Genomic DNA, 211,317 nt, shown 5'->3' on the forward strand with positions numbered 1-211,317 from the left:
CAATGGTTCTTAAAGTGTGCTATAAGGACCAGTAGTTTCAAAGAATATGCATTACTTTTAAACTTGTTAAAATACAAATTATTGCTGGGCACAGTGGCTCATGCCTGTAATCCCAGAACTTTGGGAGGCCAAGGCAGGAGGATCACTTGAGGTCAGGAGTTTGAAACCAGCCTGGCCAACATGGCCAAACCCCATCTCTACTAAAAATACAAAAGTTAACCAGGTGTGGTGGTGGCCACCTGTAATCCCAGTGACTCGGGAGGCTGAGGCAGGATAATTGTTTGAACCCAGGAGGAAGAGGTTGCAGTCCACTGCACTCCAGCCTGGGCAACAAAGTGAGACTTCGTCTCAAAAAAAAAAAAAAAAAAAAGCAAATTACTGAGTCCCACCCAAACCTACAAAATTAGAAACTCTGGGCCCACCAATCTGTGTTTTCAGTTCACCTGGCCTCCAGGTAATGTGGTGGGTGTATTGTGAGGTATGACAAACATTATTTTAAAGTGCTGGAGCCTTCCGCCATGGCTCCAGAGTAAAGACATCAAGCAGATCATCATCATCCTGGCTTGCATGGAATCTGAAACCAGGCAGCCCCAGTTGGCCTGCTGTAATCATAGTCACTCCAAGAACCCATTTTCTACCTCAGTTCACAATCTTTGGCAGTCTAAATCCCAAATCCTTGGCTGCTAGTCCCATACCCTTCCCCACCTCTGCTCAGCTTCACCTTAATGCTTCACTTATTCTTCTTCCCAATTTGCCCTCACACCACCCACCCCACAGTATTTTCCAGATAATATGTGTAACAGACCAGGCGGATGCAAACTGAAGCACAACACATGTACTTTGTACCCTGCTCCCTTACGCAACCTCAATTTGTCACCAAGCTGGCTGAGCATGAGGAAAACCTGACTCCACTCTGTGAGCCGAGAACACACCAAGAATACACCAGAAACACGCCAGGAAGCCCCACCTCCCGGGAATAACTGTGGGGCCACCAGCTAGGATGTGTTATCCTGGCTCCCTCAAAATAATGGGAAATCAAAAAAAAAATTTTTTTTTGAAACACAGTCTCTTTCTGTCAACCAGGCTGGGGTGCAGTGGCAGAAGCAGAGCTCACTGCAGCCTTGACCTCCCATGTTCAAGTGATCCTCCCACTTCAGCCTCCAAAGTAGCTGGGACTACAGGCACTCACCACTATGCCTGGCTAGTCTTTTTGTATTATTTGTAGAGACAGAATTTCTCCATGTTGCCCAGGCTGGTCTGAAACTCCTGGGCTCAAGTGATCTGCCTACCTCAGCCTCCCAAAGTGCTGGAATTACAGGCATGAGCCACCGCGCCAGGACTTGAAATCAAACTACGAAAAGCAAATCAGGCCAGGCGCGGTGGCTCATGCCTGTATTCCCACCACTTTGGAGGCCAAGGAAGGTGAATCTATTGAGGCCAGGAGTTCGAGACCAGCCTGGCCAACATGATGAAACCTCCTTTCTACTGAAAAAAATTACAAACATCAGCTGGGCGTGGTGACAGATGCCTGTAATCCTAGCTATCCCAGAGGATGAGGCAGGAGAATCGCTTGGACCCTAGAGGCAGAGGTTGCAGTGAGCCAAGATCACACCACTGCACTCCAGCTTGGGCGACAGAACAAGGTTCAGTCTCAAAAAAAAAAAAAAAAAAAAAAAAAAGCTGGGCATGGTAGTGCACTCCTTTAATCCCAGCAGCATCCCAGCTACTGGGGAGGCTGAGGCAAACGGTTGCTTGAGTTGAGGAGTTCAAGGTTGGAGTGAGTTATGATTGTGCTACTACACTGCAGGCTAGATGGCAGAGCAAGACCTGTCTCTTAAAAAAAGAGACAATATATACATATAGATACATACAAAGAGACAATATATACATATACATATATATACAATATATACATATATACATGATATTTGTATATATGTGTATATGTATATATGTATATATAATATTTTAAAATAAAAATATTTGAAATGCATAACATATATATATCTTTACCAGAATTTATAGTCAGAGTCACTTGTTTCTTTCTCTGTGCTGGCCCAAAATGTTTTGCTGTTTACATTTTATAATATCTATCTTCTCTTTAGACTGTCAACTTTCTGGAATTCAGACCTTTTTGCTCTGTCTTGTTTATACATACATATCCTTGGGGCCTAGCATATTATCTATTAGTTGAGCAAATGCAAATTCATCCTTAAATATATAGTTTCGAACCACAGTCTCAGCAAATGGAAATACTGTGATGTTTAGTGGCATATAACAGGAGGTTATGAATGTAAATTCCAGGGTGGTTTCAAACTGGAGAGCCAGTAAATTCTTCCTTGAATTTGAGTAATGATTAAAAAGCAAATTAGAAGCTGGGCACGGTGGCTCACACCTGTAATCCCAGCACTTTGGGAAGCCAAGGTGGATGGATCCCTTGAGCTCAGGAGTTCAAGACCAGCCTGGGCAACATGGAGAAACCCCATGTCTACAAAAAATTAGCCAGGCGTGGTGGTGTGCACCTGTGGTCCCAGCTACTCAGGAGAGGTGGGAGAATCACTTGAGCCCAGGAGGTGGAGGTTGCAGTGAGCTGAGATTGCACCACTGTACTCCAGCCTGGGCGACAGAGTGAGACTCTGAAAAGAAAGAAAGAAAATTAGAAAACCATCAAATGGCACCTTTGACGGAAGATGCAGGCTACATCATCTACTCACATCTACTCTAGCGTTTTCAAAACTGCATTAGCAAAATGTTTGAGCTACTATCTCTTAAAACTTCCCTCCAAGCAGTCCTTCAGGCCAATTTTGGGGAGGTGGGAAGTTGAATATTGGCTCATTTGATTATTGTTAGTTCAAAATGCCATGGCGAAACACACTTTAATAATAAGGAATACAGATTTGTATTTTAACTTGCATATGGCTTCCTATTCTCTACACTAAATATGCAGGAATCCCAGAGGCCTGGGGCAGGAATGTGTAGCTGCCTGTGCACACTCAAATGGCAGACATTCTTTAAATGTCTGTGGACCCTGTCCCTTCCGCCTCTGTCTCCTAGTCTTAAGCTACCCAATGTCCTAGTTGCTAGGCTTGTCCTTCTCTAACTCTTCAGCCAAAATAGCACAGTATTTTAACAATGCTTTTTTTTTTTTTTTTTTTTGAGATGGAATCTCACTCTATCACCCAAGCTGGAGTGCAGTGGCACAATTTCGGCTCACCGCACCCTCTGCCTCCCGGGTTCAAGCAATTCTTCTGCCTCAGCCTCCCAAGTAGCTGGGATTACAGGTGCCCACCACCATATTGGCTAATTTTAGTATTTTTAGTAGAGACAGGGTTTCACCACATTGGCCAGCTGGTGTTGAACTGCTGACCTCAGGTGATCCGCACGCCTCAGCTTCCCGCAGTGCTGAGATTACAGGTGTAAGCCACCGTGCCTGGCCAACAATGCTTCTTATACTTAACGTGCATACAGATTCATTTGGGATCTTGCTAAAATGCAGATTTGAATTCAACAGGTCTAAGGGGTGCCCAAGATGCTGCCTTTCTAACAAACTCCCAGAGGTTGTCCCCTGTTCCTGGTCCACAGGCCACACTGAATAGCAAAGCTCTACAGGAGTCAGCAGACTTTTTCTGAAAAGGGACAGATAGTACAAATTTAAGACTTTGTGGGATATAGGGTCTCTGTCCAACTGCACAATTCTGCTGTCGTAGCATGAAAACAGACAGAGAACATGTAAATCATAGGGGTATTACCAGAAAAAGTCCTGATCCAGACCCTTAGAGAGGGTTCTTGGATCTCGAGCAAGAAAGAATTTGAGCTGAATCCATGGAGCAAAGTGAAAGCAAGTTTATTAAAAAAGTAAAGAAATAAAGAATGGCTCCTCACAGGCAGAGCAGCAGCATGGGCTGCTGGTTGGTTATTTTATGGTGTTTTTTAATTTTGTTTTTGTTTTTAAGACAGAGTTCTGCTCTTGTCACCCAGCCTGGAGTACAATGGTGCAATCTCAGCTCACTGCAACCTCTGCTTCCCTGGTTTAAGCAATTCTCCTGCCTCAGCCTCCCCAGTAGCTGGGATTACAGGCACCCGCCACCAAGCCTAACTTTTTTGTATTTTTAGTAGAGGTGGGGTTTCGCCATGTTAGCCAGGCTAGACTCGAACCCCTGACCTCAGGTGATCTGTTTGCCTCGACCCCCCAAAGTGTTGGGATTACAGGCATGAACCACCACACCCAGCCCACTTTTATGGTTATTTCTTGATTATATGCTAAACAAGGGGTGTCTTATTCATGAGTTTTCCAGGGAAGGGGTGGGCAGTTTCCAGAACTGAGAGTTCCTCCCCTTTTTAGACCATATAGGGTAACTTCCTGACATTGCCATGGCATTAGTAAACTGTCATGGTTCTGGTAGGAGTATAGCAGTGAGAACGACCAGTGGTCACTCTTGTCGCCATCTTGGTTTTGATGGGTTTTGGCCAGCTTCTTTAATGCAACCTGTTTTATCAGCAAGGTCTTTATGACCTGTATCTTGTGTTGACCCTGCATCTCATCCGGTGACTTAGACTGTCTGGGAATGCCGCCCAGATGGTCTCGGCCTTATTTTACCTAGCCCTTATTCAAGATGGAGTTGCTGTGGTTCACACGCCTCTGACATGGGGACCCAAGTGTGGGTCTTAACTCAGCCATTTACTAACTCTATGGCTCAAGTAAGTCACCTCTTGGATTCTCATTTAACTAAACCGTTACATGGGAGCAAAAATTCTTATCTTAGGGCTGTTTGCCCAGTGCCTGGCACACATCAGGTCTTCAATAGAAGGAAATTAATATTATTGGCATTTCCAGCTAACTTCCTTATACATTATTTTCATTAATTTAGTCATCCCATTAAAACCCCTTGTGGCTCCCTGTTTCCCACTGGATCAAGTTTAAACACCTCTGTGTGATCTTCAAGGCCCTCTAGTATCTGACACACCCTTTCCCATTTTATTCTGAGCCTTCCCACTTTCAGGTTAGTCAAGCAGATTTCTCACTGTTCCTAGCCTACTGTGACATATCCCCTTCACTGGAATATTTTTGCTTCTCTCCTTTGCTTTCTACAAACTAAGCAATTAGGGCTCAGTTCAGTTCTGTCTCCTCCGTAAAAACCGACCTTAGAATTATTATTGTTTTCTATGGTCCATTTCATGCACACAGTTCCCCATACCACATATTATTAAGTTCTTGGCTAACAATTACTTGAATAATATTTGCCTAATATGTCCATGTTGTCACTTCTTTTTATTTCTGTATATAAATAGAGACGGAGTCTCACTGTGTTGCCCAGGCTGGTCTCAAATTTCTGGGCTCAAGTGACTCTCCCACCTGGGCCTCCCAAAGGCCCATTACAGATGTGAGTTACCAACCTATGTTGTCCCTTTTTTTTTTTTTTTAAGACAGAATCTGGCTCTGTCGCCAGGCTGGAGTGCAGTGGCACAATCTCGGCTCACTGCAACCCGCGCCTTCTGGGTTCAGGCAGTGGTCTCAATCTCCTGATCTCATGATCCACCCACCTTGGCCTCCCAAAGTGCTGGGATTAGAGGCGTGAGCCACCGTGCCCAGCATGTCACTTTTTACAATAGGAACCATGAGATGGTTTTTGTTTAAATTTCTCCATTGTAATTTAGGAATCAACTTAATTTCCAAAAAGATCATTCACTGGAACATTTATTTGTTTACTCGACAAAAATTTATCTGTTTGTTATCTAAGAATATTCATTAAGAATCAAACACCGGCTGGGCGCGGTGGCTCATTCCTGTAATCCCAGCACTTTGGGAGGCAGAGGCAGGCAGATCACCTGAGGTCAGGAGTTCTAGACCAGCCTGGCCAACATGGTGAAACTCTGTCTCTACTAAAAATACAAAAACTAGCCGGAAGTGGTGGCGAGTGCCTGTAGTCCCAGCTACTCAGGAGGCTGAGGTGGGACAATCGCTTGAACTCAGGAAGCAGAGGTTGCAGTGAGCCGAGATCCTGCCACTGTATTCCAGTCTGGGCAACACAGCAAGGCAAGACTCCATCTAAAAAAAAACAAAGAAAGGAATCAAACACTGTTCTAGGCTTTCAGGATACAAGGTTAAAAATAAATGAAAACTCGTCATTTAGCATTAGGTATATCTCCTAATGCTGATGGGTGCAGGAAATCAACATGGCACATGGATATATATGTAACAAACCTGCACATTGTGCACATGTACCCTAAAACCTAAAGTATAATAAAAAAAATAAATAAATAAATAATAAATAAATAAATATTTAAGCTTTGCTTTGAAAAAAAATAATAAATGAAAAGATCTCAACTGAGATTTACTATTAATAATTCTGTTTTATGATACAACTGTAGTCATACTTCATAGACAAAATAATACCTAATGATTGTACAATCGCAGATACAAACTTTAGAGATTGGAGCCTAAATCTCCAAAACTATAACATCCAGGAGCAGAAATCCAAATCATTTCTTACATTATACACCCCCTTAAAGCATAAAAAAAATTAAAAAAGAAAAACGGCAAATGGGAATGAGATTCCATTCATTCTCTTTGGGGAATAGTCACTAGGCCAATGACAGGAATAGGATGAATTCCTTGCTTATCCATTCCCTAGTCACCTTCTGATAAGGTTAGAGCGTAGTAACCCCTGAATGTACCCATGTAGCCCCGAATTGGTTCCTGGTGACACTAGGTATTCATGCACTGTTGGATAAATTCAACTAATCCCTTTGAAAATTTCCAGTGGCAAGTGAACATTATTATTTTTCAAGTCGTTTCCCAATTGCAAAGGGGCCTCTGTCAAATGTCTGGGTCAATGGTTAAAATGTCAAAGCCTTTTGGTGACTTAAAAAATGCTAAACTTGGTCAGGTGCAGTGGCTCACGCCTATAATCCTAACACTTCGGGAGGCCGAGGCAGGCAGATCACGAGGTCAGGAGTTTGAGACCAGCCTGGCCAGCATGGTGAAACCCCATCTCTACTAAAAATACAAAAATTAGCTGGGCATGGTGGCGTGTGCCTGTAGTCCCAGCTACTCTGGAGACTGAGGCAGAAGAATCATTTGAACCAGGGAGGTGGAGGTTGCAGTGAGCCAAGATCGTGCCACTGCACTCCAGCCTGGGCAACAGAGTGAGACTGTCTCAAAAAAAAAAGAAAAAAAGGAAATTCTAAACTTTAGAGATAGAGCTTGAGCTATTAGCACTGACATTTAGTTATCAGTCAGGTATCAAGAAAGCTACGGTAATAGAGTGATGGGATTAGGGTGTTTACTGAGATTTTAATTCCTAGCTCTTTGTGTTTTTGTTTGTTAGTTTGTTTGTTTGAGACACAGTCTCATTCTGTCACGCAGGCTGGAGTGCAGTATCCTGATCTTGGCTCACTGCGACCTCTACCCCCCGGCTCCAAGCGGTTCTCCTGCCTCAGCTTCCCGAATAGCTGGGATTACAGGTACCTGCCACCACGTCCAGCTAATTTTTGTATTTTTAGTAGAGACGGGGTTTCACCATGTTGGCCACTGGTCTTGAACTCCTCACCTCAAGTGATCTGCCCGCCTCGGCTTCCAAGGTGCTGGTATTACAGGCGTGAGCCACCGTGCCCAGCCCCTAGCTCTTTGAAGTTAACTTTTTGTTTACTCTAAAATTAGTTTTAACTTTGCATAGGGGATTAATTGTCATACATAAAATCTGACTCTGCCCATTTCAGTGATTAAAATAGGATTAGAAATTGGAAGGAGGGGTTGCGGAATGATTCGTGTCCTAGAAACTGGATTTGGTAAGAAATGTTGAAAGCAGAAGTGAGATTCCTTTGAATTTTTTTTTCTTTTTCATAAGTGACATCTCTATGTCATGTCTAGTTTCTTTTCTTTTTTATTTTTTTCATTGAGGAAGGCCAGGAGACATGTCTAGTTTCTATTATGGTTATAAGCAGTGGCAATTTGCAATTATTAAGGAAGGAGAGAGGGAGAAAATTCTGGAAACTGTTTACTCTCATTTCACCTTGAGACGCCAGATTTTCTCTATTTCTATTTGCTAGCAAAGCATACTGTCACCCAAAATAGCCACTGAGTTTTCTTGTAAAAGTCAAAGCAATTGTCCCTAAATACTTCATTTGTGTTCTTAGATACAAAGGCTTACAAAAGAAGATAAGTATTTCCCCTTCTTTGAGGATAAGATGGTATGAAAACATAAAGCAAAAGAGGGCAAAAGGCTGAATATTCAAAGGTTAAATAATTCAAAAACAGAAACAAACAGATGGATTTTTGTCACACTTACTGTTCTTTGTTGAAAACCTTGGTAGTGGCAGAAATAGTCCAGGGCTAACAACGACCTGCGTTGACTCTAGGCGCTGCAGCTTTCTGCTGTGTAAACCTTAGTCACCTCTGCGCCTTAATTCCCTAGTATTTAAAATAGAAAATATCACCAGCTACCTCGGAGTTTTTTAGGCCTTCTGCCAGATAATTTTTTTTAAAAAATGCTTCAAAGCTATTTCATAGGTACTTGTGGGCTTTTCCTGGGTTTTTTCAAGGATGATGTCACAGATCCTATATCAATAAAACACATATTTCTGTTCATTTGGGGTTTTCTTTTTTCTTTTTTTGAGTCAGAGTCTCACTGTCGCCCAGGCTGGAGTGCAGTGGCGCGACCTCGGCTCACTGCAACCTCCGCCTCCCAGGTTCAAGCGATTCTCCTGCCTCAGCCTCTCGAGTAGCTGAGACCACAGGCGCCCGCCACCATACCCGGCTAATTTTTGTATTTTTAGTAGAGACAGGGCTTCACCTTGTTGGCCAGGCTGGTCTTGAACTCCTGACCTCAGGTGATCCGCCTGCCTCGGCCTCCCAAAGTGCTGGGATTACAAACGTGAGCCACGGCGCCCGACCTGTTCATTTGGTTAATGCCAAGAGTCAACAATGGGAAGAACCGGGTTCTAGGTGAAGTGTGTAAACAAACGAGGAAAAAAGGTTTGGTAGCCATTTTGAAAAGCACTCGGCCAGGAGTGGTGGCGGGCGCCTTTAATTCCAGCTACTCGGAGAGGCTGAGGCAGGAGAACGGCGTGAACCCGGGAGGCGGAGCTTGCAGTGAGCCGAGATTGCGCCACTGCACTCCAGCCTGGGCGACAGAGCGAGACTCCGTCTCCAAAATAAAATAAAATAAAATAAAATAAATAAAAGCACTCAGCCAGGAGTGGTGGCGGGCGCCTGTAATTCCAGCTACTCGGGAGGCTGAGGCAGGAGAATCGCTTGAATCCGGGAGGCAGAGGTTGCAGTGAGCCGAGGTCGCGCCACTGCACTCCAGCCTGGGTGACAGAACAAGACACCATCTCAAAAATAAAAAAATAAATACAATAAAATACAAACACACACACACACATGCACACACACACACTCACTTAGAAAAGAAAGGAGTGAGGCCGGGCAGTGTGACTCACGCCTTTAATCCCAGCAATTTAGGAGGCCAAAGCGGAAGAATCTCTTGAGCTCAGGAGTTCACAACCAGCCTGGGCAACATGGAGAGAACCCCCCTATCGCTACAAAAATTAGCCGGATGTGGTGGCACACACCTGTAATCCCAGCTACTCAGGAAGCTGAGATGGGAGGATTACTTGAGCTCCGGAGTGGGAGGTTGCAGTGGGCTAAGATGGGCCCACTGCACCCAGCCTGGATGACAGAGCAAGACGCTGTCTGGGGAAAAAAAAAGAAAAAAAGGAAGAAAGGAAAATTTACAAGTATGGAAGTTTCTCTATGATTAGAGAGAAACAACAGGACCAAGTGCAGCCCTAGACTCTAGAACCTTAACTAACCAAGCCCACCACCTGCAACATACCACAGTATAGAGCCCAAGGCTCTTTGTTATTTTTGTTTAGTGAGAACAAAGGAAGGGGCAAGGTAGGGAATGAGGATGGAAAAAGAACAAAATTTGACCTCTGTAACAGCAGAGGTCAAATTAGCGAAGAAAGAAAAAACGTGAGGGAAAATCAGCCTGTCTTCAGCGTGGCTGAGCTGTTCCCTAGTAGACCCCAGGTGCTGCTCCCCCTCCTGGAGGATGGGGCTCCTCCCCCTCCCTTCCCCCGCTCCGTAACTGTCCTGGGCAAAGCAAGACAATAACTAAGCTCTGTCCTAGACACCCCCAACCCTGTAAGACATCCCTTTTCTGAGCTGCCCAGAAACCTCATATTTCAAGGTTGGAAGGATGTGGGGGCCTGTTAATACCATACTGAAATACGTATCACTTTCTGTTCACACTTGTCCCCTCCAGTGCCATCAGTCCACCCCCACCTGCCCTCCAGAGGGTGAAGGACCTGACCGACCTGTCTTTTGTGTTTCTGGATCACTAAGGCTGCAGCTACTCCCTGGGGCATATTGGGTGAATTAATGTGGTTGAATGACATCAGTAGTCATTCATCACAACACCCACTGGAGTGTTAAAGTTCTTTTAATTGGGAGAGGCATATAGATTACTGTTGATAAGAGAATCTGATTTTAGCTAGGCTTTCTTTTTTTTTTTTTTTTTTTTTTTTTGAGACGGAGTCTCGCTCTTTCACCCAGGCTGGAGTGCAGTGGCGCGATCTCGGCTCACTGCAGGCTCCGCCCCCCGGGGTTCACGCCATTCTCCTGCCTCAGCCTCCCGCGTAGCTGGGACTACAGGCGCCTGCCACCGCGCCCGGCTTATTTTTTGTATCTTTAGTAGAGATGGGGTTTCACCGTGTTAGCCAGGATGGTCTCGATCTCCTGACCTTGTGATCCGCCCACCTCGGCCTCCCAAAGTGCTGGGATTACAGGCGTGAGCCACCGCGCCCGGCCTTAGCTAGGCTTTCTTATGCATAAATGTAGCAAATAGAGAGGTTCCAAATCTTTTTTGCTTTTGGTTTATCTATGTATATTTATACTGGGCAATTCAAGTTAAAATATTCCTTTCAGCTTACAACCCTGATTAAAACTTCCCATTTTCTGTTTCTCCCTGAAGTCTCATCCACTAGCCTACATTTAGTCTCTAATGTAAAAAAGTAACCCAAAATCAAAAGAAAGATGAGAGGCCGGGCGCGGTGGCTCACGCCTGTAATCCCAGCACTTTGGGAGGCCGAGACGGGCGGATCACGAGGTCAGGAGATCGAGACCATCCTGGCTAACACGGTGAAACCCCGTCTCTATTAAAAAATACAAAAAAAATTAGCCGGGCGAGGTGGCGGGCGCCTGTAGTCCCAGCTACGCAGGAGGCTGAGGCAGGAGAATGGCGTGAACCCCGGGGGGCAGAGCCTGCAGTGAGCCAAGATCGCGCCACTGCACTCCAGCCTGGGCAACAGAGCGAGACTCCATCTCAACAAAAAAAAAAAAAAAAAAAAAAAAAAAAAAAAGAAAGATGAGAGCAAGATTGGTTGAAGTAGTTGTATGAAGGACGAGTCCCTAACCAACTATAAATGCCCTGACAACTATAAATGTGAATGTACTGCCACAGTCATTTGTGGTGGTGAGAATGCCTTAAACTATTTTCCCATTTTTCTGAAGAGTCAAGGGACTTTTGCCTTTAAGACTATTTAAAATATTTAAGGCCGGGCGCGGTGGCTCAAGCCTGTAATCCCAGCACTTTGGGAGGCCGAGGCGGGCGGATCACGAGGTCAGGAGATCGAGACCATCCTGGCTAACACGGTGAAACCCCGTCTCTACTAAAAATACAAAAAATTAGCCGGGCGTGGTGGCGGGCGCCTGTAGTCCCAGCTACTCGGGAGGCTGAGGCAGGAGAATGGCGTGAACCCGAGAGGCGGAGCTTGCAGTGAGCCAAGATCGCGCCACTGCACTCCAGCCTGGGGGACAGAGAAAGACTCCGTCTCAAAAAATAAAAATAAAATAAAAAATAAAAATATTTAAGCTGGGCACAGTGGCTCATACCTGTAATCCCAACATTTTGGGAGGCTGAGGGGGAGGATCACTTCAGCCCAGGAGTTCCAGACCAGCCTGGGCAACATAGTGACACCCCCATCTTTACACACATACACACGCACACACAGCCAGGCATGGTACACACACACATACACACACAGCCAGGTGTGGTGATGCATGCCTGTGATCCTTTCTACTCCAGGAGTTTGAGCTGGGAGGATCCCTTGAACCCGGGAGTCCAGGCTGCAGTGAGCCCTGATCGCCCCACTGCACTCAAGCCTGGGCCACACAGCGAGACCCTGTCTCCAAAAAAAGGGGTCGGGGTGGAAGGGATGGTTGATGTCTTCACACTTGGAACACAAACCCAGACTAGAGAACTGGAGATACCTAAAATAATCCCCATAGCTAAAAGTGAGTGCTGCGTCTGGAGTTAAAATTCGTTTCCTTCTTCACCGGAGGCCGGGCGCGGTGGCTCATGCTTGTAATCCCAGCACTTTGGGAGGCCGAGGCAGGCGGATCACGAGGTCAGGAGATCGAGACCACGATGAAACCCCGTCTCTACTAAAAATATAAAAAATTAGCCGGGTGTGGTGGCGGGCGCCTGTAGTCCCAGCTACTCAGGAGGCTGAGGCAGGAGAATGGCGTGAACCCGGGAGGCGGAGCTTGCAGTGAGCCGAGATCGTGCCACTGCACTCCAACCTGGGTGACACAGCGAGACTCCGTCTCAAAAAAAAAAAAAAAAACTTCTTCACCGAGCAGGGCACAGGCGAGGCAGCTTGCCTGGGCCTCCTATTCTTGGGTATAATTCTCTGCCTGCAAGCCGAGCGCCCTGGGCACAGCCATGGCAACAGGGCAGTGCTCAGGGTACCTTCTCCAGGGGCTGACTTACCTTCTTCCTCTGCATTCATTGGACAATTATAGCTCTGTTTCAAGTGCAGACTGAAAAATTAACAGTTTCCAGAGTAATTGGGGAAGTTATCAAGGCCATATGGCCCGGGGACTGAGAGCCTGGAGCGCCTGCTGGAATATCTTTTGCCTTTGCCGGATGTACTGAGCTATTCATTGTCTGGGGCATTCTTCACTCAGGATTAGAAAGCAAAGTTGTGTGATGCTGCTGAGGTTATAAATGATTATGAGATCATTTTCCCAATACAAAACAGTATGCATGTGTTTTCCTGATTTCCCTATGGCTTTTTTAATAACTAAGAGGTCTGGATTCTTTAAGAGTATGGAAAGAGGTAATGACCCAAGACCACGTTCTAACTGTGAAGATCTCTGCTGCTCTGTATTATCTGCCCTGGGAAAATGGAGATTCAGAAAACGAGTGACCAGCTCAAAGATGAAGGGACTAGCTTTCTCTTTGCTCTGTGAGGATGTTAAAAATAGCAGTGGAATTATAAAGAGATATCTCAATCCTCCAGGAGAAAGAGGCTATACATAAATGCAGTGTGGCTTAAACTTAAATAGCAAGACTGGACAGTGGCTCTTTCATTCCAGCAAGTGTCAGCCAGCTGCTTTGCTAATAAAGAATTCTCATTTGGGGAGGGTGAGAAGATAGGATCAGCAAGAAAAGGAGGAAAATGGAGCAGGAAAAAAAAAACTAGAGAAAGTTTTAATTTTTCCTTACTATTTTCAAAAACTACATATAAGTGGTGAAGAAACACAAACATATCACGAGTCTCCCTACTTTCCCTCTTTTTAAGTTAGCCAGTGGTCCCTTCCACAGGGTTCTCCCTTCTCATATACATGTGGCTTTGTTGTCGTTGTTGCTTTTTCAGATGGAGTCTCTCCCTGTTGCCCAGGCTGGAGTGCAGTGGTACGATCTCAGCTCACTGCAACCTCCGCCTCCTGGGTTCAAGCAGTTCTCCTACCTCAGCTTCCTGAGTAGCTGGGATTACAGGCGCCCACCACTTTGCCCAGCTAATTTTTGTATTTTTAGTAGAGACAGGGTTTCACCATGTTAGCCAGGCTGGTCTTGAACTCCTGACCTGAAGTGATCCACCCACCTTGGCCTCCCAAAGTGCTGAGATTACAGGCGTGAGCCACCATGCCCGGCCACATGCTTTTTGTTTTTTGTTTTTTTAAGTTTGCTGACTGACTTAACATTGGCAAAGGTGAAAGTAGAAAGTGGAGAGGTAATGAAAATTACCTATCCACAGTCACACTCACTAGAGACAACCACTGTTAACATTTTAGTGTATCACTTTCCAGCATTTTTATACCAGAGAGAGAAAAGAGAAACCACAGGGGAAGAAATAGGAAGGAAAATGAAAGGGGAGGGAGAAGATGGAAAATATTTACATCTTCAATAGCATCAAGTGTTGAAAGCATCATGCTATGTAGGAAGGCCAAGTACATTCGTCTCTTGGAGGAGCCATCTGTAACAATGGAAGGCAACAACTAAGCTGTTGTAGCTACTTGCTTTGTTTTTTTTTTTTTGAGGTGGAGTCTCCCCTCTATCACTTAGGCTGGAGTGCAGTGGCGCAGTCTCGGCTCAGTGCAACCTCTACCTCCCAAGTTAAGGCATTCTCCTGCCTCAGCCTCCCAAGTAGCTGGGATGACAGGCGCCCGCCACCACACCCGGCTAATTTTTTGTATCTTTAGTAGAGACGGGGTTTCACCATGTTAGCCAGGCTGGTCTCAAACTCCTGACCTCGTGATCCGCCCACCTCGGCCTCCCAAAGTACTGGGATTACAGGCCTGAGCCACTGTACCCGGCCGTATCTACTTGCTTTTAAAATGTGATCTGTGCTTGAGCCAGGGATTGCAGTGAGCCAAAGTCATGCCACTGCACTCCAGCCTGCTCAAATAAAATAAAATAAAATAAAATAAAACAAATAAAATGTAAAGTAAAATAAAATAAAATATCTGTAATTTCTAACTCTTTTTTTTTTTTTGAGACAGAGTTTCGCTCTTGTAGCCCAGGCTGAAGTGCAATGGTGCGATGTCAGCTCACCAAAACCTCTACCTCCTGGGTTCAAGCGATTCCCCTGCCTCAGCCTCCTGAGTAGCTGGGATTACAGGTATGTGCCACCATGCCCAGCTAATTTTGTATTTTTAGTAGAGATGGGGTTTCTCCATGTTGGTCAGGCTGGTCTTAAATTCCTGACCTCAGGTGATCTGCCTGCCTCGGCCTCCCAAAGTGTTGGGATTACAGGCATGAGCCACCATGCCCTGCCTCTAATTCTTGTTACTGTTATTATTTACATTTCTAACCGAGAAACGCTTGCTTCCCCCTAACGACCTCGAGTTCAAGGCTACCAACAAAGATCCATCAAAGTGAAGTGATTGACTTTGAGAGTTCTTGGCAGCAGCTGTGGGAGGACATGAGTTCAAGAAGTGTGGATCACCCAGTATGGTGGCTTATGCCTATAGTCCCAGCAGTTTGGGAGGCCAAGGCAAGCGGATCACTTGAGTCTAGGTGTTCAAGACCAGCTTGGAGAACATGGCAAAACCCATCTCTACAAAAAATACAAAAATTAGCCGGGCACGGTGGCACATGCCAGTAGTCTCAGCTACTTGGGAGGCTGAGGTGGGAGGATCACTTGAGCCCCGGAGACAGAGGTTGCAGTGAGCCAAGATTGAGCCACTGCACTCCAGCCTGGGTGAAACAGCCAGACCCTGTCTCAAAACAAACAAATGACAACAACAACAAACCCATAGTGTAACTTGAAGTAATGTAAAAAAAAGTTATTAAAAAGCATAATTTATGGCCAGGCATGGTGACTCATGCCTGTAGTCCTAGCACTTTGGGAGGCTGAGGCAGGAGGATCACTTGAGCTCAGAGGTTCAAAACCACCCTGGGCAACATAGTGAGATTTTGTCTCTATTCTGCTAAATGTTTTTTAAAAAGACACATTTTTTAAAAAAATATGGATGGACTGTTGAAAAATATCACTTATTTTTTTTTTTGAGACAGAGTCTTACTCTGGCACCCAGGCTGGAGTGCAGTGGCATGATCACAGATCACTGTAGCCTGAAACTCCTGGTCTCAAGCAGTCCTCTCACCTCAGCCTCCTGAATAGCTGGGCACACACCACCATGCCCAGCTAATTTTTTAGAAAATATTTTGTAGAGACGGGGATTGCTATGTTGCTCAGGCTGGTCTCAAACTCCTGGCCTCAATTAATCTTCCTGCCTCAGCCTCCCAAACTACAGGGATTATAGGCATGAGCCACCTCGCTCCCTGCCCCACTCTCTTTTCATACTACATGCATATAAAGCTGGGTGCAGTGGCTCAAGCCTGGAATCCCAGCACTATGGGAGGCTGAGGCAGGTGGATCACCTGAGGTCAGGAGTTCGAGACCAGCCTGACCAACATGGAGAAACCCCATCTCTACTAAAAATACAAAATTAGCCAGGCGTGGTGGCACATGCCTGTAATCCCAGCTACTCGGGAGGCTGAGGCAGGAGAATCACTTAAACCCAGGAGGCAGAGGTTTTGGTGAGCTGAGATCGCACCATTGCACTCCAGCGTGGGCAACGAGAGCAAAACTCCATCTCAATAAATAAATAAATCCATATAAATTTACTTGGGACGGCCGGGTGAGGTGGCTCACACTTGTAATCCCAGCACTTTTGGAGGCTGAGGATCACGAGGTCAGGAGATCGAGACCATCCTGGCCAACATGGTGAAACCCCATCTCTACTAAAAAAACAAAAAAAATTAGCTGGGTGTGGTGGTGCATGCCTGTAATCCCAGCTACTCATGAGGCTGAGGCAGGAGAATCACTTGAAGCTGGGAGGCAAAGATTGCAGTGAGCCGAGATCGTGCCACTGCACTCCAGCCTGGCAACAGAGCGAGACTCTGTATCAAAAAAAAAAAAAAAATCTACTTGGGACAACTGGTTAAATGGGCATATTTCCAGACCCCACCCCAGAGATTGTGATTCAATTGATCAGAGACTGGGCAGCACCCCAAAACTGGCATTTTTACCCTGTAGCCTGGGTAATTCTGATGTATTTGGCCATAGACCATGCTTTGAAACACTGCATGCATTACATAACTTTTTTTCTTTTTTTTTTTTTTGAGACAGGGTCTCACTCTGCCATCCAGGCTGGAGTGCAATGACATGATCTTGGCTCAGTTCAACCTCTACCTCCAGGGCTCAAGTGATCCTTCCACCTCAGCCTCCCAAGTAGCTGGGACCCCTGGCATGTGCCACCATGCCCAGCTAATTTTTGTATTTTTATTTTATTTTATTTTGAGATGGAATCTTGCTCTGTCACCCAAGCTGGACTGCAGTGGCACGATCTCAGCTCACTGCAATCTCTGCCGCCTGGGTTCAAGCGATTCTCCTGCCTCAGCCTCCTGAGTAGCTGGGATTACAGGCACACACCACCACACCTGGCTAATTTTTTTGTATTTTTAGTAGAGACGGAGTTTCAGCATCTTGGCCAGGATGGTCTTGAACTCCTGACCTCGTGATCCACCCGTCTCGGCCTCCCAAAGTGCCAGGATTACAGGCATGAGCCACTGTGCCCAGCCATTTTTGTATTTTCAGTAGAGACAGGGTTTCACCACTTTGGCCAGGCTGTTCTCAAACTTCTGACCTCAAGTGATCTACCTGTCTCGGCCTCTCAAAGCGCTAGGATTACTACCGTGCCAAGCATATGCATTAAATTTAGCAATCACATAAGTGTGAGGAAGAAAATACCTAAATAAATGGGCGAGAAGTATTACACTCCTTGCTAAACAGTGTAGGGTGGTGGCAAAACACTTTTAAATCTGTCAGATCTACCATCAGAACTTGCCGCCACTTTTTTACTGGCTGGAGATTTATAGAAAGTTTTTGTCTCTGAATCTTGCTCCTAGGCAAACTGGTTTTATATTGAACACTTTAGAAAATCTTTACTGTACTATAACTTTATTCCGTTCCTTATTATAATGCCTCAGTTGTTTAAAAATGTAAATGGCCGGGCATGGTGGCTCATGCCTGTAATCCCAGCACTTCAGGAGGCCGAGGCGGGTGGATCATGAGGTCAAGAGATCGAGACCATCCTGGCCAACATGGTGAAACCTCATCTACTAAAAATACAAAAATTAGCTGGGTGTGGCGGTGCATGCTTGTAGTCCCAGCTACTCAGGAGGCTGGGGCAGGAGAATCGCTTGAACCCGAGAAGCAGAGGTTGCAGTGAGCTGAGATCGCGCTATTGCACTCCAGCCTGGTGACAGAGCAAGACTCCATCTCAAAAAAAAAAAAAGTAAATAATGTAACTTTTAATTGTCTATTTTGCAGGGGAACTTGAAAGAGTTATTGCACTAACAGTGTAAATAAAATTGAAACAAAAACTAAAATGGATTTCCATGTGAGAACAAATATTGATTTTTTTTTTTTTTGAGGCAGAGTTTCCCTTTGTTGCCCAGGCTGGAGTGCAGTGGCACAATCTCAGTCACCTCAGCCTCTGCCTCCTGGGTCCAAGCGAGCACATCTGGTTAATTTTTCAATTTTTGGTAGAGACAGGGTTTCACCATGTTAGCCAGGCTGGTCTCAAACTCCTGACCTCAAGTGATCCGAACACCTCGGCCTCCTAAAGTGCTGGGATTACAGGTATGAGTCACTATGCCCAGCCTATTTTTTTTTTTAATACAATCTTTTTTTGAGACCAAGTCTCGCTCTGTCACTCAGGCTGGAGTGCAGTAGCGCAATCTTGGTTCAATGCAACCTCTGCCTCCCAAATTCAAGCGATTCTCCTCCCTCAGCCTCCCTAGTAGCTGGGACTTCAGGCACCTGTCACCATGACCAGCTAATTTGTGTATTTTTCTAGTAGAGTCCGGGTTTCACCATGTTGAGCAGGCTGGTCTGGAACTCCTGACCTCAAGTGATCCTCCTGCTTTGGCCTCCCAAAGTGCTGGGATTACAGGCGTGAGTCACCGTGCCCAGCCACAAATACTGATTATTTAAGTTTACATATAGGATAGTTAGCTTCTTAGGGTAACTTCCCAGTGCTTTTACTTCCCATTTTAACAGTAAAAGACTATTAGGATTTCGTGGGTTTCTTGGGGCTTCCAAAATACATTGCTGGGGAAAGGGGATGCATCCCTCCAACACCCCCGCTTTCCCTACCCTCCACCCCTAACTCCCCCGCCAGACTCCTCTGCTCTTTAATCCCATCAAGGAAGTGATAAGATTTTTTCTTCAACTATTTTCTCTAATTATTTTGGAATAATTTGGATTTACAGAAAATTTGCAAAGATAGTTCAGAGAGTTCCCATTGTACACTCACACAAGATAAGACTTATTTTTAGAAATAATCCTAAGTACTTTGTTATGTGTAACCATCAATCACAACATCCTATCATAATCTTGATTAATTGGTTGTTTTGCCGATCATCCCAGGCAAGATTCCCTCTTACTTTTACTTTTTTTGTGTCTGTGTTATCATTTCCTAATCTCACTGAATCTCTGGACAAAGCTCTTTAGGGGATGATAATGCTCTCTCCACCTTCCATTCTAAGTCCTAGGAATTTTGGCATATTTTGGCATGGGCCTACACGTTGAATACCCTGGTGGCAGCCTGGCCTTGACCTATTGATGACATTATCAGTGCTGACCAACAGGAACTTTAATTAAATGAGCTACCCCTTTTGCAAATCTAAGTAGGAGACATTCTGGTTTCTTCCTAGTCTGCCAGAAACAAACCTTGGAGGCCTGGCTGACATGGTCTTCTGGGGACTGACTGAAATGATCTCTGCAAGCATGATAGGCACCAAATCACAATTATATCTACCTTCCTTGGTAGATTCTAGCACTGTAGCTTTACTTTTAAAATAACTTTAGAGTTAAATGCAAAATTTTAAAAATTTAAGTTAAATTTAGATTAAATATTTTAAATTTTAGTTTAAATGTTTCTTCTTTATAGCATTTACCCCATGCAAAACATATTCTTATGAATGAATTGTCTGGTATGAGCTTCTTACATCAGCACGACCTTTTTGCCTAAGCTACCTCATTTTAACAACAGCTATTGTTATAAATTAGGAAGAAAATAAGTTGCTTTCCCCATGCTAACTCTTTATTTCTTAAATGGAGGAGAGTGGACCAGATAATCTGAGTGGTGGAGGGGGAAAAGAATTTGCTTTGGAGGCCAGGCATGATGGCTCATGCCTGTAGTTTCAGCACTTTGGAAGGCTGAGATGGGAGGATGTCTTGAGGCCAGGAGTTTAAAACAAGCCTGGTCAATATAGCGAGACCCCATCTCTATTTTTTTTAATTTATTAAAAAAAAAAAGAATTTGCTTTGGATCCAGGCAGTCACTTGTGGGTTGCTGTCTTAAGCAAGTTTATTAATTTCTCAAAGCTTCTGTTCTCTTATCTGTGAAGTGGTTTTAATATCTATCTCATTTAATAGTTGTAAGGACTAAATAATTTATAATACAGTGACTTGCAGCAAATGGGAGTTGTCCACTTCATTAATAAATGCATTATAGTTTCGTGTACATTTATCTTGTCTTTCCCACTGAAATGAAAGCTCCTCAAAGATAGTGTAGTTCTTTCTTTTTTTGAAACAGAATCTCACCCTGTCACCCAGTCTGGCGTGCAATGGCACAATCTTGGCTCACTGCAACCTCTGCCTCCTGAGTTCAAGCGATTCTCCTACCTCAGCCTCCTGAGTAGCTGGGATTACAGGTGCCTGCCACCATGCCCGGCTAATTTTTTTGTATTTTTAGTAGAGACAGGGTTTCACCGTGTTGGTCAGGCTGGTCTCGAATTCCTGACCTCAGGTGATCCATCCACCTTGGCCTCCCAAAGTGCTAGGATTACAGGTGTGAGCCTCCACACCCGGCCAGTGTGGTCCTTTTGTATCCCCTGGGAACTCAGGACAGCACTGAACAGGGAGTAAATTCCAAGTGGCTGTATTATTGCATTGCTGTTTTCCAGGTTAACAACTGGTTTGAATTTTAATGAATGTTACCCCTGAGCTAATATTGACTCGCCAAAACTCTCACAGTTGCAACATGGCCACACAAATTGAGTAATGTTTTAGCTTAAAAAAAAAATAAAAAATAAAACCCTAGCTATTTCATTAGGTCTTTACAAAACTACTTTTCGTGGACTGGAATAGTTTAATACTGATGAAGGCATAAGTTAAGTTACTGAGAAGGACAAACTATGAATGGATTTCGGAAGTACAGAGAATGAGATAATGCCTCACATGTGACCAGCAGGGTGAGTAACTTCAAAAAGAGCTTTGGAAAAGAATAACAAGGCTGTTAATTAAGGTACAGTTTGTAGTTTTATCTTAAAGAATAATAACTTGTTAGCATAAGATCTTATTTTTTTTATCAGTACTTTCACTGTTCAGACATGAATAGGACTTGACACTCTAACAAAATGTTGAAGTGTTCACAAATTGTGAAATTCAGGGGAACTAAATAAGCTATAAAGACCTCTGTAAAAACAAGCATATTAGGGCCGGGCGCGGTGGCTCACGCTTGTAATCCCAGCACTTTGGGAGGCCGAGGCGGGCGGATCACGAGGTCAGGAGATCGAGACCACGGTGAAACCCCGTCTCTACTAAAAATACAAAAAAATTAGCCGGGCGTGGTGGCGGGCGCCTGTAGTCCCAGCCACTAGGAGAGGCTGAGGCAGGAGAATGGCGTGAACCCGGGAGGTGGAGTTTGCAGTGAGCCGAGATTGTGCCACTGCACTCCAGCCTGGGCGACAGAGTGAGACTCCGTCTCAAAAAAAAAACAAAAAAACAAACAAACAAACAAAAAAAAACAAGCATATTAATAAAGAGCAGAAGGGCTGGGCTCGGTAGCTCATGTCTGTAATCCCAGCACTCTGGGAGGACAAGGCGTGTGGATCACTTGAGGTCAGGAGTTTGAGACCAGCCTGGCCAACATGCTGAAACCCCATCTCTACTAAAACTACAAAAATTAACCGGGCCTCATGGCATGCACCTGTAATCCCAGCTACTCAGAAGGCTGAGGCACGAGAGTCACTTGAACCTGGGAGGCAGAGGTTGCTGTGAGCCAAGATAGCGTCACTGCACTCCAGACTGGGCAACAGAGCGAGACTCTGTCTCAAAAAAAAAAAAAACAAAAACAAAAACAAATATTTAAAACACTCTCTGGTAGAGGAGAGTCTACCAGGGACTATGGGGAGTGGGAAGGGAGAGGTTTTTGTTTTGTTTTGTTTAATTTCCATGCCACCTTGTCTAAGAGAGTTGTTAGTTAATGGGTATAAAGTTTTTGTCAGAGATGATAAAAAAATTTTAGGTATAGATAGTGATAATTACACAACATCATGGATATAGTTTAGCCACTGAATTGTACACTTGTGTGTGGTTCAAATGATGGACATTATGTTATGTGTCTTATTGCGATAAACCTTGCCACCTCCCAGGGAGAAAAAAGTTATCAGGCTGGGTGTGGTGGCTCACACCTGTAATTCCAGCACTTTGGGAGGCAGGCAGATCACTTGAGGTCAGGCGTTCAAGACAAGCCTGGCCAACATGGTGAAACCCTGTCCTCTACTGCAAATACAAAAATATTAGCTACTCGGGAGGCTGAGGCAGGAGAATCACTTGAACCCATAAGGCAGAGGTTGCAGTGAATCAAGATGGTGCCACTGCACTCCAGCCTGGGTGACAGAGCAAAACTTTGTCTCAAAAAGAAAAAAAAAAGTTATCTTTGGGCTATTTCAAAAGTTTGATGATTTTCTACAAGGAATGTACCTGCCCTTGCACTTTGCTTATAGTACAGAAGGAAGAAAAAATATTTGACCCCTTCGAGCTCAATATTTAGGGTTATTTTTATTCTATCTTGAGTTAGTAATTAATTTCTTTTCAATTCTCAGACTCAAGTTTCACAACCACAAACCACAAAACAAAACAATCAGTACCAGGACAAAAACACACAACAAAACAAAACAAAACAAAAAACCACACAATACATAAATCAGGAACTGGGAGAAATGGAGTAGTGGTGAGAAGAATATGAATTTAATTTCCCTCTTTCTACAGGATTCTAAGAATTTCTTTTCCATTACTGTTGATTCAAAAGAGGCCGTTTCAGCTTTTGGGCCCAAAAACTGGTAATGTGATTTCAAACAATATTGTCTTTTTTTTTTTTTTTTTTTGAGATGGGGATCTCACTCTGTCACCCAAGCTGGAGTGCAGTGGCACGATCTCGGTTCACTGCAACTTCTGCCTGCTGGGCTCAAGCAATCCTCCCACCTCAGCCTCCTCAGTAGCTGGTACTACAGGTATGTGTCACCACATCCGGCTAATTTTTGCGGGTATTTTTAGTAGAGGACAGAGTTTCGCCATGTTGCCCAGGCTGGTATCGAGCTCCTCTGAGCTCAAGTAATCCACCCACCTTGGCCTTTCAAAGTGCTAGGATTACAGACATGAGCCACCGCACCAGGCCAAATATAGTCATTATATGTCACTAAACCATAACTGGAGGCCCTGTGAGTCAATTAAGTTTTGTGCATATGTGTGGATAGTATGCTTTTATGCACATATAAACACATGGTAACTTAATGACCTGAAGGGCTTTTAGAAAAGAATTTGATTGGCCGGGCGCGGTGGCTCACGCTTGTAATCCCAGCACTTTGGGAGGCTGAGGCAGGCGGATCATGAGGTCAGGAGATCGAGACCACGGTGAAACCCCATCTCTACTAAAAACACAAAAAATTAGCCGGGCATGGTGGCGGGCACCTGTAGTCCCAGCTACTCGGAGAGGCTGAGGCAGGAGAATGGCGTGAACTCGGGAGGCGAAGCTTGCAGCGAGCCGAGATTGCGCCACTGCACTCCAGCCTGGGCGACAGAGCGAGACTCAGTCTCAAAAAAAAAAAAAAGAAAAGAAAAGAATTCGATTTATTTATTTATTTATTTATTTGAGATGGAGTCATGTTCTATCACCCAGGCTGGAGTGCAATGGCCTGATCTCGACTCACTGCAACCTCCACTTCCCGGGCTCAAGCAATTCTCCTGCTTCAGCCTCCCAAGCAGCTGGGATTACAGGCACCCACCATCATGACTGGCTAATTTTTGTATTCTTAGTAGAGATGGGGTTTCACCATGTTGGCCAGGCTGGTCTTGAACTCCTGACCTCGTGATCCACCCATCTTGGCCTCCCAAAGTGCTGGGACTACAGGTGTGAGCCACCACACTCGGCCAAGAATTTGGTATTTTAACAGTATCCTGCCAAAAGAAATAAAATGATTTGGGAAGAGGGATGAGTAGTTGAGACACTTTGGTCTTTAAAAAATCAACTTATTGAGGTACAATTTACATATCATAAAATGCACTCATTTTTTTTTTTCTTGAGACAATGTCTTGCTCTGTTGCCCAGGCTGGAGTGCAGTGGTACAATCACAGCTCACTGGAGCGTCGACGTCCCAGGCTCAAGTGATCCTCCCACCTCAGCCTCCCAAGTAGATGGGACTACAGCGTGCCACCATGCCCAGCTAATTTTTTTTTTTTTTTTTTTGTAGAGGTGATGTATCACTATGTTGCCCAGGCTGGTTTCCAACCCCTAGGCTCAAACGAGCCTTTTCCCTTGGCCCCCCAAAGTGTTGGGATTACAGGTGTGAACCACTGAGCCTGACCTTCATTGATTGATTGATTTTTTAAAAGACTCCTGGCCAGGCGTGGTGGTTCACACCTGTAATCCCAGCACTCTGGGAGGTCAAGATGTGTGGATCACCTGAGGTCAGGAGTTCAAGACCAGCCTGGCCAACATGGTGAAACCCCATCTCTACTAAAAATACAAAAATTAGCCTGGGGTGGTGGCACACACCTGTAATCCCACCCACTTGGGAGTCTGAGGCAGGAGAATCGCTTGAACCTGGGAGGCAAAGATTGCAGTGGGCCAAGATCATGCCATTGCACTCCAGCCTGGGCAAAAAGAGTGAAACTCCATCTCAAGAAAAAAAAAAAAAAAAGACTCCTGATTTCAGCAAGAATAGGGATTTTTTTGTAGTCCTAATGTAGTCCTAATGAAACAAGAATAGGGATTTTGTTGAAAAGAGGTGTAGAGGTAGAGAAGGAGATGCAAGAATGTCTGCAAATTGACTCTGGAGGCTGAGGCAGGAAGACTGTTTGAGCCCAGGAGGTCAAGACCAGCCTGGACAACACAGCAAGACCCCATCTCTACAAAAGAAAAGAAAAGAAAAGAAAAAAAGCCAGGTGGGGTGGTGTGCATCTGTAGTCTCAGTTTCTCAGGAGACTGAGATGGGAGGATCACTTGAGTTTAGGAGGTCAAAGCTGCACAGATCAGTGATCATGCCACTGCCCTCCAGCCTGGGCAACAGAGAGAGACCTTGTCTCAAAAAAAAGAAGAAGAAGAAGAAATAAGAGGAGGAGGAGGAGGAAGGAGGAAGGAGAAGGGAGAAGAAGAGGAAGAGGAAGAAGAAGAGGAAGAGGAAGAAGAAGAGAAAAACTAGCCAGGCATGGTGGTGTGCACCTGTAGTCTCAGCTACTTGGGAGGCTGAGATGGGAGGCTCACTTGAGCCCAGGAGGCAGAAGTTGCAGTGAGCCAAGATTATACCACTACACTCCAGCCTGGGTGACAGAATGAGACCCTGTCTCAAAAAAAAAAAAAAAAAAAAAAAACCGACGAAGAAGATGAGAGAAGATGAGGAAAAAGAAGGAGGAGGAGGAGAAAGAAGAAAGGAGAAAGCCAGGTATGGTAGTGCATGCCTGTAGTCCCAGCTTCTTGGGAAGCTGATGCAGGAGGATCGCTTGAGCCCAGGAGTTTGAAAGCAGCCTGGTCAACCTGGCAAGACTCTGTCTAAGAAGAAAAGAAAACCCTCTGTAACAAGCAGACCTGGCTCTAAAAATAGCCACTTATATAACTAATTATGGAGTGTCTAGTGTAAAAGAAGCCCAGGATCTATGAGAATGGTGCAAACATTTGCCTATTCTCCGTGCAGCTCTATCTTCTCCAGTCTTGGAATGATCATTCCTGTTGATTGCCTTCTAGCCTTCTAGCATTAAGGCAGCCTTCTGTAATAAAACTAGTGTTTTGATTTGTGAAGTGTCAAGTGTTTTCATTTGCTCTCACACGAATCTTTTTTTTTCTTTTCTTTTTCTTTTTCTTTTTTTTTTTTAGACGGAGTCTCACTCTATTGCCCAGGCTGTTGTGCAATGGCACAATCTTGGCTCACTGCAACCTCCACCTCCCAGGTTCAAGCGATTCTTCTGTCTCAGCCTCCCAAGTAGCTGGGATTACAAGTGTGCACCACCACATCTGGCTAAATTGTGTATTTTTAGTAGAGACTAAAACATAGTTTCACCATGTTGGCCAAGCTAGTCTCAAACTCCTGACCTCGTGATCTGCCTGCCTCAGCCTCCCAAAGTGCTGGGATTACAGGTGTCAGACACCACGCCCAGCCTCTCACACAAATCTTCAAACAATACACAGGGTCACTTATAAATCCTAAAAAAGACAACACAGGAATAGCCATAACCCAGAACAAAGCAATCACACATGTTGAGATCAGTTGTTTCAATGCAGACATTTGCATTTCAATACTCTGGGCTTTAGACAGTATTACAAGGCTGTCTTGACTTCCTACCAACCAGCTATGCATTCTGATTAAAAACTTTCCCCCTTAACTTCTTTTATTTTTCTTTTTAATTTTTGGGGTTTTTTTTCAGACAGGGTCTCACTATGTTGCCCAGGCTGGTCTCGAACTCTTGGGCTCAAGTGATCTGCTCACCTCAGCCTCCTAAAGTGCTTGGATTACAGGCTTGAGAGTCACCATGCCTGGCCTCTCCTTAACTTCTAATTGAGCATTATAAAAGAAAAGCTCTGTGACTTTATTAAGAGTTTTAACCTTAAGATGTCCATTTTTTTTTTTTTTTTTTTTTTTTTTGAACGATCTTGTCTGTCCCCAGCTGATGCATGGCGATCTCGTCACTGCAAGCTCCCCCCGGGTCCCCATTCCCCTCAGCCCCGAGTAGCTGGACACAGCCCGCCACCCCGCTAATTTTTGTTTTAGTAAGACGGGTTCACCCTGTACCAATGTCTCGATCCTGACCTCGTGATCCACCCGCCCGGCCTCCCAAGTGCTGGATTACAGCTGAGCCACCGCGCCCCGCAAGATGTCCATTTTTTAAGAACAAAATAAGGCAAAAGATTGACTAAAGTAGAAATTAGTGACTGTATCTTAATAGTGTTTTACAATCTCTAATACTGTCCTTTGGAAACTCTTGAGTGATACGCACAGCATTATACCCTCTTTTTTCTTTTTTGCACAAACAGTCCCACTGTAGTTATTCCCCACTCTCGAACTCATTTGCTATTTTCAGCTTGATATTGTGCCTTTTCTATATTAATAGTTGTACATTTTGGTTATTTTATTTTATTTTCTTTTGAGACAGGGTCTCACTCTGTTACCCAGACTGGAGTGCACTGGCACAGTCATGGCTCACTGAAACCTCTGCCCCAAGAGCAGCCTCCCATCTCAGCCTCCCAAGTAGCTGGAACCACAAGTGCTCCCCACCACACCCAGCTATTTTTTTTTTTTTTTTTTTGTAAAGATGGGGTTTTGTCATGTTGCCCAGGCTGGTCTGGAACTCCTGGGCTCAAGTGATCCACTCGCCTCGGCCTCACAGAGTGCTGGGATTACAGGCCGTGAGCCACTGCACCCGGCCTGGTTAATTATTTTTTGATTCAGTAATCTGTTTACTTCTAAAGGAGTCCCATATGTTTTTTTTTTTTTTTTTTTTTTTTTTTTTTTTTTTTTTTTGCATTTTATACTTTATTTGATGTATCTGACGATCACGATTATTTATCCACATTGATGTCTGTAAATTTTGAAAGTGGTGACAGGTACATAGTAACCAAGTATATAGCTTATTGGTGATCTTCTCTCATTACGTTTCTGGACAGCGCAACGGATTCGTATGGACATTCCTTATTCCTTTGGCCAGACAGCTTTGTTGAGCCTGGTGTCGATGCGCACATCTGGAGTTCCATCTCCTTCATGGCAATTTCCGAATCTCTTTGAGTGCCGAGGGCACGCTTCTTGAGCCCACTCCATGGATGCGCTTGTGAATGTTGATGTGTATTCTCGGGTTACACTTCGTTGATGGCAGAACGGCCCTTTTTCTTCTCGCCACCCTTCTTTGCGGGAGCCATTCTGCCGGGTCCAAGTTGGAAAGGAAGCAGGAGTCCCATACTGTTAACCTCAGAAATTCAAATGTATGCTTAGTAACTACAAGAAATAATTTTATTTTATTTTTTGAGACAAGCTCTCTGTCACCCAGGCTGGAGTGCAGTGCGATCACAGCTCACTGCAGCCTCAATCTCCAGGACTCAAGCAATTCTCCTGCCTCAGCCTCCCAAGTAGCTGGGACCACAGGTGTGACACATGCCCAGCTAATTTATTTTTATATTTTGTAGAGACAGGGTCTCCCTATGTTGCCCAGGCTGAACTCGAACTCCTGAGCTCAAGCAATCCTCTCGCCATGGCTTTCCAAAGTGTTGGGATTATGGGCGTGAGCCACCATGCCCAGTCAAGAAACAATTTAAGAATACTTAATGGCCGGGCGTGGTGGTTCACACCTGTAATCCCAGCACTTGGGAGGCCAAGGTGGGTGGATCACCTGAGCTCAGGAGTTCAAGACCAGCCTGGCCAACATGGTGAAACCCTGTCTCTACTAAAAATACAAAAATTAGCCGGGCATGATGGTGGGTGCCTGCAATCCCAGCTACTCGGCAGGCTGAGGCATGAGAATCGCTTGAATCCGGGAGGTGGAGGTTGCAGTGAGCTGAGATCATGCCATTGCTCTACAGCCTAGGTGACAGAGCCAGACTCCATCTACAGGAAAAAAAAAAAAAAAAGCTAAATGTGCAAAGACTTTTTGTTTGTTTCCATTATCCATCCCTGAAATCTAACAGACAATTAAATAGGCTTAAACAAGATAAAGATAATTAAATTGCCTAGAAAATGTAACTAAAAGAATTAAAAGCCAGGCGCAGTGGCTCACGCCTGTAATCTCAGCACTTTGGGAGGCTGAGGCAGGCAGATCATGAGGTCAGAAGATCAAGACCAGCCTGGCTAACACAGTGAAACCCCATCTCTACTAAAAATACAATAAAAATTAGCCGGGCGTGGGGGCACGCGCCTGTAGTTCCAGCTACTCCAGAGGCTGAGGCAGAAGAATCGCTTTAACCTGGGAGGTGGAAGTTGCAGTGAGCTGAGATCTCACCACTGCACTCTAGCCTAGGCGACCGAGTGACACTCCATCTCAAAAAAATTAAATTAAATTAAAATTAAAAAGATTTTAGCTGGCCACGGTGGCTCACGCTTGTAATTCCAGTGCTTTGGGAGGCCGAGGCAGGCGGATCACGAGGTCAGGAGATTGAGACCATCCTGGCTAACATGGTGAAACCCTGTCTCTACTAAAAAAATACAAAAAATTAGCTGGGCGTGGTGGCGGGCGTCTCTAGTTCCAGCTACTCCAGAGGCTGAGGCAGGAGAATCGCTTTAACCTGGGAGGCGGAGTTTGCAGTGAGCCAAGATGGCGCCATTGCACTCCAGCCTGGGCAACAGAGCAAGACTCTGTCTCAAAAAAAAAAAAAAAAAAAATTTAAAAAGAATTAAATATTATTTAAACTGGTGGATTAAGTTTCAAACATGTCCATCCTTACATGAAATAGAAAATGGTCCTTATTAGAGGAAAATCCATTTTTTCCCCCATAGATACAAGGTCTTGCTATGTTGCCCAGGCTGGTCTCAAACTCCTAGGCTCAAGCAGTCCTCTTGCCTCTGCCTCCCAAACTGCTGGGATCACAGGCGTGAGCCACCCCACCTGGCTGAGCAAAATCCTTTATTTTATTTTATTTTATTTTATTTTATTTTATTTTGAGATGGAGCCTCGCTGTCACCCAGCCTGAGTGCAGTGGTGCGATCTTGGCTCACTGCAACCTGTGCTTCCAGGGTTCAAGCGATTCTCTGCCTCAGCCTCCCAAGTAGCTGGGATTACAGCACCCGCCACCATGCCCAGCTAATTTTTGTATTTTTAGTAGAGACAGGGTTTCACCATCTTGGCCAGGCTGATCTTGAACTCCTGACCTTGTGATCCACCTGTCTTGGCCTCTTGAAGTGCTGGGATTACAGGCGTGAGCCAACGCGTCCGGCCTGAAAATCCTTTTTTTTTTTTTTAATTAATTTATTTTTGAGACTGAGTGTTGCTTTATCGCCCAGATTAGAGTGCAGTGGCACCATCTCAGCTCACTGCAACCTCCACCTCCCAGGTTCAAGTGGTTCTCCAGCCTCAGCCTCCCGAGTAGCTGGGACTACAGACGCGCGCCACCACATCCAGCTAATTTTTGTATTTTTAGTAGAGATGGGGTTTCACAATGTTGGCCAGGCTAGTCTTGAACTCCTGACCTCAGATGATCCCCCCGCCTTGGCCTCCCAAAGTGCTGGTATTACAGGCATGAGCCACCACACCCAGCCTGAAAATCCTTTTAAAGATGACATATGGCTGGGCGCCGTGGCTCACGCCTATAATCCCAGCACTTTGGGAGGCCGAGGCAGGCGGATCATGAGGTCAGGAGATCAAGACCATCCTGGCTAACATGGTGAAACCCCGTCTCTACTAAATATACAAAAAGAAATTAGCTGGGCTTGGCAGTGGGTGCCTATAGTCCTAGCTACTCGGGAGGCTGAGGCAGGAGAATGGCATGAACCCGGGAAGTGGAGCTTGCAGTGAGCTGAGAGTGCATCACTGCACTCCAGCCTGGGCGACAGACCGAGACTCCATTCCAAAAAAAAAAGATGACATATGTCTGAAGAGATGGCCTGACTGAAGAGGAAAAGTACTTCCTCTTCCTTTCTGTATCTGATAAAGTTTTCTTCAACATTTGCCCTGAATTTACCATTTAACTGGTTTTTCAAGGCTTAAATTCATTCCACGAGTATTTATTAGTTTAGTCAGTGTTGGAGATTGTAAAACTGGACTTGGAGTCCCATGATAAAGCCGCAAACTGTGTACCTAGTTTTATTTTTTCTAGAGCAGGGTTTCTCGGCCTTGGCACTGTTGACATTTGGGGCTGGATAGTGCCTTTTTGTAGGGGGCTGTTCTGCGCACTGTAAGACGTTTAGCAGCATCATTAGCTGCCACTCATTAGATGCCAGTAGGATCCCAAAGTCATGACAATAAGAAATGTTCAGGCCAGGCACGGTGGCTCACGCCTGTAATCTCAGCACTTTGGGAGGCCGAGGCAGGCGGATCACCTGAGGTCAAGAATTCGAGACCAGCCTGGCCAACATGGTGAAACCCCATCTCTACTTAAAACACAAAAAATTAGCTGGGCATGGTGGTACACACCTGTAATCCCAGCTACTTGGGAGGCTGAGGCAGAAGAATTGCTTGAACCCAGGAGGTGGATGTTGCCTGTGTACTCTAACCTGGGATGGTGCCACTGCACTCTAACCTGGGTGACAAAGCGACACTCAGTCTCAAAAATTAATTAATTAATTAATTTTTTTAAAAAAAGGATTTTCAGGCCAGACACGTTGGTTCACACCTGTAATCCTAGCACTTCAAGAGGCCAGGACAAGTGGATCACGAGGTCAGGAGTTCAAGTTCAGCCTGGCCAAGATGGTGAAACCTCATCTCTACTAAAAATACAAAAATTAGGCCGGGCGTGGTGGCTCACGCTTGTAATCCCAGCACTTTGGGAGGCCGAGGCGGGCGGATCACGAGGTCAGGAGATCGAGACCACGGTGAAACCCTGTCTCTACTAAAAAATACAAAAAATTAGCCGGGCGCGGTGGCGGGCGCCTGTAGTCCCAGCTACTCGGAGAGGCTGAGGCAGGAAGGTGGAGGAAAGTGAACCCGGGAGGCGGAGCTTGCAGTGAGCCGAGATTGCGCCACTGCACTCCAGCCTGGGCGACAGAGCGAGACTCCGTCTCAAAAAAAAAATAAATAAATAAAAATAAAAATACAAAAATTAGGAGTGCAGTGAGCCGAGATCATGCTACTGCACTCCAGCCTGGAGGACAAGAGCAAGACTTCATCTCAAAACATAAAAAAATAAAAATACAAAAATTAGCCAGGCGTGGCGGTGCACACCTGTAATCCTAGCTACTTGGGAGGCTGAGGCTGGAGAATCGCTTGAACCTGGAAGGCGGAGGTTGCAGGGAGCTGAGATCCTGCCATTGCACTCCAGCCTGGGTGACAAGAGTGAAACTCCATCTCAAAAAAAAAAAAAATGTTTCCAGACATTGTCAATTGTCCCAGGGGAGGAGGTGGGGACAGGGGGAATGAACACTCTTGGTTTGAGAATCACTGTTCTAGAACCACACAGGACTACTCAGTTTTCCTTAAACAAGCCATGAATTCACATATCTTTTTTTATTTTTTATTTTTTATTTTGAGGTAGAGTCTCCCTCTTTCACCCAGGCTGAAGTGCAGAGGCATGATCTGGGCTCACTGCAACCTCTGCCTCTCAGGTTCAAGCGATTCTCCTGCCTCAGCCTCCTGAGTGGCTGGGATTACAGGTACTCGCTACCACACCCGGCTAATTTTGTATTTTGTATTTTTAGTAGAGACAGGGTTTCTCCATGTTGGTCAGGCTGGTCTCAAACTCCTGACCTCAGGTGATCCACTTGCCTCGGCCTCCCAAAGTGCTGGGATTACAGGTGTGAGCCACCATGCCCAGCCTCTTGATATCTTTCAATACCCATATTCTCTATGAGGATTCCCCAGGTGCAATGTAGTGGTGAACCGTTATCTATCTGGTCCTTGCTTTCTTGAGGCCTATGGGTTAAGGGGCAAAGGAGACAATTACCAAATATTCACTACAATTCATGTATATTTACAAACTAAGACAAGTGGGCATTGTGGCTTATTCATGCCTGTAATGGGCATGGTGGCCCATGCCTGTAATCCCAGCACTTTGGGAGGCTGAGGTGGGAGGATTGCTGGAACCCAGGAATTCGAGGCTAGCCTGGGCAACACAGTGAGACACCCATCTCTACAAAAAATAAAAAATTAGCCAGGCATGGTGGTATGCACCTGTGGTCCCAGGTATGCAAGAGGCTGAGGCAGGAGTATCACTTGAACCCAGGAGTTTCAGGCTGCAGTGAGCTATGATAGTGTCACTGCACTCCAGCCTGGGCCACAGGGGGAGACTCTGTCTCTAAAAACAAAACAAAACAAAAAGTTAATCTTTTAAAAAAGGTACTTTCTGGCCAGGCATGGGGGCTTATGCCTGTAATCTCAGGACTGTGGGAGGTTGAGGTGGTTGGATCATTTAAGGTCAGGAGTTCAAGACCAGCCTGGCCAACATGGTGAAACCCCGCGTCTACTAAAAAATACAACAATTAGCTGGGTGTGGTGGTAGGCACCTGTAGTCCCAGCTACTCTGGAGGCTGAGGCAGGAGAATCGCTTGAACGTGGGAGGCAGAGGTTGCAGTGAGCCAAGATCACACTACTGCACTCCAGTCTGGGCAACAGAGTGAGACGCTGTCTCAAAAATAAATAAATAAATAGAATAAAAAATAAAGGTACTTTCCATGTGGCAAATTATATGCAAGACATCGCAAACAGCGATGGGAAAGCACAGAGAAGGGCACAGCTCAATGTGGGGAATTCACAAGACCTCCAGAGGCTTCATTACTCTTACTCAGAATTGTAGAAACTCAAGCTCATGCACTTTGCCCAAGATCACAGATCTCTGTTCGTGAGGAACAGAGACCTGATTCAGTGCCAAGTCTCTCCAAACCCAATACTGTATTCTTTCCATTCCCCCAGTGTCCTTCCTGCAGCCACAGCACTTTATTTCTCCTGTTTAGCACTGACTTCATCTTAGAATGTATAATTTATATGGCAACAACACTTTCCATAATCCTAAAACGGTATATGTAATTTTGCTTAAATACTGTTCTATCATCATTACATTTCAAAAATGATTTGGAAAATTATCACAGCTTTTTTTTTTTTTTTTTAGATGGAGTCTCACTCTGTTGCCCAGGCTCGAGTGCAGTGGTGCTATCTCGGCTCACTGCAACTCCGCCTCCTGGGTTAAAGCAATTCTTCTGCCTCAGCCTCCGGAGTAGCTGGGACTACAGGCACCCGCCACCAGGCCCAGATAATTTTTGTATTTTCAGTAGAGACAGGGTTTTACCATATTGGCCAGGCGGGTCTCCAACTTCTGACCTTGTGATCCACCTGCGTCGGCCTCCCAAAGTGCTGGGGTTACAGGTGTGAACCACTATCATAGCTTTTTTTGTAAACTGCATTATCTGACCCTATAATGGTTATCTGATCATTCTCAAAGACCACTGAACAATAATGCTTAATAGGTGCTTATCAGGTTTCTCATTTATTTTATTTTATTATTATTATTTTTTTTAAAGAGTCTGGCTCTTGTCTCCCAGGCTGGAGTGCAATGGCGCAATCTCGGCTCACTGCAACCTCTGCCACCCGGGTTCAAGCAATTCTCCTGCTCAGCCTCTGGAGTAGCTGGGATTACAGGCACCTGCCACCATGCCCAGCTAATTTTTTTTTTTTTTTTTTTTGTATTTTTAGTAGAGATGGGGTTTCACCATGTTGGCCAGGCTAGTCTTGAACTCCTGACCTTAGGTGATCCACCCACGTTGGCCTCCAAAGTGCTGGGATTACAGGTGTGAGCCACCATGCCTGGCCATAGGTTTTCTCATTTATAAACTTGGGATATTAACAGTATTTACCCTTATAGTAACTGTAAGAATTAAATTAGTTAATATGTATAAAACATGTAGAATGGTACTTGTCTGGGTCTGAGATCAGTAAACACTATAATTACTGAAAGAGGGGATGGATTAATGGTTGGATGATAAACAGAGGCATGTCTCTGTTCTCAATGAGTTCCTTCAGCCCTTACCATCCCCTACTTGTCTTTTTTTTTTTTTTTTTTTTTTTTTTTTTTGAGACGGAGTCTCGCTGTCACCCAGGCTGGAGTGCAGTGGCGCCACCTCGGCTCACTGCAAGCTCCGCCTCCCGGGTTCACGCCATTCTCCTGCCTCAGCCTCTCCGAGTAGCTGGGACTACAGGCGCCCGCCACCACGCCCGGCTAATTTTTGTATTTTTTAGTAGAGACGGGGTTTCACCGTGGTCTCGATCTCCTGACCTCGTGATCCGCCCGCCTCGGCCTCCCAAAGTGCTGGGATTACAAGCGTGAGCCACCGCGCCCGGCCCCCTACTTGTCTTTAAGCCAATCCTAGTTACAAGTGTGACCAATTCTTCTGATTAGGCCACATGAAAACGTCATTTTTTATTTGCTAAGTAGACATCAAGGCAACGATGTTTAAGGATGTTTCCTACTTCTACCAGGGCCTGGGTGACCCCTCACTCCCAGGCAAACTTTAAAAAATCAAGCAAGTAGCTAGGTGTGGTGATGTGGACTTGTAGTCCCAGCTACTTATGAGGCTAAGGCAGGCGAATCCCTCGAGCCCAGGAGTCAGAGGTTATAGTGAGCTATGATCACGCACTGTAGACTAAGTGACAGAATGAGACCGTTTCTTTGAAAGAAAGAAAAAAAAAATGCCAGGCGAGGTGACTCCCGCCTGTAATCCCAGCACTTTGAGAGGCCGAGGTGGGTGGATCATCTGAGGTCAGGAGTTCAAGACCAGCCTGACCAACACGATGAAACACTATCTCTACTAAAAATACAAAAATTAGCCAGGCACGGTGGCGCATGCCTGTAATCCTAGCTACTCAGGAGGTTGAGGCAGGAGAATTGCTTGAACCAGAGAGGTGGAGGTTGAGTGAGCCGAGATCGCACCACTGCACTCCAGCCTGGGCTACAGAGCGAGACTCTGTCTCCAAAAAAAAAAAAAAAAAAAAAAAAAAACAAGCAAGAAAACATAGTGCAAGTCCAAACCAGAAAAGGAGAAAGACCAAGGCACATTAGGAAGATGGCTGGAAAACGTATGAACTATAGAATGATTTTTAATACCCAAGGGCAGGTTTTCATAGTTAAAACTGAAGACAATGTCAGTGAAATATATGTACTTGAGGGGAAGCAGACTGCATTCCCAGATTCCCTATTTATTCATTCAACAGATGTCTACTGAACATCTACTATGCACCACACACTGGATACCATGGTTAAAACAAAAAAAGTCAGGAAAGATCTTTGCTTTGGAATTTCAATTCTAGTAGAGGAGACAAAGCTGAAATAATAGTCAAATGAATAAGATAATTACATGTTGTGGTAAGTGTTTAGAAGGAAACAAAGAAGAAGCTATAATGGAAAATAACAGGGGACCTTCTTTTTTCTTTTTTTTTTTTGAAATGGAGTCTTGCTCTGTCGCCAGGCTGGAGTGCAATGGTGGGATCTCGGCTCACTACGACCTCTGTCTCCTGGGTTCAAGAGATTCTCCTGCTTCAGCCTCCCGAGTAGCTGGGACTACAGGCACCAGCCACCACACCCGGCTAATTTTTATATTTTTAGTAGAGATGGGGTTTCAGCATGTTGTCCAGGCTGGTCTTGAACTCCTGACCTCAGGTGATCTGCCCACTCAGCCTCCCAAAGTGCTGGGATTACCAGCGTGAGTCGCCATGCCCAGCCATTTTTTAAAATTTTTAAATAGAGATGGGGGTCTTGCTATATTGCCTAGGCTGGTCTCAAATGCCTGGCCTCAAGCAAGCCTCCCACCTTGGGCTTCTGAAGTGCTGGAATTTATAGGCATGAGCCACCACGCCCTGCCCAGCACAAGTATTTTGAAAGTCATTCATGTCTTTGGATTTGTCAATAGTTCATTCGTCTTTATTGCTAAGTAGTTTTCTAGTATATGGATATACCACCATTTGTTTTCCATTCACCTGTTGATGGACATTTGGGTCATTTCCATGTTTGTGGATAAAATAAAGCTGCTATGAACATTTTGGCCCAATTCTTTGTTTGGATATATGCTTTCATTTCTCTTGGGTAAACACTTGAAAGTGGAATGGATGGTCATATGGTAGATGTATGTTTAACTTTTTTAGAAACTGCTAAACTGTTTTCCTAAAAGATTATACCATTTTACATTCTCACCAGCTGTATAAGACTCCTAATTGCTTGCCGAGAGATGGTATTGTTAGTCTTTTTTTAATTTTAGCTACTTCAGTGGGTGTGTAGTGGTATCTCATTGTGATTTTATTGTCTTCATTTGTGAAGGATAGTTTCACTAGATATAGAGTTCTAAGTTGACATATTTTGTTTTTTCCTTCAGTACTTTAAGATGTTGTTCATTTAACTTCTAGCTTCCATGTTCCTAATGAGAAGCGGTCAACCATTGCTCCCATGTATGTAATGTGTCCCTTGCGTGTAATGTATTTTTCTCTGAGAACTTTCAGTTTTTTCTTTTTCTTTTCTTTCCCTCCTCCCTCCCCCCCTCCTCCCTTCCTTTCTTCCTTCTTTTTTTAAATGTTACAAACTATCTTTATTGGTTACAATGGAAAGTGGAAGAGGAAGGAATATAACTGCTCCCATTCCTGGGGTGGCATTTACAGACTTGGCCACTGCCCTCCAAAAGGAGTTTTTTGTTGTGTCGTTTGTTTTTGTTTTTGTTTTTGAAACAGGGTCTTGCTCTGTCACCCAGGCTGGAGTGCAGTGTCGCGATCATGGCTTACTACAGCCTCAACCTCCTGGGCTCAAGTGATCCTCCCACCTCAGCAACCCAAGTAGCTGGGACCACAAGCTACTAGTTAATTATTTGTAGAGAAAAGGTCTCCACATGCCAAGTTAATTATTTGTAGAGATTAGATCTCACTTTGTTGCTGAGGCTGGTCTTGAACTCCTGGGCTCAAGCAATCCCTTCTTGCCTCAGCCTGCGAAGGTGCTAGGATTACAGGTATGAGCCACCAAGCCCATCCAAGTTTTTTTCTTAAACTTTAGTTTTCACCACTCTGACTGATGACTACAATGTGCCTAAACAAAGTCTTACTATCTTGCTTGGTTTTCATTCATTGGGTTAAATCTATCCTTCACTAAATTTGGGAAATGTTCAGCCATATTATTTCTTCATAACATATTAATGTAGATCAAAAATCTTAAAAGTAGTCCTACCTACAGTTTTCACTTACCTTCTGCAACTCAAACTAACCTATTGATGTCTGACAGTGAGAACCATCCTTCCACAAAAATATATGTTAAAAAAAATTTTTTAAGTCAACTAGTCAGTGACAACATAGGGAGGCAGCTTACACTTTATCCATTCAATTATTCATTTAGCAAACAGTCATTGTGCAGGTACTGTTTTAGGTCCTGAAGGTAGAATAATGAACAAAACATGATAGTTAATACTTAGACAATGTAAATAATTTAGAATACGTATATTAACTTGTCATAATTTTATAAATGAGGAATATTATCCTCATTTTGCAAATAAAGAAGCTAAGACTTAAAGAGTTTAATATGCCTCAGGTCACATAGCTATTAAATATTAAGAGCTGGGCTTGGAACCCAGCTAGTCGGGCTCTAGAACATACACTTTTAATCCCTAATGCTTTACTTGCTAAAGGCAAAAAATGGAAGTCATAAGGTGGGCAGGCTTGATCTTTAGCCACATGAGCACTGGGCAAATCGCTCAGTCATTCCCACACTTTCTCACCTGTAAAATTAGTGGTTTTCACTACATGGAGATTAAACTGTCTTCCAAAGTGAAGAGTTTATTGTTCTAGATCTGGAGCACAAAGGTTGGTATACGTTAACTGGAATTAATGAAATAAAGTGTGAAAATAATACAGTACTATCCATAAAGGAACAGTAGTAGTTATTTTACAGTGGGTCCCCAGGTGGCCGGGTATGGTGGCTCACACCTATAATCCCAGCACTTTGGGAGACCAAGGCAGGTGGATCACCTGAAGGTCAGGAGTTCGAGACCAGCCTGGCCAACATGGTGAAACCTTGTCTAGACTAAAAATATAAAAAATTAGCTGGATGTGGTGGCGGGCACCTGTAATCACAGCTACTCAGGAGGCTGAGGCAGGAGAATCATTTCAAGCCAGGAGGCAGAGGTTGCAGTGAGCCGAGATCACGCCATTGCACTCCAGCCTGGGCAACGAGAGCAAAAACTTTGACTCAAAACAACAACAACAAATTAATGTAGAGAATTGTCAATAGTTTGTATTCACATGATGGCTTCTTCCAGATTCTTTCTTCATTGTGAGAAAAAAAAAAAGAAGAAGAAGAAGATGATCTAAGAGCTTACCATAGTGGTTTTCTAGTTATTGAGACCTGGTTTTCCCTTTTCATTGATGAGTATGTGACATATGAAATGGTTGGGCATTTTTTAAAACTAAATCTGCGAAGTTCCTTTTGCAGCAAGAACAGCTTGCCAATAGATATAGCAGAAGCAGATGGTACTAGATAAACAAAGGCAATGACATAGCAACAATTCAAGAGATACTATATTTTAAAATAAAAAAATTAAAAAGAATAAAGAAGATTTAATCTTAGAAATGACAGGATTTTAGAATTAGAAGTGATTGTTTATACTGCTTTTCATTTTTTAAAGATCCTAGGTTTTTGGCCAGGCATAATGGCTCATGCCTGTAATCCCAACACTTTGGGAGGCTGAGGTGGGCAGATCACCTGAGGTCAAGAGTTTGAGACCAGCCTGGCCAACATGGCAAAACCCTGTCTCTACCAAAAATACAAAAAAAATTAGCCAGGCATGGTGGTGGGCACCTGTAGTCCCAGCTACTTGAGAGGCTTGAGGCAGGATAATCGCTTGAGGCTTGAGGCAGGAGAATCGCTTGAACCTAGGAGGCAGAGGTTGCAGTGAGCCGAGATTGTGCCGCTGCACTCCAGCCTGAGTGACAGAGTGAGACTCCATCTCAAAAAAAAAAAAAAAAATCCCACGCGTTTTTTTTAAACAAACTTGTTTTCCTTAATATTTCTAACTACATAATGTTCATAATTATTTATTTATTTTTGCTTTTTTTTTTGAGACATGGTCTCACTCTGTCACCCAGGCTGTGTGACAATGGTGCAATCTTGGCTCACCTCAACTTCCACCTCCCTGGTTGAAGCAATTATCTTGCCTCAGCCTCCCGAGTAGCTGGGATTACAGGAGTGCGCCACTGTGCCCAGCTAATTTTTGTATCTTTATTAGAGACGGGGTTTTGCCATGTTGGCCAGGCTGGTACTTTTACATTATATTTTATCTTTTTAGAGGTAGTGTCTTACTGTGTTGCCTAGGCTGGAGTGCAATGGTACAATCATAGTTCACTGCAGCCTTGAACTCCTGGGCTCAAGCAATCCCACAACCTCAGCCTCCTAAGTAGCTGAGATCACACTGTGCGCCACCACGCCCAGTGAATTTTTAAAATTTTTCTGTAGAGATGCGCACTCACTATGTTGCCCAGGCTGGTCTTGAACTCCTGACTTCAAGTAATCCTCCTACCTCGTTCACAATTATTTAAAACATGACATCGTCGGGCATGGTGGCTCACACCTGTAATCCCAGCACTTTGGGAGGCAGAGGCAGGCAGATCACCTGAGGTTGGAAGTTCGAGACCAGCCTGACCAACATGGAGAAACCCCGTCTCTACTGAAAATACAAAATTAAGGCCGGGCATGGTGGCTCAAGCCTGTAATCCCAGCACTTTGGGAGGCCGAGGCAGGTGGATCACGAGGTCAGGAGATCAAGACCATCCTGGCTAACACGGTGAAACCCCGTCTCTACTAAAAAATACAAAAAAATTAGCCGGGCGTGTTGGTGGGCGCCTGTGGTCCCAGCTACTCGGGAGGCTGAGGCAGGAGAATGGCGTGAACCCAGGAGGTGGAGGTTGCAGTGAGCCGAGATCGCGCCACCGCACTCCAGCCTGGGGGACAGAGAAAGACTCCGTCTCAAAAAAAAAAAAAAAAATACAAAATTAGCCAGGCGTGGTGGTGCATGCCTGTAATCCCGGCTACTTGGGAGGCTGAGGCAGAAGAATCACTTGAACTCAGTAGGCAGAGGTTGCGGTGAGCCGAGATTGCGGTGAGCCGAGATCACGGCATTGCACTCCAGCCCGGGCAACAAGAGCAAAACTCCGTCTCAAAAAAAACAAAAAAACCATGACATCTGGCCAGGCTTTATGGCTCACACCTGTAATCCTAGCAATTTGGGAGGCGGAGGCCGGAGGATAGCTTGAGCCCAGGGGTTTGAGATCAGCCTAGGCAATAGAGGGAGAGCCCATCTCTACAAAAAATTTAAAAATTAGCCAGGTGTGTTGGCACACGCCTATAGTTCCGGCTACTCTTGGGGGCTGAGGTGGGAGGATTGCTTGAAGCTCGGGAGGTCAAGGCTGCAATAAGCTATGATTGTGCCATTGCACTCCAGCCTTGGTGACAGAATGAAATTGTCTCAAAAAAACAAACCAGGGCCAGGCATGGTGGCACGCAGCTGTAGTCCCGGCTACTAGGGAGGCTGAGGCAGGATAATTGCTTGAACCTAGGAGAGGGAGATTGCAGTGAGCCAAGATCACCCATTGCACTTCAGCCTAGGCGACAGAGCAAGACTCTGTCTCAAAAACAAAAACCATGGCATCTACTATGGTCTGAATGTTGATGTCCCTCCAAAATTCATAAGTTGAAATGTAATAGGTATGATAGTACTAAGAGGTAGGGCTTTTGGGAAGTGATTAAGTCATGAGAGCTCTATCCTTTAATAAATGCCCGTATTAAAGAAGCCTGAGCCTGAGGGAACTCCCTTGACTTTTCTGCCATGTGGGAATGCAGCTGAAAGGCACAATCTTTGAAGCAGAGAGGAAGCCCTCACCAGACACAGAATCTGCTAGTGCCTTGATCTTAAACTTCCCAGGCTCCAGAACTGTAACAAATTTCTGTTGTTTATAAGTTACCTAGTCTAAGGTATTTTGTAATAGCAGCCCAAGTGGACTAAAACAGCATCTTTTTTTTTTCTTTTTTTTAAAAATAGAATAGTCCGGCCGGGCGCGGTGGCTCACGCTTGTAATCCCAGCACTTTGGGAGGCCGAGGCGGGCGGATCATGAGGTCAGGAGATCGAGACCACGGTGAAACCCTGTCTCTACTAAAAATACAAAAAAATTAGCCGGGCGTGGTGGCGGGCGCCTGTAGTCCCAGCTACTCGGAGAGGCTGAGGCAGGAGAATGGCGTGAACCCGGGAGGCGGAGCTTGCAGTGAGCCGAGATCGCGCCACTGCACTCCAGCCTGGGTGAGAGAGCGAGACTCCGTCTCCGTCTCAAAAAAAAAAAAAAAAAAAAAAAATAGAATAGTCCGGTGTGGTGGCTCACATCTACAATCCCAGCACTTTGGGAGGCTGAGGCGGACAGATCACGAGGTCAGGAGATCTACACTATCCTGGCCAACATGGTGAAACCCCGTCTCTACTAAAAATACAAAAAAATTAGCTGGGCTTGGCGGTGCACGCCTCTAGTCGCAGCTACTTGGGAGGCTGAGGCAGGAGAAATGCTTGAACCTGGGAGGTAGAGGCTGCAGGGAGCCGAGGTCACGCCACTGCACTCCAGCCTGGGTGACAGAGCGAGATTCCATCTCCAAAAAAAAGACAGGGTTTCGCCACGTCACCCAGGCTGGTCTTGAACTCCTGGACTCAACTGATCTGCCTGCCTCAGCCTCCCAAAATTCTGGGATTAAAGGCATAAGCCACCATGCCCAGCGAGCAGCATCTTTAAGATTCTGAAAATGCAAGTTATAGGAAAATTAATAAGGAAACCTGAAATGCAGGAATATTAAACACAGAGCTCACGGCAAGGTCATTATGGCATTTTCTTAGTAAAGAAACTTCCTTCTATAATAAGATGCTAGTTAATGAGGAATCTCAAATAACAAAAAATTAAATAACATATCAAAGAACAATTAAAATTTACTGAATGCTTACTACATGTCCAGCACTGGGTTAAGTAGTATTTTATATTGATTGTCTCATTTAATCCTTACCACAAGCCTATGGGGTAGATATTATTTATTATTATCATCACTTTATAGCTATGAAAACTGAGGCTCAGTGAGGTTAAATCACTTGCTAAACCTTCTACCTCTGGTTGTGGTAGAGCCAACAGAGATATGAGTGAAAATGTTCTAACTTCAGAGCTTCTTTGCTCTTAAAGTAATATGTAATAAACACAATGGATTGAAACAAACAAAAAAGAACAAATGAAAAAGTTCCTGCCAATTGCTATTCTAACTTGGTGCAAAGAAATCTTGCTCAGCATTTGAAATACTTTTCTTATCTAATTTTTCACAGCAGTCTTACGGAATAGTTATTATTATCTCCTTTTTACAGACATGGGATCTGAAGCTTAAACAGACCAAATACCTTGCCCAGAGCCACATGTTCAGCAAGTGGCGGACGTGAGACTTGGATCCAGGCCGGTCTGTCTCCAGAGATTCAACGTTCTTCACAGGCTCCTTGAGGGCCTTGGTGAATGCCCCCAGACAGATCTATCTTGCTATCTGTTACTGTCTTGTAGGAGTAAACTCTTCCTCCCACTTTCTTTCCTAGAGCAGTCAACTCCATAGCCTCCCACCTTCATAGCCTCCTTTCACCGGCTTATGCCCACAGTTCATACCAAACCCAGGTGAGACTTTCTGTCCTTTGAGAAGGTTTCCCTGCTGCTGTCCTCCAAACCCAGGTGAGAGTCTCTGCCCTCTGGGAAGCTTTGCCTGCTGCTGTCCTCATCCCCTCCCTGAGTCTGGATCTGTCCTGAATGCTCAAAAGGCCCTAGGCATACTTGGTTCCAGGACTCATGCTCCCCTGGAGTTACCTGTTTACTATTTGTCTTCCTTCCCCTACCTCTCCAGGGCTCTGCCACATATGCTATGCAGCAGAGATTGCTTTTTGTCTCCTAGTGCCTAGCTCAGTGCCTGGCACAGAACAGATGCTCAATAAATGTTTGATGGATAGATGAATAAAGACTGACTTCAGAAGTCCTGCACAATTACCATCATCTTTTTTTTTTTTTTCAGACATGAGGGTCTCACTCTGTTGCCCAGATGGCAATAATCATATCTCACTGCAGCCTCAAACTCCTGGCCTTAAGTCATCCTCCCACCTCAGCCTCCTGAGTAGCTGGAATTAGTGGCACAAGCTGCCATGCCCAGCACCAACATATATTGAATGCCATAATTCAGAAGTCCTTGCCACTTACAGAACACACACATTGTCACATGTATGTAAAACACCTGTATAGATTGGTGAATCTATAGTTCTAATACTTAAATGAAATTGACCAAATAGTACTCATTATTAGGATAAATGTTGAGAATTTGTAAATTGCATTTTAAACAGATTTTTGCTTTTTTTTTTTTTTTGTCTTTTTTTTTTTCTTCCTTTTTGTGGAGAACAGGATCTCACTATATCGCCTAGGCAGGTCTAGAGCTCCCGGGCTCAAGCTATCCTCCTGCCTCTGCCTCCCTGAGAGCTGGGATTACAGACATGAGCCACCGCGCCCGGCCAGATCTTTGCTTTTTAAAGAGCTGGCTGGGTGCAGTGGCTCACGCCTGCAATCCCAGCACTTTGGGAGGCCAAAGCGGGCAGATTTCCTGAGGTCAGGAGTTCGAGAACAGCCTGGCCAACATGGCAAAACTCCATCTCTACTAAAAGTACAAAAATTAGCCAGGCGTGGTGGTGTGTGCCCGTAATCCCAGCTACTACGGAGGCTGAGGCAGGAGAATTGTTTGAATCCGGGAGGTGGAGGTTGCAGTGAGCCGAGATCATGCCACTGCACTCCAGCCTGGGCGACAGAGCAAGACTCTGTCTCAAAAAAAAAAAGAAATAAAATAAAAGTGCTAATGATTATTTTCTAAGTATAATGAGCGCTGACATTTGTAAAAATGGTTTGCATCATCTGGTCCATTATCTTATTTAATCCTTATGATCAATTCTATGAAATAGATGTTAGATTATTTTACTATGAAATAATGAGCTCAGGCCAGGCGCGGTGGCTCATGTCTGTAATCTCAGCAATTTGGGAGGCCGAGGAGGGCAGATCATGAGGTCAGGAGTTCAAGACCAGCCTGGCCAACATAGTGAAACCTCGTCTCTACTAAAAATACAAAAAAATTAGCCAGGCATGGTGGTGGGCGCCTGTAATCCCAGCTGTTTGGGAGGTTGAGACAGAAGAATCACTTGAATCCAGGAGGCCGAGGTTGCAGTGACCAGAGATTGCACCACTGCATTTCAGCCTGGGTGACAATGCAAGACTCCATCTCAAAAAATAAAAATAGGCCGGACGCTATGGCTCGCGCCTGTAATCCCAGCACTTTGGGAGGCCAAGGTGGGCGGATCATGGTCAGGAGATCGAGACCACGGTGAAACCTCGTCTTTACTAAAAATACAAAAAAAATTGGCCGGGCGCTGTGGCAGGCGCCTGTGGTCCCAGCTGCTCGGGAGGCTGAGGCAAGAGAATGGCGTGAACCAGGGAGGCGGAGCTTGCGGTGAGCCGAGATCGCGCCACTGCACTCCAGCCTGGGCGACAGAGCAAGACTCCGTCTTAAAAAATAAATAAATAAAAATAAAAATAAAAAAAAGAAATAATGAGCTCAAGTGAGATTTATTTGAGATCACTCTGATAAAGAAATTATGTGGGACTGCGAATACATTCCAGCTTGTCTCTTAGTCAAGTGCTCTGTTAACTATATCACCTATGAAGACAAAGAAATACTGAAAATTGAAATGATTTATAAAATATGGATTCACAAATGAATACTGAGTGAGGGGGCCCTGCTACTGGGCTTACAACTGCTGGGCTCTGCTCAGGAACCCTAATCTGGTCCAGAGTGAGCAGTATGGTCTCAGCCCAGCGTTTCACGAGTCTTCAAGCCTTCAGGCTTTCTTTTAATCAAGACGAGTGATAAACCCAGACTTGTCAGAAGTGAAGTTTGACAGGTCAAAATTGAAGAAAACTAACACTGGAGAAAAAAATACGCTTTCTTCCAAGGAAACTATCCAGCAGGAGAAATAGGGTGTTCAAACATCATATAATGGGGGCTGGGCATGGTGGCTCACGTCTGTAATCTTTGATAGGCTGAGGTGGGTGGATCACCTGAGGTCAGGAGTTCAAGACCACCCTGGCCGACATGGCTAAGCCTTGTCTCTATTAAAAATACAAAAATTAGCCAGGTGTGGTGGCACATGTCTGTAGTCACAGACACTCGGGAGACTGAGGCAGGAGAATCACTTGAACCCAGGAGGCGGAGGTTGCAGTGAGCTGAGATCGTGACACTGCACTCCAGCCTGGGTGACAGAGTGAGACTCTGTCTCAAACAAACAAACAAACAAATGAATCAGGCATGGTGGTGTATGCCTGTAATCCCAGCTACTTGGAAGTCTCAGGCGGGTGAATCACTTGAACCCGGGAGGTGGAGGTTGTAGGGAGCCAAGATCATGCCACTGTATTCTAGCCTGGGTGACAGAATAAGACTCCATCTCAAAACAAAACAAAACAAAGCAAAACACCAAAAATCTTTCCATTGGTGCATAAATTCCACATGGCAGAAGCTGCCAATAATCTAACCATTGATAATCTGTGTGTGTATAGTCTTTGCACCTCCTACAGGAAAAGCCAATTTTAACCTTCTATGAGTGTCTCCATTGCTTCATAATCTTCATGAAGTTGCATGCTTTTGCAGCTTCTCAGAGTTTATTTTCATTTCTAATGTTGCAATAAAATAATATACTTACTAAAAAAAATAGCGAGAGAAGAAAATCATTTCCTTCATACCAAGTAAGAGAGCACTTATCATGGTAGGCACTGGCTTTGCAATTATGAGACCAGTAGTAGAAATAGCTTTAGTTTCCTCAGTTTTCCTGGAGTATTCTTCAGACTTTCTTTAAACTGCTAAAATGAGAGTAACATTTCATTGTATAACCTCTGTACAATTTCTTACCATGTATATGTATTACCTACGTAAAAATGCTTACAATTACAAAGATACCAATGAGTTTATTTTCTCTACTGACTCAAGTTGGTGTCAGAGGCATACCAATTAAGGACAGGCATTCTCCAAAAAGCCTGTAGAAACACTGTCTTTTGTACTAATAAAGAGCCCCCATGTCTTTCCGTGTCATGGCATATTAGAATTGTGACATAGGTGTTAAGTAGGAACAAAGAGGTGACCCATTTCACAGATGTACTCAGAACTGCTAGGCTGTCACAGGTCTAAGCAGAAGAGTGAGGACTAAATCCCTAATTGTCTGACACCGATGCCACTGATATTTTCATTATATCAGGCTGCCTCGACCTGCTGGTAAGGGTTAGGACTAGCTCTCCGACAGATTACCCTGGTTCCAATCCTGCTCTGCTGGGCCCTAAGGTATCCATGAAAAAAGATCACCAAGCTGTATTAGGTGAAAAAAGCAAGGTGGCATATTGTATTTTACCATTTTGTGCAAAAAAAGATAAAACTTTAAAAAAGAATATATGTCTATATGTGCTTATGCATAAACTGCCTGTTGCCCATTGCTGCTCCATCTATACAATGTGGGTGGTAGGATTACAATAAATATTGCAAATATTAGAACAGTGCCTGTCACACTAAAGTGCCATTTGATTTGGATTCTCAGTCCAAATAGTTCCTCGGCTTAATCATATTCTAAAATACCCCTTTAAAAAAAAATATATATATATATATAGTTTTTTCTGAGATGCAGTCTCACTTTGTTACCCAGGCTGGAGTGCAGTGGCACGATTTCTGCTCACTGCAACCTCCTCCTCCCGAGTTCAAGCGATTCTCCTGCCTCAGCCTCCCAAGTAGCTGTGATTACAGGTGGACACCACCACGCCTGGCTAATTTTTGTATCTATAGTAGAGACGGGGTTTCACCATGTTGGCCAGGCTGGTCTCAAACTCTTACCTCAGGTGATCCGCCTGACTCGGCCTCCCAAAGTGCTGGGATTACAGGCGTGAGCCACCGCACTGGGCCATCATCTTTTCTTCAGAGGTAGCTACAGCAGATAAAAAGATTTAAAAATCATTTTCACGTGGCAAGCCATGGCAAAATGTAACTATTTAAGGCTGCTTTAAATTAGACTAATAGCAGAGTGGTTAGACTGTACTGAAATCTTGGTGAACCACAATTATGTACCTCAAAGAACGATTCTTGTTTGCCTTATTCCTATGTAAATAACTGAAATCTTTGTTTTTCTTCCTAAAAGGGGTCATGTTGATGTTTACTTACAATGTATTTTAAGTTTGTCACTCTAAATGGTTATGAGCAAGTTTAAGAAAAATCTTCAGCAAATACTACCTTAGACTATGACCCCAAAACACATTTACGAGCCTCAACATCGTTACTGTTACCGCTTTAACATTTAAGGCAGTAAAAAGCAGACTGGATCTCTGTAAAGGCGTAGGGGTGCGGGGAATCCGTTATGATTATGTTGAAAACATGGGGTCTGGGGGAAAAAGGGATTTAAAATAAGAAGAAAAAGAAGACTTGAGACTTAAAAGTCTTTTAGAGACCAGCTCACAGTGACAAAAACCGACCCTCACTCCGAGCCACGTGAGGTTTCCTGCTTCCTCCCGGGCCCTTCCTTCCGCAGTCAGAAGGCGGAAGAAAAGTGACCTGAAGGTGGGGCGAGTGGCAGGGCGGACCCTGGCGACCTGACGCTGGGGAGGCTCGAGCGGCGGATCCATACCGCCCAGCTGTTCGCCGCGGGACCCCGCCGGCCCGCAGGTGACCCAGCGCTGGAGAAACGCCAGCGACGTGGCCTGGCGAGCTGGCGGGGGGCAAGGACCACCCGCGCCCGCCTTGCCGCCCCAGCCTCCCTCCCTAGGAAGCAGGGTGCGCCCCGGTGCGCGCGGGGCTTCCCCGGGACGGTCGTTCCAGTCCCTCTCCGGCTTCCGACCCACCCCGGCCTCACTGAGAGCAGAAATGTGATCTCTGCCCTGAGAAAATGCTCGTGGCCAGTGACTACCCCTAACGCACAATAATATGGCTCCGATGGGCTCAAAGGTATTGGTGTTTTGTTTTGAGACAAGGTCTCACTCGGTCGCCCAGGCTGGAGTGCAGTTGCGTGATCTTGGCTCACTGCAACCTCCGCTTCCCGGACTCAAGCGATTCTCCTGCTTCAGCCTCCCGACTAGCTGGAATTACAGGCATGCGCCACCACGCCCGGCTAATTTTGTATTTTTAGCAGACACAGGGTTTCACCATGTTGGCCAGGCTGGTCTCGAACTCCTGGCCTCAAGTTATACGTCCGCCTCGGCCTCCCAAGGTGCTGGTATTATAGGCGTGAGCCACCACACCCGGTCCAGTGTCGGTTCTTAAACGCGAGAATTGAGATCTCCCTTCACCTAATGAAAGTCTCGGCCACTATTGCAACATTCAGAACACCCAGTCGGTGTTGCACAATATGTTACTTAGGTATAAATTAAGGATTCATGTAGTTTTGCCATTCCTTGCATGGTATTTTAAAAAACATTCTGTGTAAGGTATTTATAAAGCGTTTACTATTATCCGCAATCACAGGGGCTTGAGGAAAAACTTTGACTGTGGCCGGACGCCGTGGCTCAGGCCTGTAATCCCAGCACTTTGGGAGACCGAGCCGGGTGGATCACTTGAGGTCAGCAGTTCGAGACCAGCCTGGCCAACATGGTGAAACCCCGTCTCTTCTAAAAATACAAAAATTTGCGGGCGCGCTTGTAGTCCCAGCTACTCGGGAGGCTGAGGCAGCAGAATAGTTTGAACTCGGGAGGCAGAGCTTGCAGTGAGCCGAGATCGCGCCACTGCACTCCAGCCTGGGCAACAGAGTAGGACTCCGTCTCAAAAAAAAAGAAAGAAAGAAAAAAAAAAGTGGACTGTGAAAACTGAAGGGACTAGAAAAACTTTACACTACAAAGATATAGAAACCAAGAAAGCACCATACGCGTTTGCCTTTAACTGCTTCCCAACTTGTTCTCCTCTTCCAATTTGATTGTGGTTTCCTCTCCAGAAGGAACTCTACAGTACTTAGCGCTGGCCACATAGTAGGTTCTCAAATACTTGTTAATAAATAAATTTGTTCGAGAAGCTGGGCAGTGATATTCTACAGCTGGAAGAAGAAACATAATGATCTAGTAATTAGCTCATTAAAAATAAAACGTTCTTCTTTCCTCAGAGGAGCATTTCCCAAGGCCTGCCTTGATAGCCATCCAAAAAGGCCAAGCTCATCCAATCTTGCCCTAGATTTATGCTAAAATGCAGTTACAGTCTATAGGATGACAGATAACGACAGCACTTATTTAAATATAATAGGCACTTATTTAAATAGGAGAAGCTCTGACTTCATATCAAGTGTTGGGGTTAGGAAACTGGGTGGATAAACTTGCTGATGCTGTAGATCTTAGTCTCTACATGAGATCATGTGGAAAATCTGAAAGCATTTTGGGTTCCTTATGTTTGCAATCAAATGACTGTACACCTTTTAATTTAAAAAGTACCATGAGGCACACACACACACACACTCGCAGGAACTTTTTGGAGTAACACAACTAGAATTAGATCTAAAGCTAACTGTAGGACTGAGTCTATTCTAAACTGAAAGCCTGGACATCTGGAGTACCAGGGGGAGATGACGTGTTACGGGCTTCGATAAAAGCAGCTGGTTTTGAATGGAAGGAGCCAAGAGGCCAGCACAGGAGCGGATTCGTCGCGCTCACGGCCATTGAGCCGAACCTCTCGCAAGTCCGCGAGCCGTTAAGGAGGTCCCCCGTCCCGACCCTTCGCACCAAGCCCCTCGGGGTCCCCGGGCCTGGTACTCCCTTGCCACACGGGAGGGGCGCGGAAGCCGGGGCGGAGGAGGAGCCAACCCTGGGCTGGGCTGAGACCGGCAGAGGAAGACGCTCTAGGGATTTGTCCCGGACTAGCGAGATGGGAAGGCTGAGGACAGGAGGCTGATTGAGGGGCGAAGGTACACCCTAATCTCAATACAACCTTTGGGGCTAAGCCAGCAATGGCAGAGGGAAGATTCTGGGCGTCCCTTCCAGGCCGCCTCCTAGTCACCACCCCCCCCACCCGCCCCGACCGGAACTGAGAGTAATTCATACAAAAGGACTCGCCCCTGCCTTGGGGAATCCCAGGGACCGTCGTTAAACTCCCACTAACCTAGAACCCAGAGATCGCTGCGTTCCCGCCCCTTCACCCGCCCGCTCTCGTCATCACCGAGGTGGAGAAGAGCATGCGTGAGGCTCCGGTGCCGGTCAGTGGGCAGAGCGCACATCGCCCACAGTCCCCGAGACGTTGGGGGGAGGGGTCGGCAATTGAACCGGTGCCTAGAGAAGGTGGCGCGGGGTAAACTGGGAAAGTGATGTCGTGTACTGGCTCCGCCTTTTTCCCGAGGGTGGGGGAGAACCGTATATAAGTGCAGTAGTCGCCCTGAACGTTCTTTTTCGCAACGGGTTTGCCGCCAGAACACAGGTAAGTGCCGTGTGTAGTTCCCGCGGGCCTAGCCTCTTTACGGGCTATGGCCCTCGCGTGCCTTTCATTACTTCCACGCCCCTGGCCGCTGTACGTGATTCTTGATCCCGAGCTTCGGGTTGGAAGTGGGTGGGAGAGTTCGAGGCCTTGCGCTTAAGGAGCCCCTTCGCCTCGTGCTTGAGTTGAGGCCTGGCTTGGGCGCTGGGGCCGCCGCGTGCGAATCTGGTGGCACCTTCGCGCCTGCCTCGCTGCTTTCGCTAAGTCTCTAGCCATTTAAAATTTTTGATGACCAGCTGCGACGGTTTTTTTTCTGGCGAGATAGACTTGTAAATGCGGGCCAGGATCTGCACACTGGTATTTCGGTTTTTGGGGCCGCGGGCGGCGACGGGGTCCGGGCGTCCCAGCGCACATGTTCGGCGAGGCGGGGCCTGCGAGCGCGGCCACCGAGAGTCGGACGGGGGTAGTCTCAAGCTGGCTGGTCTGCTCTGGTGCCTGGCCTCGCGCCGCCGTGCGTCGCCCCGCCCTGGGCGGCAAGGCTGGCCGGGTCGGCACCAGTTGCGTGAGCGGAAAGATGGCCGCTTCCCGGCCTTGCTGCAGGGAGCTCAAAATGGAGGACGCGGCGCCTGGGAGAGCGGGCGGGTGAGTCACCCACACAAAGGAAAAGGGCCTTTCCTTCCTCGGCCGTGGCTTCATGTGACCTCACGGAGTACCGGGCGCCATCCAGGCACCTCGATTAGGTCTCCGAGCTTGTAAAGTACGTCGTCTTTAGGTTGGGGGGAGGGGTTTTATGCGATGGAGTTTCCCCATACTTAGTGGGTGGAGACTGAAGAGTTAGGCCAGCTTGGCACTCCATGTAATTCTCCTTGGAATTTGCCCTTTTTGAGTTTGGATCTTGGCTTATTCTCAAGCCTCAGACAGTGTTTCAAAGTTTTTTTTTTCTTCCATTTCAGGTGTCGTGAAAACTACCCCTAAAAGCCAAAATGGGAAAGGAAAAGACTCATATCAACATTGTCGTCATTGGACATGTAGATTCGGGCAAGTCCACCACTACTGGCCATCTGATCTATAAATGCGGTGGCATCGACAAAAGAACCATTGAAAAATTTGAGAAGGAGGCTGCTGAGGTATGTTTAATACCAGAAAGGGAAAGATCAACTAAAATGAGTTTTACAGCAGAATCATTAGGTGATTTCCCCAGAGCTAGTGAGTGGTTTAGATCTGAATGCTAATAGTTAAGACCCTACTTGTGAAATCAGTTTGCTTTTGGTTACTTCTGTAATCATATTGCTAGTGAGTAGTTTAGATTTTTATGTTAAGAGTTAAGATCTTACTTATAAAAGTTTGCTTTTTGGTTGCTTCTGTAACCCTATCGAAGTGACTAAAATCACTTTGGACTTGGCAGTTATAAAGTGGAAACTGCCATTAAGGGCTGGGGGCAAGGAAATTGAAGCTGGAGTTTGTGTTTTAGCAACCAAGTAACAACTCTTAATCCTTACAGATGGGAAAGGGCTCCTTCAAGTATGCCTGGGTCTTGGATAAACTGAAAGCTGAGCGTGAACGTGGTATCACCATTGATATCTCCTTGTGGAAATTTGAGACCAGCAAGTACTATGTGACTATCATTGATGCCCCAGGACACAGAGACTTCATCAAAAACATGATTACAGGGACATCCCAGGTTGGTGGGATTAATAATCATAGTTTTCTTGACCCCAAAAGGCCTGTTTTGTACACTGGTTTTGTCCTTTGGAGAGTTGACAGGGATATGTCTTTGCTTTCCTTAAAGGCTGACTGTGCTGTCCTGATTGTTGCTGCTGGTGTTGGTGAATTTGAAGCTGGTATCTCCAAGAATGGGCAGACCCGAGAGCATGCCCTTCTGGCTTACACACTGGGTGTGAAACAACTAATTGTTGGTGTTAACAAAATGGATTCCACTGAGCCACCTTACAGCCAGAAGAGATATGAGGAAATTGTTAAGGAAGTCAGCACTTACATTAAGAAAATTGGCTACAACCCCGACACAGTAGCATTTGTGCCAATTTCTGGTTGGAATGGTGACAACATGCTGGAGCCAAGTGCTAACGTAAGTGGCTTTCAAGACCGTTGTTAAAAAGCTCTGGGAATGGCGATTTCATGCTTACACAAATTGGCATGCTTGTGTTTCAGATGCCTTGGTTCAAGGGGTGGAAAGTCACCCGTAAGGATGGCAATGCCAGTGGAACCACGCTGCTTGAGGCTCTGGACTGCATCCTACCACCAACTCGTCCAACTGACAAGCCCTTGCGCCTGCCTCTCCAGGATGTCTACAAAATTGGTGGTAAGTTGGCTGTAAACAAAGTTGAATTTGAGTTGATAGAGTACTGTCTGCCTTCATAGGTATTTAGTATGCTGTAAATATTTTTAGGTATTGGTACCGTTCCTGTTGGCCGAGTGGAGACTGGTGTTCTCAAACCTGGTATGGTGGTCACCTTTGCTCCAGTCAACGTTACAACAGAAGTAAAATCTGTCGAAATGCACCATGAAGCTTTGAGTGAAGCTCTTCCTGGGGACAATGTGGGCTTCAATGTCAAGAATGTGTCTGTCAAGGATGTTCGTCGTGGCAACGTTGCTGGTGACAGCAAAAATGACCCACCGATGGAAGCAGCTGGCTTCACTGCTCAGGTAACAATTTAAAGTAACATGTTATTAACTTACTGCGGAGGCTAAAGTCATTTGAGACTTTGGATTTGCACTGAATGCAAATCTTTTTTCCAAGGTGATTATCCTGAACCATCCAGGGCAAATAAGCGCTGGCTATGCCCCTGTATTGGATTGCCACACGGCTCACATTGCATGCAAGTTTGCTGAGCTGAAGGAAAAGATTGATCGCCGTTCTGGTAAAAAGCTGGAAGATGGCCCTAAATTCTTGAAGTCTGGTGATGCTGCCATTGTTGATATGGTTCCTGGCAAGCCCATGTGTGTTGAGAGCTTCTCAGACTATCCACCTTTGGGTAAGGATGACTACTTAAATGTAAATAAGTTGTGTTAAAGATGAAAAATACAACTGAACAGTATTATTGGTAACAATTAACCTTTTTTTTAATAGGTCGCTTTGCTGTTCGTGATATGAGACAGACAGTTGCAGTGGGTGTCATCAAAGCAGTGGACAAGAAGGCTGCTGGAGCTGGCAAGGTCACCAAGTCTGCCCAGAAAGCTCAGAAGGCTAAATGAATATTATCCCTAATACCTGCCACCCCACTCCTAATCAGTGGTGGAAGAACGGTCTCAGAACTATTTGTTTCAATTGGCCATTTAAGTTTAGTAGTAAAAGACTGGTTAATGATAACAATGCATCGTAAAACCTTCAGAAGGAAAGGAGAATGTTTGTGGACCACTTTGGTTTTCTTTTTTGCGTGTGGCAGTTTTAAGTTATTAGTTTTTAAAATCAGTACTTTTTAATGGAAACAACTTGACCAAAAATTTGTCACAGAATTTTGAGACCCATTAAAAAAGTTTAATGAGAAACCTGTGTGTTCTTTTGGTCAACACCAATTCTGGTGTTATGAATTTGGAAACGTCTTGAAAATGTAATCCTTAACACTTCTGGGAGGGGATAGGGTTGTTTTCCCACCACATAATTGGAAGGGGAAGGAATCTCCTTTTAAGCTATGGGAGGGCTGCTTTGATTACAACACTGGAGAGAAATGCAGCATGTTACTGATTGCCTGTCACTAAAGCAGGCCAAATGCTATGAGTCCTTGTGTTGCATAGAAAGCTTCATGTCGTTAAATCAATGCTAAGTGAATCTTTGGAAACATAAAATAGTTTCCAAATTACTGGGATGTGCATTTTAAAACAGACTAAAATGACTGGGCAGTGAAAGTTGACAATTTGCCATGATGTAAGTGTGGCTAGTGCATACCCTATGAGTGGAAGGATCCATTTTTGAAGTCAATGGAGTAAGCTTTATGCCAGTTTGATAGTTTCACAAGTTTTATTGAGTGCTATTCAGAATAGGAACAAGGTGCTAATAGAAAAAGATGGCAATTTGAAGTAGCTATAAAATTGGACAGCCTAATCTTACATTTCTCCTGCAGAGTCTAATACCTTTTATGCTTTGATAATTAGCAGCTTGTCTACTTGGTCACTAGCAATGAAACTAAGTGGTAATAGGCTTAACAGGTATCAGTAATAGCCCACTTACTCCTGAATCTTAAGCGTTTGTGCATTTGAAAAACGCTTTTCATGATCTTCCTGCTGGGATTATAGCCATGAGCCACTGTGCCTGACCTCCCATATGTAAAAGTATCTAAAGGTATTTTTTTTTGGTTATAAAAGGAAAATTTTCTTAAGTTTGAAGGATAGGTAAAATTAAAGGATATGCTTTTTGTTTGTGTGATAGTTTTATTTTTTAAGATGGAGTTCTTGTTGCCCAGGCTGGAATGCAATGGCGAAATCTCACTGCAATCTCCTCCTGGGTTCAAGCAATTCTACTTCAGCCTCCCAAGTAGCTGGGATTATAGGCATGTGCTAATTTGGTGTTTACTGAGATGAGGTTTTTCCATGTTGGTCAGGCTGGTCTCAAACTCCTGACCTTAGGTGATTGCCTTGGCCTCCTAAAGTGCTGGAATTACAGGCATGAGCCACCATGCCTGGCCAGGACATGTGTTCTATAAGGACATGCTAAGCAGGAGTTAAAGCAGCCCAAGAGACAAGGCCTCTTAAAGTGATTGGCAATGTGTGTTGCTCAAGATTCAAAGATAACTTGAATTGGCCATAGACAAATTTGTAACTTGAAATGTTATCCCTTTCCCTCATCTAAGTCTGAATTAGATAAAATGCCTTCCCATCAGCCAGTGCTCTGAGGTATCAAGTCTAAATTGAACTAGAGATTTTTGTCCTTAGTTTCTTTGCTATCTTATTTAATGTTTACACAAGTAAATTGTCAAGATTTGCTGGATGACAGTAGAAAAGACAGGTAAGGCCTTTAATAGATGGCCAGTAGATGCCCTGATAATGAAAGTTGACACCTGTAATATTTACCAGTAGAGAATTCTGTTGACATGCAAGGAATCAAGATTTAACTGAAAAATTGTTGCCAGTGGAAACAGGAATCAGTTTACTTTGCATACTGAGATTAACTACCTCTGTGAAACCCAGTCTTACACAACTGTGGCTTGAGCACCACCTGCTGGTATTGATTACAAACTTGCTCACTACAATAAATTTTTAAGCTTTAAAATGAAGTGGCATTTCTCCTAACAGTTACTATGTTGGAATTGGTTAAAAATTTTGAAGTGGATTTCAAAAGTGAGAACTTCAGTTGGTTTCAAGGTAGTGCTTGGCTTTTTTTTAGACAGGGTTTTACTCTTGCCCTGGCTGGAGTGGAAGTTATGGCTAACTGCAGCCCTGACTTCCTGGGCCCAAGTGATCTTCCCTGAATAGCGGGGACCACAGGTTTTTGCCACCACGTCTGGCTAATTTTTGTATTTTGCCATGTTGCCCAGGCTGGTCAACTGCTAGGTTCAAGTGATCTGCCTTTACTGTATCTTTGCCAGTTAATCTGATATTTATCTTTCAAATCTCAGATGTACCAGGGCCTCGGCAGTGACTCAAGGAAGAACCCATGTGCTCTTACTGGGACGCGATTTGTTCAGACCTAACCTCAACCCAATTTCAGTTCTTTCTAGTGGAGAATGTTGACATTTACATTGATAGGCCAGATTTTAGCACTGCGTTATCTTCATGATCTTTTTTTTTTTTTTTTGAGACGGAGTTCCAAACTTAGTAACTTACATTTATTTTTTAGTGTAATTCTAAAAGATTTCATTCAGCTAGAACTACCCTGATACTTAAATGTCCTTTTTCTCTTACCTAATTATTTGCAATTAAACATTTTTGTCATTTACTTTGGGACTGTTTTTAGCAGGCCCATGGATCTCAGGGTTTAGTTTGTGGGCTCTATGGGAGACAATGACAACAAAGATAACGTTAATGTTGCAATAATTCTAAGCAAGGGATATTAGAAAATGAAGCAGGCCAGGTGGTGGCTCACACCTGTAATCCCACCATTTTGGGAGGCTGGGGTGGGGGGATCACAAGGTCAGGAGTTCCAGACCAGCCTCACTAATTGGTGAAACCCCATCTACTGAAAATACAAAATTAGCTGGGCGTGGTGGCGGGTGCCTGTAGTTCCAGCTACTCAGGAGGCTGAGCCAAGATGACACCACTGCACTCCAGGCTGGGTGACAGAGAAAGACTCCATCTCAAAAAACAAAACAAAAAAAAGGCCGGGCGCAGTTCCTCGAATCCTAGAACTTTGGGAGGCTGAGGTGAGATCTGCTAAAAATACAAAAGAAAAGCAAGGCATAGTAGCACATGCCTATAGTCCCAACTGAGGCTGAGGCAGGAGAATCCCTTTAGCTTGGAAGGTGGGGGTTGCAGTGAGCCAAGATCTTGCCAGGGCACTCCAGCCTGGGTGACAGGGTAAGACTCTCACAAAATAAAAAGGGCGCGGTGGCTCACGCCTGTAATCCCAGCACTTCGGGAGGCCGAGGTGGGCGGATCACGAGGTCAGGAGATCAAGACCATCCTGGCTAAAACGGTGAAACCCTGTCTCTACTAAAAATACAAAAAAATAGCCGGGCGTGATGGTGGGTGCCTGTAGTCCCAGCTGAGGCTGAGGCAGGAGAACGGCGTGAACCCGGGAGGCGGAGCTTGCAGTGAGCCGAGATCGCGCCACTGCACTCCAGCCTGGACGACAGAGCGAGACTCCGTCTCAGAAAAAATAATAATTAGCTGGGCATGGTTGTGCACACCAAGCTACTGTGGGGGGGGGTTCAGGCAGGAGGATCGCTTCATCCTGGGAGGCTGAGGCTGCAGTGAGCTGTGATGGTGCTACTGTACTCCAGCCTGGGAAACAGTGAGACCCCGTCTCCCAGGTTCAAGGAATTCTCCTGCCTCAGCCTCCTGAGTAGCTGGGACCACAGGTGCCCACCACCACACCCGCCTAATTTTTGTATTTTCAGTAGAGACAGGGTTTTAACCATGTTGGTCAGGCTGGTCTCCAACTCCTGACCTCAGGTGGTCTGCCCGTCTTGGCGTCCCAAAGTGTTGGGGTTACAGGCTTGAGCCACCGCGCCCAGCCCAGTCTGGCCTCTTTAACTTAACATGATGCATTTGAGATGCATTCATTCTGCATATATCAGTAATCTCTTCCTTTTTAATGGGTGTATGACAGTTTGTGTATTCATTCCCAACTGTGGGGCATTTAGCTGTTTCCAGTTTGGGGCAATTATTAATAAAGCTGCTATAAATGTCCACATATAGTTTTGTTGTAATGATGTTTTTATTTTACTTGTGTAAATAGCTAGGAAAGTGATTACTGGGCTGAGTGGCAAAGCGTATGCTTTTTAAGAAACTGCTGAGCTGTTTCCAAAGTGGCTGAACCATTTAGTAATTAAGAGATTAACTTTTTTGAGGAAGACAAATAGACTACATGAGTGTTAAACTGATATTTTGCAGGTCAGTGAAGTAATTCGTTTAGAAAATATTGTGCTTACTATGTTCTAGGTACCGTTCTAGGCACTGGGGATAGAGCTATGAAGAAAATGGACATGGTTATTGACCTTTGAGTTTATAGTTAGTGGGGGAGATATTCAATAAATAAAAGTAGCTAATTTTGAGTTGTGATGGAAGTATGAAGGAAAAGAGAAATATACCATGAGGGAGAAGAGTAAATGAAAGGGACATAATTTAGACTGGCCAGAGAAGGTATTTGCCAGGAATAGCTGAGACCTGAAGGATAAGTAGGAGTTAGGGGAGAATATGAAAACATTGTGTGTGTGTATGCATATATATAATATAAATAACATATATATGCATAAACACACACACACACATATATATATTTATTTTCTTGAGACAGTCTCGCTCAATCACCAGGCTGGAGTGCAGTGGCTTGATCTCAGCACACTGCAACCTCTGCCTCCCAGGTTCAAGCGATTCTCCTGCCTCAGCCTCCCAAGTAGCTGGTACTACGGGCGCACGCCACCATGCCCAGCTAATTTTTGTGTTTTTAGTAGAGACGGAGTTTCACCATGTTGGCCAGGATGATCTTGATCTCTTGACCTCGTGATCCGCCCAACTTGGCCTCCCAAAGTGCTGGGATTACAGGCGTGAGCCACCACCTATGTATTTTTATTTTATTTATTGTTTTGACACTTTTTTTTTCTTTTGAGACAGAGTCTCACTCTGTTGCCCAAGCTGGCATGCAATGATGCTGTATCAGCTCACTGCAACCTCCACCTCCCCATTTCAAGCGTTTCTTGTGCCTCAGGTTCCCAAGTAGCTGGGACTACAGGCGTGCACCACCACACCCAGCTAATTTTTGTATTTTTAGTAGAGATGGGGTTTTACCATGTTGGCCAGGCTGGTCTCGAACTCCTGACCTCAAGTGATCCACCTGCTTCGGCCTCCCAAAGTGCTTCTATTACAGGCATGAGCCACTGCACCCGGCTTGTATTACTTTTTAGACATCTCAGTATTTAAGGCTTAATTTGGCCTCAGGACAATCATATAGAATCAGAAAATCTGAGAAGAAAACTTAAAAACCTTTGAATCTAACCTACTCAAATAAACTTTGAATATATTCATTGAAATATTTGTTTATTTTTTATTTTTTTATTTTAGAGACAAGGTCTCACTAAAGTGCAGGCTAGAGTGCAGTGGCACAATCATGGCTATGGCTCACTGCAACCTCAAACTCCTGGGCTCAAGCGATTCCGTTGCCTCAGCCACGTGAGGAGCTGGCACTACAGGTGCCACCACACCTGGCTTTTTTGGTTTTTTGGCGGGGGGGTAGAGAAGGGGATTTGCTATGTTGCTTAGGCTGATCTTGGAACTCCTAGCCTCACGCAGTCCTGCTTCGGCTTCCCAAAATGCTGGGATTATAGGCATGAGCCATGCGCCTGACCTTGATTACCTTGATGATGTGTATGTCATACATTGGAGGGCAAAGACATCTCTGAATTCCTCACAACAGCCATGGCAGGGGGCAGGTACCCATGTTAAAGATGACAGACTGATGCATAGAGAAGTTAAGTAGTGGGGAGTTTACCTTCTCCTAAATTGTCCTGTTACTAGATGAATTTGTTTTTGTTTCGTTTCGTTTTGTTTTTGAGACAGAATCTCATGTCACCCAGACTGGAGTGCAGTGGCTCGATCTCGGCACACTATAGCCGCTGCCTCCTGAGTTCAAGAGATTCTCCTGCCTCAGCCTCCCAAGTAGCTAGGACTACAGGTGCATGCCACCACGCCTGGCTAATTTTTGTATTTTTAGTACAGATGGGGTTTCACCATGTTGGCCAGGCTGGTCTCGAACTCCTGACCTCAAGTGATCCACCCCCCTCAGCCTCCCAAAGTGCTGGGATTATAGGCATGAGCCACCACACCAGGCCATGAATTTGTTTTCAATATTTATTTATTTTGTATTTTCTATTTTTGAGATGGAGTCTCACTCTGCTGTCCAGGCTAGAGTGCAGTGGTATGATCTTGGCTCACTGTAGCCTCCACCTCCTGAGTTCAAGTGATTCTCCTGCCTTAGCCTCCCAAGTAGCTGGGATTACAGGCGCCCACCATCACACCCAGCTAATTTTTGTATTTTTAGTAGAGACGGGGTTTCACCATGTTGGCCAGGCTGATCTCAAACTGACCTCAACTGATCCACCCACCTTGGCCTCCTAAAGTGCTGGGATTACAGACCTGAGCCACAGCGCCCAGCCCTTCAATATTTATTTAAATTTGCCTGCTGGCTAACTTCTCATTACACCTAGGCTCTAGTGTAATTAAATTACTTCATTCTCTCTTTTTAAAACTTTTTCCTTTTTTCTTTTTTGTGTTTTTCATTCTCTTATCTACAAGAGCCACAATACTTGAAGACACCAATTGATACCCCTTAGTCACATCTGAGCTAAACACTTTAAGTTCCTACAGCTGTTTCTTAATCTTAGGTCACATGGTTTCTAGATTCTTACCATGCTGTTCTTCCCAAACAGCATTTTTTTTTTTTTTTTGAGAGTCTCACTCTGTTGCCCAGGCTGGAGTGCAGTGGCACGATCTCAGTTTACTGCAGCCTCTGCCTTCCAGGTTCAGGCGATTCTCCTGCTTCAGCCTCCCGAGTAGCTGGGACTACAGGAGCGTGCCACCACGCCCGGCTAATTTTTGTATTTTTAGTAGAGACAGGGTTTCACCATGTTGGCCAGGCTGGTCATGAACTCCTGACCTAAAGTGATCTGCCCATATATGGTCTTTTCCTTAGATTTATTTCGTTTCATTTTATTTTATTTTATTTTTTTTGAGATGGAGTCTTGCCCTGTCGCCCAGGCTGGAGTGCAATGGTGTGATCTCAGCTCACTGCAACCTCCACCTCACGGATTCAAGCTATTATCCTGCCTCAGCCTCCCAAGTAGCTGGGATTACAGGCATGCACCACCAAACCCAGCTAATTTTTCATAGTAGAGACGGGGTTTCACCATGTTGGCCAGGCTTACCTTGTGATCCGCCTGCCTCGGCCTCCCAAAGTGGTGGGATTACAGGTGTGAGCCACCATGCCTGGCTCTTACATTTATTTTGGAATAACTTTAGATACACAGAAAAGTTGCAAAGATAAGCGTTTCCATATAACCCTCACCCAGTTTGCCTTCCCTGATGTTAACTTACATTATCATGGTACATTTGTTAAAACTAAGACACTTTTTTTTTCTAATAAAAATAATAGAGATGAGGTCTCACTATATTGTCCAGGCTGGTCTCAAACTTTGAGCTCAAGCAGTCCTCCCACCTCCACCTCCCAAAGTGCTGGGATTACAGGCATGAGCCACCACACCCAGCCTACATTGTTATGTTACTACTCTCCAGACTATTCAGATTTCACCAATTTTTCTATCCATAGCCTTTTTTTTTCTGTTTCAGGATCCAATTCAGGACACCATACCACTGTATGGTTAATTTTAAAAACTCAAATGTTGGGAGTTTGCTTTATCACCACTGTATCTTACCATCTTGTTAGATAATTTTGTATCTGGAGCCTGCTATCTAACATGAATAAGTAAAAATGTGGCCTTTGTGATTTACAGATCTGTTTTTGTGTTTTTTAAGTACTAGACAAAGTAAATCTAAAGACAGAGGTCTGTGGCACTGCACTAGAGAATTGTTATTTGATTATGGTGGGCCAAGTGGTTGAAAATTCACCTAACAATACTATAACATAGGCCATATTTCATAATTTTAATCACAAGGCAATTGTGAAAATTTTATCAAATGTTTAATAAAAGCAAGGTGAAGAAGGTGATAGCTTTAAATTTACTTGCCATTTTTGGGCACACAAAAGTAATTTGCTCTGCCACTTAGAGTTATAAGGTCAAAGTGGGAGTAAATAATCTTTGTATTAGGAATTAAAAGTTTCTATTTTAGCCAGTCATGGTTTCCCTAAAAGAATTCATGTAGTTTTGCTTTTGTCAAACTTTACATTTAAAGCTAACTCAAAACAGATAAAAGCACAATATGCAGCCTGGATATTTCCTTTAACACAATCCCTTTTGAGACGCTGTCTAAAATATGGGTTATTGCTTGTATAAAGCCAAATAGACCTAAGTCAAAAGTAAGCAGTTTCATTTATTCCAGTGAAAAAAGCGTATAGAAGATTGTGTGGTTTTCAGAGGTTAAATGCCAGATGGCTAATACCAAATGAAAAACATAAATAATATCAAATAAAAAAACATAAATAAAACTTGGTTATATTTTCAGTACAATCATGTGATTGAGGGAATATCCTAGTTGGTGTTGGGATAAACTAAGTTACCATGTAAGCAATTTGAGTTTGAGTTCTAGTGCTGTCTGGAGGCATGCAAACTGAGGAACTGGTTCTCAGCCTTCTGGTGAGGGCATCTGCAACATTTTCTGAGGCCTAGATTGTAACCATATGGTTCTAACAGTGCAGCTATATTGGTGCAACAAAAGAAGAACCTCATGGAGCACTGACCTACAGTCCCCCTCTTTAGCCATTATCATACCTTCTTGATTGACTCTTTGGACTTCCCTGTTGAGCCTCTTGCAGGATTCTATACATAACTAGCAACTCAGTAAACGTCTGATGAGAAATGAGGTGATTTTTATTCATTTATGGTTGGGTACAAAGAATGTTTTCTCATAGCTATCTTTATGTTGAAGTTAGGGATGCATTTCTTAGAACTCAATTTCTCATTTTGTATAACTGCTCATCAGGATTTTTCTTCAGAGCTATAATACCTCTGAATTTTGAGTTAAACTGCCCTCCTTGAGGTTGTTTCTTGTGAAATTGGAAATACAGAAAATTCAAACAGTTTTCTTAAATTACTTGAAACACCACATACACATAGCACAGTCTGGTCTTGTGTCAAAATACAGTATATTCTAGAAGTGTTTCCTTTTAAATTTAGCCAGTTTTTTTTTTTATGTATCGTAATTTACTGTTATAAATTTGGATTGCCCATGTTTTAAAAGGATGTAGACCAACTCTAAAAGAGAATTCTAAAAGCAACCAACATAATTAAAGACTAAAAATGACTTAATTACAAGCCACTGGACTAAAAAACAGTTGTTTAGCCTAGCAAATTCTAAGAAATTATTATTGTCTTCAGATATAGGAAGAATATTTTAAGTCTGCAGAGGGTGCTGTTCAAGTGAAATTCACACTCTCTGAATTCACCTACAGCCACCAAACTCTGGGATAACCTTTGAAATAGAGTGAGTGCCATAATGGCTAATTAAGCATGGCAACTCCATAAATGCTTAACCTGAAATAGGTTACAAAGGGTTGGAATGGGAACTGAAGGTTAAGAGAAAGAGACTTCCAGATTGTTCAAAAGGGGTGGAGAATTTTTTTTTTTTTTTTTAAGACAGAGTCTCGCTCTGTCGCCCAGGCTGGAGTGCAGTGGCAGGATCTCGGCTCACTGCCAGCTCCGCCTCCCGGGCTCACGCCATTCTCCTGCCTCAGCCTCCCGAGGCGCCCGCCACCACACCCGGCTAATTTTTCATTTTTTTTTTTTTTTTTTTTTTTTTTTTTTGAGACGGAGTCTTGCTGTCGCCCAGGCTGGAGTGCAGTGGCGCCATCTCTGCTCACTGCAGGCTCCGCCCCCAGGGTTCACGCCATTCTCCTGCCTCAGCCTCCTGAGTAGCTGGGACTACAGGCGCCCGCCACCTCTCCCGGCTAATTTTTTGTATTTTTAGTAGAGACGGGGTTTCACCGTGTTAGCCAGGATGGTCTCGATCTCCTGCCCTCGTGATCCGCCCGCCTCGGCCTCCCAAAGTGCTGGGATTACATGCGTGAGCCACCGCGCCCAGCTAATTTTTCGTATTTTTAGTAGACATGGGGTTTCACCGTGTTAGCCAGGATGGTCTCGATTTCCTGACCTCGTGATCCGCCCGCCTTGGCCTCCCAAAGTGCTAGGATTACAGGCGTGAGCCACCACGCCCTGCCGGGATGGAGAAACTTTTAATCCAGTCGAGGACCTCTGGTCCCTAGGAGGGAAAAATCCACTGAAAGTGGCAGAAAGGTGTTGTGAAGTCAGAAGACCTGAGATCTATGCTCAACAGCAACTTGACGTTAGACTTTAATTATATCACCTTGCAAGGCTAAGTTATATCTACAAAATTGGAGCATAGGAAGAGATCAGTAAGACTTTAAGTTTTTAAAAACTTTTTAGAAAAATTCTTACTCTGAGGATTACACAGATCCTAACCTGTTGGGGTTTTCCTGTCAGAAAGTAGTGCTGTTCAAACAGATTGTGTTTTTTCAAACTTTTGACTGTGATCCACAATAAGAAACATATTTTCGGGGCCGGGCGCGGTGGCTCACGCTTGTAATCCCAGCACTTTGGGAGGCCGAGGCGGGTGGATCACGAGGTCAGGAGATCGAGACCACGGTGAAACCCCGTCTCTACTAAAAATACAAAAAATTAGCCGGGCGTGGTGGCGGGCGCCTGTAGTCCCAGCTACTCGGAGAGGCTGAGGCAGGAGAATGGCGTGAACCCGGGAGGCGGAGCTTGCAGTGAGCCGAGATCGCGCCACTGCACTCCAGCCTGGGTGAGAGAGCGAGACTCCGTCTCAAAAAAAAAAAAAAAAAAAAAAAAAAAAGAAACATATTTTCATTTATTTTTTAGAGACTGGGTCTTGCTCTGTTGCCTAGGCTGGAGTACAGTGGTATGATCACAGCTCACTGCAGCCTTGAACTCCTGGGCTCAAGTGATCCTCCCACTTTGGCCTTCCAAAGTGCTGGGATTACAGGTGTGAGCCACCATACCTGGCCTGAAATACATTTTATATTGCAGCACAATACAAACACACACACTGTATTTCATTGCATCTAAGATGTTTTTCAGTCACAAATGCTGCCAGTTATAACTGTCAGATGCCATTAATTGTAAGACATACTCCAACTTAGAGATACTAAAATATGGAAAGATGTGCATCTTAAAATTGGTGAATATAGACCAAGCGCGGTGGCTCACGCCTGTAATCCCAGAGGTGATCCACCCACTTTGGGAAGCCAAGGTGGGTAGATCACCAGAGGTCAGAAGTTCGAGACCAGCCTGGCCAACTTTGTGAAACCCCATCTCTACTAAAAATATAAAAATTATCCAGGCATGGTGGATTACAGCCCTGCGTCTGTAATCCCAGCTACTCAGGAGGCTGAGGCAGAATTGCTTGAACCAGGGAGGCGGAGGTTGCAGTGAGCCAAGACCACACCACTGTACTCCAGCCTGGGTGATAGAGCAAGACGCCATCTTAAAAAAAAAAAATTGTTGAATATAATTTGCCTGTGAGTTACTGAAACAAGCTGGGCATGGTGGCTCATGCCTGTAATCCCAGCACTTTGGGAGACCAAGTGGGAGGATTGCTTCAGACCAGGAGTTCAAGGTTACAGTGGGCTATGATCATGCCACTGCACTGTGCTCCAACCTGGGTGACAGACCAAGACCCTGTCTCAGAGAGGAAAAAAAAAATTACTGCAACAAAAATTTCCAAAGATAGTATTTACTACCCATGACAAAAAATTTCATGACTTACTAATGAATTGCAGCCAGCAGTTTGGAAAATGTTGATTTTGGTCAGTGACAGTCAAAATGAAGTCCTTGGTCAAAATAATTGCATGCTCTTTTTTTTTTTTTTTTTTTTTGAGACGGAGTCTTGCTCTGTCACCCAGGCTGGAGTGCAGTGGCGCGATCTCAGCTCACTGCAAGCTCCGCCTCCCGGGTTCATGCCATTCTCCTGCCTCAGCCTCTCCGAGTAGCTGGGACTACAGGCGCCCGCCACCACGCCCGGCTAATTTTTTTGTATTTGTTTTTTTTTTAGTAGAGACGGGGTTTCACCGTGGTCTCGATCTCCTGACCTTGTGATCCACCTGCCTCGGCCTCCCAAAGTGCTGGGATTACAGGCGTGAGCCACCGCGCCCGGCCTGCATGCTTTCTCTTTGGCATAAAAGCATAGGGTATTGCCAGGTGTGGTGGCTCACGCCTGTAATCCCAGCACTTTGGGAGGCCGAGGCGGGTGGATCACCTGAGGTCAGGAGTTCAAGGCTAGCCTGGCCAACATGGTGAAACCCTGTCTCTACTAAAAATACAAAAATTAGCCGGGCATGGTGGCACAAGCCTGTAATCCCAGCTACTTGGGAGGCTGAGGCAAGAGAATGGCTTGAACCCGGGAGGCAGAGTTTGCAGTGACCCAATACTGCGCCATTGCACTCCAGCCTGGGCAACAAGAGCGAAACTCCATCTCAAAAAAAGAAAAAAAGTGATAAAACACTGTATTAATTCATTTTCACGCTGCTGATAAAGACATACCCAAAACTTTAATTGGAACTTTAAGTCCAATTAAACCTCTTTTTGTTCCCAAAGTTCCACATGGCTGAGGAAGCCTCAGAATCTTGGCGGGAGGCGAAAGGCACTTCTCACATGGGAGCGGCAAGAGAAAATGAGGAAGAAGCAAAATCGGAAACTCCTGATAAACCCATCAGATCTTGTGAGACTTATTCACTATCACAAGAAAGCATGGTAAAAAAAACCAGCCCTTGTGATTCAATTACCTCCCTGTGGGTCCCTCCCACAACACGTGGGAATTCTGGGAGATACAGTTCAAGTTGAGATTTGGGTGGGGACACAGCCAAACCATATCAAACAAAGAACATAAAAATTTCCATCTTGGCCGTGCGCGGTAGCTCATGCCTGTAATCCCAGCACTTTGAGAGGCTGAGGGAGGCAGACCACGAGGTCAGGAGATCGAGACCATCCTGGCTAACACAGTAAAACCCCATCTCTACTAAAAATACAAAAAATTAGCTGGGCGTAGTGGCGTGCGCCTGTAGTCTCAGCTACTCGGGAGGCCGAGGCAGGAGAATCACTTTAACCCAGCAGGTGGAGATTGCAGTGAGCCGAGATAGCGCCACTGCACTCCAGCCTGAGTGACAGAGCGAGACTCCGTCTCAAGAAAAAAAAAGAAAAAGAAAAATTCCATCCTAACCATTTGTAAATGAACAGTTCATTGGCATTTAAAATATTCAAATTGTTGTGCAACCATCACCATCAACCATCAACCATCTCCAGAACTCTTTTCACCTTGCAAAACTGAAATTCTGGGCTGGGCATGGTGGCTCACTCCTGTAATCCCAGCACTTTGGGAGGTCGAGGTGGGCGGATCATGAGGTCAGGAGTTTGAGACTAGCCTGGCCAACATGTGAGACCCTGTCTCTATTAAAAATACAAAAATTAGCTGGGCGTGGTGGCATGCGCCTGTAATCCCAGACTCAGGAGACTGAGGCAGAAGAATCATTTGAACCTAGGAGGCAGAGGTTGCAGTGAACCAAGATCACACCATTGCACTCCAGCCTGGGTGACAGTGCGAGGCTCCATCTCAAAAACAAAAACGAAAACAAAACAAAAAAACTGAAATTCTGTACTCACTAAAGAATATTTTCCTGTTTCTCCCTCCCCCATCCCCTGGTAACCATCATTTTACTGTCTCTATGAATTTGAGTGCTCCAGGTAACTCTTATAAAGGGAATCATACAGTATTTGTCTTTTTGTGACTGGCTGATTTCACTTAGCATAACTTTTTCAAGGTTTATCCATGTTGTAGCATGTATATGAATTTCCTTCCTTTTTAAGGCTGTATAATATTCCATTGTGTGTATATACCACATTTTGTTTATCCTTTCATTCATTGGTGGATACTTGGGTTACTTCCAGCTTTTGGCTATTGTGAATCAATGCTACTTTGAACATGAGTGTACAAATTTTTTTTTTTTTTTTTTTTTGAGACAGAGTCTTGCTCTGTCACCCAGGCTGGAGTGCAGTGGCTTGATCTCAGCTCATTGCAACTTCCATCTCCCAGGTTCAAGCGATTCTTGTGCCTCAGCCGCCTGAGTAGCTGAGATTACAGGCGCACACCACCATGCCCAGCTAATTTTTGTATTTTAATAGAGATGGGGTTTCAACATGTTGGTCAAGCTGGTCTCAAACTCCTATCCTCAAGTGATCTGCTTGCGCTGGCAGATCTGTAATCCCAAAATGCTGGATTACAGATGTGAGCCACCACACCCAGCCTTTTTTTTCAGGCAGGGTCTCGCTCTGTTGCCCAGGCTGGAGTGTGGCGGCATGCTATCAACTCACTGCAGCCTCAAACTCCCCGACTCAAATGATTCTCCTGCTTCAGCCCCCAAGTTGCTGGAACAACAGGTACGTGCCACCATGCTTGGCTAATTTTTGTATTTTTCATAAAGACGGAGTTTTGCCATGTTGCCCAGGCTGGTCTTGAACTTCTGAGCTCAAGTGATCTGCGTGGCCTCCCAAAGTGCTAGGATTAAAGGCGTGAGCCACCGTGCCTGGCCTGTCACAAATATTTTAATCTCATTTAATTATTCACTTGAGTTTTAGTAATACCATTTCTTGCCTTTAGCAGTATTCATTAATCTATTTAAAAAGCAGGAGCTTCTACAACTGTGATATTGCTTATATTGACAAGGCTTATATCTTGTTAAGGTAGACAGATATTAACATTAAGGTAGGGCCAGGCACGTGGTGGCTCATGCCTGTAATATCACCTACACAGGAGGCTGAAGAGGGAGGATTACTTGAGCCCAGGACTTTGAGACCAGCCTGGGCAACACAGTAAGTACCCCATGTCTAAAAAAACTTAAAAATTAGCCGTGCATGGTGGTGCACACCTGTAGTCCCAGCTACTTGGAGGGCTGAGGTGGGAGAATAGCTTGAGCCAGGGAGGTTGAGGCTGCAGTGAGCTGCAATCATGCCACTGCACTCCAGCCAGGGTGGCAGAGTGAGTTCTTGTCTCTAAATAAAAACATAAAATAAAAACATTAAGGTAGAATGAAGTCAGTGTAATAATAGAAGTATTGTGGAGAGGGAGTGTAAGAGGAACAGTTAATTTTCACTGTGTGCATTCCAGTGTTAAGTGGCTCTTCCAGATCAGAATAAACCCCTAGTCTCTGCTGGTGGCTTTCCTGATACTCCTGACCACTTCTTCTGGACAGGGCATTCTTCTAGGAGTTGAAATTTCTGAAGTGGAAAAGCCATGGCTATTCCAATCTAGGTTGAAACTAAAAAATGACAAAATACTTTTAAAACCATCAGTAACAAAATTTAAGCTCTTGGCTATAAAGGAACTTCATTTTCAAGGCCATAATCGTTTAATTTAGCATAGGTTCATATCTTCATCCTTCCTCCCCCAGTAATTTTACAAATGCATAGTCTTTCTTAGCCATTTCTTATTTTTTGGTGTTCCTGTTGAATTGAATTGAAAAAATACCCAGCTTTTTCAACTGCTAGGCAGTCTGGTCTGTGGTGAATAGAGGAAGTCACAAGTATGGCCAGCTTTCGTAGGCAGCTGATTATTGTCAGTGATGGGATTTCTATGAAGTAACTACATTGAGTAAGGTTACATTTTTAGCTGATTTCTTCCTCGGGCATCATATTCTGTAGTGCTTCTGGCTAGCAGCACCAGAGGGTAGGCTGTTTTGACATATTAAGTGATGTAATTTTGTTTAAGTTAACATACAAACATTGTGGATTTAAAGAGGTGTTTCAGGCCAGGTGTGGTGGCTCATGCCTGTAATCTGAGCACTTTGGGAGGCCAAGGCAAGAGGATCATTTGAGGCCAGAAGTTCAAGACCAGCCTGGGCAACATCGTGAGACTTCACTCCTACAAAAAATTTTTGTAAAACTTAGCCAGGCGTAGTGGCATGTGCCTGTAGTCCCAGCCACTTGGGAGGTTGAGGCATAAGGATCACTTGAGCCCAGGAGATCAAGGCTGCAGTGAGCTATGATTGTACCACTGCACTACAGCCTGGGTAACAGAGTGAGACCCTGTCTCTAAAAAATAAAGAAGTTCACATCCTAAAGCAAATCATAGAATCTAAAATATGTATTTTCCACGAAACATTTTTCAGTGAGACAGTTACTATTGTAATGGAATAAAAGCATTACAAACCTTCATTACAAAGAAACTTTAACGTTTCTTTATATGTATAGTGTCACTAGCCCCAAATTGTAGCTGTCAAGAACCTCCCAAAACATTTGAACTTCCTGTTTTTTTTTTTTTGAGACGGAGTCTCACTCTGTTGCCAGGCTGGAGTGCAGTGGCATGATCTTGGCTCACTGCAACCTCTGTCTCCTGAGTTCAAGTGATTCTCTTGCCTCAGCCTCCCGAGTAGCTGGGACTACAGGTGCGTGCCAACACACCCAGCTAATTTTTGTATTTTTAGTAAAGACGGGGTTTCACCATGTTGGGCAGGATGGTCTCGATCTCCTGACCTCGTGATGCGCCTGCCTCAGCCTCCCAAAGTGCTGGGATTACAGGTGTGAGCCACTGCGCCCGGTTACTTCCTGTTTCTTTAAGATAAATTTTTGTTATATTCTATTCAAAAGGCACTCCATTCATTGCTTTTACTATTGTATTTAATCAGAAAAAAAAGTTTAGAAACAATGAATTTCACTATTTTGCTAAACAGGTAGCACAAAAACACAAAATACCTTCTTTTCTTTTTCTTTTTTTTTTGAGACAGAGTCTCACTCTGTCGCCCAGGCTGGAGTGCAGTGGCACAATCTCGGCTCACTGCAACCTCTGCCTCCTGGGTTCAAGCGATTCTCCTGCCTCGGCCTCCTGAGTAGCTGGGACTACAGGCATGCACCACCACGCCCGGCTAATTTTTGTATTTTTAGTAGAGATGGGGTTTTGCCATGTTGGCCAGGCTGGTCTTGAACTCCTGACTTCAGGTTATCCACCCGCTTCAGCCTCCCAAAGTGCTGGGATTACAGGCGTGAGCCGCTGCAACCAGCCTCTTTTCAAAATATATATACAACGTGGTATTGTAATTAATATTGTCTCTGTAATAAGAATTTTGCCCAGGAGTAGCTATGACTAAAAGTTACGACCTTTTGAAATCACTAAATCAAATATTAAAAAGAATTCATCATTCCTAAATTATCCGGCATTACAAATACTTTTTACTTGTTACTAATCTTATTGCTTTCTGGAAAGACTAAAATTAGATGAAATAAACCCATGAAAACTAAGCTACATCCAAGTGGCCATATGCAATTATAGTAACAAGATACTTGGTTGCCTCACACCCATAATCAGGCTTAACATACACATCTGTAGCCAAAGTGACTTTGGGGCCCTTAGAACTCTCCTGAGTACCTGCTTTGGCCCGAAGGTGACACGGGAGCTTCTCCCCTAGGCTGACACCAGAGATTGGGGTTGGAATTCCAGAGACAAGCAGGGCTGTCTGGCCCATTTGGCTGTATTCATCCCTTAGTCTATTCAGAATGGTTGAGGTATCTGAGTCAAAAGACCCAGCTGACTATCCCAGTCTAACTCCTGTGAAGACACACCACTGAAGAACTGGAGAGGAAGAGGGGTACTACCACTATTCTGTTTTTTCTGTCATTCTGACTTAAAAACAGGGACCACTCACCAGTTACTATGGACCTGTCTTCACTGTTAAGAAATGATGGCCATGACAGTTTCTTAAGAAAATATTTTTATGGTATGACATAAAATAACTAACGTTACTTAATTCTCTCATAACTAGGTCACCAAATAAGTATCCACACTGTGGATAACAGGAAACAATGGTGATTTCCAATCTTTCTATTTTATAGGGCTTTCATTAATGTTCAAAACAATTACCAGTGAGGATTTCCTGAAGAAGTACAGATTTCTGTCAACTTTCACCCTACATACTATATTCCAATAGTATTAGCTGAATGATTCTGGATAATTTTATATAATCTGAAGTCTTTAGTCTTGAGAATTTAAGGGCTTTAATATTGCTTCCTAGCCTAGTATAACCAAGCAAAAGATTACTAACTCTCAAAACACATTGAATGATAAGACTTTTAATTTAGTAGACTTAATAGGCAAAGTCCCTATGAGTAGGCAAATCTGCATGTTGAGTTTTTTTCCAGGTTCAGTTTTAGGTTCACTATCTCTCTCTTTGATGAACACTGCACAAAGTTATCTGTATTAGAGCTCCTTAAAGAAAGAGTACAAATTGTTTACGACTAGTTTTTTCATATACACAAAAAAGCACAATTATAATTTCTGTCCCACTCAGAAATTAATGGCAAACCCATAGTAACCTAATAAAGCTATTTTAATAAGTGCTAAATAATTCTTTTATCTATATTCTTTTTTTTTTTGAGACAGAGTCTCGCTCTGTCACCCAGGCTGGAGTGCAGTGACGCAATCTCGGCTCACTGCAAGCTCCGCCTCCTGGGTTCACGCCATTCTCCTGCCTCAGCCTCTCCGAGTAGCTGGGACTACAGGCGCCCGCCACCACGCCCGGCTAATTTTTTTGTATTTTTAGTAGAGACGGGGTTTCATCGTGGTCTCGATCTCCTGACCTCGTGATCCGCCCGCCTCGGCCTCCCAAAGTGCTGGGATTACAAGCGTGAGCCACTGCGCCCGGCCTTATCTATATTCTTATATTGATCAAATTATTTACATGCTTTTTAAAAATCTTTTATGAACTGAAAGCTATAACTCTCTCTCTTGAAGTCTGTCTGCATCACATAAGTATTGATCAGTCTTGGATGATTCATTCATAGCTGCCTGTCTTCGTTGAGTGGTCTTCACAAATCTCAGCAGATTGATGATGGCAGCAGGTGTTACTCCAGGTATGCGACTAGCAGCCCCGATCTAAGAATCAATACCACAAGAGAAACTAAGTGAGCTATGCTATGTCAAATCAAATCTATTTTCCTCCAAATAACAATCTGTATAGTATAGTTTATACAATATTTTCTTAATTATTATTTTGATGTATTATCTTAATGTATTTCCTTGTAAAGTAGATAAAGGAAATATTATTATTTATGTCTTCATTTTACAAATGGGAAACTGAAGCACAGAAATGTTAAAATAGCTTGTGCAAGATTACATAACTAATAGATGTTAGAGTATCTACTTTTTCATCCCATTAAACTAAGAAAAACTGTAATCAAGTTCCTTTCTTCAAATATAGGTCCGCAGTCCCTTATTTGAAATTCTTGAGGCCAGCCTGGGCAAAATAGTGGGACTCTGTCTCTACAGAAAATAAAAAAAAATTAAGTTAGCATGGTGGTGCACACTTGTAGTACTAGCCTCTCAGAAAACAAAGGTGGGAGGATCACTTGAGCCTGGGAGGTCAAGAATGCAGTGAGCTGTGATTATGCCACTGCACTCCAGCCTGGGTGACAGAGTAAGCCCCTCTCTCTCAAAAAAAAAATGAAATGAAATCCTTGAGGCCATATGTTTTTGTAATAAGATATATATAATCCGGCCGGGCGTGGTGGCTCACGCTTGTAATCCCAGCACTTTGGGAGGCTGAGGCGGGCAGATCACGAGGTCAGGAGATCGAGACCACGGTGAAACCCCGTCTCTACTAAAAATACAAAAAATTAGTTGGGCGTGGTGGTGGGCACCTGTAGTCCCAGCTACTCAGAGAGGCTGAGGCAGGAGAATGGTGTGAATCCGGGAGGCAGAGCTTGCAGTGAGCCGAGATAGCGCCACTGCACTCCAGCCTGGGCGACAGAGCGAGACTCCGTCTCAAAAAAAAAAAAAAAGATATATACAATCCTTGAGGCGGTACATAATGTAACAGCCTCAGCAGTGTGTGGGGCAGCACCCCACATTTTTAATCCTATTAATATTTCTGCATTGTATTTTTACAGTGAAAGGTATGAATATTCACTCTAAACAGTATAAAAACCATATAGCCTCTTTTGAGCTGAGCTCAGTTTTGCTACCAAATGAGCTTGTGGCAAACTTCTGCCAGAGCCTTTTGTATTATGGAATTGTGGGCAAGGGGTTCTGAACTCCTATGACCAGTGCTGTCCAACTGAACTTTCTATGATGATGGAAATCTTCTATAACATGTGCACTGCAATAATGCAGTGTCCAATATGGTAGCCACTAGTCATATGTGGCTACTGGGCACTTGAAATGTGGCTAGTAAGACTAAGGAGCTGAATTTTACATTTTATTTAATTTTTTTCTTTTTCTTTCTTTTTTTTTTTTTTTTGAGACAGGGTCTCACTCTGTCACCCAGGCTGGGGTGTAGTGGTACAATCATGACTTGCTGCAGCCTCTACCTCCTGGGCTCAAGCGATCCTCCCACCTCAGCCTCCCAAGTAGCTGGGACTATAGGTGCGTGCCACTGCACCTGGCCTATTTAATTTTAATTAATGTAAAACCATAATTGGCGAGTGGCTATCATGTTGGACAGTGTGGCAGTATAGCCTATGATTATCCATACAAACATAACCTGAAATCAATAGGAAGGGACAAAGTCATAAAATTTAAGGCTTATTTTCCTGGTTTCCATGATGACTGTTGCTATGAATACCATCTTATATTAATGAAATCACTCCTCCCTGTAAAAATAGTTTTTTTCAAATTTTTCTACAGTCTATATTTTTGTAATATGCCCCTTTATTTTATGAACCACTACTAAAAAAAAAAATGCCCATTAAACTGTGACACACCATCAATTTTTGAGATATTAAAGATGCAATTGGCCATGCGTGGTGGCTCACGCCTGTAATTCCAGGACTTTGGGAGGCCAAGGCGGACGGATCATGAGGTCAGGAGATCGAGACCATCCCAGCCAACATGGTGAAACCCCGTCTCTGCTAAAAGTACAAAAAAAAATTAGCCGAGTGTGGTGGCATGCACCTGTAGTCCCAGCTACTTGGGAGGCTGAGGTAGGGGAATCACTTGAACCCAGGAGGCAGAGGTTGCAGTGAGCCAAGATCGTTCCACTGCACTCCAGCCTGGTGACAGAGTGAGACTCCATTTAAAAAAAAAAAAGATGCAATTTCAGAGATGTTAAAATGTGGAGAAAAGTGTATCTCAGAATCAGTAAGTACAGTTTATCAGTCTTTAAACATTTATTAGAAGCCCAAAACTAATTACTACATAGTAAATTAAAGGTTTATTTGTTTACACAAAGGAACACGCATACACCCTCTCACAATTAGTCTGAAGCATGTGGTGGGGGCACTTTTTGGCTCCCCTCTTTCTCCCATTAGTTCCCAAGGCAACACTATGGAACTCCTAGGGAGGACTCCAAGTAGTGACTTGAAAACCACGAATATGAGTTATATTTTAACCTAGTATGGTTTCCTTTAAGCCATACACATGCACTATCTTGCATAGTTTGCTCTGATGCTTTATCACATGGTTGGGACTAGAGAATAGTTCCAATCAAACCAATTCTTGACTTCCAGTTATTTAGTTAAAGTTAAGCTTTATCATCTCTCATACAAACATACCAACATCTGTCTTAGAAACATAAGAAAAACATCTGAGGTCAAGTTTCTTTTTTTTTTTTTTTGAGACAGGGTCTCGCTCTGTTTCCCAGGCTGGAGTGCAGTGGTGCAATCATGGCTCACTGCAGCCTCAGTGTCTTGGGCTCAGGTATCTGCCACCTCAGCCTCCCGAGTAGCTGCACTGCAGGTGCATGCCACCATGCCCAGCTAAGTTTTGTATTTTTGTAGAGATGGGGTCTTGCTGTGTTGCCCAGGCTGGAAGTTTCTTATTACTAAATAAAACATTAGTTATATGGCCATTGTAACCCCAGGTTTAAAAAATTAAAGCACTGAATCTTTATCTATAACTTGTTTCTATTCCCCTGCCTATTTTCTTACCGTCTGTGGACGACTAAAATGTAGTTTCTCTCGAACTTCATGGGACAAAGACACATCCCTGATAGTCAAATAATCTAGGTCTTTTGGCAGTTGGAGAGCTTCATCTTGCTGAACTTCCTTTATTTCTTGTAGCTGATGGAACAACACTGATTCATAAGTGGCTGGTGAACAAAATCAGAATCATGTTATAGTACCCAGATTATATTATACTAACAACTTACATTTATGTAGCCTCTTACAATTTACAAAAAGCTTTTGTGTACATCATCTCATTCAACACTCACTTCATGTGATGGGTTGGGTAGGCGTTCCCTTTTACATAGGAGGAAACTGAAGCTAAGATAAATGGAGTGTCTTGCATATTAACTACAACATTCTGTCTAGTAGTTTAGTGCATGTCCTTTTCAAATATCTGGAAAATTAAAAGTAAAAAAAGAATTTGTGGCCAGGCATGGTGGCTCATGCTTGTAATACTAACACTTTGGGAGGCCGAGGCGGGTGGATAGTCTGAGCTCAGGAGTTCGAGACCAGCATGGGGAACGTCGTGAAATGCCATCTCTACTAAAAATATAAAAAATTAGCCAGGCATGGTGGCATCCACCTGTAATCCCAGCTACTTGGGAGGCTAAGACAGGAGAATTGCTTGAACCCGGGAGGCAGAGGTTGCAGTGAGCCGATATAGCGCTACTGCACTCCAGCCAGGGCGACAGAGCGAGACTCCGTCTCAAAAAAAAAAAAAAAAAAGAATTTGCTTCCGCTGTCAGTGCAAATCTTGGTTGGAACATTTTTCTCAACAGGCTGTGAGGTTAAATTTTATGTCCTAGAGATAAGCTATTTCTCTTTTTTTGAGACGGAGTCTTGCTTGTTGCCTAGGCTGGAGTGCAGTGGCGCAATCTCGGCTCACTGCAACCTCCACCTCCCAGGTTCAAGCAATTTCTCCTGCCTCAGCCTCCTGAGTAGCTGGGATTATAGACGTGCACCACCACGCCCGGCTAATCTTTGTATTTTTAGCAGGGATGGGGTTTCGCCATGTTGGCCAGGCTGGTCTCGAACTCCTGACCTCATGATCCACCCACCTTGGCCTCCCAAAGTGCTGGGATTATCGGCATGAGCCACCATACCCGGCCGAGATAAGCTACTTCTCTAAGAAAATGGTTTTTTGAATTATCTTCATATAGAGCTATAAATTTTAAAAGTAAAGCTTCTTAGTTGACAAAACATAATTTAAATAATTTAGTTAAGGGATTGTTCAAAAGTGATGTTAGGAAGATAATTCAGCAATTATTTTGTTTAAAGCATTCTGCTCTTAGAAAATTAAATTAAAAATCTGTTTTAAAACCTAAATTGAGGTGCTTATTCTGTCCTGTTCAAGAAAGGGAGTCCTCTGAGGTTTTGGTAGCATCTTCCATCACTTGACTGGCAGCCAAAACATCTCATCTCTGTGTCTGACTCCAACAATGAATTACCCTCTGACTATGCGCACATCATCATCATTTTGGGACTTAGCTTCTTTTTCTAGAAATTGCCAGGGCTGGCCCAGATGACTTCTGAGGGTCTTTATGGCAACAAAGAATAGTTGTGAAGTACACAGGATTTGCAATCCGACAAGGTAGGTTCCAGCTCCAGCTCTGCCACTCACCAACTGTGTGATCTTGGGCAATTACCACTTACCTGTAAAATTGGGACAACAATGCTAATATCTGTCCTTCACAGGGCAGTTCTAAGTATCAAATGAAATAATGCATGTAAATAGCTTATATAATATTGTAATATAATAAATTAGTACAGCAAATTGTAATATAATGTTATGACTCATGAATAGACTCTTCAAGGTATCATGGAATATATGAGGTAATGCATATGCTAAAGGTATATAAGGGTATAATGTTATATATATTCACATATAACAAAACAACAGAGAGAATACAAAGAATCTGACACTGATTTATGCCCTCAAGAAATGTTTTGTCTGCTGGAGGGATTCAGGTAGCAATCTGAAAACCACTGATACGTGTTATATTTCAATCCAGTATAGTTTTTTTTTTTAAGCCATGATAGTTATGAGAGTCTTTATATATGCCAGAGTCTTTAAAGAACAAGTAAAAACAGTAGCTATTCAACGTTTGAAGTCAGGGCTTTCTATAAACAAGTTAATGATAATTTTTCTGGATTATCCTAACCTGAACCTGACGATTTATTGAACAAAGTTAAACTGCAAACCAAGTTTAAAATATATAATCACTCTTCCCCAGAGCTAACAGCCCTAAGTGTTTAATAAAGAAATTTTTACTCAATAGAGAAATTGGGATGGTAAAATAATAGGTCAACGATCCTTCTTCTACCTTAATATATTGCTAGTGTTTAATCATTTGGAAGAATAATTCTAGAGTTTCTGATGAGTTTCCTTTTGTTGCTAGACTTTTGTAAACTTGTGTGATGGAATGGTAGGTAACACTTGGGTCATCCTACAGAGACATCCAAAGCATTGTAAGGTGATAGGCCTTTGTGGAACTGAAAAAAATGCTGGCTGGGTATGGTGGCTCACGCCTGTAATCCCAACAACTTTGGGAGGCCGAAGTGGGCAGATGATCTGAGGTCAGGTGTTTGAGACCAGCCTGGCCAACATGGTGAAACACCATCTCTACTAAAAAAATACAAAAATTAGCCAGGTGTGGTGGTGCACGCCTATAGTCCCAGCTACCTGGGAGGCTGAGGCAGGAGAACGGCTTGAATTCGGGAGGCCGAGGTTGCAGTGAGTTGAGATTGCATCACTGCACTCCAGCCTGGGCGACAGGGTGACAGAGTAAGACTCTGTCTCAAAAAAAAAAAAAAAGAAAAAAAGAAAAAAAAAAAAGGCCAGGAGCAGTGGCTCATGCCTGTAATCCCAGCACTTTGGGAGGCCGAGGCAGGTGGATCACCTGAAGTCAGGAGTTCAAGACCAGCCTGGCCAAATAGTGAAACCCTGTCTCTACTAAAAATAAAAAAATTAGCCAGGCATAGTGGCGCATGCCTGTACTCCCAGCTACTCAGGAGGCTGAGGCAGGAGAATTGTTTGAACCCAGGAGGTGGAGGTTGCAGTGAGCCAAAATCGCGCCACTGGGCTCCAGCCTGGGCGACAAAGTGAGACTCCGTCTCAAAAAAAAAAAAAAGAAAGAAAAGAAAATGCCACTGCTAGAAGGAATGCAGCATGATCACCATTCTGGCTGGTTCCCAAAGAGCACAGTCTTTTCCTGTTTGAACGGCACACCATCATCCAACTTTGTCTTCCCTTCTCACCATGTTATCCTGTTCCCTGCCTTTTTCACTACATCATTTTACACCCATGAAAAAACACCTTCTATCAAAATGCAGAAGCCAATATTATTCTCAGTATTTTCTTTTCTTTTTTTTTTAAGATGAAGTCTCGCTCTTGTTGCTCAGGCTGGAGTGCAATGGTGCGATCTCGGCTCACTGCAACCTCCGTCTCCTGGGTGCAAGCAATTCTCCTGCCTCAGCCTCCTGAGTAGCTGGGATTATAGGTGCCCGCCACCATGTTCAGCTAACTTTTTTGTATTTTTAGTAGAGATGGGGTTTCACCATGTTGGCCAGGCTAGTCTCGAACTTCTGACCTCAGGTGATCTGCCCACCTCAGCCTCCCAAAGTGCTGGGATTACAGGCGTGAGCCACTATGCCCAGCTTCAGTATTTTCATAATAAAAATTTTCATTATGAAAAACTTAAAAAAATGCAGAGCAACTACCAAAGACACCTGTGGCTTTGATGGTCTATAAACTGACCAAGAGTATTGATACAAAGTAAGTATTTGTCAATGGTAGAGTATTTCAGTATACTGTCAAAGCCAAAGATAGTATTATTTTTCTCATTATTAAAACATTAGGTGGGGAGAGTATAAAAAGAAAGTTCAGGGTTAAAAAAATATATAAACATATATATATATATATATATATATGCTGGATGCAGTGGCTCACACCTGTAATCCCAGCACTTTGGGAGGCCAAGGTGGGCAGATCACCCGAGGTCAGGAGTTTGAGACCAGCCTGGCCAATATGATGAAACCCTATCTCTACTAAAAATACAAAAATTTGCCGGGCCTTGTGGCGGGGCCCTGTAACCCCAGCTACTTGGGAGGCTGAGGCAGGAGAATTGCTTGAACCCGGGAGGTGTAGGTTGCAGTGAGCCAAGATTGCACCATTGCACTCCAGCCTGGGCAACAAGAGTGAAACTCCATCTCAAAAAATAAAAAAACAAAACACACACACACACACACACACACACACACACACACATATGCACATTTCAAATAAGTGGTACTGTGGAGCCCTCCTATAAAAAACATTTATTTTTGGCCAGGTGCAGTGGCTCACGCCTGTAATCCCTGCACTTTGGGAGGCCGAGGCAGGCAGATCACCTGAGGCCAGGAGTTCGAGACCAGCCTGGCCAACATGGTGAAACCCCGTGTCCACTAAAAATACAAAAAATTAGCCAGGCATGGTGGTGCATGCCTGTAATCCCAGCTACTCAAGAGGCTGAGGCAGGAGAATCACTTGAACCCGGGAGGCGGAGGTTGCAGTGAGCCAAGATCATGCCACTGCACCCCAGCCTGGGCAAGAAGAAGGAAACTCCTTCTCAAAAAAAAAAAAATTAATTTAAAAAAAAAATATATATATATATGTGTGTATATATATATATATATATACACACACACACACACATATATATATATTTATTTATAGGAGGACTCTGCAGTACCACTTATTTGAAATGTACATGTAAATCACCTGAAAAACATGTTTAAATATAGATTCTCAGTGGGTCTGAGGTGAAGCCTGAGAGTCTATTTCCTTTTTCTTAGTTTTTTTTTTTTGTTTTTTTTTTTTAAGATGTCATCTTGCTCTGTCACCCAGGCTGGAGTACAGCGATCTTGGCTCACTGCAACCTCCACCTCCCAGCCTCAAGCAATCCTCCCACCTCTGCCTCCATAGTAGTTGGCACTACAGGCATGTACCTTCACATCCAGCTAATTTTTTGTATTTTTTTTGTAGAGACAGGGTTTTGCCATATTGGCCAGGCTGGTCCAGAATGCCCAGGCTCAAGAAATCAGCCCACCTCAGCCTCCCAAAGTGCTGGGATAATAGGCGTGAGCCACCGCGCCCAGCCAAGATTCTGTATTTCTAACAAGCTTGTAGGTGTTGCAGTGCTGTTAGCTGAGGACCACACTTTTGAAGAGCACAGAAGCTAACACTATGCTGGTCCAACAGTAATAATGGATCTGTTGTCTATTCATAATTTGCACAAATGATAAAGGTATGGTAAGTCAAAAATTATTTTCTACCTTCTATTTTCAGTCTTTCAGCCAGCTCTCTACATTTAGTATACTTCTTCAAGGGCTCTGGAACAGCCTTGGCTAATGAATCCATGTCAACTTCCTCATACTTCAGAACATCAAGAGCTCTGCAAATATACAAAAGTTTCATTAACATAAGGATCCATGTCATATAAGGCAGATCAAGAAAAAGATTCTTTGAAATAATATCAGATCTCGGAATAAATACCAAAAGATTATTTCTTTTCTTTTCTTTTTTTTTTTTTTGAGATGGAGTCTCGCTCTGTCACCCAGACTGGAGTGCAGTGGTGCAATCTTGGCTCACTGCAATCCCCACCTGCTGGGTTCGAGCAATTCTCCTGCCTCAGCCTCCCTAGTAGCTGGGACCATAGGCATGCGCCACCATGCCCGGCTAATTTTTTGTATTTTTAGTAGAGATGAGGTTTCACCATGCTGGCCAGGCTGGTCTCCAACTCCTGACCTCGTGATCCGCTATACTGCTGGGATTACAGGCATGAGCCACTGCGCCCAGCCCCAAAAGAATATTTCTCAGTATAGTGAGCAAATGCAGCAGCATCTGCTAAACAGTAGGACCTCAATAAGACATATTATTTGATTCTCCCCAACTCCTTATCAGGAGAATGGAGTTGCTGGTAAGGGTGGCATGGCTGTAATCCATTTGTCTTTCCTTTCATATAGAATATCATCTCATAACAACGGTTTCACTGAATTCCCTAAGCACTGGAATGTACTTTACATCTAAGCCATGTTAAGTCCTACAGTCCTGTGAATTAGTCATCCTTTTGCATGCTAGAAACCAGGACAGTGATCTCCTGCTTTCTTTTACTGAACTCCCTAAGGAAGAACAAGAGGCCATTATGAGCATGTTTTAAGTCTCTGCAAAACAAACTGATAAAAATGATATACGGGTTCATAAGTCTTTTTCTTCTTCTTTTTTTTTTTTTGTAGAGACAGGGTTTTGTCATGTTGCCCAGGCGATCTGCATACCTCGGCCTCCCAAAGTGCCAGGATTACATGAGTGAGCTACTGTGCCTGGCTGGTTCATAAATATTCTGTCTGATTTTTTTTTTCTCCTAATTTGGTATAATCTACATGTCAACTTTTACCACATGGAAATTTTTGATAGTCACTTCTCAATTCTGCTTCTACTACCCACTCTGGATGGGCTAAAGCCTCCATGGTCAATGCCTTACCTTTCCTTGGGAGAGGAGAGCAATGTATGCAGATAGCAGGGACAATTACTAAAATTCCCATGCAACTTACCTAGGCCAACAAAAGAACATGCCTAAGTATTAATGCACATAGATCCAGTGAGATTTCCAATAACTTAATTCACTGGCACTTGTTGAGATCAAACTAGTGAGCAAAACTTCAGCCATGTTTAGCCTTCAGAAGTGCTGGAGCTCCTACGACCACTTTAATCCCTTTTATACTGATCTCAGGTCTCCCCTCTTGATATTACAAAGCCCCCACCCCCAACTTGACCCAGACTCTCTCCTAAAATGGACCTAGCTAGGTCACTTGTTGCTCTGTTAAATATTACTCACTTCATTTACATATACCTTTATTTTGTTGTAATTTATTTAGAAGGTTATTGCCATGGATTTTTTTTTTTTTTTTTTAGAAATAGAAAATTTCATCCTAAAATTTGTATGGAATCACAAGGGACCCCAAATAATCAAAACAATTTTGAAAAGAGAACATGGTTAGAGGCCTTATACTTCTTGATTTCAAACATATTACAAAGCTACAGTAATCAAAACAGCATGGTACTGGCACAAAGACAGATACATAGACCAGTGGAATAGAAAACCCAGAAATAGAAAACTGGCTAGCCATATGTAGAAAGCTGAAACTGGATCCCTTCCTTACACCTTATACAAAAATTAATTCAAGATGGATTAAAGACTTACATGTTAGACCTAAAACCATAAAAAACCCTAGAAGAAAACCTAGGCAACACCATTTAGGACATAGGCATGGGCAACGACTTCATGAATAAAATACCAAAAGCAATGCCAACAAACACCAATATTGACAAATGGGATCTAATTAAACTGAAGAGCTTATGCACAGCAAAAGAAACTACCATCAGAGTGAACAGGCAACCTACAGAATGGGAGAACATTTTTACAATCTACCCATCTGACAAAGGGCTAATATCCAGCATCTATAAAGAACTTAAACAAATTTACGAGAAAAAATCAAACAACCCCATCAAAAAGTGGGCAAAGGATATGAACAGACACTTCTCAAAAGAAGACATTTATGCAGCCAACAGGCACATGAAAAAATGCTCATCATCACTGGCCATCAGAGAAATGCAAATCAAAACCACAATGAGATACCATCTCACACCAGTTAGAATGGTGATCATTAAAAAGTCAGGAAACAACAGGTGCTGGAGAGGATGTGGAGAAATAGGAACACCTTTACACTGTTGGTGGGACTGTAAACTAGTTTAACCATTGTGGAAGTCAGTGTGGCGATTCCTCAAGGATCTAGAACTAGAAATACCATTTGACCCAGCCATTCCATTACTGGGTATATACCCAAAGGATTATAAATCATGCTGCTATAAAGACACATGCACACGTATGTTTATTGCGGCACTATTCACAATAGCAAAGACTTGGAACCAACCCAAATGTCCATCAATGATAGACTGGATTAAGAAAATGTGGCACATATACACCATGGAATACTACGCAGCCATAAAAAAGGATAAGTTCATGTCCTTTGTAGGGACATGGATGAAGCTGGAAACCATCATTCTGAGCAAACTATCGCAAGGACAGAAAACCAAACATTGCATGTTCTCACTCATAGGTCGGAATTGAACAATGATAACACTTGGACACAGGGTGGGGAACATCACACACCGGGGCCTGTTGTGGGGTGGGGGGAGGGGGGAGGGACAGCATTAGGAGATATACCTAACGTAAATGTCGAGTTAACAGGTGCAGCACACCAACATGGCACATGTATACATATGTAACAAACCTGCACGTTGTGCACATGTACCCTAGAACTTAAAAGTATAATAATAATAAAAAAAAAAGAAAAAAAGAAAACCCAGAAATAAACCCTCACTATATAATCAAATGATTTTGACAAGCATACCAAGACCACCCAATGGGGGTCTCTTCGACAAATAATGTTGAGAAAGCTGGATATCGAAAGAGCAAAAGAATTAAGTTGGACCCTTACCTTATGTCATATACAAAAATCAACACCATATGGATTAAAGACCTAAGGAAAGGCCTTAAGCTATAAAACTTCTGCAAGAAAACATACAGGAAAAGCTTCATGACATTAGCTTTGCCAGTGATTTCTTGGCTGACACCAAAAGCACAAGAAACAAAAGCAAAAGTAGACAAATGGAACTAGATCCATTTTGGTGGTGTTTTTTTTTTTAAGACGGAGTCTTGCTCTGTCATCCAGGCTGGAGTGCAGTGGCATGATCTGTGCTCACTGCAACCTCCATCTCCCGGGTTCAAGCAATTCTCGTGCTTCAGCCCCCTCAGTAGCTGGGACTACAGGCATGTGCCACTATGCGTGGCTAATTTTTTTTTTCTTTTTGTATTTTTAGTAGAGATGGGGTTTTGCCACACTGGCCAGGCTGGTCTTGAACTTCTGACCTCAGGTAATCTGCTTGCCTCAGCCTCCCAAGTGCTGAAATTACAGGCACAAGCTACCGTGCCCAGCCTACATTAAATTTTTAAAAAATGTACATCAAAGAATACAAACAACAGAGTGAAAACACAATCCACAGAATGGGAGAAAATACTTGCAAATCATATATCTGAAATGGGGTTAATATCCAGAATACATAAAGAACTACAATTCAACAATAAAAAAATCTGGCAAGGCATGGTGACTACGTCTGTAATCCTAGTGCTTTGGGAGGCCAAGGTGGGAGAGTTAATTGTGGCCAGGAGTTTAAGACCAACCTTGGCAACACAGCAAGATCCTGTCTCTACAAGAAATAAAAATCTAGCTGGATGTGGTGGTGTGCATCTGCAGTCCTAGCTACTTAGGAGGCTGAGGTGGGAGGATCACCTGAGTCATGGAGCTTGAGGCTGCAGTGAGCTAGGATTGTACCACTGCACTCCACCCTGGGTGACAGAGGGAGACCCTGTCTCTAGAAAAAAAAACTAAACAACTGATTAAGAAAAATGGGCAAAGAATTTGAATAGATACTTCCCCAATGATATAAAAATAGCTAACAAGCACATGAAAAGATGCTCAACATCCACTAATTATCAAAGAAAAAAAATCAAAGCCACAATGAGATATCACCTCACATCCATTAGGATGGCTACTATCAAAAAACAGAAGATGACAACTGTTGGTGAGTATGTGGAGAAATGGGAAATCTTGTGCACTATTGAAGGGATTGTAAAATGATGCGATCATGATTGAAAACAGTTCCTCAAAAAATTAAAACTAGAACTACTGCCAGTTGTGGTGGTGTGAGCATGTAGTCTCAGCTACTTGGGAGGCTGAGGTGGGAGGATCGCTTGAGCCCAGGAGTTCTGGACTGTAGTGCACTATGCTGATTGGGTCTCCACACTAAGTTCAGCATCAATATAGTGACCTCCCAGGAGCGGGGGATTACCAGGTTGCCTAAGAAGGGGTGAGCCAGCCCAGGTCAGCCAAAACTCCTGTGCTGATCAGTAGTGGGATCTGTGCCTGTGAAAAGCCACTGCACTCCAGCCGGGAAACATAGTGAGGTCCTGTCTCTAAAAAAAAAAAAAAAAAAAAAACTAAGAAAAAAAAAAAACCCACAAAGACCTAGAACTACCACATGATGCTCTGGGTATACATTCAAAAAAATTGAAAGCAGAGGCCAGGTGTGGTGGGTCATGCCTGTAATCCCAGCATTCTGGGAGGCCAAGGCAAGTGGTCAGGAGTTTGAGACCAGCCTAGCCAACATGGCAAAACCCCATCTTTACTAAAAATACAAAAAGTAGCTGGGTGTGGTGGTGGGTGCCTGTAATCCCAGCTACTTGGGAGGCTGAGGCACAATAGCTGCAACCCGGGGGCAAAGGTTGCAGTGAGCAGAAATCGTGCCATTCCAACCTGAGTGACAGAGTGAGATGGTCTCAAAAAAAAAAAAAAAAAAACCAATTGAAAGCAGGGTCTTGAAGATATCTTTGTATACCCATGTACATAGCAGCACCAACATGTACATTAACATTTACATTTACAATAAGGTGAAAGCAACTCAAGTGTCCATCAACAGATGAATGGGTAAACACAATGTGGTATATACATAAAATGGAATATCATTCAACCTTAAAAAGGAATAAAATCCTGCTACATGTTACAAGGTAGATGAACCCTGAGGACATTTATTATTATTATTATTGAGAATGGGTCTTGCTCTGTCACCCCGGCTGGAGGGCAGTGGCACAAATCCAGCTTATTGCAGCCTCGACCTCCTGGGTTCAAGGGATCCTCCCACCTTAGCCTCCCAAAGTGCTGGGATTCCAGGCATGAGCCACCATGCCTGGTCGTGAGGACACTATGTTACATGAAATAAGCCAGTCACAAAAACACATACTGTATGAGTCTTTTTTTTTTTTTGAGAGAAGTCTCACTCTTGTCCCCCAGGTTTGAGTGCAATGGCTTGATCTCAGCTCACTGCAACCTCTGCTTCCAAGGTTCAAACGATTCTCCTGCCTCTGCCTCCCAAGTAGCTGGGATTAAGGTGCCTGCCACCACGCCCGGCTAATTTTTGTATTTTTTAGTAGAGACGAGGTTTCACCATGTTGGCCAGGCTGGTTTCGAACTCCTGACTTCAGGTGATCCGCCCGCCTCAGCTTCCCAAAGTGCTGGGATTACAGGCGTGAGCCACCGCGCCCAGCCACATACTGTATGATTCTAGTCAAATCCATAGAAACAGAGTAGAATGGGGTTACCAGGGGCTGGGGGAAGGAGAGAAAGGGGGAGTTACTGTCTAATGGGTATAGTGTTTGAGTTTTGCAAGATGAAAAAGTCCTGGAGATCTATTTTGCAACCATATGAATATACTTAAACTACTGAAATGTACACTTACAAACAGTTAAGATGGTAATTACGTTCTTTTTGGGGGGAATTATGTCTATAATCCCAGCACTTTGGGAGGCAGAGGTAGGAGGATCACCTGAGCACCAGAATTCGAGATAGTTTTAAAATAATCTGTTCACAAGGCTTTGAGCTATTCTCAACTCCAAACTTCAAGACCTGCTTTGAATCAAGCCTAAGCCTCAGAGTACAGAGCTCTGGCAAAGAATGGTAAGTTAGCATACTTCAACAAAGCCAGGAGGGAATTTCTGAGCTACCTAACACATTAACACATTTCTCTGTAATCCTGACAGAAAATGTGTGTGTACGTGTTATGCACAGGTGCACATGTACATGCATTTGTGTATCTCTTCTGTTAAATGCCTATTCAGAGTCAGGTTTAACTGGTCAGTGCTTACTACATAGTCTGGCATGTATGCAGCAAGTGTATTTTTAACCAGATTTTAAAATCTTTTTAGCTTTATATGTCTGGGCATTGATCAAGTGAGTTCATTAAGAAAGGCTAAGGCCGGGCGCAGTGGCTCACGCCTGTAATCCCAGCACTTTGGGAGGCCGAGGCAGGCAGATCACAAGGTAAGGAGATTGAGACCATCCTGGCTAACAGGGTGAAACCCTGTCTCTACTAAAAATACAAACAAAAATTAGCCAGGCATGGTGGCAAGCACCTGTAGTCCCAGCTACTCAGGAGGCTGAGGCAGGAGAATCACTTGAACCCAGGAGGCAGAGGTTGCAGTCAGCCAAGATTGCACCACTGCACTCCAGCCTGGGTGACAGAGTGAGACTCTGTCTCAAAAAAAAAAAAAAAAGAAAGGCTAAGTGGTAGACTGCAAATATTCTCAAATCAAATAAAATATGTAGACTGATTCCTCCTGAAGGGAAATATGCCTGAATTAAAAAGGAATCTGGCCAAATTATCTTTTTAAACTGACCTTTTTTAAAAAAAGTCCATCTAAACAAAATGGCTACTCGTGGGATTGGTATGGTAAAAACATAGCTGATATGTTTTCATTGTTCATTTGTTCATCTTTTATTCATCAGTTAGCATCTGAAACTGTTGAAAACGATCACTTCCTACACTCTCAGTATTCCTCAATACACATTAGTCACATTCAGTGCAAGTTCCTATTACATGAATTAGTGTAATATTTGTTATAAAAGAAAGCATAGTGTTGGCCGGGCGCGGTGGCTCACGCCTGTAATCCCAGAACTTTGGGAGGCTGAGGCAGGCGGGTCACGAGGTCAGGTGATTGAGACCATCCTGGCTAACATGGTGAAACCCCGTCTCTACTAAAAACACAAAAAATTAGCTGGGCGAGGTGGCGGGCGCCTGTAGTCCCAGCTACTCGGGAGGCTGAGGCAGGAGAATGGCGTGAACCCCGGGGAGTGGAGCCTGCAGTGAGCTGAAATTGCGCCACTGCACTCCAGCCTGGGCGACAGCAAGACTCCGTCTCAAAAAAAGAAAAAGAAAGCATAGTGTTATATAAATTTTTTTTTTTTTTTTTTTTTTTTTTTTTTTTTTTTGTTACAGAGACTTGCTGTGTCATGCAGGCTGGAGCGCAGTGGTGTGATTTCGGCTCACTGCAACTTCTGCCTTCTAGGTTCAAGTGATTCTCCTCCCTCAGCCTCTTGAATAGCTGGGATTACAAGTGTGCTCCACCATGCCTGGCTAATTTTTGTATTTTTAGTAGAGACAGGGTTTTGCCATGTCTGGTCTTGACTTCTGGCCTCAAGTGATCCGCCCACCTCAGCCTCCCAAAACAATGGGATTACAGGCATGAGCCACTATGCCTGGCCTGTTATAAATTCTTTGTCCTACTTTTGAAATAATGTGAACCCTCCTAAATTTAAACAAATGAATAAACAGCTGGAGAAATGAGTCAATTTTAAACTGCTTACACTACAACCATTTCCTGGTGCCAGTTAGCTGGTAAACAAATATATCCACTGCTATAGTCTGAATGTTGGTGGTATCCCCCGCTTAAATTCATATGTTGGAATCTAATACTCAATATGACAGTTTTTAGAGGTGGGGCCCTTAGGAGGTGATTAGGGCATGAGGGTTCTGGCGCTCATAAGTGGGATTAGTGCACCTATAAAAGAGGGTTGGGGAGCTTTTTGCCCTTTTGCTATGTGAGAACACAGCAAGAAGGCACCTTGGAAGCAAACAGCAAGCCCTCACCAGACACCTAATCTGCTGGTGCCTTGATCTTGGACTTCAGTCTCCAAAACTGTCAGCAATAAATTACTGTTGTTTATAAATTATCCAGTCTAAGGTGTTTTGTTATAGCAGTCTGAATGGACAAAGATATCCACCATCCTTATTTGTGAATAAGGCTGTCATTTCTATGAATGAGATCCCCGATATGAAGGGTGATTATGCAAATTCTCCAAAACCTGCTGTTACTATTATTAAAAATCTGTTTCATTGCTGGTGCTAGTGCTTTGGGAAACCCTCATGAAAATAAAAACTTGGGCCAGGAATGGTGGCTCATGCCTGTAATCCCAGCACTTTGAGAGGCCAAGGCAGGTGGATCACTTGAGGTCAAGAGTTCAAGACCAGCCTGGCCAACATGGTGAAACCCTATCTCTACTAAAAATACAAAAATTAGCCGGGTGTGATGGTGCACGCCTGTAATCCTAGCTATTCAGGAGGCTGAGGCAGGAGAATTGCTTGAACCCGGGAGGCGGAGGTTGCGGTGAGCCGAGATCATGCCATTGCACTCCTGACAGAGACTTCATCTCAAAAAAAAAAAAAAAAAAAAATTAGACAAGTGTGGTGGCAGGTGCCTGTAATCCCAACTACTTGGGAGGCTGAGGCAGGAGAATCGCATGAACCTGGGAGGCAGAGGTTGCAGTGAGCCGAGATCGTGCCACTGCACTCCAGCCTGGGTGACAGAGCGAGACTCCATCTCAAAGAAACAAAACAAAAAAAAACACTGAAAACTCAGGAACAGAAGTTAGAAAAGATAAAACATCCTGATGAAACAAAATCCAAACAAGGACATATGCCAGATTGCAATTAAGGAAGGAACACTTGGAAAGATTAGAGATAATGAAGAACATTAAAATGGTTATATCTTTAAGTTGAAAAAAAAATCATAAGGAAAATGGGGATTTAAAAGGGGGGAAAATATACTGGAGGCACAGCCCCATGATCAATGCCACCATAATGTGCATAATGTACTTCTAAGCTACAATGATTGCAGATCTATGCCTTCTGGGGATATTCTCTTATTCTAATTAGTTTAAATTTTTTCAAATAGGAAAAATCAAGGGTAAAATATATAGATTTCGAATTATGTAAGATCCTTAGGAATATATCTCTGGAGCAAAAATGCTCTATATTAATGTATTTTAGACTCAGAGGCCATATAACTAGAATGATGGACAGAAAAGGACAAAAAACCCTAAGATGTAGCAAGGGACTCTTCAAGTAAGTCCAGAGAATTTATAACACTCTGCTTTATTTATCAAAGGAGTTTCCGCCAGACGCGGTGGCTGACGCCTGTAATCCCAGCACTTTGGGAGGCTGAGGCAGGAGAATCACTTGAACCCAGAAGCTGGGAGGTTGCAGTGAGCCGAGATCTCACCATTGCACTCCAGCCTGAGCAACGAGAGTGAAACTCCGTCTCAAAAAAAAAACTAAAAACAAAGGAGTTTCCTTGCTATAGCTCATGGACAAGATAAGATCATTCCACATTGCTCCAAGCCTAGAAAAGAAAGCAGATAACTACTTTTCTTGGTTTGAGCCTTCTAAATCTTATGAAAGCCAAAAGAACTCAATGGGAGCCACAAAGAAATCACACAAAAAATAAAAATAATAATTTAGAATATATACATATGTGATTTTTTCTTTTCTTTGAGACAGAGTCTCACTCTGTCACCCAGGCTGGAGTGCAGAGGCGTGATCTTGGCTTACTGCAACCTCTGCCTCCCAGGTTCAAGTGATTCTCCTGCCTCAACCTCCCAAGTAGCTGGGATTACAGGTGTGCACTACCACGCCTGGCTAATTTTTGTATTTTTAGTAGAGATGGGATTTTGCCACATTGGCCAGCCAGGTCTCAAACTCCTGAACTCAAGTGATCCGACTGCCGTGGCCTCCCAAAATGCTGGGATTATAGGTGTGAGCCACTGCAACCAGCCATATATTTTTTAAAACTTAGAAAACAGATGAGTTAGGTCGGGCGCAGTGGCTCACGCCTGTAATCCCAGCACTTTGGGAGGCCGAGGCAGGTGGATCATGAGGTCAGGAGATCGAGACCATCCTGGCTAACACGGTGAAACCCCATCTCTACTAAAAAATACAAAAAATTAGCTGGGCGTGGTGGCAGGCGCCTGTAGTCCCAGCTACTCGGGGGGCTGAGGCAGGAGAATGGCGCGAACCCAGGAGGCGGAGCTTGCAGTGAGCTGAGATCGCGCCACTGCAGTCTGGCCTGTGTGAAAGAGCGAGACTCCGTCTCAAAAAAAAAAAAAAAAAAAAGAAAAGAAAACAGATGAGTTACAGCTAAAGGATTTTGAAAAGAAGCCAAAAACAAGCTACATTCATTTGAAACGTGTAGGTAGGAACACATAGGTAACGTCTCTCTGAAATTATCTTATGATCTTATTTTTCTATAAATAGTGAGAAAGGTCTATATTAAAAATGCATACCTGACAGGCAGACTTCTACTAGTACTTATAGAAGCCTCTGGGATTAAGTTTTTCCATTTAGAGCTCGAAAACTCAATAGATTTCAACACAGAAATGCCTTCTTCTAAAGAAGACTTCATCCAACAAGCTCTTTCATATCGTTGTTGGGACACACAGCCAGCGTCTTTATACCCTAGGGAAGGGAGAAAGAGAATATAATGAGAAGTGTGGTTTTTAAAGCAAATTTTTTTGTAGAGACAGGGTCTCACTATGTTGCCCAGGCTGGTCTTAAACTCCTGGCCTCAAGTGATCCTCTTGCCTTGGTCTCCCAAATTGCTTGGATTATAGGTGTGAGCCACCATGTCTGGCTGGATTGCAGGACTCAGGAAAGAGTTACCTCGCAGTGTGAGCCGGCTGTCAGCATTATCAGGGCGCAGTGACAAACGGAATTCTACTCGGCTGGTAAACATGCGGTATGGTTCACTGGTGCCCAGAGTAGTGAGGTCATCAATCAAGACTCCTATGTAACCTTCTGTTCGGCTAACCACAAAGGGAGGCTTGCGACTGACCCGAAGACTGGCATTGATTCCAGCTATCACACCCTACAAGAGCACTGAAATGTTTAAAAGGCCATTATGAACTAAACAAACGGCTATCCCATTCAGAACACTACCCGGAAACAATGGCATGGGACGGGAAGAAAGCAAGTATTGCCCCTAAGGGATATAATAGAGGTAGAAAATGTGATCCATATTCAGAAATAGAATATGGGTAATATATCACTTTAGAAGGCTATGATTCATTGTTTTCAGAGATATCTATCTAATCTTCCTGATAAGCTGCACTCTGAGGTGAGTAATCTTTTTTTTATCTGGAGACAGGGTCTTCCTCTGTCACCTAGGCTGGAGTGTAGTGGCATAATCTTGGCTCACTGCAGCCTCGACTTCCTGAGTTTAAGCAATCCTCCCACCTCATCCTCCCAAGTAGCTGGGACTATAGGCACATGCCATCACACCTGGCTAATTTTTACATATTTTTGTAGAGATGGGGGTCTCACTACATTACTCAGGCTGGTCTCGAACTCCTGGCTCAAGCAATTCTCTCTCCTCAGCCTCCCCAAGTGCCAGGATTACAGGTGTGAGCCACCATGCCTAGCCGGTTAATCTTTTTTTATTTTTTTTATTTTTATTTATTTATTTTTTTTTATTATACTTTAGGTTTTAGGGTACATGTGCACAACGTGCAGGTTTGTTACATATGTGTACATGTGCCATGTTGGTGTGCTGCACCCATTAACTCGTCATTTAGCATTAGGTATATCTCCTAATGCTGTCCCTCCCCCCTCCCCCAACCCCACAATAGTCCCCGGAGTGTGATGTTCCCCTTCCTGTGTCCATGAGTTCTCATTGTTCAATTCCCACCTATGAGTGAGAACATGCGGTGTTTGGTTTTTTGTCCTTGCGATAGTTTACTGAGAATGATGTTTTCCAGTTTCATCCATGTCCCTACAAAGGACATGAACTCATCATTTTTTATGGCTGCATAGTATTCCATGGTGTATATGTGCCACCTTTTCTTAATCCAGTCTATTGTTGTTGGACATTTGGGTTGGTTCCAACTCTTTGCTATTGTGAATAGTGCCGCAATAAACATACGTGTGCATGTCTTGGTTAATCTTTTTTTAAAACCCACCTGTGAAACTTCTCTAGCCTTTTCCCACTTGCGAATAAAAATAAAATAATTTCTGACTTACAAGGAATAATAATATAATAATTTCTAATGAAGTATATTAAAATAAATTTTAAACTTCAGAAGCAATACATCTAATCAAAATATGGTATCACACAGGAGCTCAGAAAAGAGTAATAAAGCCATAGTGTTTTAATAATCCTATTATTGTCTGGGCAAGGTGGTTCACACCTGTCATCCCAGCACTTTGGGAAGCCAAGGCAGGTAGATCACCTGAGGTCAGGAGTTTGAGACCAGCCTGGCCAACACAGTGAAACCATATCTCCACTAAAAATGCAAAAATTAGCTGGGTGTTGTGGTGCATGCCTGCAGTCCCAGCTACTAGGGAGGGCTGAGGCAGTAGGATCTCTTGAACCCAGGAGATCATATCACTGCACTCCAGCCTGGCAACAGAGCAAGACTCTGTCTCAAAAAAAAAAAAATCCTATTATCTACAAAAGCCATCTCCAAACAGCCTGAAACAGAAATTGTCTTCTATTAGAATGAATTGTATCTAAGATCTATATAGTTAACACAACAGACATTAAAAGGAGGAATACCAGTTAAATAGTCCCTTTCAGTTTACATTAACGTCTTAACAACTACTTACTTGAGCTGCAGCTTCCTCATAACCAGTGGTGCCATTGATCTGTCCAGCAAAGAAGAGTCGTTGAACCAAATGAGTCTCCAGGGAAGGAGTGATCTGACGGGGATCTAAGTAATCATACTGAACACCGTAGCCTGACCAAAGAATAAAGATATTAAATAAGTAAATACAGAGCTAGATTTGCTCAAGGTAGAGATGCAAACATTACCCTTAAATGCCCTTTAAAAACAGACTATTTAGGTCAGGAGCAGTGGCTCACACCTGTAATCTCAGCACTTTGGGGGGCCAAGGAGGGTGGATCACCTGAGGTCGGGAGTTTGAGACCAGCCTGACCAACATGGAGAAACCCTGTCTCTACTAAAAATACAAAATTAGCCGGGCATGGTGATGCATGCCTGTAATCTCAGCTACTCAGGAGGCTGAGGCAGGAGAATCACGAACCTGGCAGGGGGAGGTTGTGGTGAGACGAGATTGCACCATTGCACTCCATCCTGGGCAACAAGAGCAAAACTCCATCTCAAAACAAACAAACAAAAACAGACTATTTAAAAGGTATAGGTGTTGGGCTTCATCTTCTGAGGCTCTGAGCAACAACGACTGTAAGCCAAGGCCTCCTTACTGACCATTAAAACAATGCTGACCTTATACTGAAGTGCACTTGTGATCCTCTTTACCTGGCTGAATCACTTTAGCTTTCTCCAAGCCTCTGATGCATGTGATCATTTTCTCTTGTAACTCAGCTGGTAGCGTCATAGATAACCCTTGTGGGTAGATAAGGTCAGAATCCATTCCTTCAGGTTCCAACCAAACCTGATGTAGACGGTTTGGAAAACGCAAAACTTTTGATTCAATGGAGGGACAGTATCTAGAATAGAACATTTAAATAAACTTGAACAAAACAGGATTGACATCATTCCTTAAAGTAACTGAGCACTGACATTTTGTCCTTACCGAGGTCCTCTTGTGGTTTCTTTAACGTGACTATTAAGGTGAAGGTTCTTAAGGACAATCTCATCCACTTTAGGGTTGGTGTGAGTCAAGTAACATGGCAGCTGATCTTCTGGCTAAAAAATAGTAACCAGATGCAATACTGATTTGCTTATCTACTAGTTTCTCTCTTATCCAATAAATTTCACATGATATGTACTGACTTTAATAGACACTAAACTTGTGCATAATGCCTAGTATTACTTATGAAGTATTCTTGCCAAAAATAAACACCCCAAAAGATGAAGTTAAATTTAAGCAAAGCTCTAAATCGAACTAGCAGTTTAATTTTTTTTTAATGTTTTTATTTTTTGAGACAGAGTCTCACTCCGTTGCCCAGGCTGGAGGGGAGTAGCACGATCTCAGCTCACTCCAACCTCCGTGTCCCGGGTTCAAGCGATTCTCCTGCCTCAGCCTCCCAAGTAGCTGGGATCACAGGCATGCACCACTACGTTCGGCTAATTTTTGTATTTTTGGTAGACACAGAGTTTCACCATGTTGGCCAAGCTGGTCTCAAACTCCTGACCTCAGGTAATCCACCTGCCTCTGCCTCCCAAACTGCTGGGATTACAGGCATGAGTCACCATGCCCGGCCATAACCAGTAGTTTAAAGGAAATAGTTTAGAGGAACATGATTAAGTCATCAGAGGGATACGATCAGACAAATAAAGAATGAGGGAAGTTTTAGAGAACAAATGACTCAATTTCTTCCATATGTAATGCTTAAAAGAGAAAAAAAAGGAGGGAGCCTGTTATAAAACTAAGGCAGGATAGGTAGTCAAAGAAGTAACCATGTTCTCGGGAGGCAGCAACCATGGTGACCACACAATTAGCACAGTAAACCTCAGTATTTGCATTGTAATTGAGCTCATTCAAGCAATGCTATCTTCAGTAGGGACTTTGCCCTGTAGAGAGCATGTGAACTTTGATTTTACTTGTCCTCAAACTGACCCTTTACTCATTTTAATAGTAAAAGACACACCTGTGGGTGGAGGTTTAAGACGCTAATGAGACATGGGACATATGAACAAGCATGTACGCCTAAGTACTACACTTGTGCACCCAGAAGACCACCTAGAACATGCTTACAAGTAACAACTCTTTCTACCGCCTATTAATAAGCATGTAAAACTCCCATACAGGGAGTCTCCTTAGTGCCAGTATTTGCTTTCTCATTCTTAATGAGCAGTCCACCCTGAATTCTCACTCTCAGGGTGTACTATTATGCAACTAACTTTTAAAATATTATTTTTCTTTTGCAATAAATTACTCTATGCCGCACTTCTTTTGCTGTGTGTCTCCTGTTTAAACTCTTTTAAACTAAGAAAACCCAAACTGAGGTATCACAACAGTCATCAACAAAACATATCACCAATAAGGTTCCTGGTTCAAATAAAACAACTGTAAAAAACATTTTTGAGGCAAATAGAGAAAACTGAATACTGAGTGCAAGATGATGTTAGGAAATTATGTTTTTTTTTTTTTTTTTTTTTTTTTTTTTTTTAAGAAACAAGGTCTCATTCTGTCACCTAGACTGGAGTGCAGTGGCTTGATCATAGCTCATTGCAGCACTCAATTTCTGGACTCAAGCAATCCCCCTACCTCAGCCTCCCCAGTAGCTGGGACTACAAGTGAAAGCCACCACGCCTGGCTAATTTTTAAATTTTTTGTAGAGATAGGGTCTCACTATGTTACCTAGGCTGGTCTCAATCTCCTGGCCTCAAGCAATCCTCCCAACTTGGCCTTCCAAAGTGCTGACAGCCACTGTGAGCCACTGTGCCCAGCCCAGAAATTTTGTTTTGCTGGGCATAATATTAGTCTTGCGGTTACTTTTTTTTTTTTTTTTTTCTGAGACGGAGTCTCACCCCGTCACCCAGGCTGGAGTGCAATGGTGCAATCTCAGCTCACTGCAACCTCTGCCTCCCGGGTTTAAGCGATTCTGCCTACCTCAGTCTCCTGAGTAGCTGGGATTACAGGTTCACGCTACTACACCCCACTAATTTTTGTATTTTCAGTAGAGACGGGGTTTCACTATGTTAGCCAGGCTGGTCTCGAACTCTTGACCTCAGGCGATCCACCTGCCTCAGCCTCCCAAAGTGCTGGGATTACAGGTGTGAGCCACCGTGCCTGGCCATGGTTACTTTTTTAAAAAAGTTATTGCCAAGCGCAAGTGGCTCACACCTGTAATACCAACACTTTGGGAGGCCAAGATGGGTGGAGCACGAGGTCCGAAGTTTGAGATCAGCCTGGTCAACATGGTGAAATCCTGTCTCTACTAAAAATACAAAAATTAGCTGGGCATGGTGGCGGGTGCCTGCAATCCCAGCTACTCGGGAAGCCAAAGCATAAGAATTGCTTGAACCTGGGAGGCAGAGGTTGCAGTGAGCCGAGATTGCACCATTGCATTCCAGCCTGGATGACAGGGCGAGATTCCGTCTCGAAAAAAAAAAGGTGTTTTTGTGCCCACCCAGGGACTCCTCCTTGCTTTGTTTGGGCTGGGCGCTGTGGCTCACGCCTGTAATCCCAGCACTTTGGGAGGCCAAGGTGGGTGGATCACCTAAGGTCAGGAGTTTGAGAACAGCCTGGTCAACATGGTAAAACTCCATCTCTACTAAAAAAATACAAAAAATTAGCCAGGCATGGTGGCAGGTGCCTGTAATCCCAGCTACTTGGGAGGCTGAGGCAGGAGAATCGCTTGAACCCAGGGGGTGGAGGTTGCAGTGAGCCGAGCTTGCGCCATTACCATTGCACTCCAGCCTGGGCGAGACTCTGTCTCAAAAAAAAAGAAAGGGTTATCATAATTTGCATACTACCAAAGCAAATATATAAAAGTATCTTGCTCGGCCGGGCGCAGTGGCTCATGCTTGTAATCCCAGCACTTTGGGAGGCCGAGGCGGACAGATCACGAGGTCAGGAGATCAAGACCACAGTGAAACCCCGTCTCTCCTAAAAATACAAAAAATTAGCCGGGCGTGGTGGCGGGCGCCTGTAGTCCCAGCTACTCAGAGAGGCTGAGGCAGGAGAATGGCGTGAACCCGGGAGGCAGAGCTTGCAGTGAGCCGAGATTGCGCCACTGCACTCCAGCCTGGGCGACAGTGCAAGACTCCGTCTCAAAAAATAAAAAATAAAAAAAATATAAAAGTATCTTGCTCAAAGTAACAGAATATTTGAAGCCATGCATCAGGATAACACTCACCAGAAACTAAGACCATCAGTTCTTTTTTTTTTTGTACAGACAGGGTCTCATGTTGCCCAGGCTGGTCTTGAACTCCTAGGCTTAAGTGATCCTCCTACCTTGGCCTCCCAAAGTGCTGGTATTACAGGTGAGAGTCACTGTGCCTGGCCAATTCTTCATCCTCAATCTTAAACACACACAATATACTTTTTTTTTTTTTTTTTTTGAGACAGAGTCTTGCTCTGTTGCCAGGCTAGAGTGCAGTGGCATCATCTCTCCTCACTGCAACCTCCGCCTCCCGGGTTCAAGCAATTCTGCCTCAGCCTCCCAAGTAGCTGGGACTACAGGGGCATGCCACTATGCCCAGCTAATTTTTGTATTTTTAGTAGAGACGGGGTTTCACCATGTTGGCCACGATGGTCTCAATCTTTTGATCTTGTGATCCACCTGCCTCGACCTCCCAAAGTGCTGGGATTACAGGCGTGAGCCACCACGCCAAGCCACATTTTTTTAAAACTCAAAAGACAGGTAAAAGTGGCCTCTACACTTCAAAAATGTCGGCATCATTAAAGATTGACAAACTGTTCCAGATAAAAGACTTTAAAGAGAAATGACACTTAAACGCAATGCATGACCCTAGATTGGGAATAAAAAGGTTGTTTTGGGCTAGGCTTGGTGGCTCATACTTATAATCCCAGCACTTTGGGGGCCCAAGGCAGGCAGATCCCTTCGGTCCATGAGTTTGAGACCAGCCTGGGTGACACTGCAAAAACTCATCTCTACAAAAAATACAAAAAGTAGCCAGGCATGGTGGTGAGCACCTGTGGTCGCGGCTACTTGGGAGGCTGAGGTGGAAGGATCATCCAAGCCTGGGAGACAGAGGCTACAGTGAGCTGAGATTGCACCACTGCACTCCAGCCTGGGCAACACAGTGAGATCCTATCTTAAAAAAAAAAAAAAAAAAAAAGCTGCTTTGGACAATATTTAACAATTAGCAAAATGTGACTACGGACTTTATGTTAGATGATAGCACTGTATCAGCGTTAAATTCTCTGAATTTCTTTTTTTTTTTTTTTTTTTTTAGACATAGTCTTGCTGTTGCCCAGGCTGGAGTGCAGTGGCACAATCTCGGCTCACTGCAACCTCCCCATCCCTGGTTCAAGCGATTCTTATGCTTCAGCCTCCTGGGCAGCTGGGATTACAGGCGCATGCCACCATGCCCAGCTAATTTTTGTATTTTTAGTAGAGGTGGGGTTTCACCATATTGGCCAGGCTGGTCTTGAACTCCTGACCTCAAATGATCCACCTGCCTCGGCCTCCCAAAGTGCTAGGATTACAGGCATGGGCCACTACGCCCGGACTCTTTTCCGTCTTTAAAAAAATTTTTTGGTCAGGCGCAGTGGCTCATGTGTGTAATCCTAACCCTTTGGGAGGCCAAGGCGGGCAGACCATTTGAGAACAGGAGTTCAAAACCAGCCTTCCCAACATGGTGAAATCCTGTCTCTACTAAAAATACAAAAATTAGTCAGGTGTGTCAGCGGGTGCCTGTAATCCCGGCTACTGAGGAGGCTGAGGCATGAGAACTGATTGAACCCAGAAGGCGAGATTGCAGTAAGCCGAGATTGCACCACTGCACTCCAGCCTGGTGGATAGTGTGAGACTCCGCCTCAAAAAAAAAAAAAAAAATTAAATTTTATTGTCCCTGCATCGTACTCTGAATTCATCATTGCGTAAGGGTTATATAAAAGGATGTCTCTGTGCTTAGTTGAGATATAGGCTTAAGGTAAGAGCTCATCATCTCTGCAATTTACTCCCAAATATTCCAGAAAAAAAAGAATAAGAATAAATGTGTATATTACCATCTTACACAGTAAATATGGACATAAATTGATATACCTATAGAGATAAATATGGTAAAATATTAACAATGAGTGACTTTCAATGGTTAACAAGAGTTTGTTGTAATAGTCTTACAACTTTTTCTTGATGTTGCTTACTTTTTCTTTTTGTTTTTCTCTGTCTTTTTAAAATAAAATTATTTGTATGTGTTGAGGGTTAACTTTTTCTTTTTTTTTTTTTTTTTGAGATGGAGTCTTGCTCTGTTGCCCAGGCTGGAGGCTGGAGTGCCGTGGCACAATCACAGCTAACTGCAACCTCTGCCTCCCAGGTTCGAGCAATTTTCCTGCCTCAGCCTCCTGAGTAGCTGGGATTACAGGCATGAGCCACCAAGCCTGGCTAATTTTTTTTTTTATATATATTTTTAGTAGGGATGGAGTTTCACCATGTTGGCCAGACTGGTCTTGAACTCCTGACCTCAAGTGATCCACCCACCTCGGCCTCCCAAACTGTTGGGATTACAGGCATGAGCCACCGCACCCAACCGAGGGTTAACTTTCAATAAATCGCAGCGAGGTAGTTGCTCTGCTATGTCTGAAACCCCACCCCAGAAGCAGGTTGTCTAAGAATGGTCCAGTGTCAGGTTCTCCACAAAAATGTGTTGTGTGATGGGCAAGAGGGCGGCTGCCTTTCCAGCAGCACCACCTGATATTGTTTCAAAAAGCTTAATTTAGGCCGGGCATGGTGGCTCACGCCTGTAATCCCAGCATTTTGGGAGGCCGAAGGTGGATCACCTGAGGTCAAGACCAGTTGGGTGCGGTGGCTCATGCCTGTAATCCCAACACTTTGGGTGGCTGAGGCAGGCGGATCACCTGAGGTCGGGAGTTTGTGACCAGCCTGACCAACATGGAGAAACCCTATCCACTAAAAATACAAAATTAGTCAGGTGTGGTGGTACCGCCTGTAATCCCAGCTACTCAAGAGGCCAAGGCAGGAGAATCGCTTGAACCTGGGAGACGGACGTTGCAGTGAGCTGAGATCGCGCTGTTGCACTCCAGCCTGGGCAACAAGAGTGAAATGCCATCTCAAAAAAAAAAAAAAAAAGAGTTCAAGACCAGCCTGATCAACATGGTGAAACCCTGTCTCTACTAAAAATACAAAAACAAATTAGCCGGGCATGGCGGTGGGCACCTGTAATCCCAGCTACTAGGGAGGCTGAGGCAGGAGAATTGCTTGAACCCAGGGGGCGGAGGCTGCAGTGAGCTGAAATCGTGCCATTGCACCACAGGCTGGGCAACAAGACTGAATCTCCATCTCAAAAAGCAAAACAAAACAAAACAAAAAACGCCTATTTGACCAGGCGCAGTGGCTCATGCCTGTAATCCCAGCACTTTGAGAGGCTGAGGTGGGCAGATGGCTTGAGCTCAGGAGTACGACAAGACCAGCCTGGGCAATATGGCGAGACCTTGTCTCTATTAAAAATAATAATAAATGAAAAAAATTTTTTAAATAAAAGCTTAATTTACAAAATATGTAAAGTTATAAAAGTAATGAAATTTAAGATTTGCCAGGCACGGTGGCTCACGCCTGTAATGCTAGCACTTTGGGAGGCTGAGGAGGGTGGATCACCTAAGGTAAGGAGTTTGAGACCAGCCTGGCCAAGATGGCGAAACACCGTCTCTATTAAAAATACAAAAATTAGCCAGTGTGGTGGCAGGAGCCTGTAATCCCAGCTACTCAGGAGGCTGAGGCAGGAGAATTGCTTGAACCCGGGAGGCGGAGGTTGCAGTGAGCCGAGATTGCGCCATTGCACTCCAGCCTGGGCAACAATGGCGAAACTCCGTCTCAAAAAAAGAAAAAAAAAAAAAAAAAGTCAGGTGCAGTGGCTCACACCTGTAATCCCAGCACCAGCACTTTGGGAGGTTGAGGCAGGTGGATCACCTGAGGTCAGGAGTTCAAAACCAGGCTGGCCAACATGGTGAAACCCCATCTCTACAAAACTATAGAAATTAGCCAGGCATGATGGCGGGTGCCTGCAATCCCAGCTACTAGGGAGGCTGAGGTGGGAGAATCGCTTGAACCCAGGATGCGGAAGTTGCAGTGTGCCAAGATTTTGCCATCGCACTCCAGCAGGGTGACAGAGGACAGAGTGAGACTGTCTCAAAAAAAAAAAAAAAAAAAAAAAAAAAAAAAAAGAAATTTACGATTTATGGGGAAATACCCAGTTAGCCAAGTTAGCTAACCCCTTTTAGAGATTACTTATTTAGGCTCAGTGCAGTGGCTGACGCCTATAATCCCAGCACTTTGAGAGGCTGAAATGGGTGGATCACGAGGTCAGGAGTTCGAGACCAGCCTGGCCAACATGGTGAAACCCTGTTTCTATTAAAAATATAAAAATAGCCAGGTGTGGTGGCGAGCCCCTGTATACTTGGGAGGCTGAGGCAGAAGAACTGCTTGAACCCAGGAGGCAGAGGTTGCAGTGAGCTGAGATCGTGCCACTGCTCTACAGTCTGGGTGACAGAGCAAGTCTCCATCTCAAAAAAAAAAAGGATTACTTCTTTGGCTGGGTTCGGTGGTTTACACCTGCAATCCCAGCACTTTGGGAGGGCAAGGCGGGGTGGATCCTTTGAGCCCAAGAGTTCGAGACCAGCCTGGGTAACATAGTGAAACCCCATTTCTCAAAAAAATTTTAAAAAGCCAGGCACAATGGCTCATGCCTATGGTCTCAGCTACTCGAGGGGGTTGAGGTGGGAGGATCACTTGAGCCCAGGAGGTCAAGGCTGTAGTGACCCATAATTGTACCACTGCACTCCAGCCTGGGTGACAAGGTGAGACCTTATCTCAAAAAAAGAAAAAAAAAAAAATCACTTCTTTGCACTATAAGCAATAGTGCTATAAAGTGAACTGCTGCCAAAAAAAAAAAAAAAAAAAAAGTTACAGTGCTTCCTGCTGTGAATAGCCAATACCAGCTGTAAGCCAGGTTTTCATAAAGTATCTTACCTTAATCCATACTGTCTCATTGGTAAAGCTGAATGGTATGGATGGATCGTCCGGTGTATGCTTGTTTAGAATACTGAAATTAATGGACTCTTTGGCAATTCGGGGTGGAGTCCCAGTCTTCAACCTTCCCACCACAAACCCTAACTTCTCCAGTGTCTGAGCCAATCCTATAGAAGGCTGATCCCCTAAACGTCCTGCTGGATGCGTCTCCAATCCAATTACAATCATGCCTCTTAGAAATGTCCCAGTAGTCAGAATCACACTCTCTGCATATACTGTGCTTCCATCCACTAAATAACAAGAAAAAAGAATAAAGTCATTATCTATCTATCTATCTATCTATCTATCTATCTATCTATCTATCTACTTATCTGAGACGAAGTCTCGCTCTATCGCCAGGCTGGAGGGCAGTGGTGCAATCTCCGCTCACTGCAACCTCCGCCTCCCGGGTTCAAGCAATTCTCCTGCCTCAGCCTCTTGAGTAGCTGAGATTACAGGCATGCGCCACCACACTCAGCTAGTTTTATATTTTTAGTAGAGATAGGGTTTCTCCATGTTGGTCAGGCTGGTCTCGAATTCCCGACCTCAGGTGATCCACCCACCTCTGCCTCCCAAAGTGCTGGGATTACAGGCGTGAGCCACCGTGCCCAGCCTAAAGTCATTTTTTAAATTGTTACCATGGATCAAAATGGAATGTGACTATTTTACATTACAACTACAGAAAAACTATCAGTCTTTAGAAACTTGAGAATCTTTTTTAATATTTTTGTTTTTTCAAGCCTTACCGACATATAACAGACATAAAAAACTGTATATATTTAGAGTACGCAACATGGTGTTTTGATACAAGTATATATTCTGTGATGATACCCACAATCAAGCTAATTAATATAACCATCACCTCACATAGTTACATGTTTTGTTTGTGTGGTGAGAACACTTATGATCTACTCCCTTAGCAAATTTCAAGTCTATCATACATTATTATTAACTACAGTCAGCATACTGCTCACTGGATTGCTAGAACTTATTCAACTTACAGCTAAAAATGTGTAACCTTTGAGCAATATCTTCCCATTTCCCCTACCCCAGACAAAGAATTTTAAATGAGTAAGAAGGCTAAGATGTTATCAATCTCAATCTAAGCAATCTAGGAGAGAGAATGCAATGTGTTATCACCAATTCACATGTACCTAAAATCGTATCAGCACTAAAAAGTTAGTCTCAATTAATTTAAAAAATTAATTAATTTTAGACTTCAGGATAAACATGGCATACAACCTCACATTTCTTCTCCCTTCTAAAACTCAAAGAAAATTAAATAGGGGAATAAAAAAGGTATAAAACCAAAAGGACAAGTAAAGAAAAAGAACCAGTCAGAAAATGAGAAATTTCAATATATTTTTGAAAGATAGAAAGTGGTTGGAAGAATGGTAACTCACCTAGCAGAGGGGAGACAGCTATAACTTAAGTATTAATATCTGAAGAGAAGATATATCAATGAGAATGAACTAATTTGCCCTGCAAAGGCTCAGAAATTAGAGAATTGAGAATAAGAACTGAAGAGGAATGTAGAAATGAAACTTGGGCCAGAAAATGAAAGAAACAGCTGAAATTTACACATTAAGGTTTTGTCCTCAGATAGCTCTACCTTACAGTAAAACGGAGGTTTATTCTTCAGGTAATGGGGACTTTTTGTTTAACGGGTACAGAATTTTAATTTGGGATGATAAAAAAGTTCAAGAGACAGTTGGTGGTGATGGGTGCACAATACTGTCAATGTACTTAACAGCACTGAATTGTACACTTAAAAACGGTTAAAATGGTACATTTTATGGTTTTTATATTTTACCACAAAAAAAGTGTTATTGTTGGGCCTATAAAATATGGACAGGATCACAAAAAAGCATTTAAAGATATTAAATTAAATCGGCCAGGCTCAGTGGCTCATGACTATAATACGAACACTTTGAGACTGGGGCAGGAAGATCACTTGAGCCCAGGGGTTCAAGACCAGTCCTGGCAACATAGTGAGACCCCCATCTCTACAAAAAAAAAAATAATAAATTAGCCAGGGGTGGTGACACATGCCTGTGGTCCCAGCTACACAGGAGGCTGAGGCAGGAAGATCACTTGGGTCCAGGTGGTCGAGGCTACAGTGAGCTGTGATCATGCCACTGCACCCTAGCCTAAGCAATAAGGCGAGAACTTTTCTCAAAAATAAAAAAATAAACAATTTAAGGGTATAAACGTAAACACTAATAAAAACAATATAACCATTAAATCTGGAAAATAAAGTCAGGGGAGAAAAGGAAATGAAAGTAAAACTAATTTAGTAATCGTTACTTGAGGGAAGTCAGTAAGCATATTATATATAAAATCATAGCTTTTAAGGTAACCATCAGAACAAACCCACAAACTTAAAAAAAAAAAGCATGGCCTTCAAAAGCAAAGCAAACACAGATTAAGTTTTTTTTAAAAAAAAAAAAATACAGACAAACAGTGTGTATAATATGCTACGATTTTGTGAAAACAACAAAAAATATGTATACATATGCATGAAGACATGTACATATGCCTAGGTAGAAAGACCACACAACAGATTAACAAAGCAAATGCTCCTGAGGAAGAAAACTGGCTGGTTGAGGGGACAAAGTGAAGGAGACAGACTATCTTTTTTTTTTCTATTGAGACAGACTCTTGCTCTCTCACCCAGGCTGGAGTGCAGTAGCAACATCTTGGCTCACTGCAACCTCCATCTCCCAGGTTCAAGTGATTCTCCTGTCTCAGCCTCCTGAGTAGCTGAGACTATAGGAGTGAGCCATCATGCCTGGCTAATTTTTGTATTTTTAGTAGAGACGAGTTTCGCCATGTTGGCCAGACTGGTCTCAAACTCCCAACCTCAGGTGATCCCAACGTGCTGGTATTACAGGTGTGAGCCATAATCACATAATGCCCATAATGCCCAGCTAAGACAGACTATCCTTTCACTCTATATGCTTCTTGTAGCCTTTAAGTTGTTGGCCCTAAGTATGTATTTCCCAATCAAGAAAATTAATAGATCTATAATAAAAATGAAAATGGGAATTAAGGTATGTATTTTAAAAGATGACACTCCTGGGCTGGGCGCGGTGGCTCATGCCTGTAATCCCAGCACCTTGGGAGGCCGGGGTGGGCGGACCACAAGGTCACGAGATCGAGACCATCCTAGCTAACACGGTGAAACCCCATCTCTACTAAAAGTAGAAAAAAATTAGCCAGGCATGGTGGCACGCGCCTGTAGTCCCAGCTACTCAAGAGGTTGAGGCAGGAGAAGCACTTGAACTCGAGGGGCAGAGGTTGCAGTAAGCCGAGATCGCGCCATTGCGCTCCAGCCTGGGCTACACAGCGAGACTCTGTCTCAAAAATAAATAAATAAATAAAATAAAAATAAATAAATAAATAAATAAAATAAAAGATGACACTCCCTGGCACAGCCTCTCTTACCATTTTGTTCCCAGAATGCTAGTGGGCAGCCATATTCTTCTCTTAGGTGGAAAATTGATTCTTCTGAGAACTAACAGACATTGATATTTGAGAATTCACCAAACCAAAAGGCTGGTTCAAGTCTTTTCTTTTTTTTTGAGACGGAGTTTTGCTCTTGTTACCAGGCTGGAGTGCAGTGGCACTATCACGGCTTACCACAACCCGCACCTCCAGGGTTCAAGTGGTTCTCCTGCCTCAGCCTCCCAAGTGGCTGGGATTACAGGCATGTGCCACCATACCTGGGTAATTTTGGATTTTTAGTAGAGACGGGGTTTCTCCATGTTGGTCAGGCTGGTCTCGAACTCCCAACCTCAGGTGATCCACCCACCTCGGCCTCCTAAAGTGCTGGGATTACAGGCGTGAGCCACCGCGTCTGGCAGTTCAAGTCTTAATCACCACCAGAATCAGCCAGGCAATAAAATTAACTGTGCACACAGAAATCTTCCAGTCAGTGTTTTAGTGCCTTATTTATTTATTTAGAGACAGAGTCTCACTCTTGTCGCCCAGGCTGGAGTGCAGTGGCATGATCTCGGCTCACTGCAACCTCCGCCTCCTGGGTTCAAGCGATTCTCTTGCCTCAGCCTCCTGAGTAGCTGGGATTACAGGTGCATGCCACCACGCCCAGCTAATTTTTGTATTTTTAGTAGAGACAGGTTCACCACGTTGGCCAGGCTAGTCTCAAACTCCTGACCTCAGGTGATCCGCCCACCTCAGCCTCCCAAAGTGCTGGGATTACAGGTGTGAGCCACCATGCCCAGCCTAGTGCCTCATTTAAAAATGTAACAGGCTGGGCATGGCAGCTCATGCCTGTAATCCCAACACTTTGGGTGGTTGAGGTGGGAGGATCACTTGAGCCTAGGAGTTCAAGACCGGTCTAGGCAACATAGGGAGATCCCACATCTCCAAAAAAATTGAAAATAAGCTGGGTGTGGTGGTGTACACCTATAGTCCCAGCTACTTGGGAGGTTGAGGTGGGAGGATCACCTCTGGGAGGTGGAGGCTACAGTGAGCGATCATAGTGCCACTGCACTCCAACCTGGGTGACAGTGTAAGACCCTGTCTCCAAAACCAAAAACGCAAAGAAGTAAACAGAAAACCAAAGTTCGCTAGACACTTAAAGGAAGTTGTGTACATGGAAGAGTGCAGCCCAAACACATAAACAGAACTAAAAAATCTGGAGAAGGTCAGGCGTGGTGGCTCACGCCTGTTAATACCAGCACTTTGGGAGGTGGAGGTAGGCAGATCACTTGAGGTCAGGAGTTTGAGACCAGCCTGGCCAACATGGTGAAACCCTGTCTCCCCTAAAAACACAAAATTTAGCTGGGCATGGTTGCTGGTGTCTGTAATCCCAGCTACTCGGGAGGCTGAGGCAGGAGAATTGCTTGAATCCAGGAGATGGAGGTTGCAGTGAGCCAAGATCGTACCACTGCACTCCAGCCTGGGTGACAGAGTGAGACTCTGTCTCAAAATAAATAAATAAATAAAATGCAGCAATTATTAACTCAAGACAAAACCAAGTATATGAAAGGGACAAACATAATACACTTCCACGCAGTAAACAATACTTAGTCAATAATGTAAATACTATCAACCAAAAATTATGGTATAATTATATCAGAAGGAGAGAGGGAAGGAAAATTGGATATTAAAGAGAATTACCATAATAATAAGTTAATAGGCTGGGCACAGTGCTCACGCCTGTAATCCCAGCATTTTCGGACGCTGAGGCACGCGGATAGCTTGAGGTCAGGAGTTCAAGACCAGCCTGACCAACAGGGTGAAACCCTGTCTCTACTAAAAATACAAAAAATTAGCTGGGCATGGTGGCAGGCGCCTGTAATCCCAGCTACTTGGGAGGCTGAGGCAGGAGAATTGCTTGAACCTGGGAGGGGAACGTTGCAGTGAGCTGAGATGGTACCACAGCACTCCAGCCTAGGCAACAGAGCCAGACTGTGTCTCAAAAAATGTTAATAGATGGCTGGGTGCCGTGGCTCACAGCTGTAATCCCAGCACTCTGGGAGGGCGAGGCGGGTGGATCACAAGGTCAGGAGAACGAGACCATCCTGGCCAACGTGGTGAAACCCCATCTCTACTAAAAACACAAAAATTAGCTGGGCATGGTGGTACATGCCTATAGTCCCAGCTACTCAGGAGGCTGAGGCAGGAGAATCGCTTGAACCTGGGAGGCAGAGGTTGCAGTGAGCTGATATCGCACCACTGCATTCCAGCCTGGCACAGAGTGAGACTCCGTTTCAAAAAAAAAAAAAAGTTAATAGATAATGTCTAGAACTGTAAATTAGGAAGTAAAAACATAAGCCTGCTATTTAGAAATATGGAAGTATATACAATAAGTGACAACCAAAAAAGTTGAAGTGTCTGTCTCCAGGGAAGGAGATGGTTGTTTTCCCACATAAATTTCTAAATTTCTTTTATTTTATTTTATTTTATTTTATTTATTTATTTATTTATTTATTTATTTATTTATTTTGAGACAGCGTTTCGCTCTTGTTGCCCAGGCTGGAGAGCAATGGTGAGATCTCGGCTCACTGTAACCTCCGCCTCCCGGGTTCAAGTGATTCTCTGGCCTCAGCCTCCTGAGTAGCTGGGATTTCAAGCATGTGCCACCACACCTGGCTAATTTTGTATTTTTAGTAGAGACGTGTTTCTCCATGTTGTTCGGGCTGGTCTTGAACTCCCAACCTCAGGCGATCTGCCTGCCTCGGCCTCCCAAAGTCTTGGGATTACAGGTGTGAGCCACTACACCCAAACTTATTTATTTTTTTTGACACAGGGTCTCACTCTGTTGCCCAGGCTGGAGTGCAGTGGCATAATCACAGAAGTCTCAACCTCCTGGGCTCAAGCAATCCTCCCACTTCAGCTACTTGAGTAGCTGACACTACCTGCTACCACACCGGCTAATTTTTGTATTTTTTTGTAGACATGAGGTTTTGCCATCTTGCCGAGGCTGGTCTCAAACTCCGAGGCTCAAGCAATCCACCTACCTCGGCCTCCCAAAGTGCTAGGATTACAGGCATGAGCCACCATGCCCAGATCCTTTTAATATTTTAAGAAAAAATTATATGCATGAGTTATTTTGATAAAAAACATACATAACTCTTTTCCATAAAAATATATATAAGCTGTTAAAATATGAATTTTTTAAAAAATTAAAGTCAGAACCAGAAAAAACAGAAATTACAATAGAAAGATGGGAAGAGAGGGAGACATAAATATGCAGATTATAAAGTTCTACACTAAGATGGAACATGGTACTGATGAGCCTAGAATTTGACTGAGCATCATAAATACCAAGATGAAAAGAGAAACATATTTATTTATATAGTTTTCCCCATCCAGGTAGAGAAAATGCAACAAGTTCCTTGAATAAGCAACATATCTCCACACTGCTCTAAAATAAATTTCTCACATGGAATTTGATATGCTGTTATCATACACCATCTATAACCAATACGTACCCAAAACAACCCCACTGACACGGCATTTCCCAGTGTGTTCAGGCTCTGGTTCTGTAAGAATAAGATCTTCTACAGCTCCCTCCTGAACAGTAAGCAGTGGTGTATTCAAGATTTCTTTCTGTCAAAAGAAAATGCCAGTTGAAACATGGTAATTAAACAATCACTATAATCTTTCCTGTGCTCATGCCCTATTTTTACCTGCATGTTCTGTTTATAGAGTTTCCTATCAATCTGAGCTCTCAGACCCCACACAGCTGGTCCCTTACGCCGGTTTAATACTTTATAGTGTACACCAGACTGGTCACAGATGCGAGAACACAGGCCATCCAAGGCATCTACTTCCCTCATTAAATGTCCCTTTCCGATGCCACCAAAGGAAGGATTACATGACATCTGACCTAAAGAGAATAGACATAAACAAAATAAATATATGAGCACCTTGCACATAGTGACTACTTAATAAGGAAATATTTATACAGGTGACTATAATCATCTCATATGATAAAAAATAGAAAATGTGAAAGATATACTACAAAGAAAATTCCAAAGACCCAATGGGATGCAAAAGTGTCCAGGGCAACCTGGATAACAAACCACTTCCTGAACTTCCTTTTGTTTTTTTTTAAGATGGAGTCTCACTCTGTCACCCAGGGTGGAGTGCAGTGGTACAATCTCGGCTCACTGCAACCTCTCCCTCCTGGATTCAAGCGATTCTCCTGCCTCAGCATCCCGAGTAGCTGGGATTACAGGTGTCCGGCACTACACCCGGCTAATTTTTGTATTTTTGGTAGAGACGGGTTTCACCATGTTGACCAGGCTGGTCTCAAACTCCTGACCTCAGGTGATCTGCCCATCTCGGCCTCCCAAAGTGCTGGGACTACAGCCATGAGCCACCGTGCCCGGCCTGAACTTTCTTTTGAATCTCTTCCTTGATGCATATTTTTACTGTTTCACTAGGTTGCCTTTTCCTTTCAAATATGTAATCCTTACCCCATGAAACCTTTCTAAATCAAGTATACTTGGTTTTTAAATGTAATTGTTCTTTTTTGATACAGCACCAGAGGAATCTACCAAATCAAGCACACTTGTAAGAAGTCCCTAGTCCTTCAACATAAATAAGGACAAAAATAAATAAATAAATAAAGGGCCGGGTGTGGTGGCTCACGCCTGTAATCCTAGCACTTTGGGAGGCCAAGGAGGGTGGATTGCTGGAGCTCAGGAGTTTCAGACCATCCTGGGCAACACGGTGAAACCCTGCCTCCACTAAAATACAAAAAAATTAGCCAGGCGTGGCAGTTTGCACCTGTCATCCCAGCTACTTGGGGAGGCTGAGGCAAAAGAATCGCTTGAACCTGGGAGGCTGAGGTTGCAGTGAGCCGAGATGGCAACCATCGCACTCCAGCCTGGGTGACAAGAGTGAGACTCTGTCTCAAAAAAAAAAAAAAAAAAAAAAAAAAAAAAACAGGCCCCTTGGCACTGGTTCAGTTACAACCAATTATGTCTTCCATAAATGCCATCTGATATTTTCTTTTTGCACTTACTTTGCAGAATTAAATATAATTAAATTACAAATTTCTTGCGAGTGAAGACCATATTTTATACCTTTCCCTTACATTTACACAGTCTTACTCAGAGGTCTAAACCCACGTGATTACCTCAAAAGTTTTTATAGAAGGTGGAGGGATGGGCAAGTTGTGTCAATATCCACATATCCACTGCCACCACATCAAGAATCAAGACCTCCAAAAGTTGTTCTTTTTTTTTGAGACAAGAGTTTCGCTCTTGTTGCCCAGGCTGGAGTGCAATGGCACGATCTCAGCTCACTGCAACCTCCACCTCCTGGGTTCAAGCGATTCTCCTGCCTCAGCCTCCCAAGTAGCTGGGATTACAGGGATACGCCACCACGCCTGGCTAATTTTTTTTTTTTTTTTTTTTTTTTTTTTTGAGACAGGGTTTCTCCATGTTGGTCAGGCTGGTCTCGAACTCCCGACATCAGGTGATCTGCCCACCTTGACCTCCCAAACTGCTGGGATTACAGGCATGAGCCACCGTGCCCAGCCAAGACCTCCAAAAGTTTTAATGGTCTCCACAGGGAGACTGGATAGCACGGCGATTATGAGCCTGAAGTGTCATTATGAGGAGAGTGTGTGAAAGAGATCTGGCTCAATTTCTAGACCTACCACTTATGAGCTCTGTGATCATGGCAAGTTACCTAACATAACTTAGTCTCTCTACTGTAAAAACAGGAATGACAGCTGTGGTAGATTATTTTCCTCCCTTTTCCTTTGAAATAGAAGACTCCTAGGCTCCCCAAATGCTGGGATTACAAGTGTGAGTAATCACCCCTGGCCTAGGTCTTTATTTTATTATTATTTTTTAAAAATATGGAACACTTCACAAATGTGTGCATCATCCTTGTGCAGGGGCTATGCTAATCCCTATATCATTCCAATTTTAGTTTATGTTGTTGCCAAAGCAAGCACTAGGTCTTTATTTTTTAAAAATATAAACAACAGGCCAGGCGTGGTGGCTCACGCCTGTAATCCCAGCACTTTGGGAGGCTGAGACAGGTGGATCACCTGAAGTCAGGAGTTCGAGACCAGCCTGGCCAACATGATGAAACCCCATCTCTACTAAAAATACAAAAAATTAGCTGGGCGTGGTGGTGGGCTCCTCTAATCCTAGCTACTTGGGAGGCTGAGGCAGGAAATCGCTTGAACCCGGGAGGTGGAGGTTGCAGTGAGCCAAGATTGCACCACTGCATTCTAGCCTGGTCAACAACATCAAAACTCTGTCTCAAAAATGAAAAAAAAGAAAAGAAAAAAAAACCCACTTGAATGTATGATGAGAAAAGTATAATCTTTTAGGAAATCACATAGCCTCCTCTCCCCCACTCACAAAACCGCAGTTAATAGTATACATTTCTTCACAGTTACGAGCTGAATGGTCATTTTAAAGAAGAATTTCAGGAATAAATACGTGATTTATTCACAACTTTTACAAAACAAGTAAATATTCTAATTACTGCTCCTAAGCAAAAGGAAGGAGGAAAGACCGAGGCATATATAGTTTACAAGTTGATGTTTTAACTAGTATCTATCATGATGCTACAGAATGGCCATCCAACCATTACCCATTAGAGCAAAAAAAGTACTGTCCAGTACTAAGCACAAAATCCAGGGACGACAACCCAGAAGGAATATAGGATGCAAAAGGTAGCATGGCGCTGGGCGCGGTGGCTCACGCCTGCAATCCCAGCACTTTGGGAGGCTGAGGCGGGCGGATCACAAGGTCAGGAGACTGAGACCATCCTGGCTAACATGTTGAAACCCCATCTCTACTAAAAATACAAAGAAAAAAAAATTAGCCGGGCGTGGTGGTGGGTGCCTGTAATCCCAGCTACTCGGGAGGCTGAGGCAGGAGAATGGCATTAACCCGGGAGGCGGCGCTTGCAGTGAGCCGAGATGGCGCCACTGCACTTGAGCCTGGGTGACACTGCAAGACTCCGTCTCAAAAAAAAAAAAAAAAAAAAAAAGGTAGCATGGTTCTTCCAAAGGGCGTCACAAAATCTTGACAGAAACACAAAGATCAGGCTGGGCAGAGTGCTGTGCACCTGCAATCCCAGCTACTGGTTACGCAGAGGCAGGAAAAGTTCTTGAGTCCAGAAAGCAGAGCCTGTAATGTGCAACGATCGTGCCTATGAGTTGTCACTGCACTCCAGCCTGGGCAACATAGCGAGACCGTCTCTAAAAAAAATTTTTTTTAATAAAAACACAAGAACCGTTTAATAAACGATTTTTAAATTTTATTATTATTATCATTATTTGGAGATGGAGTTTTGCTCTTTTGCCCAGGCTGGAGTGAAGTGGCGCAATCTCGGCTCACTGCAACCTCTGCCTCTGGGTTCAAGCAATTCTCCTGCCTCAGCCTCCCGAGTAGCTGGAATTACAGGCATGCGCCACCATGCCCGGCTAATTTTTGTATTTTTAGTAGAGACGGGGTTTCGCCGTGTTGGCCAAGCTGGTCTCAAACTCCTGACCTCAGATGATCCACCTGCCTCGGCATCCCAAAGTGCTGGGATTAAAGAAGTGAGCCACTGCACCGGCCATAAACCATTGTTAATGTTAATTTACCCTTTATCTGGAGTAACATAGTAGAAGGCAAACGCAGCAATGAACTAAGAAGCTACCAGCGAGTATTCTTGAAGTTTCTCCCTTTCCCAAGGCACGGACTCTGAACCCCAACCTCCCACAACGGACGACTGTCAGCAGCAGCATAATCTATGGTTCGCAGAATAGACTAATACAGAGTTCTGGCCTGGCCCGCCTGATCCTTGCGAGACACTGATCGAGGCTAAAACCATAGAAGGTAGGATTCTCACTAGCTTTGAGGGAGGGAGGAGGTCCCCCGCTTCAGACCGGGGGAGGCAGGAAGGAAGCAGCCTGCGTCCTACGCCAAGTTCCACAGCACCCGCGCTCCTCACCGATCGTATCCACGCGGTGAGTGAGAAGCAGAGTCCGAGAGCCGCACCGAGCGGCGGCGGTGGCTGCCTCAGTCCCGGCATGTCCTCCACCAATGACTATCACGTCGAAGTGCGGAGTCCGGGGCGCCGCGCTGTCACTGCTCAACCGTGCCAACGGAAATTGCTGCTTGGTGAAGGAAACCGCGACCCAACGGCCACAGCCTCGGAAGTAGAACATGCTGGGAGAAAAATCTATCTGACTTTGAAGCTGACACGAGTGACGGTCAAAAGAACTTACGCAACAAGACAGAACCTGCAGGGCGCGGCCATCTTGTTTTAATGTCGCGGCGTAGGACGTCTACGTCCAGCGGCGCCGCCGCTGATTGGCGGTTTGGAGCTACTTTCCTAGTGAGGGAGACAGGTGATCGCACGGATGGCCAGTTGTGTATTTTCTTTCCTAGTTCGTGCGGGCTTTTTTTTTTTTTTTTTTTTTTTTTTTTTTTCCTGAGACGGAGTCTCGCTCTGTCGCCCAAGCTGGAGTGCAGTGGCGCGATTTCGGCTCACTGCAAGCTCCGCCTCCCTGGTTGGCGCCATTCTGCCTCAGCCTCCAGAGTAGCTGTGACTACAGGCGCCCGCCACTGCGCGCGGCTAATTTTTTGTATTTTTAGTAGACTGGATTTCACCGTATTAGCCAGGATGTTCTCGATCTCCTGACTTCGTGATCCGCCCGTGCGGGCTTTTTGATTTCCTGTGGTTCTGGCTTGGGAGCTCCTACTAAAGGTCATCTTTTGTACTTTCTCAGGCCCTGCAGTCTTTATCGCCAGGTGGCCACCTACGATCAAAGAATTTGATCACTTTGCCTTATCAGATCTTTGTGATCTGGCAATCTGATACACTGTCACCTTCTGTTTGTCTATAAAACCTAAGGGCTGAAAATAAGAATAGATTCGGGCCGGGCGCAGTGGCTCACGCCTGTATTCCCAGCACTCTGGGAGGCCGAAGCAGGTGGATCACGAGGTCAGGAGATGGAGACCATCCTGGCCAACATGGTGAAATCCCATCTCTACTAAAAAAAAAAAAAAAAAAAAAAAAAAAAAAAAAAATTAGCCAGGAGTGGTGGCATGCGCCTGTAATCCCAGCTACTCAGGAGGCTGAGGCAGGAGAATTGCTTGAACCTGGGAGGCGGAGGTTGCAATGAGCCAAGATTGTGCCACTGCACTCCAGCCTGGGCGACAGAGCAAGACTCTGTCTCAAAAAAAAAAAAAAGAAAGAAAGAAAGAAAAGAAAAAGAATAGGTTCCAAAGGAGTTCAAATATATTTGTGGACTGAAAGATTCATGATGGTGTCCGGGCATGGTGGCTCACGCCTGTAATCCTAGCACTTTGGGAGGCCGAGGGGGGCGGACTGCCTGAGCTCAGGAGTTCGAGACCAATCTGGGCAACATGGTGAAACCCCATCTGTACTAAAATACAAAAAAAAATTAGCCAGGTGTGGCGGCGTGCACCTGTAGTCCCAGCTACTTGGGAGGCTGAGGCAGGAGAATTGCTTGAACCCGTAGGCAGAGGTTGCAGTGAGCCAAGATTGTGCCACTGCACTCTAGCCTGGCGACAGAGTGAGACTCCGTCTCAAAAAAAAAAGAGAGAGATTCATGATGGCTAATTAGAAGAATCGGTTGGTTGGAGGTTAAATGTCCAGCCCTTTGGAATTCACAGCCTTTCACAATTCACAGCCTTTCTCAGAAAGGAAACGTTTGACTGGAGAATAAAACAAGTGTGGTATTGCAGGATCCGGCCAGCAGCCCACAATGCAATGGGGCTCTTTCTTTGTTCCCAGGCGGAGTGGCAGGTCGAGAAATAATAGACACACACAAGATAGTGAAAGCTGGGTCCAGGGGAGGTCACTGCCTTCTGGTCCCGCGATGCCGCCAATACACTGGACATACCAGCATGTATTATTAAGTTTAGTGAGGGCAGGGGTAGGTTAGTGAGGGATTTAGGATCATTTGGTTATGAGGTGAGATGGTCACATGGGGATGAAGTAATTCTTTAACATAACATCTGTATGCAGAAGTACAGTATACAGAGATAACAACTTACAATATAGTGTGTGCATCAGTAATTTCTAACAGAACCTTAAAACAGAAACAGTCTTTCCATAACCTACGATTAGCAAGATATGAATCAGCAGTAACAGTTGCAGCAAAAGCTGGTTACAAATAATCCATAGAAACAGGACGTGAAGCTAGACAATCAGACCAGAAATTCTCAGAAGGGAGTATGCCTTAACCCTAAAGAGGCCTAGAAGAGCCGTGGCAAGATGAGGGTGTTTATAGCCCTATCTTACCCATAGGGACAGGCGCCCCTCATGCATCCATTTAGAGGCTTTCCACAAGGGTTGCATTCCATTCCCAGAGCTATGAACATCTGCTTTTCTGGGATAGGAATCCTGGTGATGCACGTCTGTTCATAGGCTCTCTGCAGGGGGAAGCACATCACCCGCTTTGGCTCATTCTAGCAGTCCAACCTGGCATTGTCTTTACACAATCCTGCATGCAACTTCATATTTACAATAATCAGGAGCATTTCATCTTTTATTTCATAGCAATAGTTTCAGGGGGTCTCCCTACAGCGTGGCAGTTTTATTGTTCTAATTATAAAAAGTATCAAATACATAGGCCGGGAGTGGTGGCTCACGCCTGTAATCCCAACACTTTGGGAGGCCAAGGTGGCGGATCACTTGAGTCCGCCAGGAGTTTGAGACCAGCCTGGTCAATATGGCGAAACCCTATCTCTACTAAAAATAGAAAAATTAACCTGACATGGTTCTGAGTGCCTGTAGTCCCAGCTACTCAGGAGGCTGAGGCAGGAGAATCGCTTGAACCCAGGAGGCAGAGGTTGCAGTGAGCCCAGATGGTGCCACTGCACTCAAGCCTGGGTGACTGAGACCCTGTCTCAAAAAAACAAAACAAAACAAAACAAAAACCCATAAAACAAAAACAGTAAACATTATTTCTTTTCTTTATTATTATTTTTTTCATAATAGGATCTTCTTCTGTTTCCCAGGCTGGAGTGCAGTGGTGCTATCATGGCTCACTGCAACCTCCACCTCCTGGACTCAAGCGATCCTCCTGCCTCCATCTCCCAAATAGCTGGGACCACAGATGTGGGTGGACACTAGGCCTGGCTAATTTGGTTTCTTTGTTGTTCTTTTTTGTTTGTTTGTAGACATGGGGTTGAGGGAGGGGGTGTCTCACTATGTTGCCCAGGTTGGTCTTGAACTCCTGGCCTCAACCAATCCTCCCAAAGTGCTGGGATTACAGGTGTGAGCCCTGCTCCCAGCCCATTTTTGATATTTTTTCTTTAAAATTTTTTTTTTCGCTTTCTGCAACTTCGGTTAAATATTTTTTAATAAAAATTAGATCATAGTGTGTGCAGTTTTGTAATCTATTCTTTACTTAATAATCATGAACACTTTTCTATCCAAAAAAATAATAACAATAACTTAAGACATAAGGAAACTTTGGATGATACCTTAGGGATGAGGGAAAGTACCCAAAAATTAAAGTGGGAAGGCATTCATATCTCAAGTACAGAAAGCCTTTAGAAAGCATGTGCAGTGCAAAGTGGGGGGTTTACAGAGGAAGCAGCAGCTCTGTGTAGACCTCCTGGGCCACAGGTAGGCTTCACAGAGGGGCTTGCAAAAGGATCAACTTCTGGGGTATGATTCTCTGGCCCAGGCAGCTGTATGCAGGCAAGGTGGGAATTTTAGTTTCTCTGTCTAGAAGGCTGTGGACAGGTTATAGACAGGTCAAGGCTACAAAGTCACAAGGAGATCATTTTCTGGGCTTGTGACTGAGATAGGCTCTACCAGATGTTCTCATACCCAAGGCTGACTAGAGACAAACATGAGGTATACAGAGTAAGATGTAATCCCAGCATTTTGGGAAGCCAATGTGGGCATATCACTTGAAGCCAGGAGTTCGAGACCAGCCTGGACAGCATGGTGAAACCTCATCTCTACTAAAAATACAAAAATTAGCCAGGGTGGTGGTGTGTGCCTGTAATCCCAGCTACTTGGGAGGCTGAGGTACAAATTGCTGCAATGAGCTGACATTGCACTGCTGCACTCCAGCTTGGGTGGCAGAGTGAGACGCTGTCTCAGAAAAAAAAAAAGAAGAAGTGGTAAAGTCAACCAGATAAAATATATACCCACAAATAAATTTCCTGGGGTTTCCTACTAGATAAAATCCAAGTTCCACATCAAGACCCAACTAAACAGTCATTTTCTCTGTGATTTGGACACTGATTGTTGCAGCAAGGTTGAATAAAGAATGAGTTCTCCTCCTTTGGTAGGCCAATAGTAGAGATATTTGATCTGGCCCAGTGGGTTGTTGCTTGCAAGCTTCTGGTTAAAGAAACCACCAATGACTTAAGGGGACTTCAGAAACTGATGGAAGAGAGCATTTATTTTATTTTATTTTATTTTTCTTGAGATGGAGTCTCGCTCTGTCTCCCAGTCTGGAGTGCAGTGGCACGATCTCGGCTCACGGCAACCTCCGCCTCCCAGGTTCAAGCAATTCTCCTGCCTCAGCCTCCCGTGTAGCTGGGACTATGGGTGCCGGCCACCATGCAAGGCTAATTTTTGTATTTTTAGTAGAGACGGGGTTTCACCATATTGGTCAGGCTGGTCTCAAACTCCCGACCTCAGGTGATCCACCTGTCTCAGCCTCTCAAAGTGCTGGGATTACAGGCGTGAGCCACCGCGCCCGACTGAGAGCATTTATTTTTATGTATTTTTTTTTTTTTGAGATGGAGTCTTGCTCTGTTGCCCAGGCTGGAGTGCAATGGTGCCATCTTGGCTCACTGAAACCTCCACCTCCCAGGTTCAATCAATTCTCCTGCCTCAGCCTCCCGAGTAGTTGGGATTACAGGCGCCCACCACCACACCCATCTAATTTTTGTATTTTTAGTAGAGACAGGTTTCACCATCTTGCCCAGGCTGGTCTCAAACTCCTGACCTTGAGATCTGCCCGCCTCAGCCTCTCAAAGTGCTGGGATTACAGGAGTGAGCCACTGCACCCAGCCCGGAAGAGAGCATTAAACTAACTGTAGAGTCATTTATAGGATTTCATGACAAGCAGCTGAAGTCCTTGGAGAAAACAAACAGAACCATAGAGCAGAGGCCTTCAGAATGTGGTAGTTACCCCTGAATATCCTGGAAGACTATCCAGATGCACTTGCAGTTTCTTTTTTTTTCTTTCTTTTTTTTTTTTTTGGCGACGGAGTCTCACTCTGTTGTCTAGGCTGGAGTGCAGTGGCACATCTCAGATCACTGCAACCTCTGCCTCCTGGGTTCAAGCGATTCTCCTGCCTCAGCCTCCCAAGTAGCTGGGATTACAGGCATGCAGCACCACACCTGGCTAATTTTTGTGTTTTTAGTAGAGATGGGGTTTCACCACGTTGGCCAGGCTGCTCTCGAACTCCTGACCTCAGGTGATCTGCCTGTGAGGATCTGCCAAACCGCTGGGATTACAGGCATGAGCCACCACACCTGGACAGCTCTTGCAGTTTCAAGGAAATGGATTTCCACATTTCAGCTTCCATTTTACTCTTCCCTGAAATTGGTTGGCTTGGGAACAAGTTTGACTATGCAATGGTCCTCCTTCTAATCCTCCTCCTTTTATATTTCACAAAAGAAAAATATACCTTTCTGGCATCCTAATTCAAACTACGGCTCATTGCTCCAGGGTGGTAAAAATCTCTTTGAACTTAAGAGAAGGATATATAAAAATACTTGTTTCAGGGAAATCTTTTAAAAAAGTAAGGCATTTTTGTCCATTGACAGGTGAATGGATAAACAAAATGTGATATATACATACAAAGCAATATTATTCAGCCCTAAAACGGAAGGAAATTCTTGCAACATAGATGAACATTGGCTAAGAGCGATAAGCCAGTAACAAAAAGACAAACATTGCATCATTTCACTGTCATAAAGTACTTAGAGCAGTCAAAATCACAGTCAGAAAGTAGAATGGTGGTTGCCACGGGCTAGAGAGAGAATGAGGAGTTATTGTTTATGGGTACAGAGTTTCAGTTTTGCAAGACGAAGAGTTTTGAAGATCGATGATAGTGATGGTTGCATAGGAATGTGAACATACTTAATATCATTGAATTACACACCCCCCAAAAATGGTTCAAATAGTGCAAAGGGAAAAAAAAGTAGTCAAGGCTTTCTAAACCTAAGAGGTTCTTGTCTAATATGCATTTCTTTTATTATTATTATTATTATTATTATTATTTTCAGACAGAGTCTCGTTCTGTCACCCAGGCTGGAGTGCAGTGGCAGGATCTCACTCACTGCAACCTCTGCCTCCTGGGTTCAAGCTGTTCTCCTGCCTCAGCCTCCCGAGTAACTCGGATCACAGACATGTGCCATCACACCCAGCTAATTTTTTGTATTTTCAGTAGAGACAAAGTTTCATCATGTAGGCCAGGCTGGTCTTGAACTCCTGACCTCAGCAGATCTAGGGCCCCTGAAGTGCTGGGATTATAGGCATGAGCCACTGCGCCTGACCTCTAATAGGCATTTCTATCAAGGGTTTTAGAAATAGATACTTGAAAGCCAGGCAAGGTGGCTCACGCCTGTAATCTCAACATTTTGGGAGGCCAAAGGGGGCAGATCACCTGAGGTCAGGAGTTTGAGACCAGCCTGGCCAACATGGTGAAACCCCGTCTCTACTAAAAAGGTAAAAAAATTAGCTGGGTGTGGTGGCAGGCGCCTATAATCCCAGCTACTCAGGAGGTTGAGGCAGGAGAATAGCTTGAACCTGGGAGGCGGAGGTTACACAGAGCCGAGATAGCACCATTGCACTCCAGCCTGGACAAAAGTGAAACTCTATCTCGAAAAAAAAAAAAAAAAAAAAAGATATTTGAAAGCCTGTATTGAGATACTCTAGAATCACAACAGCTGAAGCAGTATGAATGATTTAAAATGTAAATGCCAGGTCGGGTGCAGTGGCTCATGCCAGTAACAGCACTTTGGGAGGCTGAGGCGGGCAGATAGCTTGTTGGGGACCAGCCTGGGCAACATAGTGAAACCACATCTCTACAAAACCATACAAAAATTAGCTGCGCATGGTGGGGCATGCCTGTACTCCCAGCTACGAGAGAGGCTGAGTCAGGAGAATCTCTTGAACCCGGGAGGTGGAGGGTGTGGTGAGCCGAGATTGTGCCATTGCACTCCAGCCTGGGCAACAAGAGCAAAACTCCGTCTCAAAAATGGATAAAATAAAATAAAATAAAAAGAGAGAACTTTACACAACTTTTTCCCCCCGAGACAGAGTCATTTGCCCCGTCACCCAGGATGGAGTGCAGTGGCCTGATCTCGGCTCATTACCACCTCCACTTTCCCGATTCAAGCAATTCTCCCGCCTCAGCCTCCCCAGTAGCTGGGTTTACAAGCATGGCCCACCACACCTGGCTAATTTTTGTATTTTTAGTAGTGATGGGTTTTCACCATGCTAGACAGGCCGGTCTTGAACTCCTGACCTCAAGTGATCCACCCACCTTGGCCTTCCAAGGTGCTGGGATTATAGGCGTGAGTCACCACACCAGGCAGAAACTTTACACAACATTGTAAAGATTTTCTGTGCTTTTAACAAAATGTCAAATAAAATGAAGTATTTACTCCAATTGCAGTCAATCTTTGTTTCATTCCATCTTGTAAAAGTTGAATACTTTCTATTTCTTATTTTTTCTTTTTTCAAAGTATTTTTCATTTCTTATTTTTTTCTTTTTAAAAATTATTATTTTATTTCTTATTGATTTTTAAAAACCTCTATTTAAATTTACATTGAAAAAGTTGGCCGGGCGCTGTGGCTCATGCCCGTAATCCCAACAGTTTGGGAGGCCGAGGCAGGTGGATCACGAGATCAGGAGTCCCAGACCAGCCTGGCCAATATGGTGAAATTCCTTTCTACTAAAAATACAAAAATTAGCCGAGCATGGTGGCGCACACCTGTAGTCCCAGCTACTTCGGAGGCTGAGGCAGGAGAATCGCTTGAATCCGGGAGGCAGAGGTTACAGTGAGCCGAGATCGTACCACTGCACCCCAGCCTAGGGGACAGAATGAGACCATCTCAGAAAAAAAAAAAAAAAAAAAAAGGGAAAAGTTTCTGGCCGGGCGCCGTGGCTCATGCCTGTAATCGCAGCACTTTGGGAGGCCGAGGCGAGTGGATCACTTGAGGTCAGCAGTTTGAGAGCAGCCTGGCCAACATAGTGAAACCCCGCCTCTACTAAAAATACGAAAAATTAGCCGGGCGTGGTGGCGGGTGTCTGTAATCCCAGCTACCCGGGAGGCTGAGGCAGGAGAATTGCTTGAATCCAGGAGGTGGAGGTTGCAGTAAGCCAAGATCGCGCCACTGCACTTCGGCCTGGGTGACAAGAGCGAAATTCCGTCTCAAAAAAAAAAAAAAAAGAAAAAGAAAGAAAAAAGAAAAATAAAAAAAAAGAAAGAAAAGAGAAAGTTTCTGTGGCAGGGCACAGTGGCTCATGCCTACAATCCCAGCACTTTGGGAGGCTGAGGAGGGAGAATCGCTTGAGTCTAGGAGTTCGAGACCAGCCTGGGCAACATAGTAAGACCTCCCCATGTATATAAAAAAAATTAAAAAGAAAAGAAAGGAAAGGAAAGAAAAGAAAAGAAAAAAGAAAAAGCTGGGTGGGCATGGTGTCCGCACCTGTAGTAACAGCTACTCAGGATGCTGAGGTGGGAGGATCGCTTGAGCCCTGGTGGCTGAGGTTGCAGTGAGCTGAGATCGCGCCCCCCTAACTCAAACCAAAATTAAATTTAAAAAAACTTTCACTTGAAAGAGAAATTTTCTCTGTCATGTTTTTGTTTTGTTTTGTTTTGTTTTGTGATGGAGTCCTGTTGCCCAGGCTGCAGTGCAGTGGCAAGATCTCGGCTCACTGCAACCTCTGCCTTCTGGGTTCAAGCAGTTCTCTGTCTCGGCCTCCCGAGTAGCTGGGACTACAGGCACCACCAAGCCCGGCTAATTTTTTGTATTTTTAGTAGAGACGGGGTTTCACCATGTTGGCCAGGAAGGTCTCGATCTCTTGGCCTTGTGATCCGCCCGCCTCAGCCTCCCAAAGTGCTGGGATTACAGGCGTGAGCCACCGCGCCTGGCCTCTTTTTCTTTTTTGAGACAGAGTCTCGCTCTGTCGCCCAGGCTGGAGTGAAGTGGCATGTCTCGGCTCACTGCAACTTCCGCCTCCCGGGTTCAAGTGATTCTCCATCCTCAGCCTCCCGAGTAGCTGGGATTACAGGTGCCCGCCACCACGCCCAGCTAATCTTTGTATTTTTTTGTAGAGACGGGGTTTCTTTCGCCTTGTTGGCCAGGCTGGTCTTGAACTCCTGACCTCAGGCGATCCGCCCACCTCCGTCTCCCAGATTGCTGGGATTACAGGCGTGAGTCACTGTGCCCAGGCAACACACACACACACACACACACACACACACACACACACATTTAATTATAAGAGAGACCAGGTGCCAGGCTGGTCTCAAACTCCTGAGCTCAAGCGACCTGCCCGCCTCGGCCTCTCGGATGCTGAGGTTACAGGCGTGAGCCACCGCTCCCGGCCCTACCTCATCTTCTTAAGACAGGGGCACGGATTGCCCTGGAGGGTTAGAAACTTCGAGGCTTTTGTAGTCTCAGGAAAGGCAAAGGCCGCGGCCAGCCTCTTCGCGGCATGGGCGTGGCTCCCAGCGACTTCCCAGCCTGGGGTTCCCCTTCGAGTCGCAGACGCTGTGTGCCCGCCAGTAGTGCTTGGTTTCCAACAGCTACTGCTGGCTCTTCCTCTTGCGGCCTTTTCCTGAAACGGATTCTTCTTTCGGGGAACAGAAAGCGCCAGCCCTGAAGTCTTGGCACGGAAAGGCCATGCGGAGAGATTCCGAGGCCGGAGCCACTGCCTCCGAGGCTTCCGCGCGGAGTGCCAGGGGCGCCCCGACGGATCCCAACGAGTCTCCGGCTGCCCCCGAGGCCGCCCTGCCTAAGGCGGGAAAGTTCGGCCCCGCCAGGAAGTCGGGATCCCGGCAGAAAAAGAGCGCCCCGGACACCCAGGAGAGGCCGCCCGTCCGCGCAACTGGGGCTCGCGCCAAAAAGGCCCCTCAGCGCGCCCAGGACGCGCAGCCCTCTGACGCCACCAGCGCCCCTGGGGCAGAGGGGCTGGAGCCTCCTGCGGCTCGGGAGCCGGCTCTTTCCAGGGCTGGTTCTCGCCACCAGAGAGGCGCGCGCTGCTCTCCGAAGCCAAGACCCCCGCCCGGGCCCGGGGACGTGCCCAGCCCCGGCCTGCCGGTCTCGGACCCCATTCTCGTACAGGGAGATGCGGCGCCTGGGGCCAGGAAGCTCCGGGCGGTTTTGGAGAAGTTGAAGCTCAGCCGCCAGGAAATCTCCGAGGCGGCGGAGGTGGTGAACGGGGTTGTGGACCACCTGCTGCGCAGACTGCAGAAGTGCGACTCCGAGTTCAGAGGCGTCGGGCTGCTGCGCACCGGGAGCTACTATGAGCACGTGAAGGTGAGCTGCTTGGCGCCCTCCCGCCGAGCCCCGCTGCTCGGCCTTCCGCAATTCGCAGTCCCTACCTTCCCCGGGTCGCGCCCCTCACTTCCCTTCGGAAGTAACTTAGGCTTTTGCATGTTTTTCGGTAGCCTATTCTAAGTAAAACGACAAACCGTTCGTTTATTCATCTACACATCCAACGATCAGACAACCAACCGGTACTGATTGCTGGCTAATTTCAAGACACTGCTCCCGGGGGAATTCAAATGTATGGGTTCATTCATGCAAGCCGACATGTATCGAGTTTCCGTAACAGGGCAGTGTTTGATGGTGTGGACCTGAGGTCCCAAGTCAGATATTGACTTGGATAATTTGAAGTGATCTGTTAAAAATTCCACGTAGACTTTTTCCTATGAGGAAGACCTCTTACTCCATAGAAAAAAGATCTTCAGTTTCTCTTTCTCGCATCTTCCCGCCCCCTCTGCTGCTATCCCGTCTGTCCCCAGTTTCTTTTTTTTCTTTTTTTTTTTTTTTTTTTCTTTTCTTTTTTTTGAGGCGGAGTCTCGCTGCGTCTCCCAGGCTGGAGTGCAGTGGCGCGATCTCGGCTCACTGCAAGCTCCGCCTCCCGGGTTCACGCCATTCTCCTGCCTCAGCCTCCCGAGTAGCTGGGACTACAGGCGCCCGCCACCATGCCCGGCTAATCGGCTAATTTTTTTTGTATTTTTAGTAGAGACGGGGTTTCACCGTGTTAGCCAGGATGGTCTCGATCTCCTGACCTCGTGATTCGCCCGTCTCGGCCCCCCAAAGTGCTGGGATTACAGGCGTGAGCCACCGCGCCCGGCCGTCTGTCTCCAATTTCTTACACAGAAATCATGGGAAGCTTACAGTATAATGTTAAACAAACAAATAAGAATATTCCCTACAGATACTAAAAAGCTTTCTAGATACACATTCAGTATAATTGCTTCGATGTGTGTATTACACAGCTCCATTTGCTTGTGGGTGATTGAGTCATTAATCATTCCTGTGTAAATTGAAAGTTTAGAAGCAGGTTCCTGACTGGAGCGTGTTTCCTGTCCAGCAACAGATTTCTTTCTTTTTCTTTTTTTTTTCTTTTCTTTTTTTTTTTTTTTTTGAGAGGGAGTTTCGCTCTTGTTACCCAGGCTGGAGTGCAATGGCGCGATCTCGGCTCACCGCAACCTCCGCCTCCCAGGTTCAAGCGATTCTCCTGTCTCAGCCTCCTGAGTAGATGGGATTACAGGCATGAGCCTCCACCCCGGCTAATTTGGTGTTTTTAGTAGAGACGGGCTTTCTCCATGTTGGTCAGGCTGGTCTCGAACTCCCGACCTCATGTGATCTGCCAGCCTCAGCCTCCTCCCACAGTGCTGGGATTACAGGTGTGAGCCACCGCGCCTGGCTTCTTTTCTTTTCTCTCTCTTCTCTTCTCTTCTCTTCTGTCTCTTTGTCTCTCTCTTTTCCTCCCTCCCTCCCTCTCTTCCTCTCTCTCTCTCTTTATTTCGTTCTTTCTTTCTTTTCTTCCTTTTTCATTTTTTGATGGAGTTTCACTCTTGTTGCCCAGGCTGTAGTGCAGTGGTGCCATCTAGGTTTCACTGCAACCTCCGGCTTCCGGGTTCAAGCGATTCTCCTGCTTCAGCCTCCCAAGTAGCAGGGATTACAGGCGCCTGCCACCACTCCCGGCTAATTTATGTATTTTTAGTAAGGACAGGGTTTCACCATGTTGGCCAGGCTGGTCTCGAACTCTGACCTCAGATGATCCACCCACCTCGGCCTCCCCAAGTGCTGGGATTACAGGCTTGAGCCACCACACCCAGCCCAGACTGTGTCTTGAGCGTGATTCGTTTTAATTAACTAATTTACTTTTCAGCATCAGATATGTCTCTGATTGAGCATGATTCTTATTACGTAAGTATCAATTCAGTTCAATTACTGTATATGGCGGGTCCAAAGGAAAAAGAAAGTTACTAGTTAGAATTAGAGAACAAGACATTCAGAAGACAGTCTCCATTCAAAACCACTTTGTGTGTGTGTGTGTGTGTGTGTGTGTGTGTGTGTGTGTGTGTGTGTGTGTGTGTTTTGAGACAGAGTCTCGCTCTGTCACCCAGGCTGGAGTGCAGTGGCACAATCTCGGCTCACTGCAAGCTCTGCCTACTGGGTTCACGCCATTCTCCTGCCTCAGCCTCCCGAGTAGCTGGGACTACAGGCGCCTGCCACCATGCCCAGCTAATTTTTGTATTTTTAGTAGAGACGGGGTTTTACCGTGTTAGCCAGGCTGGTCTCTATCTCCTGACCTCGTGATCTTCCCACCTCGGCCTCCCAAAGTGCTGGGATTACAGGCGTGAGCCACCATGCCCGGCCCAGAATCACTTTGTTTTTAAAAATTATGCCAATGAGAAGAAATCCAGTGAAATTTGTTTTATCTAAAACTTTTTCTTTTTTTCTTTTTCTTTTTTTTTTGAGGTGGAGTCTTGCTCTGTCACCCAGGGTGGAGTGCAGTGATGTGATCTTGGCTCACTGTAACCTCCGGCTCCCGGATTCAAGTGAGTCTCCTTGCCTCAGCCTCCGGAGTAACTGGGATTATAGGCGGGCGTCACCTCGCCTGGCTAATTTTGTATTTTCAGTAGAGATAAGGTTTCAGCATGTTGGCCAGGCTGGTCTCGAACTCCTAACCTCAAGTGATCCACCTGCATCAGCCTTTCAAAGTGCTGGGATTACCGGCGTGAGCCACCGCACCCAGCCTAAAACTTTTTCTGTTACTGATTATGAGCTATATGTGGGCCAGGTACAGTGGACTCATGCCTGTGATCCTAGCACCATGGGAGGCTGAGGCAGGAGGAACTTGAGGCCAGGAGTTTGTGTCCAGCCTGGGCAACATAATGAGACCCCAGCTCTACCAAAAATAAGTTAAAAATTAGCTCGATGTGGTGGCACACACATGTAGTCCCAGCTACCTGGGACTACAGATTCTAGGTAAAAAAAAATCTTGAAAATATGTGGGAAGTTTCTTGAGAAATTCCCTATAGAATTGTCAGTCCGTATGTTCTTTTCATTCTAAGTGTTAATGTACTTTACTATTTATATAGTTTGGACTCAGTGAAAAGGTTACATAGAAATCAATTAATTGTAGTCTTTTGTTTGTTTTTTTTTTTGTTTTGTTTTGTTTTGAGATAGAGTTTCACTCTTGTCGCCTGGGCTGGAGTGCAATGGCGTGGGTGGCCTCAGCTCACTGCAACCTCTGCCTCCCAGGTTCAAGTGATTCTCCTGCCTCAGCCTCCCGAGTAGCTGGGATTACAGGCATGCACCACCATGCCTGGCTAATTTTTTGTATTTTTAGTAGAGATGGGGTTTCTCCATGTTGGTAAGGCTGGTCTCAAACTCCTGACCTCAGGTGAACAACCCGTCTCAGCCTCCCAAAGTACTGGGATTACAGGCGTGAGCCACCGCGCCTGGCCAGTGGCTTTAAGTAATGGTATATTAACTGATAAAGAAAAGGAACAAACTACAGCAACATGAACAGTGAAAATGAATTACATAAATAATGTTGAACAACAACGAAAAGAATGTAAAGGAATACATACAGCTGATGCAGCAAGACAAGGAAAATAAAGGCATAAGATGGGAAAAAGAGTGATGAAATCGTTATGTGTAGATGACTTGATTGGCTTCATATATAAACTGTTGGAAATAATTAGTAAACTAGCAAAATTGCTGGTTGCAAGTCAATAAACAAAAATAAAAATATTTCAATATACTAACAAGATTAAAAACAAAATGAAAATACCATTTAGAATATCATCAAAAATATCAAAGCTAGGTCCATTGGTGCATTCTGATAGTCCCAGCTATTTGGGAGGCCAAGGTGGGAGAATCACATCAAGCCAGGAGTTTGAGGCTGCAGTGCACTATGATCTACCTGTGAGTAGCCACTGTACTCCAGCCTAGAGACCCCATCTCTAAAAAATAAAAATCGAAAACTTTGGCCAGGCATGGTGGTTCACGCCTGTAATCCCAGCACTTTGGGAGGTAGAGGCAGGCAGATCACTTGAGGTCAGGAGTTTGAGACCAGCCTGGTCAACATGGCAAAAACCTGTCTCTACTAAAAATACAAAAATTAGCTGGGCGTGTTGGCATGCGCCTGTATTCCCAGCTACTTGGGAGGCTGAGGCAGGAGAATTGCTTGAGCCCAGGAAGCAGAGGTTGCAGTGAGCCAAGATTGCTCCATTGCACTCCAGCCTCGGTGACAAGAGTGAAACTCTGTCTCAAAAAAAAAAAACAAACAAACTGAAAACTTGAAAAACAATTTAAAAATCAAGTATTTAGGAATAAATATCACTAAAGATATTCAAAACTTAAAAACATAACTGGGTAAGTTTGAAGAGGAAGTAATTGACAACTATGTCGTGTTCATTTTTCCTCAAATTGATCTAGATTTAATGCAATCTCAGTTGAAATATCATCAGTTTTTTTAATTAAATGGACAAACTGATTAAAATATTTATTCATTTATTTTTTGAGACAGAGTCTCGCACTGTCGCCCAGTCTGGAGTGCAGTGGTGTGATCTCAGCTCACTTTAAGCTCCACCTCCTGAGTTCACGCCATTCTCCTGCCTCAGCCTCCCGAGTAGCTGGGGCTACAGGCACCCGCCACTACGCCTGGCTAATTTTTTGTATTTTTAGTAGAGACGGGGTTTCACCGTGTTAGCCGGGATGGTCTCGATCTCCTGATCTCGTGATCCGCCCACCTTGGCCTCCCAAAGTGCTGGGATTGATTACAGGAGTGAGCCACTGCACCTGGCCCAAAAGATTTATTTATTTATTTTTATTTTTATTTTGAAACAGAGTTTCACACTTTTGCCCAGGCTGGAGTGAAGTGACTTGATCTTGGCTCACTGCAACCTCATCCCCCGGTTTCAAGCGATTCTCTTGCCTCAGCCTCCCAAGTAGCTGGGATTATAGGTGCCCGCCACCATACCCGGTTAATATTTGTATTTTTAGTAGAGACGGGGTTTCACCACTTTGGCCAGGCTGGTCTCGAACTCCTAACCTCAGGTAATCTGCCCACCTCGGCCTCCCAAAGTGCTGGGATTACAGGTGTGAGCCACCCCGCCCAGCTTGATTAAAAGATTTATATGGAAGTGCAGTGGACCTAGAATAGGCAAGGAAATTGTAAGGGAAAAAATGTTCGAAGATTTACTCTACCAAAGAGCAAGACTTACCATAAAGCTAGTCTAATTAAGCAGGTGTTATTGATGCAGTGATAGAAAAATAGGCCAATTGAATAGAAAGAATCCTGCACGTATAATTCAATATAGTACACAAAATATGCAGCAATGTAATTCAGTGGGAGAAAGGATGATTTTTTTTTGAGACGGGGTCTCGTTCTGTCACCCAGGCTGGAGTGCAATGGTGCGATCTCAGCTCACTGCAACCTCCGCCTCTCGGGTTCAAGCAATTCTCCTGCCTCAGCCTCCTGAGTAGCTGGAACTACAGGTGCATGCCACCACACCCAGCTAATTTTCATATTTTTAATAGAGACGAGGTTTCACCATGTTGGCCAGGATGGTCTCGATCTCTTGACCTTGTGATTCGCCTGCCTCGGCCTCCCAAAGTGCTGAGATTACAAGCGTGAGCCACCGCGCCTGGCTGAAAGGACAATTTTTTTTTTCAATGAATAATGCTGGGTCAATTGGATATCTATGTAGGAAAAACATGAACCTTGATTCCCTACCACATATCATACACAAAAATTTTTTTTTTGAGATGGAGTCTTGCTCTGTTGCCCAGGCTGGAGTGCAGTGACACTATCTTGGCTCACTGCAACATCTGCCTCCCAGGTTCAAGCAATTCTCCTGCTTCAGCCTCCTGAGTAGCTGGGATTACAGGCGCATGCCACTACGCTCGGCTAATTTTTGTATTTTTAGTAGAGATGGGGTTTCACCATGTTGGACCAGGCTGGTCTTGAACACCTGACCTCAGGTGAATCGCCCACCTTGGCCTCCCAAAGTGCTGGGATTACAGGCGTGAGCCACTGCACCTGGCCCCACAAAATTTACTTATAGGTGTGAGCCACTGCACTTGGCCTAAAATCATTCTTAGTTATAAAAATAATGCTAGGTCATGGTAAAAAAATTGAGTGTAGAACCTACAAAATGAAACTGGTAATACTCTTCCGCCTCCTGCCAGCTCCACTAGTCCCACTCCCAGAGGGTATATATAGACCTTATGAATCTTGCTTTTTAAAGTAAAGTTTTAAGTGGAAATTTTTTAAAAAGTTCTAATCACTTGGAAAATATTCATAAGCAAATATTTCAGTGCTATTTTTACTGTTTCTTAGATTTCTGCACCTAATGAATTTGACGTCATGTTTAAACTGGAAGTCCCCAGAATTCAACTAGAAGAATATTCCAACACTGGTGCATATTACTTTGTGAAATTTAAAAGAAATCCGAAAGAAAATCCTCTGAGTCAGTTTTTAGAAGGTGAAATATTATCAGCTTCTAAGATGCTGTCAAAATTTAGGAAAATCATTAAGGAAGAAATTAACAACATTAAAGGTAAGATATTTGCCTTTTGATTCTTAAAGGTTTAATTATACCTAGTAATTGCCAATGTACACTCCCCTTCTCATGTTTCTTGACCTCTCTGCAGTAAGAAAAAGTGCAGTAGAGAGGTCAAGAAACATCAGTAGAGGAGTGTACACTGGCAATTACTTATAATTACAAGATTATAAAGTACAGAAGGGTAGAGGTCTTCATCTATTTGTTCACTAATGAATCCTAAATAACTAGAACACCTACACATTAGATAATCAATGAATATTGATTAAAGTAAGTGATTGATTAAATTAGATTAAATAATCAATGAATATTGATTAAATTGATGGATAAATGAATCTACACTCTCTGCCTAGGTATTTCATCCATTCCCAATGCCACCTATGTGACGATGACTCCCAAATGTTTACTTGCAGCCCAAATGTATCCTTTGCACTCCAAACCTATATCCAGCTACATACTTAACCCATCCACTTTGATATTGATGTACCACAGGAATCTATAACCAAACATATCCAAAGCCAATAAACATAACTGAATTCATATACCAAACTATGTTTTGCTTCAGTCCTTCACATCTCAGAAAATGGCACAATCAATCCACCCAGATGCACCATCCAGAAACCTGGGAACTATCTTAATTTAATCCTCTCTCTTACCCCCTACGCTTAATCCAGATGCAAGTGCTGCTACAGCTTGGACCTGTCTGCTGCTTCAATCCCAGCGCCCTACTCCCACCCAATCTAAGCTGCCACCATCTTTTACCTGAACTATTACATCATTTTCCTTTCTAATCTTCCTGTTTGCCTTCTTACAGTATCTGTCCTTAGAAGCCAGAGTAAATGTTTAAAAATACAAAGTCAGTCATTACTCTGTGATGAAAACCTGGCTTCTCAATGATCAGATAATAAAATCTGGTGCCGGGCACGGTGGCTCATACCTGTAATTCCAGCACTTTGGGAGGCTGAGGTGGGTGGATCACCTGAGGTCGGGAGTTTGAGACCAGCCTGGCCAACATGGAGAAACTCCATCTCTACTAAAAATACAAAAATTAGCCGGGTGTGGTGATGCATGTCTGTAATCCCAGCTACTTAGGAGGCTGAGGCAGGAGAATTGCTTGAACCTGGGAGGCAGAGGTTGTAGTAAGCCGAGATCGGGCCATTGCACTCCAGCCTGAGTGACAAGAGCGAAACTCCATCTCAAAATAAAAATAAAATAAAATCTGGCCAGGCGCAGTGGATCACACCTGTAATCCCAGCACTTTGGGAAGCTGAGGTAGGTGTATCATAAGGTCAGGAGTTCAAGACCAGCCTGGCTAAGATGGTGAAACCCCATCTATACTAAAAATACAAAAATTAGCCAGGCGTGGTGGCAGGTGCCTGTAATCCCAGCTACTTGGGAGGCTGAGGCAGGAGAATCGCTTGAACCCGGGAGGTGGAGGTTGCAGTGAGCTGAGATCATGCCACTGCACTCCAGCCTGGGCAACACAGCAAGACTCCGTCTCAAAAATAAAATAAAATCTAAACTCCTTTTCAGGGTCTACAAGTCAGTACAGAATCTGGTCCCTGGTTGCCTCTTCAGCTTCATTTCATGTCACTTCATCTTTTCCGCAAGAGCCTCTTTTTGTTCCTAGATCTTTCCAAGCTCTTTTTTTCTGCCTCAGGGCTTGGCTCCACCACCCCATTCCACCCTAATTGCTATCACTTTTCCCAGTTTATTCCCTTCAGAGCACTCACTGCAATTTGTGTTGTATGTTATTACACTATTAGATTACGAGCTTTATCTTGCAAGCACAGACATACAATTAATAACAAATGGAAAAAATGGAAAAAATCTTGCAAGCACAGATGTACAATTAATAAATGGAAAAAATGATTATCTTGTATACTAGAAAGTAGTAAGTGCTGTTGTGAAGAAGTATAGCAAAGTGAGAGGGATCAGGAATGTGGGAGATGGAGGTGGGGGGGACGTTGCAATGTTAAGTAGAGTGGTAAGAAGAGAATTCCATTAGAATTTGGGAAGAGCTGGGCATGGTGGCTCACGCCTGTAATCCCAGCACTTTGGGAGGCCGAGGCAGGTGGATCACGAGGTCAGGAGTTCAAGACCAGCCTGGCCAAGATGGTGAGACCCCGTCTCGACTAAAAATACAAAAAATTAGCTGGGTGTGGTGGTGGGTGCCTGTAATCCCAGCTACTTGGGAGGCTGAGGCAGAGAATTGCTTGAACTCAGGAGGTGGATGTTGCAGTGAGCCGAGACCGTGCCACTGCACTCCAGCCTGGGCGACAGAGTGAGATCCTGTCTCAAAAAAAAAAAAAAAAAAAAAGTTTGGGAAGAAGAGAATGAGCAAAAGGAGACTATGAGTGTTTTGTAGAAGGAGCGGTCAGTGTTTGGAATGCTACTGACATACAGAAATCCAATGGATTTGTTCTTTGGTCTTGTGGGGTTGACAAGAGAAATGTCAGTGGGGTGATGGACACGGAGTGAAAAGGCAGGGTTGTAGTGGAGATAACATGTGTAGGTCACTCTAGAAAGTTCTGTCTGGGCTGACTGTGGTGTCTCAGCACTTTGGGAGGCCAAGGCAGAAGGATCGCTTGAGCCCAGGAGTTCAAGACCAGCCTGAGCAACAAAGTGAGAGTCCATCTCTAAAAAAAATATTTTAGGCTGGGCATGGTGGCTCATGCCAGTAATTCCAGCACTTTGGGAGGCCGAGGTGGGCGGATCACAAGGTCAGGAGTTCAAGACCAGCCTGGCCAAGATGATGAAACCCCGTCTCTACTAAAAATACAAAAATTAGCCAGGTGTGGTGGCACACGCCTGTAATCCGAGCTACTCAGAAGTTGAGGCGAGAGAATTGCTTGAGCCTGGGAGACAGAGGTTGCAGTGAACTGAGATTGCGCCACTGCACTCCAGCCTGGGCAACAGAGCAAGACTGTCTCAGACAAAAAAAAAAGAAAAAAGAAAAAAAATTTGTTTTAATTAGCCAGGAGTGGTGGCATGTGCCTGTGGTCCCAGCTCCATACGATGCTGAGGCAAGAGGATTGCTGGAACCTAGGAGGTTGAGGCTGCAGTGAGCCATGTTCACGCTACTGCACTCCAGCCTGGGTGACAGAACGGGACCCTGTCTCAAAAAAAAAAAAAAAAAAGTTTGGGCTGGAAGGAAGCAGAAAGATGGGTGGGTATGGAGAGGAGGAAGATGTGGGGTGGAAGGAGAGGTATACCCTGTAACCCTTTGTATGAATTTCAGAATAATCTAGCAGGGAGGGAGAGATGGCTGATGTAGGAGAGGAAATAGTTGAAGAGCATGGTACTTGAGAAGTTGAGAAGGAAGGGATCCACAGACTATGGGCAGAGGTGGCCTTTGAAAGGTAGATGGAGGGCCAGGCACAGTGGCTCACACCTGTAACCCCAGCACTTTGGGAGGCCGAGGCGGGCAGATCATTTGAGCTCAAGAGTTCAAGACCAGCCTGGCCAACATGGTGAAACCCCATCTCTACTAAAAATACAAAAATTAGCCAGGTGTGGTGGTGCATGCCTGTAATCCCAGCTACTCAGGAGGTTGAGGCAGAAGAATCACTTGAAGCTGGGAGGTGGAGTTTGCGGTGAGCCGATATCACACCACTGCACTCCATCCAGCCTGGGCTACAGAGCGAGACTTTGTCTCAAAAAAAGTAAGGTAGATGGACACTTACTTCCTCAGTGGTAACAGGAGAGGTGGCCAGGTTTGGGTAACAGGTGGCCAGGTTTGCAGATTTTTCTAGCATTTTATCCTTTGTGCTCTACTTCCTCACTGTGGAAGTCTTATCTGAGAGTAGCAGTCTTTACTGCTTATAAACCCCCAACTCCCAAAGCCATCTAAATTTCTGACCATAGCCACCCACCCAGCAGCCATCTCCACTTGAGTGTCCCACAGGTATCTAGAGCTCATTGTATCTCATGAAGTTCAGCTTGGCCTAATCTTTCTTCTTCCTGCTTATTCTCTTTTGGGGAATGGAACCAACATCAGCCATTTCCTAGGCCGAGATCCTGGGATGGCATCCCAAGGCTCCTACTTTCCTCCTCACATCGTAGACTCAACTCATGACCAGTTATGTTGATTTGAACTTCTCTAGTTGCTCTCATTTCTTCCCCGTGTCTTGATGCTCACTGCCTCTGTGCTGCCATGGCACCCAGCCTCTGTGCCGGGCTGTTGCTGTGGTCTTTTTGCTGCCTGTCTCTTCCCTCTTGCCCATCTGGCCTCTTTTCTAGGCTTCCCTCCATTCTGCCATCTATAATTTGTAATGAAAATTTAACCAGGCGTGGTGGCACATGCCTGTAATCCCAGCTACTCAGGAAGCTGAGGCAGGAGGATCGCTTGAACCCAGGAGGCAGAAGTTGCGGTGAGCCGAGATTGTGCCACTACACTCCAGCCTGCGCAACAAGACAAGAGTGAAACTCTGTCTCAAAAAAAAAAAAAAAAAGAAAAAGAAGAAAAGAAAATTTAATCACAACACTCTTAAACCTCAAAGTCTACAGAGACCCCTTCATCATATATGCCCCACAGCATCTTGACAATGCCTCCCAATGGGAGATATCAGTAATTATTGTGTGGTTTTTTTTTTTCCTTTTTTGAGACAGAGTCTTAATCTGTTGCCCAGGCTGGAGTGCAGTGGTGTGATCTTGGCTCACTGCAACCTTCACCTCCTGGGTTCAAGCGATTCTCATGCCTCAGCCTCCTGAGTAGCTGGGATTACAGGCATTCGCCACCACGCCTGGCTAATTTTTGTATTTTTAGTAGAGATGGGGTTCCACCTTGTTGGCCAGGCTGGTCTCGAACTCCTGACCTCAAGTGATCCGCCTGTCTTGGCCTCCCAAAGTGCTGCGATTACAGGCATGAGCCATCACGCCCAGCCAATATTGGTTCAGTAAAACACTTTGCCTTTTAGAGCCAGTTTCTGTTTTACCACTGATGTTTACTTTATACTTAGTATGCCAGAGATCTTCAATTATAGTTACATTATTTCCCTTGTATTTCCAGAGAATATTGGATTAATAAATACTTTCTTTTCTTTTATATGTTCAACCAGATACAGATGTCATCATGAAGAGGAAAAGAGGAGGGAGCCCTGCTGTAACACTTCTTATTAGTGAAAAAATATCTGTGGATATAACCCTGGCTTTGGAATCAAACAGTAATAGCTGGCCTGCTAGCACCCAAGAAGGCCTGCCCATTAAAGACTGGCTTTCAGGAAAAGTTAGGAGGCAACTAAGACTAAAGCCATTTTACCTTGTACCCAAGCATGCAAAGGAAGGAAATGGTTTCCAAGGTATTTTAAATATTAAAGTTAACTTAAAGATGTAAAAGAGTTGTTAATGTTATATGTTCAGGCAGTATAAGATCAACAGCCAACCAATGCTGTTGTCATTTCAAGAGCCATCAGGCAAAATAGGTTATAAGATGGGAGTCTGGTGACAGAATTGAAAAGGGCAAAATTGTAGTATTAATATCAAATACTCAGCTTTAAAATGTCTAGCAATCCATATTTGATTTTTATCTTTTTTTTTTTTCTTTCGGTAAAGAAAAGCAGTATTGGCCTTGGAGTCAGACTGCCCTGGTTCTGAATCCTGAGGCTCCTACTAGTTGTGTGAATTTGAGCTAGTTATGATGCTTTCTAAACCCATTTGCTCATCTGTACACTGTGTTAACCAAAACTACTTGAAAAATTCTGGAAAGATAAAATGTGCATGCAGTTCTGTGGCCAATTCTGTTCATGCCAGTTATATGTTATTACATATTAATATTATCATTAGAGTCTAGACTGTCATTCTCAGCCCTGGTTCCCTCTTTGCTTCATCTTCCCATTCCACTGCTCCTATGCAGCGTGTCTCAGCCTCACAAATCAGGATGGGTTTTCAGGCTGTGCTCTTAGGTAAAATTCAACTTCCAAGAACCAGACTGAGTTGGTCTACAGCTAAAACTTTATAATGGTGATATTTTTGAAGGTAGAAGGAAGTAACTTTTTTTTTCTTTCTTTCTTTTTTTTTTTTTTTTCTGAGACCAAGTTTTGCCCTTGTTGCCCAGGCTGAAGTGCAGTGGCACAATCTCAGCTTGCTGCAACCTCCGCCTCCCGGGTTAAAGCGATTCTCCTGCCCCATCCTCCCGAGTAGCTGGGACTACAGGTGCGTGCCACCACGCAAGGCTAATTTTTGTATTTTTAGTAGAGACAGGGTTTCACTATGTTGGCCGGGATGGTCTCCATCTCTTGACCTCGTGATCCACCCGCCTCAGCCTCCCGAAGTGCTGGGATTACAGGCGTGAGCCACTGCGCCTGGCCATGGTTAGGGAGTTCTTTGCATTCTTCCATTAAAATGAAAGAAAGTGAAGGCTGGTGCTGGATGCTTAGCTTCACCTCTGCTTTCTGTTATCCTTGGCTGTTCTGCATCTCCCATCATTCCAGATTATGTATAATTAGACAAAACTCTGCTTCTGTGTACGTGTGTGAGTGTATGTGAACAGAGGGACTTAACAGTGAAAATACTTGTACTAGATTGGAGACACTTATAACACCTGCTGTATCTTTTCTTTCTCTAAACGTTCTACTAGAAATTCCCTGGTCTCACAAGCTATATTTTTAAAAATATTATGTTTTTGTTTTATTTATTTTTATTTGTTTATTTTTGAGACAGAGTCTCGCTGTGTTGCCCAGGCTGGAGTGCAGTGGTGCAATCTTGGCTCACTGCAACCTCCACCTCCTGGGTTCAAACGATTCTCCCACTTCAGCATCTCGAGTAGCTGGGACTACAGGTGTGTGCCACCATGCCCAGCTAATTTTTTGTATTTTTAGTAGAGACTGAGTTTCACCATATTGGCCAGGCTGATCTCAAACTCCCAACTTCAGGTGATCCACCATCTCCATCTCCCAAAGATTACAGGCATGAGCCACCGTGCCTGGCCTTGTTTTTATTGATTTTTGATTAAAAATTTTAAATTTTAAAAATCGACCTGTTTCAAAATAATATCAGTTTTATTACCAAGGATATAATTTATTTAAAAAACAGTTTATGATTTACTTGCAGTTTTTTTGTTCTTAAGATAAAAGGACAGTCAAAATATGAGGTTTTTAACCCACTCAAAAAAATGTTCAGCCAGGCACAGTGGCCCGTGCCTATAGTCTCAGCTACCCAGGAAGTTGAGGCGGGAGGATTGCTTGAGCCCAGGGATTCAGGGCTGTAGTGAGCTATGATCATGCCACTGCACTCCATCCTGGGTAACATAGCAAGACGTCCTCTATATCCCGCCTGCCAAAAAAAAAATATCTCTGGACAGTTTAACTCAACATAGGTAAATTAACTTGTTTCACTATGTTATCTGTTTTTAGATACTGGTTTTTAAATTTTGATTTGTTTCATAAATTTTTTTTTTTTTTTTTTTTTTTTTGAGACAGAGTCTTGCTTTGTCGCCCAGGCTGGAGTGCAGTGGCGCAATCTCGGCTCACTGCAAGCTCCGCCTCCCGGGTTCATGCCATTCTCCTGCCTCAGCCTCTCCGAGTAGCTGGGACTACAGGTGCCTGCCACCACGCCCGGCTACTTTTTTGTATTTTTAGTAGAGACGGGGTTTCACCGTGGTCTCGATCTCCTGACCTCGTGATCCGCCCGCCTCGACCTCCCAAAGTGCTGGGATTACAAGCGTGAGCCACTGCGCCCGGCCTGTTTCATAAATTTATAAAGCATATACGTGGTTCCAAAGTCAAAGCTATGGAAAAAGGTACAGTTAGAGAAACATCTTCTGTTCATGTCCTCTCCACACTCTTCTCTCCTTCCCTGATTAGAAACCTTTTTGTTTTTAGTTTACCCTTCCATGTTTAATTTTTTATTTTATTTATTTATTTATTTTTGAGACAGAGTCTCACTCTGTTGCCCAGGCTGGAGTGCAGTGGGGCGATCTTGGCTCACTGCAGCCTTCGCCTCCCAGGTTCAAGTGATTCTCCTGCCTCAGCCTCCCGGAGTAGATGGGATTACAGGTGTGTGCCACCACACCTGGCTAATTTTTGTGTTTTTAGTAGAGATGAGGTTTCACGATGCTGGCCAGGCTGGTCTTGAACTCCCGACCTCAGGTGGTCTACCCACCTTGGCCTCCCAAAGTATTGGGATTACAGGCGTGAGCCACCGCTCCTGGCCTTCCATGTTTTAAAAGTGTAAGTAAATATATTCTCTCTCTCACTCATGTAATGGCTCAAACCTATAATCCCAGTACTTTGAGAGGCTGAAGCGGGTGGATCATTTGAGCTCAGGAGTTCAAGACCAGCATGGGCAACATGGTGAAAGCCTGTCTCTACTAAAAATACAAAAATTAGCCAGTCGTGGTGGTGCATGCCTGTAGTCCCAACTATTCAAGAGGCTGATGTCGGGGGATCACTTGAGCGCTGGAGGTTGAGGCTGCAGTGAGCCAAGATGGTGCCACTGCACTCCAGCCTGGGTGACAGAGTGAGACCCTGTCTCAAAAACAAAGAAAAAGGTGTGCCTTTTATTTTAAAAAGGGGACGGCATATAAATGTGTATACAGTATATAATATAAATTATATACAATGTTTTATATTATATGACATATTACATATAAATTATACATAATATATTACATGTAAATATTTATGTAAATATATTCATATAAATATTTATATTTAATATATATTTTTAAGATAAAGAAATCAGGTAAAAACTGAGGAAATCTGGATAAAGTATAGACTTTAGTTAACAATAATGTACCAATATTGGTTTATTGTACCAATGTATTTTATGAATATGGGATGTTAATAATAGGGAAATGGGGGTGCAGGCATGTGCTTATAGTCCTAGTTTCCTCAGCCTTCGGGAGGCTGAGGCAGGAGGATCATTGAGCCCAGGAGTTAGGGTTGTTCTTCTTGGAGCTGAACTCCTGGGTTCAAGTGATCCTCCCATCTCAGTCTCCCACCTCCCAAGTAGCTGAGACTACAGGTGCATGACACGGTAATCAGTGGACATGTTTTCAAGTGGGTTTAAAACTTGGTGTTTTGACTGTCCTTTTATCTTAAGGACAAAAAACTGCAAAAAAATTATAAGCTGTTTTTTATAAGTGTATTATTGGTAATAATACTGGTATTACTTTGAAAAAGGTAGATTAAACATATAAATATTAGATAATATACTAATTTATATACATATAAAATATATTTGTATGCCACCCCCTTTTTAAATAAAAGGTACACCTTTTTTTTTTTTTTTGAAGTAGACACAGGGTCTTGCTATGTTTCCCAGGCTGGTCTCAAACTCCTGGCCTCAAGCAGTCCTCCCACTTCGGCCTCCTAAAGTGCTGGGATTATAGGCATGAGCCATCATGGCCAGGCCATATGTTTTTCTTTTTAATTTTATTAATTTGGTTTATTTTTTAATTTTATAGAAGCCCTGCTCTCAGATATAACACTTTTTTTTCTTTTAATTTAACAAGATATTTTCGATCTCACTCCATACCTCTATATAGAGAGAACACCCATTCCTTTTTAAAGTCTATTTTTACAGCTGGTCAAAGAGTAAATCATTAATATTGCTAGGCATTTCCCGATCTCCATAGGCATCATTCCAATTTGCTTTTCCACAGCCATGTATCAGAGTTCCTGTTTCACTCTCAACCTCACTGACTTGTTAAACTTTTTGCCAATTGAAATTCTTGCCAGTAGTCCAAAAAGTGAGAAATGATATCTCAGTGTAGTTTATTTAAAAATAAACTTTTCATTTTAGCATAGTTTTATATTTACAGAAAAATTGTGAAGATAGTACAGAGAGTTCCCGTATAACCCCATACCCATTCCCCTGGGTTTTTTTGTGGAGGAGGTAGTAGGGCAGAGTTTCACTCTGTTGCCCATGCTGGTCTCAAACTGAGCTCAATGATCCTCCCGCCTCACCTTATCAAGTAACTGGGACTACAGACACATGCCACTGCAGCACCCCCATTTTCCTATTATTAATATCTCACATTAATACATTTAATAATTAATAAACCAATATTGATACATTATTGTTAGCTAAGGGCAATATCTGCTGGGCACAGTGGGTCTTGCCTGTAATCCCAGCACTTTGGGAGGCCGAGGTGGGCAGATCATCTGAAATCAAGAGTTTGAAACCACCCTGGCCAACATGGCAAAACCCCATCTCTACTAAAAAAATACAAAAATTAGCCAGGCGTGGTGGCATGTGCCTTAGTCCCAGCTATTCGGGAGGCTGAGGCAGGAGAATCACTTGAACTCAGTGGGTGCAGTTGCAGTGAGCTGAGATCATGCCACTGGACTCTAGTCTAGGTGACACAGCGAGACTCCATTTAGAAAAAAAAAAATTCTATACTTTATCCAGATTTCCTTAGTTTTTCTTAATGTCCTTTTACTGTTCCAAGATCCCATTTAGGATACCATATTGCATTTAGTTGTCATGTCTCCTTAAGCTACTCTTGACTGTGACAGTTTTTTGGTTTTAACAGTTTTGAGGCATACTAGTTAGGCATTTTGTAGAATGTCCTTTACTTGAGATTTGTTTATTATGTTTCTTATGATTAGATCAGAGTTATTGGTTTGGGGGAGGAAGGTCACAGAGGCAAAGTGCCATCCTTATCACATTTTATCAAGGGTACGTGCCACCTTTCTTTACAGTCATATACAGCTGAGCCTCAGGATTGGCTCCAGGGTACCCTGCAGACACCAAAGTCCACAGATGCTCAAATCCCTTACTTAAAATGATGTAATACAGTTGGCCCTCCGTGTCTGTGGGTTTCCATTCATGGTTGGTTGAATTCTCAGATGTGAACCCTCAGATACAGAGGGCCAACCGTATTGTGTAGCTATCCCTGAACTCTTTATTCTGTCCCATTAAAATCTTTGTCTGTCTTTGTACCATGTTGTTGTACATAATGTAGCTTTATAATTAGTCTCAATATCTTTTAGGGCAAGTTCTACCACTTTGTTTTTCTTCAAGGGTGTCTGAGAGAGTCTTGACCCTTTGCATTCTCGTATAAATTTTGAAATCAGCTTGTCAGATTCCACAAAATATTTTTTGGAATTTTGATTGACATAATGTTGAATCTATAGATAAATTTGGGGCCAGGACTGATGACTTATGCCTGTAATTCCAGCACTTCAGAAGGCTGAGGAAGGAGAGTTGTTTGAGGTGAGGAGTTCAAGACCATCTTGGACAACACTGTGTAAAAACTCTAGCCAGGCGTGGTGGCTCAGGCCTGTAATCCCAGCACCTTAGGAGGCCGAGGTGGGTGGATTACGAGGTCAAGAGATCGAGACCATCCTGGCCAACATGGTAAAACCCCATCTCTACTAAAAATACAAAATTTAGCTGGGCATGGTGGCACATGCCTGTAGTCCTAGCTACTTGGGAGGCTGAGGCAGGAGAATCACTTGAACCCGGGAGGCAGAGGTTGCAGTGAGCTGAGATCGCGCCATTGCACTCCAGCCTGGCGACAGAGAGAGACTCCGTCTCAAAAAAAATTTAAAAAAAAAAAACTCTCTATAAAAGTTTTTATAGAGAGTTGTGAGTCTTCATCTCTATAAAAACTTTTTAAAAAATTAGCCAGGCATGGTGGTGTGCACTTGTAGCTTGTAGTCTTAGTTATGCAAGAGAATCACTTAAGCTCAGGAGTTCGAGGTTACAGTGAGCTATGATCTTGCCACTGCACTCCAGCCTGGGCAACAGAACAAGACACTGTCTGTATTAAAAAAAAAATAAACATGGGAGAGAGTTGATATGTTAACAATATTGAGTCTCCCAATCCACTTATTTAGATTTCCTCTAATACTTCCCAGCTTCACTCATTAGCATTTTCTCTGCAGTGGTTTTGTATATCTTTTGTTAATTTATTCATAGGTAATTGATCTATTTTAAAACTATTTATTTATTTATTTATTTTGAGATGGAGTCTCGCTCTGTCACCCAGGCTGGAGTGTGGTGGTGCGATCTCGGCTCACTGCACCCTCCACCTCCTGGGTTCAAGCGATTCTCCTGCCTCAGCCTCCTGAGTAGCTGGGATTACAGGTGCCCACCACCGTGCCTGGCTAATTTTTGTATTTTTGGTAGAGATAGGGTTTCACCATGTTGTCCAGGCTGCTGTCAAACTCCTGACCTCAGGCGATCTGCTCACCTCGGCCTCCCAAAGTGCTGGGATGACAGGTGTGAGCCACTGCGCCTGGCCAAAACCTTTTATTATGAAAATTTTAAGCCAGTACCAAGGGAGACTGGGCCGGGATTGGTGGCTCATGCCTGTAATACCAGCATTTTCGGAGGCTGAGGTGGGTGGATCACTTAAGCCCAGGACTTCAAGCCTGAGCCACATGACAAAACCCTGTCTCTTCAAAAAATACAAAATAAATTAGCTGGGTGTGGTAATATGCATCTGTTGTCCCAGCTATTTAGGGGGCTGAGGTAAGATAATCACTTGAGCCTAGGATGTAGAGGCTTCTGTGAGCCGAGATCATGTCACTGCGCTCCAGCCTGGGTGACAAAGTGAAACCTTGTCTTAAAAAAATAATAAATGACTGGGAGCGGTGGCTCACACCTGTAATCCAAGCACTTTGGGAGGCCAAGGCGGGTGGGTCACCTGAGGTCAGGAGTGCGAGACCAGCCTGGCCAACATGGTGAAACTCCATCTCTACTAAAAATACAAAATTAGCCAGGCATGGTGGCGCATGCCTGTAATCCCAGCTACTGGGGAGGCTGAGACAGAAGAATCACTTGAACCTGGAAGACAGAGGTTGCAGTGAGCTGAGATGGCGTCACTGCACTCCAGCTTGGGCAACAGAGCGAGACTCAATCTCAAAAAATAAATAAATAAATAAAAATAAATGCATAAACAAATAATAATTTTCTTATATTGGCTAGGCACAGTGGCTCACAGCTGTAATTCCAGCACTTTGGGAGGTGGGAGGATTGCTGGAGCCCAGGAGTTTGAGATCAGCCTGGGCAAGGTGGAGAGACCCCATCTCCACAAAAAAAAAATCCAAAAATTAGCCAGCCACGGTGATGTATGCTTCTGGTCCCGCTATTGGAAAGGCTGACATGAGAAGATTGCTTGAGGCTGGGAAGTCGAGGTTTCAGTGAGCTGTGTTCACACACTCCAGCCTGGGTGATAGAGGGAGATCTTGTCTCAAAAAAAGAAAGAAAAAAGTAATAATTCCCTAATATCAAACACCTATTCAGTATTAAAATTTCCACTTGTCTTGTAAGTGTCATACTTTTTTTGTATGTTTGGATCAGCCTGTTTGGATCAGGATTCAAATAAGGTTCATACATTGTGACTGACCAATATGTCTGTTAAATGTCTGTTAAATTTCTTTTAACTCATAACTTCCTCTTTCATAACTTTTTTATTCCTTGAATAAAATTTACTCAATTTACTCATTGAAGAAACAGGTTATTTTTCCTGTAGAGTTTCCCAAAGAGAGGGTTTTGTAGAGTGCATTCTAGAAGTGTCGTTTAGCATGTTCTGCTTTCATCCATATTTCTTTTCGTTGTTGTTGTTGTTTTGTTTTTTTGAGAGGGAGTTTTGCTCTTGTTGCCCAGGCTGGAGTGCAATCACCCGATCTCAGCTCACTGCAACCTCCACCTCCCAGGTTTAAATGATTCTCTTGCCTTAGCCTCCAGAATAGCTGGGATTACAGGCTTGTGCCACCATGCCCGGCTAAATGTTTGTATTTTTAGTAGAAATGGGGTTTCACCATGTTGGTCTGGCTGGTCTCGAACTCCTGACCTCAGGTGATCCACCGCCTCAGCCTCCCAAAGTGCTGGGATTACAGGAGTGAGCCACTGCACCTGGCGTCATCCATATTTCATTAGCAGTTAGATCTAGAAGGTAATTGCTAGGTGTTTTTTTTGTTTGTTTTTTGTTTTTTTGTTTTTTGAGACTGAGTCTCACTCTGTCATCCAGGCTGGAGTGCAATGGCATGATCTTGGCCACTGCAACCTCTGCCTCCTGAATTCAAGCGATTCCCCTGCCTCAGCCTCCTGAGTGGCTGGGATTACAGGCATGTGCCACCATGCCAGGATAATTTTTTTTTGTATTTTTAGTAGAGATGGGGTTTCTCCATGTTGGTCAGGGTGGTCTCAAACTCCTGACCTCAGGTGATCCACCCTCCTTGGCCTCCCAAAGTGCTGGGATTACAGGCGTGAGCCCCCATGCCAGCCCCAGAATATTTTCATGAGGGAAACCACTTGAATATTGTTTAGATATGGATGCTTTGGGTAAAGTGCTTTTTTGTTTTTCTTTTTGAAATTCAGAAGAAACATGGCGGCTATCCTTCTCTCACATCGAAAAGGAAATTTTGAACAATCATGGAAAAACTAAAACGTGCTGTGAAAACAAAAATGTGAAATGTTGCAGGTAACAGCCTTATTTTGTTAAATGACAGATTATCTATGGTATGCTTAATTATTTGTTGACTCCACACCTCAGACCTGAAGAGCTGAGCTGGGTTGGGTCTGTGGGGCAGGGCAGGATTGGGTTGAGCTGGGGAGAATGTGAGTATGAAACCAGAGAAGCTAGATCCAAAGGGCCAAGGAAAGGGTGTTGTTAGAAGGCAAGGCCAGGGAATAGTAGTTCTGAACCCTGGATCAGATGAATGTGTCTTTGTATAGATGTATTAGTAGGACAGAGTGAGAGGGTATGAGAACTAGCCATAACAATTCGATGGGTCTTAGTATTCTGCTTGTTTAAAAGTAATGGATATTAATGCCATATAATTGGAGGAGGCCAAAGGGTCGATCTTATTAGATACTGGGCTTGCTTTGGGATAGTTGGGTTGTGTTGACGGCTAGGGATTGATTGGCCAAACTGAAAACAACACTAAGTGAGTAATTTTTTTTTTGAGACAGACTTTTACTCTGTCACCCAGACTGGAGTGCAGTGGCACAATCACGGCTCACCACAGCCTCGATCTCCTGGGCTCAAGCAATCATCCTACCTCAGACCCCCAAGTAGCTGAGAATACAGGTGTATGCCACCATGCTCGGCTAATTTTTAAAAAAATTTTGTAGAGGGCCTGTTGGCTCACACCTGTAATCCCAGCCTAGCAACATGGTGAGACCCTGCCTCCATAAAAAATTTAAAAATTAGCTAGGCATGGTGACTGGTGCCTGTGGTCCCAGCTTGGAAGGCTGAGGTAGGAGAATGGCTTGAGCCCAGAAAATCAAGGCTGCAGTGAGCCATGATCGTGCCACTGCACTGCAACCTGGGTGACATAGTGACACCCTGTCTCAAAAAAAATTTTTTTTTATTGGTAGAGATGGTGGTCTCCCTTTGTTGCCCAGGCAGGCTGGTCACCAACTCTTGGGTTCAAGTAATCTTCCCACCTTGGCCTCTCAAAGTCTTGGAAGTACAGGGATGAGACACTGCACCCCACCATTTTTTTTGTGATGGCATACACACCATAAAGAACTAAGATTGAAAAGGAATTGTTCATTTGAGTTTCTAAAGTTGGCCAGTATTGGCCAGGCATGGTGTCTCACGCCTGTAATCCCAGCACTTTGGGAGGCTGGGGCAGGTATCACCTGAGTTCAGGAATTCGAGACCAGCCTGGCCTACGTGGCAAAACCCTGTCTCTACTAAAAATACAAAAATTAGCTGGGCGCAGTGGTGCGTGCCTGTAATCCCCGCTGCTCAGGAGGCTGAGGCAAGAGAATCACCTGAACCCGGGAGACAGAGGTTGCAATAAGCTGAGATCACGCCACTGCACTCCAGCCTAGGCAACAGAGCGAGACTCCGTCTCAAAAAAGAAAAAAAGAAAAAAATATTGTTGGTAAGGCTAAATAGTTTCATAAATAGTACATTTTGTCAACTACTAAATAACAGATGAGATGGCAGATTATCTATGGTACTCTTAATAATGTAAATAATTCTGTGATACAATCAGTGGATTTTAAAAAAGAAAAAAATTATATTAAATTTGCAGTTCAATAAAGTAAAATAATTTTATAACAAAACAAGATTTTGGATCACTTGAGGGGGGTAAGGGGAGGGTCAGAGGTTGCAGTGAGCTGAGATTGTATCATTGCACCCCAGCCTGGGTGACAGAGACCCTGTCTCAAAAAAAAAAAAAATAGTATAAATATCTGTTAGCTTTATGCAGTTGAGGAAATTGATAGAATATATTTAAGCTAAGAATGGGAAAGAGAGGGAAAAAATGTGTTTTTGAAACTTCAAACCATATATTTTAAAACAAAATCAGATTTTAGTGTGACTGTTGTATTTATGTTATTTATTTTATTTTATTCTATTTTATTTTATTTTATTTTATTTTATTTTATTTTATTTTATTTTATTTTATTTTATTTTATTTAAAGATGGAGTCTCACTTGTTGCCCAGGCTGGAGTGCAGTGGCACGATCTTGGCTCACTGCAACCTCCGCCTCCTGGGTTCAAGTGATTCTCCTGCCTCAGCCTCCCGAGTAGCTGGGATTATAGGTGCACGCCACCACGCCTGGCTAATTTTTGTATTTTTAGTAGAGATGGGGTTTCAGCATACTGGCCAGGCTGATCTCGAACTCTTAACCTCGTGATCCACCTGGCTAGGCCTCCCAAAGTGCTGGGATTACAGGCATGAGCCACCGCGCCCTACTTTTTTGTTTTTGTTTTTGTTTTCGTTTTGTGAGGGAGTTTCGTTCTTGTTGCCCAGGCTGGAGCGCAATGATGCGATCTTGGCTCACTGCAACCTCCGCCTCCTGGCTTCAAGCGTTTCTCGTGCTTCTCAGCCTCCAAAGTAGCTGGGATTACAGGCGTGCACCACCACGCCCAGCTAATTTTGTGTTTTTAGTAGAGACGGGGTTTCACCATATTAGTCAGGCTGGTCTCAAACTCCTGATCTTAGGTGATCCCCCCACCTCAGCCTCCCAAAGTGCTGGGATTACAGGTGTGTGTCACCACGCCCGGCCTATATTTATGTTATTATATATCTTTATTGTTTATGTTTTTGCTATGAGATGCCTAAAATCCTTTGTTGAATGTAAATAAGTAAAAATAAGTATTTTCCTTTTTTATTCAACAGGAAAGATTGTTTAAAACTAATGAAATACCTTTTAGAACAGCTGAAAGAAAGGTTTAAAGACAAAAAACATCTGGATAAATTCTCTTCTTATCATGTGAAAACTGCCTTCTTCCATGTATGTACCGAGAACCCTCAAGACAGTCAGTGGGACCCCAAAAACCTGGGCTTCTGCTTTGATAAATGCGTGATATACTTTCTTAAGTGCCTCAGGACAGAACAACTTGGGAATTATTTTATTCCTGGATTCAATCTATTCTCTAGCAACTTAATTGACAAAAGAAGTAAAGAATTTCTGTCAAAGCAAATTGAATATGAAAGAAACAATGAGTATCCAGTTTTTGGTTAATTTTGACATTGTATTTTTAGAAAGATCTAAGAACTAGAGTCACCCTAAATCCTGGAGAATACAAGAAAAATTTAAAAAGAGGCCAGGCGCTGTGGCTCACACCTGTAATCCCGGCACTTTGGAGGCCGAGGCAGGCGGATCACTTGAGGTCAGGAGTTTGAGACCAGCCTGACCAACATGGTGAAACTCCATCTCTGCATGTCTGTAATCCCAGCTACTCCGGAGGCTTAGACATGAGAATCACTTGAACCCGGGAGGTGGAGGTTGCAGTGAGTCAAGATGGCACCACTGCACTCCATCCTGGGTGACAGAGCAAGACTCCCTCTCAAAAAATAAATAAATAAATAAGAAAAAAAATTAGGAAATTATTAAAATAATTTTTTTAAAAGCAACAAAATAACAAAAAATTAGTGACTGTAATAATTGTAATGTTTGAAATTTGTCACAGAAATAATTGACTAAAACGAATGTAAATAATTATTCAGTTTTCAGTTTGTTGTAATAAACTCTACTCAGTATAAAGGATTGAGTATCCTAGGAAAAAGATTAGTCAAGGAATAAGAAGCAAAAGGAGTATTTGAAATCTTTTTTTTTTTTTTTTTTTTTGAGACGGAGTCTCACTCTGTCACCCAGGCTGGAGTGCACTGGCGATCTCGGCTCACTGCAAGCTCCGCCTCCCGGGTTCATGCCATTCTCCTGCCTCAGCCTCTCCGAGTAGCTGGGACTACAGGCGCCTGCCACCACGCCCGGCTAATTTTTTGTATTTTTAGTAGAGACGGGGTTTCACCGTGGTCTCGATCTCCTGACCTCGTGATCCGCCCGCCTCGGCCTCCCAAAGTGCTGGGATTACAAGCATGAGCCACCGCGCCCGGCCGGGAGTATTTGAAATCTAAAAACATTACCATGTTTGCTTTATCATACAGGCAAATAAATAAATAAATGACATTTTCAGATTGGAATAGAAAAAGATAAAATACATATCGCCTTAATGAAATTCATCAAGTACTTACTGAAAAACAGCTCTCCACCGTGCCTGGCCAGGAAATACATAATCTTTTTTTTTTTTTTTTTTTTTTTTGAGATGGAGTCTTGCTCCGTCGCCCAGGCTGGAGTCCAGCGGCGCGATCTTGGCTCACTGCAAGCTCTGCTTCCCGGGTTCACGCCATTCTCCTGCCTCAGCCTTACGAGTAGCTGGGACTACAGGCGCCTGCTACCACGCCTGGCTAATTTTTTTGTATTTTTAGTGGAGACTGGGTTTCACCATGTTAGCCAGGATGGTCTCGATCTCCTGACCTTGTGATCCACCTGCCTCGACCTCCCAAAGTGCTGGGATTATAGGCATGAGCCACCGTGCCCGGCTGAAATACATAATCTTTTTTTTTTTGAGACGTAGTCTCGCTCTGTCGCCCAGGCTGGAGTGCAATGGCGCAATCTCCGCTCACTGCAAACTCCACCTCCCGGGTTCACGCCATTCTCCTGCCTCAGCCTCCCGAGTAGCTGGGACTACAGGCGCCCGCCACCACACCTGGCTAATTTTTTGTATTTTTAGTAAAGATGGGGTTTCACCATGTTACCCAGGGTGGTCTTGATCTCCTTACCTTGTGATCCGCCCGCCTTGGCCTCCCAAAGTGCTGGGATTACAGGCATGAGCCACCGTGCCCAGCTGAAATACATAATCTGAAAAGAAAACATAAGATACTTTATTTTAATATATCTGACTAAATGTAAAACCTAACTTATTTTCTGTTATCTGTTTATTTTTACTTTCAGTAACACTTTATTTTTAGGTAGCATTCAGCCTAGAGGCAACTGCTGTTTGTTAAATTTTTCCTGTTCATATATTTTGCACATTTTCTTATGGGTTAGTTTTCTTCTCATTGTTTTGGGAAGTTCTTAATATATTTGGGGTACTTATCTTTCATTTGTTGTCTGTGTAATAAATAACTTCTGCCATGTGGGTTGTCTGCACCTTTTTTGGTGTCTTTTAGTAAACAAGGTTTTTTGTTTTGTATTGTTTTGTTTATTGTAAAGATTTTTAACTTTTAATGGAGTTGATTTTTTTTCTCATTCAAGCCTTTGAGAATAAATTGGAGTTGAATTTTTTATGGTTTTTGCTTTATACATCTTGTTTAACAACCTACTACGTTTGAACATACTAAGAGAAACATTAGACATTTGAAGAGTTTTGGGGACAATTAATGATAAATAGACCGCTATGCAAATATAATAATCTAAGCAATTTTTTTTTTTTTTTTTTGAGACAGAGTCTCGCTCTGTCGCCCAGGCTGGAGTGCAGTGGCACGATCTTGGTTCACTGCAACCTCCGACTTCTGGCTTCAAGCAATTCTTCTGCCTCAGCCTCCCAAGTAGCTGGGACTACCGTTGCACGCCACCACGCCTGGCTAATTATTTTTGTATTTTTAGTAGAGACAGAGTTTCACCATGTTGGTCAAGCAGGTCTCGAACTCCTGACCTCAGGTGATAGACCCATCTCAGCCTCCCAAAGTGCTGAGATTACAGGCGTGAGCCACCATGCCCGGCCAATCTAAGCAATTTTTAACTCCATAAAAAAAAATGAATGCATGAAAGAAAAGTCTGATATGAGAATATTGCTCAGCTGTTTAAGTATTGACAAAGTCATAGTAATGTAACCATTGACTATTAATCTTATTGAAGTTATGGACTGTTGTCGACTTTAAAAAAATTAAAAGCTGGGGGCGGTGGCTCACGCCTGTAACCCCAGCACTTTGGGAGGCCGAGGCAGGTGGATCATGAGGTCAGGAGTTCAAGACCAGCCTGGCCAACATGGTGAAACCCCATTTCTACTAAAAATACAAAAATTAGACAAGCATGGTGGTATGTGCCTGTAATCCCAGCTACTTGGGAGGCTGAGGCAGGAGAATCGCTTGAACCCAGGAGGCAGAGGCTGCAGTGAGCCAAGACCGTGCCACTGCACTCCAGCCTGGTGACAGAGCGATCTCAAAAAATAAATTAAAAAAAAATAGAAATTATGATTACCCACTCTGTGGTTAGGATAGGACAATAGGCTTAGTGCCTATATGGTGATAGTGGTAGGGAGATTACATTAGTTTCCTGTGTAACAACCACAACCTTAGAGGCTTAAAACAACTCGTATTTTGGCCGGGCACGGTGGCTCACGCTTGTAATCCCAGCACTTTGGGAGGCCGAGGCGGGCGGATCACGAGGTCAGGAGATCGAGACCACGGTGAAACCCCGTCTCTACTAAAAATACAAAAAAATTAGCCGGGCGTGGTGGTGGGCGCCTGTAGTCCCAGCTACTTGGAGAGGCTGAGGCAGGAGAATGGCGTGAACCCGGGAGGCGGAGCTTGCAGTGAGCCGAGATCGCGCCACTGCACTCCAGCCTGGGCGACAGAGCGAGACTCTGTCTCAAAAAAAATAAAAAAAAACTCGTATTAGTTATCTCACATTTTCAATGGGCCGAAGTTCTGGGTGTGGCTCTGCTCAGAGTCTCTCAAGGCTATAATTAAGATGTCAGCCAGCGCTGTAGCCTCATCTGAGGCTTGACTGGAGAAGGATCCATTTTTGTTGGCAGAATTTAGTTCCTTTACATTTGTAGAACTGAGGGCTTCAGTTTCTTGCTGTCAGCCAGAGGTTGCCCTCAGTTCCTAGAAGCTGTCTTCAGTTCCTTACCATGTGAGCCTCCCAACATAGGCAGCCCACAACATTAGCTCGATTCTTCAAAGCCAGCAAGGGAGGTACTCCAGCAGGAGGAGTGCTACAACTTGTTTAACACAATTACATACACGTAATTATGTACAGCCCGTTGCCTGTACTGTATTCTATTGATTGGAAGCAAGTCAAAGGTCCCACTCATACCCAAGAGGAGAGGAATCACTCAAGGGTGTTCTTGTTGTCTCAGATGCCAGTGATACAGTTAGGGGGAAAACAGTTCCCATAAGACCACCCTCATTTCTGTCAACAATTGCAATTTCAAGGGATTCCTAAAACCACCCTGAGGTTTGATGAAAGACTCACAGAACTCACTGAAACCGCTATGCTCATGGTTGCAGTTTATTATATAGTAAGCATGCAAGTTTAAATCAGCCAAAGGAAGAAGTGCATAAGGCAGAGTTTAAGAGAGTAGCAAACACAGCACTTTCTGTTGTCTTTTGGTAGAGTCATGGACATGTTATTCTCTTGGCATCGATGTGTGCCAATACACACAGAATATTGCCAGCCAGGGAAGCCCACCTGAGCCATGTCCAGAGTTCTTACTGCAGCTCATGGTTGGCTGGCCATATGTCTAACCTCAGACTCCAGCTCCTCTGGAGGGCAAACAGTATAAGCTGATACCATGACCCAAAGACCCCACCATAAATCACATTGTTATACTTCCTGGCACATTCCAAGAATTTAGCCATTACCTTTCAGAAGCCAAGGGCAAAGGTGAGACTTTTCTTTGGGTTAGGTTAAATTCTTTACTACATAGATGTGAACCTCAGGAGGTGGGGGGCCACAGGACAACCCTGAGGGTCCGACTGTCACAGGTATGCAAAAACTGAATTAATCTCTCTTATAGTGGGAAGTCAATAGATGTCAAATTTTTAAAACCAAGAAATTGCACTATAAGCAAGTTAATAATGGCTAAAAGGTGAAAAGATTACATCTTGGGAGTGGAAAATGAAGGGTGGAAGGGTTCAGGACTAATTTTTTTTTTAAATAAAATGATTTTATTTAGTTTTTTTGTAAATATGAATATAGTTGGCAAAAACCAAACCAAAACAGAATAAAACCAAAAAAATGACAGTTACATGATTGATCATGCCCAAGTACAACAGCATTTATTAGTAGAATATAAAAAATAAATTTTATGGCCAGGTGCGGTGGCTCATGCCTGTAATCCCAGCACTTTGGGAGGCCGAGGCGGGTGGATCACCTGAGGTCAGGAGTTCGAGACCAGCCTGATCAATGTGGAGAAACCCCGTCTCTACTAAAAACACAAAATTGGCCGGGTGTGGTGGCGCATGCCTGTAATCCCAGCTACTCAGGAAGGCTGAGGCAGGAGAATTGCTTGAACCTGGGAGGCAGAGGTTGCAGTGAGCCGAGATCGTGCCATCGCAGTCCAGCCTGGGCAACAAGAGCGAAATTCCATCTCTAAATAAATAAATAAATAAATAAAATTAAAAGTAGTAAAATATGTTATTATTATTGTTATTTATTTTTTTTTTTGAGACGGAGTCTTGCTCTGTCACCCAGGCTGGGGTGCAGTGGTGTGATCTCGGCTCACTGCAACCTTCGTCTCCCAAGTTCAAGCGATTCTCCTGCCTTAGCCTCCCAAGTAGCTGGGATTACAGGTGCCCACCACCACGCCCGCCTAATTTTTTGTATTTTTAGTAGAGACAGGATTTCACTGTGTTGGCCAGGCTGGTCTTGAATGCTTGACCTCGTGATCCACCTGCCTTGGCCTTCCAAAGTGCTGGGATTAAGGCGTGAGCCACTGCGCCCGGCCTAAAAATTTTATTATTTTTATGTGCTTTTTTCCCCCCAGCTTTGACTCTCTGGATGCTTTTGAAAGTTTGAGTTCCTAAGAAATTCCACAGCTAGAGGCTCCTACGATGTCACTGAGTGAGGTTAAGGTTCTACTCTTATAGGGAGCATCTTATCCTTGGGGATTCTGGACAACTGGACCCTTAGGAACTTGAAAAACAGCTGCTTTCATTAGGATTCTTTTGACATGGGGAAAATACAGCTATTGTCCATTAAAATACAATCCAATTTGGGTACAAGTACTCTTCAGGTTTTCTAAGTTCTCCACAAGAATATCAAGACTAGGCTACCATCTTTTCTGACAACAGACTACTTTTTAAATAAGCTTTGTATAGTCCAAGATTTCTGGCAGAGAAATATAAATAAAAAATAAAAACAAAAATAAATAAGCCTTGTAGAACCATTTGCTTCCATACAGTACATGTACATTTGACTTTGATAAAAATGAAAACAATTTTTTTTTTTTGAGACAGAATTTCCCTCTTGTTGCCCAGGCTGGAGTGCAATGACCTAATCTCGGCTCACTGCAAACCCCACCTCCCGGGTTCAAGCAATTCTCCTGCCTCAGCCTCCTGAGTAGCTGGGATTATAAGCGCCCACCACCACGTCTGGCTAATTTTGTATTTTTAGTAGAGACCGGGTTTCTCCATGTTGGTCAGGCTGGGCTCGAACTCCCGACCTCTGGTGATACGCCCGCCTCGTCCTCCCAAAGTGCTGGTATTACAGGCGTGAGCCACTGTGCACGGCCTGAACACGTATTATTTTTAAATTTTCTCATTTTGCCGGGCACGGTGGCCTGAACACATATTACTTTTAAATTTTTTTCATTTTGCCAGGCATGAGGGCGGATGCCTGTAATCCCAGCTACTTGGGAGGCTGAGGCAGGAGAGTCGCTTGAACCTGGGAGGCGGAGGTTGTGGGTGAGCCGAGATTGTGCCATTGCACTCCAGCCTGGGCAACAAGAGTGAGACTGTGTCTCAAAAAAAAAAAAAAAAAAAAAAAGTAATATGTGTTCAATGTGAAAAAGTCAGATGTTCACGTTAAAGTGTAAAACAAACAAACAAAAACTACAGTGAAAATACAGAGAAATAGCATTATTAATCTAACATTTTGTTACTGGGTAGTGCCACGCAATTCCAGGCTCCTGGTGTCTTGTTTTGTTTGTTCATTTTTGAGACGGAGTCTCACTCTGTCACCCAGGCTGGAGTGCAGTGGCCCGATCCTGGCTCACTGCAACCTCCGCCTCCTGGTCTCCAGTGATTCTCCTGCCTCAGCCTCCTGATTGGGACTACAGGCCCGCACCACCATGCCTGGCTAATTTTCATATTTTTAGTAGAGACAGGGTTTCACCACGTTGGGCAGGCTGGTCTCGAACTCCTGACCTCCAGTGTTCTGCCTGCCTCAGTCTCCCAAAGTGCTGGGATTACAGATGTGAGCCACCGTGTCTGGCCTGGCACTTGGTGTCTTGAACAAAGACTTGGACGAGACACACACAGATAGTAAAGCAAAGCAGCAAAAGCTTATTAAGCACTCTCAGAAAGGGGAGAGCTGACTGACTTCTGTGAGATGAGATCAGCCTGGTTTGTTAAATTTCATGGCCTTTTTTTTTCCTCACTTGCTTACCCTCACTTTATTTCTTGTAAGCTAATTGCTCATCCTTGCTTAACCTTACTTTTGTTTTTTTGTGTGTGTGTGTGACAGGGTCTCACTCTGTCACCCAGACTGGAGTGCAGTAGCGTGATCTCGGCACTGCAACCTCTGCCTCCCAGGCTTGTGATTTTCCTGCCTCAGCCTCCTGAGTAGCTGGGATTACAGGCATGCCCCACCACTCCTGGGTAATTTTTGTATTTTTGGTAGAGATGGAGTTTCACTATGTTGGCCAGGCTAATCTCAAACTCCTGACCTCAAATGATCCACCCGCCTCAGCCCCCCAAAGTGTTAGGATTACAGATGTGAGTCACCGCACCCGGCTGCTCATCTTTACTTTCATTTTTTGTGACCAAATTCCTACTGCAAGTCCTTGTGACTTATTTTTTATCCTGTATGTTTTAACTCACTGCTTACTCCCTTATTTTGTATGTTCTGCTTCTGCTATCGTACATGTTTTGTTTTTGCTATCACTTAAGCTAGCCTACATCAAAGGGTTCCCTTTGTCCCTGACTTCCTCTGCTATTCTCCTGCCTCAATTTTTCTCTGATTTTAGGATTTTTGTCTTTGGTATTCTGGAGTTTTATTATGAGATGTCTGTGTATATCTTTATTAAGCAGCTGGGACCACAGGCATGCGCCACCACGCCCAGCTAATTTTTGTATTTTTAGAGACAAGGTTTCATTCTTGATCTCTTAATGTCGTGATACTCCCGCCTTGGCCTCCCAAAGTGCTGTGATTACAGGCATGAGCCACCGCGCCCAGCACTGTTGTCATTTTTTAATGTCTCTACATCCCTACAACTCCCCACTCCCAGACTTACCAGAAACTCATTTGATTGGTCTTACTAAAGAACCTGCTGTTGGTTTTCACTGAACTCTGTTTTCCAATTTATTCATTTCTGCTTTTACCTTTATTTTCTTTCCTCTATTAGGTTCTCTATTTAATCTTATCACTAATAACAGGAAGCAATTATTGCAGTAATGAAAAATTCACGTGATGAAGGCTTAAACTAATTATACACGAGTATATACTCATAAATTCTGAAAGTTAATATAAGTTACCCTCAGTTATGGTGGAATACATAACATAAAACTGTAAGGGGCTGGGGGTGGAGCCAAGATGGCCGAATAGGAACAGCTCCAGTCTACAGCTCCCAGCGTGAGCAACGCAGAAGATGGGTGATTTCTGCATTTCCATCTGAGGTACTGGGTTCATCTCACTAGGGAGTGCCAGATAGTGGGTGCAGGACTGTGGGTGCAGTGCACCGTGCGAGAGCCAAAGCAGGGCAAGGCATTGCCTCTCTCGGGAAGCGCAAGGGGTCAGGGAGTTTCCTTTCCTAATCAAAGACAGTGGGGACAGACAGCACCTGGAAAATCGGGTCACTTCCACCCTAATACTGCGCTTTTCCGACGGGCTTAAAAAACAGCACACCAGGAGATTATATCCCACATCTGGCTTGGAGGGTCTTACGCCCACGGAGTTTCGCTGATTGCCAGCACAGCAGTCTGAGATCAAACTGCAAGGTGGCAGCGAGGCTGGGGGAGGGGCACCCGCCATTGCCCAGGCTTGATTAGGTAAACAAAGCAGTGGAAAGCTCGAACTGGGTGGAGCCCACCACAGCTCAAGGAGGCCTGCCTGCCTCTGTAGGCTCCACCTCTGGGGGCAGGGCACAGACAAAAAGACAGCAGTAACCTCTGCAGACTTAAATGTCCCTGTCTGACAGCTTTGAAGAGAGTAGTGGTTCTCCCAGCACGCAGCTGGAGATCTGAGAACAGGCAGACTGCCTCCTCAAGTGGGTCCCTGACCCCCGAGCAGCCTAACTGGGAGGCACCCCCCAGTAGGGGCAGACTGACACCTCACACAGCCGGGTACTCCTCTGAGACAAAACTTACAGAGGAACAATCAGACAGCAGCATTCGTGGTTCACGAAAATCCACCGTCCTGCAGCCACCACTGCTGACACCCAGGCAAACAGGGTCTGGAGTGGACCTCTAGCAAACTCCAACAGACCTGCAGCTGAGGATCCTGTCTGATAGAAGGAAAACTAAGAAACAGAAAGGACATTCACACCAAAAACCCATCTGTACATCACCATCATCAAAGACCAAAAGTAGATAAAACGACAAAGATGGGGAAAAAACAGAGCAGAAAAACTGGAAACTCTTAAAAGCAGAGCGCCTCTCCTCCTCCAAAAGAACACAGTTCCTCACCAGCAACAGAACAAAGCTGGACGGAGAATGACTTTGATGAGTTGAGAGAAGGCTTCAGACAATCAAACTACTCTGAACTACAGGAGGAAATTCAAACCAAAGACAAAGAAGTTAAAAACTTTGAAAAGGAATTAGACAAATGTATAACTAGAATAACCAATACAGAGAAGTGCTTAAAGGAGCTGATGGAGCTGAAAGCCAAGGCTCGAGAACTACGTGAAGAATACAGAAGCCTCAGTCGCCGATGCGATCAACTGGAAGAAAGGGTATCAGTGATGGAAGATGAAATGAATGAAATGAAGCAAGAAGGGAAGTTTAGAGAAAAAAGAATAAAAAGAAATGAACAAAGCCTCCAAGAAATTTGGGACTATGTGAAAAGACCAAATCTACGTCTGATTGGTGTACCTGAAAGTGACGGGGAGAATGGAACCAAGTTGGAAAACACTGTGCAAGATATTATCCAGGAGAACTTCCCCAGTCTAGCAAGGCAGGCCAACATTCAGATTCAGGAAATACAGAGAATGACACAAAGATACTCCTCGAGAAGAGCAACTCCAAGACACATAATTGTCAGATTCACCAAAGTTGAAATGAAGGAAAAAAATGTTAAGAGCAGCCAGAGAGAAAGGTAGGGTTACCCACAAAGGGAAGCCCATCAGACTAACAGCTGATCTCTTGGCAGAAACTCTACAAGCCAGAAGAGAGTGGGGGCCAATATTCAACATTCTTAAAGAAAAGAATTTTCAACCCAGAATTTCATATCCAGCCAAACTAAGCTTCATAAGTGAAGGAGAAATAAAATACTTTACAGACAAGCAAATGCTGAGAGATTTTGTCACCACCAGGACTGCCCTAAAAGAGCTCCTGAAGGAAGCACTAAACATGGAAAGGAACAACTGGTACCAGCCACTGCAAAATCATGCCAAACTGTAAAGACCATCGAGGCTAGGAAGAAACTGCATCAACTAACAAGCAAAATAACCAGCTAGCATCATAATGACAGGATCAAATTCACACATAACAATATTAACTTTAAATGTAAATGGACTAAATGCTCCAATTAAAAGACACAGACTGGCAAATTCGATAAAGAGTCAAGACCCATCAGTGTGCTGTATTCAGGAAACCCATCTCACATGCAGAGACACATATAGGCTCAAAATAAAAAGATGGAGGAAAATCTACCAAGCAAATGGAAAACAAAAAAAGGCAGGGGTTGCAATCCTAGTCTCTGATAAAACAGACTTTAAACCAACAAAGATCAAAAGAGACAAAGAAGGCCATTACATAATGGTAAAGGGATCAATTCAATAAGAAGAGCTAACTATCCTAAATATATATGCACCCAATACAGGAGCACCCAGATTCATAAAGCAAGTCCTGAGTGACCTACAAAGAGACTTAGACTCCCACACAATAATAATGGGAGACTTTAACACCCCACTGTCAACATTAGACAGATCAACGAGACAGAACGTTAACAAGGATACCCGGGAATTGAACTCAGCTCTGCACCAAGCAGACCTAATAGACATCTACAGAACTCTCCACCCCAAATCAACAGAATATACATTTTTTTCAGCACCACACCACACCTATTCCAAAATTGACCATATACTTGGAAGTAAAGCTGTCCTCAGCAAATGTAAAAGAACAGAAATTATAACAAACTGTCTCTCAGACCACAGTGCAATCAAACTAGAACTCAGGATTAAGAAACTCACTCAAAACCGCTCAACTACATGGAAACTGAACAACCTGCTCCTGAATGACTACTGGGTACATAACGAAATGAAGGTGGAAATAAAGATGTTCTTTGAAACCAACGAGAACAAAGACACAACATACCAGAATCTCTGGGACACATACAAAGCAGTGTGTAGAGGGAAATTTATAGCACTAAATGCCCACAAGAGAAAGCAGGAAAGATCCAAAATTGACACCCTAACATCACAATTAAAAGAATTAGAAGCTGGGCGCGGTGGCTCACGCCTGTAATCCCAGCACTTTGGGAGGCCGAGGCGGGTGAATCACAAGGTCAGGAGATCGAGACCATCCTGGCTAACACGGCGAAACCCCATCTCTACTAAAAAAAATACAAAAAATTAGCCAGGTGAGGTGGTGGGCGCCTGTAGTCGCAGCTACTCGGGAGGCTGAGGCAGGAGAATGGCGTGAACCCCACGGGGTGCAGCTTGCAGTGAGCGGAGATCGCGCCACTGCACTCCAACCTGGGCGACAGTGAGACTCCATCTCGAAAAGAAAAGAAAAAGAACTAGAAAAGCAAGAGCAAACACATTCAAAAGATAGCAGAAGGCCAAGAAACAACTAAAATCAGAGCAGAACTGAAGGAAATGGAGACACAAAAAACCCTTCAAAAAATTAATGAATCCAGGAGCTGGTTTTTTGAAAAGATCAACAAAATTGATAGACTGCTTGCAAGACTAATAAAGAAGAAGAGCCGGGCGCGGTGGCTCATGCCTGTAATCCCAGCACTTTGGGAGGCAGAGGCAGGCGGATCACGAGGTCAGAAGATCGAGACCATCCTGGCTAACACAGTGAAACCGCATCTCTACTAAAAATACCAAAAATTAGCCAGGCGTGGTGGTGGGCGCCTGTAGTCGCAGCTACTTGGGAGGTTGAGGCAGGAGAATGGCATGAACCCAGGAGGCGGAGCTTGCAGTGAGCCGAGATTGCGCCACTGCACTCCAGCCCGGGCGACACAGCAAGACTCTGTCTCAAAAAAAAAATAAATAAATAAATAAAAAATAAAAATGAAGAAGAGAGAGAACAATCAAATAGATGCAATAAAAAGTGATAAAGGGGATATCACCACTGATCCCACAGAAATACAAACTACCATCAGAAAATACTACAAACACCTCTACGCAAATAAACTAGAAAATCTAGAAGAAATGGATAAATTCCTGGACACATACACCCTCCCAAGACTAAACCAGCAAGGAGTTGAATCTCTGAATAGACCAATAACAGGATCTGAAATTGTGGCAATAATCAATAGCTTACCAACCAAAAAGAGTCCAGGACCTGATGGATTCACAGCCAGATTCTACCAGAGGTACAAGGAGGAACTGGTACCATTCCTTCTGAAACTATTCCAATCAATAGAAAAGAGGGAATCCTCTCTAACTCATTTTATGAGGCCAGCATCATCCTGATACCAAAGCCTGGCAGAGACACAACCAAAAAAGAGAATTTTAGACCAATATCCCTGATGAACATTGATGCAAAAATCTTCAATAAAATACTGGCAAACTGAATCCAGCAGCACATCAAAAAGCTTATCCACCATGATCAAGTGGGCTTCATCCCTGGGATGCAAGGCTGGTTCAACATATGCAAATCAATAAATGTAATCCAGCATATAAACAGAACCAAAGACAAAAACCAGATGATAATCTCAATAGATGCAGAAAAGGCCTTTGACAAAATTCAACAACCCTTCATGCTAAAAACTCTCAATAAATTAGGTATTGATGGGACGTACCTCAAAATAATAAGAGCTATCTATGACAAACCCACAGCCAATATCATACTGAATGGGCAAAAACTGGAGGCATTCCCTTTGAAAACTGGCACAAGACAGGGATGCCCTCTCTCACCACTCCTATTCAACATAGTGCTGGAAGTTCTGGCCAGGGCAATCAGGCAGGAGAAGGAAATAAAGGGTATTCAATGAGGAAAAGAGGAAGTCAAATTGTCCCTGTTTGCAGATGACATGATTGTATATCTAGAAAACTCCACTGTCTCAGCCCAAAATCTCCTTAAGCTGATAAGCAACTTCAGCAGAGTGTCAGGATACAAAATCAATGTACAAAAATCACAAGCATTCTTATACACCAATAACAGGCAAACAGAGAGCCAAATCAAGAGTGAACTCCCATTCACAATTGCTTCAAAGAGAATAAAATACCTAGGAATCCAACTTACAAGGGATGTGAAGGACCTCTTCAAGGAGAACTACAAACTACTGCTCAATGAAATAAAGGAGGATACAAACAAATGGAAGAACACTCCATGCTCATGGGTTGGAAGAATCAATATCGTGAAAATGGCCATACTGCCCAAGGTAATTTATAGGTTCAATGCCATCCCCATCAACCTACCAATGACTTTCTTCACAGAATTAGAAAAAACTACTTTACAGTTCATATGGAACCAAAAAAGAGCCTGCATCGCCAAGTCAATCCTAACCCAAAAGAACAAAGCTGGAGGCATCACGCTACCTGACTTCAAACTATACTACAAGGCTACAGTAACCAAAACAGCATGGTACTGGTACCAAAACAGAGATATAGATCAATGGAACAGAACAGAGCCCTCAGAAATAATGCCGCATATCTACAACTATCTGATCTTTGACAAACCTGACAAAAACAAGAAATGGGGAAAGGATTCCCTATTTAATAAATGGTGCTGGGAAAACTGGCTAGCCATATGTAGAAAGCTGAAACTGGATCCCTTCCTTACACCTTATACAAAAATTAATTCAAGATGGATTAAAGACTGACATGTTAGACCTAAAACCATAAAAACCCTAGAAGAAAACCTAGGCATTACCATTCAGGACATAGGCATGGGCAAGGACTTCATGTCTAAAACACCAAAAGCAATGGCAACAAAAGCCAAAATTGACAAATAGGATCTAATAAAACTAAACAGCTTCTGCACAGCAAAAGAAACTACCATCAGAGTGAACAGGCAACCTACAAAATGGGAGAAAATTTTCCCAACCTACTCATCTGACAAAGGGCTAATATCCAGAATCTACAATGAACTCAAACAAATTTACAAGAAAAAACAAACAACCCCATCAAAACGTGGGCGAAGGACATGAACAGAGACTTCTCAAAAGAAGACATTTATGCAGCCAAAAAACACATGAAAAAATGTTCATCATCACTGGCCATCAGAGAAATGCAAATCAAAACCACAATGAGATACCATCTCACACCAGTTAGAATGGCCATCATTAAAAAGTCAGGAAACAACAGGTGCTGGAGAGGATGTGGAGAAATAGGAACACTTTTACACTGTTGGTGGGACTGTAAACTAGTTCAACCATTGTGGAAGTCAGTGTGGTGATTCCTCAGGGATCTAGAACTAGAAATACCATTTGACCCAGCCATCCCATTACTGGGTATATACCCAAAGGACTATAAATCATGCTGCTATAAAGACACATGCACACGTATGTTTATTGCGGCACTATTCACAATAGCAAAGACTTGGAACCAACCCAAATGTCCAACAACGATAGACTGGATTAAGAAAATGTGGCACATATACACCATGGAATGCTATGCAGCCATAAAAAATGATGAGTTCATGTCCTTTGTAGGGACATGGATGAAACTGGAAATCATCATTCTCAGTAAACTATCGCAAGGACAAAAAATCAAACACCACATGTTCTCACTCATAGGTGGGAATTGAATAATGAGAACACATGGACACAGGGTGGGGAACATCACACTCCAGGGACTGTTGTGGGGTGGGGGGAGGGGGTGGGATAGCATTAGGAGATACACCTAATGCTAAATGATGAGTTAATGGGTGCAGCACACCAACATGGCACATGCATACATATGTAACAAACCTGCACATTGTGCACATGTACCCTAAAACTTAAAGTACAATTAAAAAAAAAAAACTGTAAGGGAAGGATGATGGTAATTTGATCAAAGAACATTTCTTGGAAGTGCAATTTGATTTTCCAAGGGTTTTAGCATGAAGCCATAGGCTAAAATGAAAAGATAAACTGTTGTTGCATATTTTGACCTTATGAAATAATTTACTGTTTCATTTCAAAGTGGGTAAAGGATAACTTAAGAAAAGTATACCCCAATAAAATATATTTAGCAAACACAAAAACGCTACACAGAAAGACAAATTATCAACTTGTCTTTTTATCACAGAAACGAACATTTATTGTTAACAGTATTTTTTCAGGTGCTGATTCTTTGTTTGAAAACATCTTTTTCACTGCCATGACAAAATCTGAACATTAAATTCTGAAAGACTGGCCTTATGACATACAGCAAAATTGCAGGAGACAGTTTAAAAGATTAAAAGGAAAACATTCTAATGCTACACTCCTTAATAAAAGTCCAGGAAACAACTTCCAAGTTTAAATACGTCTGTTTTTATTAAAGAAAGTATAAAACATTGGATTCTAGATTTTCAAACACTACTATTTTAAGAATCAGTCAAATCAGTCTGGTCGCTTCATACTGCCAACATGTCCAATACTTCTGTCTTACTATATTTCTAAAAAATCTTGAATTCTGAAAAATAGAAAAAAAATGTAAATTGCTGACTCCAACAGTTTTTAAAAAGCTTAAGTATGATTAAATAAACATACCCAAATTTACCATAACCATTTTGAAGTGTACAACTCTGTAGTGTATATTCATTGTTGTGCAGTTAATCTCCAAAACTGGAGACAGCGTCCTGTTGTCCAGGCTAGAGTGCAGTGGCCCGATGACACCTCACTGCAACCTCCACTTTCCAGATTCAAGCGATTCTCCTGCCTCAGTCTCTCATATAGCTGGGATTACAGGTGGGCGCCACCATGCCTGGCTAATTTTTGTATTTTTAATAGAGACGGGTTTTTGCCATGTTGGCCAGGTTGGTCTCAAACTCCTAAACTCAAGTGATCCGCCTGCCTTGGCCTCCCAAAGTGCTGGGATTACAGGCGTGAGCCACTGTGTACGGCCTCCAAAACTTTCATGCCATGAAAAACTCTATCTACCAAACAATTCCCCCTACCCACTTCCCAAGTCCTTGGTAACCACCATTCTACTTTCTGTCACTGTGAATTTTACTATTCTAAGTACCTCTTACAAGTGGAATAATATAGTATGTCCTTGTAATTGGCTTATTTCTCTAAGCATCATGTCCTCAAGATTCATCTATATGACTGAGTTTTCTTCCTTTTTAGGGCTGAATGATATTCCATTGTGTTTATCTACTCATTCACTGATGGATGCTTGGGTTGTATACCCTTGACTATTATGAATAGTGCTGCTATAAACATGAGTACAAAAAGACCTGGCTTTCATTCTTTTCCAAGGATTAAGTAATAGATATGAGTAACACCTAATTTATTATGTTAACGACTTAGAGATCATGCTCATTGCAATAAACATTATTAACAAAGCCTAATTTAAGTAAGCAGGCATTTTAAAGTCCATGTGTTACTGAACTTTTACCTCTACCACACTAGTACAGAAGACATTAATGAAACTTCTTGGGCCTTCCTTGAGGTCTTTCCGTTTTTCTTTCCATTTCCCTTTTCTGCTGATGTGCCTTAAACCTCTCAGCCATTGATACAAGCTCCTCTGGAATACTCTGAAATTATTCAACATGTTGTCATTAGGATTCTGAGTTCTTTTCTACAACACTAAAATGCATCCAAATCATTTCAGATAATCGCACAGCTGGTTACATGACATCCTTTAAACAGAAACGGGTATCTCGATTAAACTCTATATCCATCTACAGGCTATAAAATTTGCTGCTTCAGCTGTTTCCAAGTGCCCTTAATGTGCCTTTATATGGTAGCATTTTCTACATATTCTTCTTACCTCGGAGCCTGAATATGTTCCCCCTGCTGGAACATTTACCCCATCTTCTACAACTCTCCCCACCTCCACTCTACTGATTTCTTCCTTGGCGGGGCTTTCATTGCTCGCCCCCATTAGGTTAAGTTTCCCAGTTATATGCTCCCATAGTTTCTTATCATTGCCATGCTAAAGCCCTGAAAACGTGTTGAAAACATTTGAAGTTTCCTGATAAATAGCAAGCCATAGTACCTGGCATAACTGGCTGAGAAACTGATAACAGGTAAGTTTCTAATGAATTGCATAGTCTCACCTGATTTGCTCTTTCCAGAATATTAATCAATTCAGAGGCAACCCTCCAATCATTTCTAGTCAAAGTTGTAATGGAAACACCAGTCCTCCTTTAGTGTGGGGGAAAAAACTCATGTCATCTCATATATAATATATATTCATTATTCAGTTAATACAGAATAAGACAAAGGAAAACTTTTTCACAGAAGCTGGAATGTATTAAGATTTAGGGTCAAACAGATTTGGAATCTAAATCTGCTGTGGTTTAAACAGCAAAGGGGGTATATGATGGTACCTCTCTTTTATTTATTTATTTATTTATTTATTTATTTATTTTTTGAGACGGAGTCTTGCACTGTTGCCCAGACTGGAGTGCAATGGCGCAATCTTGGCTCACTGCAACCTCTGCCTCATGGGTTCGAGTGATTCTCCTGCCTCAGCCTCCTGAGTAGCTGCGACTACAGGCGCCCGCCACCACGCCCAGGTAAATTTTCTGTATTTTTAGTAGAGACGGGGTTTCACCGTTGTTAGCCAGGATGGTCTTGATCTCCTGACCTCATGATCCACCTGCCTCGGCCTCCCAAAGTGCTAGGATTACAGACGTAAGCCACCATGCCCGGCCCAGTGGTAGCTCTCTTAAGAGGAAAAAGGTCTTCTCATGTCCATACCAATTTGTCAATAACCTTCAGAGTAACCACTGGGTACAGAGCTCAGTGGTGACACTAGATATAAAACACATAGAACCAGATATAAGAAGCTAATCATGGATGGAATCTGGTTGAGTCTGGAATAAGCCAAATGAACAGGGATAAATAAAGTAGCAAGTAGAATCTGGGAAGTAGCTGAAACATTATAGGTAATAGAATAAAATGGTTTTCTGGGCAAGAAGTTTGTGAGAGGAATAAGGAGAATCTAGAATTGGCCTTTCATGGGTGGACTAAGCTTACTTACCCTGCTCTTCCCGTGCGCCCTATTCGGTGTACATATTCTTCAATATTCCGTGGAAAGTCAAAATTATAGACATGTGTAACGTCATGGACATCAAGTCCTCTAGAGGCTAGGTCAGTTGCAATTAGTATTCTCACTTTGCCTAAAAAGTAAAGCCCAATGAACGCTGAACCATTCTGGTATAAACCAACCCAAGATCTAAAAAGTATATCTGCCCTAACTAATTTAATCAATTTTATTTCTTACTGTTTACATTAAAATGCTTACTTTGTAAAAGTGGAAAAGTAACTGCCAGCAAGTTACAAGATACCACGGTTCAGCAAATGGGTCCTAAACCCTTCGAACCATGACAGAAAGATATTTTTCAGATAACTTCAGATATATTTTCTGTTGCATATTAATACCTTGATATCCAAGTTTAAAGTCTTTTGTGTTTATTTAATGCTTAAAGGCAGATTAATGTTTAGAGCTCTAATGAGTGTAGTTTTAGGATAGAGAAGGTGAGGACAGATCTTAGAAATAAACGGGTTTCATGAAAAGATGTCACTCAGCCAAGCCCAGGTATTGCACTAATTTTAAACTGTATGAAATATTAATTACATAAACATACCTGTTTTAAAGTTCTCTAATGCTTTCTCCCGATCTCTCTGTTCTCTATCTCCATGCAGAGACTCTATTGATATATTTCCAAGTATTAGGTCACTTGATAAGTGATCCACACTGAAGCAAAAGATAAACTCAGCATTCTTAGGTGCTTATTCTAATGCCACCAGTTTTACTTCTGTTAGCAAAAATCTAAAGTAACATAACAGACTTAGCACTCCCATTTGAAATTAGTATACAAATAGAAATGATCCTAATCAATTTAATTAATTATAATGGACACACAAGAAAAAATACCTACACAGCTTTTCGAGAAACGAAGACGATGACTTTGTCTGTGGATGACATATTCTGTAGAAAAGTTTGCATGTGACTCCATTTCTCTTCCTCGGTGGTTACAATTATATTTTGCTTCACTGAACTTACAGCCTAAAGGATTCAAAGAACATAGTTCATCAAGTTCATCATGATTGAGGGTGAGACCGCATACATCAGCTCAAAATGCATCTTCTCTCTCATTGGTTAATGTTTTTAATAAACTGCTAAGCAAAATGGCAGACGTCCTAAAAAAAATTACCTGTTTCTACTCAAGATTTGTATCTTAGATGTCACTTAACCTCGAAATACTATTGGTACCATTCCTTCAACCAACTATTTGTCTCTAATCATTTTATTTCATTTACTTATTTTTGAGACAGAGTCTCACTCTGTCGCCCAGGCTGGAGTGCAGTGGCACAATGTCTGTAACCATTTTATAAAACAAATGTTAAATGGATCACCATTTGTAAATCCCTAATGAAATGAGGGGTGTAGGCAATGACCCATTATTATTAATGATTAAATGAAAGGCCAATTTCATTTATTAATGATTAAGCAAAAAGCCAGAAAGAGAACTTTATATATTATAATGGAGGGTTCCCACTGACAACACATGAACCCAATATTCAGTCTTAACTTCATAAAGGGAACAGACTTACATTTATATATATATATGTAGACTTATGTTTAGACCCTGATTCTAAAGGGTTAAAATTAGGTGTCAGAAAAATATAAACCCTGACTTTGCTGGGTGCAGTGGCTCACACCTGTAATCCCAGCACTTTGGGAGGCCAAGGGGGGCAATCACCTGAGGTCAGGAGTTTGAGACCAGCCTGGCCAACATGGCAAAACCCTGTCTCTACTAAAATACAAAACTTAGCCAGGAGTGGTAGCCATGCTTGTAATCCCAGCTACTCAGGAGGCTGAGGCACGAGAGTCACTTGAACCCAGGAGGCAGAGGTTGCAGTGAGCTGAGATCACCCCAATGCACTCCAGCCTGGGCAATAGAGTGAGACTCTGTCACAAACACAAAAATTATATATATATAGGCCCTGACTAGAGGTTGATGGTATTAGCTGATTATTGAAATTTCAAATGAGATAATGGTATCATAGCTCTATTAAAACTATATGCAAGTGTGATTTGCCCTAACACTAGGGAGTGGGCAGACTAGGCACACCAAAACTAGCTATCTTCAGAATTTTCATAAGAAATGTTAAACAATAGTAATAAAAAAAGCTTACAACTAGATCCAATGTACCAACATAGACAATCATTGGTTCTTTCAAATAAGATTGTGCGAGGCGATGAACTGAATGAGGCCATGTAGCACTGGGAATACAAGTTACAAACATTACAATTTTGTTGTAAAAACAGTACTGTTTCCTTAAGCATGCTATGAATCAAGTTACTCATGAAAGACAAATCTAGTACTTCTTATTTTTTCAACAAGTAAGGCAAATTTAACAGTTAATTCACTGATTACTCAACTATTGTAAAGCTATCAGATGAAACAAATATGTTTAATAAATAGGTTTTTGGCTGGGCCCAGTGGCTCACGCCTGTAATCCCAGCACTTTGGGAGGCCAAGGCGGGTGGATCATCTGAGGTCAGGAGTTCAAGACTAGCCTGGCCAACATGATAAAACCCCGTCTCTACTGAAAATACAAAAATTAGCTAGGTGTGTTAGCGGGCGCCTGTAATCCCAGCTACTCTGGAGGCTGAGGCAGGAAAATGGCTTGAGCCCAGGAGGCGGAGGTTGCAGTGAGCCGAGATTGTGTCAGTGTACTCCAGCCACTGCAACAAAAGCGAAACTCCGTCTCATAAATAAGTAAATAAATACTAGGTTTTTATGAACCAAAGGATACCTGTACACCTTCAACTAAATACTAATCTATGAAAAGGTAAGGCCGTGTGTGGTGGCTCATGCCTGTAATCCCAGCACTTTGCGAGGCTGAGGAGAGGCGGATCACTTGAGGTCAGGAGTTCGAGACCAGCCTGGTCAACATGGGGAAACTCTGTGCCTACTAAAAATACAAAAATAAGTCAGGTGTGGTGGCGGGTGCCTATAATCCCAGCTACTCGGGAGGCTGAGGCAGAAGAATCGCTTGAATCTGGGACGCAGAGGTTGCAGTGAGCAGAGATCATGCCACTGCACTCCAGCCTCTGTCTCAAAAAAAAAAAAAAAAAAAAAAAAAAGAAAAAGAAAAAAGGTACTAAAAGGGATTAGTATGAGGTTAATTTTATCTCTTGGCCTTTATAAACGACAAAAAAATTCCAATTTTTCATAGTGTCAGCAGGCAATACCAAGTATTTAAGCCAAATAAAAATCTTTTTTTTTTTTTTTTGAGATGGAGTCTTGCTCTGTCACCCAGGCTGGAGTGCAGTGGCGTGATCTCGGCTCACTGCAAGCTCCACCTCCCAGGTTCACGCCATTCTCCTGCCTCAGCCTCCCAAGTAGCTGGGACTACAGGCGCCTGCCACCACTCCCGGGTAAATTTAGTAGAGATGGGGTTTCACCATGTTAGCCAGGATGGTCTTGATCTCCTGACCTCGTGATCCGCCCGCCTCAGCCTCCCAAAGTGCTGGGATTACAGGCGTGAGCCACACGGCACCTGGCCATAAAAATATTTTAAAAGGTTGTTGGCTCATGCCTATAATCCCAGCACTTTGGGAGGCTTAGGTGGGTGGATCACTTGAGCTCAGGAGTTCAAGACTAGCCTGGGCAACATGGTGAAAACCCTGTCTCTACAAAAAATACAAAAATTAGCTGGGTGTGGTGGCATGCACCTGTAGTTCCAGTTACTCAGACAGCTGAGGTGGGAGAATCACTTGAGCTGGGAAGGCTGAGACTGCAGTGAGCCAAAATGGTGCCACTGCACTCCATCCTGGGTGACAGAGTGAGACCCTGTCTCAAAACACAAAACAAAACAAAACTTCAAAATATACTGATCAAAGAATATCTGCATTTAAATATTTCCTCAACTATATATAAAATAATGAAAGTGACCACTTTTTATACCTTCACAGTAATTCAGTAAAATCTCTCTTTTCTTGGGCTGGGCATCGTAGCTCAAGCTTGTAATCCCAGCACTTTGGGAGGCCTAGACAGATGGATCACCTGAGGTCAGGAGTTTGAGACCAACCTGGCCAACATGGCGAAACCCCATCAGTAAAAATACAATAATTAGCTGGGCATGGTGATGTGTGCCTGTAGTCCCAGCTACTCAGGAGGCTGAGACAGGAGAATCGCTTGAACCCAGGAGGCAGAGATTGCAGTGAGCCAAGATCACGCTGCTGCACTCCAGCTTGAGTGTCAGCGAGACTTTGTCTCAAAATAAATAAATACATTCACTTTTCTTGAAATAGGAAGGTTATTTGTAATAAAACTATGTGAGGGGATTTTGTATTTTTTAAATTTTATGTTATTTATACTAATAAAGACAAAGTATATAAGTCCAGGATATATCATTCTTTTTTTTTTTTTTTTTGAGACAGATTTTCACTCTTGTTGCCCAGACTGGAGTGCAGTGGCATAATCTTGGCTCACTGCAACCTCTACCTCCCAGGTTCAAACGATCCTCCTGCCTCAGTCTTCCTAGTAGCTGGGACTACAGGTGTGTGCCACTATGCCCGGCTAAGTTTGTATTTTTAGTAGAGACGAGGTTTCACCCTGTTGGCCAGGCTGGCCTCAAACTCCTGACCTCAGGTGATCCACCCACCTTGGCCTCCCAAAGAGCTGGGATTATAGGCATGAGCCAGTTTGCCCAGCCAATGTTGTTATTTATACTAATAAAGACAAAGGATATAAGCCTAGGAGATATCATTCTTTATAGATCACTCTATATTCAAATAATCATTGCTTCCTGTTTTATTGTGAGCAATAAGTATTCAGTAATCAAATGCTTATCTCCTTAGACAAGTGAACCCTTTATTCAAAAGTGAGACCTTACTATGATAAGTAAATGCTTGTGTTGAAATCCCTATCTGTAACTTAGGAAACCCAATAGTCATGAATAAGCACTTATTGTTACACTGTTCTACTTCCAATGTAGAACACATTTTGCACACAGTAATTAGGCATATACCTACCTGGTCATAACTGTCTGTCTATCTGGGCGCACATCTAACAAAATCTTCATTATCTGGGGTTCAAATCCCATGTCCAACATCTTGTCTGCTTCATCTAAAACCTGCATTGACAAAAAAGAATGTGGTTAGATTAGATATGGGAGGCAGGTAATAACACATATGCTTTCTTTATTAGTAGAACACTAAGAAAGGCTTTTCTCATTTCCCCTAGTACTTAAGCCACGATTTTAATTTCTCCAAAGGTCAGAATACTAAGCAATTTGTCACTGCACGTCGTCTACATGGATTTTTGTTGGCTTTCCAATACCTTCCAAATCTCCTTAAACAAAATTTTAAGTGTCTAAAATATCCAAGTAGATTTTAATTACTGTGTACCTATTTTCCAAAATTTAAAGTAAACATGCATGATAATTTCAAATAGAAGTCTTAATTCTTTCAACATGCTAAAGAGAATAAGAAATATTCCCAGAGCCATTATAAAATCGACAGCCATAGCCTGGCGTGGTGGGTCACGCCTGTCATCCCAGCACTTTGGGAGGCCGAGGCAGGCAGATCACCTGAGGTTAGGAGTTTAAGACCAGCCTGGCCAACATGGTGAAACCTCGTCTCTACTAAAAAGAAAAAATTAGCCAGGTGTGGTGGTGGGAGCCTGAAGTCCCAGCTACTTGGAAGGCTGAGGCAGGAGAATCACTTGAACCTGGGAGGCAAAGGTTGCAGTGAGCCAAGATCATGCCACAGCACTCCAGCCTGGGCAACAAGAGCAAAACTGTGTCTCAAAATGAAAAAATAAAAAATAAAATTGACAGACATTCTAAAAGAAACTGATACCCAAGCACTTGGGAGTTGATTAAAACTATTAAAAGCTCAAGGGCAGGGAAGAGAAAATAAAATAATAGTTCAGTCATTTTTTATTCTTTGAGATGGAGTTTCGCTCTTGTTGACGAGGCTGGAGTGCAATGGCATGATCTTGGCTCACTGCAACCTCCGCCTCCCAGGTTCAAGTGATTCTCCTGTCTCAGCCTCCAGAGTAGCTGGGATTACAGGTGCATGCCACCACACCTGGCTAATTTTTATATTTTTAGTAGAGATGGAGTTTCATCATATTGGTCAGGTTGGTCTCGAACTCCTGACCTTAGATGATCCACCTGCCTCGGCCTCCCAAAGTGCTCGGATTACAGGCGTGACCCACTGCGCCCAGCCAGTTCAGTTATTTTTGAACCCAGCATCCCAAACCCCTATTTCCATGATTACCAAGTAGGTTATATTCTTCAGATTGACAAAGTTATTCATTTGCAGATCATTCAATCTTCCGGGAGTTGCAATTATGATATCTACACCTTTTCTAAGCTCTTCTATTTGTTCATCTCTATTTCCACCACCATATACACAAACACTTAAAAAGAAAAAATCTAAAGGTTAATGTTTAGGCACAGAATATCTCATTACAACTTAAAATCCAATAAAAGGGATAAAAATCAATTATCAGGTACCTTTAGGGGTATCTGCCCCTTTCTGAGAATTATGTATACCCATCAATCCATAATGTTGTATCTTAAAAGAGCAATATTTGTACCATCACCTGACCCAGGCTCTGATTGATTAGAGTAGTGCTAAATGCCTGACCCATGTTGAGCCATTTGGATTCTTTGAATGTGTGAAAAATGATGGGGAAGATGTATAAAGCTACAAATGATTAAAATATGATACTGGTGAAGGAATGGAAAAAAAAAAATTACCTACCTCCGAAGCCCTTTATATGAATATTTGCAACATTCTCCTTCTACTTGAAGTGCTAATTCCCGAGTGGGAGTTAAAACTAACATGCCGGGTCTATTCCTTTGACCTTTAAGGCTTTCGAGAGAAAACAGATTAATATTAAATTACTTGTCTCAGATGCACGGTACATTTATTCAGTGCCATCAAGATTTGTAGCAACAAGCCAGGCGTGGTGGCTCACGCCTGTAATCCCAGCACTTTGGGAGGCCAAGGCGGTCGGATTACCTGAGGTCACGAGTTTGAGACCAGCCTAGCCAACATGGTGAAACCCCATCTCAACTAAAAATACAAAAAATTAGCCAGACATGGCAGCAGGCACCTGTAATCCCAGCAACTTGGGAGGCTGAGGCAGGAGAATCACTTGAACCCAGGAGGCGGAGGTTGCAGTAAGCCAGGATCGCACCACTGCACTGCAGCCTGGGCAATAAGAGCGAAACTCTGTCTCAAAAAAAAAAAACTTGTAGCAATGAGTATCAGTTAGACATAGTCAGACTATGCCTTTTTGTGAGACGGTATATGATTAAAAGTAGTCTCTATATATTATAGACTTTGCTAATTATGATCTACGTACCTAAAAAATGGCTGATATTACATAGAATATGCCAAATTCCCCAGAAGAAAATGTACTATTTTCTCAGATTTAAGATTGCTTTACTGAGAGATTAGTGTTAGTTTCTATATACTTTTTCTTATTACAAAAGCAATACATATTTACCATAAAGCAGGGAAATTAAAAAAAGCCACACACCCTAAAACCCAACTTCCCAATACCAGCCTTTTGTTTAACAGGATCTTTTCATTAACATTTAAAATGTCAAATATTTTATCATGGAATAGATAAGTGTATTGGACGTAGTTTAAACAGTTTCCACTGTTTCACTACTAAGGCTTTTGGTAGATATTACCTATTGCCTCCTAAAAATGTTTTGCCAATTTATACTTTCACCAGCACAATCTAAGTGTCTAATTCCTTGCATCTTCTCTGAAGCTAGGCATTACCTTTGGATCAAGCAATAGGTAAAGAAACTTTAATTACATTTTTGATATCTAAATCTATTAAACCTCTATAAGAAGAAACCAGCCATAGGAATTCTTACGTGGGTTGAAGGTCCAGATGAATAAATCCAGGCATTAAATAACACAACGTCTTTCCTGTTCCAGTCTGGGCTACTCCTATAAGATCTATTCCTTGCAACACAATGGGCCATGCCTGTGACTGAAACGGAATGATAAACATTAACACAAAAAGTACATCTTTTTCTGGGCGCGGTGGCTCACTCCTGTAATCCCAGCACTTTGGGAGGCCGAGGCGGGCAGATCTCCTGAGGTCGGGAGTTCGAGACTAGCCTGACCAACATAGAGAAACCCCGTCTCTACTAAAAATACAAAAATTAGCTGGGCATGGTGGCACATGTCTGTAATCCCAGCTACTAGGGAGGCTGAGGCAGGAGACTTGCTTGAACCCAGGAGACAGAGGTTGTGGTGAGCCGAGATTGCACCATTGCATTCCAGCCTGGGCAACAACAGCAAAACTGTCTCAAAAAAAAAAAAGTACATATTTTTTGCCAACTGTTCCTTCTTTTCCAGCTCCAAACTTCTTTCAACAAAGATTTTTTGAACTCTAGAGAGAAGGTGCTGGGGGAATGCTAAGAGACAGTTGCTCCCTGGTGTCTTCTAACAATCAGATATCACTGGTTTCGAAGAAAAACATTGAGTGAAATATTGTAATTAATGAAAGCATACCTGAATAGGTGTTGGCTTTGGAAAACCTGCCTTTTTAATGGTTTCCATAACCTCAGGATAACATTGAAAGGCGTCATCAAATGTGCAGGTAGGATTGGGGATAGGTCGTTTCTCCCCATCCTTCAAGTCATCCCACGTTATATTAAAATTTTCTTTCCTTCAAAGAATAAAAAACATCAGTGGCTTTCCTCACTTTACTCCCCAAGCAAGACATTCTCCAAAATCAGTTCTGGTCTTATCTAGAAATTCAACTGCAACTGATTAAAATGAGACTGTCAGGGAAGTTATAATGAAATGCATAAAGAAATAGAAGCAGGAGTCCATCTGTCTCTTATCTAAGAATAGTTGCAATGGGAAAGTTAAAAACATTATACATTAGTAGGTCAATGAATGTTTCATGGATCAAAGATGAGGAGCCTGAAAATCATGCTTCATAAATTAAAACCAGATTTGGCAAACATTGTGGGCCTATGATGTTCCACACGTATTTCATTAATGCATCCTTAACGATCCTATGTGTTAGGAAGTATTCTCAATTTGACAGGTGATCATACAGTAAGTTACCCTGCTCCTCACCTTAACCGTTCTGCTATTCCATGCATCTCTTAGTTTTATCGGACTTTAATAGTAAGAAAAACCATTGCAATTAAAACCTTCCAGCCGGGCGCGGTGGCTCACGCTTGTAATCCCAGCACTTTGGGAGGCCGAGGCGGGCGGATCACGAGGTCAGGAGATCGAGACCACGATGAAACCCATCTCTACTAAAAATACAAAAAAAAATTAGCCGGGCGTGGTGGCGGGCGCCTGTAGTCCCAGCTACTCGGAGAGGCTGAGGCAGGAGAATGGCGTAAACCCGGGAGGCGGAGCTTGCAGTGAGCCGAGATGGCGCCACTGCACTCCAGCCTGGGCGACAGAGCGAGACTCCGTCTAAAAAAAAAAAAAAAAAAAAAACCTTCCAATTTCAGGTAACAAGGACTGAAGAGTTTAAGAAATTAACAAGGTTAGATCTTTTTTTTTTTCAATTCAACTATTGGAGAAATAATTCTCTAAAATTGCTGTCCAATATAGTAGGCACTAGCCACACATGCCTATTTCAGTATAAACTCATTTGCTCAATTACACCAGCCATACTTTAAGTGCCAGTCTACTCCATTAGACACAAATATAGACCATTTTCCATCACTGCAGGAAGTTTTACTAGACAACAATGTTCTAAAATATCATGTAAGTTGACACATTTTCATTTGAATATTGAAGGCGTAGCCTTCAAATATCATTTCACATTTGCCCAAAGTGTTAATACCAATAACGTAACTATACAAATACTTACACAACTAGGTAATAAAACTACCCACCTCCAACTATCTGCTTGTACTTTTGACATGGCGCTTGTGGCAGTGGACTCTTTATAAAAGTTTTTCTTAATTGGTGGTAAATCTGGGACAAAGGCAAAAATCCACTTTGATAAATTTTACAGCATCATGAATACTTAGTCAAAGCTACAGAAATCATACTACAATATATTTTATTTACCATGCATACCATTTGATAGTTCTACACTTTGCCAACGAGGCTTGCTCCCATCGAAGACATGTCCCTCTCTGGAGGTTAGGCACAGTAGCTTACACCTGTAATCCCAGCACTTTGAGAGGCTGGCATGGGAGGATCACTTGAGCCTGGGCAAAATAGTGACACCCTGTCTCTACGGAAAATTTTTAAAGATTAGCCTGGTGGCCAGGCGCAGTGGCTCACACCTGTAATCTTGACACTTCACGAGGCTGAGGTGGGTGGATCACCTGAGGTCAGGAGTTTGAGACGAGCCTGACCAACATCGTGAAACCCGTCTCTACTAAAAACAAAAAAATACAAAAATTCTCCCGCACAGTGGCGCATGCCTGTAATCCCAGCTACTCAGAGACGGGGAGGTTGCAGTGAGCCGAGACAGAGCCATTGCACTCCAGCCTGGGCAACAAAAGTGAATCTCTGTCAGAAAAAAAAGGGCCGGGGTGCGCTCACGCCTGTAATCCTAGCACTTTTGGGAGGCCAAGGCAGGTGGATCACCTGAGATCAGGAGTTCGAGACCAGCCTGGCCAACATAGTGAAACCCCAACTGTACTAAAAATACAAACAATTAGCCGAGCATGGTGGCAGACGCCTGTAATCCTAGCTACTCAGGAGCCTGAAGCAGGAGAATCACTTGAACTCAGGAGGCAGAGGTTGCAGTGTGCCGAGATTGCGCCACTACACTCCAGCCTGGGCAATAAGAGCAAAACTCCGTTTAAAAAAAAAAAAAAATTAGACTGGCATGGTGGTATGTGCCTGTAGTCCCAACTACTTCAGAGGCTGAGGTGGGAGGATCACTTGAGCTTGGGAGATGGAGGCTGGAATGACCTGTGATTTTGCTACTCCACTCTAGCCTAGGCAACAGGGTGAAACTGTCAAAAAAAATTTAATAAAAATTAAAATGAAGCATGCTTTGTAAGACATCAAACACCACAATTGATAAATATACTCTCACCCATAATAGTTTGCTTATCTTTTCTTTGAAGGTCCATCCAATTACTTTTTTAGAAATTACATTTATATCTTTGGTCTACTCTCTTAAGTTACATTTCTTTTCTTTTCTTTTTTCTTTTTGAGATGGAGTCTTACTCTGTCACCCAGGCTGGAGTGCAATGATGCAATCTCGGCTCACTGCAACCTCCACCTCCCAGGGTCAAGCGATTCTCCTGCCTCAGCCTCCTGAGTAGATGGGATTACAGGCATGTGCCACTGCGCCCAGCTAATTTTTGTATTTTTAGTAGAGATGGGGTTTCACCATCTTGCCCAGGCTGGTCTTGAACTCCTGACCTCAGGTGATCCACCAGCCTCAGCCTCCCAAAGTGCTGAGATTACAGGCGTGAGCCACTGGGCCCGGCCTAGCTACATTTCTTAAAAGCTTATTATACTTCTTCCAAACTTAAATCCTTTCCCTGGTCTCTGATCCCAAATATTCCCAACACAAACTGTTTAGGCCGCACAGGAAACTTAACTTGCAGAGGTCTTGACCAACATAGTAGCAATAATTGTCAATATTTTGGTAACATATTAGTGCTTTTAAATTTTAAATAAAAGATGTTGTATTGCTGCCTCCTCCTGAGAGCCAAGGCTAGTGCTTGAATAATGAAGCATTATCCCCCATATATAATGTTCCACGTGAGAAATCTCATTTAAAATTCAAACAAAAGGGCTGGGTGGGGTGGTTCACGCCTGTAATCCCAGCACTTTGGGAGGCCAGGGCAGGTGGATCACTTGAGGCCAGGGGTTTGAGACCAGCCTGGCCAACATGGCGAAACCCCGTCTCTACTAAAAATATAAAAATTATCTGGGCTTGCTGGCACACATCGTAATCCCAGGTACTTGGGAGGCTGAGGCACAGCAATCACTTGAGCCTGGGAGATGGAGGTTGCGGTGAGCCAAGATCACGCCACTGCACTCCAGCCTGGCTGACAGAGCAAGACCCTATCTCAAAAAATAAAATAAAATTCAAACAAGGCTGGGCACAGTGCCTGACATCTGTAATCCCAGCACTTTGGGAGGGTAAGAGGAGAGGATCACTTGAAGCCAGGAGTTCGAGACTAGCCTGGACAGGATAGTGAGACCTCATCTTTAAATTGAAAAATAAAAATCAAAAACAAAATTTAAACAAACAAACAAAGAAAATGCTGCTAAGAACTGTAATGCTTCTTATGATTTAATGGCTTTCCCTTTTTTTTTTGCTCTTGTCAACCAGGATACTCCAAGATCTACTTTTACTCAATCACAGCAACAGTGTTAACTTATGGTTTGCATGTTTACTCCCTTCCTATTTTTCCACTGGGACTGATTTTTTCCTATTTTATTAGCCCTTTGCAGTGAGTTACCACTGACAGACTATAAACAGGTTTAATATTTCCCCTATAGCATAAATGACAGCTGACAACATAGAAACTATCATAACCTAGGGACTAATTGCAGCATTTTAGATTTTACTATTTTCATATACATTTCATTACTAAAACTAAAGCACAGACATTGTACAGAGGATAAAAACTGCAGTTAACAGAAACCATATGTAAATATTAGGAAGCAGCACTGACCTGCCCACTTTGTTTTTTGCCATTTCAAACCTTCCTCTCTAATTTGATCCCAATCTATCAATGGCCGATCTCCTGCAACGACGTTGTTATCTGTGCTTCCATCTTTTCCAACAGCAGGTTGGAATGCAGTATCTGTTAAAAACATTTGTATCCATTAGTTTTTTTCTATTTTGTTTTTTAATAACCAGACAATGCTTAAAATATAAAATTTGGGGTTTCTGTACTACATTAACATGACAATCTTGTCATTTGTTATCATTCAATAACTTATAAAAATTTAATTTTATTGGAGAAGGTAAGTAAAATAGCACAAGTCTAATGTTTGCTAAAATATTGTCATACCCATTACTCAGTCGTTACAATAATACTCCTGGGAAGCAGATATTATCCCAGATGAACAGATGAAGAGCCAGGCTTGGTAGCTCACTACTGTAATACTAGCTAGCACTTTTTGAGGCTGGTGGGGAGGATCGCTTGAACTCAGGACTCAAGACTAGCCTAGGCAACGTGGTGAAACCCCATCTCTACTCTACAAAAAATTTAATTAGCTGGGTGTGGTGGCACACACCTGTGGTCCCAGCTACTTGACAGGCTGAGGTGGCAGAATCACTCCCACCCAGGAGGTCAAGGCTGTAATGAGCCACGATCACACCACTGCACTCCAGCCTGGAAAACACAGTGAGAACCTGTCTCAAAACAATTTTAAAAATAAAATAAAAATAAAAATAAATAAATGAGACAGATACAAAAATAGAATCCTAGACCTTGTCTTTTTCCCCAAGAAACACTAAAAGGCAATGGTGCCTTCTAAACCCAGGTGTCTCTATTCTACTTTCACATTGCATCTAGATATGATTCAGTAATTGTTTTCTCTATTCTAAACAGATCTGAGATTTTTAAAATAACCAAATATTTAAGCAGTTTTCAATGTCGGCCACGAATCTGAAGACAAGACTAGGGTTAGGATCCTGGGACCAATCCTTACTCTACCCACTAACACTAAAGTGTGAGTATTAAAGGGTTATTTCCCTGCTTGCGAGAACTAGATTAATACAAAGACAAAAAATAAGTAAATAAAAATAAAGGGTTATTTCATTTTCACTTACCTGTGGCTAAAAGTAAAACTGCTAGGCATGAACATAGAGCTATGGTATTTTAATTTGAGGAAAAATATTCTGGGCGTTCATTCATAGTAAAAAATCATTAAGACTACATTTATGGCAGCCTAATGCTTTGAATCAGAAAATGAAATCAGGTATAATGGCTTATAACACTGAATGAAATTAAAAATTTTTAAAGGGCTTCAGTGGGAGAAAATTACTTACCAACTCCGCATTCTGAATTGTAATTTTCTTCTAGCTTTTTAACAAAATTGTCTATCACTGCTTTTGCTTTTGTTTGCATTGCCTTGCTGCCAAAAATTTTGACTAATGATTCTGGTTGTTCTTGTATTATCTAGGTACAAGGGGAAAAAGAGGTGAGACTTAAAAGTTCCCTAAAAAAAATAAAAAGTTCCCTAAGCCCCTAACCCCTTCCAACAATCACCCAACTTCAAAAACTATTACAGTATAAAGTAAATATAGTATTACTACCAATCAGTGTCTAAATTTCTAGTTAGAGAGGAATACTACTTATATTTACTCTGGGATTTACCTCCTGGTCAGATGGAGAGGGGCAGGACAACCTGAACATTTAAAATTGGATAGCTAGGGAATAAACTCAGCAAATAGTGTAGAGAAATAAGGCATTAACACGAAAGGTAATATTATTTTGATTCTGAGGTCTCCAACCTATAAAATGGTATTTGTTTCACTAATTTTACAGAATTGTAGGGCTGAAATGACATAATCTATGTGCTATTGAACTGCCAGGTTACTTAGGTAAATTTTTAACTTGATGGGATTCTATACTTAACTCATGTATACTGTTAGGGGCTTACATTTACAAGACTGACACATTTTGTGAATAGAATCTACAAGTAACACCTAACAACATCCATAATTTCAAATATCCTAATGGATTCAATATTTATCTAGAAAATACTATACACCAAATTTTGTCTTAGGTTGGTAATTCAAACAATGTTTATCATCTACAGTATTTACAGGCACTACGACTCTGTATGAGTGCTGAAATGAGGCCATTATGGGATGCTATGGAAAGGGACAGCTACACAGAATGGGAGCCTTAGACTTCCCTGAAAGGCGAGAAGGCATTATTTATGAGGAAAAAGCTATGGTAGCAGCGTGTGTCAGAAAGTGGGTGGAGTACTCAAGGAATTAGGGGAGAGGACACTGGAGGGAGTGAACAGGCCAGAATCAAGTCAACAATTTTAAGGAGTCTAGACTTACAGGCCTGAGATACTACGAAAGGCTTTTACATAGGAAAGGGACACAAATAATGTGTGTTTTAAAATGATTGTTCTAGCCAAGCGCAGTGGCTCACACCTGTAATCCCAGCACTTTGGGAGGCTGAGGCGGGTGGATTATTTGAGGTCAGGAGTTTGAGATCACCCTGGCCAACATAGTGAAACCCTGTCTCTACTGAAAGTACAAAAATTAGCCAGGCGAGCTGGAAGGGCACCTGTAATCCCAGCTACTCTGGAAACTAAGGCAGGAGAATCTCTTGAACCCAGGAGGCAGTGGTTGCAGTGAGCTAAGATCACACCAGTGCACTTCAGCCTGGGCGACAGAGCAAGACTCCGTCTCAAAAAAGTATAAAAAAATAAAATTATTGTTCTGACCACAGTGGAGAATGATTAGAGGATACAAATGGAAGCAGGACATACAGTTAGGGGGGAAGGCAAATGATGACATTTCCCTTGAGGAGTACAAGAAATAGTCAAGACCTAGCAGTGAATGAGAATAAGGAAATACCAATGTGGATTGTAAACTCAGTGAATGTTGCTACCATTCAGTAAGATTGAGAATACAAGAGTTAGCCAAAGTTTCAGGAAAGGGGTTCTCTCTGGATGGAAGACCTTTTGGACATGATGAATAGTCCAGTGATCTCATTCTTATGCAGATCATCTCTACCTCCGACTGGGCCTGGTGGCTCACGCCTGTAATCCCAGCACTTTGGGAGGCAGAGGTGGGCGGATCACCTGAGGTCAGGAGTTCAAGACTAGCCTGGCCAACACGGTGAAACCCCATTTCTACTAAAAATACAAAAATTAGCCAGGCATGGTAGCACGTGCCTGTAATCCCAGCTACTCCAGAGGCTGAGGCAGGAGAATTGCTTGAATCCGGGAGGCAGAGGTTGCAGTGAGCCAAGATCGTGCCACTGCACTCCAGCCTGGGCGACAGAGCGAGACTCTGTCTCAAAAAAAAAAAAAAGATTTTTACCTCCAAGAGTCCCAAAACCTACACCTGGAACAGCTTAAAATTCAGGTGGCTTCTTGAGAATAAGGAGTATGAAGAACTTTGGCAACTTACCTAATTTACCCTAGTATGTTAATAACTCGGCAGAAATTAGAGTTAAGGCCTGGTGTGGTGGCTCATGCCTGTAATCCCATAATCCCAACACTTTGGGAGGCCAAGGCATGTGGATCACTTGAGGCCAGGAGTTGAGAGCAGCCTGGCCAACATGGTAAAACCCCGTCTCTACTAAAAATAAAAAAATAAAAATAAAAAAATTAGCTGGGCTTGGTGGTGGGAGCCTGTAATCCCAGCTACTCAGGAGGCTGAAGCAGGAGAATTGCTTGAACCCAGGAGGTGGAGGTTGTAGTGACCTGATATCACGTCACTGCACTCCAGCCTGGGAGACAGAATGAGGCTGTCTTAAAAAGAAAAGTAGAGTTAGGTACTCCCTTAGAAATGCATGATGCTCTCTTAAGGGCTGAAGAACACAGATGGCTTACTTGGATTGTGGTGTTTGTTGTACTTTCTATATTCTTTATTTTTGACCCACCACGACCTGTTTTTAAAAATAAAGGAATATATTGTTATAAGTTGAAATTAGTAAATTGAAAATTTACCCATTTTCCTCAACGAACATTCTGTAGTTCTTCCCCTCAAATGCTCCTAGGGTTCAACAATCATTTTTTGTTTGGAAAAAGGGAAGTAAGAGGTTCTATTCTAAATTTTGGTGGGTTTTAGGAGACTCTTATCCCAGACAGGTGGAGACTATGGATTCTGTATCAGCTTGCACAAAACCTAATTGGGTCCAAACTGGTGGAGAGGATGTAGAAATTGGAACTATTTCATACAACTCAACAAATAAGTTTTGAAAAATGTGCAAACACTTGAATAGCCATTTCTCCAATGACATACAAATGGCCAACAGGCATGAGATGTTCAACATCACTAATCAGGTCCACGCAAATCGAAACCACAAAATGATTGTCACCTCACATCTGGTAGGATGACCATTATCAAAAACAGAAAAAAAAGTGTTGGTAAGAATGTGGAGAAATTGGAACCCCTGTGTACTGTTGGTGGGATTGAAAATGGTGCTGCCACTATGGAAAACAGTATAGATTTCCTAAAATATTAAAAATAGAATTAACATATGATCCAGCAGTCTCACTTGGGGTATACATCCAAAAGAATTTAAAGCAGAGTCTCAAACATATATTGCACTCCCATTTTCATAATAACACTACTGAAGCAAAAGGTGGAAGCTACCCATTTATCATAGACTGATTAATAGATAAAGTAAGGTATATACTTAATAATGGAATACCATTCGGCCTTACTAAGGAAGAAAATCCTGTCTCATGCTACAAAATGGGTAAGCCTGGAGGATATTATTCTTAGAGAAATGAGCCAATTACAAAGACAATTACTGCATGATTCTACTTATATGGATTATCTAAAGTAATCTAACTCAGAAACAATGTAAATGGTGGTTCCCTGGGATGGAGCAGGAAAAAATGGGGAGCTGTTCAAGGAGTATACAGTTTTAGTCATGCAGGTTCCAGAGATGTGGGATACAACATTATGCTTATTGTTAGTATTGTGATATACATTTAAAAGAGGGTATTTCATTTTTTACAATAAAAAAGATGGATCCAGATCCAACATCAAGTGAGTGCTCTGTGGCACAGTGCCCTTTCATCTGCTAAGTGTTAACTTAAGTGATTTTTATTGCAAACCTAGTGGCTTTTTTCATGGAGCATCATTCTTCAGATCTTGAGTCCAAGCCTTCTGAAAAGCCAATGAATCTCTGGGTAGCATAGCAATTAGTCTTATAATGCACTATTTTGTAGCAGCCTCCATTTGTTCATTTTTCTCAGGTTTTAAAAATGGTGAAATATACCTAATAGGTAAAATGTGGCAATTTATACTCGGGCTTAATGGCAATTAATGGGGTAATAATTCTAATCATTTTTAAATGCTTTTCAAAAGAATTCAGAAATGGGCCGGGCCTGGTGGCTTACGTCTGTAATCCCCGCACTTTGGGAGGCCGAGGTGGGTGGATCCACAGGAGTTCGAGACCATCCTGGGTAACATGGTGAAACCTCATCTTTACTAAAAACACAAAAATTAGCCAGGCGTGGTGGTGCACGTCTGTAATTTCAGCTACTAGGGAGCCTGAGGTGCGAGAATCGCTTGAGCCCGGGAGATGTTAGTTGTAGTGAGCCGAGATCATGCCACACTGCACTCCAGCCGGGGCCACAGAGGTGTCTCCAAAAAAAAAAAGAAAAAAAAATCAAAAGAAAGAAAAAAATTAAAAATTCAGAATTGAATGTTAACACTCAAGATGTAGTAAGAAACGTTTTTAACTTTTTAAAAATTAAGGAAACTAATACAACTGCTCTAGGCAGCCCTACAATGATCTTACAGCTTTTCTTTGATTTCTGGCTCTAAATGGTACTCATAGAAAGGCTGATTAAGTTTTGTTTTTCATTCTGGGGTTAGCTGTCTGTTAAAAGGCCTGTTCTAAGCATCCCTCTTCAGCCCTAAGATTTCATAAGTCTTCTAGGAGTTGCTCTCCCAAATACATTGTCTGTATAAACACCAAAAGGTGAATTAAATTACTTTTTTTTTTTTTAATTGAGACCGAGTCTTGCTCTGTCACCCAGGCTGGATTGCAGTGGTGCGATCTCAGCTCACTGCCAACTTCTGCCGCCGGGTTCAAGCGATTCTCCCGCCTCAGCCTCCGGAGTATCTGGGATTACAGGCGTGTTCCACCACGCCCAGCTATTTTTATATATATATATTTTTTTTTAGTAGAGACAGGGTTTCGCCATGTTGGCCAGGCTGGTCTCGAACTCCTGATCTCGGGTGATCTGCCCGCCTCGGCCTCCCAAAATGCTGGGATTACAGGCGTGAGCCACTGCGCCCGGCCAGATTAAATTATACTCTATCCCCAGGTTTCACAAATAGCTCTCGGAGAGACCTGAACCTCACTAGGCGGCAGCTGATTGGAGGTGAGGCAGCGGGGAGGAAATGCCTTCGCTCAGGCTCCGCCCCTGGCCCCACCTATCCTGCCTTGCCAGCCACACCCATTCTCACCGATTACCGCGCCGACAAAGTGGTTCTTCAAAGCAAAACACAGCGGCAGTTCCTCGTGACCAGCGGCCACGGCCTCCGGGGGCCTAGAGGGGCCTCTCCAGCGACCACCTCTGCCGACACTATATCCCTCAGGACCTCTTCGATTCAACTCCTCCTCCGGCCTCCTCTCTGGCGCTCGGGACACTGTCGAGCTTCGCCGACTAGCAACGACCCTTGTAGAGGCCTTGGGAGCTCCTCCGCGGTGGGACATTGTTCCAAGAAGGGGCGCGTCGGACGTCGTTGCCGTCCAGCTCTGCACCACCTGACTGTGCCGTCGTAAGACGAGCGTGCCAGGGAAGCCACGCAGCCGCTGCTTAAGGAGCCCGCACGAGGCTAGCCGCCCCACCCGCCCACGACCCCTATCCCGCCCACTTCGCCCTGATTTCACGCAGCCATTGGCCAGTGAGCGTTGTGGGCGGGACTCTCCCAGTTTTAGCCAATCGGCTTTGTGAGCCGTGGGAGCGTGACTTGTCAATGTGCCCCACCGTGTATTCCTTTCCAGACGTGGGACTTTTTCCAAGCGCCCTCTTTGCTCCCGCCCCTACTGGATACACACCTCGGGTTCCTGGCATCTCAGTGCCTTGGAAACTTTTTTTTTCTTTTTATGTTTTTTTTTTTTTTTTTTTTTTTTTGAGACGGAGTCTTGCTCTGTCGCCCAGGCTGGAGTGCAGTGGCGCAACCTCAGCTCACTGCAAGCTCCGCCTCCCGGGTTCACGCCATTCTCCTGCCTCAGCCTCTCCGAGTAGCTGGGACTACAGGCGCCCGCCACCACGCCCGGCTAATTTTTTGTATTTTTAGTAGAGACGGGGTTTCACTGTGGTCTCGATCTCCTGACCTCGTGATCCGCCCGCCTCGGCCTCCCAAAGTGCTGGGATTACAAGCGTGAGCCACCGCGCCCGGCCTTTTTTTTCTTTTTAAATAGAGACGGGGTGTCGCCTGTTGCTCAGGCAGGTCTTGAACTCTTGGCTTCTGGCTTCAAGTGCTCTTACAGCCTTGGCCTCCCAAAGTGCTGGCATTACAGTCAGCCACTGCACCGGAAATGTTTTCAACTGTGACCCATAAAGGTAAGTCACTGTTACAAGGTGACCCAATCCACACATAAAAAACTTGAAACAACAGATTGACAAAACATCATTTATCCTCGCTATGTAAGCTGCATTTTGATACATTTAAGCTTATTTTAGTTTTTTAAATGGTTGTAATCCACAAAATTAAAAAAAAAATTTAATAGAGACGGGAGTTCCCAGTATGTTGCCCAAGGCTGGTCTTGAACTCCTGGACTCAAGTGATCCTCCCACCTCCACCTCCCATAATGCTGGGGTTACAGGCCTGAGCCACTGCGCTCGGCTCACAAAATGTATTTAATGGCCCACAGCTTAAAGATCACTGACTTGATCCTTTTGTAAGTCATAAGTGTGATTGGGTTTTCATGCTCTTGTGTCAAATGTGCCTCCCTCAAACCTTGTTACGAAGTGGGCACACTACCCACCTGACGTGAAAAATGAAGAGAAAAAGATCACTGGCTTGAGAGACATTCATTGCTCTACACAGCCTTCTGGATGTTTGCTATGGTTTTTTTTTGTTTGTTTTCTTTTGTTTTGTTTTTGACCTCTGTCACCTAGGCTGGAGTGCAGTGGTGCGATCACTGCTCACTGCAGATTGGACCTGTTGGACTCAAGTGATACTCCCACCACAGCCTCCCGAATAGTTGGGACTACAAGTGTGCACCACCACGCCAGGCTAATTATTTTGTAAAGACAAGACCTCCCTATGTTGCCCAGGCTGGTATCCAACTCCTCCTGCCTTGGCCTCACACAGTTCAGGGATTACAGGCATGAGCCACAGTGCCTGGCCTGCCATAATTTTAGAGCTAAGGAAATAAATTGAACAGATTCCTGAAGCATTACCGTCACTGCAGCCTGGCTCTGTGGCTGGACATACTACTCCAGGGCTTCAAGCCAGCTGCAAGCGCACTCCTTTGATTAAGATCTTTGAATTATCTGAACAAATTTCAGTTTAGGCCAGCAGGGATAACTCATACCTGTAATCTCAACACTTTAGGAGGCCTAGGCGGAGGATCTCTTGAGCCCCAAGGTTCAACATCAGTCTGGGTAACATAGCCAGACCCTGCCGGGTGTGGTGGTACAGGCTGTAGTCCCAGCTACTCAGGAGGCTGAGGTGGGAGGATTACTGAGCCAGGGAGGTTGAGGCTACAGTGAGCCGAAATGCCGAAATGGTGTCACTGCACTCCAGTCTGGGCAACAGAGCAGAGACCCTATCTCAAAAAAAAAAAAAAAAAAAAAGTGAGGTGAGGCAGGCAGATCACTTGAGGTCTGGAGCTCGTGACCAGCCTGGCCAACATGGTGAAACCCCATCTCTAATAAAAATGCAAAAAATATTGGCTGGACGCGGTGGCTCATGCCTGTAATCCCAGCACTTTGGGAGGCAGAGGCGGGTGGATCACAAGGTCAAGAGATCGAGACCATCCTGGCCAACCTGGTGAAACCCCATTTCTACTAAAAATACAAAAATTAGCTGGGTGTGGTGGTGTGCGCCTGTAGTCCCAGCTACTTGGGAGGCTGAGGCAGGAGAACTGCTTGAACCCGGGAGGCGGAGGTTGCAGTGAGCCGAGATCACGCCACTGCACTCCAACCTGGTGACGGAGTGAGACTCAGCCTCAAAAAAATAATTAATTAATTAAATAATTAGGTAGGCATGGTGGTGGGTGCCTTGTAATCTCAGCTACTTGGGAGGCTGAGGCAGAAGAATTGCTTGTACCTGGGAGGCGGAAGTTGCAGTGAGCCGAGATCGCGCCACTGCACTCCAACCTAGGTGACAGAACGAGACTGTCAGAAAACAAACAAACAAACATAACAACCCACGGTGGACACCTATTTTAATGCTATTTCAATCACAGTGCCTCAGATTGAAAAAAAAGTACAAGACCTGGTCCATCCTGAGTTGAATGGGTTAACTCATATTCAATAAGTATATTAACTTTTTTTTTTTTTTTTTTTTTTTGTGAGCAGTTGCTCTGTCAAGGTGGAGTCAGTGCGCAATCTGCTCACTGCAGCTTGCTCCGGGTTCACCATTCCGTAGTTCGAGTAGCTGGACTAAGCCCGCCACACGCCAGCTAATTTTTTTTTTTTTTTTATAGAGATTTTCCATTTAGCAGATGGTATATTAACTCTTAATGCCATCATCTCTGGAGAAATATGAATAAAGCACTATTAGATTACCTAGAAAAAGGCCGGGCGTGGTGGCTCACACCTGTAATTCCAGCATGTTGGGAGGCCAAGGTGGGCAGATCATGAGGTCAAGAGATCGAGACCATCCTGGCCAACATGGTGAAACCCCGTCTCTACTAAAAATACAAAAATTAGCTGGGCATGGTGGCATGCACCTGTAGTCCTAGCTACTCGAGAGGCTGAGGCAGAAGAATTGCTTGAACCTGGCAGGCAGAGGTTGCAGTGAGCCGAGATTGTGCCACTGCACTTCAGCCTGGCAACAGAGTGAGACTCCATCTCAAAAAAAAAAAAAAAGGATTACCTAGGAAATAGGCCAGGTGCAGTGGCTCACGCCTGTAATCTCAGCATCTTGGGAGGTTGAGGTGGGTAGATCACCTGAGGTCAGGAGTTCAAGACCAGCCTGACCAACATGGTGAAACCCCATCTCTACTAAATACAAAAAATTAGCCAGGCATAGTGGCAAATGTCTGTAATCCCAGCTACTTGAGAAGCTGAGGCGGGAGAATTGCTTGAACCTGGGAGGCAGAAGTTGGCAGTGAGCCAAGATTGCACCATTGCACTCCAGCCTGGGCAACAAGAGTGAAATTCCATCTCAAAAAGCAAAACAAAACAAAAACAAAGATAAAAAACATTAAATAAATGTTAGGCATTTAATCTCCATTCTCTAATCTTTAATCTGAAATGGGTAGTATTAACAATCCTTAGAAAGGAATTTTGTTGGATTCAACATGCTGAGATTTTATTAAGGATTTTTGCATCTATGTTAGTCAGAAATATTCGTCTGTACTTTTCTTGTAATGTCTTTGACTGGTTTTAGTATTAGGGTAATGCTGGCCTCATAGAATCTCTTCCAGAAAGTAGAAGCAGAGGGATACTTCCTAACTCATTCTATGAGGCCAAAATTATTCTAACACTGAGAGTGAACCTTCACGTAAACTAGGAACTTTCAACAGCCAGGAAGGACATACCCATCAAAGACAATAACCATGACTGATAAACAATGGCTTCCAGTGCTTTGAAGAAACCTCAGGTGCTTGTCACTGACCTGTGTTCCTGAACTAAGAAATGGGAATATGTGGGCTAAGAAATAGTTTCTCCTGATAAACAATTAACACTTATAAAAACCTCTCCTTTTCATGGTGCCTTAGAGACAATCAGCTGCTTCAAGATGAAGCTGAATGTCTCCTTCCCAGCCTCTGGCTGCCAGAATCTCTTTGAAGTGGATGAGGATTGCAAATGTCATACTTTTTCTGAGAAGCTATAGTCACAGATGTTGATGCTGATGCTCTAGGTGAAGAATGGAAGGGTTATGTGGTCGGAATCAGTGGTGGGGACAACAGACGAGGCTTCCTCATGAAGCAGGGTATTTTGACCCAAGACTGTGTCTGCCTGCGACTGAATAAGGGGTATTCCTCTCCTCCAGGGAGAACTGAAGAAAGAATGCACAAATCTGTTCAAGGTTGTATTGTGGATGCCAATCTGAGTATTCTCAACTCAGGTATTGTTAGAGAGGGAGAGAGAGAAGGCTAATCCTGAACTGCCTGATAATATACTGCCTCATCCCCCGGGACCCAGAAGAGCTAGCAGAATCCAAAAACTTCAGTTTCTCTAAAAAGATGATGTCCACCAATATGTTATAAGAAAGCTCTTTATTATAACAAAGATAAGACACACAGGGTCAAAGCACCCAAGAGTCAGTGTCCTGTTACTCCTCATGTCCCGCAACACAAACACCTGGCTTATTGCTCTGAAAAAACAACCTACTAAAAAAAAATAAGGAAGAAGCCACAGAATGTGCTAAACTTTTGGACAAGAGAATAAAGGAAGCCAAAGAAAAACACCAGGAACAAATTGCCAAGAGACACAGACTGTCCTCTCTGAGAGCTTCTGAGTCCAGTCAAAAGAGTTTTGGCCAGGCGCAGTGGCTCACGCCTATAATCCCAGCACTTTGGGAGGCCAAGGCAGGCGGATCACCTGAGGTCAGGAGTTTGAGACCAGCCTGGCCAACATGGCGAAACCCCCCTCTCTACTAAAAATACAAAAAAGAAAGAAAAATTAGCTGGGCATGATGGTGCATGCCTATAGCTCCAGCTACGTGAGAGGCTGAGGCAGGAGAATCACCTGAACCCGGGAGGCGGAGGTTGCAGTGAGCCGAGATCGCACCATCACAGTCCAGGCGACAAGAACGAAACTCCATCTCAAAAAAAAAATTTTGGGGTAACAAATAAGATGAAACCTCATAAAAATAAAACAAAAAAAGCAAAATAACCAATAAAGTAGAATAACTATTTACCTAGTATTAGGTATTACAGGTAATCCAGAGATGATTTAAAGTATAAGGGAAGCTCTGCATAGGTTATATGCAAATACTATGCCATTTTACATGAAGAATTTGAGCAACCCTGGGATTAAGTATCTTTGGAGGTCCTGGCACCAATACCCCCAAAATCCCAAGAGATGACAATACTTGCTGTGAACCTAAAATTGTTCTAAAAGATAAAGTCTAAAAAGGGAATTTTGTGTCCGTCAAGCTTTTCATTTTTGTTTTGTTTTTAATTGGATCAGCTATTTCCTTGAGTTTGGGCAGTGGATTAGTAAATAATTTTCTTTTTTTCTTTGCCTGTGGGCCAGGCTGGAGTGTAGTGGCGGGATCTGGGCTCAGAACAACCTCCGCCTCCCGGATTCAAGTGATTCTCCTGCCTCAGCCTCCTGAGCTGCTGGGACCACAGGCGTACCACACACCTGGTTAATTTTTGTATTTTTAGTAGAGACCGGGTTTCACTATGCCAACCAGGCTGGTCTGTAACTCCTGGCCTCAAGTGATCTGCGCCCAGCGGATTTAACATTTTGATACTGTGTTCTCACGTGGTGAGGAAGGATATCTAAAACGGTAATTCCAGGCAACACGAATATTTTTAGTTCTGTATTTATTTTTTAATTTTTTATTATTATTATACTTTAAGTTTTAGGGTACATGTGCACAACGTGCAGGTTTGTTACATATGTGTACATGTGCCATGTGGGTGTGCTGCATCCATTAACTCGTCATTTAGCATTAGGTATATCTCCTAATGCTATCCCTCCCCCAGCCCCCCACCCCACAACATTCCCCAGTGTGTGATGTTCCCCTTCCTGTGTCCATGTGTTCTCATTGTTCAATTCCCACCTATGAGTTCTGTATTTTAAATTTTTTCACAACGTAGAGCAAAATGAGTTGCCTTTTTAGACCTGTGACAGCCTAAGCCTAAGCCTTTTGCGATAAAAAGCGTTGGAATCTCTTATCCTAAATCCCAACTTGGTTAGAAAAGCATTCACTAAGCAAGTAGAAATTGGATATGCCTGCGGGGCTTTCAAGTTCTTTCTACCACCTACTTTTCCCCACCAAAAAAAAAAAAAAGATAAAAAGGTGGAGTTCACGCCCAATTTTGACCTGAAGGCAGAAAATTTCCACCAGCTTGCATTTTTGCCTCGGGTGTGACCTGAGGGAGTTGACCGCCAGTTCCGGAGTAGGGCGGGGACTTCTGCTCCTGGGGTAGAAGCTGAATCAATCGCCCCAGGTCCTCGGTGCCATTTCCCTCCGGCAAGCCTCAACCTCAGGAGGGGAGCCCTGGCCTTTCTCCTCCGCCTACCAGGCGGTTTCTTCTGTCCGAAGCCTCCGGCTTCCTCAAAGCTCCCGGGTCTGCATTGGTGCTAAGTGGCCTGCCATCTCCACGTAGTTTCCCTGGGTAGCGACGCGCCAGAGGCACCATCCCAGGTTCCAGCTCGCGTCGCAGCTTTCCTTCGCATTTGCACCGCTGCGGGATCCCTGAGCGAGTACCCCCAATGTGGGTTTGGCGGAGCTAGGAGAAGGAAAGTTCCCTCTACCCTCTGAGAACTTACTCCTCCGACTCCGCCAGGCAAGGAGCCACACTCTCCCACAAGGAGGCAGCAAACACCGCACCCTTGGCTCTCGGAGCAGCAGGCGCTGATTTTGGAAAATCCGCTCCTTAAGCTTTCACTTACTACCTGGACTAGAGAAGGTGGCACTATCTTATATTGGGCACTTACAACCTGCCAGACTCATTTAATTCTTAGAAAACTCCTGTGAGATGGATGTGGGTATCCCCATTTCACGATCAAGAAACCGAAGTCAGAGGAGCCCAGTACTTGGGAACCCAAGTGGAGGTGATGCCAAAGCTGAGCATTTTCTGTGCTGCCACTTTGCCTCTCAGGAACCCATGGGTGCAGTTCCCAGAAGGAAGGGGATTCCAGCCTCCACCTGCCATCCCTTTTTCAAGAAAAAAGCTACGGTTACTGGCATTAGGATAGATAACTTTGGCTTTAAGATGATTTTAGAATTAACGTGTTCACTGCATACATTTGGAAAAATAAAAATATTACCCAGAGATAAATTTAATCCTTCTGAGTTTTCTTCTAGACAAACTTTTGACATTCTACTAGATATCAATTTTGCACTTTGACTTTTCCCCTTAAATTTTATAATAAACGTTTCCCGTGTTGTTAGACATATAATTTTTTGCTATACATCCTTCTCTGTTTATAATTTGTATTTTCATTTCACTTTGGGGGAGAGTGAGACATAAGGATTTTTTTTCTCACTAAAAGAAGTTCTAATTCCATTGTTGTCAGGCCCAGTGCGGTGGCTCACGCCTGTAATCCCAGCACTTTGGGAGGCCGAGGTGGACGGATCACCTGAGATCAGGAGTTTGGCACCAGCCTGGACAACATGGCGAAATCTGTCTCTACTAAAAATACAAAAATTAGCTTGGTGTGGTGCCGCATGCCTGTCGTCCCAGGTAATCGGATGGCTGAGGCACTGAGGCATGAGAATCGCTGGAACACAGGAGGCGGAAGTTGCAGGTGAGCCCAGATTGCGCTACTGCGCTCCAGCATGGGCAACAGAGCAAGACCCTGTCTCAAAATAAGTAAAATAAAATTCTAATGTCAGAACTATCATCGTTCCCTTATGGTGGCAGCCTTTGGAGCCATGATTGAGAAGGGTCTGTTTTTACCCTCAAATTATATAAACATTAATACAAAAAATTAGCCAGGCGTGGTGGCACGTGCCTGTAGTCCCAGCTACTCTGGAGGCTGAGGCAGGAGAATCATTTGAACCCAGGAGGTGGAGGTTGCAGTGAGCCAAGACCACGCCACTACACTCCAGCCTGGGAGACAGAGCGAGACTCTGTCTCCATCAATCAATCAATCAATCAATACAATAAATAATTATATAAACATGAATACTCACATTAATCCAGCACTGATTTTATTTATTATTTATTTTGAGACAGAGTCTCGCTCTGTTGCCCAGGTTGGAGTGCAGTGGCGCAGTCTCGGCTCACTGCAAGCTCCGCGTCCTGGGTTCACGCCATTCTCCTGCCTCAGCCTCCCAAGTAGCTGGGACTACAGGCACCCGCCACCACGCCTGGCTAATTTTTTGTATTTTTAGTAGAGATGGGGTTTTACTGTGTTAGCCAGGATGGTCTCGATCTCCTGACCTCGTGATCCACCCACCTCGGCCTCCCAAAGTGCTGGGATTACAGGCGTGAGCCACCGCGCCCAGCACTGATTTTATTTTTATATTATTTTATTTTGTTTTTGAGATGGAGTTTTGCTCTTGTCACTCAGGCTGGAGTGCAGTGGTGCTATCTTGGCTCACTGCAACCTCCGCCTCCCATGTTCAAGCAATTCTCCTGCCTCGGCCTGCCAGGTAGCTGGGATTAAAGGAAGCTGCCACCACACCCGGCTAACTTTTTTGTTGTATTTTTGGTAGACACTGGGTTTCACCATGCTGGCCATGCTGGTCCTGAACTCATGACCTCAGATGATCCACCCGCCTTGGCCTCCCAAAGTGCTGGGATTACAGGCTTGAGCCACCACGCCCGGCTGCAGTTCTTTTTCAAGTTAATTTTTGTGTATGTTGTGAGGTAAGGGTCTAAATTCATCTTCTGAGTCTTCTAGTCCATGAATAAAATAACTCTCCATTTATTTACATCTTTAATTCTTTCATCAAGGTTTTGTAGTTTTCAAGTTATACACTTACTAAACTTGTAAAAGTATTTAGATTTTGTGTATATTGATTTTGTATTCTGCAACCTTACTGAATTCATTCATTCAATTTGTTTGTTTATTTTTTGGTGGATTCCTTAGGATTTCCTACATAGAAAAGCATGTTGTTGGCCCGGTGTGGTGGCTCATGCCTGTAATCCCAGCACTTTGGGAGGCCAAGGCAGGCAGATCACCTGAGGTTGGGAGTTCGAGAACAGCCTGATCAACATGGAGAAACCCCGTCTCTACTAAAAATACAAAATTAGCTGGGCATGGTGGCACATGCCTGTAATCCCTGCTACTCGGGCGGCTGAGGCAGGAGAATCGCTTGAACCTAGGAGGCAGAGGTTGCAGTGAGCCAACATCACGCCATTGCACTCCAGCCTGGGCAACAAGAGCGAAACTCTGTCTCAGAAAAAAAAAAAAAAAAGCATGTTGTTGGTATTCTTTAGTATGCATGCCTTCTATTTCTTGCCTGATTGCACTGGCTAGAACCTCCAGTACAATGTTGAATAAAAGTGAAAGTAGGTATCTTTGCCCTCTTCCTGATCTTTCAGGGGAAGGAATTCAGTCTTTTTACCATTAAGTATCATATATAATGTTAGCGGTGGGCTTTTTGAAAATAGCTTTTGGCTGGGCACAGTGGCTCATGCCCATAATCCCAGCACTTTGGGAGGCCGAGATGGGTGGATCACGAGGTCAGTAGTTCAAGACCAGCCTGGCCAACATGGTGAAACCCGTCTCCACTAAAAATACAAAAAATTAGCCAGGCGTGGTGGCAGGCGCCTGTAATCCCAGCTACTCAGGAGGCTGAGGTAGGAGAATCGCTTGAACTCAGAACGTGGAGGTTGCAGTGAGCCAAGACCGCGCCACTGCACTCCAGCCTAGTCAATAGAGCGAGACTCTGAAGAAAAAAAAAAAAAGAGAGAGCTTTTATTTAGGCTGGGGAAGAGACTTTGTATTCCTAGTAGTAGGTGTTGATTTTGTAAAATGCATTTGCTGCATCTCTTGAAATGTTCATGTAGTTTTTGTCCTTTATTCTATTAATATGGCATATTAATTGACTTTTGACTTAATCCAGCCTTGCATTCCTGGGATAAATCCCCTTAATCATGGTGTATAATTTTTTTTTGAATAATGCTGAATTCCATTTGTCTTTTTTGTTGTTGTTGTTTGAGACGGAGTCTCACTCTGTCGCCCAGGCTGGAGTGCAGTGGCGCAATCTCGGCTCACTGCAAGCTGCCCTCCCAGGTTCACGCCATTTTCCTGCCTCAGCCTCCCAAGTAGCTGGGACTACAGGCACCCGCCACCGCGCCTGGCTAATTTTTTTGTATTTTTAGTAGAGACAGGGTTTCACTGTGTTAGCCAGGATGGTCTCAATCTCCTGACCTTGTGATCTGCCTACCTTGGCCTCTCAAAGTGCTGGGATTACAAGCGTGAGCCACGGCACCCAGCCTCCATTTGCCTTTTTTAAGACAGGTTTGAGGCTGGGTGTGGTGGCTACACCTGTAATCCCAGCACTTTGGGAGGCTGAGGCGAGTGGATCACCTGAGGTCAGGAGTTCGAGACCAGCCTAGCCAACATGATAAAACCCCGTCCCTACTAAAAATACAAAAATTAGCCAGGCGTGATGGCATGTGCCTGTAATCCCAGCTACTCAGGAGGCTGAGACAGGAGAATCGCTTGAATCCGGGAGGCACAGCTTGCAGTGAGCCGAGATTGTGCCACTGCACTTCAGCCTGGGTGACAGAGCAAGACTCCATCTCAAAAAAAAAAAAAGACAGGTTTGTTTGTCTCGTTGCCTAGGCTGGGAGGCTGAGGCAGGCTGATCACTTGAGCCCAGGAGTTCAAGTGATGGAGTGCAGTGGCACAATCATGGCTCAATACCTGGAACTCCTGGGCTCAAGTGGTCCTCCCACCTAGGCCTCCTAAATGGCTGAGATTACCAGCATGAGCCACCATGCCCAACCAAGTTTGCTCATTTTTTATTTAAGATTTTTGCATCTTTATTACTCAGGAATATTGGTCTGTAGTTGTTTCTTTTCTTGTGATGTCTGTGGTTATGGTGATGCTGACATAATTAGTTGGGAAGTGTTCTTTCATCTTCTATTTTTTGGAAGAGTTTGAAAGATTGACATTAGTTCTCCTTTAAATACTTGGTTGGATTCATCAGTAAAGCCATCTGGGCTTGAGCTTTTCTTTGTGGGAAATGTTGTCATTACTAATTCAATCTCTTATGACAGGTTTATTCAGATTTTCTATTCTGAGTAGTTTATGTTTTTCTAGGAACTTATTCATTCCATCTAGGTTATCTAATTTATGTCATATAGTTGTTCTGTAGTATTACCTTATAATCCTTTTTATATCTGTAAGGTCAATAAGGTGAGTAGTAATGTCCTCCATTCATTCTTTTATTTTTTATTTTTATTATATTTATTTATTTAGAGACAGGGTCTCACTCTGTTGCCTGGGCTGGAGTGCGCTGTCATAATTTTGGCTCACTGCAGCCTTGACCTCCTTGGCTCAAGTGATCCTCCTGCCTCAGCCTCCGAAGTAGCTGGGATTACAGGCATGTGCCACCATACCTGGCTAATTGTTGTAGTTTTTGTAGAGATGGGGTTTCCTTTTGTTGCTCAGGCTGGTCTTGAATTCCTGGGCTCAAGTGATCTGCCTGCCTCAGCCTCCCAAAGTTTGATTACAGGTGTGACCCACTGCACAGGCTCTCACATTCATTTCTGATCTTAGTAAGTTGAGTCTTTTTTCCTTGGTTATTCTATCTAAAGACTTGTCAGTTTTATCTTTTTAAAGAACCCAGTTTTGATTTTTCTCTATTTTCTACATAATTTTTACTCTAATCTTTATTACTTCCTTCTTGCACTGATTGCATTGATTTTATTTTATTTTGGGATGGAGTCTCGCTCTGTTACCCAGGCTAGAGTGCGGTGCCGCAATCTTGGCTCACTGCAACCTCCTCCTCCCGGGTTCAAGTGATTCTCCTGCCTCAGCCTTCTGAGCAGCTGAGACTACAGGCATGCGCCACCACACCCGGCTAATTTTGTATTTTTAGTAGAGATGGGGTTTCACCATATTGACCAGGCTGGTCTCAAACTCCTGACCTCAAGTGATCCACCCACCTTGGCCTCCCAAAGTGCTGGGATTACAGGTGTGAGCCACTGTGCCCGGCCCCTGCGTTGATTTTAGTTTGTTCTTCCTTGCTGGTCATTTTCCCTGTTGTTAACCCACACTAAATAAGACTATGTCTCCTGGCTCCTGGATGATTTTGCCAACTACTTGATCAAGAAACTAGAAGCAGTTTCTACAATTCCCTTAGTGTTACCGGCCCTAAGAAATCTTTTAGGTGAACTGCTTATATAGATGGTTTCTTCTACTTCAGATTTACAGCCAGGTGTGGTGGCTCACACATGTAATCCCAGCACTTCGGGAGGCCCAGGTGGGCAGATCCCTTGAGGCCAGGAGTTGAGACCAACCTGGCCAACAGGGGGAAACCCCATCTCTATAAAAAAGTATAAAAATTAGATGTGCATGGTGGCGCATGCCTGTAGTTCCAGTTACTTGGAAGGCTGAGCCTGGGAGGTAGAGGCTGTGGTGAGCTGAGATTGTGCCACTGCACCCAAGCCTGGGTGACAGAGTCAGACTCTGTCTCAAAAAAAAAAAAAAAGTTAAAAACCACTGAGCATATTGGCTCACCACACTTTGGGAGGCTGAGGCAGGAGGATTGCTTGAGGCCAGGAGTTCAAGCCTAGCCTGGGCAACATAGTGAGACCCCATCTCTATAAAAATAAAATTAAAAACTAGCAGGGCATGGTGGTACATGCCTGTAGTTCTAGCTACAACAAACAAACATAGTAGGCTGGGCATGGTGGCTCATGCCTATAATCCTCACACTTTGGAAGGCTGGGGCAGGAGGATCACTTGAGCCCAGGAGTTTGAGACCAGTCTGGACAACATGGTGAGACCTGCTCTCTACAAAAAATTTAAAAATTAGCCAGGTGTGGCCAGGCACGGTGGCTCATGCCTGTAATCCCAGCACTTTGGGAGGCTGAGGCAGGTGGATCACGAGGTCAGGAGTTTGAGACCAGCCTGGCCAACATAGTGAAACCCCATCTCTACTGAAAATATAAAAATTAGCTGGGCATGGTGGCACGTGCCTGTAATCCCAGCTACTCGGGAGGCTGAGGCAGGAGAATCACTTGAACCCGGGAGGTGGAGGTTGTGGTGAGCTGAGATCATGCCACTACACTCCAGCCTGGGCAACAGAGCGAGACTCCATCTCAAAAAAAAAAAAAATTAGCCAGGTGTGGTAGTACATGCCTGTGGTCACAGGTACTAGGGAGGTTGAGGCGGGGGGGATCACTTGAGCCTGGGAGGTTAAGGCTGCAGTGAGCCATGATCATACCACTGCACTACAGCCTGAGTGACAGAGCAAATCCCTGTCTCAAAAATAAAACAAACCAAAAAGAAAAACAAAAACAAAAACCCCAAAGTTACAATCCTTTGTTTTTTGTTTGTTTTGTTTTGTTTTTGAGACAGTCTCGCTGTATCACCCAGGCTGGAATACAGTGGCGCAATCTCGGTTCACTGCAACCTCTGCCTCCCAGGTTCAAGTGATTCTCCAGCCTCAGCCTCCCAAGTAGCTGGGTTTACAGGCATGGTGCCACCACTCCCGGCTAATTTTTGCCTTTTTAGTAGACATGGGTTTCGCCATGTCGGCCAGGCTGATCTCGAACTCCTGACTTCAAGTGATCCACCCACCTCAGCCTTCCAAAGTGCTAGGATTACAGGTGTGAGCCACCGCGCCCAGCCTGGTTTTTTTTTTTTTTTTTTTTTTTTGAGACGGAGTCTCGCTCTGTCGCCCAGGCTGGAGTGCAGTGGCGCAATCTCAGCTCACTGCAAGCTCCGCCTCCTGGGTTCACGCCATTCTCCTGCCTCAGCCTCTCCGAGTAGCTGGGGCTACAGGCGCCCGCCACCATGCTCGGCTAATTTTTTTTGTATTTTTAGTAGAGACGGGGTTTCACCGTGGTCTCGATCTCCTGACCTCGTGATCCGCCTGCCTCGGCCTCCCAAAGTGCTGGGATTACAAGCGTGAGCCACCGCGCCCGGCCACCAGCCTGGTTTTTTATATTAATTGTCCCCCCACACTGGCCCACCTCTTTCCCTGGACATTCAGGCTACTAAGAAGAGTGTACTGGCCATCCTGAATTCCTCAGCCCATGCTTACCTTTAGTCCTCTGCAAAGTAGTGTCTGTTCCTGCTTTACTGGAACACTGCAGTTTTTGGCAAAGTGAGGACTAACTTTCTCAACCTTTCCTTCCCCACCTAAAACACCTTTTCTTCAACTAGCTTTCAATTTTGAGATTTGCCAACATGTGGTCTTGGCCTTCAGCTCCTCCTCCAGGCTACTCTAGGTATCCAGAGTGAAGCTCTCTGGTGCCTGAAGGCATACCTCAAAGACTCAGCCTGAAATCCAAGTAGCCTGAATTCCAAATCTTGTGAGTGAACTTGGACCTATCCACCTCCCTTGTCATTCACTGCTATTTTTATGTTCTGGAACTTACTCCATCTTCTTCTTTTTTTTTTTTTTTTTTTAACACTTTTTTGTTTTGTTTCATCTTTTTTATTTTTTCTTCTTTTTGAAATGGAGTTTCACTCTTGTTGTCCAGGCTGGAGTGCAATGGTGCAATTTTGGCCCACTGCAACCTCCACCTCCCGGGTTCAAGCAATTCTTCTGCCTCAGCCTCCGAAGGAGCTGGGATTACAGGTACCTGCCACCATGCCTGGCTAAATTTTATTATTATTATTATTTTTAGTAGAGATAGGGTTTAGTCTTGTTGGCCAGGCTGGTCTCGAACTCCTAACCGCAAGTGATCCACCCACCTAGACCTCCCAAAGTGCTGGGATTACAAGCATGAGCCACCGTGCCTGGCCTTGATTGTATTAATCAACATCCAAATGTGACTCAACTTACTTCATCTTCTCTAGCCTCTCTACCATATAGTTTCTAATGTGTAGATAAATCACAATCTGTTGAGACTAATCATATTTGGTGTCTAGATCTCTAAAGTCCTCTTTAAAAACAAGAAACAACTCAAAGTTTAATCTGCATACTAAAAAGTATGTAAATCATTAAGTGTGATGCTCAAGAAAATTTCAAAGTAATAGTGATGTAACAACCACCCAGATCAAACTTGCTTACTTTCTGAACTTTATATAAATGGAATCCTATAGTGTCTTTTAGCTCACTCATGTTGGGAGTAGTTTATTAATTTTCAATGGTATATAACATTTCATTGTATGGATCTGCCACAATTTATCCATTCTATTATAGATAGACATTTGGTCACTTCTGTTTATTTCCATGTTGAAAAACACTGCTATGAACACTCATTAGCATTGTTATTGGTGCATTTCACTAACTGCTCAGGAGGCTGAGATGAGAGAACCGCTTAAGCCCAAGAGACAGAGGTTGCAGTGAGTGGAGATTGCACCACCACACTCCAGACTGGGCAACAGGGCGAGACCCTGTCAAAAAAAAAAAAAAAAAGAATTTTGGAAAACTTGTATCACCACTGTCTTGACACCTTCCCAATTATTACATTTTTTCTGATGAGATTGGTGGTGGTACTAATCCATGTGATTTTTTATTATACTGTATAATGAAATGAGTCAGTATTTGGAAAATTAAATATTTCAATAAACCAGTATTTTCCTAATGACTAATGAGTGATGTTACAAAATCATGCACGAATAAAAAAGCCATTCAAAGTGTAAGAAGCTACCGTTTGCTGAGTGTTGGTATAGTAGAAAGAATAGTGTCCACAATTATCTAAACATCTGTGTGAGGCTGGATTTTCTTCAGTCAAAACAACATATTGCAACAGATTTAATTTGGAATAGGATATGAGGCTAGGCATGGTGGCTGATGCCTGTAATCCCAGCACTTTCGGAGTTGGAAGTGGGCAGACTGCTTGAGCTCAGAGCTCTGGAGTTTAAGACCAGGTTGGGCAACACAGCAAAACCCTGTCTCAATTTTTAAAAACCATTAAAAAACAAAGATATGAGAAACCAGCTGTTGTCTATTAGGCCAGACATTAAACAGATTTACAAACATGTAAAATAAGGCCACTTTTCTTTTTTCTTTTTTTTGTTTTTTTTTTGAGATAGAGTCTCGCTCTGTTGCCCAGAGTGGAGTGCAGTGGCACAATCTCGACTCACTGCAACCTCCACCTCCTGGGTTCAAGTGATTCTCCTGCTTCAGCCTCCTGAGTAACTGGGATTACAGGTGCACACTACCATGCCTGACTAATTTTGTATTTTTAGTACAGACTAGGTTTCACCATGTTGGCCAGGTTGGTCTCAAACTTCTGACCTCAAGCGATCCACCCACCTTGGCCTCCAAAGTGCTGGGATTATAGGCATGAGCCACCATGCCCGGCCAGGCCACTGAATTTGTTTTGAGAAACAAATTATTTTTCAGGCCAGGTGTAGTGGCTCACACCTGTAATCCTAGCACTTTGGGAGACTGAGGCAGGAGGATTGCTTGAGCCCAGGAGTTTGCGACCAGCCTGGACAACATGGTGAAACCCTTTCTCTACAAAAACATAAAAATTAGCCGGACGTGGTGGCGCACGCCTGTAATCCCAGCTACTCAGGAGGCTGAGGCAGGATAATTTCTTGAACCCAGGAGGTAGAGGTTGCAGTGAGCCGAGATCGTGCCACTGCACTCCAGCCTGGGTGACAGAGACCCTGTCTCAAAAAGTAATAATCATGATCATAATCATTTTTCATTAAAAGGTTTTCCATGTTAACATGAGTTATAGTCATTGAATTAGGTTTCTCAAAGTTTGAATTTCTAATATAGTAAATATCTGTCTATACCTTACAAAACAAAAGCTCTTTAGGGTACTCAATAATTTTTTTTTTTTCTGGAGACAGGATCTGGCTCTGTTGCCCAGGCTGGCTGGAATGCAGTGGTGAAATCTTGGCCCACAGCAAACTCCACCTCCTGGGCTCAAGCAATTCTCCTACCTCAGCCTCCCAAGTAGCTGGGACCACAGGCACATGTCACCACGCTTGGCTAATTTTTGGATTTTTTAGTAGAGATGGGGTTTCATCATGTTGGCCAGGCTGGTCTTGAACTCCTGACCTCAAGGGATCCACTTGCCTTGGCCACCCAAAGTGCTGGGATTACAGGCCTGAGCCACTGCGCCCTGCTGGTACTCAATATATATATATAGATTTTTTTTTTTGAGTTGGAGTTTCATTCTGTTACCTCGGCCGGAGTACAGTGGCGTGGTCAGGCGTGAGCCACCATGCCTGGCCTCAATGATTTTTAAGAGCAGGGGGACCCAAACATTTGAGAACTGCTGGCTCAGATGATCTTAAGAGTTTGTAGCTGGGCCCGGTAGCTCAGGCCTGTAATCCCAGCATTTTGGGAGGCTGAGGTGGGTGGATTGCTCGAGCTCCGGAGTTCAAGATCAGCCTGGCCAACATGGAGAAACCCCTCTTTACAACAAAATACAAAAACATTAGCTGGGCATGGTTGCACGCACCTGTCATCCCAGCTACTCTAGAGGCTGAGGTGGGAGGATCGCTTGAGCCCTGGAAGTGGAGGTTGTAGTGAGCCAAGATCACGCCATTGCACTCCAGTCTGGGTGTCAGAGTGAGATACTATCTCAAAAAAAAAAAAAGGAAGAAGAAGAATTTGTAACAATAATATATGCAGGCTGGAGCCTTTGGCATAAATTAAATAGGATTACTTGGTGAAAACTCAGGTTTTTAACTTGAAAGCTGCCTGGTACAGCTATAGGTTATAGGTGTGGTGGTGACTCACACCCATAATGCTAGCACTTCAGGAAGGCCAAGGTAGAAGGCTCGCTTGCGGCCAAGAGTTCAAGACCAACCTTGGCAACATAGCAAGAACTCGTTTCTACAAAACATAATTTTAAAAAATACTAGCTAGGTGTGGTTGCACTCACCTGTATGTAGTTCCAGCTCCTCAGGAGACTGAGGCAGGAGAATTGCTCGAGTCCAGACGGTCGAGGCTACAGTGAGCTGTGATTATGCCACTGCACTCCCGTCTAGGTGACAGAGTAAGACTGTCAATGAATGAATGAATCAAGTAAATATAAATAAATACATAAAAATATTGCTGGCTTTTTACAGTATTTTATTCAAAACCAAACCCAACAAACTCACTTGCATGAGTTAATTTTGAGGCCACAAATACCTATCACATCTTGGGTGATATCAGAGAAACATTTGAGTAGAGAGGAAGTTGCATAGCACAGTTCACTCATAAAGTAGAAATGGTATATTCACAAGAACTTGAGAAAGTTCGAGGTGTGGTGACTCTATTGCATGCATGAGCAGGTTGTTTATCTACTCCTGAGGCAGATAATAAAGCCCTCCCAGAAACTACTCACCCCTATTGCTTCGTGAGCAGAGCTCTATAGTTCTCTCTCAGCTGAAGCAAAACATGCTGCCTACATTTAAAAGGGGTCTTGAGGTTTTGGCTCCAGTTTCTGTCTCATCTTTACAGTTTTCACAGGATTATATTTTCAGCAAATAGAACAGCTCTAGAAACTTCCTTGGATGTGCCTTTAAAGTTTACACCAAGGCTGGCCTAAGATTGTAGTCAGTTTCTCTCTCCCATGGTAATAAGACCACATATGTCTGGCTAATTGTGTTAACTGGCAATGGCAGAATGAAAGAAAATGGAATTCTAATGGTAAAACACAATTATATAAGGATGTAGCCAAAGAACCATAGGGCATCTCACCAACAATAAATTTTTTTACAATTTTGGGGAAGAGAGAAATAAACTCTAAATAAAATCATGGGCTGGGTGCAGTGGCTCACGCCTGTAATCTCAGCACTTTGGGAGGCCAAGGCGGGTGGATCACCTGAGGTCAGGAGTTCGAGACCAGCCTGGCCAACATGGTAAAACCTCTTCTCTACTAAAAATACAAAAATTAGCCAGGCATGGTGGCAGGCACCAGTAATCCCAGCTACTTGGGAGGCTGAGGCAAGAGAATCGCTTGAACCTGGGAGGTGGAGGTTGCGGTGAGCCAAGATCGCACCACTGCACTCCAGCCTGGGTGACAGAGTGAGACTCAAAAAAACAAACAAAACCACAAAAATCAGCCAGGCTTGGTGTTGGGCGCCTGTAATCCCAGCTACTCTGGAGGCTGAGGCAGGAGAATTGCTTGAACTCGGGAGGTGGAGGTTGCAGTAAGCTGAGATTTTACCATTGCACTCCAGCCTGAGCAACAGACTCCGTCTCAAATAAATAAGTAAATAAATAAATAAATAAATAAATAAATAAATAAATAAAATCATGTTTCTTTGGGCTGTATGTATAAGGATCAACATCAGATCTTGATAGTGAAGTGAACCCAGGGTCCTTAATTGAGATAGATGTGGAATGTTGTATTCGAAAACCCCTTGTCCCCTTGTCCGAAACAGCTGCGACTGAGTTGTCAATTAAGGCTGTTTCTCTGTATCAAAGTGACTTAGAAAAACAAACAAAGAAAAACAAAAAATAAATAAAGTGACTTAGATCCTCCAGGCAAGAATGGATGTTTCACTGTTACTGATAAATAAATTTAAATAGTACATTTTCTGATAGTCTGTAATTTTAGAGAATAATGTTTCTCACTGAGTAAGAACATAATAGTCATTCAAAAAATGGGAGATCGGCTGGGTGCGGTGGCTCACACCTGTAATCACAACACTTTCGGAGGCTGAGGTGGGTGGATTACTTGAGGTCAGGAGTTCGAGACCAGCCTGGCCAACATGGTAAAACCCCGTCTTTATAAAAATTCACCTGGCCGTGGTGGTCGGTGCCTGTAATCCCAGCTACTCGGGAGGCTGAGGCAGGAGAATCACTTGAACCTGGGAGGCAGAGGTTGCAGTGAGCAGAGATTGTGCCACTGCACTCCAGCCTGGGCAACAGAGTGAGACTCCATCTCGGGGGAAAAAAAAAAAAATGGGAGATCATTATGACAATTTACAGCTGCAGCATGTCTTTGGGAGAAACTTAATTTTGCAGCTGGTTTTATCTGTGTCTGTCTCAACCTGCTATAAATGATGGCAGATTTCTCTTTTCTCTCATGGATATAGTTATATAATATAAAACTTAATTTTATATAAATATATACTATATATAACATATGCTTATATATTATATATAAGCATATATACCTTTTATATATAAGGAAAAAAGAGAGAGAGAGTCCAGGCTGGAGTGCAATGGTGCCATCATAGCTCATTGCAGCCTCTAACTCCTCAACTAAAGGGATCCTCCTGCCTTCAGCTCCCAGAGTAGTTGGGACTACAAGGCATGAGACACCACACCGGGTTAATTTTTAATTTTTTTGTAGAAACAGGGCCTCCTTATGCTGCCCAGGCTGGTCTACAACTCCTGGCCTCAGGCAGTCCTCCTGTCTCCCACAGTGCTGGGATTACAGGCCTGAGCCATCACTCTAGGCTCACTAATCTAATTTTTACTTTCTCTTCTCTTAGCTGGGAAAAGGTTAGTTCTCTTAGTAAAGAGGTGCCTTGGAGGGGATTCTAGAAATGGTTAGAAGGCTCAGCTTCACCTTAAATATGACCAAAGCTATCAAGTATGTCAGCAAGGAAAGTCTGTTTTTTAAAAGAAGAGTTGGCTGGGTGCAGTGGCTCATGCCTGTAATCCTAGCACTTTGGGAGGCTGAAGTGGGTGGATCACCTGAGGTCAGGAGTTTGAGACCAGCCTGGCCAACATGGTGAAACCCTGTCTCTACTAAAAGTACAAAAATTAGCCAGGCATGGATGGCCGGAGCCTGTAATCCCAGCTACTCAGCAGTCTGCGGCAGGAGAATAGCTTGAACCCGGGGAGGCAGAGGTTGCAGTGGGCCAAGATCGTGCCACTGCACTCCAGCCTGGGCGACAAGAGCGAGACTCCATCTCAAAAATAAATAAATAAATAAATAAATAAATAAATAAATAAATAAATAGTTAAGTATGAGATCAGTCTCCCTTCCCCCATCAGTAAATCAAAACAACGATTAGGAGACATATTTTAATAGTTCCAGTAAAAACTCCAGGCTAGGCTGGGCACGGCTCATGTAATCCCAGCACTTTGGGAGACCAAGGCAGGAGGGTTGCTGGAGCCTAGGAGTTCCAGACCAGCTTGGACAATATGGTGAAACCACAACTCAAAAAACAAAAAACTCCAGACTGTGATCACACAGGCAAATATACAGAGAAGGTAAGGTGAAAGCAGAAGTATGTGTTTGACTACAATTTCAGGGCTGGGGGCAGGCCTGGAATCTGAGCCTTCTTTCTCATCTCTGCAACCATCATCTTTTGTTGCTGATAGGATTGGGGTTGGCTTCAAGTTTTGGTCCTGTAGATCTGATTGGCTTTGTACCACAGAAGTGGAAGGCTGGGCAAACACACGGGAGTGGGTCCTGGAAAGGGCCTAGTCATACTGGGGCCTCTGGGGTTCCACATTACTAGATGAAGGCAGCCAGGCATTATGACTTTCATAGACTCCAAGTACTTTTAATGGAGCCCCTTTCCTCCATTAAAAAAATACATAAAATTGGCCGGGCACGGTGGCTCACGCTTGTAATCCCAGCACTTTGGGAGGCCGAGGCGGGCGGATCACGAGGTCAGGAGATGGAGACCACAGTGAAACCCCGTCTCTACTGCACTCCAGCCTGGGTGACAGAGCGAGACTCCGTCTCAAAAAAAAAAAAAAAAAATACATAAAATTGTACGTTATTTTAATTTTATTTTTTTAGAGATGGGGTCTCTGTCACCCAGGCTAGAGTGCAGTGGTGCAATCATAGCTCACTGCAGCCTCGACCTTGTGCACTCAGGCTATCCTTCCTCGGCTTCCCGAGTAGCTGGGACTACAGGTGCATGTCACCACAACCAGCTAATTATTTTATTTTTTGTAGAGACAGGTCCTCTCTATGTTGCCCAGGGTGGCCTCAAACTCCTAAGCTCAAGTGATCCTCCCGCCTCAGCCTCCCAAAGTGATGGGATTACAGGCATGTATATATATTTTAAAAATATATTTTTGGCAAGGCGCAGTGGCTCAAGGCTGTAATCTCAGCACTTTGGGAGGCCGAGGTGGGTAGATCCCCTGAGGTCAGGAGTTCGAGACCAGCCTGGAGAACATGGTGAAACTCCACCTTTAGTAAAAATACAAAATTAGCTGGGCGTGGTGGTGCATGCCTGTAATCCCAGCTACTTGGGAGGCCTAGGCAGGAGAATCACTGGAATCCAGGAGGTGGAGGTTGCAGTGAGCCAAGATTCACCATTGCACTCCAGCCTGAGCAAAAGAGCAAAACTCTGTCTCTAAATAAATAAATAAATAATAATTGCATACTTAAAATCTTCTGGCCCTGGCCAGTTGCAGTGGCTCATGCCTGTAGTCCGACATTTTGGGAGGCCAAGGCGGGAGGACTCCTTGAGCCCAGGAGTTCGAGACCAGCCTGGGCAACATAGGGAGACCTCTGTCTCTACAGTGGGTGTGATGGCATGCATCTTCCCCAGCTACGCAGTGAGCTGAGATCGTGCCACTGCACTCCAGCCTGGGTGACAGAGTGAGACCCTGTCTCAAAAAAAGAAAACAAAAAAAGAGAAGGAAAGAAAAAGAGAAAGTGAGAAAGAATCTTCCAACCCTTAAGAGCTCTGTGGAACATCAATTTGCTCTGGCCGCTTTCCCATTTTGATCTCGGGCTGGTGTCAGGCCCACTGCAGGATCCCTGGCACCCCAAGAAGCTAATCCAGATGGTGGGAAAGGTGTTTTATTAACCCGGCCAGGTTGGCTCAGTGCATCTCTCCACCTCAGTCTCTGGTGTTGGCTTCCATGCACTCAGGAAAACTGCCCACTTGTCCCCAGGCTTCCAAGGAGGCCCACATGACCGTCTGAGCTCCCAAAAGGTTTTCTTGCACAATAGTTCTCCTGTTTTGGCAGGCTCAGGTGCAAAGGCATATCAGTCTCCCCAAAGCTGAGAGGCGCAAAACCAACACTTGCGAATCAGATTCTGGCCTCTCACTGAGCAGGGAGGTTCTTTCCTCAGAGGAGAGCAGTAATCCCACAAGATCATTTCTTCTCTGAGGAAGGAATAACTGAACTAGCCACTGTTGGGTTACACCTGAGACTGAGTTGTGTCTGAGACTAACTGCTTCACGGTGTCCAGCATGCTGGGGATTTATGTGGGGTTTATGGCAGAAGATCTCCACAAGATAATGGGGTGCCATCTTTTCCACACCAGGAAGTGGAATTTGAGAGAAGTTAATTAACTTATTCCTGTGTGGCTCAGATCACCACAGTCCCCCTGAAGAAGCCGTTAAAATTCTATACATGCTGGGTAAAATATTCTTTGTCTACAGTAATGTAAGTGCATCTCATGGTTACATTAAGGCTTTAAATTTTTTTAGGTTTATTTTTGGGGTCTTGCTCTGTCACCCAAGTAGGAGTGCAGTGGTGTGATCATGGCTCACTGCACCCTCAAACCCCTTGACTCAAGCGATCTGAGGTCTCGAACTCCCGACCTCAGGTGATCCGCCCGCCTCAGCCTCCCAAAGTGCTGGGATTACAGGCTTGAGCGACCGTGTCTGGCCCACACCCATCTAATTTTTGTATTTTTAGTAAAGACGGGTTTTCTCCATGTTAGTCAGGCTGGTCTCAAACTCCTGATCTCAAGTGATCCTCCTGCCTTGGCCTCCCAAAGTGCTGGGATTATAGGCATGAGCCACCTTGCCTGGCCAGGTTAAGGTTTTAAATGTTTATTGCATCAGAGCCATAGCTAAATCTTGTTTTCCTGTAAGTATGCCCTGCACATCTGATAGTC

The 211,317-nt window shown here is 43.9% G+C and overlaps 4 protein-coding genes and 2 non-coding genes across 8 annotated transcripts; 3 read left to right on the forward strand and 3 right to left on the reverse strand.

The window, feature by feature from the left end:
- The first annotated feature begins 50,946 nt into the window (after positions 1-50,946).
- Positions 50,947-54,722, forward strand: EEF1A1 (eukaryotic translation elongation factor 1 alpha 1). Of its 2 annotated transcripts, XM_003271122.4 has the most exons (8): positions 50,947-51,218; positions 52,169-52,342; positions 52,717-52,896; positions 53,005-53,301; positions 53,385-53,535; positions 53,623-53,879; positions 53,974-54,208; positions 54,304-54,722. In XM_003271122.4, exons 2-8 carry the CDS (start codon positions 52,199-52,201, stop codon positions 54,426-54,428), a joined length of 1,389 nt encoding a protein of 462 aa, XP_003271170.1. In that variant the 5' UTR covers positions 50,947-51,218; positions 52,169-52,198; the 3' UTR covers positions 54,429-54,722. The 2 variants fall into 2 exon arrangements, with proteins under 2 accessions (XP_003271170.1, XP_030665186.1); XM_030809326.1 differs by having other exon boundaries at positions 52,717-53,301.
- Positions 54,723-73,151: 18,429 nt separating this feature from the next.
- Positions 73,152-115,634, reverse strand: MTO1 (mitochondrial tRNA translation optimization 1). 2 transcript variants are annotated; one of them, XM_030809327.1, is made up of 13 exons: positions 115,300-115,634; positions 111,015-111,214; positions 110,817-110,934; positions 103,816-104,105; positions 95,769-95,881; positions 95,492-95,682; positions 95,259-95,333; positions 94,821-94,951; positions 92,880-93,084; positions 92,504-92,675; positions 81,770-81,888; positions 76,439-76,599; positions 73,152-73,448 (listed from the first exon to the last, which is right to left on the reverse strand). In XM_030809327.1, the coding sequence occupies exons 1-13, from the start codon at positions 115,514-115,516 to the stop codon at positions 73,287-73,289; spliced, it is 2,154 nt and encodes a 717-aa protein (XP_030665187.1). In that variant the 5' UTR covers positions 115,517-115,634; the 3' UTR covers positions 73,152-73,286. The 2 variants fall into 2 exon arrangements, with proteins under 2 accessions (XP_030665187.1, XP_030665188.1); XM_030809328.1 differs by lacking the exon at positions 95,259-95,333.
- LOC115834519 lies at positions 113,195-113,297 on the reverse strand. The gene has a single exon (XR_004029466.1). It is a non-coding gene; the product is annotated as a U6 spliceosomal RNA (small nuclear RNA).
- Positions 115,635-125,200: 9,566 nt separating the features above from the next.
- On the forward strand, positions 125,201-149,891 carry CGAS (cyclic GMP-AMP synthase). The gene is made up of 5 exons (XM_012502825.2): positions 125,201-125,851; positions 132,186-132,405; positions 137,469-137,708; positions 146,683-146,785; positions 149,445-149,891. The coding sequence occupies exons 1-5, from the start codon at positions 125,216-125,218 to the stop codon at positions 149,788-149,790; spliced, it is 1,545 nt and encodes a 514-aa protein (XP_012358279.2). The 5' UTR covers positions 125,201-125,215; the 3' UTR covers positions 149,791-149,891.
- A 15,431-nt stretch (positions 149,892-165,322) lies between these two features.
- On the reverse strand, positions 165,323-187,513 carry DDX43 (DEAD-box helicase 43). Its single transcript, XM_030802698.1, has 17 exons — positions 187,110-187,513; positions 184,511-184,566; positions 181,977-182,106; positions 180,652-180,783; positions 177,889-177,970; positions 176,534-176,690; positions 175,888-176,006; positions 174,755-174,865; positions 174,266-174,407; positions 173,015-173,115; positions 170,167-170,254; positions 168,906-169,033; positions 168,612-168,721; positions 168,005-168,143; positions 167,076-167,163; positions 166,412-166,550; positions 165,323-165,484 (listed from the first exon to the last, which is right to left on the reverse strand). The coding sequence occupies exons 1-16, from the start codon at positions 187,357-187,359 to the stop codon at positions 166,437-166,439; spliced, it is 1,947 nt and encodes a 648-aa protein (XP_030658558.1). The 5' UTR covers positions 187,360-187,513; the 3' UTR covers positions 165,323-165,484; positions 166,412-166,436.
- A 1,029-nt stretch (positions 187,514-188,542) lies between these two features.
- LOC115834586 lies at positions 188,543-188,643 on the forward strand. Its single transcript, XR_004029525.1, has one exon. It is a non-coding gene; the product is annotated as a small nucleolar RNA U13 (small nucleolar RNA).
- The last annotated feature ends 22,674 nt before the right edge of the window (positions 188,644-211,317 follow it).

This window comes from Nomascus leucogenys, chromosome 3 (assembly GCF_006542625.1).
Source record: "Nomascus leucogenys isolate Asia chromosome 3, Asia_NLE_v1, whole genome shotgun sequence".
Lineage (NCBI taxonomy): Eukaryota > Metazoa > Chordata > Mammalia > Primates > Hylobatidae > Nomascus > Nomascus leucogenys.

Coding starts and splice junctions, on each gene's coding strand:
- DDX43 (XM_030802698.1), bottom strand. CDS start 187,359: ATGTCCCACCGCGGAGGAGCTCCCAAGGCCTCTACAAGGGTCGTTGCT. Junction 176,007..176,533: donor CAAAGCCAACACCTATTCAG/GTATGCTTTCAT, acceptor ATTCCGTTTCAG/TCACAGGCATGGCCCATTGT. Junction 173,116..174,265: donor TGAAGAATATAACCTACTTG/GTAATCATGGAA, acceptor TTGTCAATGCAG/GTTTTAGATGAAGCAGACAA.
- EEF1A1 (XM_030809326.1), top strand. CDS start 52,199: ATGGGAAAGGAAAAGACTCATATCAACATTGTCGTCATTGGACATGTA. Junction 52,343..52,716: donor TTGAGAAGGAGGCTGCTGAG/GTATGTTTAATA, acceptor TAATCCTTACAG/ATGGGAAAGGGCTCCTTCAA. Junction 53,302..53,384: donor TGCTGGAGCCAAGTGCTAAC/GTAAGTGGCTTT, acceptor CTTGTGTTTCAG/ATGCCTTGGTTCAAGGGGTG.
- MTO1 (XM_030809327.1), bottom strand. CDS start 115,516: ATGTTCTACTTCCGAGGCTGTGGCCGTTGGGTCGCGGTTTCCTTCACC. Junction 95,882..103,815: donor ATGAGACAGTATGGATTAAG/GTAAGATACTTT, acceptor ACTATTTTTTAG/CCAGAAGATCAGCTGCCATG. Junction 95,683..95,768: donor GAAACCACAAGAGGACCTCG/GTAAGGACAAAA, acceptor GTTCTATTCTAG/ATACTGTCCCTCCATTGAAT.
- CGAS (XM_012502825.2), top strand. CDS start 125,216: ATGCGGAGAGATTCCGAGGCCGGAGCCACTGCCTCCGAGGCTTCCGCG. Junction 132,406..137,468: donor AGAAATTAACAACATTAAAG/GTAAGATATTTG, acceptor ATGTTCAACCAG/ATACAGATGTCATCATGAAG. Junction 146,786..149,444: donor AAAAATGTGAAATGTTGCAG/GTAACAGCCTTA, acceptor TTTATTCAACAG/GAAAGATTGTTTAAAACTAA.